General features: G+C 45.0%; 7 protein-coding genes and 4 long non-coding RNA genes across 35 annotated transcripts; 3 read left to right on the top strand and 8 right to left on the bottom strand.

Moving 5' to 3' along the window:
- Window positions 1-6235: 6235 nt before the first annotated feature.
- Window positions 6236-8591, bottom strand: LOC140254949 (uncharacterized). Its single transcript, XR_011904341.1, has 4 exons — window positions 8361-8591; window positions 7432-7552; window positions 6658-6757; window positions 6236-6332 (listed from the first exon to the last, which is right to left on the bottom strand). It is a non-coding gene; the product is annotated as an uncharacterized lncRNA (long non-coding RNA).
- Window positions 8592-13650: 5059 nt separating this feature from the next.
- On the top strand, window positions 13651-18263 carry RAB17 (RAB17, member RAS oncogene family). The gene is made up of 6 exons (XM_072342136.1): window positions 13651-13734; window positions 15875-16034; window positions 16744-16895; window positions 17118-17243; window positions 17446-17539; window positions 18151-18263. Exons 2-6 carry the CDS (start codon window positions 15878-15880, stop codon window positions 18261-18263), a joined length of 642 nt encoding a protein of 213 aa, XP_072198237.1. The 5' UTR covers window positions 13651-13734; window positions 15875-15877.
- A 977-nt stretch (window positions 18264-19240) lies between these two features.
- On the bottom strand, window positions 19241-20186 carry PRLH (prolactin releasing hormone). Of its 2 annotated transcripts, none has more exons than XM_072342137.1 (3): window positions 20059-20186; window positions 19597-19757; window positions 19241-19407 (listed from the first exon to the last, which is right to left on the bottom strand). In XM_072342137.1, exons 2-3 carry the CDS (start codon window positions 19706-19708, stop codon window positions 19241-19243), a joined length of 279 nt encoding a protein of 92 aa, XP_072198238.1. In that variant the 5' UTR covers window positions 19709-19757; window positions 20059-20186. The 2 variants fall into 2 exon arrangements, with proteins under 2 accessions (XP_072198238.1, XP_072198239.1); XM_072342138.1 differs by having other exon boundaries at window positions 19612-19757.
- A 551-nt stretch (window positions 20187-20737) lies between these two features.
- On the bottom strand, window positions 20738-39969 carry MLPH (melanophilin). 9 transcript variants are annotated; one of them, XM_072341416.1, is made up of 17 exons: window positions 39850-39969; window positions 35781-36002; window positions 35486-35622; window positions 34517-34555; window positions 33852-33946; window positions 33201-33329; window positions 32408-32603; window positions 31759-31925; window positions 28598-28681; window positions 27390-27581; window positions 25433-25615; window positions 24211-24366; window positions 24016-24108; window positions 23799-23861; window positions 23599-23656; window positions 22337-22434; window positions 20739-22180 (listed from the first exon to the last, which is right to left on the bottom strand). In XM_072341416.1, exons 1-17 carry the CDS (start codon window positions 39957-39959, stop codon window positions 22154-22156), a joined length of 2049 nt encoding a protein of 682 aa, XP_072197517.1. In that variant the 5' UTR covers window positions 39960-39969; the 3' UTR covers window positions 20739-22153. The 9 variants fall into 9 exon arrangements, with proteins under 9 accessions (XP_072197525.1, XP_072197517.1, XP_072197519.1 ...); XM_072341418.1 differs by having other exon boundaries at window positions 24232-24366; window positions 39850-39959; XM_072341417.1 differs by having other exon boundaries at window positions 28613-28681; window positions 39850-39959.
- A 12648-nt stretch (window positions 39970-52617) lies between these two features.
- Window positions 52618-105567, top strand: COL6A3 (collagen type VI alpha 3 chain). 13 transcript variants are annotated; one of them, XM_072341403.1, is made up of 46 exons: window positions 52618-52890; window positions 59001-59150; window positions 59624-60241; window positions 64193-64795; window positions 68928-69530; window positions 72005-72604; window positions 74225-74791; window positions 77880-78500; window positions 79546-80145; window positions 80677-81279; window positions 81687-82289; window positions 82445-82791; window positions 83277-83355; window positions 83673-83818; window positions 85012-85104; window positions 85519-85572; window positions 86512-86583; window positions 87410-87436; window positions 87549-87593; window positions 87695-87748; window positions 87884-87946; window positions 88678-88743; window positions 88879-88932; window positions 89378-89413; window positions 90129-90191; window positions 90412-90474; window positions 90635-90697; window positions 90918-90980; window positions 91106-91156; window positions 91418-91453; window positions 91559-91621; window positions 91755-91817; window positions 91958-91990; window positions 92094-92130; window positions 92242-92253; window positions 92416-92909; window positions 93543-93642; window positions 94133-94831; window positions 95353-95455; window positions 95553-95833; window positions 96884-97144; window positions 98909-98983; window positions 101109-101288; window positions 101404-101454; window positions 104474-104644; window positions 104800-105567. In XM_072341403.1, the coding sequence occupies exons 2-46, from the start codon at window positions 59063-59065 to the stop codon at window positions 104838-104840; spliced, it is 9645 nt and encodes a 3214-aa protein (XP_072197504.1). In that variant the 5' UTR covers window positions 52618-52890; window positions 59001-59062; the 3' UTR covers window positions 104841-105567. The 13 variants fall into 13 exon arrangements, with proteins under 13 accessions (XP_072197504.1, XP_072197503.1, XP_072197510.1 ...); XM_072341402.1 differs by having other exon boundaries at window positions 101401-101454; XM_072341409.1 differs by lacking the exon at window positions 59624-60241 and having other exon boundaries at window positions 101401-101454.
- Window positions 92918-99848, bottom strand: LOC140254650 (uncharacterized). Its single transcript, XR_011904282.1, has 4 exons — window positions 99540-99848; window positions 94475-94597; window positions 94098-94263; window positions 92918-93190 (listed from the first exon to the last, which is right to left on the bottom strand). It is a non-coding gene; the product is annotated as an uncharacterized lncRNA (long non-coding RNA).
- Window positions 104455-117809, bottom strand: LOC140254649 (uncharacterized). 2 transcript variants are annotated; one of them, XR_011904280.1, is made up of 7 exons: window positions 117586-117809; window positions 115516-115657; window positions 112870-113020; window positions 111005-111219; window positions 108569-108651; window positions 107549-107708; window positions 104455-104582 (listed from the first exon to the last, which is right to left on the bottom strand). It is a non-coding gene; the product is annotated as an uncharacterized lncRNA (long non-coding RNA). The 2 variants fall into 2 exon arrangements; XR_011904281.1 differs by lacking the exon at window positions 112870-113020.
- A 2115-nt stretch (window positions 117810-119924) lies between these two features.
- Window positions 119925-164325, bottom strand: LOC140254647 (uncharacterized). 2 transcript variants are annotated; one of them, XR_011904278.1, is made up of 9 exons: window positions 164237-164325; window positions 163652-163814; window positions 154348-154436; window positions 130683-130785; window positions 129186-129456; window positions 125902-125998; window positions 125524-125716; window positions 123332-123473; window positions 119925-120027 (listed from the first exon to the last, which is right to left on the bottom strand). It is a non-coding gene; the product is annotated as an uncharacterized lncRNA (long non-coding RNA). The 2 variants fall into 2 exon arrangements; XR_011904279.1 differs by lacking the exon at window positions 164237-164325 and adding an exon at window positions 164097-164223.
- A 17-nt stretch (window positions 164326-164342) lies between these two features.
- MOB4 (MOB family member 4, phocein) lies at window positions 164343-172566 on the top strand. The gene is made up of 8 exons (XM_072341427.1): window positions 164343-164491; window positions 166139-166201; window positions 166899-166999; window positions 167781-167823; window positions 168079-168165; window positions 169158-169237; window positions 169916-170027; window positions 170921-172566. The coding sequence occupies exons 1-8, from the start codon at window positions 164432-164434 to the stop codon at window positions 171050-171052; spliced, it is 678 nt and encodes a 225-aa protein (XP_072197528.1). The 5' UTR covers window positions 164343-164431; the 3' UTR covers window positions 171053-172566.
- Window positions 172567-174276: 1710 nt separating this feature from the next.
- RFTN2 (raftlin family member 2) lies at window positions 174277-198813 on the bottom strand. Its single transcript, XM_072341426.1, has 10 exons — window positions 198702-198813; window positions 198058-198204; window positions 194328-194511; window positions 192654-192765; window positions 190653-190965; window positions 188347-188547; window positions 185904-186025; window positions 184944-185047; window positions 179861-179939; window positions 174277-176854 (listed from the first exon to the last, which is right to left on the bottom strand). Exons 2-10 carry the CDS (start codon window positions 198194-198196, stop codon window positions 176594-176596), a joined length of 1515 nt encoding a protein of 504 aa, XP_072197527.1. The 5' UTR covers window positions 198197-198204; window positions 198702-198813; the 3' UTR covers window positions 174277-176593.
- Window positions 198814-206389: 7576 nt separating this feature from the next.
- On the bottom strand, window positions 206390-228208 carry BOLL (boule homolog, RNA binding protein). Of its 2 annotated transcripts, XM_072342150.1 has the most exons (11): window positions 228077-228208; window positions 227031-227171; window positions 224004-224095; window positions 222481-222535; window positions 219485-219560; window positions 216424-216551; window positions 215366-215437; window positions 214367-214414; window positions 213154-213282; window positions 212070-212168; window positions 206390-206413 (listed from the first exon to the last, which is right to left on the bottom strand). In XM_072342150.1, exons 1-11 carry the CDS (start codon window positions 228092-228094, stop codon window positions 206390-206392), a joined length of 882 nt encoding a protein of 293 aa, XP_072198251.1. In that variant the 5' UTR covers window positions 228095-228208. The 2 variants fall into 2 exon arrangements, with proteins under 2 accessions (XP_072198251.1, XP_072198252.1); XM_072342151.1 differs by lacking the exons at window positions 219485-219560; window positions 222481-222535; window positions 227031-227171; window positions 228077-228208 and having other exon boundaries at window positions 224004-224028.
- Between the last annotated feature and the right edge of the window lie 7053 nt (window positions 228209-235261).

Below are 235261 nucleotides of genomic sequence, written 5' to 3'. Positions count from 1 at the left end.
CCCCCGGAGGCAGCCGGCGGCCATCAGACCGCTCCTGGAATTCATTGCTGCCGGGAGTCCGAGCGGGACGCGTCGCTTCGTCCGGTCTTCACGCCGCTGGAGCCGAAAAGGGTGGAGAGCTGCTGCTTTTGGGGGGGTGCTTTTCAAACTGGGAGCTGGGCTTTTGTGTGACTTTCTTTGTCGTTTTGTTTCAGGCTGCGCCGAGATGTTTCCTTGTGAAGACCAGCGAGATCCGGTGCGGCGTTCAGGTTAAGTACGAGGCCAGGGAAGCGGCCGCCGGGCTCTCCCGGCGCCGCGTTCGAGGACCGGCACGGGGCTCCCGTCGGGTTCCCCCGGCTTCCCGGAGCCGGCGGCGGCTGCCGCTCGGTTCCCCGAGTCGTAGCGCAGTGTCGGCTAGCACGGTCTCGGGGTGCCGTCATCCTTTCCATGGCTTTTAAGCCAGGATTTGAGTTCCTCCCGATCTTTCCGGTAGGAGCGAGAAGGACGAGGCCGTATTTGCGTAGCCTCGGCGCCGCTGGGAATAAGAAGCGGCGCAAAGGGCTGCCGAAACGGGTTCTCTTCTTTTTCAGGCCGAGCGAAAGCCAACGGATCGTGGCTCGGGATTTACACGCCGCCGTTCACAGCGACGTGCGGTAAGTTTACAGCAGAATCGTAGGACAGGCCCCGAGGTCTCGTCGGGACGAGCAGGCAAGGGAAACGTTCCCGTTCAGCAACGGCAGCTCCCTCGAAAAGGGGGGGTACCGAAATATGTGAGTGTGAACCGCTTTCTTTTTCAGGGCGGCCGGAGGCATTGCCTTGCAGCGCTGAGGGGGCACGGGAGGTAACGAAAGAATCGACGGGAGCAATCATCCCGAGATTCGGGCTTCCCGCCCCGATCTCCTCGGACCGAGGTCCTCATGTTGTGGCTGGGTTAGTATAGCAGGTAAGTAACGTGTTGGGGGTAGACCGGCAGCGGTACGCTCCTTGTGGGGCCCTGTATAGCGGCCTTGTAGAAAAGATGATCCATCTAATCCTGCTACCATTTTATTTTAAGGTCTGAAGAACTGGCGCAGTCTGAAGGACTGACTTGTCCCTCTTAATACTCTTCAAGTGTGTCTTTACGGCACACAGGCTAGGAGGGGTTGCTCCCTCCCCACACAGCGTGTGCAGCGCTGTAAATAAAAATGTTGCTGCTTGACAATGACTGTGTGCTAATGGAGGTTTTTGTATTTATTTTTTCAGGTCAGCGGGAGTAAGAAGCAACGCAAAGAGCTGCTGAAACGCCTTTTGTCCTGTTGCAGGTTCCTCAAAGGCCGCCCCGGAGCCCGTCATTATGTGGAACCAGTGAGATGGCGGAGGCACTGAGCGTTTGAGAGGCACAAAGCAAGTTCTCTCTTCTTGGGGCTCACGTAGCTGTGCCGCTGAGCCGCCCGAGAAGGGCGTCCCGCTCTCTCCAGCGGTGGCAGAGAGCGGGATGGGATGGGTTTGTTTCCCTTGTTTTCCCCCTCCACACCCCTTTTTTCTTTTTGAATTTAAGGAGCGTGATCTTCAATCGTGGAGATGTGGCAGAACAGCTGCCGAGACCGGAGCGGTGTTGGGGTTTGAGGGTCAGCGTGTGGATGCCGGTGCCGAGAGACGTGAGGTAAGAGGCGCACTTTGATCCTTGAAGGTTGTCCGCTGCTCCCGGGCCGGAGTTTGGCCGGAGCGGCGAACAGACCCGATATTTGTCCTTGTGCTTTTCAGGCGTCGAGTAGCTCGGCTGGTGTGCTCGTGGAGGAACGGCAGGCTGCGGAGGAGAGGTGAGAGGTGCGTGTTAAGTGTTGGTGGTGTCTTTGTTGGGTACTGTTGATGTGGTTTCCTTTTTCTGTCTTAGCTTTTTTCTTTCTCTTTTGTCTGAACATTTTTCCGCTTTTACCTTTTTTCTCTCTTAGCTCTTTTCTCCTTTTTTCTCTTAGCTCTTTTCTCATATTTTTCCTCTTTTTTCTCTTAGCTTTTTTCTTGTCTTAGCCTTTTTCTTCTCTATTTTTCCTCTCTCTTCTTCTCTATTTTTCCTCTCTCTTCTTCTCTATTTTTCCTCTCTCTTCTTCTCTATTTTGCCTCTCTCTTCTTCTCTATTTTGCCTCTCTCTTCTTCTCTATTTTGCCTCTCTCTTCTTCTCTATTTTGCCTCTCTCTTCTTCTCTATTTTGCCTCTCTCTTCTTCTCTATTTTGCCTCTCTCTTCTTCTCTATTTTGCCTCTCTCTTCTTCTCTATTTTGCCTCTCTCTTCTTCTCTATTTTGCCTCTCTCTTCTTCTCTATTTTGCCTCTCTCTTCTTCTCTATTTTGCCTCTCTCTTCTTCTCTATTTTGCCTCTCTCTTCTTCTCTATTTTGCCTCTCTCTTCTTCTCTATTTTGCCTCTCTCTTCTTCTCTATTTTGCCTCTCTCTTCTTCTCTATTTTGCCTCTCTCTTCTTCTCTATTTTGCCTCTCTCTTCTTCTCTATTTTGCCTCTCTCTTCTTCTCTATTTTGCCTCTCTCTTCTTCTCTATTTTGCCTCTCTCTTCTTCTCTATTTTGCCTCTCTCTTCTTCTCTATTTTGCCTCTCTCTTCTTCTCTATTTTGCCTCTCTCTTCTTCTCTATTTTGCCTCTCTCTTCTTCTCTTAGCCTTTTTCTTCTCTATTTTGCCTCTCTCTTCTTCTCTTAGCCTTTTTCTTCTCTATTTTGCCTCTCTCTTCTTCTCTTAGCCTTTTTCTTCTCTATTTTGCCTCTCTCTTCTTCTCTTAGCCTTTTTCTTCTCTATTTTGCCTCTCTCTTCTTCTCTTAGCCTTTTTCTTCTCTATTTTGCCTCTCTCTTCTTCTCTTAGCCTTTTTCTTCTCTATTTTGCCTCTCTCTTCTTCTCTTAGCCTTTTTCTTCTCTATTTTGCCTCTCTCTTCTTCTCTTAGCCTTTTTCTTCTCTATTTTGCCTCTCTCTTCTTCTCTTAGCCTTTTTCTTCTCTATTTTGCCTCTCTCTTCTTCTCTTAGCCTTTTTCTTCTCTATTTTGCCTCTCTCTTCTTCTCTTAGCCTTTTTCTTCTCTATTTTGCCTCTCTCTTCTTCTCTTAGCCTTTTTCTTCTCTATTTTGCCTCTCTCTTCTTCTCTTAGCCTTTTTCTTCTCTATTTTGCCTCTCTCTTCTTCTCTTAGCCTTTTTCTTCTCTATTTTGCCTCTCTCTTCTTCTCTTAGCCTTTTTCTTCTCTATTTTGCCTCTCTCTTCTTCTCTTAGCCTTTTTCTTCTCTATTTTGCCTCTCTCTTCTTCTCTTAGCCTTTTTCTTGTCTTAGCTTTTTTCTCTTTCTATTTTGCCTCTCTCTTCTCCTCTTAGCCTTTTTCTTGTCTTAGCTTTTTTCTCTTTCTATTTTGCCTCTCTCTTCTCCTCTTAGCCTTTTTCTTGTCTTAGCTTTTTTCTCTTTCTATTTTTCCTCTCTCTTCTCCTCTTAGCCTTTTTCTTGTCTTAGCTTTTTTCTCTTTCTATTTTTCCTCTCTCTTCTCCTCTTAGCCTTTTTCTTGTCTTAGCTTTTTTCTCTTTCTATTTTTCCTCTTTCTTCTCTATTTTGCCTCTCTCTTCTTCTCTTAGCCTTTTTCTTGTCTTAGCTTTTTTCTCTTTCTATTTTTCCTCTTTCTTCTCTATTTTGCCTCTCTCTTCTTCTCTTAGCCTTTTTCTTGTCTTAGCTTTTTTCTCTTTCTATTTTTCCTCTTTCTTCTCTATTTTGCCTCTCTCTTCTTCTCTTAGCCTTTTTCTTGTCTTAGCTTTTTTCTCTTTCTATTTTTCCTCTTTCTTCTCTATTTTGCCTCTCTCTTCTTCTCTTAGCCTTTTTCTTGTCTTAGCTTTTTTCTCTTTCTATTTTTCCTCTTTCTTCTCTATTTTGCCTCTCTCTTCTTCTCTTAGCCTTTTTCTTGTCTTAGCTTTTTTCTCTTTCTATTTTTCCTCTTTCTTCTCTATTTTTCCTCTCTCTTCTTCTCTTAGCCTTTTTCTTGTCTTAGCTTTTTTCTCTTTCTATTTTTCCTCTTTCTTCTCTATTTTGCCTCTCTCTTCTTCTCTTAGCCTTTTTCTTGTCTTAGCTTTTTTCTCTTTCTATTTTTCCTCTTTCTTCTCTATTTTGCCTCTCTCTTCTTCTCTTAGCCTTTTTCTTGTCTTAGCTTTTTTCTCTTTCTATTTTTCCTCTTTCTTCTCTATTTTGCCTCTCTCTTCTTCTCTTAGCCTTTTTCTTGTCTTAGCTTTTTTCTCTTTCTATTTTTCCTCTTTCTTCTCTATTTTGCCTCTCTCTTCTTCTCTTAGCCTTTTTCTTGTCTTAGCTTTTTTCTCTTTCTATTTTTCCTCTTTCTTCTCTATTTGCTCTTAGCTTTTTTCTCTTTCTATTTTTTCTCTTTCTATTTTTCCTCTTTCTATTTTTCCTCTTTCTTCTCTATTTGCTCTTAGCTTTTTTCTCTTTCTATTTTTCCTCTTTCTATTTTTCCTCTTTCTTCTCTATTTGCTCTTAGCTTTTTTCTCTTTCTATTTTTCCTCTTTCTATTTTTCCTCTTTCTTCTCTATTTGCTCTTAGCTTTTTTCTCTTTCTATTTTTCCTCTTTCTATTTTTCCTCTTTCTTCTCTATTTGCTCTTAGCTTTTTTCTCTTTCTATTTTTCCTCTTTCTTCTTCTCTATTTGCTCTTAGCCTTTTTCTTGTCTTAGCTTTTTTCTCTTTCTATTTTTCCTCTTTCTTCTTCTCTATTTGCTCTTAGCCTTTTTCTTGTCTTAGCTTTTTTCTCTTTCTATTTTTCCTCTTTCTTCTTCTCTATTTGCTCTTAGCCTTTTTCTTGTCTTAGCTTTTTTCTCTTTCTATTTTTCCTCTTTCTTCTTCTCTATTTGCTCTTAGCCTTTTTCTTGTCTTAGCTTTTTTCTCTTTCTATTTTTCCTCTTTCTTCTCTATTTGCTCTTAGCCTTTTTCTTGTCTTAGCTTTTTTCTCTTTCTATTTTTCCTCTTTCTTCTTCTCTATTTGCTCTTAGCTTTTTTCTCTTTCTATTTTTCCTCTTTCTTCTTTATTTGCTCTTAGCCTTTTTCTTGTCTTAGCTTTTTTCTCTTTCTATTTTTCCTCTTTCTTCTTCTCTATTTTCTCTTAGCTTTTTTCTCTTTCTATTTTTCCTCTTTCTTCTTCTCTATTTTCTCTTAGCTTTTTTCTCTCTCTATTTTTCCTCTTTCTTCTTCTCTATTTTCTCTTAGCTTTTTTCTCTTTCTATTTTTCCTCTTTCTTCTTCTCTATTTTCTCTTAGCTTTTTTCTCTTTCTATTTTTCCTCTTTCTTCTTTATTTTCTCTTAGCCTTTTTCTTGTCTTAGCTTTTTTCTCTTTCTATTTTTCCTCTTTCTTCTTCTCTATTTGCTCTTAGCCTTTTTCTTGTCTTAGCTTTTTTCTCTTTCTATTTTTCCTCTTTCTTCTCTATTTGCTCTTAGCCTTTTTCTTGTCTTAGCTTTTTTCTCTTTCTATTTTTCCTCTTTCTTCTCTATTTTCTCTTAGCCTTTTTCTTGTCTTAGCTTTTTTCTCTTTCTATTTTTCCTCTATTTTCTCTTAGCCTTTTTCTTGTCTTAGCTTTTTTCTCTTTCTATTTTTCCTCTATTTTCTCTTAGCCTTTTTCTTGTCTTAGCTTTTTTCTCTTTCTATTTTTCCTCTATTTTCTCTTAGCCTTTTTCTTGTCTTAGCTTTTTTCTCTTTCTATTTTTCCTCTATTTTCTCTTAGCCTTTTTCTTGTCTTAGCTTTTTTCTCTTTCTATTTTTCCTCTTTCTTCTTTATTTGCTCTTAGCCTTTTTCTTGTCTTAGCTTTTTTCTCTTTCTATTTTTCCTCTTTCTTCTTCTCTATTTTCCTTCTGTTTTTTCTTAGCCTTTTTAGTGTGGAGTTTCTGATGTTTGGGGGAAAGGCTCAGCTCACACTTAGTGTGGGCTGGGCCTTTCCCCCTTGTATTGGTGCTAGACCCCGATTTTTGCACTATCTCTAAAGAGATAATAGAATTTTTTTGGGGGGGAGGCTGGCTGGGTGACAGCACCCCTGCCTCTCTGCCAGGGCCTGGGCAGCCCTGGCTGGGGGGGCCCCTCCTGGCCATTGGGGCCCCCCTGAGTGGGGGTATGGGGGGGCCCCTCCTTTTTATCGGGGCCCCCCTGAGTGGGGGTATGGGGGGAGCCCCTCCTGTTTATCGGGGCTCCCCTGAGTGGGGGTGTGGAGGGAAGAGTCCCCTGGTGAAGGGGTCTCTTCCCTTGAAGGGGTTTCTTTCCTAGGTCCTCGAGTGGCTCCTGTGTAGCGATGGCTGTTTGGTGCTGGCCTCTTTGGTCCTGAAGGTAGCAGACAGTGAGTCCTGTGTCCTGCTGAAGAAGAAAACAGTTAACTTCAAACCTCAGGTAAAACTTGTTCTGTGTAGTGACTTGTATACTTGTTCTGTGTAATATACTTCTGGAGAAAGACAAGTTACTGCTCTACTGACTTGTTTCTGCATCTCTTCTCAGGAGTGTTTAATCAGTCTAATGGGAAAAGAAGACATTGAAGTGCTTGCAAATGATCCTTCTGCAACGTGGGAAGTGAGTGACTATGTCTCCTTGAAGAAGAATCATTGGCTCCCGAAGGCTCTTTGGAAAGACTATGAAGTAGATACCTGCCTTTGGCTAACTTGAAACAATGTAAATCTGTACTTACCACTGTATGCTGCCTGTTTCTGTGCTCGGGCCTTGTTCTCTTGCTGCTGATGTCATTTATCTTGGTGTATGCAGAAATAAACTGTCTGTCATTGCATGCACTACAGAAGAAAAAGATGTAAATCAATAAAGAATATTTTACAACTTTAACAAAAGTACTTTGTGCTATGAGTTCAGCTTTGTAACAAATAAAGCTGGGGTTCTGCCTCTGTTACATGGTTGTGTCTGGTTTATTTTACTTCTATTGAAAGTCTCAACTTAATTAAAAGAAAATAAATCTATTAGCAGATCTAATTGTGCTGCCATAAAGGATGCAATAAATAATTAAAGCTATAATTTAACTTAATACAGTATGTTGTAATAGCTATATAATGACTGACTTAATATCTACATTAAATAAAACTATATTAATTAAAATAAACTCTTATGCTCTATATATACTTGAAACATTTAAAGTTTGATCTGTGAACAATTCAAGATAGGAAATGGAGTTTGAGTGAGCTGCAGCTCCTGATTTATTGCAATCACTAAACATACCAAATATACATTTTACTCCTGTGTAGTGATCACTTAGAAATAATAAAGAGAGCTGCCTTTGACAAGAAGCATCTGGACTCTGACTCCTGTCTGACTCCTGTCCTCTCATCATCTCATAAGTTCTAACATTCTTTGATATGGGGTTGAGTCACTGCTTAGCTGTTAGGTTTTCCCATTTTTCTAATAGCTACAATTAAAGAGGGATCTTATATTAAATGTGGTCTCCAGGTCACCTTACCTTCTTGAAGAGACAACACACGCTTGGAACTAAACTGCAAGTCAATACATCTCCCTTGGGTAATGCTGCTGTTCTCTCTCTTGGTGGGATGGATCTGAGAAGCGATAAACTTGCAGGAATCCTTAAAAAACAGAAGAAACAGCACTTATTGAATAAGGATCTAATCCACAGTTGAAATTAATGGATGCATCTCTAATAGAGGAATTAAATAAAATCTGCCTTAAATCAGTAATACATTCACAGCTATGAGTGCATTCATAGTGAGCAGAGTGAAGATTTTCTCTCAGCCTAAGTTGGATGTTTCTAACAGCTACAATCCAAGTCACTGATACTGTGAATATCCATAATGGCTGCACAAGAAACATAGAAGCAGCTATAAAGCCTAACGCTGCAAAACAAATTCCCTCTAATGCTTTGACATGTATTTCCTGGGCTCCTGTCTGCAGAACAGAGCTTCCAACACACAACAATGTAAGATCTTTCATTACAAATGCCAGTATAAACTCCCATCACCCTTACTTTAGCCAGAGGCCTGGCTGTATCAGTAAGTGCATTCCTCCATTAGTGAAGACAAGAAAGATTTTGCTTTCTATTTTAAACTTCTTATGACAGCTCAGAAACAAAAGCCCTGATCCAAACTTCACCTAAACTCGTCAGCAACAAACAGCGATCAACAGTGAGCAATATCAGCCATCTGACCTATGTCCTGTCATTGTTTATACACAGCACAAATCCCTTTCTACGCACACACATGGGAACAACAACCACAGTCGTCTCCTTTCTGCATCAACTCAGGTCAACAGGATTAAAAAATACATTCCTCCCCTCAAACCTACTCCGTGAATGTCAAACCAGGGAGATTTTTTCATTAGAAAAGAAATAAAACTACACAGCACAAGAACAACAGGAGATCTTATAAACTGACTTACCCACTCGAGCCTTTCTCAGCGATTCACAGGTTTGCAAGTAAGTCCTTGACAAAAAGCAGTGGTACAAGGAAAAAAAAAAGGAAAGAGCGAGGCTTCAGACCTCATCTTCATAACTGCACCCGGATCAGCACAATACGATGATGACGCAAAAACAAGAACGCTCACTTGTCTCTGAAAATCTAAGCTTGCAGAAAAACAACACTAAGGAGAGAACACCCAGAAGAGATCCTTCCTCTGCAACAGTCAGCCCGTAAATGAGGGTTAACAGGGAAGGGAGGAGAGGAGGAGCCTGGCTTCATTCCTTCCCTTCCCACAGCTGAACTGAATGCCTTCACAGAAAAAAAAAAAAAAAAAAAAAAAAAAAAAAAAAAAAAAAAAAAAAGGAAAAAAAAATAAAGAGAAAAAAATAGAAATAAATAAAAAAGAAAAAAAAAGAAAAAGAAATAAAGAGAAAAAATAGAAATAAATAAAAAAGAAAAAAAAAAGGAAAAAAAAAACCCACAATTTTGTGGCCCACTATTTCACAACACAGCATGTTCTGTACTCAAGAAACTCCTTTTTTAATTCATCACACCCAAGATTCACACCGTTATTCACACCCACCTGCACTAACAAACATTCCATACAAAATATCTGTGTGTATATATATGTATGTATTTCATATATTTTATATGTATGTAAGTATTAAATATATTATTTTAATAAATATATTATAGATAATGTATATAATATATAAAATTATATACAAAATTATATATATATTAATAAATATAGTTGTAAATAATACAATACATTTTACCTATATCTATCATATATATACACACATATATATATTACATACACATATTTTTTATCTCCTCACAAGCTGAATTATCACAGAGCATAACAGAAACTCCTTACAGATGCCCATCTGAGAGCACCAGAGTTCTCCAGCCCCCAGCAGCAGAAACCACGCTCAGAAAATAGGAAGGCAGGCGACAGGGCAGTGATCTGCCAGGGAACAAACGGGAGAGAAGGAGGAGAAAGTAAGGGCAGGGAAACAGGGATGCGTCCCCTGGGAACAATGCAGAGACGCTTTCCGGGCACGCAGAGACACAACAGCTGACACAGAGATCAACCTGAATTCACTAGATATAAAACACAACAAGGATCTCTCAAAAGACAAAGGCCGAGGAAGGCACGCTCCCTCTGATAAGGAACAAGGGAGAACGGGCAACAACAGAAAGGAAACACAGGGAAGGCTGAGGCGCTTGACACGTCTATTTGACACACACTTAGTCAGCCATCCGGCTTGCCTTATACCTTGCGTCCCTAAACTTCTGGGCGGGGGCCGTGGGAGCAAAATCCCTCCCGGGGCAGAGAGAAGAGCGAGTCTGAGACTGCCCGATGACACTGAACGCGCTCAGGTCCACGGGGCTCGATACCGCGCCACCCAGAGTAACAAAGAGACCGCCTGATGTGCGGCCACACTGCTCTGCACCACAATTGATATGTAAATTGTGGTTTGGGGGCAACTCTCTAGGGACTGGGAGAACACCGAGCACCCGTTTGTAAGGAGTCCCAGCAGGACTCCTGTGCCCGCACCCCTTAGTGCAGGACATAACGTGGACCTGCTAGAGTGGGACCAGAGGAAGGCCACAAAGATAAGGCAGGGGTGCAGCAGTGCTGCTCTCAAAAAGAGTGGAGGGAATTGGGTTTGTTTATCTGGGAGGTGAAAAGGCCTCACTGTGGGCTTTAGCACTTGAACAGAGGGTATAAACAGGAGGAAGACCAGCTTCCTGCATGGTGTGTGTAATACTATAACACAATTGAAAGTACAGCAACAAAGCTGGGTGGCAAAGTCCGACTAAAGCACACAGGGACAAGCCCAAACACCAGAGCTGCCACGCATGCATAAAGGCAGAAAGGTAAACAAAGCTGCTTACCCTCACAAAGACTCTGGAAGGCCAGGACTCACAGCAACATGCTCTCGCCTCCACTGCTAACCCTTAAATGAGGGCTGGGGAGGGATAGATCCCGGCTTCACTCCTCCCAGGCACTCAGCTACATTGCCTGCACCTGAGCTTCCCTGGCTTGGTCCTGCCTCCCCAACAGGTGCTCCATCACCTGTCCCAGCCCTGACTTTGCATTTCAGCTACAGCCGGATGGTGACAGGACACAAAGTGGAATACCTTTAAAATACAAGACGGAAGATTTAGGTTAGATATTAGCAGGCAGGATTTTTTTAATCAGCACAGGCACACAATGCCTGAAGAAATCATGATGGCCGCGTCTCTGGAAGCGTTTGAGACTGGGATGGATGGGGCTCAGGGCAGCCCAATCGAGTGGCTGGTTTTGGATCGGGTTTGCTTTGGATAAAAACTTTCACAGCTTTGGACAATTATTCGTTACTGTACAAGCAATGCATCTGTATGTCTGGCATTTTTCAAGTCCCCGGCAAAGCTCAGTGTTCAAGGTAGTCACTGATCACATCGCTGAATTCATACACAATTTATTAACCTTTTATAACATTCTAACACACAAGTAATAAAAGACAGACCACAAACACACCTTGAAGTACAACACAATCATTGGTACGACTATAGAAGTATTCAAACAAACAAACAAACATGCACAAAAATGCACAAAACAAAATTACAAAATAAATCACCTTCTCCATTGTCAAGTTAAGCCCAAATTAAGACAGATAACTGTTGTCAAGTTCAAACGGGTAACGCATGCCCACAGAACACCTGCCATTGCAAAGGGAGCCCATCAGAGTCTATATATGACATTTTGGGAGTTTACAACAGATCAGCAGTAGCTTCTGGCCACTGTGGGCTTTCAGTGCAGCCCAGAGCCGTCAAGTCAATAGTGGGACTTGAGTGTTGTCACTCGGGACAACAGCAGAATTCAGGTGCCATCAAACATGTACACCGTATGAAAGCACAAAAGCTGAGGCTAAGCAGTTAGCAACACCTAAACAACTAATAGTTCATAAGCCACATGAGCTCTTCCTGCTGTGTCACCGACTCTTAGGATGGAGGTGCGACCCCTGCAGTGGGCATCACACCAGTGAGCACGTGTGGACAAAGCGGAGCAGCCAAGGGGAGCGAGAGACAGAAAGTGCAGGTAAAAAGTAGCCCTCACTACGGGCAGGCAAGTTTCTAGTCTTGTTTCCAAACTTCTAGACAGTGCCCTTAGTACAGGATGCTGATGTTTTTTCAACTCTGCAGCTCGTCCTTAAAGATAGGGTGATTTGCATTGCTCATACCGGTGAGCAAATGTTTCCTTGCAGCAGTCAGAGTCAGGTGGAACCACTACACACCACTGAGAAGGAGCCCTCCAGACGCTCCCAAAGCACTCCAGACAGGTTAGTGCCCTTGCACCAACTTTTACTCACAGAAACAGGCAAAGAGAGGCAACCCGCAGCAGTCAGAGCCAGAAATAAAAGATTATTGGAATTATTCTTGCGTGTTGGCCCTAGGAGATTTACTTTGACCTGTGCCCTACTGAAATGTCACAATGTCCTCTAAGGGGAAAGGTTGAGAGCAGAGCAGTGCGGGAAGATCTGCGAGTGGCTCTGAGGAGTACAGGTCATACAGTGCTGGGCTGGAATATTTGATCCCTACCACTCCTGGGGCGTCATTATACCAGGCAAGCATCAAACTAAGGGCAATCCCTATTCTCAGGGAAACAATCAGTGCTCAGTCTTTGCCAGGGAAGCTTATGTTGGCTATGAGCGCAGTCGAGCAAGGTGCAACACACCAGGGAAGTTTTAAGTCAGCTATTAGCTTGGAGAAACTGGAGAAAAACGGATGGTCTGGGTGTAGTTCTGGCTGCCAGCCCCTCATCCATCAGCCCAGTCACCGTCACAGCCTGCTGTCTGCCGTCTGCCTGGTGCAGAATGAGACTTCAATGAAACCATGGATGAGTAATGCCCTCTAGTGGGTCTGGCTCACCGGGAGCTGTAGAAAGCCCCAGCTGGGATGTCCCACCCAAGCGACGCGTGCCTGGGCTGCCCGGGACCGTCTCCACCAGGCAATGCTTTGGGCAGGCATCGCGCTTAAGCCACTGCCTTTTATCAGATCTCTCAGCAAAAGTATCTGCCTCATCTCAGGCAGATCCTCAGATGGGGAATGTAACTCCACAAATCAGAATGATTATTGATGGAGTTCCACCAGGGCAGCAAGTGCCCTGAATATGTGGATAAAAGCCAGTTTTGCCAGAGCCATCAGGCTTGTGCTGGTGATGGGAAACATCTTGCAGCATTCTCAGCTAAAGGTAAAAATACCCTCTGCACCTCAGCCTTTCCCAAACACTTGAACACTTTAAATGCCTCTGCTGTGTCACTGTAACCATTCACCTAAAACCCTGGGAAAAGAAAAAGAGAGCAATACCATTAGAGGGCTGGTTTCCCACCTGCTGTCAGCAAGGGACTGGAATCCACTTCTGTGCTGAGAAAATCACACCAGCCTCAGATGATTTGAGATCTCCCAGGGTTGTCCCTGCTCCCTGACACCATCAGGAATAGACTTTGTTGCACTCCCAGAAAGCTGTAGGAGCTGCTGCCTGAAGGAAAGGCGTTAAATATCATGAGGCTAGTGCTAGAAACACAAAAGCTATCTTCATTTAGGTTGTTAATGATATGCATATGATCATATGCATAGGCATATGATATCTTTGTTGTTGCCCTAGACAGGCTATCCCAATGCACTAGCACATTGTGCTTCTTCCCCGTTAAGATGCGAGCATTTGAACAAGAGCTTCCTACAAAGCACCCAGCCCAGCCACCTGTGCAAACTAAAACTTAGTTCAATTAAAAGGCAGGAGAAGCCCTAGTGCTCAGGTTTTTTTTTGTTTTGTTTTGTTTTTTTCCTCTCATTCTGCCCCTTGCTGGCTTGTCTGCTGAAGCACCTTGTAGGAGAAGCAGGTGTGCTGCTTCCCACCAGCTCCACAAAAGCAGTTCACTCTGGCAGTCTCAAGTCCAAGTTATCAAAACCCACATCCTGGCACGAGACCAAAGGAAGCCTAACCCGCGTCAGCAGAAGCTGCTGCGCTACAACGCACTACTCCAGCCTGCCCTGTACCCAGCCCTCAATCTCTGGTGCTGGATGCCGTGGAATAGCAACAGAGCCAATGGGCAGTGCAGAGGGCAGGGTTTACTTCCCAGCCTCTCCCTACCAGCAAGAGGGTTTAAGGTTCATTGGTTTCTGCTCACCTCTCAACTTGGGCACCGCTCTCTGGGAGCTGCCGGCTCGCCTGCCTGAGTTTCACTTTTCTTTTCCTGCAGCAAGGAGGCAGCCAGGGAGGACAGACGAGGCCTTTCTCATCTGTTGAGGCTGTTCCCATCCTCTGTGACCTCTTCGTAGGAAGAGACCAAGGCTGCATACAGGTAACTCTTTCCCCTGCCTTGTACGGCTGCACCTGTCTCCTTCCAGTCACCTCTCCCCCCAGACCCGTGGGATTTGCCATCCCACCAGAAAGCAGCTCCTGATTATGGCCATAAAGGCATTCCACTTTCTGAATGTCCAGCCACAGTGGGGGTCTCTGCTTCCGGCTGGCTTATTTCTCTCCACCTGGGTGATAAACGATCTCAGCTCAGAGGAGTCTGCACTGAGAAATCAGCGCTATGTCACTCCTGTGGTGTTTACACACGGAAGTGTTTGTGCAGCTCAGCTTTTTGTGTCCCCTGGTAAACTTTGCTTAAGAGAACTTGTACGCCAAGTGACCGCCACTGAGCTGAATGTCAGCAGCAGGAAAGTGGGAAGGCAGTGTGCCAGCACCACCGGGGGCAAAAGGACCTCGTGTCCCAAACTTGCGGGTCTAGGCATTGCAGAATTACAGTACTTGGGTAGAACCATGCTCTGCATTCGCAGGATTGCTGGAGTTGGAAGGGACCTTTAAAGGCCATCCAGTTCAACTCCCCTGCAATGCACAGAGACAGCTACAGCACCATCAGGTGCTCAGAGCCCTGAGCTCAGCCTAACCTGTAACACTGGTGACCAGCTTTTTCCAAGGAGCTCCTACACCTCTGCAGAAGCTCAGCAAATGCCTTGCATGGTTTGGAGAGTCTCAGATATACATGGTGCTCCGCGAGGCCAGGGGTTGGACTCAGGGATTTTTCTGGAGCATTGAATCAGAATCTTGATTTATGATTCTACTTGTTTTGCTTCCTTGCCATTCTCCTCAGGTGAAAAGGGAGGTGCACCCACTGCACCCTCTCAACATGAAAAAGAAATTGTTTGGCAAAGCTTCCCATCCCTAAGAGCTGTTTTCTTGTAGGAGAAGTTTGAAAGAAAAAATTTCCTGCAATTGCAGTAATTGTTGAGAGAGCTTTATTCAAGCATCGGTACAATCTTCTGGGGTTAAATTGAGATAGCGCTTGGGGGAATTTGAAGAAGCAGCAACATGAAATAATGAGAAACAGAGTTCATAAGACAGATGAAATCCATGCAGCTTCTTGTGAAGACAGTGTGTGTTGATTATGGGAGCAAACAGGTGGGGAACAGAGAAAAATTAAAGGCCTGAAGCCTGCCAGATTACAGGGGAGAAACTGTGAAATGAAGGGGCAGGCAGCGTGCGGAAACAAGGGGCTTTTGTAAGAGGAGGGAGCCATGGGGGGCTGGGAGAAAGCGTGGGGTGTGAACCCTGTGCTCAGGGCTGCACTACGGGAGGGTTAGATTGGACATTGGGAAGAATCTCTTCACAGAGGGGGTGGTCAGAGATCAGAAAGGGCTCCCAGCCTGGAGTGTGGCACACCCCTGCAAGGTCTCCAGGGGTCAGGCTTGAGGCCACCACTGTTATTTCGGGCTCCTCTCTCAGCCCACATGATAGAGACACTCTGGGTGGTGCAATGGTCATGAGGCTTCTCCAGCTTTGGTGCCTCAAGTTGCTTAACTCTTGTTAGGGATGGTGTTTGTAATGCAGCCGGAGGCACACAGAGATCCTTGACTAGATCTCAGAAGGTATGAAATCTCTCCAGAGCAAGCCACTATTTCTGTTCATTCTCATAGCAACGCACCAGCTTGATGTGCTGCTGCCGCTAAGCCCAGCCAGCCCCGGCAGCTTGCACTCAGCCCCCGGGCAGCGTCCCTGGCAAGCTGGGAGTAACATCCCCTCCATCTCTGAACTCACATCCAGCCTGACTTAGGTTATCCCAATGTAACTTATAACCCAGTAAGTGCAGTGTGTAATATATCCCAAGAAGGGGTGCTCAAGAGCAAGGCGCTCTCTTACTTGATGTTTCTCTGTCATCAGCTCCCCCCACCGTGTCCTTATGGAACTTTTCTGCATCTCAAAGGAGATGCATGCAACCAAATCTCCTTGTCCACATGCAAGCATACCTCTCACGTCAGGCTTTTTCTTAAAGATCTTCACTCTCTGCTCATGACTAAGTGAAAATCCAAAGCAGTGGCAGATTTGACCACGTTTAATTCAGCCAAACATTCACCCCACCGCCATCAGTAGCGAGTTCGTACCGGTGGACCTGGGATCGCTGCTGACACATTCTGATGGAGCTGGTTTCCTTGCAGGACATGGCACAGACAGCAGTGCCAGGCAGCTCCCTGGGGGATAACCGTCCCACTTATGTCTACAAGATGGTCCTGCTGGGGAGCACGTCGGTGGGAAAGTCAAGCCTTGCCTACCGATACGTGAAAAATGACTTCAAGGAGTCGCTGCCTACTGTGGGATGTGAGTGAGCAACTTTGGTCCAATTCCTTCTGCCTCACGCTGTAAGCAGAGTCACATCCAAACCACAGAGGTTTGATTTTACCTCTGCTTGTTGCAGGCAGCTTAGCAGCAAAGTGAGGAAACCTGGGTTCCAAATCATACAGCCCCATCTGCCTTCTGCATGTTTGGTCCCTTACACCTGTTTGGACGCCTCAGAAGTGTCTCCTCAAGGTTCTCTGCCCAGGTGTGGGTCAGGAGCGTATTGCAGCAAACCTCTTCCCCACTGTCCTGCTCTGCCAAGCCATACTGAACAACCCTAGGCAGGGTATATATCAAAACTTGTACATGTCTCCCCAAAGATGCTAAAAGGAAGGGCTGCCGGCCCTGCTTGGTGACATGCTGTCCCTGCAAGTGTTGTCCATCACCGGTGCATAGCCATGCTGTGAAACTGTTCAGGTTCAAATAGCCCTATTAGTAAATGTTGCAATCTCCTGTCCTACTGTCAGTCACAGCAGCTGTGACAACAGTGACATTGCAAACAAATCAGACTCTACATTAGCACCATCTGAGCTGATTGGCTCAGAACACTTACTTGAAACCCATTCAGTTTTGTGCACCGTAACTCTAACCATAACTCATAACTATAACTCATAACCATAACATCACTACCCCTCAAAGCAGCTTTGAGCCCACAGCATCAGGCCAGAGCCTTCCACCACTTATCTTGCAGGCTCCTTCTTCACACAGATGATCCAGCTGGAGACAGCCACCGTCAAGCTGGAGATCTGGGACACAGCTGGCCAGGAGAAGTACCACAGTGTCTGCCACCTCTACTACCGCGGTGCCCACGCTGCACTCCTTGTTTACGACCTCACTAACAAGGTGAGACGGTGGATGCGGATCCTGTCCACATCCAAACACTGCTTTGTGGCAGTGGAGCTGATGGGACAGGCGTCCGGATGTGTCCCTGATAGAGTAGAAAGGATCACAAACCGTAAGCAGATAAATGTCCCACTGGGATGCATCGGCAGCTACAGAGCCCGGGGGGTTCCTACTACAGCTTCCCTGTACCTGCATCAAGGGTGGCTGTCCTTTTCTCCCCAGGAAACACTCAACAGAGCGAAGCAGTGGCTGACTGAACTGGAGAAGGAGTTCCTTCCTGATGAAATTGTCATTGCGTTGGTGGGCAACAAGACAGACCTGGCTGACGAACGGGAGGTCGCAGCAGAGGTGAGCGCACATCACGTCCCCACTGCAAGCACTGAGGCATATCCTAGCAGAGCCTTTGCTTCCCAAGTGGGGTCCTTCCTGCTCTGCCAGGCGGTCTCCCCGTCGCCGAGTGGCATGCAGGAGCCCTGCCTTGTTCTCACGGGTCCCCAGGGCCACGTTGTCCCTTGGCACAGGGTAAATAATAATGCTTCTCTCCTCCTAGGATGGGGAAGAGTTTGCAAGGAGCAGAAGCCTGCTCTTCATGGAGACCTCTGCAAAATCCAACCACCAAGTAAAAGAAATCTTTATGGCCGTAGGTAAGGTGTGGAGTGGCTCCGGGTGAAAACCAAAGAGGATAAACCATAGGTCCCGGCACCCCCAAACCTCCTGTGCATCACAGGGCACAGCAGAGCTGCTCTGTCCCCGGTCTGATGCCATGTCCTCACACCAGTGTGGCTGCTCTGCTCTACCTCTTTGCTATAAGAATATTTGGAAAAGGCAATGGGCTCTTCCTGCCTATACCTCCAGGCTACAGCTGCCTTCTCCCCAAATCCCAGCCAGTCAGCAAGGCCCGCTTTGCAGCTCGTGTCCCTCCTGCTAGGCTGGAGGTGGCAGTGGCTGTGGCGGCGCACCACCACGTGACACAGGACAAACAGTTCCGTGCCAAGATGCAGCATAAGAGGTGCAGAGATCAAAGCCACTATGTTTTTTCAGTTTGATATCCGATCTGGCCATATATACCCTACCTGACCTGTGTCCCCAGCACATCTGTCCTCCAAGCGACATCACCACGCTGGCTAGAAGTTGCTGGGTAGTACCTGGCACCAGTGGGGTGGGACGGAGCAAGCGGGTGAATCCTAACATGCATTGGCTGACCCCAGGCCCTGGCAAGAGAGGTGATGCCCCGTGACCTTGTGCTCCCCATCAGCCCAAGAGCTCCTGCAGCGTGAAGGTGAGAAGGCAGCCATCCCATCAGCGGGCAGCGGGCAGCGCTTGGACCTGCAGGCAAACAGGACAAGGAGGGGGTGCTGCCATGTCTGAGGAGCCACCTGCTCCCCACAGGATGTGAGACTGGACCTTGTGCTATTTGCATCACTGGTCAAGGGGTGACAACAGCCAATGTGTAGCAATGATTTCCTACCCATCTTCTGCAAGTGAACGCATGGCATGCAATGCGTGCAGACCCTCAGTAGGGTCCTATGACGGTGTTCTCCGAGCGATGAGCGGGGATGTCTCCTGCCAAGAAGCAACCCAGCTGGGGACCTCCCCCTGCCCCAGCCGTGCATCAGCTTTCCCCAGACTCGAGAGAGTTTGGCATGTGGAGCACATCCCAATGACTTCAATACTTGACTGCCAATAAAGAGCAGCTCGTCTCAGCCACATCCTTTATTCTGCCCTGTGTGTGCCCATATGCGGGAGGACTGGAGAGCGCGGCACTGTAGGGAGCTCTCCCCTCCTGCCACCGTACACCAGCGACCTCAGCACCGCCTCCCCCGCTTCCTCCTCCTGCCAAACCCCCTCTGTTAATTAAGCACTAATTTGTTAGCTAATTGCCGCTTATCCCCTCCCGCCCGGATTAACCCTTCCCTCCCTAGGCAGCCCTGATCCTTGCTTCCCACACTTAGCTTGCCTTTGGGAACCACGTCCATCCTTGCTCCAAACTGGGGAATGGGTAAAGCAGTGGAGGGGACACCTTGTGAGGGTGGGGTGGGCGGGGGGGGGGGGGGGAGGGCGGTTGTCATGAAGTGAGGGCTGATCTACGCTGTGAAAACAGCTCCGAGGCGAGGTGGGGGGTTTGGTGATCTCAAGGGTGCTGACACACTGTGGGGATCCCAAAGGATTGGCTTGTAGAAAGAGAGGAGAGGCTCCAGAGCTTAATTTTAGGCGATACCGACACCACCAGAGCTCACGCCCTGTCCCACCCCAAGCTCCCCATACACCGGGTTTTGGAGCAGAGAGTCAGGGCCAAGTAGGAGGAGAGAAAAAAGGACTATTTATTGGTGTCCCCCATCTTCAGCTCAAGCACTTAGCTGCTCCCGGGGGGGTTGGGTGCGTGGGGGAACGCAGGCAAGGTGCAGGGCAGCCCCCCTAGGTTGGGTACTTTCCCCCAGCGCTCGCCGTCGTCCGAATCGCCCCACGGGCCTGATGCCACGGCCGGTGTACCAGGAGGGGTCGATGTCTGGGTCTGCAAGGAGAACGGCAAGGAACAGTGAGGGCAGTGAGGAGCAGCACGTGGGGAAGAAAGAAAAGGACCCATGGGGCAGAGAGGAGTGCTCGGGGCTGCCTGCTGGGCTACTGCAAAGCAACGCTGCCCGAACCTACGGGCTGCACCGCGGGGCTGGGGTACCAGGGAGGGTCCTGGGGGTTCCCTTACTCCTGCTCTCCTTACTCCTGATATCCATGGAGCGCTCACGGAGGCGGCCGGCGGTGGGCAGGGCCATGCAGGTGAGCAGCAAGCACAGCAGGCAGGTGGCCCCCAGCTTCATCCCCGATGCTTTCCCCCTGCAGCGGCTCGGCAACGGCGACAGTTCCAACCTGCGGGCACACACCCAGGGCAGTCACGTTCTGAGGGGTGTCACGAAGCCGGTGGCTTCCCTTGGCGGGACCCTGACTGTGTTGTTAGCCAGGTGATGGAGAAAGCGCGTCCCTGCGCGTGGAAACACTACCGGGAAACGCCACCCCCATCCGGGTCCCGTCGCAGCATCCCCGGACCGGCGGCAGGCTCACCCCCAGGGAAGGACATGAAGTTTGCAGCAACCCCACCTGCAGCCGAAGCCCTCGGCTCGGGGAAGCCGTCGTGAGAGCCCACGCCGCGCTCCCTTCGCCCCTCGCTTACCTCGGTCCCGCAGTGCCCGGTGCCGTCCCGCGGAGCCCTGCGCGCTCGCCCTCTGCGCCCCGGGGTGCCGCTCGCCGCTTTTATGCCCGGTTCCTTGCTGATGTCAGAAACGAGCCCCGGCGGGGACAGAGCCGAGGCATCTCCCCTCCCCGCCGCTTCCCGCACTCGCTCTCGTCAAATCAGGAAAGGGATTTTCGTGACTCAGAGGGCCATAATTTTATCTCCAGTCGGCCGAGGCGCATCGCTCGGGAGCGTGCTGATCTCCGTCCTCGACGTGACGCGGTTCGGGACGAGGAGAAGCATTCCACCCGTACCGGTGGGGGTTGGGAAAGATTCGGTCCCTGCCCGGTCGAGCAGGAGTACGGCCACCATGTGGGGCTGCCTGGAAGCAACTCCAAGCATCCCCTGCTCCGTGGGGCTGGAGTAGCAGCTGGGTACCCCCGACCGTGCTCACCCCGGGCAGTGCTGCATTGCTTCTCGTGCTGTTAACCACTGAGGGGATTGGGGGGGTGCACCGCAGGGACAGCTGACCCCACATGGCCAAAGGGATGTCCTGTACGATGTGTGCAAGGGACTGTGTGAGGCCAGGGTTTAACGGCAGCACCTGGGCAAAGGGGAGGGCAGGGAGAAAAGTGATCCGTAGCTGCATCAGGCTCAAGGAAGACACTGTGAAATGATCTATGGGTTCTGAATCATTGTTGGCTTTATTGTATGATGTAGTGTACATTAATATAATCTCTACACAGGCGGGGCAGGAGACAAGCAAATATTAATGTGGATAACTACAACCTTAACAACACCTTATTGTATGCTGCTGTAACTCACAAGGAGGGTTTCAGAGGGGCAAGAGTCTGCCTGCCCACCTGAAAGGACTTGGCTTACTGATGGAACTGGGTACAGCGAGAGGTGTGCGGACTAAGAGTTGAACCGCGGCACCAGAGCAAACTCACAGCACTGACCTTAGCTCAGTGGGGCTCATCAACTGCAGATCAATGCAGGCACCTTCCATGTGTCTTCCAGGGAAGAGAGTGCACACGCATGTATGCCACCAATTGCTTGCTAGCTCAGGAGGGAGCAGTTGAACCACATTTAATGGATTTCTTTCCCCTTTTTCAACTTCAGGCCACAAGGATTTCATTTAAAACAAGGAAAACTGGTTTTGATCCATGGTGGGGGGTAGGTTTCCAGCCTCACACCACTGCTCTAGGTTGACTGCAGGACTAATGCCTAGATAGCGACTTCTCTGCTATGATCAAACCCAAAAATAAAGGTAAAATGCAGGGACTGGCAGATACTGAGCTGAAGTTATTAACAAAATCCCCCCTGCTCCTCCAGTTAGTGGAAGCAGAAGGTGGAGGAAAACAGCCAACCTGGGTGAGCGGGAGGGTGCTATCAGTGCTGCTGCCGCCGCCTGCTCAGAGCTTAGGGCTAGGGCAGCCCCTAGGGGACACGGACACACCTCAAGGGGACCTCTCTGCAGCCTGGGGACAGCTTGGTGCTGGATTCCTTCTGAACCCGCTGATGGAGCCTTGCAGGGAGAGAGGGCACCTTTGGTCAGCCTGACCCCAAGCCCTCTTCCCACTGGTCTGGCAAAAGCTGACACCTCTTCCTGCAAGCCTCACCTTGCTCACGTTCCCAGATGAGCCCAGCTGCTTCAGGGAAGAAGCCTCAGCATGTACTTAACTGGGTTTAGCGTGAAGAGCTCCTGGCCAAGAGCTCATTGCTCCCACGAGGGAAAGGAAGCAATACCCCGAGGATGAGGCAGGACAGCAGGACAAGTGCTGGGCTGCGCATCTGGCCTTGGGACACTGTGCTTTAACCACGAGGACCCTTTCTCGTGCATCACCACCACTGGTTCCCACTAAACTGAACAATGTCCCTACTGGAAGGGACAAGGAGAGCGGCATCCTGTTCAAACAGATGTGATCCTCCTGATTATGCAGCCATGTGTCTGCACTCCAGCACCTCGTTCCTCTCTGTCCCAGCTTCCAGGGGGTCGTGGCCATAGGAGAAGGAGGGGCAAGCACTGGGGGAAGGCTGTGTGCTGAGGTCCCGCGCTGTCGCTGAAATGCAGTGGGTGGTGGGTGCCCCCTCCTCAGGACAGGTGGGTCATCACCGGCTTCTGCAAGGCACGAGAGGCAAGGCATCAGCACTGCTGTCTCTTGCTCCACGTGCCACCCTGGGTGACATGGACGGCATGCTCCTTGTCCCTTCTGGGGCTCCGGGGGTTGGACGGGAGCACCAGAGGATGGGTACCACCGCCAGCCTGGCCACGTACCGCAAAGAGACGCTCCACTCTCCTGTTCTTCCCATTGGGGTTTCTCTGTGTCAGTGAGCCACGGTAAACAGAGTTGCGGTCAAAGGAATCATCGAAGCCTGTAATGGAATAAGAGGCATAAGCCGAGGCTGGGCAGTGCTCTGTGTTTGGGACTCCTTGAAAACAGCCCCCACAGCGCGTGTCATTCCTGAATTTTCCACCTTCCTGCTATCCCTTCACTTCCAACTCACAGGGCATACCCATCCCACATGCAAGTTCTCACCTCACAAAACTACAACGCTTGTCCCACTCAATCAACTCCCTTTCTCCTCCACCAACTTGGACTGCTTTGCAAAGTCATTTACTAGATAGGAGGGCAACCCAGGAATGGAGCTGTCTCATCCCATTCAGAGGGGATTAGGCTTGCCCAGTGACGTGTGGCCTGATGGAGCATCCACCTATCTTCTTTGCAGGACTGACGTGTCTTTGAAACTGCCTTTATCCACATGCCCTTTGCCATAGGAGAGTGGATGACTGAGGAGACCTTTCCGCCACCAGCCTCTGCCTGGGAAGCAGAACTTTTAATTGTCTTCTCACATGGGAAACGCTATTCGTTCTTTGCATTAAGTGATCGTTCCCCTCTATTCCTCCACTTGTCTTCTATTTGGTGTTATCTGGAAGGAGAACCATTCCTTCTGCCTGTAAGAGTATTAGGCAAGATAACGGAAATAGAAAAGTCATTTTCCTAATGGCATTTGCTGATATCTGTCAGGATGAATCTTTTCCTGCAATTGCCCTCTGCCACGTGAGATGCTGGGCTGAATTTCAGGTCACGGCCTATTTTCAAACAATTCCAAGCTGCCATTTTCCATGGCTTGGCTCCTGACTTCCCAGTAGGACCAGTGGCAGAGGTAGGCAGATAGCGGGGCAAAGGATATGCTCCCCAGGGCAAGCAAGTGAAAAGAAATGGCTAAAGGAAGAAGCGATGGGCTTAGGTGGGGTGCTGAGAGCTAGTTTTGAAGGCAGAGCCACTAAGGTCATAGAAGCCCACGATACAGAGCAATGGCCCTTGGGGCAGGCAGTCGTCTACCACCGAGACCTGTATAGGAGCCACCTCGTCCTATCCCCCCAGCACTGTCCCTGATCCCCCACTACAGATGAGGCTTCCTCTGTGGCTCTGCTGGCAGGACACAAGCACAGGGAACAAAAAGGGAGAAAATAGGGAGTGCTCACAAGCACCTCATGAGCCAAGGTCTTCCCACAGACAGAGCCATGGCTCTTACCAGTGATTTCAAAGGGACCGTTGAACCTCCTCCTGAGGACCTGTGGCCCAGACATTGCCTGCAAGAGAGGGAAAGCAGTGAATGAGTGGGAAGACACAGGTACCTCCAAAGGATGCACTGCTGCCCTTGCTAAGCATTCAAACCGGTGTCCTGGAACGTGGAACTAAGGCTTATCAAACACATGTTTAACACGTACCCACCTTAACATCATCTGAAGACTCCCCCGGGCTGCTGGTGGCATTGGGGGAGCAGAGGTGGAAAGCCTGCAGGCAGAAAAGAGGCACAGGTCTCTGACCTTGCTGCACCCCAAAGCAGCCTCCCACGTCATCTTCAGCGAGGCTCAGAGGCAGCCAGGAAGGAGCTGGGAGCAGCCAGGCAGCCCTTGCTGTGCTCACAGCCCCCATCCTCCCCGCTCACCTGCCCATTTGATTTCTTCCTCGTCTTTTCCACCGGCTTCACCGTCAGCCCCGCAGCGGACAGAGCTGCGATCCGAGATTCAATATCTGATATCTTTAGAGGGAGGGAAACAGAAAAGGCAGGCAGTGAGTGAGGGACTCCCAGCCAGCTGTGTTCACTAGGCTGGAGGTAAAGCAGCTCCTGGTCAGCCCTTACCTCGCTCTCTGCCTGCTGTACCTGTGCAGCCGCCAAGGCCACCTTGTCCTCCAGCTCCGACAGCTCTGAGTCGGTCCTGCCGCAGTGCTGAGCCCCCTCCTCGAGCTCCGTCAAGGTTGTCTCCAGCTGGTAGGCCTTCCCAGCAGCCAGGTAGACCTGCAATAAAAGGAGAAGGAAAAAATAAAAAAGATCACACCATAAAGCTTTCTATTTGCTCCTCTCCTGCCGCTCTTCTACGACTGCCTTCCTGCCCTGCGGCCTTGGCAGCGCTGCTAAGTTCTGGCAGGGCTCTTCATCTCCGTGTGTCCCATTGGCAGCAAGTTAGGGAGGAGACGTGATACTCAAGTGCTGTTACTGCCCCTTGGCTATTACATGGCTGCAAGTCCAAGCAAAGCAATTTAGTAGAAGTTGATTTGTCTATACAATAACGTCAGAAGGCCACAGTTTTGCTGGACGATCCCAAAATCTCAGTACTGCTAATGCACGGCCAGCTCCTCCAGCCCTATCTGCTGGCATGCTGAGCACCCACATCCCATGCCCTACGGGTTCCCGCTGACCCCAGAGAAAGCCCTCAGGCAGCATATCCATAACCAAGCACTGTCATTCAGTCTCTGAGTCACAAAGGCACTGTTTGCTGCTGGGCCATTGAGCATCATTAAGCATCCTCAAGGCAGGTGGCATTCCTTGGAGTGCAAGCAGTGGGACCTGACTCACCGGGGACCCGAGGGAACAGTGGGATGAACACACAGTTCCCATGACCACGAGCAAGAGAAACAGGAAGCCCAACGTTGCTCTTGCGCCAGTCAGACCCCAAAGGAAGGAGCACGGCTCACTTGGACAGCAGGAGGGGCTCAGCATCATGGGATGGGACAATGGGGATGTCAGATGGCTATCGGAGCACAGGTGTGATGCCCATGCTCAGATCTCCAGCTACTCAGCTAGGAGGACCTCTGTGTCTATGTACTACAAATAACCTACTGTTTGAGGCATATAAGAAAGCCAGAGCGTGTGAACCCTCAGTTAGCCCTTTTGAGGCAAACAGAAACCTTTCCTTCCCCTAAACTCTACCATGAGCTTCACAACCCACACCTCCGTAGCATTCGTATCCATATATGCCTGCGGTGCCCATCCTTTGACCTCCAGCACACCCACTAACGTGCAGCTTAGGGGGGGGTCCACCCCCGATTCCCTCCCTGCTCGCAGAGACTCTGGGGAACCTTACATTTTCCTCAAGCTCACGGTACGCTTCAGCCGCCTCTTTCCCATCCTCCATGCTGAGACGCAAGGCACAGCCACCACTGCCCCAGCTCTGTTCTTGCAGTGACTCAGAGACCGCTTTCTCCGTAGCATTTATGGCTCTCAGTGCTTTGGCCGTGATCTCACTCAAAGCCTGAGCTGAGGACCTCTGTGAATGCCCAGTCAAAGTAAAGGAAGGGGCAAAGGGAAAAAAAATAAAAGGATTTAATTATTTTAATGTGTGCTTCTAGCGTACAACTCAGTGCAAGTAGGCATGGAGGGTCATCAGGCCTAGGGAGCCAGCGGAAGATGGAGAACAGAAAAGGGAAGGGCTTAAGGGCTCTCCAGTGGGGCTGAAAAAGTGGCTGCCCAAGGAGTGGTGGGGTCACCATCGCTGGGGGGCATTCCAGAACCACGGACACGTGGCACTGAGGGACGTGGTCAGCGGGTATGGTGGGGCGGGCTGGGGTTGGTGATCTCAGAGATCTTTTCCAACCTGAATACTGGATGATTCTCTTACCCTTCCTCCTGCCAGACAGGCCAGTTGTGGCGCCGCACTGGAAAAGTGTGTAAGACGTGTAGCATTGCCCTGCTGCCAGAGCCTGGGGCTGATATCCTTCCCCTCCCACCTCAAGGAGCACAAACAGCTGTGATGCCTCTAAGTGCTGCCCGCGTTAGCCTTTTTGCTAGGTAAGTCATAAAGCACTCGTAAAAATAGACCCAAGAAACTCATCATCCCTCTCTCAGCTGATAATTCCCTAGAAACCAAGGAGATTGGGGTGATATGTGCACTGGAGACAAAGACAAACAGTTTTGTTTACCACTGCACGTATTTCCAGGCAAGCCACTCTGCAAAGAGCCAGCTAACTCGGCCCAGCTGACACTCTTATCACTTTATGGTGCCCTCATGGTACAGCAGAGTTTCATGTCTCACACCACAAACGTTGCTTTTATCTGAGCGCTCCCTCATTATAAGCCTTTTTTCCTGACTGGAAGGGACTTGCATAGAAACCGACTGATGATTATGTGAATTCCAGACCCAGGTCTGGATTTGGTCATGGAAATGATGCTGGATTTCATTAGGCTTTGTGCTCCCCACTTCTGGATGTGCTCTGAACTTAGTTCTGATAACTGCAGATCACTTATGTCACCATGTCACTGGGTTTTCTCATGAGACGCCCTCAGAAATCTCTCAAACAAACCACAAGGCAGGCTGCTGTAAAAATAGGCGCTGACACAGCCTTTAACCCAAACTCCTCCACCTGCACGTCACTGCAGTCATCTCTCACTCAGTATTACGGTATTTGTTGCCTTTGCAACAGTGTCATTGCAGTGAGTGTCACCGCAATGCAGAAGGCTGGACGTCTCTCTGCTTGGGAGCTGAGATGTGTAATCCCCGTGTCATCTGTATGACCTTGACCTCTCCGTTTCATGCTTATGGCCCTACTGGGGAACATGTGGGGAAAAGTGGGACTGCTGGCAGGCCTGGAAGACACATTTCAAGACGCAGCAGGTGGCTGCCGATGCCAAATCGTCACTGAGCTCTTCTAGCCCCAACACGACCCTCTTCTCCGTAGCATCCCTGTAATGGAATCCAGACCCTGAGAAAAATGTGTAATAGCCTTCTGCATGAACGTGGATGTTGTGTCCCTTCCCATGATGGGCAGTGGTCTTACAGCCCACTAAGAGAATTTACTTTCAACTCTTGAATCAGACTAGGAGAGCCTACAAGTCTTCCTAAGGTGAAAGGTCTAGCTAGACCTAATACTCTAGGACTTCCCTGCCCCAAGAGCTGGACCTGATCTGTGCGGGTCATCCTTTCCATCTTAGAACTCTCTATGATACAGGCAGCTGATCCAGACAAGCCACATCCCTGGAGACATCAAGCTGATGTATGGTAGAACAAGAGACACAGTCACGGTGTAAGTGAGCGCACAGATTACCTTTCGAGCTTCACTGGCTACGTCGTCACTGGAGGAGCTCATCTCTGGTCTCTTCACTGCTTTCCTTTCTTCACGTTCCTCTTCTTCAGAAGAGACTTCTCCATCGCTGATGTTGCTGGTGACCTCCTCCAGCTTCCTCTTCAACTCTTCCTCCTCAGCATCGGGATCAAGCTGGGACTCCGTGGCCGGAGACTGAAACAACAGCAGAAGGGAATTGGTCACATACAGTTCATTTGGTTTTTCCCATGGAAAGTGGGAGTGTTCCCCTTAAAAATAAAATAGAATAAAAATCACATGAAGGAATAGGGACCAAAACCCACCACGTTTTCATTTGTAGCTGGTGGCTTTGAGGGCACAAATCCCCAGCATCCAAAGGCAGCACACCGGGCCGCAAGGAGAACCCCCATTCCCTCAGGTCACCCGGCTGTGCTGAATCAGAGCCTGTCAGTACTCTGATTTGCGATGAGAAAGCAGTCAGATTTTCCGACAGGAACACCAAACAGCTGTCCCCATTACGACTTTTGGGAAGAATCAGACATTACGTTGTTCCTCCCCTGTGCCTGAGGGACTGCTCTGTAATTATTACTATCCATCCTACTGAGCCATTAGCAGCCAGAGCACCTCACTGCAATGGGTTCACATGAAGGAAAAGTACATAGTCTAAAATCAGAAACCCAAAATCAATGTTAAGCGACCTATGTATTCACAGATACTGCATCCTCACCCAACTTTAACTTAATTTAGCCGTTTCCTTCCAAGATTGATGGCATAGCAAGACAAGAGCAGCCCAGAAGAGATGCAGAGGTCCCTCTTGACTCAGAGCTCTCATTTAAAATAACCAAATCACTTCTCTATACATACTGATTGATTCTCCTATGAGCAGTTAATAGAGAATCAAACTGAAACACGTTTTTCCTTGTGCAGAAGAAGCCTGGCATTAGCATGCGCAGGGATCCAGATGTCCTAGGTTAAGCTTGCCTCCATTTCTCTCCTACTATGAAATGTTTTTGCTACCTGAATCAAGAGGAGTTAAGCCCTTTGGGAAGCTGGACCAAGCTTATTTTTTCCTGCAGTCCCACTCTGGGACAGCCCCTCCTCATCATGCTGCTTTTGGGGTGACCCAGAGCAGCGACTTCTCCCTGAAACCCCTCCGCCACTGAGGGGAAGGGGCCAGTGAACCCCCCCCTCTCTCTCTGTTGCCCTGTTACCTCAGCAGAGCGCACCAGGATTTTTTCCTCCAAGCGGTTCAGCACACGTTCAATCACTGACATGCGTTTGTTGAGCTCATGAATCTAGAGGAAAGGAGAGAGAAAAGAACAGAGAACAGACCAGCCACCATTGACAGGACAGTGGGAAAAGAGCCCGGGGGGAAAGCAACTAGCAGCAGTAAAAAAAAGAATCATAGAAACATTAAAGTTGGACAAGACCTCTAAGATTATCTAGCCCAACGGTTGACCCATCCCCACCATTCTCACTAATCATCATGTCTCTCAGTGCTACAGACCAAGACACCAAAACACCATGTTGTGTTGGACATCACAGAGTGAAGGACTGATACCATGTGCACCCCGAAGTGCTTCACAAGGTGCAGAACCTCCCCTCTAAACCATAATGCTCAAAGTGACGCCGCATCCATGGAGCACTGCAAATCCCTCCAGAGCGTCGGGAGCTGGTGACCACCCAGCCCTACCACCAGCCCCAGAGCATCCATTGGTGTCCAGAGGCACAAGATTATAATGCAGACATTTGTCTTGCCCCAAATTCATCTAAGCAGCACTTTTCACTTCCTACCACAGTCTTTTTCAGCCGGCTCATAAGTTTACCCCGTGATCCCCTGCTGAATACATCACTGGGAAAAAGAGGAAGAAGGGAGGAGTTTCCCCATGAAGAACTGTGAATCGGAACACGAATCTGAACGTTTTTCCCAACACACTTTGAAGTTTTCTCTCTTCTCCGTGCTTTGATCTGTCAGGATTCTCAGCCCTTTTTTCCTCCTCCCTCTACCAGCTGAAAAGAAAGGAGGAATAAAGACCAAACTCCGAACATCACGGAGAAAAGGGCTTTCTATGCTCAAGAGCCACGACACACTTTTTGTTGTGGTTAAATGACTGAAAGCATAAAGGGAACCTCTTCATTTTTCCTTCTCCTTTCAGAAACAAATATTTTCTTTCTTTCAGCACCAGGCTTTTCTCCTTTGATCCAAACAAATAAAACACAAATGATGTAAAATATCGCCTGTTCCATACAGATAAAACGCTGCCTGCTGCATCACTCCTGCTCCGCGTGGCTGCCTCCCACTCAAAGGGGAAGAGCAGCAAATGCAGTAAATACATGGAGCAACAAAGAGACGCGAGGGCTCCACTTTGTTTTTGTAACATTTCCACCCTCTCACCGCGTTTTTGTGCTGGCTGGTGTTTCATTAATTAGATCCTCACAACAGCTTGCATCTGCTTAAGCAAAGATGGATGTAACAACCTGGCACTCGGGAAGAGCAGAGCGTCGCAATTACTGCCCCGAATTGAATGAGCCTTTAAGCAGCATTAAACCCACAGGCAGGAAGCAATCCACGCCAGCTCTAAGTGGTTTCTCAGTACCGTTGGGCCTGACTCTTGCAGAACTCTGGTGACAATGAGAAGCCCGTGAGGGACCATAAAGTTCAGGAGAGGGGATGGACGTGAGCTCAGCACCTGGTGCCGTCTGCGCTTCCCGTAAGCAGCGGCTCAGAGAGGTCAGAGCACAATGCAGAGATGGCTGTTGGCAGGTTACAGGGACAGGAAGAGCTGGTTTTCATTCTCCTTCCCAAGAAAGGATGGTTTTAGTGCCCAGTTAGTCCCGCGCAAAGCGAGGTGCACCCCATTAGGGTGTGTCCCATTAGGGGCTGGCCCACCTACGCTGCTCTCTGAACAACAAAGGCTGGTGAACGCATCTCTGCTTAAACGCTTTAGATGAACCAACATCAGCTTAATTCTTAAACGTGCTTTAAGAGCTGCTCTGGTTTTCCCTCCTCTTTGGGCTCCTGTAGGCCTGTCCCGAGGTAGCGGTGGCAGCCATAAGCGTGTTGCTGTGGGGTTAAATGGGCCAGCACAGAGTCCTGTTTCCCTCCTGCTGGGCAAGGGGCAGGCTCTGCTAGCTGTTGCTAGCTGTAAACCCATCAGCCATATAAAGGGCAGGAAGGATGAACAACTACTTAAGCTAATGAACGATGCTGGCATACAAACAAATGGGGTTGAGATGCCTTGTAACCATTAGAGTGATGAGGTGCCACCGAAGCCTCGGTGGCGTTGTGACAGAGCAAAACACCCAAGCACACTGCTCCTACACACCAGGGCCGGGAGAGATGAAGGAAGTCATCTGAAGCATTGGTGGGAATTTGGCCCCATTTCCCCACTGCAAAGTGCTGAGCACGTATCATGCCTAACGTACCGTGGGCTCATTAAGAACACCCAGGCTGAGCTTTTTTCATTTGCAGTGGGCTGGAAAAATGAAGCACATCCACCGATTTGAACATATGCTGAGAGAAATAAAGGCCAAAGGAAAGATGCCCCCACGGAGGCGCACAGAGCGGGATGCTCAGCAGCATCCTAGATGTGCACAGTGGAACCAGCACACTTCTCCCCTTGGATATCTGTGTGGTCAGACACCAATTTGCTGCTGAAGAGGGTCGGGAGGCTTAACTGTTCACATCCTTCCTCAAAGGTGATGTCAGGAACTGCAGGTCCTCACTTTACAATTAAAACAAGCGCACAGCCTTCCTGACACCCTTCTTTAGACTGTTCCCCTATTATCACTTGGGAGAAATGTGTGACAGGTCAGCCTGACCCTGTCCTACCAGGGCCGGAACGCTCCACGCTGCCAAAGAATAGGATCTCGAGCCTGATTAAATATTCCCCTCCAAGCCTTGATCATAAAGCCCATTCACTTGATGAATGAGGACACGTAAAACTATAGGTAGCACGTAGATAAACGGGGGCAGGTTGGAAATTAACAGCACTGAAGGCAGGCTTGTTACTGCAACATCGGGTACAGTTTCTCCCAGCCAAGACCATAGAAATAGGACTGATGTGAGGAATACTGTGTAATACTAATGGGACTGACGTGCAGAATCAGACTCTATAACCAGGATTAGGTCCTAATTCTTACTTTCAGGACACAGAAAAGCCTGATCTCCTCACCATGAAGAGGGGGATGAGCAGAAAACTCACCTTCCCGTGTCCCAACCTGACTTCCCATATCATGGCCACCTTCGCATAGCCCGAGGGCTGAGTATGGCCTGGTCATTCATCCACCTGGTGCCAAACAACCACCGTGTGGCAAGCAGATGTGACAGACCCTAGGCCACCCCACGAGCCTCAGTGGCACTGTTAGGTACCTGACTTCCTGAGCTGTGGCTGATGTTCTCCTGGGAGGAGGCCCTGCTCCGCCGTTTCATGTGGTGAGGCAAGCAAGCAGTGAGCTTTGGGGCTCCCTTCACATCCTCATCGGAGGTGTCCGTGTCCGCAGAGTAGGGGGACCGGGGCTGCTCCATCCATGGGCTGCCTTTGGAGAGAGAAGACTTCAGTGTCGGCACCCAAGAGATTAACAGCCCTCGGCACAAAGCTCTGGATGTCAGTCCCATCCCTCAGACAAGCAAATAAGCGGGTCAATTTACTCCTTCATTCCCGCAGAGCACTTGCAGGGGTTCAGCCTGCTGCTCCATCCACCTAACCAGGGTCCTGCTGAGCTACAGGCAGGCACAAGGAACATTCCCTTCACCCCCTCAGAGCCCATGCAGCTGGGAACCTCACCACAACCTGCTCTTGTCTCTTCAGTCATACTGCAGCCCAGGTTTGGGCACTGCTCCGCGTTCAGTTTGGGTGCTGGGAGCAGTTTATCCACACGGCACGTAAGTTATAAAAACAGGGAGAACATCTTTCCAAGGTGCAACGAGTGCTGGAGTAACTTCCTAAGTGCAATGAGTGCTCTTGGGTAGCTCTTACAGACACTTTTTCCTAGCGGGATGCTGGAGCCCAGACACCTACCAGGCTTTGAACTTCTGTCCAGGCTCCGTCTGCGTGCATTGAGCGTGAGCCGAACCTCTGTGCTGAAGTGCTGCTCCGGAGGGCTGAGGTGCTGCTCCTGCTCCCTCAAGATGTGGAACACAGCTGCCAGGTCAGCTTCTTCCAGCCTGGGCTCTCGGGGGGCATCCTCAGATGGGCCAGAGAAATCTGGGAAGGACTGAGACAGGGGCTGATGCTGGGATTGCTCTCCCCACCTCCCCAAGCAGCTTCGTCCTCCAATAGCTGCACACATTGACCCTTTATAGCACCGGTTTCAAGCAACCTGGCTGAAAGGCTTTTTAATCTTAAGGCTGAGCAATATTTCAGATGACTGCCAGGGGGCACTGTTAGCCTCTATGAGAGCTAGGCACGGCCCCATCTGCCAGGCTGACAGTTTTGGGCCCCAAGATCTGGCCCTGCATGAGGCAAAACAGCCCCAAATTGGACAGGATGGTGACAGAGAAAGCTGCTTTCAACATTCTTTAAGTGCTGAATGTTCTGCTCCCAAACACTGACTGGAAGCTAGGGTGTCCCACAGCCCTGGGACAGCACAAGAAATAGCCAGCAAAGGGAGGAGCCCAAAGCTGGAGGGAGAGGTGCAGGGAGTCCTCACTGCAGTCAGCTCTCCTGTTTCTGACTCGGGCAATGGGCTTGAAATGGAAGAAGAAATAGCAGGGCTCTGCACAGAGATCGGCACCACTGCTTCCCAAAGCCACCGTGCAACCCTACAGCCAGCGCAGCAGGAGGAGAACAGAGAGAAAGGCAAGCCCAGTACCTGGAAAGCATCAGGGCTGATGGCCACTGGAGAGAGCTGGGCAGACTGGCGGCGAGACTGGGCAGAGTACTCCGAGTCCAGCTCAAAATCAAAGGGGTGCACGGACAGCAGGCGCTTTGTCTTGTGAATCTTGGCATGGAAAGGGTGAGAAGGGAAAATTCAGCTAACTTCAATGGCAAGCAGAAGGGGCCCTCATCATCTAGTTTGCACAAATCTGTCTGTGGGAAGCTTCCAGTATGGGAAGCTCCCACTTGTTCTGGAGAACACTGGGCTCTCAGGAGAATCGTGCTTGCAGGGAGCCAGCTACGTAGGGCTGCACAGGACTTAAAGACCTCATTTCTATGGTCTCTGCATCAGGACTGCAGCCACAAGCAGACAGCAAGATGCTCTGCTGGTTTATAAAGGTACTGAAGGTAAGATGAGCAGCTGAACCCCTCAGAAAGAGGCTCAGGAGCTGCTCTTGGGGTCTGAAGCAGCTCCGTACCTCTGATTCCGGGAACAAACCTCCCCAGATACAGGGAAGGCCATGAGCTGGTCTGGGAGAGGGGCTAACATCAGGAAGCAGAGCAGAGAGCAGAACCCAGACACCGCCACCCAAGGCAGGCTACACCTCACCCAGGAGAGATGAGTGGCTGCAGGGGAAGTCCTTACTCTGCTGTAGCACTCTGCTTCAGCTCCACGGAGCACTTCATCTTCATCATCACTGTCATCCCCAGTGCCACCATTGACAGGGAACTGGCATTCACCTGGAGGAAACAAGGGCACGGTAGGCATGAGCAGCTCCTGTACTGACCCTGGGGCAGGCAACCCCCCATCCTGGTGTCAGTGCACATCAGCAAGTCTGATTTGGAAACAACTCCTTCAATTCTTGACATGCTGCACTGTAGTGCCTATGTGGCACAAATAAAAGGAAGGGAAAGAAAAGGAACAAAAAATCCTCATGAAAGAGCAAAATGTTCAGTGGCAAAAGGTTGACCAAACCCTTCCTGAAAGAAGAACACAGCCTAAATCCACAAATCAAGTGCATTTGTTATGAACACAGCCAGCTTCAAGCACATGACATGGATGCACTGAGATCATGATGAGTACTCGCAAGCCACGAGTCTGGCAGCCAACAAAAAGCCCTGTTGTTTCAGAGTCTGCCCTCAGAAGCCTCAGGGGTGCTGCAGGGCAGGGGATGAGCAGCGAGGCTCCTGGTCCCAGCCACACCGAGCAGCCCTGGGGTACCCACAACCAGAGGGGGCAAAAAGCAAAACAGCAGCAGTCTCCATCTGACTACAAAACACACATACACTACAGTACTCTTTTTGACTTACTGTTGATGTCTGGCAGGCTGTAAACTCTGTCATGAAGACCTGAACAAGAGGGGAAAAAAAAGGGGGGGGGAAGGAAGATAAATGAATGTTTTCTTTACATAGCTTGCACAGAACAAGCCTCAGAGCAACACTTAACCACAGTTCTCAGTCTCCAGCTATCACAAGGCACAACCATCAAAGGCTCTTTGGAGAGAACAAAGCGCATGCTTGGAGACAGAGCTTGACTTGGAAGATCAGCTTGGATATTAGGCACAATACCTTCTCATAAAGACCAGTGCTGCAGTGGCACAGCTGCCCAGGGACTGGTGGGGTCACCATCCCTGGGGGTGTTCCTTAAGTGTGGCACTGAGGGATCTGAGCATGGTGGGGTGGGTTGGACATGGGGATCTTAAGTCTTTCCCAACCAGAATGATTCTGTGATTCTCTTATCCTTTTTAAATAGAAAGAAATCTCAGAAACACATGCATCATGCCGGTGCCAAGAAAGCACACCAGCTGTACAGGTGGCAATCACAGCTGGGTACACAAACCACAGCCATGCACGGGAAGAGCCAAGGTGCCGGGACAGGCTTTGTGCCTGGCAGTCAGTGCCACCTGCTGACAGCGGCTGCTGCATGCACAGTACCCAGGTTCAAACTTCAGACCCTAAAATCCCGAGGGCTTGGCATGGCTGTGGCAGGTTCTGTGCCTGCTGGCTGTACGTGCCAGACAGAGACGTGACAGCAGGGAGCTGAAGCTGCTCCATCTACCACGCAGCAAGCCTGCAGGCAGCCAGCACACAGCCAGTTGTTAAGCAAACTCCTCGGCAAGCTACATAAGCCAAGGTGATAAAGTTAACCCCAGCTGAAGATGAAGCTTGGAGATCCCACCCTGCTGCTTCATGGGTATCAGTGCTACGCTCCCTGGCTGGCAGCCCTTTGAGTTCCTGCCTAGCTTGCAGGACAGCAGAAACCCCAGTGCTTGTCCTCACCTAGAAGAGCTGAATTCCCCTTCTGCCCTGGCTGCAGCCTGCCGTAGAGGGACTGCAGCACCTTGGCGCTTCCAAACCTCTTGAAGCGGGACCGCACGTGCTCGTAGTACCACTCGAGGGAACCGATCTTCACCACCCTGCCCCAGAAGGGAAGCGCACAGAGGTGAGACAGCGTCACCAAAGTTGACCCTCACCCCGCTCCCACCCCACTGAGCAAAAGGGTCATCCTTAGGGGTATGAGGAGCAAGTAGAGGTCAGATGTAAAGGAGACCAGCACAAAGCACGGTGCCCATACCTGGAGAGGCGGCAGGGGTCACAGACCCAGCCCTGCTCCCTCTTGTTGTAGCGGCTGCAGCTCTTGCAGGTGTAGAAGCGGCAATCCAGGCACTGCCGCTTGCTGTTCAGCAGGAACTTGAAGGGCTGCAGGCAGTGCACGCAGTGCGTTTCGTTCAGGTGGGACTGGTGGGTCAGGAACTCTCTCTTGCTGCTTTCCTGGTCTATCTTGCACTTCAGGTCCCTGCACACGCATCCCAAAAACGGAGAGGTGTGCATTAGGTGGTGAAACAGCAACCAACAGCAGCTCCCTTCTGCTCCCAGCCCCAGACACCTGCATCAACCCCAAGGAAATCAGTGCTACCACTCTGATTCTCGCATCACTCTATCCATGAGCAGATTTCTCCCCCCACTGTTATGTTTTCATCCTGGATGCCTTTCCCCAGCATGCAGTATCATTTCGGTGAGCTCTGCAGCCTCTCACATGGCAAACTCAGTAACACTCGATCAGCCCAGGGAATGATTTTCCACGGAGCACCTCGAGGCCCATAGCTGGTGGAAACAGCTGCAGGGCAAATCTAATTAATAACCTATCACGGGATAAAACTGCACCAAGCTGAGCAAGGCAGTGGGCTCCACATTCAGAGCAGGTCCCCGTGCATCAGAATCTGCCACTGCTACATTTCAGATCACATTTGGCTGTGCTGAAAATCAGTCCTTTTTGCTGCATGGGGCATCTCTTTGCCACCAAACCCCCTGCAATAGGTCAAATGCATTTCAACCCAAACCTTTAGGGCTGGAGGCTTTGCCCAAAGGCTTTCTGTTTATTCTCTGTGCTAGCCCAGGTATGTTTGCCTTCTGGGCTATGGTTGAGAGACGGTGTTTGACTTGCAAGAGGCCCTAGCAGGCTTGTTTTCCATCTGGGCAGGGTGAGGAAGCTGCGTTTTGAAGAAATTGATCAGGACCAGAAGACTCGAGCAAGCAAGAGGCTTTGCACTGCATCTGGTCACCTACACCACTGCAAAGCTCTGGAGCTTCCCGATGGAGCAGCTTGCACTCACTATGGAACACAACATGTTAAAATAAGCAGTAAGCTTACATATAGCTACATAAAACATAAAACCCCCCCAGCTGCAGGCTGTGGCAGCCTTACAAACCACCTTCTAAGCACACAGGCCAACGAAGCAGGTACTGAACAAGCCCAAACCACTGCCCTGATCTTAACTCCAGTGGCACAGCAGGACTCAGTTCAGAAGAGCAAAGAGCAAACAAAGAAGAAAGCTTCCCAGGGACACTGCTTGCCTTTGAACTTGTGGCACGCTGCGTTCATCCATGGCTTCACCAAAAGGGCTCCAGGTCTGGGTGCCGATCCCAAGCTGTGGGCTGCACCCAGAGCTCCTTTGCCGCCCTGCGCCCAGGTTACTTCCAGCAGGATCCGATCTTTCTCTGGACTGCCTTTTCCTGTTCTCAGAGGCAGTCAGCCCCCTTCACCTCCCATCCCTCACCCGTGAGAGCTGCTAAAGGAAGGACAAGCCTCAGTCCAACCGGTTTAAAACCTGCATGCCTCCGTCTGTCCGTCCTGACATCCCATCCTTGCACTGCTCTGCAAAAAGTGAACCAGCAGCAGGGATGCAGGGAGATGCCAGCTGCTCTGTCCCAAAAGGAGGGGGTTCTGGCAGCAAGCTTTAAGCAAGGAGGCTTTGCGATGCCCCGCATAGGCTGCCCCTGAATTCCTCAGGCGCATAGCTGTGTGGTTTCTGGGCAGCAGAAACCTTTGTCAGTGCTGAGTGAAAAGCTTCTGACAAAAACACAGAAAGGAGGCTGAAAGGGAAGAAAAAGACCGAGTGGGGGAACACTCCTTCAAGGCTTGCACGTTGAGACAGGCCCAGGGAACCCAGGGGGGATGGCCAGAGCAAAGGGAGCAGAGTCAATGGGATTCTTTCATCATGTCCCAGCTTGTCACACACACAAACTGATCACAGATCCTCTTGTCCAGCATCAAAGCTTGCCCAACGCCCAGGATGGTCTGGTATGGCCTGGCTCTATAGGGATATCTGCTATACCATAAATCTATACCAGCTTTAGCTTGGTGGAGACGGAGAGGTGGGCTGGTGAGCCCATGCGTGCACCTCTGACTGGGTGACACGCTTGTACTGAAAGACATAGCTGCTCACGGTGCCCGTGCTGCACGAGAGGACAAAGCACACTCACCTGTTTTCATAGCATGAATTTCAATCACATTTATCGCTTCCTGCTTGCACAAACCAGACAAACAGGACTTGCTATCCTGCCAGCAACAAAATGGGTTCCTCTCACTTGAGCTGACTTTGGACCCGACCTTCCTGTTGCCTTCAGCTTTTGTTTGCAGGACCAGCCCCTGTTCTGAAAAGCCATGTGCGGCACCAGCACATTTCTTCGTGCTCAGAGCTCATCAAATATCTGCCTGCCCCGTAAGCCTCAGCAGTGCCAGGCCCCACAGGTCCTGCGTGGGGCAGGAAGCAGCTAATGGAGCAGAACAGGACATTTAAAGGTTGCAGCATTCCAGAAGCACCTCTGAGCTCTGCAACGCTTGTCCAGATGGAAAGCTAAATATAAAAGCTACGACTGCTGGGACATGGGCATCGCAGCACTTTGCATCTCAGGTGGGAAGCCACAGGATAGCCCAGCTTTTCCCCTTATTCTTTCATTAACCTTTTTTTCCTTTACCCTACCTGAGTTCAGTGCTTATCTCTGCCTCGATCCCAACCCCAGTACTTTTCTCTCTGGAGGCTCAAGGGCTCAGCTGCAGCTACGGCTGGCCCACAACCAGACAACACTCCCCGTGGGATCCACACGCAGGGCACCCAATTAAGCCAGTCTGGCGCCAGGTCAAGTCAGTGAGGAATTCACATCGCCCACTGCTTTGCTGAAGGGCACAGCAATGTATGTCCCCCACCTCCCTCCTCCAGGCAAAGCACGGCTCTGTCATACAGGAGACACTTGCCCTTTCCAGTAATCACAGGTTTTGCAGCACCCTTGTCTGATCTGCCTCCTGCTTTTCAGCTACCAGCTACAGAATGGCAATGATAGGGAATTCTCTCTGCCTCCCACACACAGTAATCAGATATGTAATCAGCAGGCTCCCAACTTTCCAGCCGAGAGCTTGTGGTGAATGGCACACCCCATCTGCCCTGCTCAGCATCCTCAGCGCAGGTAGTGAATAGGATCACTCAGCCCAGCACATCCACACATGCAGGAATTGAGACTGGGCAGGGGCTCTTGTTCAGCGTTAATTGCTGCAAAGGTGCCTGGCCAGACCAACAGGGAGTTCTCAGAAGCACGAGGAAGCCCACTGCAGGCAGAGGAACCTGTTTTCCCAACAGCTGTCGTTGTATCACTAAGCACATCACACAAGTGAACCAGAGTGTCTCGCATGCCATGAAAAGGGAACTTTACAAACCTACTTGCTTCCCTTGACACTGAAAACAATGTTATTTCCTTGCACACACTTGGGGAAAACCTGCATTAAATCTTTGCTTGGGCTGCAACAGTGCTGCAAACTCCTTTGCTTTACAGTGCATGCATCGATTTGCAGTTCAGAGATTTTCTATCTTATCCCAATCTGTGGCTCCCTGAAGTTACCCCAGAATGGCACAGACTGCCATGGAGGGTATTTCAGCCCCCTGACAACTGCTGCACTCCTCTCAGTTATTTTCCAATGGCCATTCCAGGGTATGTAGGCTCCCAGGTCCCACTACACTGCAGGGGTTGGAGCTAGATGACTTTTAAGATGCCTTCCAACATAAGCCATCCTATGATTCTATTCTATGAAGTGTATGAGAGCTCCAAAACAACACAGTGCCAGAAGATCCCATTTAACCACATGGCTAAGGACTCCTTGGGAAATGGATCCCACCAGCCAGTGGGATGCACTGAGCAGGGCCAGATAGGCTGCCCTGTCAACTGCCCTGGTTACACTGACACAGCTGATAACATCACCTGTCAATCACTACATTCAGTTTACAGCCCTCTCTTCCATGCCCACTGCTTTACCCATACCCTACAGAAGAGGAAGGAGCGTGTAGGTCCCACTGGCAGACACAGGTACTCACTCCAGCCGTTCCTCCTCTTTCTTCCGCAGGTTGAAGTCACGCCGAACCACCTCCCAGACATGCTTGGCCTCCTCATCGGTCAGCTTGGAGAGATCCAGCTTCCTCCCCATCTTGCATGTCAAGCCTAAGTGACAACCAGAGGCATTCCTATGGCCGGCCCCGTTACCCGACACACTGCTGGGCCCCACCTCCGTGTCCGCCCCAAATAATGGGGCCGCGGGCAGGCTGGCTCTGCCAGCCCCACACCTCATCCGCCCAGCTGGGTTAGAGGAAGCATTGACTCACTGCCAAACCACTCGTGTTGTGCAGGGAGCATAGATCCAACCGGTCTTAAAGCACCTCCCCAGGAAAGGCAAGCGTGCAGGCAGGGCATAAGCAAGGACCAAACATCCCACCACCAAACCTACTCTGTGCCCCACCTCACCTTGTTAAACCAGCAGCTTTAAAAAGGGAAATGGGAGCAGCTGGATGCGCAAGCCATGCTGTCTGCCCTCCCAGCAATGTGGAGAATATGAGCTACACCAGGAGCAAATAGCTTAATTAGCAGACAGCGCTCCCCTCATTTACAGTTATCAGAAGATGGTTTGACAGGATTAAAACAAGAATAATAATTTTGAAAAGGCCAAACAAATGCTAAGCGTCTCATGTACCTGGAGGAACATATTTAAATTGCAGTAATCCAAACAGCAGAGCTGGTCTTGTTGATGTATTTGCTGTTTGCTCTCACAGTAAAACACTCCCTGTGCCTCTCAGTAGGAATTCCTGTATTACATATACGAAAGCAAGGAGAGAATGAAAAAGAGAACAAAAAGGAGCCCTTTCCTTATCTTCATCAGAGAAGGAGAAAAACATTCTGCCCTAATAAGGCTGAGTGCAGTGGAAGCAGCCAGCCCTGGAGGGCTTTGGCCACTCGGCCGCCGTGTTCTGCCCGCGTGGTGCAGGGAATTATTTCCCCCCACTAACTCACTTGAAACAAGATTAGGCTAAAACCTACGGACGGAGCCAGAAAGGGATTTTTCAATCCAAACTTGAATGGATTTTGTACAGAAAAAAGTGATAATTACGGACGCTGGGTATCAGGAATGCGTGATCTCTGGATGCCATACATTGATTTCCATCCCCCCTTCCAGCAGAGATGCTGTCCTGGAGAAAGCAATTAGTTTTTTGGCAGGGGTGAGATGTGAGCTGAACGGTCCTTATGTAAGTGTGTCTGCAAGCCTGTGCGCCCCAGTGCACCCAAACAGCACATCGGGCTGATAGATCCCAATTAACATCATAACGAGACCCTGTCCGAAGACCTGCCAACTCAATTACCAGGTCCCAAGCGCTTAGGATCGGAGTGGTGTGGGAGGCTTCCTGAATGCAGGCCCATAGGTGGCCATAAATTCCTAGTGTTACATCTGTTAGGGAACTGCATTCCTTATGGGAAGCTCTCCCCCAGCTCAATGATATGGCTATCCGAGTAACTTGGGTATGGTCCAAATTGGGGCTTGGTTGGTCATTTGTGGCCTTGACACGTAAGGAAAAAAGCAGTATTTCGCTGACAGCTTCTTTAAGAGAAATGTGCCCTAGTGGAAGCAGGGCAGCCCTGAGCATGTGCTGCTCTGCAGTCATCCCCGAATCATGAGACCCCTCGGCTCTGTGGTTGCCTTCTCATCAGCCTTAGGCACTTTTATAAAGGCCCATTCTGACCCGCTCCTATCACGCTGGTACAGAACAAGAAGGGCAGGGAAGGGTTGCTCAGTGCCCCTGCTATTTCTGTACAAGGCCCATAGGGGTTTGATATGGGCTTTGTCTATTAATATCACTGTGAAATTCTGTTATTGCATGACCGTATCTCATTTGGAGGCTACCAGAACCACCCCGGCAGCCTCCCCTAAAGAAAATGGCCATTTGATGGTAATTATCTTGGCAAATGATGTTCTGACATGGGTTGCAATTAAATAAACGCAGTCACGTGATTAGAAAAGAATGTTTGTAGTGTCATTGTTGAGGTGGAAGCTGAATTTCATATAGGAGCCTTTTTGCTGCTCAGGTAAACACAGCAGATTCCAAATTCCTACAAATCCCTACAGATTCCACCACCTTTTTTCCCCATAACTAATGCCTTAATAAGAAGGGAATCCCATCCCCTCATCTAACAAAAATCTAGCTGGGATTGCTCCCATCACAAACTGATATTTTAACAGGAACAGCCCTCAAGTTGTGGATTTCCTCTCTTGGTCGAGGTGAATTTGGACCTATGGGAACATCTCATTTCAGCTGATAAAAATGTAATTCAAACTACTTTACCAAGGTAAACAGTAGCTGAACAAACACGAGTTAATTGCTTCCAGCTCAACAAGGTCATGTCAGACACAGGTGTTACAATCTAGGCAGCAACACGATATGTTCGTGGCTAAGGGATTGCTTCGGGCTGATCAGAGTGCAGTAAGCAGGCACAGGTCCCACCCAGCCTGGGAAATGAGGTCTGAAAAACACTTTTGGGGTCAGAGCCTGGAGCTGGGTGAAGTTCATCGCTCATTTTAGCATTAGCTGGGGAGTCACGCCAACAACCAATGGATCAACATACCTTGTAAGTGAAATGCCCGTAGATTTACCCCCGGACGGTGGTGACGCACTGGAACAGGTTGCCCAGGGAAGCTGTGGATGTCCCATCCCTGGAGGCATTCAAGACCAGGCTGGATGTGGCTCTGGGCAGCCTGGTCTGCTGGTTGGTGACCCTGCACATAGCAGGGGGTTGAAACTAGATGATCATTGTGGCCCTTTTCAACCCAGGCCGTTCTGTGATGCTATGGTTGGGCCAACAGTACTTCAAAGGGTCACAAAATATAAGGTGGGGGAGGCTCTCAGTGACTACGGTGCTGATCCCACATTTGATAGTGTTTCGACAAGGGGACCAGACCAAGCAGAGGACGGACAGGTTTGTACCTCTTCCCCCTGAGGACCATCCTAACCCATGTTGGAGCGTTGGGCTCTCATCCTTGAGCTCAAATGCTCTTGATTTCAAGCAATACCCCAGAATAGCCTGATGACTGCAGAGGTGGAAGTCTTCACAAACAGCTCAGATTTGGCATAAGGTCGTGATAACCTTGTCTTGAGGCAGAGGATGGACTGTCTGTACCATTCCTCATTTCATTTCAGCGGACTATTCTCTTGTAGCTTGCAGTACACCCTAGGGCTCTTCACACCATTTTGACAATGAGGAAGTGCATGCTTTGCTGCGGTCATCAAAATGAAATAGTCCCAGACGATGCATGAGAGGGATATTCTGGCAGTATCAATGTATTTCCTTTCTTTTACTATTTATATCACAACCAGGACTGCAGCCTTACAGCAGGGACACTGTTTGACACTGTATGGATAGGAGGATTTGCCAGTGGAAGCAGCTGGGCCATGAGCACCTACACAGATGCGAAGAAGGTTTCACTAATCAGGTAAGGACACCCAACTGGATGTTCTTGTTCAGATGATTACCAAGGCCAAAAATGAACTGCGTTCCGGCACGCAAACGCAGTTCTAGAAAGCTAATTGCCTGAGAGATGCAGGAGTCTGTGCATGTCTAGAGTGCTTGCTTTGGGCTGTCTGAGGGCACAGGCTGCCACTGCTGAACCCACTTCTGCTTTGCTGGAGTCTCAAGGGGTCTCTTTGCCATGCTAAAAGCAAAGCTGATACCACTAAAAAGAAGCAGTCCCCAAGCATCCATCCTTCATCACTCCAGTCTTCTGGGATAACCCTGCACAGCGTGGAATCAGCACGTAGGATGGCTGACCCTGGGAAGGACATCCTCTCAGAAACCACCCTGCTGTTTATTCTGCAAGCTGGTATAATCACAAGGAATGCATATTGCTAACTGAAGGAGTGATTGAATTCAAAAGCAAAGCAGAACACCACCAAACAAACAACTTATTCCAACTCTGCCAGGAGGGAGATGAGTTTTTTCAGTCATTAAGCAGGAAACGAGCCTGTTTGGCTCCCAGAGCCAGTACTGTGACTTAGCAATGTTTTACATGGTCATGGCTGGGCCAAGGACACTTACCCAGGTTTGGGTTTTCTATATAGAGGACAAGTCTGTAGGAGCCTGCATGCAAAGACGAATAATCTCAGGGCCACGGTTCAGGCATCCGTGCACTTGGAGGGCTGTCAGGGACCTATAGGGGAAAACAAGACCTTGTTGTTCCAGAGGGATGATTTGCACCCCGCCCCAGGTTACTCACGAGGAAGTAGGGGTGTAGCAGCAAGATAAAGCTCTGTGTGCAGCTGTTCAGTTAGATCCTGGTCCTGCTGGCGACGGTGATGAATGTGGTGTTGACTTAAAAGTAAACCACACACAGGCAGTGAAATCTCTAGCAAGGCAAGGCCAGACCTTGTTGGTGCATCGATGTGATGTTCCATGCTGGGACAACCTGCCTCTTTTCTAAGTCTTCCAAGATGATTCTCTTTCTTAATCCTCTCCAACAGGGAATTTCCAAGGTCAGAACTTCCAATAGTTTATTTCCCAAAGGAAGATTTGATTACAAAGGGCTTTGTTTTCTTCCTTCTAGGCTCCAGTATCTTCATGGAGTGCTCTCTGCCGGTGGAGGCACTAGGGCCAGCCCAGCAGCTCCGTGCTGTTGGCAAGCACCTTGGCACACCTCTGCCACCCGCATCAGCTGCAGGTGTGTGCCCACACCGTGGGATGCTTTCAGACAATTGCTCTATTTGTTTTATCTAGATGTTGAAAGAAATAATTGTGTTTCTTTTTCTTTTCTGCTGCTACCCTCCAGTACACTGTGTGAGAATCCTGTGTGAGACTGCACTTTGGCATTCCCAGACCTGACCAGGTGCTCACAGATTTACCCGCCTTTAATCCAGGTGAGAGCATGAAGCAGGACAGCATGTTTTTGGCTGGCTGAACACAATTGAGGCAGACATATGATGGGGTAAGTGCTGGAAAATGAGGATGCAGAACCCAGGAGGTAGACAATCAGATAGCGAGCAATTAGCTGGGCAGTGCTTTTGGCTTCTCCCAAGCATCCATCTCCATCCCTATCACGACAGAACTGCTCGGCAGCACTTGAGCTGAATGGCTTGGGTGCAGGCCATGGGATTTGTTTCCGCCATCCTTGAGCTGCAGCCTTTTTTCAGCCCACTGTCCTGCTCCAGGCTGTATTTTGAAGCTGCTGGGACCGGTGGTGTCCCCAGGCCCTCACGAAGCTCTCCCAGTTGTTCCTCATCCTTGTTTGAGACACGCTCTGCATTTTCTAGCCAGAAGGTGTCTAGCATTGACTCCCAGCCCTTGGGTTGCTGCTGTCCCTGTCAGACCCTGGAGGCAGAGAAAGAGATGGGATGGAGCTGTGAACCACTCCCAGCAAGGTCACATAAGGAGAGCCCCGCTGGCCATGCGGAGGGCTGCCGGTCGATCCGCTCTCTAATGAGTTTCCATTTGTCTGTTTCTGGGCAGTGCCAGTATTTCTGTCCTCTTCCCAGTATGCTGGAACGAGGTGGCCTTCAGCCAGGGCACAGAGCGAGGTGCCCTAAGCAGAGGGGAGGCAGAGCTGTTTTGCAGGGCTCCTCAGATTGATTGAGAAAGGAAAACTTTTAGCCCGCCCCAGCCTGAAAGCACATTTCATTTGAAAGAAAAACAACCTCTCGCAGAGGCTCCCCTTGGGACGTAACAGCCAGAGAGATGCTCCCTGCTCATCTAATAAGTAGCTAATGAGTAGGTTTGAGCAAGGATCTGGCTCCAATGGATCTCAGCGCTGTTCTTGCCTGTCTGCCTCTCTGGGCTGCAGAGCCAGCGTCAGGTCTTATCCTTTTCCTGTTGCCTGATGGCTAGTGGGCCCACTTGCATTGCTGCGGGATTCTGCTTTTGGTTGAAAGGGTGCTCAGCACAGCATTTCACACCAACAGAGTGCTTAGAATGATAAAACTATAGAACATCCCAAGTTAGAAGGGACCAACAAGCGTCACCCAGTCCAACCCCCTGGCCCCACGCAGCACCACCCAAACCTAACCCCTATAGCTGAGAGTGGTGTCTCAGTGCTCCCTTAGCTCCAGCATCGGGGCTGTGCCCACTGCCCTGAGAGCTGCAGGCTGCCATGAGGACTCCCTTCAGCCCTGTCTTTGGAAGGCTGCATCACAAAAACTACACCGATAATCTGGTTGGGTTACTGGAGACGAAGTGATAGTCACCTGCCCACCACCAACCTCCTCACACACCAGGCCAGCCCCAGGAATAAAGAACATCACCTGCTTCTCTTTTCCTTCAGCTGTCAAGGCGAGCTGAAGGGGATCACAGAGGCCACAGAGGTGCCCGAGTGTGTGAAGTTGAACGACACGCACATCAGAGCTTGCAGTGATAAAGAGAAACTTTCAGCCCATTCCAGCCTGAAAGCACAGACCACTTAAAAGAAAAGCCAACTCTCACATGCTTGTAGCAGCAGTTCCTTCCCTTGCTGGTGTTTCTGACAATGGAACCCAGCATCAGGAGAGCTCCCAAGACACCCCTGGGAAAGGGGAAACATCCCCGTAGGGGTGGGTGCAGCAGCCAAAATACTGCGAGCTCCCTGTCCTCACTAGTCTTGCAAACACCCAGCTGCAAAAGGTGCTGCCCCTCCCCTTGCTCGGTGCTTCCCTTCCTGGCCAAAAGATTGCTGGAGCCAAGGGATAACCTCGGGGATGCTCCGGTTTCCTTGCGCCACCTTGTGGAGTCAGGCAAAAACTACAGGCTGTAAACCTGGGAGGAGAGCACAGGATTGAAAAGCCTCTCTCAAAAGTACACCACCTCCGAGTTCTTCAGGGATGATGGGGCTGGGGGAGCCCCGTGGGGATGCTTTGGGATGCCAGGATGATCTCATCCAGCTGGCCAAAGTCTCTACACATCCTATGGCTGCTGGCTGGTTGCACTGCACAGGTTGTCCAACAACAACTGCTGTGCACATGGCTGAGAAAACCACATCGGGGCTGAGCACACAGAGAGCTGGACCTCGGCACGGGGACAAAGCGGAGGGATTTTTCCCTTAGCTGGAGGCACTGCATATTTCTCTCTCACAAACAAGTTTTTCACAGCTCCCTTGCCAGGTACTGCCGACAGAGAGGTGCCCTCCCCGCCCTCCCAAGCGCTTAAACCATGGAAAAGAAACAAACACCAACTCTAAGAGTTTGGTGCTTTTATTTTTTGCCTTTGGAAAAGTCTCCTGACCCCCAGGGAGTGCTTACAAGTTCCTTTTCTCCTCCCTTCTCTTTGCGGAGAAGGAAAATCCCAACTGCTGTCCCATGACTGCAGTGAAGTCTGGCCAAGCTTGGATTCTTAGAGGAAAGAAAAATCTCCTCTTTCCCTTTGGTATCCCTCATCCTAGTTGAATACAGGCCAAGCTGGCATTTCTGTGGAGTGTTTCGGGTCACATAATGTAAAAATCTCTCCCGCTGTTAGCAACCTAAGAAAATTTGGCCCACTTTGCAGCATCCTCCTGTAAATAACATCTCCCCAGATTCCTATCACAGCATTATTCAGGTTGGACCCTGCAGAGTGTCAAGTCCGACCATCACCTACCGCCACCAAGTCCCGTGGGCTGCCAGTCTGTGGTGTGGCAGCACGGGAGAAGGCCTGCAAGCCACACACATCAGAAGCAAGCCTTAGGGGAACTGCACATAGCAAATTAATTACACTGAATATACAACCAATGCCTAATGAAGGAGGTCTGCTGGCATACCTCCCCACCAGGTACGTGGTAACGAAGTCACATCCCTCTCACTATTAGCCCCTTCCCAAGGCAATGAGGCATCAGCTTGCTGCCCCCAGCTGTAAATCTTGGAGAGGTATCATTTCACATGCGGTGTGTTTTCATTTAGCCTGCGAGCGTCTAGTTTTACCCCAGGATATGCAGAGCGGTCAGTGGGGAAGCTCAGTGGCCAGATGTTTTCTGCAGAGGCTCCTCAGTTGCACAGCTAGAGGACATTAGTGGCAGCCTGCTCGGGGCTATAGATCAAGTGAGAAATTAGTGAGAACATGCTGCTGTCAGCAGGAACCACGGACGTGCTGTACTCTGAACATCGCCGCACGTCCCGGCTGCAGCAAAGCTTCCCTGCTGCAGAGCTGAAGACGAGGTCAAGTTAATGAGATGGTGCTTCAGATCCACAAAACCCTTTGGGATCAGCTCCACAGCACTGAGATCAGCATCCCCATCCTTTCTCATCCTCATCGCTGCTTCCCCTTTTCCAGAAGAACGGTAAATGTGATGGACCAAGCTGCCAGTGACAGAGGACAGCAATGTTCAGCAACACGGGATTGCTCCAGAGGGTGGGGGGAAACAGAATGATGCAGGTTAGCTGTGATTGGAAGGAGGATACAAATGAAAGCTCCCTTCAAAGCAGGGCTGAGCAGTCAGAGCTGTCGATGTTTGTAAGTGATGTGTGTTGGCCTCTTGGCACCCATCTCCTCTCTTTGGGGTGAAGGTGGTGATGGCACAACGTGTCTACTGGGAGCAACACATCATGAGCATCATCTTCCACGGACTCATTCTCTCCACAGGCCTCCTCCCTGGATGTGGCAAACAGGGAACACATTGTCCACACAGGATGAGGACGGGATGCCTAGCCAAGATGTTCTGGTTCCTCACGGTACCAGGCTCTGCTGGTACTCCCCCATTTGACCCTTATGGGTCCCATAAAAATCATCCCCGTTCCGGTTTGCTTGTAGCCTACAGGTGGCTGTCTCACTGCTGGGTGTTTTTAGGGACAAAGCGGGCCGTTGTTCTGCTTTGGGCAGGCCATGCAATTTTTGTGTGTCGGGCTGCAGAATGGATGAATGAAACATTTGATGGATGATGCGTTAGTCAGGCTGGCAGGGCTGCTGGCTCTACGTTTTATAGGGAGAGCTGAAGGTTTTTTTCCACTCGCTTCTGCCATCAGCGGTTGGAGAAGGTGGTAAACAGCAACAGTAACCACGCAAAGCTGTCCCCACCTCTTCCTGCCTGGGGACGGGAACATCTTTCACATCCAGGGCCAGGGACAACTGGAAGCAGTATGGGCCGATTCCACTTTCTGGTTTGCACTTGGTACCCCAGCGGCACTAATGAACTGAAACCTCAGTAAAGGAAGGCTATCTGGATGAAGGATGGATGCTGCATTGCTGATGTCGCTCTCCTGCGGGCAGATGCATCGCTCTGGGCATTGCAAAGACCAGACAGCAAGTTGTCCATGCAGCAAAAGATCTTCTGGGCAAAAAAATAAAATGGCTTTTTCACATCCTAAGGAGCTTCAGCCATTTGCAGGGGAAAATCCAGCATCTCCCACACCACGGCTCACCATCTCAACCCAAAAGCCACGAGTACCACGGTGATAGCACAGTCTCAGACATGCACCTTGAACACAAGCAGTTCCATATGCTTGGTGAAAATCACTTAAAAGCCCCCAAGGGATAAATACACATCCCAGCCACACACATGGCATTTCCTGTTTCTTTGTGTGCATTCTTTAAAATGCTGATTTTCCAAACAAAACAGTCACAGCGTAGAGATGCTGTTTATGTCAGCTCCTCCTAAGTTTATAAGTGAGAGAGCACACAGCACAGTCTGCAACTGATACATGTCCTAAAGCAGAGGGCTTTAATAAGAACATACCCCATGGAGACCAGCGCATGTGGTACATCTATACCTGACTTCACATCTTCACTGCTCTCCCTCGTAGCATTTCTTGTAATAGGCACCACCTGGAAGCATCATGTTTGGAAGCAAACAGGAGCAACTCATTGCAACATTTTGCTTTGGCCCAAGCACATCGCGCATCCATTTCCAGACACCTCTTATTCTGAGAAGGAGCTCAACAAGCTTCTTTCCTAGAAGCTGAGCATCGTGGCTCACATTACAGCTTAGTGACCGACAAGCTGTGCATTGTGTTAGAGGGAAAGCATCCTCAGTATTTACATAGTTGAGAGTAGTTTGTTCCTTGTCACTGGAAAGCTCTTGTAGCAGGATGTGTCTTTTTGCAGGCTGCAGCTTAGGCAGGCGCCAAGTTTCTTCACTTGAGTTATTATCTCCCCTGCAGTCCATGCAAGCGTGGATTCAGAGAATGTACATCCATATGTGTAGCCCATAGGCTTCTTTTTATGACTTCTGCTGGGTTTATCCCATCACTGTGATTTTTAAGCAGCATTAGCATCAGGCAAAAAACACTGCAACAAAACAGTCACGCTTTTATGGGATTCCTAAGTTGTTCTTCCCTCCAGGAGGATTTTCCTTCTGGTTGCATAGGAGAGAAACAGCTCCCTGGGATGGAAATTCTGCAGTGGTGTTTCCCTCTCTGTGTGCTCCAGAGATGCTCCTGCTCCCTTTTTCCTCCAGCTGCTTCAAAGCCAATGGTGCCATCAGATGTGGTACAAATGCCTCAGGAGGCATTTGCACAGAGGCAGACTGCAATCCTGCCCCACTTTTAGCAGAGCAGCCCTCAGCTCTTTGAATGCAGAAAACATGGCTCGAGGGGCACGGCTTGACCCCATACACCCAACCACATCACAGACGGCTGGAGTGATGGTGGAAGAAGAACGGAGTGACCTTTGGATTTGGTGGAGCCCATTAATTTTACCATCGTCATAGAATAGCTTCAGTTGGATGGGAGCTTAAAGACCATCCATTTCCAACTCCCCAGCATGGGCTGCCTGCCCCCCTCCAGATCACACTGTCCAGGATGCCATCCAGCCTGGCCTTGAGCACCTCCAGGGATGAGACAAACTTCTCATGGCCATCTCATGCATGGTATGCAGCAGCCCCATCTTCTGGGAGCAGGCTTTATCTGAGGGCTCAAAGGTGGCTGTGGCCTGGTAGGTGCCCAAATAGTCCCTGGAGGAGAAGCCAGCAGATGGTGCTCAAGGATGGAGCCACAGTGGGATGCTGCATCAGAAGTGGAACAACTTCAGGATTGCCCCAGTCTTTGCACACTGTGATATTCAATGCAATGCCCAAAGCTTGCTATGGACAATAGGTCTAGAAATCTGCTGAGCTCCAGCAGGTTGTAGTTCACTAGTCCAAAATAGGGAATAGCGAGTTGCATTTGTATCTCATAGCCCAGATTTGTGGGTTTTTTTTGCTAAGCAGAGGCATGGCTCCTGCTCTCCCCACACATTCACAACAATCAGTGCACATAAAGCAGCCGCTTAGGTGGGATGGAAACAACCACCGTATGCAGGTGGATTACACCAAGGAAACCCACAGTGCGTTTCTCAGATTGCATGTAGAAGTGGCTCAGCTGAATCCCATAGGCATCCAGAAAAGTACAGCAGAGTGTTGCCTCTCTGTTGAGATTTTGAATGGCCTCGATCTGAGACCCTCATTGCAGGGAGGACACCTGGAAGGTCCCCTTTGCATTAGGGTGAGGGAGCAGCACGCAAGGCCTTTTCTATTGCGGGTGGAAAGAGAATTCCTGAAAACCCTCTCCTTGACTCATCGCACTCAGCATGTCCAGTTATTAATACTCCAGGGAGGAAATCCTGCTAAACTTAGTCACTGCCCTCCCTTGCTGTCTCTAGAAATTGCTGCCATGGTGCGATCCAATGACCAGAGAGAGCTGTTAGGTGGCTGGGGACAGAACAAAGCCTTCCCCTCTGGGTGTTCCCCTATATTTATTTCTCCTTGGGATGCTGCAGTGATCTCCTTTGGGACCACAGAGCGAAGGAGCCCAAGTTCTCCGTTTGCTCATGCAGGGGAAAACTGAGGCTTTCCCGACTGAAAGTAGGGCAAACTGCTGTGGGGTTGATTGAAAAGCACAATGATGGACAGAAATAAAACCAGTTGTGCCTGTACTGCACTGGTTTACACTGGTGGCAGCCAACTGGACCTGCTGGGTCATGCTCAGAGCAAGACTGTGTGGTGCTGGGTCCCTTTGCAGAGCCAGCTTTCTCTCCACACCACCAGCAGAACGAGCTACTGCAGTGGTTCAAGACCTCAGCATTTCCCCAAAGCATTCCAGCTATTTTATTTTAATGGGGCTGATCTTTCAAATAGCAGAAAATCTAGAGCAAACATCATAAATCCCAATTTGAAACAACGGAAGAGAGACTGACCGTTTGATTCCCAGGGCATGATTGCAACTCCAGCCTCATGCAGACCAAAGCAAGGGCAAGAAATAAGAATTACTGCTTCTATACCACAAGCTCTTGCAAAAACAACCTGAACCAGAATGAAATGTTTAATTTCAGCGTACAGAGGGCTAAAAACAAATCCCAAACCCAGTTAGTGCTGCCTAGTGAAAGGTTAACTGTAGGTATTGATGGCACAGAGGTGAAAAACAAATCACGGACTGCTCACTCATCTGACTAGCGTAACACCTTCATAAAGTATTCTCTGGGCTACATGTATTAGAAAACAGCCTAAGGGGCAAATGCTGATTTCCCGAGGGGCACAGGGAGTGGGGAACGTAACCCTTACTTCTCCTGCTGCATCTGATGGGGAAACTGCATGAAAAGGCGCTTTCAGGTCGTGCTCGTTGTGGATGGGAGGGCTCAGCCGGGCTCTCCGGCATCCCAAAAGTGCTTCGAGGGAGTCCTGCGTAACTTGGTACGGCCCTTGGCGCTCCCTGGCTGCCGCCAGCAACCAAGCCTAGCCCTTCTCAACTAAAAGGCGTGCAATTAAAATAATTCACCATCCCGTTTTTCGCCTTTATAGATAATAAGGAAATAGCGTTCTGGGAAGGGGAAACAGCGCGGGGAGGCGTCCCAGGGGAGCTCTGGTTGGGGCGGGGAGGGGGGGGCGAGGGGGTGGGAGGAAGGGAGGGAGAGAGGGAGGACGGCGTGCGATGAGCAGCTCTGACCTCAGCCCCTCCGCCGCCGCCAGAGCACAGCATCTGGATCCCATTTGCAGCGGCCGGCCCCCGGCGGTACCGCGCCAGCCGCCTTCCCCGGCCCCGCTCAGAGCCGCGGCGGCCGCCTGCCGGGGAACCAGCGCACCCCGAGCGGCCCTCCGAGGAAGGGAAGCGGGGACGGTGCGCGGAACCGGAGCGGCCACGGAAAGGTGCTTCGGAAGGGGACAACCCCGGGATAAGCGATATATTTTGGGGGTTCACTCTGGGGTAAGTGCCGCTGTGCGTGCGGGAGCTTGTAGCTTGCGGCAGCCACGAAGAGTGGCTGCTGCTTTTTTTATTTTTGTTTACGGGGGAAACGGTCCAAAGCGTTTTAGGCAAAACTCAGAGCAGGAGAGGCAAAAGTCTTGGAGGAAAGCTGTGTTTTCGCTTTCGTTCTGCAGGGAGAAACAGTTCTGCAACAGGCTTGTAAAGCATGGCACCCCAGGAAGCTCCGTGCAGAGCAGGAGCACTGCAGGTGCACGGGGATGCTCTGCGGAACGCAGAATTGAATTAAACTCACTTAAAACCAACGGGGTTTCTCTACGGGTGTTTGCCTGCTATGCTTTGACACCGCTGCTGCAGCACTTTGGTGGGGTGGAAACACAAAAGAGCTCAGGAGGGGGTGTCCATGGAGTAGGAGCCCCAGAAAGGATATTTAGGGGTGTGCTGCTGGGGAGCTAGCTCTTGGGATGTGGTCTGTGGAGCTGAGCACAGCAAGGTGGGTGCGTGCATGAGACCCAGTAAGGGCTCCAGGAGGGACAGTGGCAACCTAAGAGGGGTTCTCTGTGCACATTCCCTGGTGTAATCCCCATCTTGGGGTTCTTTAAGGCAGCCCTCGTGTCTCCTGCCCTAGGGCAAGAGGGATGCCTAACAAAGACTTGCCCACTCTGTGTGGGTCTCGCTGCTGGGCTCGTCCCCTGCAATGGGCCCATCATCTCACAGAGATTGGCTAATATCAGCTTTTCTCTCTAAAGGAATGGCTCTTCAGCCCAGCACAGAGCCAACCCCACTTTCCTTCCATAGTCCCCTCACTCTCAGCTTGCTGGGATATTTCAGGCAGCAATGCTCTCACCAAAGGGAGGCAGTGACTAATGGAGGAGACATCCCACCACCCTCTCTCCTCTGCAGAGCCCTCCCTTCCCAACCCCAGCCTGGCTGTAGCCAAACTGGTTTCCTGACCAGGCACAGAGGCCAAAAGGGGCTGGAGTGGAGGTGGCCAAAGCCACTTTCCTTCCAGCAGGCGCAAAGGGGAAACTCTCAGCTCATTCCTGGTGATGATTCATAGGGGCTCCCAGGGGAGAGATGTTGCATTTTTCCAACTTCTGGCTTTACCCCATTACCAACTAATTAAAAAGAAAAATTATACATCAGTATGGATGGTCAGATAATTGCTGTGCTCAAGTAGTTCTGCCGCTGGTGAAACAACCAAACAGTCCGGGAGCTTTGTGGAGTCCAAAGCATCCCCACGGCACAGGGATAGAGCAGGACACATCCCTAGCACCGTCCCTCGACTCACCAGTGTGAAGTTTAGGAACCAGGCTGTCTAATCCCTCTTGGATACAGATTTGATCAGATTTACCCTCTTTGCAGAGAGGTTCACTAATTTCGGGGGGCAGGTGCTTTCTCTGCAACAGGAGCAGCAAGCCCCATGTGATTCAATTCATTCATTCATTCTGTACCTCTCCACCTTCCTGCAAACCCTCTGTGAGTTTCGAAACACTCTATTTTCCATTCAAAGCATTATCTCCCCTCGCTTTCAGGGAGAGCTCAACCAATCCCCACTGCAATCAGGGGAGAAACGCTGTTTCTCTCCTAACTTCTGAGACGTGCCTGTTCGGGAACATCCTATTCCTTGCATCATTGCAAGCTCTGGCCAACCTCAGATTATCCCCTCGTCGCTTTCGTGCTTGACATGCAATGGGGACGATCCTGCTCTATGCAGGGCCAGGCTTTGGCTGGCATTGCATGAATCGTGGCCAGCCTGCTGCCCACGTGCCCATCACTTTTTCCACCTTTTTTAAGTGCTCTGTGTTCCACATTAAGGGGATGATTTGTCTGAGCAGAGAGGCTTACGTTACCCTATATAAAGAGTCATTGATCTTTGAGGGAGTAACCTCTCTTTTTTTTTTTTTTTTTTTCCAGCAAATACTCCCTTTCCTCTTATTAACAGCCCTATTTTAGTCTCAGCCTTTAGGTAGGGGAAAACAAGCAGATTTTAAGCCAATTGCATGGTTATAAGAACAGAAATGAATATGCGATTCATCTGAGATGCTGGTATGCTGGGTGTGATATGAAAGCAACGCAGCCCCGGAGCTCTGCTAAATGCTAAACAAGCTTGCCAAAGCAGGAGGATTTTCCATGCTTTTGGGCTTGGTTATTTGCAATGCTCAGGTCTACGTTGGTGGGAAGCAATGTTTTCAGAAGCAGCCCTCGCTTTTCCAGTGCCATCAATGCCAAGTGGCTGCAGCATTAAGGGAAACCCTCCAAAAGAAGTGACCCACCCCACACACACAAAGTGGGGATTTAGGGCCCCACAATTGCTTTTATTCAAGGAATTTTTGGGGAAGAGCCTTAGGGCTGGACAGGAAAACGGGACCACGTGTAACTTGGTCTGGGACAGCATCCCAAAGGCTGGCCAGCACCCATCTGCATCTACACGTGACACACATTGCATTCCTATATGCACCAAAGCCATCGACACTTCCCCTCCCCTTGAAAGCCAGCCAGCCCAGCTGAGAGGCATATGTAATGAATCAAAGCGATATGTAAAAGCTAGAGTAATTCTTTCCTGCCTTTTATGTTTTGCTTTTTAAAGCCTGCTCATTTGCTTTGCTCAAATTTGCTTCTTTGGATTTTAATTATGCTCTGGTGAGAGAAGCGCACACAAACGGATGATCTGTAGGAAGTTGGAAGCGCCCACACAAATACAGAATGCTGTGAGATGATCAACTCATTGCATGCTTGTCTGTGCATAGAGCAGAAAATAGCTGCTGGGGAAAATATTTAAGGAAATCATTGCGTTAGTGGCAGAAATGGTTGCCTTTTGAAAGCATTATTGGTAACAGATGCATATCTTCTGATGCAATGGAGGAGATGCTGTTGCAACCAGAGGTCACCACACACTGCATCAGCTTGAGACAGACAAAAAAATTGCAGATTATTGAATACCACGCCAGTCCAATTGATCACATAGCAATTACTAACAGATAGGGTCTCCAGGGTTCCCTAGCAGCTCAGAAAGCTCTTTGCTCTCACAGAAGCACTCCAGCTTCACAGAATCACAGAATGACCCGGGTTGGAAGAAACTCAAGGATCATGAAGCTCCAACCCCCCTGCCTAGCAGGGCCAGCAAACTTCCACATTTACTAGATCAGGTTGCCCAGGGCCCCATTCAACCTGGCCTTGAACGCCTCCAGGGACAGTGCATCCACAGCTTCCCTGGCCAGCCTGTTCCAGGACCTCACCACTCTCCTGGAAAAGAATATTCAACCTAAATCTTCCCTCTTTCAACTTCAACCATTTCCCTTTGTCCTACTATTATCGGCCCTTTCAAAGAGTTCACTCCCCTCAGCTTCAGGCTTTTCAGCCTTTCTTCCAGGCTTATAGAGGTTATATCAAAAGCTCTACTGGAGATTCCACACCCAAGACTGTGAGAAACTTTCCATTGAGAAATTCAGTGATAAATTCAGTGTGGAAATAACCTACTCAGACAGTAAGCCACAAGAAAGTATTTGCAAAATGGACACACAACAGCAACCACAAATTAAGATGAATTGCTTTAAATTCACATTCTCTGCTTTTGTCCTCCACCTCCTGCAAGCTGAATCCAGCTTCTGTGGCCAGCAGGAGCTGTAGGAAGAGCAGAAAAAGGTAGAAAAATGGAGCCAAGTAGGTTATACCTAGCACCTTGCCCAAACAAACCAAACAGCCCAACCCAAACAACAAAAATCAACACATCCATTTCTTCTACCAAGCAAGAGACTTACCGTTTGCTCTATCAGATGAAGCCCGAGCAGTGCCTTTGCTTCTTCTCTGTAGCCACCCAGCACCTTGCCTTACTTTGTGGTTAGGGATAAACAGGAAACTCGTTAGGGAACACTTGTGCTTAAAGGCTCCTCTTCTCCCTGAGTGGTCAGTCAGTCTCTAGCACACACCAGTTTGCAAACACTTCTCTGCCTCTCTCCTTTTAGCTAACAGCTGTGTTAACCAACAGGGCTCTCTGCTTACATGTAATCAAAATTACAGTGATCACAGAGAGAGCTGGAAATAGATCTGGGACCCTCTAAGAATTAAAGCAGAACAGAAGGCAATTAAAAGAACAGCCAACATGTTACCGCTTGAAAATACATCCTAATTCTAAGCTGGATGGATCAAATCAAAGAAATCTGAGACTGTGCTCACCAGCTCACACTGTGCTGTGTGTTCACCAGCACAGTGAATTGGACAGGGTTATCTCACAGTGTCCTATGGGTGCTATACAGCTTTCCCATCGCTGAGAGCAAAGGAATGAGGTGTGAATGAGGGGGAGTGTCCAGTAGAGCAGGTTTTCTGTCACTGGAGGCACTGGGATGTTTGGCTTGGGCTCCAGTAGCTGGGGAGATGGATGGTGGCCAGATAACAAGGCAGTTTTTTAGACTATAAATGATAGAGATACCCCAGCTGCAGCTGTTGCCTCTATTAATTGAAGAGTTGCCAATAACAGGGAAGTCTCGTCCTGTCTTAAGTAATCCTGCACGCTAGCTGCTGGCTCTGGGTGCCTATTAAACAGCTCTCCACCTGGTGTTATTACTGTAATATACAGCAATAGGAGAAGAGTCAGAGCCTGACTTGTACTATAAGGGCTCTTGGTTGTGCTCCTGGCTGTGCCACATATGCCATTTATGCGTCTTGCAAGACTTTGCTGATAGGGCAGGGTGTTTAACCCCCCGAAACTCTCCAGGTTGCTTAGACTGATGGAGCTGGCAGCAATGGCTGTGGGAAAATTGATCTTCTTCCTTCTCAGCGATGACCCGGTTAACAGCTCAGTGTATTTGAATCACTTTTGGCTCATTTGATTAATTGAGCTCCTCTGGGGGGATGAGAAGTATTATATCACCGTGCTCCCTTCTGGGAGGATATTTTCATAGTGAAACAAGCGTTTCTTCACATCCAAGCCTACAGAGCTGGTTTCTGCTCTGTAGGCCTGGATGTGTGGATGAAATAATAAATTGGCCATCTGTATAACAACGGATACACAGCTCTCCTGAAGGAGGCATTGTTTCAGAAGGTTTGCCAGGTGGATCAAAGATAAGAATCGTCCATAAATTATATTTTGGCTCCGGCACATAAAATATTACTATTGGTACCTTTCCAAAATGTGGTCAGCCAGCACAGGCTATTCCACCACCGGGGCTGTGAGCTTGAGGGAGTCCAAGGCCTTTTTGCTGTATAGCCAGAACATGTGGCTTGCTTGGGCCTGGGATAATTAAGTTTCCATTTGTAGCTTTGGAAGAGCTGAAAAGGTGAACTGAGGCAAAGAGGGGCGTTCAGGAGGATCTGCCTTCTACAAGAATTCAAAGAAGGAGCAGCAACAGCAGGAACGTGTGCTTTGCCCAGATGTTTTGACTAGTGCCCTGTGGGCAAGGAAACGATGGCCAGATATTTTGGTTGCTGAATGATCAGAGAAGAAATTGAGGCTGAATATTTGCCAATATACTCAGAATTGCCTGGGCAGTATAGGCAAGAAGAAAGCCATCTATGCAGCCATCTATGCCCCACAGTGATGACCGGGCATCAGTGGTGGCAATGACTGTTCTTCTACAGAAAAAAGAACCTGACCAGCATTAAAATCATTTTTACCTACCAAAACATCACCAAAGCATCATAAAACCACACAGTTTGACTTTTCTATCCCATCTCATCTGTTTAAGACCAGGTACATTTGTGGAATCATGGAATATCCAAAGTTGGAAGGGATCCATAAGGATTATCAAATCCAACTCCTGGCTCCGTATAGGACCACCTAAAAATTAGACTGTTTGACTGATCACAGTCACCCAGAGGGTTGTGACGCACTGGAACAGGTCACCCAGGGAGACTGTGGGTGACCCATCTCTGGAGGTATTCAAGGCCAGGCTGCATGTGGCTCTGGGCAGCCTGGTCTGCTGGTTGGTGGCCCCGCACACAGCAGGAGGGTTGAAACGAGATGGTCACCGTGGTCCTTTTCAACCCATGCCATTCTATGATTTTATGAACGTTGACATCTTCCTGCAGGAGGTGGGATGGCTACAAGTACACATTAACAATTAGGTATTTAATAACGACCAGGCTACTAACCCCATTCTCTCTCTCTCCCTTAGGTCTCACATCAGGTACTTTGAAACACGGAGAATAAAAAGGAAAACTGAAACAAAAGAACAAAATGAGGAAGCCCCGGCATTTGCCCCTTGTGGCAATACTTGGCCTCCTGCTCTCAGGCTTTTGCTCAGTTGGTGCCCAGCAGCAAGCAGGTAAGACGAGATCCATTACTGACCACAGTCCTCCACGAGCACGCTGCTCGCTCGCACCGAGATGTTCGCACTGTTTGGTTTTTAATGTGCATGTCAATGGTACATTGTGGTTTCTCCTGCTCCTCCACTCCTGTTGGGCTGACCTCAGAGCCTGGACCTTCCCCAGCATGTCGCTAGCCTGCAGGCCAGCTCCAGGATGCTCTGCGTGGCTGGGGTGCGGGATGTGGGGTTTTGCCCCAGCGTGGCCCCAAGTGGGTTTCCTCCAGGGCAGGGCTGTTCTGGCCTCCTTGCATGTGTATGAGCGTGGGAAGCGGAGGGGAGATGCGAGAGGAGCACTGCCACCGACCCGTAGGGAGCAGCTGGGTTTTTAGGAGGTGCCAGCACCCTTTGGAGTGGAGCTCGTGGCACTGGGTTGAGGAGGAATGCTTGCGCTGACTGCTAGAAAATCCTAAACTCCATCTGTTTTTTTAAAGCTGTCAGAAACGTTGCCGTGGCTGATATAATATTTCTAGTGGATTCCTCTTGGAGCATTGGGAAGGAGCACTTCCAACTCGTTCGAGAGTTTCTGTATGATGTTGTAAAGGCTTTAGATGTGGGAGGAAATGATTTCCGTTTTGCACTGGTCCAGTTCAGCGGAAACCCACACACAGAGTTCCAGTTAAATACGTACCCCTCTAACCAAGATGTGCTCTCCCATATCGCGAATATGCCTTACGTGGGGGGAGGCAGCAAGACTGGAAAAGGATTAGAGTACCTAATCGAGAACCATCTCACTAAAGCTGCTGGAAGCAGAGCGAGTGAAGGCGTCCCCCAGGTTATTATAGTGTTAACGGATGGACAATCCCAGGATGATGTGGCTCTGCCATCATCTGTCCTTAAATCGGCCCATGTAAACATGATTGCGGTCGGCGTGCAGGACGCGGTGGAAGGGGAGTTAAAGGAAATAGCGAGCCAACCCTTCGATACCCACCTTTTCAACCTAGAGAATTTTACTGCTCTCCATGGCATAGTTGGAGACTTAGTGGCAAATGTCCGTACCTCCATGACTCCAGAAAAGGCTGGGGCCAAAGGACTGGTTAAAGACATCACAGGTAATGGCCGACTGCTGCGCTCTGTCCTGGCCATGCTGGTGGCTTCTGTCAGCATGGCGACCGCTGGTGCTGCACTGTGTGAAGCCTCTGTGAGGGCGGACTGAGATGGATGGTCAGAGGTTTAAAAACAAAGGTTTGAAGCGTATGGCCCTGCGCTTGTACCTCCCGGGTATGCCACAGTTTGCAAACAGAGCTGAAATTCCCACTGCAGGAGGCAGTGCGGGAGCCCTGGCATGGGCAGTGGTCCCTTGGAGACATTCTTCTGCACTCACGGCACAGAAATGCAAGCTTAGGGCTTCTGCAGAGCTCTTAAATCGCCTCATCCCTTACACTCCCCAGGTAGGGAAATAGGAGAGAAACACATCAGCTCTGATGGTTTTGAACCAAAGCCCTCTGTGGTCTGCACAGGTCCCTGCAGGCTGCAAGGACGTGGGATGGGATGTCTCCTTGCAGCTGGCGGGGCAGTGGAAAATGAGGTCTGTGCAGGGGATCCCAGGGACACGGTGGGATGCAGGCATCACAACTGAGATGCCACCATAGCTTGGAGCAGCGCAGAGTTGACATGACAGGGGTTTGGTCCCCCTCCCCAAGACCTCATGGCCCCTTTAGGTTTGGAGGATGTGGCTTCCACACAGCCTTGTGAATACAGTGGGGCCTTGAGAGACTGTATTCCCACGGACAGTGTGGGGTGACTCTAGAAAGCCCCATTATTTTTCCTGTTTCAGCTGAAGACAGCAAAAGCAATGCTTGCTGAGAGTAGTTTGGGTGAGAGCTCCATCTCAGCCAGTGAGCCAGACCTCACTTCTCCTCTGCTTGGAGAAAATGTGTGGTCTCACAGTCCCTTTTTGCTATGCCACTCGGTTGCCTTCTATCCAAGCTGGTGATTCTCACCTGCCGGGGCACCAAACCCTCCTTTAAGATCTCTGCATTCTGCTCTGGCTTCAGGGAATCTGCATTGACCGCAAACTGGGGGCCGAATTTGCCTGGAAAAGATAAGAGAGCCTTCCTCTGTCCCTCCTCGTGTTTATGAAAAGGCAGCGTGCAAAGGGCCTTCTGAGCAGCTTTGTTGTGTTTCAAAACAGAAGTCCAAGAGATCAAACCTTTCTTTTTATTCCTGAGACTCCATCTGAAGGTCAATAGCTTGTGGGGTGATGTAAGGCAATGGCAGTGTGATGAAGGTGTAACAGTAATCCTCTGTGTTGTCTTGTCTGATTAACCCTCACGCCACCCCACTGGGTGCTCTCCATCACTGCATGACACCGAGCGACACCAAAAGGCTGTGTTCACACGTGTTGTTGTTTTTTTTTTGTGTGTAAAGTGCTTGACAGGGCAAATATCCAGGTCACGTGAAAGCCACAGGGAAGGAAAGGAGCTCCCCCAGAAAGAAGATGTAACGTTTGCCATTTCTAAGGAAAACATGCTGATACATGTGTTAAATGAATGCCATATAGGATGTGCTGACAGCGCTGCAGAGGCTGTTTAGCATCATCACTGTGAAGGACCACAGTGCTTCCCTGCTGAAACCAATAGGGGAATTAGGCCATGGCTGCTGGCTGTCGTCCTCTGGGACATGCCAGCAGGTGACTCCACAGATGTCCCGATTCTCAGATGCTTCTTTAAAAGCTATCAAGGCAAATTCCCACTTTGTGTACATTGGGAAGCGTTTCCAAGTTCGTTTCTGCTGAGAGATAATCTTTGTAAGCCTTCCCATCCCCTCCTATGTCACAAAATCTAAACTAATCTTACTCTTGCAGTTTTGTCCCAGCACACTCTGCACGAGCTATCTGTGGAGTATCATTAAATATGTAAAAAGATGTTACATCGCATGAAAGTATGTGGTGTGCAAAGCATGGTGCAATTAATAGTTTGCCTAAGAGCTGAGGATGTCCTTCTTTCAGCTGCTAACTCCATGTAGCATTGATATGTGTAGAAATGCCATGGATGTTACCCTAGAAATGCACTTGAACGTGAAGAAATAACGTGAAAGAAAACCAACCAGCCTCACAGTATTTCCAATATAGAGCACCAGAGCTGTTGGTTTGTGGCAGCCCCCAGAGCTGACTGGCGTAAGTATGGAAGTCAGCCTTGAGTTTGCCCTGGTGTATTCGTTAAAACTGAGCTGTCTGTCTCATCTGATCCTTCTTGCTTAGTTGTGTAACAAGCATGCATTCATGTGTCCTCCGGCACAGTCTTGATCCATAAATGTTCACTGAAGTACAAGAGTTTTTACGGTGATGACAAATTATCCAACGCACCTGTTTCATAAAAACTGTTTCCTCTTTTGTGGGAGCAGCCCGTGATGATGTGATGATGCCCACCGATGTCTGAAATGCCATTCCTCAGGGTATCTGAAACAGCGCTGTGTACTTGGAGATTTATCTTTGTGTTATGAGAGTGGAGCGTGAGCATCCTAACCACAAATGGCACAACAAAGCCAACCCTAAGCACTCTCACAGCACTTGACTCAGCTTTGGAAAAGAATTCCAGAGCACTTTGCAATTCTGAACTGTGTTGGCGTTCTCCAAGCTGGTGTTGGCCACTGAGTTGGCCTAGGGACATGGTGACTCCTTGGAGAGCCTTTCCCTTTGCATTGTGGTGCATGAGAACATTTACTAGAGAAGCAGCTACACAGTTGCCAAAAAATAATGGATGATGCTCATTGCAATGGCTGCAGGTTTATTCCTGGCTCTGCTAAACTGTGGGCCAGTTTTGCTACCAGGTTAACCTTCAGCTTTCAAAAACTGAGAGCCAGATTCCCAAACATGGCTTGTCAGTCGTTTGCAAATGATCTGAGGTTTGATTTGTTGACGAGATTGGAGAATGGTAGCATGGAACCACTTGAGCACGCTCTGGGGTCTTCTTCCCCTGCCTATCGAATGCATACAGCTCTTGGTAATGTGGATGGTAAAGTCACTTGAGCAAAAGAAGGAAGAGCAGACACCAGGCCATTTTGGGTCTGCTTCGGTAAGTCTCACATTAAAAATGCCTCCCCCTCAACAACCATGCTAATGCCATATAAAAGTGTTCTTTTGGTGTGTGTATATTCTCAGCAGATACTTGTGATCATCTGGGTGCAGTCATAACGAATAGAGTTGGATAATTGTGTCATGACTGATTTCATCACCGTTTTAACCTGATTCTGCATTCCTTGATTGAATATGAAGTGTCCATATGAAAAAAACAAACAAACACAGATCAGATCTATCTATCGATAATCAATGCGTCTGTGCAAAGCGATTAACGCAAGACAGCATTTGTGTGGCATGGGTGGATGGGTCATACTGATGGACAAATACCACTGTGCATATGCTGGACAGCTGGCAAAAGAATTGCAGGGCAAGAACAGCAGCCAAAACCTTTCCAGTTGTTTCTTACAGTTGCATTTCAAGTAACATTTACACGTGCTGAGAGAAGCCAGTATGTTCAGCCACTGTTTTTAAGAAGCAAAAGAGCAGAATTGCAAAAGAGAGGCTGAAACTTTCCATGTAACGTAAATAATGGCTTTTTTCTTAATAAAAGAAGACGACTATAGCAAGGAAAAGCCTTGTTCACCAGTATCTTCAGTGTGAATTTCCACCCAAACCCACTGTTTATTTTGACTCTGTCAGCTCAAATATTGTGACAGGGCAGGGTACAGATGGAGTGGATCCAGATTTTCAACTGCAGTGTTTTGCTGTGTTTTTTCCTCACGCGTCAGAATCGCAGATGCCCACAGGACAGCAGCCTCGAGCTCAGGTTGTGCCCAACCCTGGAGCAGACGCTGGGGCTGGAACTCGTATTCAATCAGAATGCAGAACTAAGAGGCAAACGTCACCTCCTCATTGAACACGTGTTTTGTTTTCTCATTGTCTTGTTTCTTACTGGTTTTCCACGAAACATGTCAGAACACTGTACGACTGCATGTAATCACTCATTTTAATGCTTTCACCTTTTGCATTTCTTTTTTTCAAGCTCAAGAGTCTGCTGACCTTATTTTCCTTATTGACGGATCAAACAACATCGGAAGTGTCAATTTTCAAGCCATACGCGATTTCCTTGTAAATTTGATTGAAAGCCTCAGAGTTGGAGCTCAGCAGATACACATTGGGGTGGTGCAGTATAGTGATCAACCCAGAACTGAGTTCGCTTTGAACAGCTACACCACAAAAGCGGATGTTCTGGATGCCGTGAAGGCACTCAGTTTCCGCGGTGGCAAGGAAGCTAACATTGGTGCAGCACTGGAGTATGTGGTGGAGAACCTCTTCACCCAGGCAGGAGGCAGCAGGATAGAGGAAGCGGTGCCTCAGATCTTAGTGCTGATAAGTGGTGGAGAGTCTAGCGATGATATCCGAGAGGGCTTGTTAGCGGTGAAGCAAGCTAGTATATTTTCATTTAGCATTGGGGTCCTGAATGCTGACAGTGCAGAGCTGCAGCAGATTGCTACTGATGGAAGCTTCGCATTTACTGCCCTGGATATCCGTAACCTTGCTGCTCTTCGAGAATTATTACTGCCCAACATTGTTGGAGTGGCCCAAAGACTCATTTTGTTAGAGGCCCCAACCATTGTGACTGAAGGTATGTATGCCTTTCTGGACTGTTGCAATTTGATGACTTTTGCACGCTTTAAAAACCATTTTTTACTTTTTAGTTTTTGCAATGCATCTCTCTGATCTGATTTTGGAGAAAATGTGCAGCCGATGTGCAGAAGCTTGTTTGCTCAGTGGGTTGTCTATAACAGGCATAGCATGGGGTTTTAAAGAACACTGTGTAAAAAGGCCCATATAATCCTTACTGTAATTTCTAAGGGTATAAAAAAGGCTCATATAATCTCTATTATGGTATCTCTGCACTCCTGGAAGTAAATACTGCAGCGTATTTTGTGTCAGTAGAAAGTGGCATCAGAAGGATGGGGAAGCTGATAGGGATGTAAGATGGATCCCTGTCTGTTTCCAGCAGTTGAATCACCTACTTCATTGAAACTATGCACCAGCCTTGAGAGAAGGGTGAAAATGCTCTCTAAAGCCTCTATAGAGGATTTTGTGTCATTGGACTTAAAAGAAAAACAACCTTCAGTTCTTCTGAAGTGAAATCCCTACTTTGTCTATCATATATTTCCCCTTCAGTCTCTAATCTGAGTTTGCAGCATTCCACCAGGTCATGGAAGAACAAAAAGTCTACATTTCACTGAGGTCACTATGTTACTCTAAGTCTTTACAGCCATTATTTCTGATCTAGCGTGATCTTGGGGGCAGTAGAATAACAGTAGAATAACAAATATCTGGGATTTGCATTGGATTTATGAAGCACATATGTGATTTATGTTTCCTGCCCTGTGATTTTACAACTCAGTTAAATGTAGTGGTAGTGAGCCTTATGAAAGACCCAACGCATTACATTTCAGAGACCCCTGGGAAAGGCCAGGCTAGAGTTCCTGTACATAATCACCAGAATGCTTAATGCAAACAACACTTCTGGGATTTGTGTTCCAGTCTGGTGTTCTGTACGTAACGTTCAACCAATGATAGATGTTAACTTATAAAGCTGCATCCCAGATACCTTCTCTAATCCATGTCTAAACATGTTTGCTATCTCATGGCTCAAACCAAAGGAAGGAATTCACCTAAAAGATCATTTTTATGACCTTGCCTCTATTATTTCTAGAAGGAACAAAGATAACCTGTCCATGTGGCATTCCACAAGCATCATATTTACCTAAATAAGCTAAAATGTACAATTCAAGCTAAAATGCATGTGCCATCACCCAAGTATGTCAATGGAAATCCTCTTTTCTGCCCCACTTATCTTAACTCTGTTCAAATCCCAGCGACTGGGTTGGTTGCTGGGACAGGAATCTTTCGTTCAAAAATGTTTCCAAAGCTTTGAGCTTTTGAAATGTCTTGCCAGGCAGGGGGGTTGGAACTTCATGAGGTCCCTCGAGGTCCCTTCCAACCTGGGTCATTCTGTGATCCATTCTGTGAAATAAAAGCTTTCCATTTGGTAATTGGAGAATACTCAGATTAATAATGTAGACATGTCTGATTTCTTCTGCACTTAGAGTATGTACACTTGCAAAGCTAGTTTGTTTGTAGAAGGTACTGCAACAGCCAGTGCAATCACATATATATAGGTGGATCAGCTAAATAGAAAAGGTGGTGTTCTCCAAGTAACTTTGGGGAATTTCCTTTCCCTTGCATCCATTTGGATGGAGCTGCTCAGTTCACACTGATGCCTTGAATGTCTGCAATGTAAAGCAGTGGTTTGGGACACTCGCTGCATCTGGAATAGGATACCAAGCCAAATGGAGATGCCAAGCATTCCTGTCAAATACACAAATCATCTTGCTTCACTTTAGCTCTGGGGCTGCACAATAGTCCTCTGGGAATGAAGGAGTCTTCCAAAGTACCTTTCTGCCTCTCTCCACTCTCTCTTAGCTACAGCAGAAGATAAGGCGTTTCACCAAAGATAGCAGAGATGGCACTTAGAAGGGATCTCTGCAGGATCAGGTTTGATGTTGACATCTTCAGATGTTCCCATAGGGCTGCAATAATCTTGAAAACCCAAGAAAGTGCTTTGGTCCCAACCCATTTGAAATTCCTGTGTCTTGCCATTGGTTTCACTGGGTGCTACATAAGAACCCATGAGAGGTGTACAGCTTTCCATACATATTTCTGCTTTGTTTCTATTGGAATTAACGCCACAGGTTCTTTCTTCCTGCTGGTTTTGGGGTCAGTTCTTGCATTCCTCTTCTTTAAGGAAACGTATTGCAGGATCTGAGAGAACAGAGAAGATTTAATAGAGGAGGGAGCTGTTCCTTTGTGGTGTCTTTTTTCTTTGCAAAGCCCCTTTGATGTTTTCCACAAACTTCTATATAAGGTCAAAAGTTCCCAGGGTCTCCATTTTTGGGTATCTGCTGCTGAAAAGCTAAGAAAGCACTATATTCATCTTTTCTGGATGACACAAAACAGGGATTTCAGGCTCTGTCCTCTGCTTGGAAAGTTTCCTGTATTCAGCCCTCTTCTCCTTGGAGTAATTGATGAGGAAAAAAACCTGTCTAGAGGGATAAATACTGGATGCATCCTGGCTCTGGGAAGGGGAATGCTCAAACAAATCCTTGTTCCTGTGTGAGTAGCTCTGTTTGGACAGCCTGGGTGGTCAACACACTGCTAGTCCATGGCACTGGCAGTTCAAGTCAGGTTGTAGCTTGGGGTGGGAGCTCTCATTCACTTCACGCAGAGTTTCATCACTTTTTTTTTTTAATCCAAAACCACCACAGCGCACTATTCTATGCTTCAAATTTCGATGGTCAGTCCTTCTTCAAACAATTTCCATCTGGTCTCTGAGCGTGAGGGGCATTTGCAAGGCTCATGCTTGCCAACAGAGGCAGGTCCCACAGGATAGCCACATTGCAGAAGTTGTCTCCAGCTGTAAATCACTCCTTGGGGTAGCCCAGGCCTACAGTGCTTGTCCATCATCAGAAACCTGACGGAGACCATTCTCCCCAGGCAAAAAATGGCCTTTGTGAGCACTGCTTTCTGCAGCCAGCTGGTGTCTGGCCAAGGAGGATTGCAGCCAATGCTTTGTTCTTTGTTCATATCCAAAGTAAATAGCCTCCATGCAGAGGAGTCCTGATGGGATGAAGGATTGCCCTTTTCCATCTGGGCACAGCATACTGTTTGCTACCACTTACCCCGAGCAGTGCGAGGTCCTAATGGCTGGGTCTCAGCTTCCCTGGGGCTGATCCTGGCAGATGATGATGGATAAAAGTGGGTTGTTTGAAAGATGGTGTTGTCTGCCGTCATGATACCACATAATGCTTTTGTCATAATGAGTTTGGGTCTTCTTAAAATTGATTGCCGCATCATATACATTTGATGTATTAAATATGATGGTGTTTTGGTTCCAATGCTGCGCAACAAGTTGTTTTGTTTTTTTTTTTTTTACCCTAACTATCTTCCTTCAAACTAAGCCAGAGAACTGAAAAGCTAAACGTGCCCTTTCTTCACCCTGTGCCATCATCAGTAATACAGTTTCAGAGATTACAACCTAGGATACCTATTTTGCTAAACACATAGCAAACAGAATAGAATTCAGCTCTTCCATGACTGGACTGGCTGTGCCAAGAAAAAAAAACATAGCTTGTTTTTGCTAGGTAAGGAATAAGATGTAGGACGCGAAGACCCAAAGTCCAGGTACGTTGAATAAGCAAAGATTATTCTTTACTTGTGTCATTGCTCTTGTGAACCTAGTCCTTTTGAGACCAAACCACTCTCAGGTTTTATTCAGATAACTCCACTGCAGACTGAGGAGCATCACCAGATTACTTTGTCTCACATTCCAGGAAACTGCCAAGCTTTCTCCTGAATTTTCGCACTTCTTTCCTGTTTTGGCTTGTGTCAGCATTTTAGTATTTTTATAAACAGTTTAAGTCTTGCAACTCTTCAGTGTTTTTGAAATGGGAAACACTTCAGCAGATTTCTGGCTAGCCCCCTGCTAGACAGTAGCCCCCTGAGTAATAATTCTGCTGGTTATTTTTTTTTTGTTTGTTTTGTTTTTGTTTTTAAATTAAGGCCCTTAAAAACAAGTAACAGCCCCACAAACAAATAACAAGTCCTAAATCTCACTGGACTGTTGACATAGGATTTATGCAGAGGGTGTAGTGGAAGACTTCGCTGACATTATATTCATGTGTGTGTATCATTACTTGCAGTTATTGAAGTGAACAAGAAGGATATAGTCTTCCTGATAGATGGCTCAACAGCTCTGGGGACTGGCCCCTTTAACTCAATTCGTGATTTCGTTGCCAAAATCGTCCAAAGGCTGGAGGTTGGACCCGACCTGATCCAAGTCGCGGTGGCTCAGTATGCAGACACTGTGAGGCCAGAGTTTTACTTTAACACCCATCAGAACAGGAAGGATGTGATGGCTAACGTGAAGAAAATGAAGCTCATGGGTGGTACGGCCCTCAACACTGGCTCGGCACTGGACTTTGTGAGGAACAACTTCTTCACCAGTGCTGCCGGGTGTAGGATGGAGGAAGGGGTGCTCCCTATGCTGGTACTCATCACTGGTGGTAAGTCCATGGATGCCGTTGAGCAAGCTGCAGCAGAGATGAAAAGGAATCGAATCGTGATCCTTGCCGTTGGGTCAAGGAATGCTGACATAGCAGAACTCCAAGAAATTGCTCACGAGAGAGATTTCGTGTTCAGCCCAAATGATTTCCGCCTTCAGTTCATGCAAGCCATTCTTCCTGAGGTGCTGTCACCCATCAGGACGCTCTCTGGAGGAATGATTATCCATGAAACACCATCAGGTAATTAATCATCTTGTTCTAATTAAAGAGATATTATTTATAAGTTCATCAGCTTGTATTTTGTTACATGCAGAGATAACACAAAAAAGCATGAAGAGCATTTCAGCATAGCTAAATGCTGTCTCTTTGATTTGCAGAATGTGCATGACCAGACAGATAAATGTGGTAGCATGCTTGTTGTTATAACTTTGCCATTCCTTCCTGGGAGCTTTGTCCCAGTCCATGTTAGATACCAGCCTTCAAAGCTTGAATACAAAATAATAACATTACTAGTGAGGTACTCAGATCATACACTGGAGGTTTTTCCTTTCTCTTAGGGTATGTGTAACCAATGGACAGGACACACTTGGAATATCATCATCTCTTCCCTAGCTTGAAAATCTTCCATAGTGGATATAGGGTCAAGAGAGCTTAATTTTTTTCTGTTAGTGTAAATAAAACAAGAATATTTGCTCATGGAAACGTTCAGAGAAAGCCAGTCTGACACTGTTGGCCAGAAATAGCTGCTTCAATAATATATTTATAGTTTTCTTACCAACATTTATTCAGCCCATGCCTTAAGAGGCACACAAGACTGTTGCAGTGTTGACTTTAGTTTAATCTGTTCAGAAGGTGATCCAAAGCCCTGTGAAACCAAGGTATTCCTTTTACTTGGTATTTCCATGCACATCAGTAGACTTTTGGAAGAAATCCAGAAGGTAGTGTCACGTCTTCTGAGGCAGTTTCCTGGTATTTCAGCTTTTTAATCTGTATAGAGATTTTATACCAGATTTCTCAGGGTTTGTCCCCAGTAGAGATGCTTGAGGTTGAATTCTTGTTGTGCTAGGTCACATTTGAACCTTGCAGTTCTGTCCCATGCCATATGCACATCAGTAAAACAAGACTCTGTCCGGCTTCCATTAAGGCCAATAGTGAGATTCCTGTTGGCTTGAGTGGGTGTTGAACCATCCATGCTGTTGCTTTTTAAATAATTTAAAATTATAAACCACTGATTTTTTTTTTTTTTTTTTTTAAAGAATCCTTTAAAAAAAATTTAGGTCTATGACTGATCTATATGAAGAGTAGACATTGTAAAATCAGTTAGCTGATACTTGTCCTTAATTAAGATGAATATCACGGAACTCATCCTTTAATAAGCTTTTGTTTCAGAATGTGTTTCCTGCTAATACAGTTTTGCATGGCTGTGTACCAAACCTGACATTTTTGTTTTTCCAACGCAAGTTAAAAATGTTCCTACACCTCCTTGTTCTTTACAATTTATTCATGCAGCTTTTGTTTTCTTTTCTACTCCTTTTATTGTTCTGAACTCACACCTACACACATTCACAGTAAGCAAATAAACATCTCCCACTCTGTAAACAGACTATCGTTAATAACGTAACTGAATTTGACATTGGGCAGTCTGTTAGATTTCAGCTAGAGTACCTAAAGGTATACTCTCACCCTGGGCCTTGAATGGAACTGTGCTGGAAAGAAAAGCCTATCATCTCCCATCTGGGTATTATGTATTAAGAGCAAAAAGCACACAGGGAGAACCTGCAGCATCTTAGGGGTGACACAGCAGATCTGTGACTCTGGGCTCAATCACAGGCAGACAACTTGGAGTCAACTTTATCTTACAGAAGGAGCTGAGAATCGACCAGTTAAAGCCCAGAGAGACTTTTGCCCATTTTACTGCTTGCTACGTGCAAGTCCGTAACCGCAGAGATATAAAATGCAATTTTCAGCATTGAATGCAGACATTGGAAAGCATGCGTCTTGGCCATTCATTACCACCTCATGCAAACTAAGTTCTAAAGCCAATAGTAAAAGCTATTTTTAATACCCACTCAAAATAACAACCAAATTAGTTACTTGGCAGAATAGTTTTCCCATGCTCTGCATGACAGTCCGGCGCAGTGTGAGGGTAATGTGGCCAGAGCAGACACTGCAGGGCATGGTATGGTTCTCCGCATCCCTATAGTATGGGGATTGCTCAGCAAAGGTGGTAGAGCAGAGCTGGGTGTCAGCAAATGCTTTACGTGCCAGGAAATGGCAACATTCCCTAAAGTGGTAAGCCCTGAGAAAATCCATACTGACTTCCAGATAAGCAAAGTCTGTGAGTATAATTCAGTGTTGCTCCATCAAGTCAAGAGAGCTACCTTTTGCCAGCTAAAGTATGGCCCAAAACATGCAGCTCTGGCATCAGCAGCTGTTGAAATAATGTGCCTTAACAGAGACTGAGCCCTACTGACAAAACTGATGCTTAAAGGCTTTTTGATACAAGCCAGAAATCTCCTTTGCCAAATTCAGTTGATGTCCAAAGCCCTTGTTATTTGTCTTCTGATCACACTCTCTCTTCTCTTTCTCTCCCCCATGTCCCCCTCCCTCCTAACAAGGTTCACATGTGTGTACAGCACATGCTGTATGCACACATGAAAATATCCATTTTGTTTTCCATGATGTCTCATGTAATTTTCTGTGCTCTACCGCAGTTCAAGTAACCAAAAGGGATATCATCTTTCTTTTGGATGGATCACTCAACGTCGGAAATGCCAACTTCCCCTTTGTGCGGGACTTTGTTGTGACTTTAGTTAACTACCTTGATGTCGGAACCGACAAAACCCGAGTTGGCTTAGTGCAATTTAGCGACACTCCTAAAACGGAGTTCTCCCTATACTCGTACCAAACCAAATCAGACATAATTCAACGTTTGGGGCAGCTGAGGCCCAAGGGTGGGTCAGTGCTGAACACTGGCTCTGCACTGAACTTTGTGCTTTCGAATCACTTCACTGAAGCTGGTGGGAGCAGAATAAATGAACAAGTGCCGCAGGTCCTAGTCCTGGTGACAGCAGGGAGGTCTGCTGATCCCTTCCTGCAAGTTTCCAATGACTTAGCTCGGGCCGGAGTGCTGACTTTTGCTGTTGGAGTTAGGAATGCGGATAAGGCAGAGCTTGAACAGATTGCATTTAATCCAAGAATGGTATATTTTATGGATGATTTCAGTGATCTGACAGCATTACCTCAGGAGTTAAATAAGCCTATAACAACATATGTTAGTGGAGGTGTGGAGGAGGTTCCACTCGCCCCAACAGGTAACATCTACCTTCCTTCATCTTGACTGCATTAAATTAATCTTGTTTGTCTTGACTGTTTGTTCCCAATGTATGCCTTCATACTTGCCCAAGGCCCTCAGTCATCAATGCATTTAGGACTGTGCCTAACCTTAAGTATTTGTTTTGACACAGTCAGCTCTTCATTTTGTTGAAGTTGCACTTTAAAGACAGCACTGTTTGAAGGAGGTAAGGACTGAAGGGTGAGCAAAGCAAGTCTGTGCCCACTAGTAACTGTTCCACATGCTCCCTTTTCACTTCCAAATAACATCCCAGACTGCAAGTTCACTGCTTGTACTAGCTTAGGCAATGGGAGCTTGTAATTTGGCCACAGGGATTGTTATTTGAAAATAGGTGTAGCACCAGTGAGCATGCAGGAGAAAAGGTCTATCCACGTCCACATAGATGAATCGTTCCCTACAACCACTCTGTAGAAGTAATATAATCAGACTTTCACAGAGACTAAATGTATCTTCAGATATTCAAAGTTAGGATCTAACATTAAACTTAACCTTTTGTAAACAAATGTTTGTTCAGTAATCCCTTCACTATGGTGTAACTCTAAAGCATGATGGAAATCAGCAATGACAGCAGGGTAACAGAGTCTCAGGCTGCAGCAAGCGATGATAAGCTCAAGTGCAATAACCGTAGATACAAAAACAAAGGAAGAAAGCTGCTTACCTTCAGAAGATCTCAGGCAGGCAGGGATCTCCAATGATAAGCCCTCTCTTCCACTGCCAACCTTTAAATGAGGTCTGGGAAGAGGTGGATCCCGGCTCCATCTGTTCCAATCACTCAGGTACACTGCATTCAGCTGAGCTCCCCTGGGTTAGCCTTGCCTTCCACCAGGCACTCAGTCACTGCTTCAGGCCATGACTTAGCATTTCCTCTGCACTATAGTTAAATGCATACAAAGACACAAAAATATTCAGAATTGTTTAGGCTGGAAAGGAGGCCATTAAGATTAACACAATAGATGTTAAGATGCACAAGTATGAGGTGCTTGGTTTTGCCTTGGATGCTTGACGAAACCGAAAGGGCCACTGATAATGGGTAACAGAAATTTCCCCCTCCCAAAGTCATAACTCACCTCAGGATAAGAATGCCTTGCAGTACAATTGAGAGGAGTACTCTAAGAGAACACTGAAAATATGCTATGTCTGTGTGTATAAACTAATGTCTGTTCATCACCTACTGAGCCTTTAAATACAAAAAAAACCCTTCCACTTCTGTTGTACTTCATGCCTCTGTTGTCAGCAAGTTGCTAAGAACAGATGTCACTATAGATGTCTGAAATGGCCGACTTATGAAATGACTGACATGATATGATGAAAGCGTATGATATGCGATATGATACGAGATCATGGTGCCTGAATTTACTGAGTCTTAAGAGAGATGTCCTTGCTTTCCTTTCCTTATCAGATAAACACATCAAAGGTACTGTTTAATCCTGTAGTCTCTGAATATCTTGGTAAATGAGAATCACTTGTTTTGCATATTGAAATCCGTCTGATTTAGAGAGAAGTTTCTAGGATGAAATTTAAGAAGAAACATGCCTTCATATCTTTTCTTTCCCTCTTTTCATTTGTGAATTTATTCTAGAAAGCAAGAAAGACATTTTATTCCTGATTGATGGTTCAGCCAACCTCTTGGGTAGCTTTCCTGCTGTCCGGGACTTTATACACAAAGTCATTTCTGACCTGAACGTGGGTCCCGACGCCACGCGAGTAGCTGTGGCTCAGTTCAGTGACAACATCCAAACTGAATTTGACTTTGCTGAACTCCCGTCAAAGCAAGACATGCTTCTGAAAGTGAAAAGGATGAGGTTAAAAACTGGGAAGCAACTGAATATCGGAGTCGCGCTTGATGAAGCCATGAGGAGACTGTTTGTGAAGGAAGCTGGAAGCAGGATTGAAGAAGGCATTCCACAGATCTTGGTCCTCCTCGCTGCTGGGAGATCAACCGATGAGGTGGAGCAACCATCGAGAGCTCTGAAGGAAGCTGGAGTTGTGACCTTTGCTATCAAAGCCAAAACTGCTGATTTATCAGAGCTGGAAAGCATAGCTTATGCCCCACAGTTCATTCTGAATGTCGAATCCCTTCCTCGGATTTCAGAGCTCCAGGCAAACATAGTAAACCTACTGAAAACTATCCCGCTTCAGCCAACAGGTACAAGGCCCCATGGTTTCTGTGGTCTCCAAGGGGCTGAGAGTTACAGTTCACTTGCCCCTTCTCTTCAGTTACTGGGGCAACTGGGCCTCGTGATGTTTAAAATGATTAGGTAGAAACTGCTGTTGCACTTGGATTTTCCTCTGGTCAGACTCTGATCTAGATAACACTAAGGTCCAAACTGAATGTTAAAGATGAGCGATTCCATCAAAGGAAAAATATTTTTGTTCAGCTGCAAGGGCTGCAGTAGATGCTGTTACTGGTGCGTAAATCATGGCACAAGCATGAAGTAACAGATCTGTTGCCCTAATTAAATTGACATACAGTGCTGGGCAAGGACTTGGAGGAGCAAATTAAGGCTTGTCTCGATTCCTTTTTCTATTCACCACTTCCTGGAGGAGTGGTAGAGTGTAAGAAGCACTGTAGAGTCAGTGTGATCCCACAAAACAAACCCCCCTTATTCACTCTTTCTCTATTACTTAAGGGGTGTAATAGCAGTCTTTGCATTTTGTACCTAAGCACCAATAAATCAGACGCTCTTCACACAGTTACTGTTAAAAAAAAGCTCACCTGCTGAAAATGGATAAATTAAAGAAAATAACATACCATTAAAAAAATAATAATCATGCGGCCTCAATCTGAAATCGAAACTGCAGTACTGGAAATTATGCAACGGTATGATTTCCCAAAGGCAGCCCTAATTTGAGAGTTGACCTGCCTTCCAACCGCAGGTGGAGACAAGGAAAGCTGTAATGACTTCCACATCATCTCTTCATGAAACTTCGGGGCAGATGGACTTAGAATCATAGAAACATACAACAGAAATAGGGCTGGAAGAGATCTCAGGGTGCCATCTGCTACGCATCCATTTCCCCAAAAGGATCTGCTTGTCCAGATTTGGCTGACACTTTTCTAACCTGTTCTGAAAATCTTCTAGCAGAGAAAATGCCCCTGCCCTCTCTAATCAATCGATGCAATTGATCGAATATTCTTGTTGGTAGATATGTGACATAAATGTCAGTCCTCTGCTTTTCTAGTCATGGCTCAATCCACGTACATCTCTTTCAACTCAGAAGGAATACAGGTGTCAGCACTTTCTTGTGTTTTGTTTGATCACCTTTCGTTCACTTCAAGCTTGCCATGTATGTAAGGGTGGTGAGGCAGTGGCACAGATTGCCCAGAGAGGTGGTGGGTGCCCCATCCATGGATACACCCAAGGTCAGGCTGGATGGGGCTCTGAGCACCTGATGGAGCTGTGGGTGTCCCTGTTCACTGCAGTGGAGTAGGACCATATGGCCTTTAAAGGTCCCTTCCAACTCAAATAATTCCATGTCTTTTCTCAGTCCTTATGTCTCTGGCTGTGTAACCTTCTCAGTCTTCTAGGACTAGTTCATCAGGCTCAATTTGTTTGAAAACTAGGGTATAAGTAAGGACATTCTGAAATTGATCTTCTCTTACATGAGACAGAAACCACATCCCGTTGTTGCTGGAAGTATCTCTACTCTTAGCGGGAGGTGGAAGTTAAAAGGCATTAAATATTTTACCCATGTAGCACTGTTTGCCTAGAGCCTTCACTTCGTGGATGACCAGCAGTATGTTTGGTCTTCCTTTTATTGCAAATTACTTACAGATCAGATCTTTGCAAATACAAGTGCTTCTTGGAAGGTCTCAGTTCATGCCTCTGGCCATTCTCATTTTCTCTGTGAAGGTTTGGAATACTACTCCTAAAAGTAATCTGATCCCATCTGCACTTTTACACGAATCCTTTCATGCTTCATGAAGAGCTCTTGATTTACAACGTTTTTCAGGGGGGTAGCTAGATGTCTTCAGTGCTGTTAAGAAGCTTGCATTCTGCAGTCTAATCCCAGCAGGCTGAGGGTTTAAAATTCCTTTGACAACGAGGTACTGTAACCAGTTCCACTAGCTGCTCACCAAAAGCTGCACCCACCTCCTTTTCCTAGTACTCTTGACCAACCTCATCAAAGTATGCATCATTTTTCTTCTACCTAGAGACTTTTGTTAGAACTCTTTTCCTCTGTTCCTGAGCTTCAGAGGAGCTGTATGAAAGTAGTATATGCCAGGCAGCATCTGCTCTCCCCCTTCCTATTTGCCTTGCTCAACAAGCTGTTTTAATATTCCAGCTCTATGTATTAGTATACCAAATTTCTGTCATTCCTCCTACTTAATAAACCTTTCCTGGAGTCTATATTAAGATTTCAATTACCCTTGATAACTTTGAGCATTCATAAACCCGCATTTAATATTTCCTCCAGGGGAATAGTTCATGCTCCTGTTGTCCCATTGGCCATTGCTATAAACAAGCAATGGGGATGCCATTCTTCTGCTCAGTGTTTGAGATGCAGTGATGTTTTCTGTTTGGCTGAGCCAAAGTTTTGCAATTCCGTTAGCCAACAGCAGAACGCAACAACAGCTTTCCTGATCTCTGAGTTAGATAAATAATTACTGAGTGCTAGCTCATGATTATTATTCTTTGCCCTCAAAGTAAGTTCAAACTTAAAAGAAACAAACAACAACAACAAAAAACAACATAAAACCAAACAAACACAGTGACTTGTATTTCAGAAAAGCATCACAGCATTTTCAGTTGGATGTGCTTTTCAGCAAGTACTTATTTTGTCTGGGCATGTGCAGGATCATCTGTCTCTGAGGCCAGTGATGCCTGAGAAAAGCTTTTGTCTCCCTCTCTGCTGGCTTCCTGCAAGCACCCTCTCTGCAGTAATCATAGAAAGATATTTCCTTCTGAAAACCAGACTGATCTGTCAGCCAAAATCCCTCAGGTAGAGGATGACACCCAGAGGCCCTTGGCACCCTATTTTCTATGGGTCTATGATTCTATGACTTGGTGGATAAGGCACTGCAGATGTTGCACTGTGGTTTCCACCAACTTCCACCCATCTGCCTCCTCACCAGGGATTGCATCTGATTGCAAAGTAACCAAAAAACCCATTCTGACACCTCGCTGTCCCCTCCTTACACTTCTGTACTCCTTTGGTTCAGTGTATTCGGGGAATAATCACTTCAAAAGAGAATCTCACTTATTCTCCCTTACCTTACTTGTCTCAAACAGTAGTTGAGAGAGGTGAGAAGAAGGATGTGGTGTTTCTAATTGATGGCTCGGATGGTGTCAGAAGAGGCTTCCCTCACCTGAAGACCTTCGTGGAAAGAGTTGTCGAAAGCCTTGATATTGGCCGTGACAAGGTCCGTGTTGCCATTGTGCAGTACAGCAACGTCATACAACCTGAGTTCCTGCTGGATGCCTATGAAGACAAAGCCGATTTAGTCAGTGCCATCCAGGCACTGACAATTATGGGAGGATCTCCTCTGAACACCGGGGCAGCCCTCGACTATCTCATCAAGAATGTGTTCACCGTGTCAAGTGGCAGCAGGATAGCCGAGGGCGTCCCGCAGTTCCTGATCCTGCTCACTGCCGACCGATCCCAGGATGATGTGAGGAGGCCCTCGGTGGTCCTCAAGACGAGTGGCACAGTGCCCTTTGGCATTGGGATTGGAAATGCCGACCTCACAGAACTTCAGACGATCTCCTTCCTCCCAGATTTTGCTATCTCTGTACCCGACTTCAGCCAGCTGGATTCAGTGCAACAGGCCATCTCCAACAGAGTCATCCGACTGACCAAGAAAGAAATAGAGTCACTTGCCCCTGATCTGGTTTTCACATCACCCAGCCCAGGTGAGAAGAAGTTTGTGTCTGCACCAAGAGCCAGCGGCAAAATATGATGTTTAGTAACATCATGGTTGCAACACAAACAGAAAAGCAAAGACAGTCACGGCTCTACATCCACCTTGGTGTTATCACTGTTGGTGTATTTTCTGATGTGCTTAGGGTTAGCAGGAGCTGTGATGTTAAGCTGACCCACCCTTAATAGCAGTCCTACAAAGTGGTCCATGTTACATCAACATGGAAGACACACAAAGCGGATGCCAGGACTTTAATCTTATTTAAATTCAATGAACTGTTATTTCAGCCCGTACTATTCCTCTGAAAAAGGAAATGGCATTGTTTAGATGTTACAGGGATTCCTTCACACAGCTACATACCAACATCACCTTTCTGCTAAATGTAAGACCTTCTTCTGATGTGTCTAACATTTGCTACGCTCATTCACAGGGGGAAAGGAAAATGGAAAAGAATCAGAACTTCCATTTCTGGTCTCACTTTGAATGAAATCCAGCCAGCATTCACCCATCCTGAGGGGATGAAGGGTACACCAACCCAAATCAATCCCTTTGAAGTCCACCATTCTACTTTATCTATTCCTTCCCTTCAGAGTCAGACTGCTTTCCCCCAGCCCCACTTGTCAATGCAATATTAAGTGATAATTCAGGCTCTGACCTGAATTACTGAGAGAATCATGGGGTAAAATCTATTCTAGAGGAGAAAGACAAGGAAAGAGAAATGGCTTGTGTGGCAGCCTGCCTTGAGTAAGAAGCATCACCATGCTACATTTCCTTGTGTCTAGATCCCATGAGGAATTAATGTTCTGAGATTCCCTTGATCTCTCTTGCTTTCTTTTCTGCGGAAACTGCTGTTCTTGCACTGCCTTGGGATGTGTCTAGCAGACTGGGCCAGTCTCTGGGGCTCTCAGGAGAAATCACAAGGAAAGAAACAATGAGCATCTTCCCAAAGCATGGGCCAGTGATGTAGATGATGACATTAGCTGCTCTCCATAGGCAATGCTTGATACATCCTCTGACTCCTTCCTTCTTTTCCACAGTGGGTGTGAAGAGGGATGTTGTGTTCCTGGTCGATGGCTCCCGCTACGCCGCGCAGGAGTTTTACCTCATCCGTGATCTCATTGAGAGGATAGTGAACAGCCTGGATGTGGGCTTTGACACCACCCGGATTTCGGTGGTCCAGTTCAGCGAGCATCCCCATGTAGAGTTCCTACTCAATGCACACTCCACCAAGGATGAGGTGCAAGGTGCAGTGAGGCGGCTGCGGCCACGGGGTGGCCAGCAGGTGAACGTGGGGGAAGCCCTTGAATTTGTGGCAAAAACCATCTTCACCCGTCCCTCTGGGAGCCGCATAGAAGAGGGTGTCCCTCAGTTTTTGGTTATCCTCTCCTCCCGCAAGTCTGACGATGACTTAGAATTCCCATCGGTACAAGTCAAACAAGTAGGAGTGGCACCTCTGGTCGTAGCAAAGAACATGGATCCTGAGGAGATGGTGCAGATTTCCCTTAGCCCCGACTATGTGTTCCAAGTCTCCAGCTTCCAGGAACTGCCCAGCCTTGAACAGAAGCTGCTGGCTCCTATTGAAACTCTGAGTGCAGAACAAATCAGACAACTTTTGGGAGACGTGACAACAATTCCAGGTAAGACCCTGCCATTACCAGCTGCCTCTGTTGCTATTCAAGTAAATACTACACAAATTATTTTCAGTCCCTTCTTTTCTTAGTTGTAAGTGGGGGCAGAACACATGCTGCTTTTGGAGACCACTTCTAAATGTGCACAAATTCTTCCTTAGTGCCTAAATATATATCACTTATTTTCATTTTCAAGTCAAAGACTGCAAGGTGCTTGATTGCATGTTCCCATCTAGTGGCTCTCTAAGAGAAAGGCATAAATCTGTGGCAAAACAAAGCTAGAAATACTGCCAAATCCAGACAAGAGTGTTGGAGAATGAAACAGATAAGGGTCTGAGTAATACATGCTTAGAATATTAGGCAGGTCACTAATGCACTTGCAGACAAGGATGAGCTCCACAAAGCACCATGCCTAAATTTGGGTAAAATATACCATGCAGTTTTACATTGCCTGAGAAGAGCCAGCACAGGAATCCTACAGAAAAGACTAAGCAAAGACTTAGTTCACAAATAATTTCCCCTCTTTTTGCTTCCCGGCAGATGTTTCTGGTGAGGAAAAGGATATAGTCTTCCTTATTGATAGCTCCGACAGCGTTAGGTCTGATGGGCTTGCTCACATTCGGGATTTCATCAGCAGAATCGTTCAGCAGCTTGATGTTGGGCCAAACAAAGTGCGGATTGGAGTGGTGCAATTCAGCAATAACGTCTTCCCTGAGTTCTACTTGAAAACCCACAGATCCAAAAATGCCGTACTGCAAGCCATCCGCCGCTTACGGCTTAGAGGAGGGTACCCCGTGAACGCTGGCAAAGCCCTGGACTACGTGGTGAAGAACTACTTCATCAAGTCTGCAGGGAGCAGGATAGAAGATGGAGTGCCCCAGCATCTAGTTGTCATCCTTGGAGATCAGTCCCAGGATGATGTCAACAGGCCTGCTACCGTGATCTCTTCAACGAGCATTCAACCTTTGGGTGTAGGAGCCAGGAATGTAGACAGGAATCAGCTGCAGGTCATCACCAATGATCCTGGACGTGTGCTTGTAGTACAGGACTTCACAGGACTGCCCACGTTAGAAAGAAAGGTGCAGAACATTCTTGAAGAGCTTCCAGTACCTACAACAGACAGCCCTGTATATCCAGGACCTGGTAAGATTGCTACATATCCTGCAGGCTTTTCTGAATATAACACAGACAGAGTTTGTACAATGCATAGATGGCTCCATAACTCTTTTTGATCCCCAACAGTTTAGTTGCGTTGCTTTAAAGAACGCTTAGAAGAAGATTTTCTTTAGCACAGGAAAGCATAGAATTAAATTTGAAGAGATGAGGCTATCATAAAAACAAGTAATTTTGCATGAGGTGTAATAAATACGTCATGTAAAAGGTTTCTTCTTGCATGCTTGTAAAATCATGCTGAAGACCAACAGAACAAAGAAGTTTGAAAGGAGAGAGAAATGCAACGCTATTTGACATAGCAATAAGCACCATAAATATTATAAATGTCACAAGCAGTGATGAACCATTGTGATTTCTTTGTAATTTCTTTTCTTCAGGAGGCAAAAAGCAGGCTGACATTGTGTTTTTGCTGGATGGCTCCATCAACCTGGGAAGAGATAACTTCCAGGAAGTTCTGCAGTTCGTGTATTCTATAGTGGATGCCATCTATGAGGATGGTGACTCCATCCAGGTAGGACTGGCACAGTACAACTCCGATGTCACTGATGAGTTTTTCCTCAAGGATTACTCGAGCAAACCTCAGATTTTAGATGCCATCAACAAAGTGATCTACAAAGGTGGCCGAGTGGCAAACACTGGTGCAGCCATCAAGCACCTTCAGGCAAAACACTTTGTAAAGGAGGCCGGCAGCCGAATTGACCAGAGGGTGCCTCAGATCGCCTTCATCATCACAGGGGGGAAATCCTCAGATGATGGGCAGGGTGCCTCCATGGAAGTCGCACAGAAAGGCGTCAAGGTGTTTGCAGTTGGTGTAAGGAACATCGACTTGGAGGAGGTCAGCAAGTTGGCCAGCGAGAGCGCCACGAGCTTCAGAGTGTCGACAGCTCAGGAGTTGTCTGAACTGAATGAGCAGGTCTTGGTTACATTGGCAGCTGCTATGGAGGAGAAACTGTGCCCAGGAACAACAGATGTGATGAGAGGTAAGCACCATCCTTCCATAATGTGCTCAGGTTATTCCCAGTTGGAGTCCATTTTGGTGGGCTCCTCCATCCTGCCCGTAGCTGAGTCCAAGCATGAGCTTCAACCTCATTGCTCAACAGTGACGCTCTCCTCTCTTTCCATGTTTCCCTTTCAGACTGTGACTTAGACGTGATCCTTGGCTTCGATGTGTCAGATGTCGGAGCCGGCCAAAACATTTTCAATTCCCAGAGAGGGCTGGAGTCCAGGGTCGAGGCTGTGCTGAACAGAATAACACAGATGCAAAAGATCAGCTGTACTGGAAGCCGGGCGCCCAACGTCAGGGTTGCCATCATGGCCCAGTCCCGAGGGGGAACCGTGGAGGGATTCGACTTTTCTGAGTACCAGCCTGAGCTCTTCGAGAGGTTCCAAGGCATGCGCACCCGTGGGCCCTATTTCCTCACAGCTGAGACACTGAAATCCTACCAGAACAAGTTCAGATCAGCACCCTCTGGCAGCACCAAGGTGAGTCAAAACCGAGGCTGATGGTGTTGGACAGGAAAGCTGCCCTCAGATATATTTTGGTTGAGAAGGAAGGCTGCTCTTTGATTTTGGCCAACAAAGTGACTGTGTATTCATAAGAAAAAACTCTGACTTTCAGTCACCTACTTGTTCCCTGTGGCCACCCAGCACTGTCACTGCCCTGCCCGGGTCATTGCTGGGCAGCCAGGGCCCAGGGGCATTGCTCGGCCACACGCTTTTCACACCTGTCTGATATGGTGCACATAAATCTAATACAGAAATGCATGGATTCACGTCCAGCAAAGCTGGGAAGGGAGGAGCAATTTCCCCATCTCACCTTGGACAAAACATCCTTTGGACGAAGACCCTCCAGGTTGCTCATGATTGCATTCCAACTCTGAGGATTCTATGATTCCATAATTCAGCGATTCTGAGATTTCACACCAGAAAAATCGCTAAGTCCTAATATCAATTTGTTTCTCGTCCAGGTGGTAATCCATTTTACAGACGGTACAGATGACTACTTGGATCAGATGAAGACTGCCTCGGCTGATTTGCGTAGACAAGGTAATTTTTACTTATTGAGAAGGTGACTTTGGAGCCCGCGTTAAGACATCACGTGTTATAACACTGTTTTTCATGGATCAGCCACATTTTGATAGCACTGAATAAGGATTTCAGTACATCTGAGATTTGTACACACATTGCTGTTTTTTCATCACCTTCCTGTGATATTTAGATACCAGCTAGCACCTAAACACGGAGGGAACTTGCACTGAATATATTTGTTCTTGGTCAAACAATTTCCATTTGCAACGAGAGAGGCTGAGAGCAACCCAGCTTTGCAGAGCACCGTGTCCCATCACAGCTCCTTCTGCTTCCAGGTGTCCATGCTCTCCTCTTCGTTGGCTTGGATCGAGTGAAAAACTTTGAGGAAGTGATGCAGCTGGAGTTCGGGCGGGGTTTCACCTACAACAGGCCGCTGAGAGTTAATCTCCTGGACTTGGATTTCGAGTTGGCAGAGCAGCTCGTAAGTCACTTGGCACAGACAGTGCTGCCTCGTAGTGCTGCTGGGGAAAAGCCAAAGGCTGGACGTGCTGCAGGTCTGGAGTGCTGCTGAATCACACCCTCTTGGCTTCCCTAGCTCACGTCTGCTTTTTATACAGATGCCATAGCAAATTAATGAAAAGCAGATCCTGGTGCTGCCCTGTCCCGTACCATTCCTGGAGTAGGACTTCTCCAGTTCAGGCCGCAAAGCACAAAGCCCAGCGAGACTTGGTCAAATGGAATAGGTTAACAATCCACATACCACACTAAAGGCTTGAGGGTGATGCACTGTCATGCATTGTCAGTGCTAAATCTCCTACACAAACATAGCTTTCTAGGCTTCTTCCTGGAGCTGATACAGTGCCTATGTGTTAGATGTGTTTCTTACAAATGGTAGTTCTTTTTCTTCCAGACAGAAGCTCATAGATTTACCTCCACTCCATGTATATATCCTCTCTCGAGCCTGTTGGGAACTAATTAGCCATCATCCCTTACACGTGCAGGTCCTCCTAACTTCACATCTGCTCTAGATTTGTTAACCTCCTTTTCCAGCAGCTTTAATAAAATTAGACTTAATGCGCTGTTACAACCTTGATGGGCCCTTCTCTGCGGAGCCAAGTGCAGACACTTGGAAGTGAACTGTGGCTTCTGGGGTAAGAGCTACTCTTCAGCCCATTCCCGAGTAGTTCCCTTCACTAGGAAAATCCTTTCAAAATGTAAATGTGCAAAGCTGGCAGGAGGCATCTGCAGCCAGCAATGTCCTTGGCAAAAGAAAAGGATTTTTTTCTTTCTAGTGGATGATGCAAAACCAAGCTGTGATTTCTCTGAATTCATATCTTCTTATTTTTTCCTCTTGCTGCGTGCTTGCAAATTGTTCTCAGCCCGTGCGATGCTGTTGAGCTGCTCACTGCAACAGTTTTCTCCTGCCCTATTCCACAGCCTGGATTTGTTTCTTCGCAGATGAGATTCCTCTCTTCAGTGACAGGCACCATTTTGGGGACTGGTCTCCTACTAAATGTCCTCTGTGACTTCTGCCCAAGCAGAACGTTGATTTGATATCCCCTAAACAAGCCATCTAATCTTTCTGCCATTACACACCTCTTTCTCATGCTGCTGTGGCTGCTTCCCGGCGGAGGGAACCCAACGTTCAGTTGTGCCATCTGTGTTTCTTCGCAGGATAACATTGCAGAAAGGACATGCTGTGGGGTCCATTGCAAGTGCTCAGGGCAGAGAGGGGACAGAGGTCTTCCTGGCCCCATAGGACCAAAGGTAGGTTGCTTCATTTGAAGAGGACAGCATCCACCATGGAAGTGATGGGTGGGTGGGCACACAGGTTGTGCACATTGCACTGGATGGTGCTCACGGTGAGGTTGTGTTCCTCTCAACCCCCCCGTTGTAAAATTGCCTCTGGGCCATACACAGCAGTTGAAAACTGCTCTTCTTCCTTTTCCTTAAAGCCTGTGTGATTGTAAACCAACTGAGAGGGAAGGGAGGGCAGGAGGGAAGGAGAGAGCAAAGCGTCCCGTGATACAACCTGGGGACATCAAAGCGAGATGGTTGCCTTCCTTGCCATGTTTATGTAGGCAATCCAGCAGGTGCTGTGTGCAGAAATACTAGATGTCAATTTAGAGGTAGCTCGCAGCACTAGGAAGAAAATAAAAAGTGCTTTGTGTTTTCTTCTAGGGTGCTACAGGTGAGATTGGCTACGGAGGATATCCTGGTGATGAAGGAGGACCGGTGAGTGACTGCCCCACTCTGCTCCGAGTGCTCAGTACTGCTTAAATCAGAGACCTCACCACAGCAAAGCATTCAGAGCCCTTTTCCTAAATACTTTCTGCAGGGGATGTGGGGGTGGAATGACAAGAGAGCGGGCAGGACTTTGTGTCCTCCACAGGTCCTGGCTGCTCCTTGAGAGCTGTGGGGAATAGCTCCCATGCTGCAGGCTGACCCGGCTCTATGCTGTTCCTGTGAGGCAGCTGGGGAGGTTTGCAGCTGGTCCCGGCTACCTCCTGGCAGAGCAGGGTGTTGTGGTCACAGCAAGCACCAACACAGTAAAATCTTCAGCTGCATTAAAGCCACAGCCTGCTCCAAAGTACCCATATTGAATGCAGCTGGAAGAGCCGAGCTAGTCCAAGTGTCAGACCACGAAGGGGTGTTTCAATCCATCATGGTGACAGGCAGTGTGAGTCCCATGATTTCTTCTTAGCACGGCTTCTTCCAAACTCTTACTTCACGAATCCCATGTCAGCGCTGGAACAAACAGCTCCCCACGCATCACGCCCAGGGGGTGAAGCTGAGGCCAAGGGGCTGATGGTGCGCTCCTTTTCCAGTATCACAAGCAGGGGCCAAACGCTATGGTCAGATATAAGGTCAGGATTGGGTTAGTCATCTCTGTTGAGCTCTGAGGGGTTCTTGTCATTTTTTGGAAGGAGGAAGATCTCTCAAATCTGAGAGCTTGGCAAGGATGAGTCTCTCTCAGCAGCGAAGATGACCACTACACGATGAATGTTGAGGACAAGACATAGCCTTAGTGCATTGGCTGGGCTCTGACCTTCAAAACTTGATGCTCTGTGGTTTAGGACAAAGTACCTCCCACACTTGCCAATAAGTGCTGTTAGATAAAGATATGCATGCAGAAGCAAACCTTGACCATTGTGTTTTCTCCTCTCTGCACAGGGTGAACGTGGACCTCCAGGAGCGAACGGGACACAGGGTTTCCAGGGATGCCCTGGGCACAGAGGAACCAAGGTATGTCTGGAAGGAGCCTGCGTGGTACAGATACTGCATCCAGCTGGGGGAAGTCCACTGCTACTTTAGGTTGTCACGCAGCAGACACAAAGTCCACACCAGCATCCACCTGGCTGAGCACCAAAGCTCCCAGCGTGTATTGCGCGGCTCTGAGGAGCAAAAGGGAGACTGTGGATTCAGGCTCAACCCACAGGCAGGATTTGCTGTTGAAGAGGAGGGAGAAAAGTGAGCCACCACCACTGCTTTGGAAGGGATCCTTAAGCTAAGGGTCAGGACAGCAGCCATGCCACAAGCTAGAAAAGGTGGTGAAAGATTCAATATCTATGGGTAATTTCCAGTGATATGAAAGTGCTGTTTCCTACCATTGGCTCTGACAGCAGGATCCTCTGGCAGGGAGTGCAGGAATGCCTGAACCAAGCCCATTAGTTGCAGCTGAGCTACTGGGACTCCTTAACAAGCTGCCCAGCCTTGGACAAAACTGATGCTCTGTGTGGCCCCTGAGGTCTGGATCCATTTAAGAAGGGGTGTGGGGAGAAAGCAAAGTCAGTGGCAATCCAACTCATTATCTATGGAGAAAGAGCTAAGGCATAAACTATTTTATTGGGTCAGCTGGCTAAAACCCACCACGCACATATTTTATCTCAGTGTGAGTAGCCAGGAGACAGCTGAAGGTTTGCACAGGAGAAGTGAGGGATGGTTAGCCCCCTTGCAGCACACCTTGTCCATCCCAGCCCATCCTGGCTCTGGGTCCACCCCTCTTCCCCACTACAACCCACAGAGGTGGCCCAGAGAGCAGCACACTCACTCCTTTTTCTGATCCCTTTAGGGTTCTCGGGGATTCCCAGGAGAGAAGGTATGGAACTATTTCCTCCTCACACAGCGATGAGCATGAGGATGCACCAGCATCCACCTCCCTGGTTCTCTTTATCCTTGGTGAGCATTTGCCTCCCACATCTCTCCTGCAGGGCGAACTGGGAGAAATGGGCCTGGATGGCATTGATGGAGAAGAGGTCAGTCATTCCCAGCACACTTCTCTTTATAATGTGATGTTCAGGTGAAAAAGACATGGAAATAGCAAACACTCTCCTAAAATACTCCTGTTCTTTTGTAGGGAGACAAAGGCTTACCTGGTTCCTCTGGAGAGAAGGGGTTCTCTGGCAGGAGGGTAGGTGTTCATCACACACTGTTACAAAGGGTGGAAGGGAGCCTGGAGAGGGTGGAAGGTCCTCTTCTCCCTTTGGGTCCAGGGAGCTGGTGGAGGCAAGCGCTGCTCCTGCTAACTCTCCCTTCTTTCTCCCAGGGTAATAAAGGAGCCAAAGGTGAACGAGGAGAGCGAGGTGACCGTGGGCTCCGTGGAGACCCTGTAAGTGTTGCTGAGGCAGCTTCTTGACCTCCCCCTCCAAGCCCTGGTCGGAGGGTGGGGTGTCTTCTGCAAGCAGTGTATATTCACGGTTATTGAATGCTTCTGGACCAGAAGCAACAGCTCTCAGCCTTGTAGCCTGAAGCGCAGATGCTGTTGGCAGTGGGTTATAATGCATGAGCTTGTTCAGCCTACACACCCTGCCCACCTATGCAAGCTGTGCCACAAGAAGCCTCTTTGCCCTACAGCCCATAGTACCAGGACAGTTCTTACAGTGAGTGTTGAAAGGCAAACTTTCAGGCCAGGATGCCTGTGTGTAACAGCTTATCCTGGCTGGGGAGGAGAGCTGTGTGAAATGACAGATCTGAGAGCCCAAAGCCTTCCGATGGTACAATGGTTTTAGGGCAAGTCACCGCCAAAGGATATTTGCTATCATATGGGCAAGGGGTAGGTCCGGTAACAAAGGACCCAAAGATGGGGGACACAGGCCTCGGGGTACCAGGCTGTCACTCATTGCTTCAGTCTCTTAGAAATCCCATTCCTCCTGTCAATGTTATTATTTCTCAGCTGAAAAGCTGTGGTTGCCTTGAACCACCAGAATTGTGCGCATAATTCAGTAAAAAAGAGGGGGAAAAAAAGGAATTGTTAGTTCTGAGCTGCAACAGAGCAATTCGTGATGTCTAAGTTTCTTGTCTCGCTCACACAGCTGTTTCTCATTGCTCCATTGCTTTCAGGGAGATTCGGGAGCAGATAATACTCAGCGGGGAACCAGAGGCCAAAAGGGTGAAATCGGACAAATGGTAAAGCTTCCTTGTTGCCTTTTGTTGTTTTTGGTTATGCAATGAGATGGGACAGAGAAAGTAAGAGGAAAAAAAGATGCTGCCAAAAAGGTGCAAGCTCCTTGAATTCAACTCACCCTTGTGTGTTTCCCTCAGGGAGATCCTGGACCTGCGGGGCAGAGAGGCCCTGATGGAGGAGTCGGGAGGCAGGTAAGATGTTGAATCTGCAGGGCTGCTGTTGTTTCAAAGACCATCTCCATCCCCTCCTGTCTTCCCACACATTTAGTTCCATGAGCGTCAGTGGAATCACTGTTGTGGGGAGAAAAGAACCACACTCAAAAAGAAAACACATAGCTGGGATGTCTTTGTGGCTGCCCGCCCCTCAGCAGAGGGGAAACACACTGCTACGCATGAGACTGAGCAACTCACCTATGTATGGTGACAAGAGGCTGCATCGAAGGAGAAAACATGTCAAAGCTTGGTTTGCAATCGCTGGCACGAGGTGGAGCATGGATTCCTCTCTACCTCTGTCCCCAGTAAACTATTTGAAGTCAATTTTGCAATAAGAAGTGAAGACATGCCATCCTAAATGCAATAGAGAAGCGTGCATGCTTACATCCTTGCCTAACATGTCCCATTATTTGTGTACTCACAGGGCATGGCAGGACGCAGGGGGCCAATAGGAGTCAAGGTAAGAATCTGTATAGTAATGCAACAGAAAACACAACAGTGATAGCAGGGTATCAAAGTCCTAGGCTACAGCAAGTGAGGATAAGCTCAAATGCAACAGCCATGGACATAGAAACAAAGGAAGAAGTCTACTTACCCTAGGAAGGCCTCAGGTAGGCAGGAACCTCCAATGAGGTACCCTTACCTCTATTGCCAACCCTTAAATGATGTCTGGAAATGAGTGGATCCTGGCTCTGTCTGTTCTGGTCACTCAGGTACATGCATGCACCTGAGCTCCCCTGGGCTGGCTCTGCCTTCCCATCAGGTGCTCAATCACTGCTTCAGTCATGACTTAGCATTTCTGCTGCAGGTCTGGCACTGGTGCCTCCTGCTGCAGGATTTGCTTCCTCTTCCCTGCTTCATCTCACCTGCAAATCCCCCTACAACTCTACAGGCTCCCTCTTGCTGCTGTGAAATCAGGCTGGTGGCAGCTTCCCATGCCAGACCAGGCAGCATAGTTGGGTCAAAGCACAAATGATGTTAATGTATAGATTGACACCCACTGATTGTGAGAGGCAAACTGCCTCATTATTTCCATGCTCATTCTTATTCTACAAAATAAATAAAATCTGTTCTTCCCTGCCCTTCACATAGCCAAAAAGCAGCTTCCCATGCCCTGACACCCCCTGTCCCTTGCCACATGCCCCTTGCTAACCTGTGCTGTTCTGCACCTCCAGGGCACCAAGGGCGCACTCGGCCAGCCAGGGCCAGCTGGAGAACAAGGCATGAGAGGACCACAGGTCAGTGAGAGAAGGCTCCTGTGGCAGCACACTGTTGCATTACCCCTTCCCAGGGCCTGGATAGCAAGGACTGGTGGGACTGATGTGCAGTTCCCAAGGCGTGATGTATTCAGAAGCCGTCTGTTGGGCGCTGAAGAGTTTACTTTCCCACCCAATCTACGGTTCTGCTGGTGTGTCTCTCCCCATGTGTACTGATGTATCTCTCCTTTCTTCTGCACAGGGCCCACCCGGCCAGACTGGCACTCCAGGTATCAGGGGAGAGCAAGGCATCCCTGGGCCCAGGGTGAGTCCTTCTGCCCATTCCCAACAGGGCTCAGCCTGGAAACCTCACTGACTTACCTACAGTACGGTTGATCCGTGATTCCTGTGGCCATGCAGATCCCTCATTTAAGGTACTCAGTTGTATTGACAAGCTGCCAACATGCCTCTCCTTTCTGTTCCAGGCTGGTGCTGGGCAACCAGGAGCACCAGGAGAAAGGGGCAGGATCGGCCCACTGGGACGAAAGGTACGTCTTCATGAGCTCTGGGAATCAGAACCAAAACAGCAACCAGAAGCATAGGAAAGGGCTTTAAATAATACTGGAGGTGAACCTCTTAGAACAAAATTAACTCATCTTCATCGGTTTGTGCAGTCAAGACATGATTTTCTGCTGCAAAAATGACTGGCTTGTGAAAAGAAACCAGTGACAGGGGGGTGTATGATTAAACAGATGCTCCTGTTTTCAGGGCGAGCCTGGAAATCCTGGACCCAGGGGACCGAACGGACAGCAAGGCCCACGAGGAGAGATGGTAAGTGTGGTCATGGACCAGGGCCTGTGGCATTGGTGTTTTTCTCTGTCGATGCCACAGGCTCAGCAAACTTTAAGATATTCAAGTATGACTGAATATTAATGCCATTTCTTTTCCAACTTTAGGGTGATGATGGACGAGATGGAATTGGGGGCCCAGGTCCTAAAGGCAGAAAGGTATGTGCGTGCTCAACACGGCCACCTACCAGCGTGAGTTAAAAAGGACAAGGAGGAACAGTCAGACCTCAAAAAGAATGTCTCTTCTCTTTTTGTTAACTATACAAGGAGCAAAATTGTAAGCCAAATTTGCAGTCTCTCCCACTTTTTCCTCCATCATTTTAATCTGTTGCTACATATCCATCTACAGAAACAGGATCATTTTCTAAAACCCAATTTTCAAGTAGAACTTGATGTTTTTGTGTTTGTTTTTTTTTCCAGGGAGAACGTGGCTTCATTGGCTACCCAGGCCCCAAGGTACAATGCAGCCCATGAACTATGGGCTCATTTTCCAAATAATGTAGCCACAACCTGAAGACCCGTGCAGATTGAGAGCTATCATTTCTGTTTGTCCCCATCCAGGGCGAACCTGGTGACCGTGGTGGTGCTGGAGGCCCCGGACCTAAAGGAAACAGAGGCCGCAGAGTGAGTGTTACTCTGATGCAGTCTTTCCCCTATGCAAGTGCATCCTAGAAGACGTGCATGTCTCTTCTAAGGGTTAACTCATGCTCCTGGGAGTCCTCCAGCAGACATTCACAGAGAGGATTTCTCTTTGTAGGGAAACGCTGGAAATCCCGGCACACCTGGTCAGAAAGGAGAGATTGGATACCCTGGACCATCTGTAAGTGTTCATTGCACTCAGAGAGTTTCCTCATTGCCTGTCTGACAAACGTGACAGCCCCTATTTGTGCCAGGGGTTGAAAAACATGCCTACTGAAGTTACACATTGCATTCAATTACTTTTATTATTTTTATTAACAGGGACTTAAAGGTGATAAAGGACTATCCATCAGTGTAAGTGTGGCATCATTTCAGCCTTAGTTTGAGATATTCTTTTGTTGGCTCTGTCCCATGTTTATTTGCCCTTTCTAACTCTCTTTCCTTCTGTTTCCTAAAGCAATGTGCTCTTGTGCAGAACATCAAAGATAAATGCCGTGAGTACCTCAGTGCTTTGCTAATTCCCCTTTGCTACCCTTTAATGCCAATCACATCACATGAATAGCACTGACTGAACTGCTTTTTTCCCCCCTTTATCTTTTCCACAGCTTGCTGCTATGGTAAGTTACCTTCAGTCCTTCACGTCCTGATGTTGTCGTGTGCAGGAACTGTTATTTCCCCCACATACGTGGTACAAATGATTGGCTTTCACTGAGCATGTAGTCCTTGCACCCTGACAACCGTCTGGGGCACACTTTGTTCCCAATATGTGTTTTTTGCAGGTCCCAAGGAGTGCCCTGTCTTCCCAACCGAGCTGGCCTTTGCTATTGACACCTCCTCAGGTGTCGGGAGGGATGTCTTCAACAGAATGAAACAAACCGTGCTCAGAGTGGTCAGCAACTTAACCATTGCTGAAAGCAACTGCCCTCGTGGTGCCCGTGTGGCCCTGGTCACCTACAACAATGAGGTCACCACTGAGATCCGCTTTGCTGATGCCAGGAAGAAATCGAGCCTACTCCAGCAGATCCAAAACTTCCAGGCAACCCTGACCACAAAGCCACGCAGCCTGGAGACTGCCATGTCCTTTGTGGCCAGGAACACCTTCAAACGTGCCCGAAGTGGGTTCCTCATGAGGAAGGTGGCTGTCTTTTTCAGCAATGGGGAGACGAGAGCCTCCCCGCAGCTCAACGATGCCGTGCTGAAGCTCTATGACGCTGGGGTCACTCCTGTGTTCCTCACCAGCAGGCAGGATGCAGTTCTCGAAAGAGCACTGGAGGTTGGGGCTGTTCACCCTTTCTTTCCTTTCCTGCTCCTGAACTCAGTTCAGTTCATTGGGAGATTGATGGCATGTTTCTCTTGGCTCTTCCAACTGCTGGTTGGCTTCCGTAGGCTTTTCAAGTGCTTAGCACTGAGAAGCATTATTATGCAAACTCATCTAGCATGTCTGTTAGAGAAATCTGAGATGCATGCTGCTAAACTCTAGCGATGTTATGATGAGTCAGTTGTTTCCCAGACCATGGCTCCCATGTGCTCGACGTGGTATGAAAAAGATTGCTTCTGTAGTGAGAAGGAAAGGCAAAGTTAGTGGGGGGGGGAAAGGTGGAATTGTGGTAGCATCCTTACTAGAGGGAGAACTGAGGTATATACACATAAAGCAGAAAAAAGAGCCCTAGCCGAGCATACTAAACGCTGGTTCAAGTGCTTGACCCCTTTCATGTCTAAACTAGTCCCACTAACCAACATCAGGTGTTCTAGGTTCCTCCAGATAGGAGGCACCAAAACCAGCATGCTGCATAGGGAATCCCTTAGAGCTGGCCACGAGGTTGCCCTCCCCTACTTCCTGTTGAAAACAACAGAAGGCAGCAATGCTAACATCATGGCTTTTTTTTGTTTGTTTGCATCTAACCAGATCAACAACACAGCAGTTGGACACGCAATTGTTCTCCCAGCCAGCGCCAGCCAGCTGAACGACACCATCCGCAGGCTCTTGACTTGTCATGTTTGTCTGGGTAAAGCATCCAAATTCCCTCCTAGACTGTGCCAGATCCTTCTGGTTGCACAGCAGTTGGTTGTCAGTGGTACAGAAGGGAAGCCCAGACAGGAGTCAGCTTGTTTGCTGCTGAAAACAAGGGATCCTTGTGTAGGCTGAGCACACTTGCATTGTGACTAAGGCCCACTGTTTGTTCGGTGTGTTCTCCAGGTTGTAAATAGAAGCTCTGTTTTTCAGCCTTGACATCCCCAGTACCAGTATCTCAGTGCTCTAAAATATGGCCCTCTGTCATTTATGACTCAGAGCTTCAGGAGACTCTTTGGACAGAGGATTGAAGTAAAAACACTAAATGTATGGTTAAATGTGTTTTGGGATTAAATTTCTTTGTTAGCAAGTAATGGACAAGTGAATGTCCGTATCTAAGTAGCATCTCATTTAATAAAGAGACTGTCAACAGTGACAAGGGATGGTTACCTTCAGGTGGTTAGTCCGCTGTATTTCTGCCCTAGATGTGTGTGAACCTGATCCCATCTGCGGTTACGGCAGTCAAAGACCTGTATTCCGAGACAGAAGGGCAGCCCCGACAGATGTAGATACCGACATAGCCTTCATCATGGATAGCTCGGCCTCCACCACACCTCTGCAGTTCAGCGAGATGAAGAAGTACATTTCCCACCTCATAAGCAACATGGAAATCAGCTCTGAGCCAAGAATATCTCAGCACCATGCGAGAGTGGCAGTTCTCCAGCAAGCTCCTTACGAACATGAAACCAACTCAAGCTTCCCACCAGTGAAAACAGAGTTCTCATTAACTGATTATGGATCCAAAGAGAAGATCATTCATTACTTACAGAACCAGATGACACAGCTCTATGGCACAATGGCAATGGGAAGCGCCGTTGAACACACGGTGGCTCATGTTTTTGAAAGTGCACCAAACCCTCGGGATCTCAAAGTCATAGTTCTCATGATGACTGGAAAAATGGAAAAACAAGAACTTGAGTACCTGCGGGAGGCTGTAATTGATGCAAAATGCAAAGGATACTTGTTTGTTATCTTGGGCATTGGCAAGAACGTGGATGTCAAGAACGTCTATAGCCTAGCTAGCGAGCCAAACGATGTGTTCTTCAAGCTGGTCTCTAAACCCGGGGAGCTTCATGAAGAACCCTTGCTACGCTTTGGGAGACTGTTGCCATCTTTTATTAGAAGTAAGTATACCTCGGGGATCTAACCTAGTCGTGCCTGGCATTCTAGCTGGTCAGCAGTTTGTCCTATTGGGTCTGGTTGTGCTGAGGCTCTGAATTGGAGCTTGTCTTGCAGTAAAATAATAAGCCAACATGCACACATCTTCCCCAACAAATAAATGTTTAGTTTTTCTCCTTTTGATTTTTTCCAGCCACTGCTTACAGGGATCTTGGTAACTTCTAAGTAAAATACTAGAAGTGTGGTTGGAAGTGCTTTGCTATGAGAACGCTGTTTACATGTGACTAAAACACACAGCCATCTAGTATCTCGCAGTTACTGCTCTTTGTATGTCAGAATAACAAGTCTCTCTGCCCAGGATGCTGCACTGACCACAGTAAACATCAAGAAATAGTCCATAGCTTTTAACAACAGCAAGCAAAGAGAACTGTTTCCTTAATCAAGAAGAAATACACGTAATGCAGTGTTGGTAGGTAACAACCACCTTCAGCAACAGTGTTTAACACCCATCTTCCTCCATCTCTAGGTGACTTTGCTTTCTACCTATCTCCAGAAATAAGGAAACAGTGCAAGTGGCTTCAGGGTGATCAAACACCCAAGAGCCCAGAGCATACTGGACAAAAAGCAGTGTAAGTAGACCTCCAAAACTCTGTTTCTCAAGTATTTGGAGAAATAATGAATATGAAAAAAAAAAATGGACATATGAACTGCTTTTTGCTTTGATAGACACATGGCCCCCAATGCAACCGTAACCCAAACCATAAGCACCACCACCACGCTAAGCACCACCATCAAGCCTGCTGCAAGCACCAGTGCTCATGCCAGGACCACCACTGCCAGCACCACTGCCCAGACCAGAGCCACGGGGAAGCCCACAGAGAGCACTACTGTCCAGGTGAATGCTACTGTACAGAGCCAAGGAAGCACTGCTGCCAACACCAAAGCCACCAGCCACACTACAACGAGCACCACGGCTGCAGCAGCAAGCGGCAGGAGAAGACAAGGTGGTATGTAGAAGGCTGCCTCCATGCCTCACATCACTTTCTTGTCTGGGTTTCTCTATGCTGTAGCAAGTTAGGGCTTTTCTTCCTTCCCAAGAGAGTCATCCTAATGAGAAATGCCACCAGGAAACCAAGTTTCATTCTTGCAAAAAGACATTTTTAAGTGCAAAGCTGTACTGGTTTCTTCTCAGTAAGAGAAGTGAGGCACTGGCATGGGCTGCCCTGGGGGATCGTGGAGTCACCATCCCTGGAGGTGTTACAGAACCATGGAGATGTGGCACTGAAGTACATGGGCAGTGGGCATATGTTCACAGTTAGATTCGGGAATCTTAGAGGTCTTTTCCAACCTGAATGGCTCTAGGATCTAAGAATGGGACAATCCATTGCCTGCTGCCCAGCCCAGTAACATGGTGACAGAACACTTTCTAGCATGGCCCCTTTGCTTTCAGTGTTTTTCTCCCCCTAGCTATGTTTTGCTATTTATGGTGATTCATACAGAGAGGTTGTTTGAGTTCTCTGTCAGCTAATATAAATAGTCGAAGTTCATCCATCACTGAATCAGTGTGGAGGCCTCGTTGGGAGTGATAAAGCTCTTCCATATGAGTACAGTTCACGTAAAGAAGCTTTCCCATGTGCTCCTGCAGGGGGGTGCAGGCAGCTCTCTGCAAGTAACAAAGAACATCTGTCAAAAGCAAAGCCAGTTGATGAATACATCACTATGTAAAAACAGCTTTTGCAAGGTCAATGCTTTCATCTGCTTTCAGAGAACAAGCTTTTCTGGGTATTTCTTGTTCCACTGTTGCTTCCAAGCAGTGTTAAGGCTTCATCCAATGTTCCCCCGTAGCAGGAAAAACCTTTCTCTAACAGCTTCTGTGACTTGTCTGAGGTTACAATAGGCCTGAAGCTTTGCTTTAAGGTCCTCACCCAGGCTGTGAAAAAGAAAGCCTCCCTGAAGCACGCTGGGGATCAACGTGCCACAAGTAGACTCTCACCTTTCTTTCAGACCTTCCCTCTCCAGACCTTCACACAGCTTCTCTCCCTGTTCCCAAATTGCAGCAAAGATGAATGACATCCAGATCACAGATGTCACTGAGAACAGCGCCAGACTGCGCTGGGCCAGCCCTGAGCCACACAACGCCTACGTATTCGATCTCGCCATCACCTTAGCACACGACCACTCTCTTGTGCTGAAGCAAAATGTAACTGGCACCGAACGAGTCATTGGGGGCCTCAGAAGTGGACAGAAATACCTCGTCTTCATTACTGGCTACCTGAAATCCCAGCCCAAAGTGACCTACACAGGGACATTCAGCACAAGTGAGTTCCTCTTAATGAAATCCCAACATTAATTACTATTTCCCCCCCCCCCCCCTCCGTCCTCCCCCCCATCCTTCCAGTTTAAAACAACAGACACAAAATAAGTAAATAAACATGTAAGGAAGGGGGAAAAAAATAATGACCAGTCAGTATGAATGTTCCCAACCCTGGCAACACTCAGCTGTGTCACTGCTTTCCAGGTATCCTCTTCTGTCCCCATTTATGAAACACTGGAATTCTTGGGCAAATGCAAAATGACACTTCAGGGCCATTAAACTGAACCAGACTGTGGGAGAATTAAAGTCAGTCCTGGAGGGGTGTTGGTCTCATTGTGCGTGCAGAAGGCTTTGCACAATGGGTCCTCCTAGCATCCAGACTGTAATTAGTAATTAGAGCCAAACAGGATTAATAGTCAATTCAGATCAGCTTAATTGCAAAAAAAGCAAGAAAAGCTGTTTTCTCTGATAATAATCTTCACAGTCACTCAATACACTGCAATATCCAAATAAAGCTTATAGGAAGGATAAAATGGTGAATTTGGTCTTTTGAGGATCAAGCTCCACATGCAAAGATTACAAGTAAAACTCACCAAACTCTTTGTCGTTGCCAGAAGTTGCTTTGTAAGAGAAGGCCAACTTTTCCCTTTAGCAGTTTGGCATAGAGGCCCCTTGGCTGGATGATGTAGCAAAGCTTGTGTTGGTGCCACCAGCGCCACCCCTGGCTGTTCTGGCTCTTCAGAGCCTCCTCCACTGCCCGCAAGGAGCCTTTCTTTTGGCTTCAGTGGGTTTGGATCACATCTGAAGTCTCTTACCTTCACCAACAATAAATATGCCCACAAAAATGATGAGAAAACAAATCAGTTTGTGGAAGTAACATTTGTATGTGTTGACTCAGAGCCTCAGTGCCCGGGGAGGCTTCATTTCCTATAGAAATCATGAATGGGAACAAATTGGGCAGGCAGCAGCAGTACCACCTGTGTGGCCTTAACACCAGGTAGCACTGTCTCCCTCACTCAAATCCATTCAAGACATTCCTCTCCATCCATCAGTTCTTGTGGCTGCAGCCCTCCAGCCCCGTGGAAGGAGTGTGATGCAACATTAAGCATGATCTCCTTTCCAAGGCAAGGGATATTTTTCTCCCCTCAATGCCAGTCCTCAACGACTGAGTCCCCAGAGGGCTACGAGGCTGTGATGTGGGGAATGTGGGCAGAGCATCACTGAAGCCCTTTGTGCAGTGCACAGACAGTCCTTGAAGACTGCAGGGGAGCAAGAGAAGACCCATCACGGCCTCTTTGTTCTCTTGGTTGTTGTCTTAGTCCACCCTCTCTAAGCCTAGAGGAGCAAAGTTAAACCAAGAGACAACAACTGCTCCTCTAGAGCCCCTGCCCCATCTCATGCTGTGATGAGAGCAGTGGCTACTCAGAGCTGGATCTCCATAGCCACCAGCACAGAAAAGCCCAATTGTGCAGCACTGCTGCTAACTGAGGAGAGCAATGTGAAGCATCCTGGCGCAGCCAGATGGTTGTGGATGGATTACTCATATGTGTCAGCTGCATCCAATAAACATTTCTGAAACATACATGCTAGGATAAACAGATCCAGGCCTGATTCCTACAACCTGTGTGTCCCCTGATCCCTCTGCTGGAACTGCAGCCAGTATGCTGGAATGGCTCATCAGTACGGCTGGGGGTGGTGGGGATCCCCCCAAGGGTGTTGCTGCAGAATGTGGTTGCCCTTGGCTGACCTCACTTTCTATCTTCCCCAGAGACCCCAGCACAGCCCAAAGTGACCCTGGCCAACATGATGCTGAACACTGAGCCACTGGAAGGGCCTGAAAATGGTGAGTGTTGGTGCCAATGAGAGAGATAGGCTGGGAGCTCTGAGAAGAACCTTCACAAAAAAGAAAGCTGCAGAGCTGTTGGAGTAGGTCCAAAGGAGGACCATAAAAATGATCAGGCCAGGTTAAATGGGACCTGAGCAGCCTGACACACCAGCGGCAACCCTGTCTATAACATGGAGGTAGAACTGGGTGATCTTTAAGGTTCCTTCCAACCTGAGCCATTCTGTGATGATCCTGACCATTGGCACTAGTCTTTCCCTTGCCCACTGCCAAACACAGACTTCCTCAGAACAAACATAGCCCTACTAGGGCCAAAGGATCTTCAAGTCCCTAACTTTGCAGAGCCAATAAAACATGGGCTAGATGAAAGCACTGAGCTTGAAGGCCTATACTCTGCGTGATGCCTCAGACCCATACCACATCCAAAGCCCACTAAAACTACTGTGATCTTTGCAGGAGCCTCCGACCAGGCCTAATTTCCATAATAGAATTGGAAGATGAGTTAGAGCCCAACTGCTGGCCACCCCCCAGGGTCACACTGCAACCCATAGCCTACCTCATGCGTGTAGACATTGCTGTAGGCATCAAACTGTTTGCTCCCCATCTCCTGGTCTGCCACGAAGAACAGGTCTTGGCTCCTTGGTTTAGCACAGCTCCCAGCAAGGACTTGACCCATAGCCAGGGACTGCAGGAAACCTAGTGGCAAACACTTGCTTAAATTTAGCTGACTGACAGCTTCCCAGCTGCCCTCTCCATTTTTCTACCATCAGTGGCTTATCACAGTAAACCACTAACGAGCACCCACTCTGCTGATAATCACATTAACATACCTTAGTTACCCCGTTAAATCACTGCAGCTGATCAAATGTTGCCTCATTGCTTCTGTTGACATCAAGCTCGCTGTATCAGCCCTACAATTCAATCACATTGTAAGTGCTGGGCTGTAATAATTCTGTATAGAATGGGAAGGGTCTGTGGCCTTCATAAAGCTGCCACAGGTAGAGACTGTGGATCATCTGACATCTAAAAGCCATCTCCATACAAGCACTCTTTTTATTTTAATAAGCCTCTGGCTCACACTGTGACTCATTACCTTTATCAGAATCTTGAGGAGGAGGGGGAGAAGGGCACTAGGCTCAGTGAGCAACAGGTGGAGATCTAGGGTGAAGGTCTCAAGGAACATCTTACCTGGGTCTTGATGCATGTCCCATCACTGCTGCAATGCTCTGAATGGCTTCTCCTGCTGCATCTGATAAGTGCCTCCCATGCATTCCCACTGGCCAATCCAGGTGACATAGAACCCATGCCCTGGCTTTGCTTAACCCCTCGTGTGCCAGCCCTTTGGAGACAAGGTGTAGTGCTGAGTAGGAATGTCTGGGTGCGTTGTATGCTGTGCACATCAATGCATGTCTGAGTCCTAGCTCTTTTCAAAACCCATTTGCAGCAAGTCCCCCTGCCCTAGGATTTATAGCATCTGGATGTCAGGGGAGAGCCTTTTCTGAAGGTCTTCAAAGATACTGTTGCTAATCTGAAGCTTTTCAGCAGGCTGAGAATATTATAAACAAAGCAGGGCAGCACAGACGGGTTGTTTAGCTGAGTCTTTCGTGGTTCTCTGCAGAAGAGGAGAGACCTGCACATAAATCTTACCGCAAACCTTGGAAGAAGCCCCAAATTGTGCTGTCCTTATATAGGCAATGCAGCTGCTAGCAATTATGGCCCTTGCTAATAAAAACTCTGGGGTGTGGGCCTAAATGATCATTTCTGGGCAGGAAAAATATCTCTATTTATGCCCTGAAGACTACCAGGTTTGGCTTGCCTTTAAAGGTAAGATAAACACACTTAAGAACAGAAGTTACTGCTAAGGTAAAGACCTTTGGAAATGGACATGGGAGAACTGTGTGAAGGGAGGGGGAGAGAAGGGGGAACAGAAATGGAGTGATGAGGAAACAACCCCAGCAGAAGTATGACCCACCTGCATGGTCTGATCCAACTCTCTTGGCTTTGGATGAGTTTAAATGCTTTGGGTTTGTTTTATTTTACTTTTTCCTTTTCCTGAATCTCTTTCCTTTTTTTCAGCTTTTAACCCTTCTAGAATCATTTAACCTTTGCACCTTTTGATATGCAGATTTGGCAGACCCTTGCTTGCTGGACTTTGACATGGGCATGCAGTGCAAGGACTATCAGGTTGTGTGGTTCTTTGACTACAAACACAAGATCTGCAGCCAGGGTTGGTATGGTGGCTGCGGTGGTAATGCCAATAGATTTGAGACCGAAGCTGAGTGCAATAGCAAATGCTTGAAACCATGTAAGTACCACCCGGGGCTTAATCCTTTCACTTTTTATTGGTGTTTCAAATAACTTTTGGATCAGAGAGAAAACATCCTTTAAACACCAAACCAACACACTTTTTCCTCCAGCAGCAGCTGAGAAAGCCATGCAGCAGCCACCCCTTGAGAAAAGATTATCACCAGGTAACACACTGAAAAATTAACCATAAAATAAAGCACATCCATCATTCACATTCACCATTTCATGGCATGCATCCATGTTTGCCCATTGTGAGATCACCAGCAGAAGCACCTTGGTTTGCATTTGCTCCCTGACATGGCCATGCCCTACCATCTGCTTTGCATGAGCAAGTCACCTGCATGCCTTGTCTCACCCCAGCAGGAGCTGTGGTTGCACGACCCAAGTGCAAGCCATAGCTCACACAAAAACGGGCTAGATATTGTAAGAAGTGTGCAGCAGCGTAATCCTAAAGCATCTTTTGTTATCACTGCATGTCTAAGCAATGCCATCGTTCATCAGTGTGCCTTTGTTGGGGTGCAGAAATACTTTGCAAGGAAAATTGTGGCACAGGTCTGAAAGCTGATGAAGAGGCCTGCAGGAAAGTGGTAACGAGCTCCTTCACTCAGGGTACTTCTCAGCCCCTTGCTTTCAAGGATCTGGGAAGAAAGCAGGGACTTGCAGTCACCTGTGCTGGCAAAGCAGTGGGGTGGGATGGGAACCTGAGCCCCAAAAGCCTTTCCATCATGGCAGCCTCCCCTTCTCACAATCTTTTGGGGAAGAAAGGGGAGAAAGCTAGAAGCAAAGTAGAGCTCCGAGACTGAGTTTGGGGGCTTGTGAAGAAACTAATGGCTTGAGTTGGGAGCAGGATTTCAGCCTCATGGAGCGGGGAAGCCTTGCTGGTGGGTAGTTCTCTAGAGCAACATGTGTTCCTGCTAACCCCATCCTAAAGCCCCTCCCCTTCCTATCATCATCACATGCCTTGATGATGTTTCCAGCAACTGTTGTTCAGCTTAAATTGATATTTCATGAACTTGGCACCGTTCTGCCCTGGGCAGATAGTCAAGAAAAGCAATGAAGGGGCCCTGGAGGGACACTCATGTATCTGCCCACCCCGTGAGGGTCCTCTGCTCTATTCATCGCTTTCTTTCCCTTTTTGTTTTCTGCAACACAGTATGCTGTGAAAAAGAAACCGAGCTTTTAAGATACTGGGCATTGGGTCAGGCTCTTGGTCCAGCTCATAGCAAAGACCAGAGCCAGGTGCAACACTGAGAAAAAGCCTCAGTTTCCCAAATCCTAGGGCTCTTTGGGTGTGTTCCGCACCCACCCCTCCTTGGAATCAGTGCTTGGCTACCCTTTCATTATTGCAATTTATAGGTATATATATATATATATGCACATATATATACATATATAAATATATATATAAATAAAATGTGAACCTAAGGCTTAGATGCATTTTCTCTATGGGATGAATTAAATACCCTGCTGATGGTGGCAACCCCCATCATTTGAACATGATGGAACCAGATGGCACTTAAAGCGCATTTGAGCTCCTTAGCTCTTCAAAAGATGTGGATAAGGCTGGGTGGTTTTTTTTTGGCAGGGGGAGGTCTCAGACCAAATGCCATCCTGTCTTTCGGATGGAACAATTGAAAGATGGGGTATGATGGCATCCCATAGTGCTCTGAGCCTGGAGGGCAGCACCAGCCCACACAGTATGAATACCAGAGCTGGTGAATGGAAGGTTGGAAGGTCACTCTTGAAGGGAATCTTCATCTAACGCAGCACAGCAGCCTTCCTGAAGCCAGCAATGAAATCAGATCTGCCTCCAACACTGCCGTTGAATTTCCCCATCCATTAGTTGATCCTGAAAGCTCCTGCTGCCATCAAAGAGTATGATGGGGTGAAGAAGCAGTGATGCTTTGTCCATGTGCTGAAGGAGAAAATACAGAATCCCTCCTACGGGCTGAGTGATGGCTGGCTGGATTCATGAAAGGGTGCACAGGGTTTGGAGCAGAGTCATTCCGGTGTTTGCAGTTTGGAAGGCAGGCCGGAAGGGAGAAGGGCTTTTAGCAGAATAAATAGAAAAAGAAAAAACCTTGCCAAAGGGATGGGGAAGCTTTTGGCTGGAAGAGCCTGATAACAAAGCTGAATTGGAAGTTCAAATATTGATTTCAAATTCCTAGGAAAAGCAGAGATTTAGAAAGAAATCTTACTTCAACAAGCTGCTTTTAGATCACAGCAAAGCAAACTGTGAAGGAGAGAGTCCCTTCCAACGCTTCTCTCTCAGAAGGATGCATTCCCAGCTCACACTTCAAACCAGCCAGCAAACCTCTGCTTGGTTTGACCCATGCAAGGTCAGGCAGTGACCTGCTCAGCTCCATGCCTGCAGCACACAAAGAGAAAAGGCAATTAGAAGGAGAGGACAGGGAAAGTTTAGGCAGGGTCCTGCCCATCCCTGGGGTCTGATGGGCATGGGGTCCCCGACACTGATTTCTCCCTTTCCCTGTCCCGCTGGCTGCAGCATTCCTGTGCTCTGTGCAGCTGCCAGCACCAGCCGCAATTTCCTTTCAAGCAAACCTGCCACCAGCACTTTCTTATTTTCTAGGATTTGCTGCCAGACCTACTTTCTAGTCAGGATTTCAGGGATAATACTCTGCATCCTTCTTCCCATGAACATTTTGAAAGGATTTAGCACGCATTTTCTACCATCAAACTCCCCCCAAAAACTTGCTTGCAAGTATACCCTTCCATTAATTCACCCTTTATTTCTATATTCTTCTCTATCCTCCTTGTGGATATCTGGGAACTCTTTCTGGTAGGACATTGCAGCTCAGTTTCTAGCACCCCATCTATAGTGTATCTTACAAGGTACGAGATTATCACAAGACAACTTCAGGAGGTAGATTTCCTGGCCACTCATGGCTGGTATACTCTGTTTATGTTTTTGGGAAAATGATGGCAAAAATGGTTCTTCCCTTAAGACCCAGATCTGACACCCACCAACTTACTTCCAAGAAATCGAAGGGATCTGCAGACGATTGTTGCCACGTGGCACACGTCCTTCTCTCTGCCTTTACTCCAGCATCGCACCATGGATGCACACAGCAACACAGCTGATGGCTTGAAGAACAGGGCTGGCATCTTCTCAGGCACCCCAAACCTGTAGCTGACGCTTCCTCTTCCTGCTTTTCTTTGCAGTCATGGACATCTGCCTGCTGCAGAAGGAGGAGGGGACCTGCAGGAACTTTGTGCTCAAATGGCATTATGACCTGAAGACCAAGAGCTGTGCCAGGTTCTGGTACGGCGGCTGTGGAGGCAACGAGAACAGATTCAACACACAGAAAGAATGTGAGAAAGCCTGCAGCCCTGGTAAGCACCCAGATATGGGCAAAAAAGTGCTGGGTCCGCAAGTGGACTGAGGGTGGTATGGGCTTTGTAGCAAGGTCACCAGCAGCACCTGCCCTCCCTCAGCATCCTGCTCAGTAACCTCATGTATCTTCCCCTTCTCCATCAAACTTCTTCAGGTAACATCAGCCCTGGCGTGGTGACGACGATAGGAACATAGAGCCAACAACCTGCCAACACATACCTCTGAGACAGCCAGGAGCATCCACCGTTGCCACCTTACCCCAATAGAAGCTAAGGGTATAGACGACCTTGCACTGTACTATTTCATGCTTTTAACTTCCGAAGCAAACCTTAAAGAAAAGGTTTTGCTGCATGACCTATCAATATGGTGCTAAACTGTTTGTGGACTGAGTGCTACGTGTGTCCGGGATATATTGTATAGCTTCAACATTACAAAATATTTACCTGATTGCAGATTGTTATTGTGTCTGAACACGTCTCTAAATTACCCTCTCTTTCCGATTCCATCAGCCTGCCTATCTAAGGCAGCAGAAAAATTAGCAATAAAAATAAATAAAAATCATCATAATAATTTCACTGCAACTGTTACATGCTTGCTTTTATCATTTTCATATCTGAGCATAACTGCACGTGGAAGGCCTTTGTGTAAGGGAGTAGCTAATGCTGATAAATAAGCCATTCCATGTTCCGTTCTTCCTTTTTGTTTTTCTCCTTTTGCTGGATCAGATTTTCAAACTACATCTCTCATATGCATTTGTAACATATGTGGCCAACCAAACGAGCAAGGAAAAGGAAGCAAGGTTTCCAAATGCAAATGCACTGCTGGGACCAAGGCCTCAGTTAATGAATTGTTAAATTGTGGTGTAGAATGTCTCCGGCATTCTTCTCATCTTGTATGTTTTATAAAACACAAAGCAAAGCAATTTGGGGTGAGGTGGGCTGGTGGGTGAGGGGGGGGGGGGGATTTTATTTTTCTTGTGGATTCTGTGTCAGGAAGTCTATACAAAGAACTTTTAAATAAAGTCTAATGGAGGTTTTGAGAAACTCATGTTTTTGTCCCTCTGTTTGTAAACGTCGTGATGGGCATCGGTTGAGTGATCTGGGTTTGCTGATCCCAATTGCTTTAAGAGGGAGGGAGGTTGTAGTATAGACATACAAGGGGACATCACTGAGAGCCCCATCAAAAGCATGAAGTAGGTGAATACCCAGAAATACCAGTCAGGCAAAACAACCACCAACGTGGTGGGAAGGTGGATCCTCCAAAGCCAGCTTGGTCATTTGAAGCTAATCCAGAAAATGTTCTGCAAAACCTGGCAAAAGCAGCACAAATCAGATGAGAGGTTCCTGGAGAGATAGACAAGGAGGAGCCCTCCTCTTATAACCATATGGAACTGGGACAAGACAGCTGACTGCCTTGGCTTCAGCTCCTGGTGACTCAGAGTGCCATGTACATCTGTCTGTACTCTCTGGTCAGCTTTGGCCCCATTCTCCTGCCCTTTCCCTGCTTGCTCCCTGCAGCTTGCATTGCACTTGCTGCTTCATGCCCTATGCTTTCACTTAACATTACTGAGGCTGCAATGAGCGTGACACACCCTGTATGGATAATGAAGAAAAAAGGGCATCGTGATGCAATTACCAGCTCAGGATTTGCTCTTTCCACTGCCAGGTTGCCCTTTGCTACCACAGCCCAGTGGAGCAATCAGTGCTATGAGGTTCTCATTAAATGAGATGCTTCACAAGTTGGAAGGGATCCATAAGGATCACTGAGCCCAACTCCTGCCTCCACACAGCACCTCTTAGGGCCAGGATGGGGTCCCACATCTCAGTGAGCCTCAGCTCAAAGGGAACTTGGCAATGCTTCCCACAGCCAAGCAGAGGAGCTAAGGCACTTACAAGGCTAAATAGAGCTGGAAGGACACCTCCAGTTCCCTGTTCAATGCTGCCCCTAAGTCCAGGAGGCTCACCTTGATGTTTTTAGGAGTGCAGACTTTGTGGCAAAGAAAACACATAGGACTGAGATCTGCCCCAGTCTTTTTCCCCAAAAGGATTCACATCTGTAGGTGCTCCTATGCTGTTCTCAGCTCACAGAGCAGCCCAGCTCATGACATTTCCCATCAGTACCCAGCTATTGCTGGGGATGCTGCTTCAGCTGGGCATGAGCTGAGCCCTCACAGTCACGCTTGGGAACCATCCATGAGCCCATCGTTCTCCATTAGAGAACGAGGGAACAGGGAATTGACTTTTTATTGCACTTATTAATATAGTTGTTTCTCATAACGTCTGCACTCAGCTGGAGCTGCCTGGAGGGCAGAGCAGTCTGCCCTGCATTCATTCCAGCGTGCACAGGGGCATGCAGAAAGCACCCTTTTTCAGGGGTCATAAGCCTTGCAAACTGGACCCATCCCATGCTCCTACAAGTTGCCTCCTCCACAGCCTCTCCTTTCAGGTGGGAGCACAGAGGGTTAGGTGGGTTACAACGACCCGTGAATCATCCTTCCCACCCCTCTTTCCCCATCACAGTGACCCTATGTCATGCAGCCTGGGCTTTCCCAAGTGCAGTGGGCGGCCTGGGGCCCCCATGGCCACTCGCCCCTGGGACTGGGAATCGCTTTGCTCTCCTGGGCCTTTTAAGGAAGCACGCTACGCCCTGGGCCCTTGGCCAGTGCGGGGTTACACATGGAAGTCATCTGCAGCTGGGAGCACATCTGCCAGCGTGGCTGCAGGACTGGAGCAGAAGTAAAAATAGCTTGGCACAGATCCGTGTCCCGCCTTGATCAGCGCAGGCGTGCTGCTAGATGCTGCCCTGCAGGAACGTTGCTGGCCTTCCCTACCTCTGCCCTTGTGCTTCCAGGAGGAAACAAAACACTCCTCTAAACTCTGCATTTGCTATTTTATTTTACTTACAAACTCAATTCTAATATAGCTGTTCTTGCACGAGCTGCCCGTGTTTGTCCTGTCTTCCATCCTCTTCCTGCGCTGGCTTCTGGAGTAGCCGTTGGGTAGGTGTCTGTCCATCCTTCTCCTTTTGTCCCTCTGTCGCAGGGAGGTGGTGGAGTCATCAAGCCTGGAGGCAGGCAAGAAACATTTAGGTATTATAAAAAGGGACACGGCTTAGTAGGGAAATAATGGTGGTATGTGAATGGTTGGACTGGATGCTCTTAGAGGTCTTTTCCAACCTCGGTGATTCCATGATTCTATGATCACCCCTCACTTGTGTAGGCGACAGCCAGCTGCAGAGCAGGTGGGGAGTGCTCACAAAATGGCAGGAGTCAGCAGGCAGGAGGCTCAGCCCTCCGAGCAGCAGTGCCCAGGGCTGAGCTGTATGTCATGGGGTAAATGGCAATTAGTTGGGACCATGCTCCAGCAGCAGGGTGATTTATGAGACGGCGGGAGCAGGTCTTTCCTTCACTTAAGCAGAGCAGATCTGAAACAGATGTCTAACCTTTATCTCAATCGTTGCAGAGACAGAGAAGCAGACAGGGGAGAGAGAAAGACATTTGAGTTTCCATTGGCTGCTGCTTCGCTGTCTTCCAAAGTCAGCTCATAAAGAAAAATGAACACCATCAGCCAGGAAACTTTGCTTTGGTGAACTATATGTTTTGTTTTGACATTGGCTGCTATAGCGACCACGCTGAAATAAAAGTGCAGCCGGCTGTGATGACCTCATTCTGTTACTCCATTAAAATCCTGTATCACAAAGATGAAACCCTGGAAGATTAGAGTCTGAAGATTTGCACATAGGCATATCTATCACTCTAGTGTCCTGGGGAGCAGGGCTGAGGAAGGGTGAGTGGAAGGAGAAGCAGGTTCTGGAGGCAGCCCTGTACTGCTGGTGGATATAGAATCATAGAATTGAATGAATTGGAAGGGACCCTTTCAAAGGCCATCTAGTTCACCTCCCAAGCAGTGAACAGGGACACTTACAGCTAGGTCAGCTTGTTCAGGGCACAGTCCAAGACATGAAGATCTCCATTGCAGGAAAGTACAGGCCAAATACATTATCGCTCCTGAAATAAGATATGAATAGCTTCAGCATGTAAGTAAGCAATATAAATCATACCGTCTATGCATGGTATCTTCCAGTTTGAGCACGGCCAGTGAACTGGAGTGGACATACAAATCTGAAAGGCCACAAAGAAGTTGCTAGGGAGGAAGGCAGCAGTTTGTTATTTCTGAAATATTAGTCTAGTTTTCCAGTGGTGATTAATTCTGCAGATGGGGAGGTTGCATTGGAGGTTAATGAAAAAAACAATTAGCACTGCATTCAATTGACTGCAACTTCGCAGAGGGCACGGAACAGCCTGATTTTCAAATAAGTAGACTGCTGCCACTCTCCAGCATCCCATTGCAGCCCCGCAAGCTTGCTGCTTCTCCCAGCCCTTGGAGCATGCCCATACTTACTGAGAGTTCAATTGCAGTATGTGCAAATCTGGGATGAAAGCGTTATTGCTTACAGTGGAGCAAGCAAAAGTTAAAACAAGGGCCATTTGGAAAGGCACGTTAAATACGCTTGCTCATTACTTGCACATTTTTCCTTGGAAACCTGGCAGGTTTCATAGCAGGGGCAATTTCTAAGTAAATGATGATCAGTGTTCTAAGAGAGGTATTTTTGCAGCAATTCTTACTCGTTATTTGTCTCTCAGAGTGAAACTGGCAAACAAGACATGGGGGAAAGGCAGAGGAACAGCTTCAAAGGTGCTCCCTTAGGAGCACCCTTTCTTTGCACTTAAGCCTGACTTCAGATGCTTAAAAGCAGCAAATAGCACAAAGGTTTTACCAAGAAGAACCCCTCACCATGTCTCTGAGGCATTTCAGTTTCCTCCACAGTGGTATAACATAAATGAGCAAGGATGCCAGGCATGGTACTGGCTACAGCTTGGGGAAGGGCACTGAGGTTACCCCAGGATGAAGAGCCTGACGTGGGGCTACTTCCCACTCTCAGTACACTGCTTCCAACCTGCCCAACACTGTCTCTACTAATCACTTTCCTATCACTTGAGATATTCAGAGCCTTCTCATTTCCAGAGCACCCCTGGCCCATTTGGCTCCTCAACCATCGCTCCCAGTTTAAGACCTGCCTCGCTCATTTTGGCACCACCAGGAAGCAGCATATTGAAAACGGCACCTGGTTTCCACCTGCCTCCCTTCTGCAAAAAGCTCCTTTCCTTCTTTTTTTGGGGGAAAAAGAAATTAGAAAAAAATAAAATAAAATAAATTAAGGACATTTTTCACGTAGCCCAGAGCCAAGCTCATTGCGAAAGAGCGCGCCGTGTTCTGGTCAGCCCCATCCATTGTCCTACAGCTGTGTTCCACTGCAGAACTGCTGCTAGTGGTCACGTAAAAACAGGGCTGAGAACATCCCCTCTTGCAAATCCTTTTGACAGCCAGCCCCTGGCAGTGGCACTCACTACCACGAGTGGGGCTGTTGTTGGCAATCTCTGCTCCCTGTCCCATCGCCAGACTTGGCAAATAAGGTTGTGGTGCTAACACTGCAGGATGCGAGGAGTTTTAAGCCACTCTGATCCCTGTGCAAAGCCCAAACCACAAGGAGAGGTTCAGGGCAATGTGGAACCCAAGGAACACACTACATTCAGAGAGAGGTGTAGGTGGGAAGAGCGTTGCTCCCATAGATGTAGACCGGAAAAGATGAGCAGAAAGGATTTGCTTCCGCAGAAAACCCATCTCCTGAGCTGCTCCCTCTCAGACTCAGCTAACTACGTGTCCGTCTGCACCAGCAATCCCAGGAATTTCCACTGCACCCTGCTCAGGAAATCTCTGCATTTTTTAAAAGACGTGCCTATGGAGGGACACCAATTGCTCTGTGAGTGTGTGAGCGCTGGGGAAGGGAGAGCCCAGGAAAAAAAAAAAAGAAATATCCCAAGCAACAAGGCTGGTTGGAAAAAGCAGTCAGGAGTTTGAAGCACATCCAGACCACTGCTCTGGAAATCAGGCCGAAAAATCTTGTGACATCAGGCTCTCTGCGGAGATGGCTGCTATTTCCCAGCTGGAAAGCCCTGGGAATGTCACTAGCAGCCCACGGAACTGGGAAAATGAGGGCACGCCACCAAACAGCATTGTGCAGTGAGCTGCTATTGAGCACTAAGGTAAGCTGCAGCAGTGCAGTCTGTAGTGCATGAAATGCAAACAGCACTCCATCAATCATTTGCACTAAGACTTCCAAGCGCTCCCAGCACTTTGAGACAGCACAGGAGGTTGCTTTTTTGGAGGCATCATAGAATCATTCAGATTAGAAAAGTCCTCTCAGATCACCCAGACCAAATCCAGCCCACCCCACCGTGCCTACTGCCCACACCCCCATGGTTATGGAACACCTCCAGAGACAGTGAACCCAACACCTACCTGGGCAGCTGTGCCACTGCAGCATCCCTCTTTCTGAGATAAATGGTTCCTATCTGTGTGAGAGATCTGGAGTTTGGCATTTCCTGCAAGATGAAATGGTTGCAGCAAGCGGGAAATTGTCTGTCGCTGGGATGTTATAGGACGGCGGGATGAAAATCAAAGCCCCACTGATACTTTCAAGTGCTGGAAAGCCACTCGTAAATGCCTTCAGATACCTGTGCCAAGAGAGACAGCAATCCAAGGCTTGTCACTGGTCACATTCCCCAGGAACAATAACAAATCTGGGGAGCTATCAACAGGGACAAGAAAAACTTAGGATTTAAATATAAAAGAGAGGTTGTCAAGCCTGTTGAGCAGCTGACTTCACAGGACGATGGATACAGGCATGGATGTGAGTGATGGCAGCCAAGAGAGCAGTAAGCCCGGATCCCAGAGGTTGTTCAACTGTTGTCTATGTCGAATCATAGAACTGAGTTGGAACAGACGTTATCCAGTCCAACTCTCCTGCAATGAACAGGGACACCTACAGCTCCATCAGGTGCTCAGAGCCCCATCCAGCCTGACCTTGAATGTCTCCAGGAATGGGACATCCACCACCTCTCTGGACAACCTGTGCCAGTGCTTCACTACTCTTACAGTTAAAGAAAACACCTTCCTTATATCCAACACAAATCTCTCCTCTTTCAGTTTGAAAGTATTTCCCCTTCTCCTGTCACCAGAAACCCTGCTGAAGTGTCTGTCCCCTTCTTTCTTATAGCCCCCCTTAACATACTGGAAGGACACTATCAGGTCTCCCTGAAGCCTTCTTTTCTCCAATCTGAACAACCACAGCCCTCTCAGTATCCTGTCCCCTGCAAACACTTCATTCTTGCCAGTCCTTTTGCTCCTGTAAGATGCTCTGCACTTCTACAGACTGTTGGACTCCCATCCTCTGCTGCCATCCCTTTGGGTCCACGCCAGACCTTGGTACCCAGGAGCTCAGAGCAGCGCTGGCTATTTTGGTTAACTGACAAAAACCAAAAGCTGTGTAGTTCCTCATTATTATTATTATTTGCTTGCTTGCTGACCTGAGCTTAATTTTATATATATACATATATATATACATTTAATCTATTTTTGTTGAAGAGAAGGTACTTGCTAAGGGACATCTGTTTGCAAAGGGACATTTGCTCACAAAGCCAAAAGACAGCCAACAAAGGAGTGTGTCTGCAAAGCAGGCTCTGCAAACTGGAGCTGTTTTGAGCCCCCAGGCTCCCCCCAGCACTATCCCACCCCACCCCATCCACCCAGTGGCTCCAGCCCCACGCGGCTGCCCCACAGCCCCAGCACCCCCAGGCTGAGCCCCAGCCGGCGTCGTGCTGCCTCCCCCGCAGATCCGGGACCCGGCAGCGAGCAGCCTTAGCTCATCGCTGGGGCACAGCCAGCCTGGAGTGGGAGGGAAGAGAAGGGGAAGGCAGCACGGGGGATAGGAGGGCTGGAAAGGGAGGAAAGAAGGAAAGAAGCCTGAGAACAACTCTAGATGAGGCTACAGTGACTAAGAAAGAGGACAAAATGGGGATTGGGGGAAAGACCACTGAGGTAGGTTAGCAAAACAGCCTGCCAGAAAACTTCCCCAGGAACTGAGGGAAAATCACTGTTGCTTCAGTTCAGACAAGCTCTGCTGAATCATATGATGTGCTTCGAACCCTGTGTGTGTTTGATGTTTGTAGGTGTAGGTACAGAGCCAAGGGTCACCCTTTGGGATTTCAAGCATGCCTTTGCTAATCATGAGGTTTGCAGGGGAATACAACTGCAGCACACGCTCATAGAGCAAGGGATGAAAACCAATACCATACTACTTGTAGGAGAAATTGGAGGTAACTTACACACAGCAGATATGGCAAACTGTGCATCAGGTAAGAACATTTCTAGCTCTGGGAAAGGTGCTTTTGTCACAAAGCTCTTGGCTTAAGATACATTACGTAGATCCTACTGATTCCTTCACTGCTATTTTTCTTGCTCCGAGGTCCAGGCATACTGGAAATAAAGGAGAACATGGTTAACAGATTTAACATAACTGTGATCTACGCTGGGCTCACACAGAATGCGGGACACTACATGGAGACATTTGCCATGTGGACAGCACTAGAGACATTCAAGGCCAAGCTAGACAGGGCTCTGAGCACCTGATGGAGCTGTGGGTGTCCCTTTTCATTGCAGGGGAGTTGGACCAGATGGCCTTTAAAGATCCATTCCAACTCACGTGATTCTACGGAACCCCGCAGAGGGTCCAGTATTCCTCATCTGGATGTGGCACAGGTCACTGGCAAGGTCTCTTAACCTGTCTCTTAACCTCTGAGAATAGCCAAGACATCTATGGCACAGAACCGTATTTGTCCTTGTGGAAGACAGCTCATGTGATAGAGCTGGGGTGCATGGCCAGAAGCAGTAAACCACTCAGGTGGTATCAGTGATGCCAACATGGGATGACCAAGAAAATCAAACCCTTATGTGGCAATGGCCAGCCCGCCTGCACTGCAGTTTCTGGAAGTGATTTTATTAATGAGGCAGCATGGGTAACGGGCTCTCCCTCCTGATGGCTTGCTGGGAGGTTCTGAGATGAACCAAGCCCTGCTAATCTTTTGTAAATGTGAGAAAAGCAAGCAAGGCTTAGGCACACTTCAAGCTGTTTCTCATTAGCGTGGGAACTGGAGGCGTGCTGCAGAGATGCTCCTCAAAATGGGGCACCCAGCCCCTTTGGTACGGGAATGCAGAGCTAGCTCTCTGTCTTTCTGCAGCAGATACCCTTTCTACTCCTCAGCACAGCCAAGGGGTCCAGCAGGGAAACCCAAACATTGCAGCTCATCACCCACACTGAAGGTAAAACTCTGCTTCCCAGGCACCTCATCACCAGCACTGCTGCATCCGTGCTGGTGCCAGGAGCAGCCAAACCCTGAAAGGTCAGGGCAGGACATCCACAAGAAGGGCTGGGAGCGTGGAAACACGGGGCAGGGAGTGGAGCCGATGCACTTTGGAAGAGCTGAGGAATGAGAAGCATGATGTATGAGCAGAGCCAGCGAGTGGGGAAGGAGACGGGCGCCCAAGCTATCGGCCTGTTTGCAATCAGTGCAGGGATGGTAGCAGCCCAGCCGCCAGAGACACGTAAAACAATTTGAAAAGCTGCTGGAAATGGGCTGCAGGCAGAAGCTTGCTCTGACTCAGGTTTACTACTCCAGCACATATTTCCTATTAAAAACACAAACCTAATCCTTGTAACAAGGAGCACCAGGTAGTGTGGCCCAGGGAAGCATCACCTTTGTGCTCTCATATGAATTTAAGAATAGTTTATCCCTCCTCAATATCAAGGGCAAACTAGAAAAAAGAGTGAGAAAACTCTCTGGTTTGCTTTCATTCTGGAAGGGAGGAGAAACTCCTGTGCCTGTGTTGGTGTGGCGTTTCAGGAGGAGGGTCCCAGGCTGAGTGGAAAATAGCAGCAAGGCTCATTCAGTTGCAGTGGGGGAGCTTTGCGTTATGGTGTGGTCTTTACCTTAGGAAAGCCAAGAAGAATGCTTGGGAGGAAAGAGAGGCTGAGCACCTCTTAAACCTCCTGCAGCCCAACAAGAAGAATTGCAACAGCTGGAAAATCCCTCCAGCTCCAACCACAGCCAATGCTCTGTGAGTCAGATTCAATCTGAGTTTTGGGGTCCAGAAGGACAAAGGCCAGACCTGGATGCATCCAAGGCCAGACTGGATGTGGCTCTGGGCAACCCGGTCTGGTAGTTGGCAACCCTACACATAGCATGGGGAATGAAACTGGATGATTTTTGTGGTCCTTTTCAACCCAGGCCATTCTATGATTCATCTGGTGATAGCCACCAGTGGTCCTTATCTCCCTGTCCAGAGAGGACCTGGCTGTTGGCAAGGAGTAGAAGAGATGTAAAATGTTTTTTTAAATGGGAACCAGCATGCCACAAGCAGCTTTCACCAATACAATTGATTGGTGCAACGCTGGGAGCTTTGTATTCTGTTTTGCTTCTGTCCCTACAGAAGTGTTTTGGCAATGGTTGAACAGGGTTGACTTACTCACAGAGACCCTGGAGGCTAACAAGGCAGCATTTAAACCCCACCAAGGTCAACCAAAATGGATTTCAGCTACAGAGGGATGGTTTTGAGCACAGGCCAGCAAGGATCTGCTGAATCAGAGTGGGATGGGTGGGGAGGGAAGAGGAGGAACAACTCTGTTTTCAAATGGAAAATATTTTAAGACCCCTTCTGAAGCCAACTGCACAAAGTCTCACTGCATCCTTCCAGAGCTACCAGCTGCCAGGGCAGTTTCAGGTGTGCAAACAATGAGAAACCTCCTCTATGGGACTCCAATGGAACCCCAGAGGGATTCAGCTCCACCATAAATCACTAGGGGTGAGACCCTCCCTGCCTGCACCCCACTGACATTCAAGGGATGCACCTTTTCCAGGGCAGCCTCCAGCTCACATGGTCTATTCTTTGGAAAGACACAAAATAAACCACGTTACCCTGGACTTTCTCCTCCTCCGAAGGACTTCATCCAGCGGTTTTCCTGGCCGCAAGCTGCTCTCAGGAAGCTGTTTGTAACAGTGGCATGGGGTCATTCTTCTTTCTGCTTTTCCTCGTTGTGAGCTTGCTGCATCCCAGCTGCTGGGTATATAATATATATATATTAAACTCTCTACATAGTAAACAAAATATCCATTCCTGTATGTATATATATATGTATATATATACACATATATATATATAATAAACCCCCTCAGCCCGTGGATGTTATTTTCCAGAAACTCAAGGATAGCGACCAACCGATCTCAGGCAGAACTTCTAGTAATTTCCTCCAGTTATCAGCTTTTTCCCTTACTTCATGTACACCAGACTCTGCAGGAAGCTTTGCCATGCCATGAGGTTGTTCATGTTTCACAGAAGCGCCAAACACCTTCTTGCAACAGAGACCGCCTGCCTGTGCTTACAGAAAGCCAGCACTGTCAAGTCAGACTTTAGTCATTGCTGGAGACATGTGGGGTGACATATAATGTTAATTAAGGGAAATCTAAGTCATACAATGGCTGTTTATGTACCTACTCAGCACAGCACACTTCAGGCCTCCTGGGGTCCTGCTTTCCTCGGTAGACAGGGAAACACGTAGCTAGACATGAGCACAGACTGGGTTTCATTGCTGCATTAATGAACTGTCACTGCCACCAAACCTTTGGTCACACATTAACAAAGCACAGCCCTGGTCATGCATCCCATGCTCCCTGAGCTGCACATGTGGATGCTTCATGTTGCCCACGTGGAGCACAGAAAAGAGAGGCCCCAGGCTTTGCTTTGGCTTTGTCCCCTCTGATTCCCTGGGGATCCCCCCTGGGGACTTAGCAATGGGGAGAGCCACAGTGAAACGTTTTGCTTTCCTCCCAGCAGCACAAGGTTGAGCACCGGGCTGAAAATGTGTCCTCAAAAGCTTGGTCATTTGGCTGTTTTCCCTCTCATTTTTCAGCAGAAAGGCTCGGGCGATATTTCACAGCAAATAAAATCCAGGCATGAGAGCCTGACTTTCCTGGCGGCCAATGGGGTGCAGAACTGGCTGGTAGCCCCATGCTGCTGGGATGCACTGGAAAAATCTTCCCCGCATGAAGGGAACCAGTTCAGAGCTGGAAACCAGGATTCTGTTATAAACAGCCCCTACACCTCAGGACAGGAGAAAAAAGATTTTCTATGATACAGCTTAAATAAGGAAAAAAAAAGAAAACAACCAGTGAAAGCCTACATATACCACACAACTTGGTGGCTGTGATTTTGCTAAAGAGCCTTTTTGCAGAGGCACATGGTGATATGTGATCCTTCCTAAGCAAAAACCTGCCCTCAGGCTGAACCTGCTGTCTCCCAGGGAGGAAGAAAAGCTCTCTGAGTGATGAGCTGGCAGGTGGACAGGAGGCAACAACATGGATGTGGTTGGGAAGCGGAGAGACCTGTGCCTGTGGGAGCAGCTGTGTTTCCTACAGGTCCTACAGTGTGTAAGTTTGGACAGGAACATGGGGTGCTGGGGGCATGAGGGGATGCAAAAGGGTAAACCACACCCTACATTAATTGTTCGTTATAGAATCATAGTACTATGGAATGGTTTAGGGCAGAAGGGATTCCAAAGCTCACCAATCCCAACCGTGGCCATGGGCAGGGACATCTCCTACAGAGCAGGCTGCCCAGCCTATAGGGGTGCTCTGGGAGGACCCCCAGCCTCGGGGAGGTCAGGGGACATGTGATCAGCCCAGTCAGCTAACTGCATACTGAGTATATCTGCTGCTTCAAGCAGTGGCTGCTCCCTCTCCCAGTACGAGCCTGGCAGCAGACCAGGGAACAACATTAGTGAAGTAAAAGATTCAATTATTTAATTCAGTTCCTTAACGCTCTGAAAATGAGCACAGTTTGCCAAATCAAACACTGGCACAAGTGGGAGGGAAAAAGTTAGGTGCGCTTTTGATTTACTTGCTGGCTGCAAGCCTCCCTCTGGAGATGCCTTTCTTTTACAGCTGTTATCAGTTCATCTCATCAAGTGAAGATGATAACAAGGTACTCACATGCTTTTTGGATGTGCTTCCCAGTTTGTGCCGGATGGGTGACAGAGGCTTGGTCCTCTTCTGCTCAGGGGTACAAAAGGAGAAGGCAAAGAGAAAAAAGTAAGGTGTCCAAGTCTACGCTGACCTAAGCACACAGCTGGCCAAGTCACCACCCGTGATGCTCTGTGTCCAAAACTCAAATTATCCACTCTCCACGTAGCTCTGCACCTCCGCTTGGACCCACATGGTCTAAGAAGAGAAAAAAAGTACAAAAAGAAACCTGTTTCTTTACTTACATTCTTACATTTTTACAAGAAACTTTCAGTCTTACAAGCTGATTCCTGCTGTTATGCGCTCATGGGTATGAGCATCCAGTACACAGCAGTGTAAGGGGAACAAGGCAAGCCCTCTTCTATCCACGTAGTACAGAGTAAGTCATCCAGCAAGGCAGGGCTTGTGGGGTGACATGGGTTTTCTATATCCCCATTTGGGACATGCTTGAATTAAGACTCAATAAAGTCACGTGTGATCCCTCACCAGCCCAATTCTTTTAGCAAAGCTAGGAGCATTCCACAGCATTCGCTATGGCCTGAGCCGAGCCCTGCTGGAGCCAAGCCTCTGAAGAAGCAGAGGTGTGAACTGGTAGAATGTGGAAGCAATTTCACAAACCTTTCATTTGTTTGTAGGAAAATCCAAAGAAAAGGCAGAGAGCACAGACAACAGGTGGCAGAACACAGCCCAGTGCTGCTAGCATGCACAACACATTCCTCTGGACACCTCCAAAGCAATTTGGAAGAGCTCAGTCCTAGAAAGGCTACCAGCGTGTTACTTACCTGCAAGCATGGGCATGCAGTGCTTATTATGTAGCCTTGCAGCTGGACTACGTCCATCACAGAGGTGCAAGCACTGACGCTTAGTGATGGACTGGGAGCAAAGTGATCTCTTTGCTCCACCAGCGTCTAGCATGTAGGTTTCCCTATCAGCTCTGGGTACACCAGTACTGCCCCACAAATTCTGACTCCACCTTCCCAGTGCAGGAAGGAAAAGAAAATCACATAACAAGAATAAAGTGGTGCCCAAGGCTTCAATGGGGGAAGCACAATCAGGAAATGAGCTTCACCAGCAGCTCTGGAGCATGCCCTTGTTAACTACTACAAAGGAAGACAACCACTGCCAGTGCTTCTAGTGAGTAACATCCATTCTGAAAAATGCACGTAACTGCTGTACTTTTAAAACATATATGTGTACGATGGTATCTACAGATTGAATCTTCAGCCCAAATTTTGAAGCCATCACAGTGTAAGCCATCTAATTCTCCATTCTGAAAGCCACACTACTGCTACTTTTGTCCAGTAAGAGAAAGCGCTGGGTGGGTGTTTTTTCTGCCTGCCGAGGAGGAATGGCATTTGCCTGAATTTTGCTTTAGGTCACTCCTCGTCATCTACAGCTTGATGTGTAAGAAGCTGTAAATCTCTCTTTTCAGATGTAACTCTCCAGCATTTTCTTCGGCCTCCGAACTTCTCACATGATTGTGCTGGCGCTAACACCAGAAAAGTTTAGTCATGGTTTACATCCCTCCTGTTCCAAGGAAGACAGAAATGAAAACAACCAAATCCAAAGCTAGTTGATGGGCTAAAACCCAGCTCAGAGCAAACGAGCTAGAGAGGCACAGAAAAAGGAGGAATTTGCCCCAGGCAAGATATCTACCAAGTGGGACTTTCTCCATAAATCAAAGGAACATCCAGCTCTACAAAACTTAAGATTCGAGCACATAGTAGAAACCCACAAGGTGATCCCAAGGATCACTGAGGCAGATTCCAGACCTGCGTCCTTTCGTAAAGCAGGGCAGCTTCATTATCATAGTGACCACAATGCTTTTCATTCTTAACTTTCCTATTCTTGAAAGAAAAGAAGGAGAAAGCAAAGTAAAAGAAAATCCCATCAAATGCCTCTCTTGTTTTTAAAGCAGAAATTCTGTTTTGGCAGCTGACACCACTAGAACCAGTTTCTGCTGCAGTGCTGGAATGAAGTCTGCCATGGAGCATGGGCAGATGAAATTTGGGCTTCCCAGCAATTGAACTTCATTCCTCTGCCAGCCAACTCCATGCCCAGCTTGGCTGGGGCACTGTGCTGGAAGACACATCTGCAAACGCTCATGAATACAGCATGAATCAGTGCAAGACTTCATCCATTTTTACTGCAGAAGAACCACCCTGGCTTTAAGCAACATGTGTGTATGCATCTGCACCTACAGACATAACCATGTATTAATCCATAGACTAACCTCGGTTAACCATGGTGAGATGTGAATGATGATTCCGTTGATTTTTCTTCTGGAGCAAATTTCCATTTATGATCCTTGAACTTAAAATAAGTGGAAGAATAATGTCAAAGCAGCCACGTGTTTCCTGTTTATTCCTGCCATCCCTTCCTCTGCTCTGCTAACAGCAGCCTGACCTGGAACTGAGCACAGGAAAACATGCAAAAGTAATTGGGCCATGAGAAATAGCTCGTCCTCATTCATTCTCCAGTTGATCTTCATGCATACCTCTTTCATGGCAACCAAGTAAGTCTTTCCAAATGCGCTTTCCAAGGCTTTCTCAAAACAGGCACAGCAGAAGACAAGGACGCTAGGGCTCTTTAGAGCCAGAGCTTGAAAAAAGCATTTTCCATGTCCACAAAGTAAGGCTGAAGCAGCATCTAAGAAACCATCCAGTTTTCTTCACGTTATGGCGACCAAGGCTACTCTGCATGATCACTCAGATGAGCAAATCTGGATTAGATCTGTACGTGCTCAGATTTCCTTGTATACTACTTTCATTTTCAGGGCAGGAATAAATAAGGGCTGTGCACCATGCAAAGGATGGAGCTCACCAACTGGCTAACCTTGCTCTGGTTCGGTTGCACAGCTCTGCCTGACAACCCAGAGGGTCTCAATAATGCCAAGACAACAGGTGGACAGAGTCAGACACCATCAAGGAGCTTTTGGAAAGAAAATGTGTGGGACAGAGAAACTTCCAAAGAAATGAAGGGCTGGGAAAAGAATAAATGGCAGAATGAATGTGGAAAAAAAGTAAAGCATAAAACATAAGCTTGGTCGAGAACTAAGCTATAGGAGACTATGAGGAACATCACAGTTCTTGTCCTTACGTAGATAACAATGCTCAGATACAGCGGAAGAAACATCTGGGCAAGATCTTGCAGAGACTGGAAGATTGACAGCTTCTTCAAAAGAAAGGCATACTACTTAGGCTGGAGGCTATTAGTTGCCAGTTCAAGCTAAACCAATGGTATTCTTTAAACTGCAAAGTTATGTGCTACTTGTCAGGAGATCTATGGCAAATACTGCTTTCTTGCTTCCCTTGCACCACACAGGCCAGTAGTGGCAAGGGACGTGCTGCCGTCACTGCCGTCTGCTTGCTGATCTTGCCCCCGAGAGCAGCCCTTTGCCAGAAAAAATACAGGGATATTTCCATTTTAGGAAGTGAGCTGTTATTTCAACTTGTTTTTTTGGCCAACATCGATTTACGCAACTTGATACTGGTAAGGGACGGAACCCTTTCACTACACTTTCTACTGTTCACAGTGCTTTTAATTATCAGCAGATCTCCTGATCTCCTTTGCACTCAGTGATTTCTGCTAAGAGGCCAGCTTCTCAAAATAGCTGAAATGCTAGTGGATGTGTGGATCTGAACAGAATACATTGAGGCATGACTCCAGGACCTCCCCCTCTAACTATGTAGTGACATCCTGTAGGCTTCTAATCAATGGTAGAAGTGAAGCTAAGACGTTTAAAGTTTTACTTCTCTCATTGACTTCCATTATATTGCTACTTGCTAGGTACCTGAAAGCTCTGAGACAGCCTTCGTCCTTTCCCTGGGCCTGATTAGAGAAAAGACATGGCAAGGTATGTTTCTTGCTATCTGGAATAAGTAAATCAGGCATGGGAAGGAGAAAGAAGAAAAGCGAGGCCACACAGATCCTTCACATTTGCCTCATAATCACACATACGAGCATCTACACTGTAGTAACCATCCAATTCACGCCTAAATAAAACTCTTAAGCTATCAGTTTACATATTGATAGGCAGATAGCCATAATGAGCTCCAGAAAGCTTGTGTTCAGCCTCGGTCCCGTAAGGAGGAAGATCAAAGGGAGCACAACCTCAGGGATCAGGGCTGTCCTGAGGTAGGACATACACACTTGGCCCAAAGCACACTCAAGACAACTGCTTTGATTTCTCCTTGAATGCATTAATGTGCAGAGAGGAAATATCTGGAGTTCAGCTGGGACAACATACAGCACAGCTGGGGACCCCAGAGAAATCTGAGGCTTTATGAACTCCTTCAAACATTTCCTTATTTTCTGTCCCCCAGTTCTCTCTCTCTTTTTTTTTTTTCCTAAGAAGTGCATCTTTTCCCAGTGAGAGATACTAAGTTCTTGATTTAATAACTGTGGTGAGGGCTATACTTTACATGTAAATAGAGAGATGTGTGGTCACAGAAATAGGAAAAACTATGGGAAAAAATCCTCTGTTAAAATTAGCCTCCTCTCACTCTGTACGGGAGAGAATTGATCTTTAAAACCAAACTCTGCCTTCAAATACAACATTCCCCCAAATCTGCAAGCACCTTGGCATGCAGCACTCTGTAGCCATCAGAGAGAGAAGCACTTCATGGGGAGAGTCAGTTTGTCTGGAGGTGGGTAGGAGGGATATGCATTTGAACCAGCCTCTTTCCCCAGGGAGGCAAACCCCACTTTGTACTTCTTTTATATTTTATCCCAATCTACAGTAATTTCCAAGTGACTTTTGCCTCTTTTTTTGCAACATGCCCAGAGCCTTCTGGAAGAAAGGGCCTCAATCAGCACAGACCATGAGTCACTTGGAGGGAAAGGAGGCTCCATTGGAGCTGGGGATGCAGCTGGTTTGCAGTTCCATTCCTGAGTCTCAAGGAGCCATGGGCACAGAAATCTGTGCAGGAGCTGGAAATGGTGACCAGTTAGGTCCCCAGCCAAACCAGGGTAAGATTTTTGCTCCGTGAGTCTGATGACCACATCCAATAGCCAAGGGAGAAATGAAACAGGAATATCACCATGATGATAGCCACGGAAACTGCTAACAGAAGGCACGGAGCCAAAGAAAGGAGAGAGTTCCCACAGAGCATACACCATGTGCTATCTTCCTGTCAGCAACTGTTTACTGGATATTCAACAGGCTGTGGCCAGGTTTTCCAACACACTCCTTTTCATCCCAAAAGACTACTACAAGCTTCTCTTAATTTGGCCTCCCTAGGCTGCAAGGAAATAGTGGGCTTGAGGTTTTAGGGCACTCAAAATACATCTTACAAGGCTGATTGCCAACATGGTCAAGACAGTGTCCATGTCAAGGCATTTCAATAACATCTAGCTTTTTCAAACAAAACCAAGTAACCCACCTTTTACTTAGGCATGCTTTTTTTCCTGCTGAAGCTCTCCCATTTTGTTTACTTTGATAGAGATCTGATAAAACAGAGAAGTGTCTTCTGCAAGGTCAATTCCAGACATTGGCAATGGGCAGGAGCAGCAGGGAGCATTACAGCTGTGCTCTGGGCTTATGGCTACATGAAAGCACCTTTGCCAAGAGGTGAGCACATCTCTCCATCGCTGCTGGTGATCCTCTCACTGATGAGAAGCTCAGGCTTATTGAGCAACAAGAGATGGAGAAACAAACCACAAGGCTGGATGTGCCATCAGAAATTAAATTTGTAGCTGCAATCAGATTCCTTACCTCTGGTTTTCTGCTCTGTCAGAGCAGCAGCAGTAAACACTTCCCACAACGTGGTGCATTAAGGGGAAGTGCGGTCTTTGCTGTTGGGTAGCAATCCTCATCAGCCAAGGCAGACAGGCATCTTGGTGGGGCCGACCTGAAACTAGGATAGAAATACAGCTGGTGTAAACCTGGCAGAAGCAGGGAGCCCAGCCCAGTGGGTCATGTCCTGCCTGCTACCACATTAATACACAGGGCAGACTTCCCGAAGGCAGGCAACAGCTCCTCTAGGTAGGAACCTCACATGTGGGACTCCCGTATCAGATATCTAGGGCACAAGTATTCTGTCAGACACAGAATGTTTTGCATGCTGGAGTTAACCCAGTTAAGTGAAAGGGAGGGTGGAAAGTCAGCTAAAAGCACAGGGCCATGTGCAGATGAAAGTGATATCACTGACCTCTCTCTGGGAAAGAGGACAACAACAAAAACCCAGCAGATAATAAAACCAGAGGTTCCTTAGCTAAAGATAGCCTTGGTCTGCTGCTATCCAGGGCAAGCCTCTACAAATCACCAACAGCTCCTCCACAGCCAGGCACATGCAAGCCTACAGCATCAATCTACACTCTGGGTGACTTCTCTCAGCTTGTTTCAGCTCAGAGGGGACATCTCCTAGAAGTGCCATCTCCCCCTCTGGCTGGAGCAGCATATACAAGCTTAGGCAATGCAACAGATTTCTAAGGAGCCCATGGGTACTTGAGACAAATTGCACCCTGACTACAGGGAGATGTGAAAATAAACGCACATTATGCTAGGAAGACCTCCACAGGGAGACCCAAGTGGCTTCATCTTCCTGAGAAAAGCTCAGACTTCAAAGCCTGGAGAACACTCACAGAAAGTTTTCTATGCCATTTAACATGCAGGGAGTAGGGAAATGCTTCCCCTAAGAAACATCCATCTGGGTTTTAATTTCTTTCCATGGAATGGCTCCTGCCCCCTGCACCGATCTCAGTGCCAGCAGTGATTAGTGCTGTCCTATCCTCTGTATTTCAGTGTAAGTTATGGCTCTCCTGAGATACAGTAAGGGTGTATTAAAGACGTGGAATCTAAAATTCAGAAGTTCAGAAACAAAAAGACTTTGGGGACCAAACTGAAACACCAAAAATAGAAGTTCCATGAGCCAACACAAACTCAATTTCTTGTTCCATTCCCCTCCCATGCTTCTCTGCAACACTGGACGTGGGGGGCGAACAAAGTCATTCATAGATTTGTGCAAGACTAAGCAAATTTGTTTTGTTTGGGAAAACACGAGAGCATTATCAAGAAAGTCAAAACACTACTTCTGAACAATTGTTTTGAACAATTAAGTGCCAAGTACCAGCCAATACTTTGATCTTCCCCTTGTGCATCTGCATTACCCTAAAATCAGCTGATACTCACAGAAATCCTCATCCACCCAACCCTTTCCCCAGGCTATGTGCCCACTGGTTGGCCCTCACCCCTGAAACCAGAGCTGTCCTTATGCAAGAGCAGCTTGGAGATTTCCAACTGGCTGAGCAAATCACATCTTCCCAACCCCTGACCAAGGATGCAGCACCTGAGAGATGACAGAGAGCTACACAAAGAAGGAAGTTTGCTGCTTACTTTGTCTCATGGGAAAAGCATGGGTGGGAGCACCACATTCTGACTTCTTGCTACCAGCAACCTGATCCTGGCCATTCTGCCCAGCTCCACAGCCTGATGCACCAGGCTGTGGCTTGCTTGATCACTAGCCATGGCATTATGCATCATTCGTGGGAGGTTTTGCCCTCAAAAATCAAATCAATGTTAATCTTCCTAACATATAAACTGAACGCTATTCTTTTTCCTTTCCAGAGTGGGAGGAAAAGAAGCCATCTGAGCAATTAGCAATGCACTCTGGCTGAATTCAAGCCCGAAGCATAATACATATTGAACATCATTACTAATTGTTCAGACAGTTTGGTTATAATAGAATAGTCTTAAGGACAGCAAATAGCATTTTTCTAATATAGCAAAAAATGCCTGACAAAAGCTTGATGTAGTTACATTATTGACATGACTGCAGAAATGATCATAGTGGTGGGAGAATCATTAAATTGAGCTTGCATAAATCAATAGCAAAATGTGGCCTTGGGGATAAGTTGCCTCTCTATGCTGAGACAGCAGAAGATGGGAAAAGAAAGAAGGTCACTTACTGCAGGTCAGAGGGGTGTGGAAGCCAGCCGTAGGTGTTTTAAAGCCCCATCCTCTTTTCCACTGGAGATGTTACCTCCTTGGTAGGTACTGTTCAATCCTTCAGCTGTCTCTCCAAAGTTTTCCTGCTGATAGAGAAGGTGAAGCTCCCACCAACTGCTTCCAGACCATCGAACATCTCACTTCACCGTGAGCCTACAGAAAGAATTAAGTAAGTTATGCAAGAACTTTCACAAACATTAAAAAAAGAAGTCTAGGCCTTACATATAGACCAACAAATTCCCCTCTGCTATGAATCCACAGGTGCCAAACAACACACCTGCATGCTCTCTCAAAAGATATCAGGTAAAAACAGACAGACTTGAGAAAGAACCTCTCACCAGCTTGAGTTCTTTTCCATATGTTGAGTTTTTCTGCTGCTCAAACAAGGGAGTTTGTGTCACTGCTGCCTTCTCCAACACGGTACAATTCAAATTCCTATTAGGTGAAAAGAATAAACTATGATAACTCATTTCACATCATAAATGGTTCTGTTACTGAAATGCTAACATCACAGAATCATTCAGATTGGAAAAGACCTCTAAGACCCCCAAGTCCAACCCCGGCTCACCTCCACCATGCCCACTGACCACATCCCCTCAGTGTTACAACCCCATGGTCCTTGAACACAAATCTCAAGGCCACCAGGAGGTTAAGAATGCTGGTTTGGGGTTTACTTCTTTTGACAGAAAATAAAGAAATGCCAGTTGACCCTGGATAGATTTGGGAGCAGCAGAAAGATGTGGATAAATGCCTTCATGTAATCCACTAGTATGAAGCAGTTGTTTCTGGTTCAAAGTGCATCCTCCAAAGTGAAAACCAGGCTTTTCATCAGGATAAATTCCTCTTGGCTCTGAATAGGAGCTCCAGAGAGACTGAAACCTCTATTTACTCCTGTCACTTGACCTCTTGTTTCTCCTGAGTTTCATTAACAGTATCCTGCTTGGATGAGTTTGCTTTGAACAGCACATCAAAAATATTCATAGTGTAGGAGTTAGAACTACATTTAGTTACAGGAACTTGTAACAAGAAACCTTTTTTTTTTTTTAATTTCCCTAGAAAGCTCAAAGAATGCTGAAAACTACACAATCAATGGAACCAGACGAACTCTAACAGATGGTAGGTGAGACCTGAATGAAGCAGACCCATGGCAAGATGTGCGCCGTCCTGCTGTCCTAACAGGCTGTTTTCAGCCTGAGTAGCTGCAACGTGATTAAGGGCTGCGGGCTGAACCATGTTTCTCAGCCTGTAAACAAACTTAAAGGTGAATCCTAAGATCTCTTACTGTAACATTTTCTGTAGCACACGATTTGCATCTAAAACATCTATAAAAAGCCAAGACATCACGGAGCATAAACCTCAGCCTGAAATGTCCCCTGACTCCTGGATTTCCGTGGGAATCTGGAATTGAAACTGGGAAAGCCTAAGGCAGATTTCCTGGAATAAAGGAGTAGCTATTTAAAAGGCAATTAGAAGACTTTGAAAACTGTAAACCCAAACAAATCATGCTGCAGGACAGTCTGTCTCCAATCACCATACATATAAACCTGTCCTGAAGCATTAGCAGTGCTGTGCATCTACTGAATAACACACTCGCATTGCTTAAGTGGGACCAAGGTATGCACCAGGGTGGGCTGAAGTTGCAGTCTCAGCTTCAAGCCAGACTCCAGTGCAGCAGATCTCTGCTCTGGCACACCATGAGTATCCAAGCATTGCAATCTGGCTGCTCTGTCCTCCCTGCTTCACCCAATTTCGCCCAGATGGACTAACGAAGTTTGCTGGCAGGGAAGTCTTGCAGTCCTTTGGATAAGCTGCAGTGGTGGTCATACGCGTGGTGCAAAGATGCACTCTTCTACCTCAGTAGGACCATCCAACCACAACAATCTCTTCAAGCATTTTATTTCTCCCAGGTTTGATTTTAAGCCTAGAATAGTTCTGGCACGCTGCTGCCCCTGAGCAAAACTGAAGTGGTGCATGTATTCATCACCTCTTGGGATAGCCTTCTGAAAATACAAATTCTGGATGGCACGAAGCAGTTGATACAATCTTATGCAGGATCATATTGATTGACCTCCCGTGATGCTACAGCTGAAGACACCACAAGTTTCAAAAGGGAGGACAACTTTTGTTTCCTCGAGGCCACAGCCAATCTTTATATATCAGGACAGAGGAGTTGCTTCTAAAAGAGCTTTCCAGGACCTCTCATGATAAAAGGCTGGAATATATGGAATCCTGCAGCAAGATGCAATGTGAAACTCAACTGCGGGCACTGGTGCTCTGATGTGGGAATGCTGAGACAGTATTTACAGCTTTGTCTCTCTATAACTTTCGGAAAACAGTTCTCATCTCCTTTCCCAAATCCCCCAGATATAAGACAGTAGGATTAACAGAATCTCACTTGGTTATTTTATATAATTATGTTAGCAAGGTGTTCAGCCTCAAGGTGTGTTAAAGCTCCTTAGTGCCACAATAATTCAGGTGCATCTAATAACTGGCAAATGGCTGCTAATTTTAAATTACTGCAGGCTCTTGAGTAGTGGACTATGCAGATCTTGAGACAGGCACTGATGCATAGGAACAGGTTGCCTAAGGAGGCTGTGGATGCCTCATCCCTGGAGATGGAGACATTCAAGGCCAGGCTGAATGTGGCTCTGGGAAGCCTGGTCTGGAGGTTGGCAACCCTGCACGTGGCAGGGGGGTTGAAACCAGATGTTCATTGTGGTCCTTTTCAACCCAGGACATTCTGTGATTCCATGACAGGCCAGGAGAGACAGGGATGACGTCCTCCATGGAGTAAAAGGGTCATACTTCCAGTCTGGAGGCGAACTCTTGCTAATCTCTGAAACACTTCTCAAATGGACAGTGTGCACATCACAAAACAAGTCACTCTGCTGGCCTTGAGCCAGGTTTGCAGAGCACGGATTAAATCCAAGGCAAACCCCCGAGCACATTATGGAAAGGTTCCCATTGGTTCCATCAAGCTTTCATTGGAGTTTTTGAGCTGCAGCCAAAAGCATTACTTTCTCCAGATCAGAGATGGGTTTGAGCAACAAGGTAACGCTTCTGTGACCCCTGTCTGCAGGCAGAGGAAGTCCTAACCTTATCAGAGAGCAGGGCTGGAAGATACCCCAGCATGGCAAGCAAGAAAGCAGTCATGCAGATGGTATGCTGTTTTTGCCTTTGTCGTGCAAACACAGAGCATCTCCCCAAGTGCTTGACAGCTGGAAACAGCTGCACAGCTTCCTAAGGCAAAAGTGCTGGGAGCCACTTCACTGTAATACTTCATAAAACACTACACCCTGGTCTGCTTTTTTGCACATGTATATAGATTTGTTTGCTCTACGCGTTCTACAGTGCAGAAATATTTTCTATTTCCTGGCAGTCCTGGAAAACATTAAATGACCTCAGAGCACGACAGACCAGATGCTTTTGCCCTGCTTGAGGGAAAAAAAAAAAAGAAAGAAAAAGCACCAAAATTCGTAACACCTGTTGCAAGTCTTATGTCCAGCTCTGCTAGTGAGAGCCCAGCGGTCCAGAGGGACCCAGCTGCTCAGTGTGCACACAGGCCGGCTTCAGGGACCTCCCTCTCCAAGCAGAGACTGCCCTGTGTTTTTTGCATATATACCTGGCTCATCTGTGCTGTGCAGCAATGCTGGTCCAACGTACATCGAAGGAGCTCCCTCCAAGCTCAAGCAATGGCTTTGCGTGAAGTCCTATTCCATTTAACTGCTGGAGAATTGAGTTTAAAAGAGTCACGTGGAAAAATCTCTGGCGGAGTGATGATTTGGATTCACTGCCCAGACTTTTGTGCTATCTCTCTGCCTGACCCCCGCACAACTCCTGCACTGGAGATGTCCTGCGAAGGGTGCCAATAACACTGGGAAAACATTTTCCTCCTGGAGAAGGAAAAAAAATAAAGGGTGGGGTGAGATGAGACTGACTACAAGGGATTTGGGGATTATTATTATTATTATTATAATCACTGTGGAGTTTCAGACTTTTTTTTGGTCTCTCTCCATTTTGAGCTTTGCAGATAGAACTACAGCTATCACCTCTGAAAGTTTTCCCTGGCACTTTGGTTGCTGCTCTGACCCTGAACCCTCTTGGAAAGAGAGCTGGGAAGAGAGAAGCCTGCTGCTGCAAGCAGCCTCAGCCTGGCCAGGCATCTCCCCTTGCTGCTAATAGCACCCACCTGAAAACAAGAGCTTTCACAACAGCCAGAAGCCTTTCAGACCAACAGATCTCTGGGCCTGTACCCTCAGATCTGTAATTCTGGAGCTCAAAAGGTGATCAAAGAAAAGTAGTTTAAGGGACCCTGCGTTTTCTTAGTAACTTTCTCCTGAAGGAGATTTGAGGTCTCAGCTTTCCCAAGGTCTTCAGGACAGGTCTCGGGAAGTTAAGTGCCTCTCTGTACAAAAGATAAGGGACCTGACCACAGAGGATGGAGAGACCTCTAGAATAGACAGCTGGACTAGTTTCCTTTGTAAACAGTAAGCTTTCTAGGGGCAATGACCATCTCTTTGCCTTGTTCACTGGGAGGGTGGGTGCTATCTCTGTATAAAGAGCCCAAGGAATTTCACAGCAGAGCCAGGGCAGACTCCTTCCAGATAGTAATGCCTGTCAGTTACTGGTTGTTAGGAATAACGTTAAGGCCTCGCTGCAGAACTCTTTCACCTCAGGGATGTCACATACGTTCAATCATCTCCCAGGAGCCACCCCCAGTTCTCCCAACAGCTGCACAGACAATAAAATAGCCATAGCCATGAGTCAAACAGCAATAACAGTTCAAAGTTGGATTTCTGATGTCATCTGGGGCTTTTTCTCAAGCCTGCTGACTGCCTGGGACTCTTCCCACTGACCTAAAAGGTCAGGGATTGGGCAAACACAACTTGTCAGGGACCGCGTCCCCACTAGCTGCTGATAGCCAGCTACTATGACTGGAGTTGGTGCAGCAGCACTGCTCAGATGGCTTTGCTGAGTCCCAGCCCTCTGTGAAACAGGCTGCCTTTAGGGGAAGAGGTCTCCACTCGTTCAAGTTGTTCCATAACGTGCTTCCTGGAACAAGGTACATGTAAGACCTCACCCCCAAATACAACGGCATTGGCCCAACCTGTTTGCTCACCTTGTCTTTGCAGGGCAGCCTCTGCTTGCTTCCAGTAGCCCTTCAAGCTCCTGCGGGGATCTGCCTCAATAAAACCATCTCCTTTCTCTGAGACAAGGACTTCCTAAAAGGTGGAGCAAAGAGGTGATGTTTTATCATCAGTTAACATATCCCTCCTGCCTGCTGTTAGAGCCAATGTTTCATACATTTCTCCCAGCCTTTCCAGAGCTATCACTTGAGGATGCCCTGCTTGCTGCCTGCCCCAGAGTTAATGCCTGCTTCTTCCAGACCAGACTGCACAACCTCGTTCTCCACCACAGCATTAAGCTTTGGCAAGAGTATAGGTTAAAAAGAATCTCACAGAAGGTCATTTTGGTGTTGTTTTTCTTTTCAAATCCCAGTAGGAAAAGCCTTCTCATGCTAACCCATCCCCAGACCTTTACCCACCCAGAAAGCAGACCAAAGGCAGATAAGCTGAAATGACAACATTAAGAAGCAGGATTCAAATGGCAGGGCTCAATGAGCTGGGGGATCTTGCATGGTAGGAGCCACAGGGAGGCCAGCTCTTGGTCAGAGAAGAGCCTTCTTTTGGCAGTAACATTAAAGATGGTTCTCAGGAGGGGTGATTTCAGCTCCTGGCGCTGACATGGGCCTCCTGCCTGACTTGGCCAACTCAGTCTTTCCCCCTTTCTCCAATGGCAGAGATATTCCTTCTGCTCCATTTTGTCTATATATAAAGTTTTTTGGAGGAAGGGTAGCATTAAGCACGTGCTTTCTGGGCTTTGCTGGATCATGGCTGCGATTTCCCAGATCTGTTGGGTATAGTCCCAGCGTCTGCCTTACTGGCAAACTGCAAGTGCCCCTTCAGCCCAAATAGGATCCTGGCTCTGCTGAGGTATTTTAAAGCCAATCAGTTATTACAGCCACGTCTCTGCTATTAGCACATCATTAGTCAACATATCACAAATAGCTAAACAAATAAAAAGCTGCTTTATTCCAGGCCCTTCTCCAAGAGGCTGCACTAACTGTTGACTACTCTGTATTCTTGTGATGTGCTTGCTTGTGTTTTTCTGGATTCAGTTTTCACCTCATGGAAAAACCTTGTTGTGTTAGAAAAATAACATGCATTTTTACTAAACAAATTTATCAGGGAAGGTTTTTTTTGTTTTTCAGAGCCAGGATAAATTTTCTAGTTACAACAGGCTGAGCTCAGCTCAGCACATGCAGCGCTAACCTGGAGAGCAAACTGAGCTTGCAATATCCATCTAATGATACAGAGCAGTATTTTAAAGGCTTTCCAGACCTCATGAAGGTTTGGGATCAGCTAGGAATCAAGGTTTGGGATCGTTCTTTCTGCCCCCATCCTCACCTGGGATAAAAACAAGACCCTTACAGGAATATTTCTGAGATGATTATTATGAGCTGTATCTCATTTTCTCATTTGTGCTACCCTGGTTTGGTTTCACAGACCCAAGCCACCGCAGAGCAGAGTGGAAGCAGTATAAGGTTTGGATGGGAGACCTTTTTCACTGCCAGCTTTCCCCACCTGCTTGTGGCATCTCCTCTTTATGTCACATCGCATCAGGATGCCAGAAGCTTTGGCTTCTTGTTTCTTCATCCCAGCTGGGGGTCTTGCTGAGGAGCAACCTTACACCAAATAAGCCCTGCATATTTCTCTTTGGGAAGAGGCATTTGGTGCAGTTTTCAAGCAGTTGCTCTTTCAGTTTTCCATCTCTCTCTTCCACTTCAATGTTAAATACCCCATAGCTAATTTCAGCTCAGATTGACAAAGGAAAACAAACTACATTCATTCTTTTTATATTCCTTTCCTTGCTCTGAGCAAGAAACCAAAGCTTTAGGTTGATATCTCTTCCTCCCACCTCTCTCATGCCCCAACGTTTGCAGTAAGCATTTGCCTCAGGATTTGATGCACTCAGCCCACAAGAAGTGCTTGGTCTCTTACACTACGTGCATGATGCTGTCCAGGTCTGCACACTGTGATTCCCAAGAAGAGCAAAGCCAAGTATTGCATCTCAGCTGCTGATATGCAATCAGTTCCCACCAGCTTTCCAGCACACATCCCCAAAGAGTGATTCAGAGTTTGACAGTTAATGCCAAAAGCAAATGGCTCAATACAGACAGGAAACATAATGGAAGTTCTTTTTAGCAAAGAAAATTTTCCTGAGACTGGCTGAGATGAGGAGGAAAGAAGGTCCCTTCCAAGGTTCTACTGTGGCAAAGGAGAAACCCTTGGTGTTAACAGCAGTGCACCCTGTCTCCTTGCCCCCGATTTCTGCAGGTCCATTGAGCAGACTCAGAGTAAGCAACAGAAGTGAAGACTCTGCAGGTTTTTCTATCCTCATATTTCTTTTCATCACCATAATCCTAAGATTAGCGCCTTCCCAGCATTTAAAGCCATGACCCTTGAGAGCCAGCATATCCTGTGCTGCAAAACCAAACATCAGCTAAAGAGTAGCTAATTCCCCTGACCAGAAAGGACGCTAATAGCATTTATTTTCATTTACTGGCAATATCCAACCCCTTAAGTAATATCAGATGGGCCAGCAACCTGGCCTTGAATAACATGCCGCTCAGACTGCCTATAAATTTTTACCTTCCCTCTTTAACATGACAGCCTCACATCATCAAGGGATTTGCCAGGGAAAGACAGACACATGTGTGGGTACTGAAGCAGCTGCACTCCCACTAATCTCATATTGTCAGAAGGGCCACGAAAAATGCAGTAGCCACTGAGTTTCATTAGCCATGATCGGTGGCTGGGTGGTGCAGGAGCAGAGGACAGCAGCCAAATTGTTCATATCTCCTTACTCTTGGCTGAAAGGAACTCCAAAGAGATTACATCCTTAATGCTTCCCATAGATGTAAAATATGGCTATTTTTACCACACAGAGATGCAGAGCCAGGAGACAGACGGAGCTGTAGCTCTATTCTGCCTGCTCCAGCAGCTGCAGTCTTTGCAGTCATACATTCAGGAGATGGAGAACTTAAAGATGGCTTCAATGGAGTTCCCAATAAAGCTTCAGTACCTTGCCAAGCCAGGCAATATGGAGGACACAGAACCATTTTAATTGACTGTACCTCTTTTTGAGGGGGTCAGACTCCCACGTAATTGATTGACAAGACAAGAGCTGGCAGCCTCAGGTTGCGCCAGGGGAGAGGTTCAGGCTGGATATTAGGAAGCATTTCTTCTCCCGAAGAGTAGTGAGGTGTTGGAACAAGCTGCCTAGGAAGGTGGTAGGGTCACCGTTCCTTGAGATGATCCAGAACCATGGAAAGGCACTGAGGAATGCAGTCAGTGGGCATGGTGGGGGTGGGCTGGGGTGCAACAGGGGGTGACCTGTTGAATGGGACCTAAATGTTTTCCCACTTGATTTGACAGAAGTGGATATAAATATAACAGACCTTTGATAGCAAAGCAAATTTCCTTCCACTGCATCTCAGGCAAGGCCGCAATAGAAATCTACATCACAGAATATAAATCAGTTGCATCCTATGGTTTGTGGGATTTAAAGGTATATAGTCATCATTATTTGGATTTATGCTTCTTTCCTGTCCCAAAGCAGAGTTCAAAATGCATTAGAGGTTTTCTCTGTTAGTCAAAGATTTCAGGAAGCATCAAACAGACCCGTGCTGGCTACTGGCAACTCAGTGAAATCCAGCTCTCCTGGGGGGCTGCCTGTGTGCCATTCAAACACTTTGTATGCTCAGAATAGATTTGAGCTTTCCAGGCAAGCAGCAAACTCGTTGCTGCCTGAATACACTGAAAAATCCTAGAGCAAACAGCAGCTGCCCTAGGAAGGGGAAACCCCATGTTGCTGGAGATCAGCTGGTCCAGCAAGGAAGGGATTACATAAACAGTCAAGAAATCCCCAGGAGACATGTGGCCAGCATAGAATTTGTCACCATTATCAGCCCTTAGAACAGAGCAGAAATGAGCACAGTCCAGCTCACACAATCATTTCACTGAACATCAGTTGTGTAATGATGGTGCTCTGAGGCACGGCAGATAGCACATGTGGTTCTACCTGGAAAGATTACCTCAACCCTGTGGCGGGGGGTTGGAGCTTCATGATCCTTGAGTTCCCTTACAACCGAGTAATTCTATGAACCCTGCTGTAGGACAGCCTCTCTCACTATTTGGTGCCATGTTCCTCTTGTCTTCCACACTTAGCTACTTGCCTCCACAGCCTTAGCACTAGGCACTGCCTGTCCTCCAGCTATAAACTTAGAAACTAAGGCTAGCAGGAACCACGCTATCCTACCAAAAGCTATTTTTAATCCAATTATCCTTCATTACGACTATCCTTTAATGTTGATCCAAAAATCAACAAAGGGTGAAGAATCTACCATCTAGTGAAAAGTGCAGTACACAGACTGAAGAGTCAAAAAGAAAAGACAGTAGGAATGTTTTATTTCAGTTCTAAAACCCTGACATCTCCTGATATAACCACAGTTCCTCTAGAAGATGGTAATAACCAATTGTGAGATCCACCGATAACTGCAGACCTAGCTAAAGGCAAGGCAACTTGTCTTTTGAGTACCTAAGGGAAGAAGTGGGAGGCAAGTCTGTATAAGGAGAAAGACAGACAGAGCCTTAGGGGCACAGCTTGCTGAAGAGATGGAGATTTCTGACCAAGGAAACTGTTTGTTTCTCTTGAGATCATAGCAACAGGACATTGTGTGCATGTTTTGTAAGTAAATCACAATATTTTTTTCCAAGGGATACCTCTCTCCAAATAATATAATCAATTTCTCCTCTTAATGGAAAAAAAAGAACCAATTCCTTCACCCGGGCCTGGGGGACAGCACTATCCTCATCCAGCATATCTCCTATTTTTCCAAAAGCACTTTCCAGCTCTAATTCCAAGTCAGTTAGTCCCCTCATGCAAACAGATGAGCAGACTATTCAAGAGATACATAAATCAACAGATAAGGTGACCTAGCCAATCCTTGGAAACAGTACAAAACCAAGGTTTGCTTTCCTCCAGGCCATCCATAGGGCTGCTGCTGGGCCCTGCTCTGCCAGTTTCTGACCTGTTTTCAGCTGAGATACAAGCCATTCTCCCACAGCAACTTCACAGGTACTGGTTACCAGAGACTCAGGTCCTCATCGCTTGTAACAGTCCAGCAATTCCCCCTCAAGCCAAGGTTAACGAGGGGAATCTGGGGATATTGGGAACTCTCCTCCAGTCACCAGCTGGCTTCAGTTTCAGGCACTGATCCTTGGAAGACATACCAGGTTGCTTCCCATCTTGTAAGGAACGTATTTCTTCTGTTTGAAGATCTCTTCTCCCCACAGAGCACAACTGAAGACAGACACCGTTGTTTATCTGATTTGCATGAACCTGAAACACTCCAAAACTGGGAGCTACTTGGATAATGCAGAAAACACAACCTTCTCCAATGCTAGCAGCAAAGTGGGAAAATAACTGCTCCAAGCAACTGTTTCATTCTGCTAATTGGCTCCTATGCTGACTAGCAATTCCAGCCTTGATTCAGAGAAGAAACAGAAGCAGAGACTAACTGCAGATGCAAAGATGAGCTGGTGTAAATGGACACCATCTCATTGCTGTCTGTCCCTACTGATTACTGAGGAGCTCATTCACCAGGCCGAATGCAGTAAATGGCTTACATATGCAGGGAACACAAGATATTGCTGGCAATCCTGAAGCACGCAGATAGCAGAAAGCTTCCCAACATAAAGAACAAAGTTACCATCCAGCTAGGGTTACACTCCAATATATTTGCTTGCATTCTCTTTTTCTTTTCCAGTTTCTTTTGGCATTTCAAGCAGGAAGGAATACATGTTGTAGCTATCACATTCCTTTTTCATTGCATCATTTCAAGTAATTCACTTCAAGGGCTTCCTTGGAAATACCCACAGGGGAGGACTGAGCAGCTGTGACCCTTCTGTCTGGGAAAATAGAACTAAATCAGAAACCTAAATCAACTACTTCTTTCCTATTTAGCCCAGAAATACACACAGTCTGTACCTGGAGATAAATGGCCAACAGTGCTGCTGCTTCATGGGATGGTTTCTCCCAGTAGAGTGCTTTCCTACCCAAGCAATAAAGAAAGCACAATTATCACTGATAAAAATCATACTGATTATCGCCTCAAGCAATACAATGATCAAGCTGTAGTTGTCAATACAGCTATTTAACACTTTGTGATATATAGATATCACATCTAATCCAAATGGCTCCTGAACTGAAAATAAGGGTTATCAAGAAATAAAGGGAAAGTATCAAATATACCAATCCTGAGCTGTGGCTCGTGGCATCCACTCATAGTTGCTGCTGAAGACATCACGCTGGGCAAGATTATAACACAGCAGGTATAAACAGATCCAGATACCAGACATTACAAACAGTGCTTAAAAAGAATAATAAAATGTTAAAAAAGACTATTTTTATAGAAGAGAAAGACCGGGGAATGGTGAATGACAAGGGCAATTCGTTAATACACCACATGTTGCATTATTCCATAAACTGGAGGTTTAGCAGCAATAGAGATAAGCAGCAGCAGAGCCAGGGTAAAGCTCTTCATCCATGGGGACATCCACTGGGACAACACACAACAGGTGCCATCTCAGATATTATTACTATCATTTGATTTTTGCCTTTTACTATTTAGAAGCAACTTAAAACAACTAAGAGTCAGTGGCAAATGAGTCATTTGGGACTGCACAGATGTGCTGTTCAGCGTCTGCCCAACCATTCTGATGTCTGTGAAAGGAGAAGGGAAGTTTTCTTCAAATTCTCTATGGACTGTAATTCTTCCGAAGTTGAAGACTACAACGAGATAAAGAAGAGAGAGGGTTCTTGGGAATGCACATTGAACATACAGACCTATTCTCATTGCACAGAGATTACTCCCTAGTTTATTTGTATGATATCCACAATGGCTGCTACTCAGTTGTTAGAGAACCAACAAGGTACTGAATACTTCACCATTAGCATTCACAACTGCCAACCCATGAAGTGATATAGTCTTGACACTTAAATTAAGCCAGGATGTAGCACTAGAAAAAGAGTCTTTGGTTAAGGTTTTCACACTGTATCCAGATGCTTTCTGTAACTTCATAAGCATAGCATGAAATTACACAACCAGATTCCGCTCTGAATGCCGTGGCCTTAAATTAAAGGCTTTCAAGACAGCATCTACTTAAAGAAAATCCTGAAATATAAAACAAAGGTTTATTATTAATATTATTTTCTATTCTGAAACTTTGAGTACTGAAAAGCCAGAAGACATTTCTCAGAAGAAAGTGTTTTCTAGCTGAAGATACTGAAGACAAAAACTATCTCTGGGTAGGAAAGAGCATAATCAGGAATTCGCCCTTAACTCCCATCCAAAGCACCGCTCCAGGTGGATGTTCCAACTAACCTTAAACAAACAGCATCACCCTGGCCTCACCTCTGCCAGGAGCTATGTGCTTGAGTGGCTGGTTCAACTCAAGGACCTTCTCATAGTGGAAACTTCTGCTGCCACTCTGCCAACCAGCTGTCTGCCCATGGAAAAGCTGGTCTGCCCCAGGCCTTTATTGCATCCACACTCAGCACACTCACTGTGCTTCATCTGGGACCATCTGAAAGCTCAGCGTTAGCAATGGACAACATCTAGAGACTGTGGGTACCTTCCACTTTTTTTCTTTTTGGCTGAAGGACCATAAATGCTATTTGGTCCGCTCTTATTCAGCATTCCCACTGCCTGTGAAAGACTAGGAAAGAAGCGTGTTGGCCCTTCCTGCAGCATTACTCACAGAGGCTCCTTGGTATCTGAGTCACAGCTGGTTTGGGACTAAGGCCTGTGTGCGATTAGTCACTGGAATTTGGTGGGAGGCTATATTTAATAACACCCCTAGCTCTAGAGAAACAGGAAGCCAGGCAATCTTTAAGGACCACAGATGCATTATAAACTCTTTCCAGAACCACCAGAAATGTAGCCAGCAAGAAAACAGTCAAATTAGCAAAAAAGCATGTATGTAGGCGGGCAGGCCATACTTTTGTACCCCTGTTCCATACTGAGAGCAGAGCTTTTGCCAAGCATCACATCTCTGGGCCAGGATGTACAGAAGCAATGCTGCTATGTCAGTGAGGAGCATCTGCATGAGACCCTACAAGCACAGGCATCCTCAATACCTTTGGTCTAGACATACCATTAAGAGAAACAATGAGCAAGGTCCCACGTAGAGTATGTGCTGTTCATACACACTTCAGCACTTGCTGCTCCATCTCCAAAACTGTAATTGTAGACACTCCCAAGTTGGCAATTTGGAGAAGCAAATAGAAAAGGCACAGAAATCAAGAAGTGAGGAGTGCATTGTCAGAATAAAATGACTTCCTCCTTGACCATTAATCACCAAATGGCTTTGCTAAAGAATCAAGGATCTTGTAGCGAACTCAACTATTGCCAAATCCCTGCTTTGCTCTGCTTCCATCACCAGCTTCTCCCAAGTCATTCCAAGTCAAACAGACCAGGATTATTGTCTACTCATAATCCAGCTTACCCATGTGAAAGAGAACGATAAAGAATACAACCTTTTGCTCCAGAGGCCACTGCAAAGACAGAACTATTAATGCTTGTAGATGCTCAGAGTATGACAGAATGCCCTCAGCCAACAGTTACCACGCTCAAAGGAATACTTCAGTACAGCTCAGGGGATTTGGAACTTTTAGACCTGAACAGACATCAGCATTGGCAGTGACACATCACAGCACCTTAACAGAACAGAAGAGACATCTCCCAGTCATTAACCTCACTCAATGCCTTAAACAAATTCGAAATCTGTTTAGTCTGGGAACGATTATTCTGCTTATTCAGATGCATTTGATGTTTGGCCACACACAGCAAATACGGCGCAGTTCCAACTACGGAAAAGAGATTACCGTGGCATCACCAAATTGCATTACATAGGACTGAATAATATATCCACACCATAATTAAAATCCCACAGTTTAAGCTGAGCCCATGTTCTATGGCGGCTCCATTTCCAAACGCTGCAGTGTTTCATGATACAGAGGAAAGCAGATGTTTCTAATAGTCTGAACTCTTAAAGAAGATTACTTTTACAATCTACTACATACAATTGAGAGTGGGACAGAGCTGCTAGGATGGGTCAAAATGTTCTATTTGTCCTTATTCCAGTGGGAAATGCTTATTCTAACCAAACCAGATATAGACTTACTTTTACCAAAGCAGTCAGATAATCAGATGCAAATAAAAAGATATCAATTTGGGTTTGTTTTCTGTTTTTACTTGTTGACTCTAGAGGTTTTCAAATAATACTTCTTAAAGAACCACGTCTGGGGGAAAAAAAACTGACCAAATCATACGTTCTCCATTGCTGTTTTTCTCTTTTTACACAGGACTGCAATATAAAACTGTGAATCCCTGCTGATCTATTTATCTTTGTCCTTAACGGCTCAGTTACTTCCTTCTACACCAGTCTTCTGCCATTCTTATACAGAGCAATTCCATCCAAGCTGCTTCACTCGTTATAGTGTTACCCAAGGTGGCACAGTTTTATAAGCAGACCGCAAGCATTCAACATAAGAAAGTTTTCAAAGTAAGTGTAGGACGGGTTGAGATAGGAAACTAAAGCACAGCTGCCCTGCTCACCTTACACAATTAAGAATGGGTGAAGGCCATTTGCTGAAGCATTGCCCCATCTCATCACTCAGAGGACACAGGCTGCACTCTCATCTCTCCTGCTCTGTTCAGAAAACAGCAACACCTCCAGTTAAGTTAACTCAAGAATAAGCAAGCAGGAAGTCATTTGCAAACCATGATCTGTCTGCCTCCATCCTCCACTATGTCAGACAGATATTCCCTGTTTCCTGCACCGGTCAAAAGCCCCAGCATGCATCTTAAACATGCATATACTGGAAGTGCAAGGTTGAGTTCTCCCAGTCAATTGGGCACAGAGAATATCAGCCTGAAGGAAGTACATCTACTGTGCAAAAGTCCTGCCTCCATCTTTGCAGGGAAGATGCTGCCTTCTCCAGCAGGGCCTCTGGTGGAGACCATTGGCAATAAAGGTAAATCCTGTGCTCTGAGGTTGCCTTATTGGGTCCAGACTATTGGGGTTTGGAGCCTCTTCTGCTGCAGCTGCATCCAGATGCTTAAACAGACTCCTTTCCTAAGCAGCCACGTGACACCAGATGCAAGAACTCTAAGGGTACAGTATGAGAAGCATCGCAGTCTGCTCACATTTCTGAAGGGAGGCAGCTCCCAAGCAGAAGGACTTGAGGATCTCAGTTTTGTGTTCGGCTTGTAGCCTAGGCATTGCAAGCTACTTGCTGGTGAACACAGTATTCTACGGTTGCCAGCTTGACAACACGTAGGAGGAAGTTTTGCAGGTATTTGTAGAAGATGAACAGCTCTGGTGACATGGCACATACATGCTGGCTGAGAAGTGCTGGAAGTACTTGGCAGCAGGGGCACTAACAGCAAATCTTATGTATTCCCATGTTTCCCCACATTTGGGGTGAATTTCTCATTGCTCCCATGCAGGTCCTTATCTAATCTGTCCTGTGCCACAACAGACTGGTGCCCCATTCATTAGAGCAGCTGCTCAGGTCCTTAGTTTCCCTGGACCAAAGGTGTTCATTTAGAGAAAACTGCATCTGGATTGCACAGAGAGCAATCAGAATGCCGCCCTGAGGGGCAATCTGCATAGGATGCAAGACATCATGCAAGACATCTGCTTTACCAAAGATGTAATTGCATTGTGTGAAAATCCCATTAAATGCATTCCCTTGCTTTCCTCTGCAGTGAGAGTTAAGAGGGAAGAACTGGCATGGTCTCTGCTCCCAGCTGCACTCAAACTCCAGCTGAGTTTTTTTCCACAGCAATTCCCGGAAACATTTGCTCTGGAAGCAGCCAAGCCTTTTACTTCTTCCAACCCCAATTATGCTGTTTCTGCATCATCCATTTTCTACCAGCTGTCTGAGCTCATGGTCAGCATCAGACCATAAACTGTACTGGGAGCTGCAGGGCCTGATGCTGAAAAAGTGAGCTAGATCTTAATGGAGAACGCCGTGCTTCCTCCACCCCAGGTACTTTGGCCTTGCCTTTTCTCTTCTCCACGCTGATCCCTCTATGCCTTTCTTCTTTGAGTACCTCTTGCAGGCCACAGGCAGCTGCCAAACAACTCCAACCTTCCTGCAATCCACCAGCTTGGAAGAGAGCATCACCTCACTCTTGCACAGTCAGCACTGCACAGCAAGACCTGCCCTTTCCCACAGCAACAGCAAGCAAAGAGGATTTGACCTTGGTCCTGCTGTTTCAAAATAGATAATAAACACCACAGGCAAGGGGTTCTAGGGTGACCTTGTAACTCATACTGAGCTAGCAAGGATACAGGTGGACCCTTGTGAGATGTGGGCTCTTTTTCACGTTGCAACTTCCTTGATGGAAGGGGCTTAGGGAAAAAGCAGCTCCTCTCTCAGAACTTCTCTATCCTTCTGCCTTCTACTGACACTTCTTACCTTTACATTTCGCTTGCTCTTTGATGTAGAACCTGATGCTCACAGGAGCAAAATCTTCAGTGAGTTAAGAAAGCACTGTGCTCCCAGCTCCTTCTATGGCAAACATGACATGAAACAGAATGCCTGCTCTTCAGGAACTGCCATATTCAGCCCAAGGTACAAAGAGTTCTCTAGAACACACACACCAGGCTTCACCAACTTGCTGATTCTCCAGGAAATAACACCAATTGCTTTAGAATAAAGAGCTGAAGCTGCTGGGGAAGGATAGACAGCAGTGATGCTCTACAGAAAGCTGGGACTTCCCAGCAGCAAAACACAGTAAAGCCGCGAGGGTCACTGCTCTCACATTGTCAGCTCAGTGCTCAGCACACCAAAGCCTTAATATCCAGCAAGGCAGACAAAGACAACAGAAAAGGCAAACTGCTGGTTACGTGGCCCAAAAGCCAGCAAGGCAGACTAGTTCCTATCTCCCCGCTATTCACCTCCATTTGTTGAATGAAACCCTTAAGTGCCAAGTCATATTTTCCAGCTCTGTGAAATTTTTTTCTTAGCTAGCCAAAACCAAATAACAGCATGAATTATCTGTCTCTGTCCCTGTACTCCTGAATTCCTTCACCACAGCTTCTCACCAGGCCTGGTGCTAATTAGGAGCAGGCTGAAATTCACCACATCTGTGCAAAATGGCAGGGGTGGACAGACACATGACAGGAGCTATTGCAAAACCTACAGGTCTGAAAGAACTGACCCATCTGATGCTGACTGATTTTTCAGGCACTTCCTTTGGAGGAACGCTATGGTATTTATCTTCATGTGAAGTCTAAGAAGAAAAAAAAAAAAAAGAGGAGCTTCTAAAAAAATAACCTCAACCACAGGGAAGGAAGGGGGTACAACTGTATTTTGTTTGCAAGCCTTTCGTTAATAACCCCCTAATAACAGGCTTTACTGGTTGGTAAATCTCCCTTTTCAATCATTTGATGGCATCTTTGGCAGTCCAAGATTCCTTATGGCATGTGTGTACATCTGCTGTTTGGAGTAGACCTAATTAAAACAAGGCTTGCGGTTAAGGCTCTAGCATTTAGACCAATGCACAAAAAGGGAAGCAGTACATCCATTTTTAAAGCAACAGTGAGCATGGCAGTTCAACAAGACACTTGAAAAAAACCAAACACAAAAGATGAATTCAGTCATACTGTAAAAAACCTCCCTTGATCTTCTTAGAACAACCCTACATGTCACCTTTTAGGAGTAGATTCAAACACTGACCCTAAGACCTTTCCATTTGTTTAGACCTGCATCTTTATCCCCTCTCCCATCCAAGGATATCAAGCAGTAAAACTATAAATGCATACCTGGAGGTAACCGTTTCAGTATTTTAGAGGTAGATAAATGGAATATTTAATAGAATTGATTTCCCACTGAAGAAACATTACTCAGTTCTCCTGGGATTCATACCTTGTATCTTATCACACTTGGGAGACAGTTTGCTCTTGAAGTACCTTCAGCTCTCTTGGCTTGGACACCTAGGAGAGCTCTGAGGAATAACGTCAGGACCCTCAATTCCCTAACCTAGCAGTCAGTGGAAACATTTGAGTAGGAGGCCTGGCAAATAAGTTTCCACTCTGATTTTAAGGAAGACAGAAAAGGAACGTCTCCATAAGCCAAACCAGAGAGGTTTAGAGGCATTCTTTAGTTATTATTGTTTTAATCCACTGTCGGTCCAGAACCCTGCCCAGTTCAGAACCCCCAAGTTGGAAGGGACCCATAGGGATCACAGTCCAGCTCCTGGCTTCACACAGCACCGCCCTAAAAGCAGACTGAATGCCTGAGAGCATTGTCCAGACGCTTCTTGAATTCCAGAGCCATGGCCACTGCCCTGGGAAGGCTGTCACAGTGCCCAGCCACCCTCAGGTGAAGGACCTTCCTTCAATGGGATCAATTCATCAGGCATCTTTAGTCATCTCAACCATGTGACCACAGAGGTCTCATAGCATGAGAAGCTCCACACTGGATTCTGTGTCTACTTCTTGTGCAATGGTGATCTGATGGAAAGTTACAGATGATGGCAGCCTGGTTTAGCCTCACAGCCATAAGCCCAGCATCCCCAGCACCACCTCACAGACTTGCTCTCTGCCTTCAACTAATGTGCAAAAATAACATCCCAGCAGGCTTCAGGGAAAATATTCTCTACAAAACAGCACGTTGAAGATGACAAAGTGAAATATTAGAAGAAAAAAGAAATGAACTGGTTAATGTAGCTCCTATTTGATGTTACCTTTGTACAACCATGATGTCAGCTGAGCACTGCTGGCATGCAAACCAAGAGGGATGCATCTCAGCTGAATAACGTATTCACTGGGAAGCAGAGCATGTAAGTTAACCATAACAGTATGCAGCCGTCTTGTTTGTACAATATCAAATTCTTTCCTGTGCATGGAGCAGCTTTCAAGAATCACAGTCCATGCTGTTACCTAGGAGGCATAGTGCCAAATGCCTGCCTTGTGGCTTTGCTTTCAACAAACAAACAGAGGCTGGTACAGAAATGTCATGCTCAGTCAGCGGGGGGCTGCAGGTGAAACACTGGATGTCAACAGGGTTGTTTTTACCACTTCAGCAAGCTAGGATTTCACAGAGTGAACATCACATCATGCTGCTCTAGGGATCAAGGGCAAGCAGCCAGAATTTCTCCTCAATTAATTAACAGAAAAAGACTGCTCCCCGAGGGCAAGACACAGCAGAAACTTGCATTGGATGCTCTGCCTTGCTCCAGCCAGCAACATTTCCACACAATGGTCCTAAATAACTCCAGTACCTGAAGGCCAGGGATAGTAAAGCTTGATCAAGCTATGACCCAAGAGCATTCAAAGCATGGTTAAAATGTCATGCCTATAGCCAGAAATTAGGCAAGGGAATTAAAACAAAGCACTCCGTCTTCAGCATGCTGGTCTCTTCAGTCTCACGTATAGTAACACCCAGCTGACTCCAGCTTCAGGTGCTCCCTAAGAGAAACAACACATCACTGAAGATATTGCTCAAATAACATTTGCTTTGAAGGCAGGAGACCTTCTTTGAAGGCTTAAAAGTTATTTAGGAGCACTTTAGCAAAAGAGGGGAGTGGAGATCTCATGAAAGTATTCATAGGAAAGGGTTATTCCAGATGAGCTTTAAGTTCCCAATTTCTTCATTTTTCAAGGGAAAAGTTCCAAGCTGAGAGCCTGCTGTGGCTTTATGTAAAACAATGTTTCTTTCTTCTACAGATTTTTTTCCAAGTTCAGCTGTTGAAACTAAACTGAAAACAAAAAAATAGCCATGTCCTCAACAGATCCAACAACATACTCTTCCTTTTTTTTTCATTCGAGGTGTGATTTGTAACCCCTCAGTTTCCACACGGATTAAGAATTACAGCTCATCTTTGCTCATTCCCACTTAAAAAAGAACCTCTTCCCCACCCAGACGCTGCAAAGGAAAAAAACAGTTTGCACCTCTGTTTCCCAGATAAATAACAGCATGTCTCCTGCTTTCCAATCCAAGTACCTACACTGTATGACTTTGCCTGGGAGTAGTGGGGCACATCAGGCCATGGAGCAGAGCAGGCATAGGGATCTAGGACAGTGGCTGTTGATTTGGTATGGGAAACCCCACAGCACATCACCCCCCCCCCATGGCTTTCCTGAGCTTCCCTGCTCCCAGGAAGCCTCCAGCAATCACCACTGGACAGACTCAAAGCTTTTACTGCAATGGAAGTAGCAGCATTACATCCCACACCCAACATAAGTACTTGCTGTATGTTCCAGGCCATTGCCAAGGCTGTGACTCAGTCCTTCCTGAGTCTTTAATTCTTGAGCAAAGTTACATTTCTGATCTGTACATACTGTTCAGCTTCGTCTCTTTGCAATTTATGGACTTTAGAACAGAAGCAGTTCTCCTTCCTATTGGAAGGAGTCAACCTCCCCTCAATTCTTTCAGAAGGGAAAACTCTCTCCAAGCTCCCGTCTGGTCTTTTCATTCAAGAAGAGGTTGCAAAACACCTCAACAACCGTCTCACAAGTACAAAGCCTGTGTCTCATGAGACACTGGGTTTATTTCAACCTCTGTGACAGATACTGTGTGAACTTGTGCAAGTTCTTGGGATCCGATTCCGGCTGATAATGAATAAAGCTGTGAATGAAATGAAGTTACTCTGCAGCTGAGAAAAACAACATTCTAGAGCTCCCTGCATCTCAGTCCCAAAGAAATAAGTGTCTTGAGATTTTGTTTTCTAATCCCAAATGCTAAAAGAAACGCTCCTAGTGCTTAGCACCAAACTTGATGACTCAATGACTAAGCAAGAAGAAGATGCCTCTGACCACGGCCAAGATTCAGCTCGGCTAACCACACACATTGAGCTCCATTCTTAGTATGCTCAAGCTCTACACATGGCTAGTGAAGAGACAGACAACTTCATAAAGCAGTTCAGGTGTTGATATAGCTGAGTCACTCCTCTTCTGTAAGATGAACACCTTTGGAGAATACTAGGCATGCTCATTAAGAAAACAACCACAATCTGGAGGGCCAAGGCCAACGTTTTACCCATCAGTTGCTGGAAGACCATGTTAACCAGACTAAGTTGACAGGATTTGGCTCACTGCTGTGCTTTATTAAAGACCTGAAAGTGAACAGAAATACAAGAACGTTGCTAAGTTTCCCATAAATAACCTGAAGCCTGAGCCAGAGCCAACACAGCTAATTTCCATGGAAAGCTTTAGCTTGAGGGAGGGGAGCAGGGTGGAGGCAGTAGTATCAGTCACTTGGTGACAAACTCCTGCCTGGCATTACCCCCTGCAAAAGCATGAGCCATCTCCAGCCTCTCCTACCTTCAGCGTCATCAGCTGCACTAAAAAGCCACAATTCATATTTGAACAGCACTAATTTTAGCAAGCAAATTCAGCCTTGGGAACCCATTTGAGGACAAGACACACCTAATGGGATTTGGTCAGTTAACACTCATATGTTTAACTGGGTATCCAAATATCAACCCCAAGCATGGGGAAAAAAGCCTCCCATCACATCTAGGAAGACTAACAAGCAAGCAGATCACCCCAATTTAATGGATATGAGAAAAAAAGAGGACTGTGGCAAGAACACCACTCATCTCTATGGTTGAAGAAGTGAAAGAGACACAGCTTCGGGACTGATATCACAATAGCTTTTCTTCCTCACCACTTCACATCAGCAAGAAAGCATTTCCTTCCTTCCCAAGCTCCACTAACATAAGGTCCCAAAATCTTCCATGCTCATCATAGTCATTGAAACAGCGTGCTGAGACAGACATCATTACCTGTCTTTTTTTCTTACACACAGAGCTCAAATAATCCCTGTTTCCTGAGGATAAGCTTCCATCCCATGCAAGACCAGGGTTCAGACTGGTGCCACATTCTGATACAGAACCCGCTCCATGTCTGATCCAGCAGAAGAGTTCAGATCCATTTTTGTAGCTTCAGGCTTGGCGTTTCCAGACTGTGCTCGTCCACACGTGCTGACTTCCACCCTGGATTTTATATGCTATCTTATATCTCAGTGGTAAAAACAGCAACCGCTTCATTCCCCTCAATCTCCAAAGAGACACAGAAGAAGCCTGCTTGCTTTACTGCACACTATACAGCCTTGCTTCTGGTGGTCAGCTTTATCCAGAGCCAGGAAGCACCGCACGCCATCAGCAAAAAAATGTAGATTTTAATCACTTAGAGCAGTAGCACAAACCACACAACCTGATTCAGTGAATATGATTTTTATAGTCCCTAAGTGTATAGATGACCAATTAGATGGGTCCTGTTTTGGCATCAATATACACGAATATGAAAATCAAGCTACTTCAGAGTTTTAGCGCATATTTTAAAGCACTTAAAATAGGCCATACATATGTCTGCCAATCCACAGATAAAGACCCAAAGGAAATATTTCTGGCCTAGTACTAAATATATACCTGATGAAAGATTAGCACAGTCCCACTGAAAGCCAGCAGAGCTGAGAATGCTTCTCAGATCGCCTGCTTTAATTGAAGTTGCTTCTTGTTAAGCTGTAAGATGTTCGTCGAGCCTAATCACAGGGTAACTCATCCGTTATCCCTTCTGTATTGGTGATAGCAACTGGCAGCAGTAATACAAGAGAACAGAAGTTAAAGTAAACTGAGTGTCTGATACAGGCAGATGTTTTTCTTGCTTCGGGTCAATCATCTGCCTTTCCAGAGAAGCCCCAGAACCTGATCACCTTTACACAATACAGCCTGCAAGACAGATTGAAAAAGACCCTGTGAGTAAGGGTTGTATCTGGTGTTGAGTGAAGGTGAAAGCATTTTTTGCTGGAAAATAGTGGGATGCAAGAGCATGGGAGTTATGATTCACCAAAATGCTTCCCTTCCCCAGCAGTTCCACACCTCGAGAAGAACAAACAGTTGGAGCCCAGGAGCAGTAACTCAGCGGCGAAGTATTTGGCAGAAGTGTTTCTGGAGCAATTGCCAAGGCTGAGCTGAGTGCCAGTTAGAGAGCCTTCTCAAAGCAACCCTGATGGAGCATCACCAGGAACAAAACAACATTTCCTGAAACTACTGTGAGAGAAGACAAAGAATTCACTCAGTCACTGATCCAAAAAGGCAAAATCCAAAAGAATCAGGCTTTCTCTTACTCCAAGTAAAATACCCAATACAGATCTTCTCAACAGGCCTGAGGAATAAATTCAGCATTAGCTGTATCTGAGACCTCAGCTATGAAAAAGCTAGAGTGCAAACTGGGTTATAGCAGTAAAGGACTTGTCTCTGTAATACATCATGGGCAACCATAACAGTGCACGCCATCAGCATGAAACTTGTAATGGTCTTTCCCAAGCACAGTGGTTTACGTTATGTGTTTTGAGCTCACTTCCACTGCTACAGGATGCAGTAAGGACTCCACGTGTATTCTAGATACAACCTCAATTTTAAGCACAAGGAAGCCCTGAGCAGGGCTGTCCAATCAGCCTGAACTTCAACCTGGCTACATTGATTTGTGTACACAACTTGAGGATGATATCTATATTTTCCATCAGCTCCTAAGAAACATCCACTATCGTCAAATATTGGAACTGGTACAGAAAATAAATAACACCCCCACACACCATCAACACCAACTTTTGCAGTACCTAAGATTTTTATTCAAAATCCTGCAGTCATCTTGTGAGAAAAATCAGCTTCAGGAAGGCCTTGGTAACATGAATGAACATGTATGATTTAGAAACACGAGATGTAGAAAGAAATTGTTTTCATTTCATTCTTCAAAACTCTGACTTGGGGTTTCTAAAGCACTAGAGACTAACAGTGCTTAAGGCTTTGGCTACAGAAGTATCAAAGCTAATGTCAAAGTTGAAAGATCAGAAGCCAACTTTAACTGCTCTTAAAGGGAAACTTCAGGAATACTAGGAAGAAAATAAGTTCCTTATTAACTGAAGATATTATCCCATCAGTAGCCAGGTAGGGCAGATCAGAGCAGTGAAACCAAGCAGCCGGAACTGGAAATGTGCTACGCACTAAATGCAGTTTGAAATGTCTGTGTATGTCTTTGAGGACTGACTACAAGTCATAAAGTGCAATCTTCTTTTACCTGCCTTTGGAAGGAAATACGTATTTTTCCCTAAAAAGCAGCAAGATTTTTGCAAAAATAAGAGATTGCATCGATGCACAAATACGAAGTTCCATTCTACCATGCCACTGACAAAAGGATTGAGCTTCTATGCCCAAATCAACATTTCCCCTACCACATTCTCTTATGGTCCAGCACACAGAAGATGTCACACTCACATTCAAAACTAGAACTCATGGATCAATCTGTGGACATCACAGCTTGTGACTCCGTGATGTTATCTGGGAACCAGTTAATCCTCACTATCCCTTACCCCTGCAAGGCTCTCTTGTACGGAGTGGAGAACTGTGGCTGAACAGCTTTTGCAACGTAAGAGATCAAACAAGCACCAGAGTCCTGAGCCATCTACTGAGAGCCATTTACTGAGAGTAAAGTGCTTGAATAATTATAAAGTGTGGAGTATTTATGTACAAAACAGTCAAAATGCTATTGTGACTAGAAAAGATCATTCAGATCCGTCTGCTGTAAGTGTTCTAGGGAATTCTAGTCTGGCTGAAACCAAAGAGGGATGGAGGTGGAGCCCCTCCTTCTCCTCCTCTTGTGATTAGGAAGTCCATGACAGGGCAAACCCCTCCTTCTCAGTCTTCTTGTGCACCTCAGAAGGGCTACTCGCACAGCTGATATTCTGGCCTCTATCTTTCTGTAGGAAACTATCTTTCTTCCTGGTCCTATTCATATTAAAAACACACAAAAAGCTGTCAAAGATCTGAAAGCTACCATATTCCAGTATCATCTCAACAGTTCAAAAAGAGCATCTCTTCAGTATGGAGTTTTGTTTTTAGCTGAAATTACTTCTGGATTTGCTAAGTTACACTTAAAAAAGTTAGCTCACTCACCATGCAAAACCTACCCATCATTTACCTAGTCTGCTACTCAGAACAGCTTTACTCACAACTACAAGCTGGCTGACAGTTTATCTGGTCCCAACACGTACACAAGTAGCACCACTACAATAAAATCCTTAGCCCTGCCCTATTCCTAGCCCTCAGAAAGGTCTACAAGAAAGCAAACTTGTCAGTAAACTCATCATAGTATCAGTTACATAGTCAGGAAACCGGCCCAAGACTGCCACATCGTAATTGGCAAACAGGTTCAGGAGCAGGTTTCATCTCTTCAGGAGGCACTGGGTTCACACCTCACAGTACAGGTGTTGCAAGGTTACCAATTTCTCTTCAAGCCAAGGGTTAAGTTTCTCCTTACCTCCTCACCACACCAGAAGCAAGGCAGATGGTGCATGCAGAGCCAAACAACACACACTAATGGATTTTTCCTACACGCTGAAGCCCATCATCTGGAAGAAGCTGCTAGGGCTTGAAGCCAGTAGAAAAGCTTTGCTACCTGCCTTGGAAAGTCTGCACTGTGCTCTAGTCTTGCCCATGCTTGTGAGTACACTTGAGGTCACGAACGAAAAACATCAGTACAGGTTTCTGTTCAGCTCTGAGGAGGAAAACAGCAATGTTTGAAGCAGACCTGCTTCAAAGACAAATATCAAGAGATACATCAAATATCAAGAGATCCCCATGACAGAGGTACCAGGGCAGAGTATTACCTACAGGGTGAGGTTAGAGAATCTGCCCAGCATACACACAGTCTGACTGAGGGACTGCTGCAACTCAGCAATCTGGAACAACTCCTTTGTGTGTCTCCAAGCTAGAGTGGCTCACGCTGTAAGCAGGCTGAAGTTCTAAGTGGTAGCAGATGTTGGCAGTAGGCTCTAGACCTTTGCTACATGAATTCCCAGATAAACTGCTTTTGTGCTAGCCCTTCTGTAGTAATAACAATAATTAAGTATCATTTATATAAGGCCTCTCATCCAACAGTCCCAACGTGCTCAATAAATTTAACAAACCCATAATATTCAACAGATGGATTCCTTTACATTTTGCAAGAAGCCGCATAGATCTCAAAGCAATCCTCCATGTTCTGGCAAATAGTAGGCACCAGAATTACCTCCAGTTCCCAGAGAGGAACAGAATTAGGGAACAGCACTGCTATGCTAAAGGCTGCAGCACACTCTAGTAATAACAAAAAGACCAACTCAGAATTCCTGGCTCTTAGCTCTGTTCCCATTGCGGCCAGGAATCCACCCTGCCTCCAGAAATTCACATGCACTGATAACTTCAGCATATTATTCAGAACATGGAACTGAAAAGCAAGGATGCACTCCTAGAGCCCACAAAAAACACCAGTTAAAATAAATCGAGTCCAATCAAAACAATTTGTTTTTTTGTTTTCCTACCAACAACTTAAGCTGGCTAGAATCAATTTAGTGGATCAGGCAGGATCCTGAAGAGAAGTCCATTTGTCAGCAAATCCCTGTTATGTTGCTCATACATCCCACTGAAGGATAAAACTCCCCAAAAGCGCACATAACAGGAGTTGTGTGGAAGAATCAGCCTTCCCAAAACAGCAGTGCTGTTCTCACATTACCTAGATCTCATTCCATTAGCTCACAGATTGCACACAGGTAGACAGAGGTGACATGAAACAGCAGCATGGAAAGAAGTGAGTCACTGATCCTTTGGATTCGGTCAGACAAGAAGCACCTTTGGCTAGTGTCCACATTGCATGTCTAATAAAAGCAGGGTGCATGTGCACCAAGGTAATATCTACCTATGAGTCAGTGACCAGAGCACAGCACCACCACCCATGCTCCCCAGGTTATCTTCAGTTACACTGCCTGCTTCCTAACAAAAAGCTTTCTGACAGCAGCTGGACTTCAAGCTTTCCAGCTAATTGGCTACTGTTTTAGTAGGTCATGCTTCCACCTCATCAAAATGGCATCACACAGGATATTCTACAACTCAGTATCCCAACACTCAAGTTACCCTGCCTCTACAACTTACCTCCCAGCTAGCAAAACCACAATAACTGAGCAACTCTGCCCAGCAGACTGGACAAAACAGGTTCCAGTTAAGATAAAGGAGAACAACTCAATTAACAATTGTTATGGTGCATGAGAGTAGTAGCAGTTTCTTAGCTGCGCCTGAGCCCTAACAAAGCAAAACTTTCCTCACTTGTTCCTACTAGATCCTCCTTTCACATTTTCAGTACTGCTTCTACCAAAAGCAGAGCGCTCAGACTAAGTTTCACTGTATTTGTTCGCATTTGAGATAACGTAAGGAAGCAGTTGCTGAAATCTCAGTTACTATAGCTGTATGTAGACCTGTACTGTATCTCAGTTTGTAATCACAGTAATTAGATGATTTTTTTTTGGCCTAAACTTTGCCTACACGTGAAGAAAACTGCAGCAGAGCACAATCACTTTGTAACTGATAAGGCAATATAATAAGGCAATAAAATCTGGTACTTATCTCTTGCCATTTATGCTGGACATAGAGAGTGAGAACACTCAAATCTTCTCCTAAGGCTCCTTGCCTTTAAGTATTTGATACTAATTTAGTTGGTATCTTACTTGGTCTGAAATCAGAATTAGGAATCATGGCAATCAGAAGTGCTTCCTTCTCTAGTTGTTAGAAATATACCTTAAAAAACTGGCCAGCAACACAAACAACTGACAACAGCCAAAGACACAGCCAAGCTCTTCTCAACTAAACTAAACTACAGAACATGAATTCTACTTAGAAAGTCACAAGTCTAGCATTTGGACTTGACGGGGGAAGGGGAGGGGAGGGGATGACTGAGAAAGGAGAAGGCCCATCCAAGGTGACACCCAATTCCTTCCAGCTGAAATAGACTGAATTTCTACCAAGGAAAGCCAGGTTTCACAACCTGCAGTAGGGAAAGCATTCACTGAACAGAGATTGTATGAATTCACACAAGAGGCTAGACTAGAGCACATTTTTTCAGAACGCAGAAATATAACAGCTTTTATTTCCTTTTATGACTCAGTGTTCCCAATGGAAAGAGCACACGCATCATGGGTTTGGCACTTCACACCATTCTATTTCCTACCAGCTCTATTCTGCAATGAAGCCAATACAGCCATTTGCTTAACCTCTTCAAGGAGAAGGGGTTTGTCAGTGGTCTTCTGCAAGAAGGATGCAGAGAGATGTTAAACAGCTCTTGGAGTCCATACAGCACAGCTCACCGCTATACAAAAAACCAAGAGTCCAGTAGGAAATAAAGAGAAACTAGAGAAGGAGCTCTTTTCCTGGTATGAGTCAGGATAGCTCCAAAAAAAAGGAGCTATTATGTTTTGAACTAGGAAAAGTTGTGCACCGTAACTAGTTACAGCCTTTCTCCCTACTGATTCATTCCCCAGCATGCTACTGAGCTACAAGACACAAGGATGCCACAGGTAATCAAACAGGCTCAGCACACAGCTTGCAACCAACCATAACTCTCTATCTGAATACAATCTCGAATTTAAAACATGAGGTTGCCTTTCATGTTCCTTTGCATATTGCAAGCAAAGTAACTCTGAGCTGCTGAACTACAAGGGTTTTCATTCGATGTACAAACAGCACGCTGGAGTGGTTAAAAAACTGGAATACTGATGAAAATATGCTCTAATACGGATCTCAAATGCAACATAAGCCTCTATTGAGTTAATAGCCTTACCAAGAGATTTCAGGGTGCATGCTGTCTCTTCTGTTCTGAGCTCCCATCCCAGGATTCTTTGGCTATATCCAGCTCATGGAAGGGTAGACCTGAAATAGATAAAGGTCCAGAGTAACCAGTTAGAAAATTGTGCCAAATGACATTTAAAGAGTGTAGAGAGAGAAGTGCTACAAAAAAAAGCACAACATTTTAACATGCCTTTCTACCTCTTCTCTCTGCCAATCACAGGCTTCAGGTGGGAATATTAAGTACCACATTTAATACTCAGCTTCTCTCTGCCTCTGTCTGCAACTAATGTGTTTAAATTTTTAGTTATCTGGGTCTACCTAAATAAACAATTCACCAAGAATGACCGTATTGCAGTTATAGGAGTTGAAATGTCATGAGTTGAATTTCCTCACATATTTCTCCCACTGACTGATTTTACTAGAGTAGGCCGCTCCACCACATGCAAAGGCTGCAACAGAGAATGCTGAGGTCACCTCTGCCAAATGTAGCAATAATACAGAATGCAGCTAAAATACACTGGCAGTCAAAGACACATGCTGAAGAACCTCTGAACAGCACATCAAGTTCTGCTACAAATATCCCATGGAAAAGAAGCTAATAAGAGTCATTTAGGGCCTGCCTGCTGAGTGTGACATGCAAGGAGAGTCCTCTGATAACACTGAGAGGGAAGATTTTCTTTGGAGTTGGGAGTTTTTTCTTTTAATTCACTCCTTCAACTGCATGACCGCTGCCCTTACTGGAAAAAAACCCAATTTGCCACTGCCTTGGATATGATGCAACAGGGAAGAAAGTTGTCCTGTGGCATGCCATTAAATTGATCTGATGCTGGATATGCCAATGTTTCTGAAGTTCTATTCCACGTTAAGAGCATTTTTGGTTCCATATCTGGGAATTTCACACGTGTAGCAGGATTTAAGTTTAGAGACAAAAAGGAAGAAGAACAGCAACACCTTCTCTAACAAAACTGAGAAACAATACAAATCAAAGATTATGTATGTCCCTTCCCCTTTTACTCTGCCTGAAGCATATGAAACAGCAGTCACTTAGCATCTTCCAAACAGAGCCTTCACAGTTCCTTAACTCAGCTCTCTTGCCACAGCCAGATGTGCTGCCTAGAACGCCACAACAGACCTTCCAAGCAGAAATTATAATATCGTCCCATTTTGTGATTGACTTATTTTGCTTCAAATTACTGTTAAGAAAAAGCTATTTTTTTTTTGGACAAAGTTTACAGATATATTCACCCTGCTAAGATTCACTGTGCCTGCTCCCTAAAGAATAGGGAAATAATCTGGGGAATAATGAACCTTGACATCCTTGACTAAGCAAAGGAAGATTGTGGAGGGTGCTAGGGAGTGAACATCTGGCTCCACACTGAGCCTAGGAAAAACAGTATTCAGTTTGTGCTACACCAGGGCACAAAAAAAGCACACCTATATCAGATATCGTAGCATAAGCAAACATTTGTTTTATATCCATGCATGAATCAGGACGCTGCCCCTGACATCTACCTTGGCTGTGTCAGTGCTACATTTATACGTGTATTTCGTAAAAAGGTTTCTTGACTTTTGTTTATAATAGCATAGATCACTGTAACAGAAGCTGGAGAAGATCCATGCTTCTAATGGGACACATCTTACAAAAGTCTGGGAACTCTTAACCACAGGAAAAATGACAAGGCTTTAGAATGACTCACAGTCAGTATTTGCAAAGATGCTGGAAGGAGCCGGGTAACAAGACTAATCACTTTAACGTACTTTCCCCAGCTTTCATGGATTCCCATATGCTCTGCCTCACTTCCTAAAGATCTCACTATACATACAATCATGTTTTTCTTTTACACAGGCTGGGACTGGTGCTATTGTCACTTTTTTCCCAAGAAGAGCTTGAGGTCACTTGGGGATGAGGGAAAACCCACCCCTTCTGTACAAGCATTGCTTCCCAGGACATGCACTGGGACACCACAGGAGCCACAGCTTAAAAGCACCCCTTCCTTATTGGGCTTGTCTTTTTTAAAAGGTCCCCTTGCTGAACGCAATGCTCTCCCACCATGACTGTGCTTAGGGTTAGGCTTTGCTGAAGGGTGAAAACATTTTGTCAGATGAAAAGACTCCCATATCCTTCCTAGCTTGTCAGCTGTGGAGCAACAACTCAAGTGGGATCATCCAACCCATCCTGAAATGGGCCATTCCTATAGAGAAGTTGCTAAAACAAAGCAGTTAAGCTGCTTTAAAAGAAAAGCATTGCAGTAAAGATTTAAACACTTCTGTGAAAAAAAACCACAAAACAGGGCTTTTCCTACTTTTCCAGTAGGCCACAACAAGCATCAACATTGATTATCTATTACTTCTAATGAAAAAGAAAGTGGCATTTACAGCTTCTAAGTCAATATTAGGACTCACGCTCACAGCAGCTGGAAGAAAAAATTCATTTTACATGCCACATCAGAGCACACGTGGCTCATTTTGAAGCAGAAATTAGTCCATTCTATTAAACTCCTCCACATTGTTAAAATTACAATTCTTGATCCAAGACAACTTGGACTAAGTCAGCAGAAAAACCTGTAATTGACTACAGTGAGAACTGGATGAAACTCCTAGGAGATAAACTGAAGAGGAAATGATTTTTAAAGAGAAACCTCTTGCCCCCGAGGCTAGACAGTCCTAGGAAACTACAGAAACACACTGTTCTTTTTTAACCTTTGGCTGGGACCAAAAGATTTAAAACAAACATGTATCTAAGACAGCAAAAGAAGATACTTCCCTTCTTCCCTCAGACATTAGCTCAGTTGAAATATCCTACCGGCCTCTTGCTGTCACTGCAGAAAGTTTCCAGCATCTGCTAGCAGAGAAGAAACGAAAACTTGCATTTCATAGCATGTCTGGAAATGAAATCCCTAATTTGCCCCCCCCTTTTAGATACGGACAGGCCACTATCAGGTCCCACCAGAACTTTCTCTTCTCTATGCTGAACAGACACAGCTCTCTCAGCCTGTCCTTGTAGGAAAGGTGTTCCATCTCACAAAACATTTTTGTGGCCCTTTGTTGTGTGGCTGTTTGCCCCAACGCACTGACCTTTTGCCCTCACGTTCATCAGCATCCCTTCTCTGGACACATCCCAGTTGGTCCACATCTCTCCTGTACTAAGGACTCTCTATCTGGACGCAGTGCTCCAGGTGAGGTCTCGCAGCAGCACAGAAGGGCAGAGCCACTCCCTTGCCCTACTGGCCACACTGCTTTGGATACGATATCTTTGGATAAGATCTCTTGTGCTGCAGAACGAGCAAGGATTAAGAGATCTGGCTGCCCATAAAATCTCTCACAAGAAAAAGAGCAAGTCAGTAAATACTGCACCATCCAACTGGTGTAGAACTGATTTCTTGCCTGGACAGAATAACATCTGAGTGTCTGTTCTTCCATCAGGTTGAAGGAGCAGGAAGAACTCTGAACTATAGGTTCACTCCTTCCCTACCCATTAGCACAGTGAAGAATGTTTTTCTTTCAGGTACCACGACTTTCTCCTTTAGCAGCATCCAAATGGGATAAAAAAATGAACACTCCATGAAATTCCTTCTGATTCTCATCTTGCCAATCTTGCCTCTTTCACATTTGAAGCTACTCCAGAAAAAATCTTGCCTGCTTACAACTCCCACCTGCATCTTTTTTGCATATCCTCAATATCCATGTCTACACATTCAAGAACAAACAAGATTAGAAAAGGGTCTCCTGTGGTACTAATACTTGGCTCAAGCTGTTAAGGACTCCAAAGATTATCCAGTTCCAGCCTCCCGCAATGAGCAGGGTTGCCAACCACTAAATCAGGTACTAGATCAGGCTAGCAGCCCAGCACCTCACCCAGCCTGGCTGCAAATGACTTCAGGGATGGGGCACCCACAATTTTTCTAGGCAGCTTGTGCAATAGCCTCACCATGCTCTCAGTAAGAAGTTTCCCTCTAGCATCAACTTAATTTCTCCCTCTCTTAGTTTAAAGCCGTTCCACCTTGTCCTATCATTACCAGGCTGTGTAAAAAGTTGTTACCCCTCCTGCCTGTAAGCTTCTTTTAAGTACTGGAAGGCCACAATGAGGTCTCCCTGGAGCTTTCTCTTCCCAAAGCTGAGCAAGCCCAGCTCTCTCAGATTGTATTTGTAGGAGAAGTGCTCCAGCCCTCTGATCCTCCTTGTGGCCATCCTCTGGATTACAGTAATATACCATGATCTGTCAGACAAGCTGTCCAGAAAGGGGAAAAAATAACACCTTCTCTTTCCAGGAATGCCAGCTGCTGATAACACCACCAGTCCACACACACAAATCACTGCTTGTGTGACAGAAAGAACAACTATGATGATCTGCTTTAACATCAAGGAGGAATAAGCTCTGGATGTAACTGAACTTACACAGTCAAGACCCTGCTTCTGGCACAGACCATTTTCCACACTAAGTCCAGCTATGCTGTTATGCCACAGCACATCAACTGCACAACATGCTCCAGCAGGTCTACCACCACAAAAGTCCTCATTCACTGCCTAAAGGAAAAAACTCATCACATGTGATCTCTATAGACCACTTCCAACTATTAGACCTGGTTGTTCCCCTGGCTACTAAACTAAGCAAATCAAACATTCACTGATCTCATCCCTCAGCAAATACTCAAAATCCACAGTTTGGTTTTTGGATTGTTTTAGAAACCAATTTACTCATGAATCAACTAACTGGAGTAAACGTAGTGAAGCTGCACATCTCATACCTTCAAGTTACCAGATGACCTCTAACAAAAATAATGCTGTTGCCCTAATTGTTCTTCCTTCACTGCCACCTTCCAGCGAGAACATACAATAGCATCTTTGTAATGCTTAAGGCAGGACCTTCTGTCCCATACTGGGCATCAAGAGCAGACCAAAATCTCTCTGTTTTCCCCATGCTTCAGCTCTCATTTCTTACAAAAGAAGCTGATGGTAACAAATAAGCTCCACAAGCCCTGGTTTGCTTTACTATGCCATACCATCATCATCAGAATTGGAAATAATCCATCCTTACCCAGATTTCTACATAAGTACCCTGCAATTTCAAGGAAATGTTGTTTACAGATGACATTAATCCATAACGTCAATCCATACTGCACCAGGCCACGGGGGGATGGAGGCAGGCAGGGACAGAGCAGGTGATCCCTTTGTCAGTGTCCTGCCTTATTGCCAAGTGGGTGCTCAGTTAGCCCGGCTTGGAACTGGCTTGAAACTTGGGGCGGCCCGGTGAGCTGCAAGGTCACTGAGTCCTTGGGGGGGCTGCATTGGGTTCTGCAGCTTTGGCCCCATCCTGTGCCCTGCCCACAGTGTCCCACAGCAGTCAGTTCAAGCAGGGACTTTGTTGTGTCTGCAGAGCATGGGAGGGAAAACGGAGCTCCTCGTGTTGTGCTTGGCTCTGTAAGCTGCTTCCATCCAGGCCTTCTCTGCAGGAGCGCTGTGTAAGGGCAGAGCTGTCCTTGTACCTGCACCAATATTTCATTGTTCTGATCCTTATAAAATTAGGAATTGTAAAATGGCCAGGGTTGAAAAGGACCGTGATGATCATCTAGTTTCAACCCCCTGCTGTGTGCAGTGCTGCCAACCACCGAGCAGGCAGAAGGAGACAGTGTTCCCAGGAGCTTAGGCACAAAGTGCCTGCATTCTGAAGTTTGCTTAACTGATTGCAGTTAAACAGAACTTTCCATTTCAAGGAATGAAAAGAGAAAGAGATCAGCACTGGTATCTTCTTAGAATGAACATCATCACGATTCACAGTCGTTTCCATGTCTTTTTAATCATTCTTGTAATAACAGTTCTCCTGGGGGATGCATCTTTCACACGCTCATTTTGTGCTCACACGTTGCCTACCACTTTGTTTCCCCCTAGTTTTAAAGCATGCGTGTTGATCAGTGTCAGTGGAGGGTGCACAGATGCCAAGCTGCTTCTAGCTGTTGCAGTGAGCCCAGGGTACCTGCCTTGCATGACACTGTCTCCATGTGACTTGGCAAGGCTCCTTATCTTTCCTCCTAAACCGGAGCAAATTCCTTTTCCTGCCCCTGCTTGGTGAAGTTCTGTGCTTGCCTTCGTCTCCCGTGTGGGAGCTGGAGTGCTGCTTCCATTCCAATTAACAGCAGTCTTCATTTGGACTTCAGACTTGAGAACCTCCGTTACATCATGTGAGATGCCATGTCTTGAAATTGCCTGAAAAAGACATGAGCTACAGGCCTAGACTGACAGTTTGTTACTATAAAGTACTCTGCTACGGTGAATGAAAACGCAGCTGTCCTCAATCTTGATTAAGTTCTGTCTGTGAATGTAAAAGTACAATTCTTTATGATCAACAAGCTGTTCTCAGTGAGCAGTACTAAGTAACCGTTTAGGATTAAATGCCTGCAGAACTTGCAGCCTCGTGGGGCTCCTGCTCCATCTGCTGGTGGCTTGTTCTCAGCTGGAGCGAGGAGCTTTGCCTCAAGGGCACAGAGAGCCCAGCGTGAGCCCACGAAGGCCACTTGGGAGCGAGCTGCTTCTGAGGAGCTTGAAGCAGTTGTAGCACAGCTTTGCTTTTGTCTCCATCGATTTGTGATGGAATCAAAGGTGGCTTATTTTGCTTCGATGGATAAGAAGTGCCCGACTTTTTTCTTAAACTCTTGTTCTCTCGCACCCACTTAGTTGTGGGTTGTCTTTTTTTTTAGATGCACTTTTGTTCATCTATTTTTCCTTCAACATTTGTGCCCCTTCACAGGCAGGAACAGCATTTAGGAAATTTCTTCCCCTGTTTGATCATGTTCTGGTTGAACGATGTGCAGCAGAGACTGTAACCAAAGGACGCATCGTGATTCCAGAAAGAGCTCAAGGGAAAGTGCTGCAAGCAACAGTGGGAGCCAGAGGGAAGGTAAGCATCTGAACCATCAGCTTTGGCAGCTGGAAAATGGTAGTAGGAAAAGGATGGCTGCCAGTTTAATAATACATCACAAAAACCGAGAGGGGGCGATTGAAGGTGAAAGTGCAGATTCAAAGAAGACGTAGAAGTCTTCAGTTCCCCTGCCTGGCTCTGGCCTTGAATTCCAGTCTTCCTTTGAACATTTGCAAAATGGAAAATATTTGCTTTTTGAAACCTGCTGTTTAAGCATCCTTAAACAAGCAAGCAGTAGAGGGAAGCCTAAGGGGCTTCGAAATTATCAGGACATCCTTACTTTTGATGGGGAAAGCTTACAGAATTGTCCTCTTACAGTACCTGCACTTCTGCTACTAAAATGAATACCTGTGTAGCATTCCCAAGCTGTGTTTTCTGGAAAACAAAAACGTTCACAAGAAGTCCAATAGGTAGAAGGAGCTGCAGTTAGCTCACTCCTCATTTGGTACTTCACGATGTGTGGCAGCCTTCAGAACCAGGGCTGATGCAAATCTTAATGCAGTAATGAATAAATAAATTTGCTTTATCTTGCCAGCTCTCTTCCTCTCCGACAACTTAGTAGAGACCTGACACTGTTTCACAAATTATACTTCACTTATCTTTAATGTAGCATTCTTAAACAGTAAGATATGTACTCAACTCATGCTGAAGCAATCACATTGGCATCTTTCTAACTGCCCTCTTTCGCCTTGAGAATGGATTCAAGGTTATTTGCACTTGACTGCACAGGTCAGCACTTTATACTGTTCCTAGGTATGCCTTCACAGTTGGTATGTGTTGACCTAGTAATGCAGCCTGAGAGTATAGGCTGTCTTAAAAGGCTTTGATACAGGCTTGCGTGAAATAAATCCATGCAGCAATCAGTGCTACCAAAATCAATAGCAATGAAATAGTAGTTCTTATTGCATTAAAGCCGTTATAAAAGCAACATGGCTAGATAAACTGTAAGCCTGCAGATAACCACAACAGACCGTAATAAAAAATATTTATCAGCTTCAGTAGCTACAGTGAGGAACTTCAGCTCCCACATACTCTAAACTACGTATTTTCTGCTGGGGGTGACCTGTTGCCACTTCTCCAACAATGTTAAATATCACCCTACAGTTTCATTAGAAGTTGGCTGTAGTGTCTTCCATTTCCCATAGCTGGTGACTACCTACTTTGGAGCTGTAGGGAAACTATGCAAGAGCTGCTCTGTTGAGGTGGTGGTAATGAATTCCCAATAAACACGAGTGGGCACTAACAGGATAATAGAGAAATCCTTTGGCACAACAAGCTGACCTGAAATCTGCCCTGTGGCAGTGGTACTGCAGTAGTTACAGCAGCACACATTAGGGCAGAAACGAGGTTATCGTACTGTGGTTATCGTAAAGGACAATTTTGTTGCACAACGAAACACAAGCTCAGTGAGAAGCATTATCTTCCCCTGCAGCGAGCATGCTTTTATCTTGTGTGATAAAGCAGGTATTCTGGTGTAATCACATACCGAGAGGGGGAAGATATTTAATGTATCCACATCTTAATTAACTTAGGAAACTGGATGACATCTTGAGGAGAAAAAAAAAGGTGCAGTAGGAAAAAATACCTAACAGGTAATTGTTTAAGCCTAGCATTTCAGCATTTAAATACTGTCTTTTAGAGATCATTATAGGAGCTACACTCATGAGGTTCTCACTTTTGTTCTTGAAAAGCTGCTCTAATCCACTGTGGTGTAACCTGAGACCAGGCAACCCTGAGGAACAGAGGGAACACATACACCTTTACTGCCTGTACCATTCTGCTTAGCCCTTGGCCAAGGCTGCCTGCCAGCCTAGCCTTCACCCAGCAGGACTGCACTGAACCTGCACTGCCATGTTGCCAAGTGCACAACATAGATCTTCTCTGCTCCAGGCCCAAACTGCAAATCGTGCTTCCAACCCCAGGAGATTTTCAGCACCTTGCTGTCATGCTAGTGAAATAAAACATTTCTCAGCCCTATCCAGTCTTTATACGAAACAAATGCCACATTTACTTCAGAAGTTTCATGGGGGTAAGAAAAAAAACCAAGCAAACAGACAAAGCATCCCTTAGCCTAATGAAATGGAGGACGTGCTTGTGCGTTGGATGGTCAATAGACTGAACGTTTTCCTGCACCAGTAAGCTGTCCTTGTCAGCAAGGACAGTGTAACCTACTACACTGCCAAGGTGATCCATTTGTCCTCACTGTTTCTTAAGACCATGGCTACATACCAAATTTTATATCCCCTGGGTTATGAGTGGAGGTCAGTATCAGAGTCAAATGCTCATTCTTGCACTGTCAGAATGTAGACCTGTTTGTTCCACTGACTTCTAGAACATCAAAGCCCTAATGCGTGCAAAAAAAAGAAGTCACGCACAGCCCTACCTGTCCTTTGGGGAGGATCCAGTTCTTTCCAGCTATCTGAAGCACAAAGAATGAAGGCAGACTCCATCTATGTTGATTACTTCCTTTTCTTCCCATTCTAGAAGGAGTTCCGATGGCAGCAGCAGTCCTGCTTTCAGAAGGCTTTTCTCATCATGCCTGTTACCTGCCACAGTAAGAACAGCGTCAAGCTTTTGCACCCCACTAAGCAGAAGGCCTAGAGAGGCACGTCCAGGCCCTAACAGAGCAGGGGTAGGATGATCTTGGCTCAGTATTCCCCTTTTTTGCTCATGAAGCAACGTGGACCAGGTAAAAACCCGGCTGTGGAATTACTGTGGATCAGATTGAAAGAACCCTTTAAACTTTATTTGTTCCCCACCAAACGGAGCCAGTTTCCATCGGGAGGGGTGCACGTGTTTCTCAGAGAACTGCCTGCTCTCAGCCAGACCTGTCTGCGTTTCAGAAGCAACGTGTCCATGGATCAGAAGTCAGGGACAGCTGCAACCATCACACCTGCCCCGGTTCTGTGCTTTAGATTCCCACCGCAGCCCCCCCGCTGCGCTCACAACACCTCGGCCTTCAGCGCACCTCGTGCGTGCAGGCCATGGAACAGCCGCTTCCACCACACGCGGCCTACATGCGGCCAGGCCCGCACCCACACTAGGCCGCTTCCTCGGCGCCTCTCGCGAGACTTTTCGCCCCGCCCAACGCCCGCTCGCTCCGGCCCCTCGCCCTCCGCCCCGCCCGGCGTCGCCACATCCGGGTCCTGCTGCCGCTGTCACTATGGTCATGGCGGAGGGGACGGCAGTGCTGAGGCGGAACAGGCCTGGCACCAAGGCCCAGGTGAGGCGCCGTAGCCGCGCGGCCGGAACCGGGGAGCGCGTGGTGCCGCCGCAGAGGCACGGGGCCGGGCCGTCCTTTCGGGCGCCGTTACCGGCCCGGCCGCGCTCCACGGGACCGCTTTGTTCCGGGGCCCGTCCTGCCGGGAGCTGAGGCGGCCGCGGGGAGCGGCGGGGCCGGGGATAGTCCGTGCGGCTGCCGGCTATAGGCCGCGGTCCGCTGAGCTCCGTCGCCGAGTAACCCGCCGGCACCGGGGCTTCTGCCGCCTTGCGCCTCCCCCGCGCGGGGGCCGCTTCGCCGTGCGCACCGGGCACACCGTACTGCGGCAACGGCACCGCCAGGCCGCAACCGCGGCCCGATGAAGGCCCGGCCCGGCCCGGGCAGCCCTTACGTAACACGGCTGTCAGCCGCTTCCTGCTCACTTACCGCGCCGCGCCGCCGTCTCCAAGGCCGCCTCGAAGGGTCGCATCCTGCCTGGGCGTCCGCGGTCCTCATTACTCCCGAGGCGAGCCCTCCATGAGGCCTTTGGGGGGGGCGCCTTCATTTTGCCGTTGCCGGGAGAGGCCAGCAGCAGAGCAGTGAACGGCACAGTGCTGTGCGAGGACGCATCGCTTTCCCTCGTTAGCCTTCGGCAGGACATCCAGAGGTGCATCGCTAGGCAGTGCTGTGCAGTGCTGCCTTCTATGTATGCTTAACACGTAGAAGACGTGGAGCATCTGCCTTCTGCTACTTGTTTTCTGGGTGTCCTGGAAAATACAGAACTGCATTTAGTGAAATCATTCAGCATACAGTAAAACTCACATGGGCTGAAGAATTTGGGAGGTACATCTTTAGTTTGTGACTGTATTTAATTACAGATGATGCTGTGGTATAACTCTACATTGTGCAAATACAACAACCCAACATCCAAGCACTGGCTGCTCCCTCTTTTCACTCCAGCTGTTGCAGAGCAGCTTGCTGAGCATCACAGGGAGGATGCCTTCCCTGAATCACTGCGGCATGAGGTCAGCAGCAGGAGGCCAACATGTGATGCTTCCAGCTCTCAGGAGATGTTGCACTGAGTGTGAGATTCAGAAAATGCAGTTAGAAATCCTATATCTCTGGGGTTACTGCATTCGCTGCAGGACAGTGATGTGCAGCTGGGTCTGCTGTGAGACTTCAGGCGGTTGTTGCTGTGTGCAGCAGCACACAGACTGAGCCAGAGGAACACAGCACGGTGTTGTGTCCATGGCACGGTGTCAGCCTGCACAAGGTGCTTTCTGTGGTGTATAACAGAACACAGATTTTTAGCTTAGTGCCAATTTGATAACTCTACAGACCTCTTGTTTTCCCATTCTTACAAGTCAGCTTGTGACATGGATGCTGCATGTGACTGATTTAAAAATCTAAAGCTGCAACAAGATGTGTGGAAGAAGCGATATTTAGCACACATCAAGTCAAAGACAGATGTTTTAATGCTGGCACATTAGGAGCCCAAGCACTGCATCACCCTGTTCACACCAAGTTTGCACGCTGCTTCTATTAAGATGCAGTTTCCCGACATTCTATGTACTAAGCCTGCACCTTTGTTCCTTCACATTTAAATGTACTGTGCCTTTCTTCCTGTCCCCTTCTTTTCATTAAATTGGTTCAATTTCTTTTTTTAAACAGGATTTCTACAATTGGCCTGATGAGTCCTTTGAGGAGATGGATAGTACATTAGCTGTTCAGCAGGTACTCATCTGAAACGTTGTTTGTAAACTCAGTTTCTCAACTTCCCTATTTTTTTTGCTTAAAAACAAGCAAACTAAAGCAAAGCACAGGCATCATGACACGTAAAGGCATCATGGCATGTTATTTACCTGCTTACGGTGTGTCTGCAAAAGAGGGAATTTCATAATTTCATTTTTAAAAGAACAAGTAACTACCAATTGGACGTGGAGAAATGGCTGGAATTCTCAAGTGTGGTTTAAACAAATCAGATACAGGAAAATGGTGGGGTTATGTAATGCTGAAATGTGATGGAAAGTACAGCAGTAACAGCAGGGTGGCACAACCCTAGACTGCAGCAAATGAGAACAAGCACCAAATATAGCAGCCGTAGACTTAGAAACAAGCAAAGAAAATCTGTTTACCTCTGTAAGGCCTCAGGTGTGCAGGGATACCCTCACTTCCACTGCCAGCCCTTAAATGAGGTCTGGGAAGGGGTGCATCCTGGCTCCAACTCCTTCCAGTCGCACAGGTGCATTTCACTACAGGCTGTAAAAAAAGAGAAATCCACTTTTTAGCCTGTCCATCACTTCCTAAATAACTGGAAAATGACTTTATCTCTGGGACAGTAAATCTCTTGAAGGCATAATAATGTCCTAAATATCTTGTTTTACTGTAATTGCAACAAGATCTAGTTTTTGTGTCTCCCCCTCCACCTTAGTACATCCAACAAAACATAAGGGCGGACTGTTCCAACATCGATAAGATCCTTGAGCCTCCCGAAGGCCAGGACGAAGGTGTATGGAAGTATGAACATCTAAGGTAAGAATTCATCAACGTGTTGTCCCAAGTCTGAGCTTTGTTATTGATAGCGGTAGTGGGTTTTATTACTTTTAACTTGTCATATTCAACTTAATTGAAATTTGCTATTTCTACTGTTAAGTATCATAATCATTTTGTATTATGCAATTGTCTGAATTTCTTAGTCTTTAAAATGGTCTCTGAATTGTTCTTCACTTCGAAAGTTTTTCTGACGTACTTTTCCTACAAAAATAGTCTTGAATTTCCATAGGAGTTTCTTATAGTGTCATTAGTGCTTAATCTTTGCTTATTGGGAATACAGCTTCCATTCTTCCACATACATCCAGTGTTTTTTTCTTCTGGAACTTGCAGGAAGATATGTTTTAAAAGAGAGAAAGGAAGAGTAGCTGTGTCTTGCAGTTCTTATAGTATTACAGTTATAGAGTAAGGACATTCAAAACATATTGCCATTCTGTGTTGAACTGAGAAGATGATGTTCGATGTACCTGCCCCCTTAACCTCTTGGCTCTTGTTTTCTTTGTCCTTTTGAGAATCACCCGAGATTCTTGGAAGTTGCACATAGGATTTTTTCAAGCATCACGTTGGCTGACATTATGTGATGGTATTCTTCAAGTCTGATGGGTTTTGTTCTTTTTTTTCCACTTTACAACAGACATTTCAAAGAAAAACCATTAATATCTGTTAAGAAGATCAAAATGTATCGTTTTGTTTCTATTTAGTATATTCAGTATGAAAACAAATGGCTTGATTTTGATGCTGCTGTGTTCAAATTCCTTTGTAGACAATTCTGCCTTGAGCTCAATGGACTCGCTGTCAAGCTTCAGGTAAATCTTAATAATTTTTATATTGTGTTGGGGAAGAGACTCGATGCAGTCTGTAGAGCTTGCTGCTGAATTTATACGTGTGTGTTTAAGCAGTGGCTTCAGGTAGGAGATATTTTGGGGTTTTAAAGACTTTGAGCAAATAACTCTCTCTGGTGGTGGGCAGGACAAGGCAGTGATTTGAAAAGACCATCTGATTTTTTTTTGCTGTTGGGTAAGTGAAACTGTTTTTTTGTAACTGAGCAATTGCTTTAACAGAGTGAATGTCACCCAGACACGTGCACTCAGATGACAGCAACCGAACAATGGATTTTTCTTTGTGCGGCTCACAAAACACCCAAAGAGGTATGGATGAGTTGTGTAAAACTGACCCTACTGATGTCAGGTTTTCTTCTACACCTCACAGCTCTCATGAAGACTCTTGCAGTTGGCCTTTTAGTCAAGCTGAGAGCTTTTGTGGGTTAAGAACAATCACTTGAGGTTTCCTTCTTTCCTGTTGAGTAGTGGGTTTAGAGAAGGTAGGATAAGGTAGGAGGGCGCTGCTCCCTACAGCAGTATCAGAGACAGATTGACTGCATTCTATCTAGGTGTTGTTTGCAGTCAGAGAGAAGAGGAGGTAATGCTGGTTATCTCTGAACATCATTCACCTGCTGTTTTCCACATTGATAGCTATATCCCTCATGGGCAGGGAGCGAGCGAGACAACCCTGAGAGACTGCTGACCAACAGTTACAGCTGAGAAGTCATTCCTCTGCAAGCAGGGGATGACAAAACAGACAGACATTGCTCACCTCTTTCCGCCTGTCCCAGTTCACGTTGGCTTTTGTCCTTTTCTTCTCCACGTGCTTGATTGCAGAGACGGGTCTTGGCTTGCTATATATTTATCTAGATTTACGCTTTTGTTTTTCTTTGATGAGGTTAAAAACTGCTATTTTGCTCAGGTGCAGTTCCGTAGTTTTGTTTTTGATATATAACTCTTCTTGGATAAGATGTAAAAGCAGCAGTCTGGAAGACAACGTGAGAAACAAGTCAGCTGTGACATGAGGAATGTTTTTCCTCTTAGCGTATTTCCAGTACTTGTTTGCATTATAAGGTGTTACTTAGGGAGATGCATAAAATTCACTGCTCACGCACATGACCATATTTCCATAGTAACTTTTCTCTTGAAATAATAGACATGGGTTGTGAAACAAAGAAAAGCTTGAGAAGGAAATGTAGCCAGACCTTGAGAGAGGCTGTAAGAAACTTCTGGGAATAAAAATGGCTGATTATATTAAAAGCATCAGAAAACATAATTGTTTTTCATTAAATAAGTTATGTCCTCGCTGTATTTTGTAGTGTCCTGCTATAGACTACACCAGACACACACTTGATGGAGCTGCGTGTCTTCTGAATAGCAACAAGTATTTCCCCAGCAGGTAAAAATGTTTTCTTTTGGGAGCAGAGAGGTGGTGGGGCTGTAGATGGCACTTAAAGACCACATAGAAACGTGTAACACCATTTTTGTGGAATGCTACTGAGAGCATCAGAAGTCCTACTGAATGGGCCAGTGTTGTTGGTGCATTAACTGTCACTTTCAAGCCAAGAAAGAATTCCTGCCTATTGAAAGAGTCTGCCTTTAGCTGGGACTGACAAGGGTGCTCTTTAAGTGGAAATTGTTTGTTTTCTTAATATTTGCTGATATTGCTATGAGGCTTCCACTGGAATGCCAGTCTAAGTAACAGGACTTAGAGGAGTTATACAGTACTCCACAAAAACCTCCAGAAATGAGCAGCAATTCAGTTTGACACAGCAGAAGCCAGACTGAGTGCACTAAGTGCACTGCCATGCTGGATCATGGAAACCTAACCGGAGAAGTCAAGACAGTGCCTCTCTGGGAATCCTCTATTGGTAAGGAGGTACAGCTGGAAGTCTTCTTCTATTGCTAGAAACCAGAAATCCAGCCCCTACCAGATATTTCTATACTACAGGCAAATAGAACAGTTTTTAAATGTGCAGGGTGCATCAACATGCAGACAGAATTAACATTGACTTGTTTGTTTTTCCCTAATCATGACAGTAGATTTGTTTTGTAACCTTTCTCCTGGTGCTTGCAGGGTTAGCATAAAGGAGTCCTCTGTAGCCAAATTAGGATCTGTGTGCCGAAGGATCTACAGAATATTTTCACATGCTTATTTCCACCACCGGCAGATATTTGATGAATATGAAGTAAGTAATTTAACAGTTCAGTTTCTTGCTAAAGCGAACAGCTGCAATAGTTGCATTGCCTTCTTTTAACACTAACAGAAGACCTGCACCAATGCAAAGTATTCATTACAGCAGATAATACTTCTGTAAGAACTGAAATTCCATGCTGTGATGTCTCAGGACTAAATTACACACAGGAAGGTGTGTGTGCTTTTTATAGAGTTACAAAAGAAAAGTTCTTTGTTTAGTTCATATATCCATTTGGTTATGCTTTCATTTGCTTGGTTTTATTCAAGCAACAGAAATTCATCGTCTTACCTTAAAGATTCCCAAATGTCTTCAAAACACTTGTAGTCAATACTGCTTATTTAGGTATGTTTCCTGATGGTATGTGTTATGCAGCCAGTTAAAGGATTGTAATTATTAAACTGCGTCAGAGCAGATAAACAAGTGGCACTTTCAAGGCTTTGGGGGTTTTTAACCATTAAGTAGAAATTAATAGATTAGGAGACAGTTGCATGTCGGAGGCATGGAACAGCTGTGGAACAGTTGTGTTCCATTTTGGTGGGGACAGCATATGTAGATGGAGTTTAATACCTTAAAATCCTTTTCTGGAGAGTAGAGCGGGACTATGGTGATATTTTAATAAGTTCTTACTTAAGTACTGTTAAATTGAGCTGTGACTTAAGCCATGAACCAAAACCCCAACTGAAGAACGTGCTTATAATCGAGTAGTAAAGGGGACGTGTTAACAGAAGTAATATAGATTTATCACGTATCCATCGCTACTTGTTTCTAGGACTCCTAAATCCATTACATGATTCCATAAAAGCAGTTCAATTACATCTTCCTTAATTGTTTAAAATATTCCTTCTCTATCTACATATACATTTTTTGCCTCTTTTCATCTCCAGAATGAAACTTTCTTGTGTCACCGGTTCACTAAGTTTGTGATGAAGTATAATCTGATGTCCAAGGATAACCTGATTGTACCCATTTTGGAAGAAGAAGTGCAAAATTCAGTGTCAGGGGAGAGCGAGGCATGATGGGGATGACAGTATTGAAGCCTATACTGAATACAAACAAATTAATGATGTACTGTATATATCATTTTAGACACTTCAATCACGTATCCTCATAGCTTTGTTTAGTATACTTTTTGTATGCTGTGTGCGTTGCCTTTTAATATGGGAACTACTTTTAAGTTATTCACGGGCTGTATATTCATCGACGTGGCACTCATGGTTTTTAAATAAAAGTAGCGGTATCTGTTTATAATGCCTGGTAATAAAAAGAATTTACAGTTCTCTAAAATTGCTGCTAAACAATCATTGAATCAACAATCCCGAAGATGACAGATTGGGTGGGGAATAAAGCAAGATTAAGGTTACCCAGCAAGCCGTTCTGTAATACGGCGGCTAGGTTCGAGGAAAGATTTCCTCCTTCAATACAGAATTGTGCAGGAAGCTCTTGGCAGCGTAGCTTATTCCTAATTCAGCTTTTATTTTTTTAAGATGGCTTAGAAGATTTACTTCTGGTTGTGCATATTCCTGTATGCGTCTATCCAAACACTAATAGCATCTATAGTATTAGTGATACCAAGAGGCTAATTTGACTATGCTATTTAACAGATGTGTTATTGATATAGATATCTAACTTACTTTTTCAGCCTGTTCTTTTCCTTTAGTCAGCGGCAGAGGCTTGTGTGCAGCAGGGGCTGCTTTCTGTCCTGCTACAGCACGCTTCTCCACTCCGCAGTTTCTTTCAGAGTAACTGTGGCAAAAAACACCACCAACTCCATGGCTTACAGCTGTTTGTATTTATGGCGGTGGCTTACAGAGTATACCTCACACAGATATCCTCACTACGCTACGTAACCCACTAGCATAGCCTTCACTTGGATTTTCAGAAAGACAGCACCTACGTACTTGAAAAACGGAGCCTGACTCTGTAAGAGTTGAGCATATTCTCAGTCTCTGTTCATTTTTCCTTGTTCACCTGGATTATACTGAGAGGAAGATTTGGACTGACGCCTCTGTTCCCGTTTAGCTGTTTGTTCCTGTTTGCCTTTGCAGATTTGCAATAACTGACAATTTCCATGAGTGCTGCTTAATTGTGTTTTGTCTAGAATGGTAGAATTAAATGTGTTAGAGATGAATATAGCAGACAGCTGTACTGCTGCGTGGAGACGAATGCAGGGTATAAAAGCACTAGCGGTGTTCTTACGTTCAATGAAGTTTGCTTATTAGTTCAAAGAGGTAGCCAGTCATTTCTCTTGGAAGTTGCTGGGGGGAGGCTCTGTTATTTCTTTATGCAGGTCACAATGGGCTAACTAAGCTAGATTCTGTAAACTGTACTTGGTTTTCTATGTTACACTTACCCGGAAAGAAGAGGGTTCACCTGTTTAATATATTCTTTTCCCCCCATAATACACTAAACATGCCTTAAATTCTCTTTTTCTTTACACAAATCAAGCACACCTCAAGCATCTGTACCACCTGGATGTAAAGGGAATTTTACCTGTGAGATAATAAAGAGACTAAGCTTATAAAGCACTTCAGCAACTGTTTTCTTCAGCAGCTGTTTTGTCTCGCATTTTCAATTGTACTTAACTGTCAGCAGGGTTATTGCATGAGATGTTGTATGAGCAAACGTGGCTTCCGTTACTGTCTACTCAGTTAATTCCAACTTGCCTTGTATAGACCAAACAGGTATCTTAAGTTTGTATTACAGGCAGGAAGACAACTGTCATTTTGGAGATGGTGAAACGTTTTTAGTTCTGGTACAGCTTGCTGTAGGACCATTCACAGCATGGTTCTTTTGTACAGTCACTCCGCATGCTTATATGGGTCACGGTGACTGACAGGCAACAACATGCAACTTGTGTTACTGATTATTACCTTTCCTTTACACCACCGAAGAAAATGTGGTGCTCAGGACTGCATTCAAGTTTTAAAGCTCTTTTCATCCTCTCACGCTTCAAGAGTTTTACTTCAGAACAACACTCTGCAAGTTTTTAGCCTGTTGATTCTCACTCAGATTTGCACTGTAAATTGACTTGCTCGCTTTAGCTGATTTTATATATAAGGCTTAAGTGAAACACTGCTTGTATTTTCCCTTGCTGTTGCTTACACGAGTACTGTGTACACACATGTGCCTGAATGGTACCATAAAACTGCACTTTGCCTAACAGAATTGTTGGTTTGCCTAGTTAAATACATTAACAGATTGAATTTACACTCTACATAACAGGGAAATGGATGGCTGCCTTTGAAATACGCTGTAAACAAAGCAATGGTTAAAATTCAGCTGTTACTTTACCCATTCCGCTACATTTCAGTAAGCGATCCTCATCCTTCATGTTGTCTGAGAATGCAGGAAACCGAGCGCTTCGCTTCCAAGGCAAAGTTTGGTGCTTTCCCATCTCTGCTAGGAGGTGTGCTGGAGTTGGATTTCTTCTTCCAGAAGTAGATAAATGCAATACTCGGAACCATCACATACTCAGAAGCAGGACTTCAAACGTATTCATCTCTCAATTCAGAAAACACCGGTTTTACAGTTAAAAAGACACTGAGATCCAGAAAGGACCTTTTCCAATACCCCATATAAGCAGAACGTGACACACAGCACATCACTGATGTGGCCTACTGTGAGCACATACTAACTCACAAGGGCCTTTCTCTTTGTCTCAGGTTTTCCCCAGTACTTGCCTTAGTGGGTGTTGCATCAGGTCAGCCACAGTGACTGCGCTGCTCAGGTTTTAGATGTTGTCCAAGCTTCTGCTTCAACAGATAAGAACACGGCAGCAGACCCGCTTCTCTGGAGTGATGCTTTCCTGAAGAACTGACATCATCCATTCCTTTCATCTCAGTTCTCACACAGAAAACGAGCCTTGAAAAATCTGAATCTCAGAACTAACACTTCTCACACGTGATTTAACCCATGGGGAGCCGTCATAACAGCAACCTGACCTTGTCTTTTTTTAAGCTTCCAGATTAATATCCTAAGTAGAAAGAAAGCTAATTAGCTTCCAATAGACGATTAAAATTCTAGCAAGCTTTGCTTTACACGTACAAATAAGAACCAGCAACAATAACTGAAGGAAGGTATACACTGATCTAATGGATTTAATGCCCGGGTGAGACAAATATAATTAAGACATTGATAGCTGATTCAGTAAGTGCTTTTAATGGTGAGAGGCTTCCCCTCAGAGATATAAAAAGGATTTTAACATTACACAAAACCCACTCTATTTTATAGACCAGAAACAGAAAGTTAAGCAACAGTTTATTGCAGGTGATGAGGTATGTAAAAAACGTTGTGACAGTTATGAGCAGGGCACAGCATTTTTGTTTCTAACAGACTCTTTGTCCTGGTTTGCAAACACTTCTAAAGTATTTCCTGGCCAAACAAGACTCGAGCTATAACCAGCCTTTTGCAGAGGTCTAAGAACAGCATTAATGGCTTTCCATCTCTGTACCTGTAAGAGACTCTACTAAGCAACACAGCTGAAGCCACGCTGGAGCATAAATTGGTTGTTTTTTTTTGGTTGGAGGATGCATTCATGCTTTAAGATTCACAATTCACTCAATAAAAAGGCATAAGATAATGAAATACATAGAACATGTTCTTGTAAAATGAAGACTGAGCAGCGTGCAGGTGTGTAGGCAAAGGATTTTTACAACGGGAGCATTTAAAGCAAACTTACCAGCTGTCTCACTCTCCCTCACAGCCCTTCTGCTTTACCAACATGGAATTAAATAAAAAGGTGCCAGTAATTGGCAACGTTAGTAATGGCACAGCTCAGTGCTCTTATTTGTGTAAGAGCGTAACAACACACGCAGCCTCAATTCAAATCCCCTCTGCAGAAAACACACCCTTTTCACTTCTTCAAATGAGATGGAAAATCTCTTTTGTCATTAAGAGCTTGGTTTGTTTTAGAAGCATTTGCAGATATTTCAGCATCCATCCCCTAGGAAGGCAGGTGGGTTATTCTGTGTTCTTCAGCTGCTGCACGACGTCGGATCATTCACACGCACTCTTCATGTGGACAGAGCAAACCCTTTCCTCTGCTTCTGAACGAAGGTCCTGCGGCAGGAAACCACTCTCTGCTGCCCTCCTACAATGGTCCTGTTCAGCCCTCAAAACTCGCTGAGACTCAGCAGTGAGGACTGAAGTACATTCACAGCTCTAAAATACAGCCACGTTCCTTTTTAGTAGCCTACAGCTTCAGAAAAGCTTCTCTTGCTCAAAGTGGGAGTAACCTAGAATAGCCCAGTGCACATTCAGGCTGCTCTCATCGCATAAATGGAATCTCCTGTGTTCATATTACATCAGTCTTAGGGGAAAATCTTACAGACGGTAGGGGCAGGAGCTGAGCTACGGTATATTATGTAAAAAAGCCAATGCTGATCTGAGGAAAGAAAATGAATTAGAATTGCTTGTCTCGTGGCTTTTGACTTATTCCCAGCTGTAGTGGCAGACCTGCTTGGAAGGAAGCTGAACTGCCAGATGCAAGTTCAAGACAGCGGCATCAAAACAATTCCTGCATGTGCGTCTCCCTACAAGGGCCTGTCTGAGTTCAGCCCTACAGTAAGGATAGAACCCCAGGGCCTTCTGTCTTTCCCCTGAACAGCACTTGGGGTATTTGATGCAGTTGGATGTAGTTTATCCACTGTGATATACAGTTAGCAAGGAACTTTAAAACCTATATAGTCAGCGTTTTTGTATCAAGTCTCATCTCATTTCTGCTTCTTCCCCAATGTACATCATAAGCATCAGTGTGCACCTGGCTGTCAGTGTTTCATGTACAGCCCTTCAAACTACTTCATAGAATGCAAGTTACCCGACTGAAGTGGCAAGGGTCTGCATTTCCACTCATACTAAGTTAAGAATATATTGTGCCACTCTTATATACAAAACTACATATTGAGACAGCTTGGAACATGGAGCCCTGGCAAATCCTGCAGAGGTGAGAATGTATTACAACCAATTTCTGCCTACGGCCTTCAGAAATCTTCTGTACATACCAGGCTGAACGCAGCTTAAATTAACCCTCTAGCACATGACTTACATTTCTCCAGGCTTTTGTGTTCAGGCAGAGCAAGTAAAAATTAGTGAAAAAGTCAAGTGAAACCATAACAATAAGCTTTTATGCATAATAAAAACTATGCATTTTTCTTTCTTCCCCCCCAATCAATATTTACAACAGTCTTTAAAAAACAGTAACTAAAAAAGGCAATAACCAGCCCTCCAGCTTGTGGAAGGTGCTCAACATCCACATCCCTTTCTCTCTTACAGAACACAAACTTGTTTCTGCAGCTTTTGCTTCCCTGCTTATCAAAAATACTAAGCAAGCAGCAGAGCACCCGGTCAGGTAGTTGTTCTACCGAAGACAGACAGGAAGCCGAATTATTTTGCAGTAGTATTATTACTACAGTAGGAACAGCATAACAAAGAAACAGGCAATAGTACAATAAAAGTCTGGGAAAAGTCATAAGCTTACACAGCAATGCATTTAAAGTAGTACATCGTTTTACATTTGTGTGAGTTATGTACATGTCCATCTGATGCAGTTACTTACTTCATCACATACACGTGACCTGAGTGACTCCATCTTCCTGCTCAAATTGTCCATCATCCATTAATACTCCATCGCTGCTACCAAACCTGGAGAAACCCCCATACTGGGAGGAGGCCTCTTTGATACAACACTGTTTAGAAGGAGACAGATGGAGCTCATCGGGTGGTTGTCCAGTTTCTACAGGGTGAGAAGTAGCGGTGTCTAATCCAACACTTCTAGCAGCTTTGCCTTTTTCCTCCCCAGTAACTTGCCTCAAGGATTTCTTCTGAAATACAGGAGAATGTTTAAACGTTAGCTTATGTAGAAAAAAGCCAAACACTTGTATTGAGTCACTTATCTGTCTGGAATTAACGCTAACTGCGTTTTAAGTAAAGCAGCTTAAATCATGAACTCTGGAGAAAAATCACAACAGATACTTTTCTTTCCAACATAAATCGATTTCAAGAGCTATGCGAGAGATAAAGCACAATCAAGATTCAAGGAAGCATAAAGCAAATGCTAGGAAGAAAAATAAACCCAGTTATTTCAGTAATACTCAATTCCTATGCCAAACTTTGGTAGATCCAGGACGATTTACAAGTCTTAACCCATGATAAAACCAGCTGTTTGCAGAAAGCTTCACATACATGCCTGACTCTGACCAAAGCCAAACAAAAGCAGTACAGCTGTTTGTGCCACGCTCAGGCAAGTTCTTTGTTCCTCCTATACATCTATAATGTTTTTCCCAAACCCTTTTGCAGCAGTAAAAACAATGGCCCTTGCAGCTAAAGGAAGCGTATTTAAGGGAAGCTGTTACAAGGAGACATCAAGAAATGAGACCAACGGGAAATACCGTTGCCCCAGGAGAAACAGAAGGAAATAAACTTAGCCTGGATGCCACAGTGAGAGGATGGAAAGTCTGCCTGAAGGAAAGAGAGAAAACCTCAAACATGAGTGTGGTTTAACATCAGGTCTCCTATTCTAAGCTAGTTCCTTAGAAAAGCAAATGGCATGTGATGAGGAACCCATCAGGACAATGCGGCCCTTCTAAAGCTAAGAGGCATTTGAACCACAACATAAATCATAAGCCAGAGCATAATACCCCGACCCAGGAATATACAAGAAGGCAGAGATATGAAGCATAAGGACATAAGAGACAGACTTATACAGAAGAGAACCCAGTGGGAACAAAAGACCAGATAACAGAGGATTTCCCTCAGTTCTTATTGAAACAAAGTTCTTTAGCCTCAATCCAGTGATTACAAAAGCAGAAACAAAGCCAACCCTGGCAGCACAAAGCCACCCACAGCATGTACATCCAGTCACCAGAAGGTGACTCACAGTGGTCCAAGAGCTGGTACTGCCTGTGGGACAAAGCCCTGCCACGGCCCCAGCCCACCGCACTACTCTGCTAAGCATTTCAGCTCCAGCCTCAACTACCTCTTTATCCCACGCTAAAATGACCTCACCAGACTGAGATTTCCTGGCAGGGAAGTAAAACATTCACTGATACTTAAGAGGCACATTTAGATCTTATGTCTCCTCAGATTTTAAACACAATAATGCCTGTGTAAATGGCTACAAAATCGCCTATTTCATATTTCCCTAATTCTCATGCTTACATCAAACGTTTTCCAATACAGCTAAGACAGCGATCAAAACCATGCTTACCATTATATCTGTATAAATAAAGAACATGAAGGTCCAACGACTTCTGAACACCTCACACTCAGGCAACGGCATTTACCCAGCAAGCACAATGCTTCCTCTATTTTTAATGTCAAACACGTCTCAAGGACTCACCAGTTCCTCAAACTGAATGTTTTTACAGAACTGGTTTGTATTACAGCATCTCCTGGCACAATCCAGTCTTAACCCTTCTAACCTGAGTCGTGTCGCTTACGCTGCCTTTTACGAGTTGCTTGCAGTTAGAAATAGCAGGTCTTACAGCTACCAAGGAAAGAGTATTCGTACCACGAGACCACGCGGTTAGTAAGAAAAAGCTGGGAAATATCAGGAAATATGCTTTCTTTGATCATAAACCAACATGGTTTTATGCATTTACAATACTGGCAGCAACAAAATCATGTTCCAGAAGAAGCAGACTACAAAAGCAAGAGTCATAAAGCTGTGACCATGTGTGGCACACGGGGAGACACTGAAGGAAAATGACAAGAGGAACTGGCAGAATTTAGAAGAGGGCATTTGCAAGGGAGAAAGCACAGAACACAGAGGTGAAAAAAACTCCCTTAAGTTTTGTAGATCAGGAAAACACATTACAGACAGCACACAAGAATCAGCTAGGAATTATGGTGGTGATGGAGATGAAAATTAAAGCTGGGTTTTAATTGTGCAAGCTGAAAGCCATTCTTCCAGGTCTGGAAGAATAAACTGCCATGGGACACAGGGGAAAGGAAGTTAGGCTGGAGATAAGCAGACATCTGGACGAGAACAAAAAAGGAAGAATGTATTTTAGAAACGCTAATCAGAGGACAACACAGATGAGGGTAACAGTCTGAATAGGTGAAAAGATCAAATAAGAATTCCAGATATTCAGAAACTTGCGGAACTATTTACACAGATGGGGAAAGAAGAAGGTAGGTATCACTCCTTCATATAAGTCTACAATCTTGAAAGACAAAACTTGCAGTTTCTATTCCAGTGATGGTGTAGCTGGAACACACAAAGCTTTCATAGCTTCTTAAAAGACTGTTACAAAAGGAAAAGACGCCGTGGGATGCATAAAGATTTGGCAAAGAAGAACCCACCAGTTTATCCTTTTCTTGTCCTTCCTACAGCACAGCACAGGTGCCACAGCTATTGTGATCGCGGCTCTGAGTGGGATGTGATGTTCATCAGTTGTTGAATCCACAAAATGCAGCCACTATTACAGAAGCCTCATTCAAAAGGGACAAGGGGCTGCAGTGATACAGCCACATGCATTTGAAGTCCTGTATTTCTGCCACACGTTCTCATGCAGCGATGGCTAACACCCCTTCACTCTGCAAACCTCCAGAAAGCAGAAATCCCTGCACAGTTTGGAACTCGTATTCTTCTGCTGGTTTGAAAGCAGACGCTTTGGAGGTCAAATCCAAGCGTCACCTTTTTCACAGGCAACAGAGGCAGGATTTGCAGCAGCTCACTTAGGAATTCCCTACGGCTTCTACAGAAATGCCTGCAGCACAGCCAGCCTCATCCCTCCAGAAGCAGCCATTTCTTACTGTATATCACCACTGTATCGATTACTCATCTCTTATTATTTTAATACTGATGCCATCAACACATTACTCACCTCTGGTGTCAGGACAGCAGAATTCCATACAACAGGTCTCTGAAGAAAAACAACTTGCTTTGTGGCCAGATTTCCTTCACTAGAACATAAAGAAAATTGTTTGAACATTAAAGACAATAATATTCACTGTAATACAGTCACACTTTTCAGAGTCAACTGCAAATTGCTGTATGAGTCAGAAAAGCACAGACTGCCAAGCATTCACCAGTGTATTAATTCTTCAATAGGTCTGTAATTGTACTGAAAAAAACCAGAAGCACACAGCTGTGTTCACATAGTGCACATGAAAACAAAGTATAGAGTAAGGGGTAATTTGTGCTGGAGTAACAGAACTGCTCTTGAAAGCTCAAGTCCACATATTTACAGCATCTGAAATCAAACCTCAAAGTCTTTCCTGGCAGATACACAACACACAACTACCTATCAGCACAAGTACCCTCAATCTTGATAGATCCACAGCTCCAAATATCTCAAGACCTTTGTGATATGAAATCTGTGAGTAAGACTCTGTACTGCTAACTCAGAGGTGCTTTCTGGCTCTAAGGTGACATCTAACTAGGACAGTGAGATAAGCTTGCCATTTCGTCACCTACCATTAAAAGGTCTCAGCTCAGTTTAACTTCTCAGTTGTATTTCCGAGCAGCAATGAACTCTTAATGCACATAAAGGAAATGACTACAGGTATACAACTAAGGTAAAGAAACGCAGCAGAATTGAACTACAAAATGTTAACTACTTAAAACAGACTGGCAGTGATTGCTATGTATGGAGGCCATTGCAGGAAGCTGCGATTCTGCCCACCCTCCTCTCAATAATATAACTGTATTATTATGCTGAGCACTCTGGAAAGAGTTAACTAAATTAATACTCATAGTAAGTTCAATCATTTAAGTCACAATCTTAACCACGTACAGAAGGCTGAAGTAACTGATTTGTGTTTTATGCCAGGGCTGGAACGAGAGCATGAGTTTGCTAAGGACCTGCTCCAAGAACAATCAGGGATTAAAACGGTTGCAATGAGATCAGGAAGAATTTATTAAGAGCCGACCCTAGCAGAGGTCCTCAAAGCAAGCTCTGAGGAAATACACAAAACAGCAGTATTCCCAGCTGTGCTCAGCTGATCAATAGTGAATTATGATGACTTTGCAACTGCGTTTGACCCCTCACGATCTTCTCAGTGCAGCTGAGCTCAGGCCATAGGAGATCTTTGCATATCTTCTTGGATGAAAAAAAGAGAACTACCATAAACTACAGGCTATGATGCACACAGGAAAATGGGGCAATGAATTCATTTGTTTCTTCGGCTTAACACGTTTTCTCTTCTGAGAATCCCTACTTGGCTATTTCCATTCATTGAAAGAAAATCCACGTGTTACAGTTTCACACTGTAACTAGAAAATCAGTAATCCTGCAAACTTGCTCCACTTCACCAGCTGCCTTCCCTTGCCCAGTTTGGGAAATCTCTCCCTCCAGAGAAGGCTGTGCAGACTCCCTCCTATGATGATCTGCCTATACCTTACTGTGCAACTGTGTCTGCATTCCTTTAGAGAAAACAAAAAGAAACAAACATGAGTTTCAGCTTGTACAAGTTTTGCTAGAACAGAGAAAGGACACGATGGCGAGTAGACAATGAGGAAATTAACAAATTTCTAAGTCTGACCTGATTAAAATGCTGCACACGACGTAGTAGCTATGAGCTTAATTCACAAAGAACTTGATGACTGTGGGGTTTCCACAGAATTTAAATGAGGAAAAAATGCTCAGAGCAAGCTACTCCTCCGCTTCCCTTGTGCTCCTTCCCACTTTGCCTCCTAAATTAGGGCATGTTGAGAACTTAGATCAAGTTGTTTGCGATGACAAATTAATAACCACAAAGTCAGGGTCTCTGCAGTGTATTTGTTCACTTGCTTTTCTTTGCTAGCGGACAGTTTGTGTTCTGTTTTCAGGGACTACAGTAATCAGTGAGGGGAAATAAAGGTCACGGCAAAGTTAGACTGCTGAAGCCTTTTTCCTGTCCCTTCTTTTATGAGGGATGAAGAGCAACAGGGACTCTTTTGTTAGAACATCACCGTTTTGCTTGTCTGCTTATGCTGTTTGGGCAGCAACTCTGTCCTCTTCCTCTACTTATATCTCAAATAATCCCTAAGAACAATCATCCTACTTGAATCTAGACAGGACCACAAACAGCCACATGTTTACATCTGCTTTTACTTTTATGCAGAAACCTTTCACATTAAGATCAATTAAGGTCATACAGCACACCTTGCAAAATGAAGAAAAAGGGCAAGGTAAATTCTTTTTAACTAACATAGCAACAAACATCTTTTTTCTCCCCAATCACTAGACTTAACTTCTAAAGGACAATTCATTTTAGTCATGCCATGCAGCCTCTGAATTTGGAATGATTATTGTTGAACTCCTGCCTTGAAAACATTCAATTACAAGTAACAGCTGTATATAAATGCAGGAGTCTCCCTAAGTCTCTTCTATTTTTTCTTGGTCTGCTTTGTTGGCATCAAAGATATCGATAGATCCAAACACTGCATCATTTTCACCCGTTTTGTGCTCTATGTTCTTATACACCTGGAAAAACAAAACCCCTGACAAAAGGCAAGCAACTTCTATGGGTTTTACAGCCTGCTAACTGGAAGAAATAACCCCACACTCCAGAACTATCCTTATTTTTTGGTGTGACACAAAAGACAACTCTGCATGCTATCTACTACTGCTCTGTTTGCAACAACAAAGATCACGCTTCTTAAGGAAATATTTCCTGTATCCAGCATGATTCAGCCCGAGGTGGGAACTGAAGGACAAAAAAGGCCTACAGGCTGCTGCCCATGCCTGAAACAGGACTGTGATCCATGACATTCAGCTAGCATGTGGCATGGCACCCCACACAACAGCACATTGTTCTATGGAGAGGTACATCTTTCAAGATGACAGACAACAGAACCACACAGGAAGAGGCTTCATAGCCTGGCAGTTTTCAACTCTTTCCTAACCTTAAAAAAAACACACACAACAAAAAACCCAAACAAGAGAAACAACCTGCCACAATAAACACACAGCCCTGTGGTCACACCTTCTGTCTACAGACACAGGCAGGTTTAATGGCAAAGAGCAGGTTTTGCAATACTTCATGGGTAGAGTAGACAGAACACATGTAGATAAACACAAATGGGGAGTAAGCTGCTCTGCTTACCTACGTATTTCATTCTTAAATAGAATTTCTACTATATGCATTGCACAATTTCTAGTTTTTAAATCAATGTGAGAACATTAATTTGCCAAATCGTCTCAACATGTTATTCATTCTGTTTGTTCAGTGTCTCTGGACCCTGTTCATATTTAGCCCGGGATGTGAGGTCAGAGTTCTCGGTCTGGGAAAAGAACAGCTGTTTGGCAGCACTAAGTACGCTTCTTTATTCAGCATTTAACTGACATTCCTAGATAATCCACCAATGCAGTAATGGCATCTTTCATATCAGACACACAGCAATCATCTAGGAATTTCCTCCTCTTCTTCACATTCCAACATCAAGGCCTAAAAATAACTTTTCCTAATTAATACTCAGACTGTCAGGCCAACAAACACTTTTTAGGAGTCTTTTAGTAATTCTTCATTCCCAATTAGGAATTCTTTTTCATGAACTTAGGTGGGCTTTTGTTTTGTTTTAAGAAACTGGCATAGTTGTGTATTGGATACACTACATGCATTGGATATACAGGTTGTGTATTGGATATACATAGTTGTGTATTGGATATACTACAGGCATTGGATATACAGATTGTGTATTGGATATCCATAGTTGTGTATTGGATATACTACAGGCATGCTCCAGATGTGATTCACTGTACTTCTAAAGGTATCTAAAAGGCCACCATTAAGACAACACATATTAGACAGTTCATGTACATACACACACAAGCATTTAGGCCAGATTGCTCTGCAATCTACCAAAACAGCATCATTCTGCTCTAAAACGTGGCTGCTGCAAACAGACTCCCCCCTGCCCTCTGAGCCCTTAAGCAGCCCTTAAAAGCAAAATGCACCAGATGTATTACCTCAATTTCTTCTGTCTTTGCTTGTATCTAGTTGGTTAAAACTATTAAAAAACATCCAACAAAACAAATACACAAAACAGAACAAAAAAACATACAGAAACACGAGTTGCCTTCTGATCAGAAAAACCTCCTTTTCACATGGGTGAGTTGATTTAATTACGTCAAATCACTTCAGCAAAACCCCAAGTTCTTGGAGCAGCTCACTTTGAATCTCCCATTCACATCCTTTTCATGCTGTCTTGATTTAATACAGTGAGGTCTGGCTCCAAAGATTACTAAAGTTACTCAGTCCTTCTATTGTTTTTAATGAGTCCCAAGCTGTCTCAGTACATTTATTCTTTTCCCCCAAAACTTTGGCGATTTTAATCTCTAAACAACCCCAAACAACCAGGTAAGTTTAGCTCAGTGATGCACTTGCCATTTTTTAGCTTGGTATTATGAATAAAAGAGCAGTACATTTTCCTTTAAAAAGAAAAAAAAGTCCAGAACAATATGGATGACTTACATCTGCTATTTAGCTCTTCCTACACATATAAATGTTTGTTTCCCAAAGAAATCTGAAGTAACATTATAGCAACAGTATAAGAGAATTGAAATTCAGTACTTTGGTACTCTATGTAAGCTCTGAAACAATGTCTGTGTTCAAGATGAGAAACAGTTCAATAACTTGCTGGACTAGCACATTCTCCTCCCTAGTTTGCAATATATCGCATGACTGTCTTGTGACAAAATCTTTTCTTACACGGTCTAAAATAGCCACTGACCAAGGCCCTGAGTTAGTGAGATGTTTGAGCGATTGTGGATTCTTGGTCTAAGTCTGAAACTTACTTAAATTGACAGTCGTAAAACAAGGTGGTTAAAAGAAAATCCACCATCATGCTAAAACAGTGATCAAGTTTTACATGTGGTTAACGTTGCTAGCATATTTCTTGCTTTTATATTTCAGTACGCAAAGTAGCTGCTTGATAATTCTCTAGGCTGCGTAACTTGGAACATACACCAAGATGCTGCATACCTGTCATGTCGTACAATAGGTGTAGGCAGGACACAGGTCAGGAGCCACCCAAACTCAGCCAACGTGTTCAGCAAAGGTCCATAATCTGTTTTCACTTCACAACCCTACATTGACAATTAAAAAAGCAGGAAAGACACACTGTGAAGTTTTGTTCCCGTTTCTATACATAACACATCACAGACTCATATTTCTTAGTTCTAACATCATAATTTGTTGGGTTTGGTACGTAAAGATTTTCCACACTTCAAACAAAGCAATTTGAGAAGTTTAATACAACAGAAGATAAGGAAAACAGAGAGGAGAATATGAACTGTAGATATGATAGTCCTGATTCGTTGTTACATTTGTCATGTTGCTGAATTAACCCCTAAAGCAAAACTTCTTAAATACCAGAAAACTTGTGCCAAGTGATACATTCTGCTTTTTATTTCAGATCTGAGGAACAAGCATCCCCCTAGCAATAAATCTACTTGTGTTTTTGTAGGTGTTGCTCTTGTACCATCTCTTTTCAGATAAGAAAATGCACTTATTGCTTATCTCAAAAGCAAGCCCTTAGCATCCTCCAATCATTACTTTAAATGCTACTAATTCATACCAACCATCTCACTTTAACATTTTAATACTCGTTTTATTGCTTTGCCACTCTACAGCAGCATGTGCAACTTTAAAAGGAAAAAATTAAGTCTTTCCGTATTTCATACCAAAATAAATACAAAATAATTAGATTTGATTTAGTTGTTGTATTTATTGATCTTTTATGAGTATCAAACCAGAACACCTTCACACTGACCAATGATGGGTACAAGTCTGAGTTCTTTTTTTACGACTCAAAGCTAGTTTTAACTTACCCAGGTGGCTTAAAGAAAGCAATATGAAATATTTAAACACTGGTACAGCAATCCTAATGAGATGAGGAAAATGTAAGCAGGAAATTGTACTGCCAAATAATCACCTATTTACCTCAATGACTGTCCATTGCTCAACAACAATTGCATCATTTCCTTTCCTGTTCGAACCTGGAACCCCAGAACCTTCTTCTTCATAGATAAATAATCCTTCTAAAGATCTGGGCGAATGGTCACCTGTGAACATGAAGACAAAGTTATGCTGAAATACAGATTTTTAGATCAGAATCTCCCTGTGATGCACACACAGGCTTATGCTTTTTCACTGAACAATCCTTTAAATTCAAGCGAACAAGGGACTCAAACATATATAAAATAACATTTCTGTCTGCACCTAATTACAGTTTCATGAAGCACGTCAGCTCACTAATTATTCAGAACTCCTTTTCCTATACAAATTGAGCTATGAACTGTTTCATTTTCTGAAAAGCAAGCCTAAATTCAAGTTTCCCCTATTCAACATATCCCCTGCAGCAGACAGGCACAAAACCTCTTTATTCGACTTCAATACTGTACGTCTGACAATAAATGTCCCTTTTGGTGTGGTGAGAGAGGCTGTAAAGATAAATGAAGCATGAAGTGTTTTTAAGCCTAGCTTCAGTGACTTTAATATGTGAATGGGCGCAGGAAAAGCCTGAAACAGAAGTGATTGTAGGAGATTCCTGATGGGAAGGAAGTTTGCGAGCCCACCTCCTTGACCTACTTGTGAGAGTCTAACAGTACAATCACCCCCAACTAAAGCTGCGCATCAAATATTAGTTCACATTCTGGTTCTTCCCCCAACCATGATGTATGGTTGTGGGTGCAATCATATTAACACCTGCACAGCTCCTGGTAATAAGTACTCTGTCTCTTTAGTTCAGGAACTTCAGTATTCAGGCAGAAACTTAAAGTGGTCAACCAGTAGCATGTCACAGTTTTACTTCTGTCATTGTTCAAACATAACTCTAAATTATACACGAGGTACCACCACTCAGTGGCTAATTCAAACCGCTAATTCCAAGCGTACTGTGTCCTAATAACCTTTAGGTTATACCTAATGACATCATTAACAAAATAAAAACGTGATGCATGCCTTACATACTTCTATGGTTAAGAGAATCTGCAAGGAAGAATGGAAGTAGCAAACCAAATGGCTGGTAAAAGAGAATGTACTCGGATTACTTTTGTGACTGGGTTCTCTTTTGACAACAGAAGACAGTTAAGGATTATCAGTGATTTCATTCTTTCAAACATCCACCTGTCTTAAATTAGGGATTGAGTTTTGAGAGGAGAGCCTCTGTGGCAGCTCTGCCTTCATCTATTGCCTTCATTTTTATTAAAACAATAGCTAAAATCTTGCTCAATTCACTAAAGCGACATGGAAGGAAAACTGCTGCTTTAGGCACCTCGCAATCTAAAAGCAAACTAAAAAAATGGAGGTGAAGACAACTAGATGTACGTGCAAACTCATCAGTTTTACTGCGGTCCCAAATACTTGATGAGAATGTGATCCACATGGTGGGCTGCGCCTTCTAATACATTTAGTTTAATTCAGTAGCGTCACACCCATGTGTCCAACTGAAATCTATACCAGTCCAGCAAGCCTGGAGCAGGAGCACCAACTGTTGCAAGAGCCAGCACGAATCCCTAAGCAAGTCATAACCTGGGTATTTAAGTTGGGAGAGTTACTCGCATATAAAAGAGCAGACAGCAAGAGGGGAATGGGAAGATTGCAAAAACTCTTTTTGGAGAACAGCTGCAAAGATTAATTTCAACAGCTGCTGAAAATATCCTACGGTGAATTGTAATTGTCTCCAGAGATTCATTTTCCAGCTCTAAAAAAACCTGTATTGAAAACTACTAGTATGATTTCCCACCTCTCCACCCTTAATGGAACCTTGTCTTTTCTACTGACTTCAATGGATGGGGATTATTATGTAAGAGATGGCCAATAGAAAGTGTGCCTTCAAGCTCTTTATGTGCACAAAATATCTGAAACTTGAGGATAAACAGTCAAATTAACACAGTTCAGGGTTTTGTTAAGAACTTTAAGCCTTGCAGAACACTGAAGAAAGGAGAGAGTATGGGAAGCCTTACTTTGACTTAAGGCTTAATGGTACAATAAGCACAACGAGAAATGAAGTTCTCATGTATCTCATTAGAAATATTTCAAGTGAGCAGAAGGAGAACATGAACAGGAGTGTAACATAGCTTATGATTTTTTCCCCATTATCTTTGCCTTTAAAAAAAGAGAAAAAAGAAAACTAGCGCAAAAGGTTTATTTCATTATTACGCTTTGAAAACAGTTAATTTCCACTGCAGTTATTCAGAGCTATAACTTCACGAAACCATTTCCTTTCCTTTTCAGGCACCAGATTCTACCAGCTTACTGTGACTATCTGAACATGTTTATGCATTGCCTTTCACCAACACGCAACACAAGATCTATGTTTTGCACAGTAATTAGATCCACAGGAATAAGTAAAAGCTTTAAGGTACTCTGGGATAGTACTCACCTTTAGAAATTTCCCAGTGTACAAAAGAATCAATTAAAGATAATCCTTGTTTGTAATAAAATGTAGTTAGCTCTAGCCAGTCTGCTTCCAGTGTACTGATAACGGGTCCCTTTCTCGTTACTTTCATGGACAAGTTGCCTTCATGATAGGTCCAGCAGGCAGAGTCGTCATCAAAAACATTGAAGACTGTATACAGCTTGTCTGAGAACAAGAAAAATGAACCTTTATAAGACAGAGCTTCCAAATAAAGACATTTTCTTATTCCAACCTGCTTCTCTAGTTCTAAGTAACAGTTTTACAAATTGTTTCCTGATGTGGCTGTACTCACCTACAGCCCTAAACACCAGGAAAAAAGAAGAGGAGGCATAAGGAGGGTAAGTTGTGGGGTACCCTGCAAAATGGAACATGCTGCAGTTGGGTTGTCACTGGACCTTTTATGTAGGCACATCTTGCAAAAAGGAAAACACAGCAGACTCAAGTGAAAACCCACTGGAAACACACTTCTCTTTTGCCAGCTGTGGAATTTAAAGCTCTACATATTTGAAATGACTGTAAAGAAAGATTAAAAAACACGTCCTAGGTCTTTAACTATTACCTTATACCTTATATTCATTACCTTAAACCTCATATTCATATACCTTATATTACCTTATACCTTATATTCATTTTTACCACGCTATTCTGAAGATGACTTAAATACCACTATAACCTGCTGTCTGCTGGGGTTTTCTGCACTGAAACTGATTAGAGCTTGAGTGTATGCAAAACAAACATAACGCGCATATTCTCAAATGTGCTGAATACCTGTACATTAAGGTAGTGCTGTTACAGAAAGGTCAAATATTCATCCAAAATTAATATTCAAAAATAGTATTTAAGTAATCACTGGTGATGAGTTACAAAACCTTCGTTAAATAAATGTATGCTAGAAGGTAAGAACAAGATAGACTCACATCACTGTCATGGGGAAATATAACAGTTGCTAATAAAATGCTCCAAACCCCAGATGTTATGTCTGCTACTGCAACTTCTGAGCGGCCTAAATCAACACAACCCTCTAGAAAGCAGAGGCGTTCACAACATCAAAACAGAGGAACTCAGACAACCCCAGTTGAGATGCCAGTCTCTCTAAGCTCAAGAAACAGAGGCAGAATCTATCCTGTTACAGACACCAAACTCACTATCTCAAGCTGCAAGGAAAGAGTTAAGCCTTAATGGATCATTCTATAAAGGCTCAGCATGTTGTACAAGAACTGCTTTAATTGCTGTGTTAAAAATAAGAATGACACTGATTATCTCAGTGCTTAGTCATTATCCTCACAGTCCACCAGCTAGAGAATGCTTAACTATTTTGCAGGAAAGTGAAAAAGATTGCTCTTGAGAGCAATTAAAACATCTGGCACATCACAGGTGACCCTATTATATATCAAAATGTAGTCTAATGTGCAAGTTTCATGCCTTCAATACAGTACTGTAATACATTAGTTCTTTTGAGTTAGATTCCTTCTTCCTTTTCGCATTTCCTCCTAGCAAATGAGAAGGGCTTAGTGATTCAGCATCAGAAGTCATGGTTTTGGGCAGCATCTTCTATGCTACATATCTTATAGATTCTTGTACAGCTAAATCTTCTACCACAGCAACAACATTTTTCAATGATACTTTTCCTAAGCAACTTTTCAGTGCTTCTTTTTCTCTAGTGTAAATTCATTTTGTAACAATTATCCTCTTTGATTTCACGGTCGCTGCATTAATTCAAGTAATCTCTTTCAGGATACTTCTTGAAGGCGTGTTAACCAGAAAGAATCCATTATGAATGGATTTGCTCTCTGTACTCTACGCAAGCTGGCTAGAAGCACGTAAAATCACAGCTCTGAATGGACAGGTCCACTTATTGACATTTTAAAACAGACAGGAGGACTGGGACCATTACAGCTTATTTTTAGATGCTCACTACAAGTTCAGGGTCAATATTAAGACAAGGTAAAAGCCAATATGTTTGGAAAGGGCTTTAAAAACATCTGCATCGTGTTTTTCCTTCCACGTGTTTTCTACACGTATATCAAGCAAAAAAAATTACCTGTTTGCACCACACTTAGAATAAGGGCCTTTTTTTTCCCCCCTATACAGCTAAAGATTATCATAGTTCAGATAAATAAAGCAGGAAGTACTTTCTAAAAATGTATGGATGCATTTAAGAAAGATGTATCTTCCAAAAACAGCACCTGAAGACAGAATATACTGTTTTATTCTACTCCTTCTTAAAACAGCCTATTCTATTTCTGCCACAACAAAACAGCACTCATTACCATTTCCTTTTCGTGGTTTAACAGGGCTCACTTCTTTTCCAAACTGGAAATCTGCATCCTGTAACAGTCCACTATCTGCTTGCATTTCCTCTTCATTCCCGCTCTCAGATAGGTTATCACACAGTGACCTTTCATTCCAGTTTTTATAGTCATCGTCAGAACTTTTTCTTCTGTGTTCCCTATTTCTTCCGCCCAGTGCCGATTCCAGCTCTGCACTCCCATCTGTGCTTGCTCCATTACAGGCTTTAATTTGAGGAAAATGCTGCGTTATAAATCCCACAAACTTCCTTCCTCTTTTAGCTGCTTCATTAACCTGCATTTGAAACAGAAATTTATCTGTGAAGCTGTTTTAAGACACTGCATCACACATTAAAAAAAGAACAAACCAAAAACCATCTATAATGCACATTTTACTTAGTAAATGGCTGGTTTTCAAGGAGACATGGGGACACAATATTGCATTACGGAAGGGTAGCTTGTCTATGCATGTTGTCAGTGTTTTTAAAGTAAATAGAAGGCCTCCAGCATGTCTTTGGGCTCAGGCCAAGAAGGATGGCTGACACTGCTACTGACTTCTGTGTACACAAAATCCTTCAATAAGAGCAATCCCAGCGACAGACAGCATGCTGGTGCAATAAACAGTATGGTTCTTCTGAACTCGTGTGAAGCCAGTTGCTCTAAGATTACTAAGTCTTCACCTTGCTTTTAGCTTGCGGTGTTTTTCCCTCTCCTGTGGGTACCAAAAGACAGCTGCACAATATGTGCAATCAGTGGGATGTACCGGTTCTTGGAAGCAGGGTTTTCTTTTACTGGGATTAAGAGCATTTCCTCTTACAACTGCAATAAAGACTTGGCAAAAACACAGGGAAACCCCAGCCCCATAAGAAGGAATCATTTGTGAAGCACCCAGTGAGGGCAGAGAGGGAAAAATCTCTACCTAGGTAAACTATGGAAACTGTTTTATTCAGAGTCATTACACAAGATCATTTTGGTATCACGACAGTCTGAAGTACTACAGTTTGTCACCATTCTGTATGCACAGCAATGAACTTGACACGTACCTGCAATCACTATGAAAAAAACCTTACTTTTTCTTATTTTTGGAGATCCTGAAAAAAGTGTATGCAAGTTCACAATGGATTCCTCCCTCAATCTTTTAAAAACACCAGGAACATCTAAAGAACATTTTAATGTAGCTTTTCTGTTCTACATGTCCTTGCAAGACCAAATCACGACTTATCGTTAAGTATTTTTTCCCACTACTAAGGTGGCAATCTGCATACTGTGTAAATGCATAATAAAAAAAGCCATTTAGAAACTTTAAAGAGCTCTGCTAATTTCAATGATCATTCAAGTATTTCCAATACGCTTTTTCCTCTGCTTCCTTCTTTGACAGCCGACGAAAAGCTAACTCTTACAATAACAATAACTTCCTGTTTAATCATGTCTTCAGTTTTACAGAGGAAGTGAAACAAAAGCAAGTGGAACGAGAGCTTCATTTCAGTGGAAGCTGATTTTCTGTAATCTACAATAATTTCTGAATCTAAGATACTCCTAATGAACTTTACACAGACTATGATCAAACTTCAGATTAAAATAAACACTAACTCTAGGAAAAACTACCAAGCAAGCAATTTACCACAACTGACTGAAAGTTTGGGCCTGATTGTGCAGTTCTGCTTCCAGCGCTTTCAGCTGCTATTCCCCCAAAGCTTTCCAGGTCTAAGTCATTAATTCTAAGTTGGAAAATTAGTGAAGAAAACCATCTCGTTGCATAAAGAAAACACTTGGTAGCTCCTACAAAGTAAAACCAAAAGCAAGACCTCCAAGCTAAAATAAACCCCAACAAGAGTGTCATTCGCTGATCCTCAACTACATACGTGCACCATACAGGGAAAAAAAATCCAAAGAGACATTTGGAAAAAAAACATAACAAGCCACCAGAAAGCACAACTCAGCACCACAAAATACAACAAATGAGAACCCACAAAATTCCATTACCTTTTCTAACAGTTCTTTCACTACCTCGTTTGTCAGTGTTTCATATGTTACAGGACATTCCTCAATCAATAGCCTGGGGTTCCTTTGTCCTCTGGGTGCTGCATGCTTCTGGCTACAACACAGGAAGAAAGCAGGCTTTGTCAGTAGTTTGCTGCTAACTTGGGCAAATACAGAATTCTTTTCTTCTGGTATAAAAGTTCTAATCCTGGGAATGCTTTTTCATTCTTAAAACTCAATATTTTTTTGGTCTTTTGCTCTACTTCTTACACACAGTAAGTTGCTGTTCTGTACTACAACATCAAGACAAAAATATTTTATAGAGACTTCATTTGAAGATTGTTTATAGGCATCTTCTGAAACTCAGCTTCGAAATGGTACTTATGCACTGTTAACACGCTGTTGCTTAATTTTAGCAATTAAAGCAGAGTTGCAGCCACAGTATGAAATAACAGCCCAGGTACGTGCTAGAAATACACCGTAGTCACAATTATTTTGGGTTACACAATGTTAATTCCACTCCTAGGATTCAGAACCCTAAAAGCCTTCATTACAGAGTATTATTAGTCATTTTTTTAATCTTAAGTCAGTTATGTTGCTAATCATACAACATTTGATGTATATCATCTATTTAACAAGATTATCTTTGCTGATAATTCTGTTACATAAGCCCCTGCCTTACAACGAAGCATCAGTGAGACTTTTCAAGTATCAAAGATTTCCTTCCAGTCAGTGGCTGGACAAAATGCATCTGCCTTCAAGAAATCCAACTGAGGTACATATAAGGCATCAGCATAGGAAGTTGGGAACTTACACCACACTGTTTCAGAGACTGCAGGTTCTTGTCCCTCACCTGTTCTAAGGGCCTACTAGTTCTAATGACAGCTTCATAAGGATCCCACCATCAACAGGGCTAAGATGGGCTGAGGGAGCTGAGCACAGGCAGCATCAGCTCTTGGAAACCTCAGCTCCACAGAGCAAACTTTTTTCTTCAATTTATCCACACGGATAACGTGCACCTGGTTTGCAGGTGAATTTATGAAGTTGTATGAGCTATGGGTGACTCCTGCTTAAACAAAGCATTTGACTGAGGGTCCTTCAAATGAGCCACGTTTTATAATAACTCCAAGAGTCATATTTCTGCAGACTTCCTGAAGGAGCTGGAAGAACCTTTGTGCATCCTACTACAAAAGAAAGGGAAGCATGACACCTCTTAACGCAAAAACAAATCAACCCTTCTAGCTATTTTACCTACAAACAAGTAGAGGCTCTACAACCAAGTAAAAAGACAAACTTAGAAAAGATGGAACTGAAGCAGGTTATTAGCCTCCTGGCATTCTGTCTAATCTTGGACTTGCTGCAGACTCTACAACATGGTTCTTTATTATAAGAATGTGCTAAAAATAAAAGGGGTAAATTTCTACAATCTCTTTCAACAAATTCATTTTACAATTCTACTATAATTCTGGTAAGCATATTTGGATTTGTTTCAAAGTTTACCGAAGAAAACAGTTGCCTATTATACACTGAGGGTTAATTAAAGAAACATCATTAACTCGGTTACCTTTCCAGATAGGAAACAGTTCCTTGGTTCTTTGAGGTACTTTAAAGCCTGTGTGTGTTGAGCAACCCTCTTACAAGCATCGGGGCAAAAGAATGCAATTATTTCATTGTTACCTTAATTTTAATCGTGACAGTACCACCCGATACATGTGACTTGCAGGGAAATTTCTTCTATGTCCAATTGGCAGCAAAATAGGATGAACAGCTCCTACAACGTATCCTTTACTGTAATATTCTTCCACCTTAGACGCTATATCCAACACAGAACTGATCTTGATAACTTCTGGATTAGAGGAAGCTAAAATCATTGAAAGGATAGAAAAGAAGCACATTATACTATGGACATGTATACTCCTAAGCGAGTTCTTATTACTTAAAACACAAAACCTATTGTACAAGAAAAAGCAGATTCACAGCTGATTACTAAGTACACAAGTAGGTGAAATACACGTATTTACAAATTAATACGATCTATTTTAGCAATACTTAACTGGATTTAGCTTTGTCAAGCTAACTTAAAAGCTGCATCAACATCAAAATATGCAATAGGTCTCAATACAAAAGCAACTATTTTGCCTAGCCAAAGCCTTAAGCATACTGCAGCAGAACCCTCTGAATCCTTGTTGAGAGATACATTTCCACAGAATTAAGTTAAGCCCAGAACCATTGCTTTCTCCTCTTCAAACACATTATTACTTTTTTGATCCCTTAGAAGTGATTTGTGAATTGCAGGCTGACATTTTAACACAGTCCCAATTACAGTTTTCAAGTAGACTTATACCTATGTCACAACAAGCTAAGTGCTGTCACTAATTTCCAAGCAGGATCTCCCTGAGGGTATGCGAGCACTTCTGATTAGTAGGTTAACAGCAGACAGGAATTGGAAAATACTTTTGAACATTCTGGTTCACAGCTTTTGTATAGAGAATAGAAACATTATGCATTGTCAGTAGTTGATGTATTTTGCCACAGTACTGAAGTACTGAAGAACTAACTACCCTACAGCAAACACACACACACACACACACACACACACAAAGCAGGTATAAGTGCAACATTATCACCATTTCAGAGACTTTTCAATTCCTTTAACCACTAAAGAACATTTACTTCCCAATATGTAACCAAAATACAACGAATAACAGAACTACAGCTAACTTGCCAATTGCATAATAAGCTGTAGATGCACTGCATTGAAGATGATGACAGAAGGACTACTCCATACATATTCATACCGTTGTTCAGAGTGACAACAACTTCACAGCATGTCATTGTCATGGACCGACATGAAATACCCTTGTATCAGTGTTCCTACTTCTCCCTAGTAGGAGGGTTCTGGAAAAGCCATAAGCATTATGCTTGAATAGGAATATTTAGCTCAGCCCTACATTATGCATAAACTGACCTCCAGCTGTTTTTGTATCTGAGATATGCCTCATGATTGAAACTGTGGAATTTGCAGTCCTTGACAGGCATTTTGAATTACACTTTGGAGTTCACTATTCCCCAGCAAAATGAAAGACTGGATGTAATGTATCTTGCTGGGGATTCCCCTGGTGCAGGAGTACCTCCACGGAACTCAGAGCTGATCCATGCAGTAGGGATATTAGAATATTGGAGGGAAAAAGAAGAGACAAGAGTCAAGGTAAAATACACTGCTCGTAACAAATTAAGATGCTCAGGAATGCCACCCAGAATATTTAGACCTAATCTACATTACAGCCTGCAAGAAGATCAGGGACTCCTACCAGCCTGTCAAGCAGGCTTACTCCAACTTCATATATCTCAAATCAGATGAAGCAGAGAATAAGGAATATCAAGATGAAGTACAATGAATTTATGCTTGGAGTACTTTCATATTAATGCAGGCTATTGCTAACTCTAGATCTTAAAAAGGACATTCAGTTAAGGTTTTTTTGTTTGTTTGTTTTTTTCCTTGATTCCAGATCCAATGGTAACATGTCCCATAAGGTGAAGACCTCACACTGGAAATCACCAGAGCATCACGAAGATAAAACACACAACTTGACAGCATAATGAAAACTAAGTTTGGTCTGCAGTGATAAAAAGCTCACTCTTTTAAGTCACATTTTGCCCAAGGATACTGGAATAGCAACAAGCATTCAAATGAGCTGAATGGATTAAAAGAAAAGAGTGGTTCAGCATTTTCTACACTGCTTCAACCAATCCTTATGTTTTATAAGCAAACAACATTCAGAAATACCTCCAAGAAAGGTACTGTACATCACTTTTGCTGGTTTGCATGATTTTAGCTGTTGAGAGACCTCAAACAAAGCCCCTCAGTGTTACATATGTGCACACAGCTAAAACCACTCCACCACAACAGTATGTGTGTTCACAAATCTAACTGCTTGCAGGTAGCACCTATGACCAGGCAACCACCTAATCTTAATACCACAGTGACTTACTGAAGCTACGCACTTACGAATATCAGACTAAGAAGGGGAAAGTGAATCTTTGCTACTGTAAAGGTTACTAAAGTACTTGGAAGAGAAACTTTTATTCACACTTCTCAATGCAATTCCTCCTTAAAACCACGATCTTCTTTAAAACAGATCCTTTACCCCATACTTCCATAAGTCTTAATTTAGAACACAGCTAAGTTAACCAGGACAATTTATGTATACATTCAAGTTCATCTTCATTTCCACTAAGTTACCAACTACTACCTATCTACCCAAAGCTTTGTTTATCGCCAAAGAATAAACCAATGAGAACCTCATCTATCTATGAGTAAATAAACAGAGCGATAAATACAGTCAAGTACTGTAGCTCAGTGGAACACTGCTTCAGTTAGTTCTTGTAGTTCTTCAGTAAACAGATCAATTTTAATAAAAATATTACTACAATCCTTTAACTTGGGAAGAAAACTAAGCAGAAATAAAGTTCTGTTTGTGAATAAGTTCCTCAACACGTAGCAGGACATGTGCTTACACTTCCTTTATCTAATCCCTCTATCTAGAACATTTACTTCAACTACTTATTATTAAGAATTTCCAGTAGATCGGGCGAAAACTGATCTGCCTGCAAAACTGAACTGCCTGCTCTGAGAGGGCAGCCATCTGGGCTTGTTTATGTTTTCAACTTTCTGGAAACAGGGAGTTGCTCTGTTAGAGACAGGACACCCTCGGGAAGGAAGTATCCCACAGAGCACTGTCTGCCTCCAGCTATGCATACAAATTTTGTTTCATTTTGGTCACAATTTCAAAAGCCTATTCAGCAAATAGAAATGAAGCATTTGCAGAAAAAAAAAAAAAAGCCCAAGTAAAACTACAGTACTCTTAGTGAAAGATCTACCAAAAGCCTGGGACCTACCTCAGTGGAAACTATTCCCTGTTAACAACTAAAGAACACACTCACTCCTGCACAAAGTAACAAGGACAAGGACAGCCTGTTTTCCAAATCGGAATGCATTTTTGGACAATGTTTCCTCAGTTAAAGCATCCTGCTCCCCTTGCTGAGGCACGGTGCATTTTCTGAACAGTCGTGCTGAATTCAGACGACCATTAGTCAAAGTGAGTAAGGATGGCAGCATCTGACTCACAGGAAACTAGGAAAATCTTTAGCAGTTTTTAGCCAGCTTCCCAACAAGGACAGTTGTGTAACTCCGACCATTTGGGTGTTAAAAATACTTTGGTAGTTTCCACTGTAATTTTATCTAAGTGAAGACCTTCGTCATGATTTGTGTTTCAAAATAAAAGTCTTACATTTTGGCTGGCTTTGATTAAAAGAACAGATTTAACTATGACCCAGACACAACAGAACAAAGTTAAATTCCATTTCCAACTTTCTCAGAATAAAAAAGTTGTAACGTAAAATTTACCTTCTAAAGTGAAATCCAGCAATACATATTCATAAGCAGAATCGGCCTTTGTTTCAACTTGTGGTCTCTTCAATGTAGAAAAAATTTTTCCAGGGCTGCTATCATCTGGGTCTTCCAGCTTTCTGAGTCCGCACCCCATGGTAAGATCTGCAAGTGATTAAATCTCAGGGGAAGGAAGGGGGAGCAACAAGATCTGCTGCTCTCACTTTATAAAAAAACAAAGACAACACCAAAAACCAGTAACCAAGTGATTCCCTTTGATTTTGTTTGCTATTAGCCGTAAATCCAAACGCAGAAAAAGTCTGTGTCCCAGAACAAAAAGTGAAGGCACTTCCCATTCATTTTTTATATATAAACAGCAAATCCGTAATGATTTCAAGCCATAGACTTGGTTCGAGTAGGCTTGATTTTGCAGCAATGTTAGAGCTGCTACAAGCTAGCAGAGATTTTCCATGCCACGTCAATTTACAGCCAGCCCCCTATCAGTGCTCTCTCGCAGAGGACACCAATAGTGCTTTGTTTGTCCTTCTAGACCGACTGAGTAAGAAGGAGGGGCGGCGGGTGGATGGGGGGGGGGGCTGGGGGTGGGAAGTGAAGAACTGAAAAAGAAAGTTAGAGAAACTTGTATGCATGTAATTACTTACCCTCCAGAAGTAGTGCCCAAAATGCAGTAGCAAGTCAGAGGCAAAAAAGCAAGTTAGTCAGAACGAAAGAATGAGAAAAGAGTCTCAACATGGTCGGAGACGAAAATCATTTCCAGAAAGGAAGTCAGCTTCAAGAGGAAATTGCTTCTGGCATCTCAAAGGGCAGAAAAGTAAATGAAAAGCAGTTTAGTCTTCATTTTAGATTTCCAAGTTTGGTTCCTATTTCCTTTTCACAGAAACTTTCTTCCAGAGGGAGAAAAAAATGAACATAATGTAATAAAAGGTAATAATGTAAAAACGTTGTAAAGAAGCCTCACGTCAAGAAAATAAGGAAAATATGATCATGATAAAGCATATACATTACTAAGACCAACTTATATAACTGGTTTTGAGAAACACTGGAAAGTAAAACTGACATCCACTTCAGGTCAGAAAGACCTTTTCAAGCTAATATGAACATAATTACAAGACCGCCTGCCTCATTTTTCATGGGTATTGAACAACTGAAGTCCTCTTCTCCTCTGTCAGGCTGACCTCAGCTGTACAACTGTGTGCATTCAGCACTGCTCCCTAACCATCTTTTTTCTTCCAAGTCCTGAAAATTCAGTAGAATTTCAAAGGCTCAGAATAAGTTTAATTAAAAATTAAACAAAATAAGAAAAAAAAAAAAAAAGAGGAAAAAAATAGCAACCGTCACCTAATATAAGTTCAAATAACTTATTAGTTATTTGGAATACTTATTAGAATAAGTTATGGAATAACTTATTAGTCACTGAGTGCGGAATCTATGCAGTATCACCAGTTCAGTCTTACAGCCTTTAAAGCCAATCTCCAAGTGCTGAAGCCAAGAAGAGCTCCCTGCCTTATCTTCTGATTATAACCTAGAAAAACATACCAACTAAGCAAAGGAGTTCTTCAGCTTCTTGCATGTCTGTTTACAAAAGAATTGCTTCCAAACAGCTTTTCCTTTTCCACCCAGCAAAGGTAATCCATGACCCGCTGCTATCCCAAACAGACACGTAATGGTCCATTCAACCTGGAGAATCCTGCTGTCTGATGCCACATGGATCTTTGTAACCTCTTGCACAAAGACATGGCAACAACTAAAACAGCAACAACTGAAAAGCCTTCTGCAGCAAGAGTCCAGTAGACACCTGGTTTTCATTTTAACTACAGCTATCTTTGCATTTAATGAGGCCAGTGCTCAGCCATTTGAGCTCTTTGCAGCAAGATTCAAACTATATCCCAACACCCTCTCCAAGACAGGTTCTTGTATAATGTATAACATTATACATTTGTATAGTCTATAACATTACAGTTATAATTGCCCATGTCTGCAACTTACAATGGTGAACTACACGTATATAATGGCAACACTAAGACACAAGCATTATCTGCTACACAGGAGCCATCACTGACACAGCTCTTAACAGACGACAGAAACATCATCGAGATTCAGGAGGATGAACTGCAAACTAGAACTAAATCATTCAAATCTTTCCAACACCTGAGGTTAACACTTACAGCAATGCCATAAACAATACACTTCACAGTTCCTCTGTGTATTTCTCTTCAGGTTTACTTCCCTTGCCTTATGACTCCAGAAAAAAAGTAAAGGTTTTGCTTGAGAAAGGGCAGAAGAAAAAAAAAAAAGAAATAAAGTTTAAAATCACATTCCCAACATCAAGAACTGTACCTAAAACAGAGCACTGACATTTAGCAGTCCTTTTTCTGTCCAATGATTTCAAGTACTTTGTCTATAATTCATATAGAAATCTTACAAGGTAATCATTCTGAAGTCTCCTTGGCCACCCTCCTCCCCCCTTTTAATGCAATTCCTTTCTTCTTCATCGGCAGGAATAATCCTGAAAATAAAACAAGAACAAAAGCCTCTGTCACACGTCGGAACAGAACAGCCAACTCTTCTGGATTGATATTTACCTTCAATACTCAGATAGATAGATAGATTAATAGATAGATAATCAGATAGATGACAACAACGGTTTATTTTAATGACTGCAGAAGCACAGTTTAATGACAACAGCTCATCACTTCCATTCTTAACATTTCTCTCAACTGTTTAAATCACTCATCTGTGCTACTATCAACAAAATTTACAATTAAAACAGTACATACGGAGCAACATATATGCATTAAACTCCCAGTTACCAAACCAGAACTTGGTGAAAAGTTAAAAACCACTATCTATTGTATTTTTAACTGCTATATCACACACAGAAAGAGCTTTGGATCTGTAAAGCCGCAAACAATTCTCAGAGACCTACACATGTATTACACGTTTTTATCTACGCACATCTCACTGAACAGGGCTGCATTAAATAGATCTTCCGTACCTGCAATATGGTATCGAATGTAACAACTGTGATTATATAAAACCACACATTTTAGAATGTGCTTTTAATTATCTGATTAAAAAACAATTAAATATATATATTTTAATATACACACTTTGTAGACTACAGCTCCATTGGTGAACAGAGACATAAAATGACCATGTGAGGCCAACCAAATTAGTTTCAGTATTTTCTAATTATTTGAGGCTCAAGAAGTCTAAGGTGGCCTGGTAAGACATGCACTTTCCCATTACATCTCAGCAGCAGTATTAAACATTGCTCAAATAAGAGCATCTTCTTTCTGTATTTCCATTTTGATTTTCCACACTAAAACTCAGTATAAGATTGTACAAGTGTATCAAGACACTGGCATTAGATTTGTGATCTTTAATATAGCGATGCGCAATGTGCATCTTTTAAAAAGGAAACAGAAGTGAAGGAAACCATCTACCACATGTATTTAAACTACTGTAGCTGTTCTACGCTGCAAAGCCACAAACCTATTTAACTGTAATTTTTTTACACTCAACTTCCAACTATTTCACAACCATACAACTCCTTACACTTAATAAATGCTAAAAACAGGAAAACACTTTTAGAAAGCCATGTGTTCTGTCAGGTTTTGTTCAGTTACTACTGGAATGCGGTTTCTCATTAACTATTTGGAGAAATGAATATAAGAACAGAAATAATCAAACATAACAATGAAAGAAGCTAAATAGCTTACAGGGATGATGAACAGACTTCCAGCACAAAGGACCAGCAACAGCAGGAACCCAAAACATTAATGAACTAGAAAATTCTACTTAATGCATAAGGAGAATCCCTGATTAAACACATAACAATACAGGAGAGTGATAACTTCTGTAGCTCTTCTGTACATCTAGGGGTTGTAAGACAGTGTCACTTAGCACAGTGTCAGAACGAGCATCTTGCCATGGATGCGTAACATTAAACAAACAACAATCACTAGAAATACTGTGAAAGAGAACAGTAGAAAACAATCCTAGCAGGGTCACTAAACTAAAGGGAGTAAGAATCGGGGAGTTAATTCTGTCTGCTAAGATGTGACAAGTAGTGCACAAAGACTTGCAATTAGCTAAGGAGCATTCAGAGAACACAGTCCTAATCTGCTCCAATCCCTCTTAACATCTGTAAGGCCTTACAGCTACTGACAGGAAACTGAAGAAGCCTTTAGGAAGCGTTGCTGTTCTCCAAAGCCAAATCAGGGCCCTAGCATCTGCACTTAACTGGATGACTTCAGTAAGGAATCTCCATGCTACTGTAACTATAAATGGTAGGAAAGTAACAGTGTAAAATTGGAGATTTTAAAAACAAGCTGAAAGCTGTGATGTTAAAATAATGCAATTTTAGGCACTTGTGAGAAAAAATCAGGCAGTCCGTTTTTAGTGCATCTCACCAATGTATTCCCTGCACAAACTACAGAAGCTGGTTACTGTGCTTCCATTGTGTCTAAGGAAGGATTCCACTACAGGAAGCTTAGAAGTTCACTTCCTACTAATTGGTATTACGAGGTGATTGTTGACAGACATTTCAAAGACAGATAAGTTACAGTATCTCTGGAAAGCCCTCAAGATTTCAACAGTCACCAGCAGGTCCTGGAGGAAGGCCAAAAATTAGTCATTCCTCCTTCCCCCACCTCTGGAGGTCTCAGATCAAATCTAAACATTGTTAAGAAATGGTGATACATAACCCTAACAAATAACACCTCCAGACTGAAGTTAGAGAGCCTGTAAAAGAACACCTGGGAATACTTTTGTATCCAATGCCAAATGCGCTTCCAAATGATCAAGTTCAGGTGTAAATTAAAATGAAGTGCTCTTTGAAACAAAAGCCAGGAGATTAGCCCATTTATCATTAATCCATCATCTGCCCCAATACATGGAAATAAATGATATTTTGTGAATATTTGCAGTAGATGCCACTTCATCTGACAGATGGACAAATGACTGCACTACAGTCATCCATTTTCAAGCAATTAGTTCAGACAACTTCCCCAACACAGTACTTGCTGTGAACTTGACATCTCCCATCTCTAAGCCATTTTAGAAACAGACAAGTCCAATTTGAAACTGCAAACAACAAAAGTAAGGATTTAGGACTGAGCCTAGTGTCAAATGTTTTCTCGTTTCATGACAGAACAAATAAGGCTCTACCTGAATACAGAACCTTCCGTTGACACCTTCAGAGGCACACCAGCATTTAAAACAGCTATATAAGAATTCTTCCACAGAAATGAAGGGTTAGGATGCACCAACATTTCCATAGTTCTTATACTGGTGAATTCTGAAATCTAACGCTAAAATCTGTATCAAATCGAAGTCAGCTGGATAGACATATCCGGTGGCACAGATTGGCTCAGAGACACAACAAGCTAAAGCAACTGCTTTCGCCCTCAAAAACATGCAAAAAAGGATCTGATACCTGGTGTGCACAACCAGCTCCCAATTTCTACAGTAAAGCGCTCCTTTAAAAGCAAAGGAACAACAAGCTGAAATCATACTGCATGGATTTCTACCCACCTAGCAAAACACAGAGAACACCTTAAGCAAACATGCAACCAAGACAATAAATAAAATGACAATACGTAGCATCTCCTTTCATATAATTCCAAGACAGTGTAAGAACAGCACCTGACTTCATCTTGTTTCCTGCACAACCCGACGAGATGCTACTGACTGGCAGAATCACCCTTAGGGTATTCATATATAACACAGAGTTTAGCAGCTGACAATAATGCCCGCTGTGCAGGATCCCTGAGTGCTTAAGAAACAAAAGAAACAAACAAAAAAGCACCACAACAATAAAAAAGCGAACTTCTACAGAGAAGACAAACCGAAAGCTCCAGGATATCATACATACGTTCAGTGAAGTCATTCTTTTTCCTATTAAGAACAGCAAGGCTTCAAACACAGCAGAAAGCCAAATATATTCCTTTCTGTATAGAAGAGAAATGCCACCCACCTATGAAAATAAGCAATTATTAAACTTGTGGTCCAAATTTTCAAAGTTATTATCCTCCAGCACTGAAATGATGCATAAGTAAAGGTATCTTAAGAAAGCAGAGTATTCTGATTGAAAACAAAATCAGAAATCAAACTATTGCAATACAGATTTAAATAACCAGATTGTAATCCATAGCAGGTAAAAGCTGTTAGTAAGTAGGGAAGATGGCCTTTCCACCTTTACTAACAGATTTTTTAAATCCCTATCCTCCAGAAATGAAAAGGAACTTTTTCCCTTGCAAAATGGCATATCTTATTAAATCTAAGAAATCCATATCTAAGTAGTAGGCTGTACACTACAACTTACAATTTTGTCCAGTGAAAGTGTTTTTATTAAGAAAGGCTGTCCAGGATAAAAACACAGTTTTGGGTGTTTCCCTGTCCAAACTGCAGAACCAAACCTTCTTCCTTTACAAAAGCCAATGGCATTTTCATTTAGGCACATCCAGGCAAACGTTACAAGTCAGGAACGACACTTTCTCCACGTGATAGGAACACTAGCAAATGGGATGGCTAAAAATCTATTTTACAGAATCTGTAGGTGAAGGTGGCGTAAGAATTTTATCTTCCAGTCTGTAATCTTTTCTAGGATGGAAACGGGGACTTCATGTACACCAAGGTTTCAGAGTCACAGAGATGATGGATGTGAAAAATTTCTTCTCACAGAACGCAACCTTGATTCCTGAAGAGAGAGGAAAAATGCTGCGTTGTTTCCTCTGGTTTGAGCTGTGTCTGAATTACTACATTAATAACACTCCAACAAAAAAATAACTGCGCACTTTGATGCTGCATGAGCAAGACAGCTGTGGTTCAAAAAGGAAAGACTTCTATTAAGTACGCAGGTGAATCCGACAGTGGCAAAAAGAACCTTCACTTGTTTATTAGAACAATAACTTGAAATGAGTTCAGATTTTGTTTACTTGACAAAAAGTTTTGTTCACTGACCATTTAGCCTTACTGAAGTTTTTTTTTTTAAATGTTATCATGCAAAACTGTTCAACAGATTCTATATACGTATTCTCTATAAAAGCTCAAAACTCAGCATTAGGTATTCCTAAGAACTGTTCTGGTTTATTTTAGATGGTTTTTAAACATATAATCCGATTCCTGAGCACTTCAACTTAGCTCTCTCCTGCCTATCTTTTCTTCTTTGTTTTGTTCTTGAAGTATTCACATTTCCCTCTCCTTTCCAGCTCTGCCAGTTTCCTAACACTATCAGCTAATACTGTAGTTCTTATATTCCTATTAGGATATTCAATCCACCTTAACCTCAAGATTTCAGTTTATTACCATCTACTCAATCCAAACCATCTTGTAGATTTCCTTCCCACATTTCTAGGCTCTCAGGCTGTCTAGTACCAGCCTTCATCTAGAACCCACTTCAATCTTCCCCACATCAGCAGAACTTCAATTCCAAAAATATTCTCCCTACTTTCTCCTTAGTCTTGACTCCCATAAAGATAAGGATGGCACGAAGTATTTTCTCCTCTCTACTGCCTAGTCCCAGTGTGATGGTGAAGAATTAATTCCACGCTGATGGGACTTTTCAAAAGCCGTATCTGAGGACAAGCTTTACAAACACAGAAGCAGATAAAAAGCCACATCCTATCCACAAACCAAGCCTCTTCCAGGGACTGTGGGGCTGCTAAAAGGCTGTCATTTAACAAATTGAAAGAAATTACTTTAACATGTATAACAATGTATGTTTTACCCTAACTTCCTCTTACTAAAATACTCTATTTTTGAAGAGAAGTAAACGACTCAATGTAGCACCTTTTTGGTAATAAGAAATGTGGTTGAACACTTGTCACAGAGCACAACTCAATAGATACAAACCACCGTACATCACTAAATAAAAAGAGGGAGGGAAGAAATTACGCTGCTAATAATGGAGACTTAAACAGTTTCATGAACAAAAATCATACACTGAAGAGCTAAGAACTGCCCTTGTTGAAGAAAAGGAATCCACATATGCACTGAACTTGGAAAGCTGAACAAAAAGAAAATAACTACGGAATGAACACACACAGATCTATCCCAGTAATTAATTACATTATATCTGTTTTACATAAATATCAAAAAATTTACAAATATGCCAAAAGCAGTTAAATAGTGTCACAGATTATGTTAAATTCTCCCTTAGCATGTTTTATTGTTTAGCAATTTGTAAATATCAAGTATTACAATGAAACAACTGACCCTAAGCTTCACAACAGGCAGCTGCTAGCTGGTATGTTGATGATCTCAGCCACATGGGAAGGACTGGACAAGAAAATCAGAACAGGTACAGTAAAGCTGCCCGAAGTGCTTAATAGTGAATGCTCCACACTGTCTGTAAAGAAAGACAGAGAGAGAGAACATACAGATCAGGAAAAGCAATATAAGCAGCTAGACTAGAATAAGAACAACCCAGTAGAAAAACACAAGCGCTTTAAAAGAACACAGCAGGAAATAATTCGAGACCAAGCATGCCATCTGCAACTTGCTGTGTTAATATAAACTTAATGAATATGGTTTTGGTTGAGTTCAACCTATCCCTGTAAAGAGCAATAGATCGTGTTACAATTGGTGACAAACCCTTCGTTAACTGTGGACAACTTCTGTATTATTCATGCTTCTGAGACTTACATAACTTAAAACTAAAGCTTTACCTTAATTACACTACGTGTACTAATTAAAAGAAACTTACTGGACTGAAAATATGCTTTAAGGTTAATTTTTGCTGTTGTTCCTGCTGGAATGCTCTAAGTCTATGTAATATAAAATTAGTATATTTTTCCTAAAATGATGACACTAAGACACCCGCATTAAAAGGAATACAGGTATAAACATGCATATGTATACACATCTATATGCTTATATAAACATACAGATATTAATGTGCATTATATCACACTTAAAACACATCCTAGCTTATTACTGCAGGGAAAAATGAAGTGTTCTAAGTTCAATTAAATTTATATGACAGTCAGTATCAAAAGGCTGAGGTGTGAAATGGCATCCCGCACCAAGATAACCAGACGGTGTGTGTACACAAATACAAGTTCCTACTTTTGTACCCTTCTATGAATTTCTACAAGATTTTCTGAAGGGTAAGCTGAAAATTAATTAACACCAAAGCTCTGTGCTCCATTCCAGTGCCCAGCACTTTCAGTTTCCATCAACAGGATTTGGGAAGACCAGTTGGATGTCAGCTAAAACTGTGAAGATGGGCACAGAGGTGACATAGGTCAATTAACGTTCCCTAACATTTCCAAGTTCAATAAAAGAGGAAGCCTACTTAGGCCCTAAAACGTCTCCCATAGGAAGACACTATATCATTACATACTTTCAACGTTGGCCAAAATATTCCACTGGATTAAGACCATAGGGACAGCAAACACACATTCCCTACAAAGTTCACAACAGTTGAGAAGAAATAAACAAAAACATGTAATAAATTAACAAAACTTATTCATCCATCCACCTCCGCACAGGACAACTTTTTCACATCTTCACTAGGCTTCTGTAGACCTTAACAAACAACCCCCTGTGCCTCCTGAGTTTCCCTTCATGTAATTTTCCCTGGTCTGGAACCAGACAGCACAAATTTCAGTCCTCCCTTCCTGGTGCTGCTGTTACCACAGACTACACAGATCTCACTCCCAAAGCCAATTCCATATCAGCCCTCTAGATGCAATCAAGCACTGATCCCTTTACTACAAGAAATGACACAAGATCCAGAGGAGAAAGATGATCAAGGGGGGAAACTACTAATATACTATATTCAAACTGAATATTGGTATCACATACCACATTTAGATCCTACTACCACGTACTTTCAGAAATAGGGCAAAGTTTTCTTCTAGTTTTAAGAGCATTAAAAATTTGGTACCAAAGAAGTGACATGGGGAAAATACTATATAAATATTATTTGCCACAATAGAGAAAACGAAGAACAAAGTGGAGCACTGCCAGAGCTGAAGCTTTGTTAACTGTTAAATAAATGCTTTACAAGATGAACAAACAGAGTTCTTAAACATTCACAACAGCAGTGGAAACACTGGCTCAAAGTGCATGATTTTCTTCCTTGGTTTTCATATGTTTTGGTTGTTCACCTTTGTGACTTTATTAAAATATGACTGCAGTGCATGCTCTCTCTCAAGCTACATTTGAAAGTACCAAGTTTACAAGTGGCAAAAGTATCCAGCTAGCAGCTGTTAGTCACTCTCATGACCTAAAGCTCCCAGCCAGAATAATATTAAAGCATATGTTTAATCCTAACAGAATTCCTAATGCATTGAAGACAAGTTCCAATACAATGTCCTTGAGAATGGGCTACCTCTTACAAGGCTGCTACTTGTTATTTTTAAGCAGCAAAGATCCATTTGTTGGCATATTTTAGCAAGAATGCAGTCAGCAGGCAGTATTTTTCGGCAGCTGTGAAGCAGGTGGTAATGATACAATCACTTGTTTAATGCACACCAGTCTGCCCTCAACATTTGCTATTTCCAACCTCTGCTGGGGTCCTGCCATAGAGATAGACAGCACCAGCTGATACATGCACAGAACATGCTCAAAACTATGTGAAGTGTTAAGGTGAATGGAGATTTGTGTTCCAGAACTATTAGCTACTAAATGGAGCTAAAAACCAAACAAAAAAGTAAAAACTGCCAGCAATGATTTGACATTATCCTGTAATAAGTGAAATCATCAGAATTCTGCCAGTTGTTATAAGGTTCTGAATGTATTTGTGAAGCTGTTTGAAACCTGAATAGAACTTAGTTTCAGTGATAGTCCCTAATGAAAATATTCCGAGAAAACAGATAAGAATGAGCAACCCATACAATGGAGGAATGGACAGGATTAGGTAGCTCCAAGCTTAATCAAGCTTCAGTCTACACTGCTGACACAAGTCCTGCTTGCTCCACCCTACCCCAAACTTCCAGAAGTACAAGAGCTTGTGTAATTGCTTGACAAACTGGTGTGAGGAATTAGCAGAGGTTCAAGCTAATGCATTCTGTGTAGTGGGAATGAAGAATCATCTTTAATAACACCAGTTCCCCGTCCTGTTTTAACACACTGCCACACAAAAACTTGTAACAGCACAGGAAATGGATGATACAGAAAAAAGACTGAGTTCCTGGGTTATACCAGCTTTAGCTGTGTGTGAAATTACTGCTAAAGCTGCGAAAAAAGACATATAAAACACTGCTCATTTCCTATGCCACAGCAAATGTTCAAACATGACTTTATTAAGCACAGACATACCCTATGGTCAATTAACATGCTATCACTTATTGCTAAGTAAACTACTTGGGCTCTAAGGAAAAGCCCTGGTACTGTGCTAGTTACCGTACAAGAGACAGAGCTATCTCTTGTCTTAGATGCACCATGCAGTTTACTTCACGCTACCTTGGTTCCTTAGTGCTAGGAGAAACAATAAGTCAAGTTGCACAGAAAATGCTACCTTTCGTGTTTGATACAGTAAGCATGCATTTGCTTTTTATTCTGAGTGTTGATACCATTTTTTTTCCTTTGTTTTAGCATCTTAGTATGCTGAGAAAATGGAATAAAACTCAGGATTACTGTTCCTGAGTTCACATTCAGCTTGTATTTTCTTTTTTCAGTTGGAGTAATTGCAATTTATTTCCAGACAACGCTTAAAGTTACAGCCCCCTCTACTGGTTATTTTAGTAGATACTGTTACACAAGAGGCTGGAAATACTGTCAAGAAAAATCTATGACAATATAGGTCGGAGCTTTGGAGTAGCCCCTATTCATTGTTATTTGTATCTGAGCAAGTCTATTTACTGAAGAAATGCTGTCATACCAAGTAAACCTGCTAAGACATTTAATCTTTTCTTATGATGAGAGATTTATGCCAGATTCAATTTTACAACTTCTGTTAACATCCTTAGTACAAGGACTGTTCCAAAAGCAGCACCTCCTATTTTATTATGCTGGCCCACAACATCAAAGGTAGACGCTGGTCTGGCAGTAGGGGCTGGACCTTCCCACCAATAACTCAGTTACATTTTGTTGCTGTGTGACAGAAGATAGCAAAGGGACAGTCTGACAAAATGGCACCTGACAAAGAAGAGTATATGAAGTAGAGGTGCATAAGTGAATTCCTCCACTTGGAAAAAAAATGGCACCAACATTCATCAATGCTTGCTGAACATTTAAAGAGACCAAACAGTGGATGTGAGCACAGTGAGGGGTAAGTAGTGCATTTCAGCAGTGGCAACAACTGAACCCTGTGGGACACCACTCAACACTGGCCTCCACTTGGATATAAAGCCATTGAACACCACAGCAACCTTGCTGTGGCCTTCCAATCATTTCTTATCCACCAAATAGTCCACTCTAACACATCTCTCTTCCATTTAGAGATCAAGATGTTGCGTGGGACCATATCAAAGGTCATGCAGAAATCCAGGTAGACAATATCAGTTGCTATTTCTTTGTCCACCAGTACTGTCACTCCATCATAGAAAGCTTTGGTAAGCAAGTATCTGCCGCTGGTCAAATTGCACTGGCTGCCTCAGATCACGGAGGTGTCTTAACGTGCCTTCCAGAAGGATCCGTTCCATGATCTTTTCAGGCACAAAGCTGAGGCTCACCTCTGGAACTCCCCATCTTCCTGTCTCCCTTTCTTAAAAATGGAAGTAGTGTTTCCCTTTATGCAGTCACCCTTTATCTGACAGTCATGATTTTTCAAAAATGACAGAGAACAGCTTGGCAATCACACCAGCCAGTTCCTTTAGGACTCAGGAATGCATGTCATTTGGCCCCATAGACTAGTACACATTCAGTCTCATGAAGCGGTCTCAGACTTGCTTTTCTCTAGGCAGTGAGAGGGATTTTGCTACCCCAGCCTCTACTTACAGTTACAAGGATGCAAGGTTCGGGAATGTGAGACAAATGAGAAGTGTGGCTGACAGTTAAGATTGAGACAAACAACTCAGTGAGCACCTCAGCTTTTTCTATGTGTGTTGGAGCAAAATGGTGACTAAGAAAAACAGTGCTTAGTAGCTAAAAATTTGCTCTACTGAATAGTAACACTGTGTTCCTTGTGACTGCTGCAGTTTCCATGGAACTACGTAGGAGGTATTATTTTCAGAGCAACCTAAGAAATTTGGGCAAAAGGTTCTCAAACATACACTCAAGCAAAACCCTGCATCAGGTGATATAGAAAAATCACACTTTTTAGAATGCCTGTTCAGCACCAGAACTGCACAGGGAAGACATCTACAGGTGATCAACCCAAACAGCTCTTCATCCCAGTCTAGAACTCTACCTTGCCACAAGAGGTGCTTGCCTAATGCTGTAAGCAACAACTTGAGTTTCTTAAGACAATGAGACAAAGACAAGAATTTGTAGCCATCATTTTCTTACAAAACATACCTTCCTTCGCAGTTCTCTAATTCAAGTATCACATTAATTAGTCTTTTTTTTTTTTTTTAATTTCCACAAGCAGTTTAAAAAAAAAAAAAAAAGAGTAATCTCTACGCCCTCTCTGTAAGAAAGCCTCATGTGAAAAAGAACATCAATTTCATTTTCATTGCACTTTACAACTTCCTGAAGGGAGGTTGTGATGAGGAGGGGCTTGTCTCTTCTGCCAGGCAACAAACAGGACCCGAGGAAATGGCCACAAATTGTATCAGATGAGGTTTAGACTGGACATAAGAAGCAATTTCTTTTCCCAGAGAGTGGTCAGGCATTGGAATATCCTGCCCAGGGAGGTGGTGGAGTCGCCATCCCTGGCAGTGTTCAAGAAGCATCTGGTCAGGGAGCTAGGAAATATGGGTTAGGGGTTTTTCTGTAGGTATGGGAAAGGGAGGATGGTTGGACTAGATGATCTTACAGGTCCTTTCCAACCTTGTGATTCCATGTGATGTGATTCTCTGAAGCATTACCATTTTCCTTAATCATTAACCCATTAATAAAAGACTTTCATCCTTTCCCCACTTTCTGATCCCCTTTGGTAAGACTACCATGCTTACTTTAACTTGCTTAGTTTGACTCACAGGTGCAGGCATGGCTATAGCATTCTGGGCAAAAGGCTGGTGAGGGGGTGCTTGAACTCCATGATCAGAAAATGGCTGGTATAAAGAAGGGAAAAAAAAAACAAAAACAGAAGTGAGCAGAAAAGTGTATTATTTTTCATTTTTATTCTTGCAAAACTTGCACACTAATTTAGACTCCTTAAGACTTCAAACTGTAGTCTAGCATAAACATACAAACCATGAACAACTGTCTAGAAACTGAAAACTCAATATTTAAACTTAAGTTCTCCTCACTATGTCAAAGTTAGGTAAATATAATTTATTTGGATCATTGTCATGTTTTCATCTCTAAGCCGTATTATTTAGATAAGTGCCAGAAAGCACTTCTGCAGTACAAATCCATTTCACTCAGTTCTAACTGGTACTGAGTTTAAGCATGTAGATTAGCAAATTGCAAGTGTAATAATGTTGGGAATGATGTTTCAGACTATTTACGTTTATATAACACAAAGGCCTTTCTTAGAATTTTACACTGCCTTCTGCATTTCCACATAGTGCTTCTTTAAAACCTAGAAATGATACATCTGTGAAGAGCACAATACATCCAAATATTCCTTAACTCATTTCATGTTTTTCTGCTTACTGTTCAGACACTCCAAATTTCTCTCTATACAAATTAATAACTGATTTATGAACTCCAAGAGGTAAAACAACGATAGCAGGGCCCACAATTATACACTTAACACTGACATTTATGCATGCTATAAAGGGAGAAAAACCCCACCAACCAAAGCCTTGTTTTATTCACAAAGAATTTTGAAGGGAAATCATGTGCATCAGGATTACACACCAAAGATGCATGAAGTATCAGTTTTGGGACTTTTCTCTTATAGCAATAAGTTCTACTCTAATTTACCATTTATTCTGATGTCTCTTAAGGAGAACTGAATTAACAAAGCAAAAGAACAACTATTATCTGTAACACGTTTTCAACAAGACTCTCTGTTGCCAAACACTGTCAGTGTGTTTTTCTACTGCAGATAAATGCTACAACTGAGAATAAAACTGTTCATAAGAATACCTCAGGAACCGCAGCTTCCACTAGAAGGAAAGGAGAAGGTACGCAACCACCTTCCTGGGCAATCCCTACTGGTTGATAAATAACTTCAGATGGGTGCAGGTAAAACAACGAAGGTGAAGAGGTTGGAGACTGAAATAAAACACATTATTTCCATAAATCATTTATTTCTTGCTCTGTATCAAGCAAATCTTGTTTCACTGTCATTTTTGCTACATGAAAACAAAGTTAAAGCTTTTAATGAAAGAGTCAAATTTAGCTTTGCTAATCTAAGGAAACTAGCTGGTGGGGAGTACTTAGCGAAGTTGAATAGCAGGAAAAAAGAAAGATGCCCTTTAATCTCTTTAAAAGAGGTTTTTCATATTTCATATACATTTTAAAGAACGTTGTTTAGGATTTTCCTAACTTTATAGAACAGACACTGTTAAAATCAAAATCACTACCCTACCCTTTGTTGGCAGCAGGTGCTACCAAAAAAGGTATCCAAAATTTAGAACAATACTACTCATAATTGATGTACATCAAACCTAACAATTTGGCACTTCAATTTCCAAGCAGCCAACTGATAGTTAAAGTGGAAGTGACCACAATAAGAACATAACTGGCCACTACTGAAGTTATGAAGACTTGTTCAAATAGTTCAACAGTCCTGGTCAGCCTTTCAGCTTTAAATTTTGAATTACCTCAGTGACAGGTTTCCATATTAAGAGCTTCTGCTATATAGATCAGAAAATTGTGAAATCTTTCCCCCACAAAATATCATGTTCTTCCTCCTGTTTCAAGGATCTGCATCTAATTTTGCCATACTTGCACACCTACCAGCTTCTACTACTACTAAACTAGTAAAATGTCAGTTATTATCAGGAAATTAGGTAGTTGAATATTCATTTCTGCTATCAGACATAATGTAGTAGTTTATACACACTTCCAAATATCTCTTTGATAATAAAAACACCTTACACCATAGGAAGAAAGGAAGATGCGTTCCTTAAAAGAAGTTTACACTTTCTATCTCCATAAATGCTATTTTGTGCCTTGTATTCTACCAGTGCTGCAGATACACTGATAAAATATAGCTATATATTTCAACAGTGCTGCCATTACTAATTTTTGCTTTTGATTTGCAGACAAACTCAAAAGCATTTGATAAGCACACCCTACCTTTAAACTAGCTGGAAAGTAAGCTTATGATGCTAGAACTATGAACAGTGTTTACCTGGGAAACAGACCACTGCCACTGACCTGGAAGACATTGCGTTGGTGCCTAAATTCAAGGAGACAAAAAAGATATTGTTACATAATTATAAACATATGCATAGACATGTACCTTCCTCACATATTATAGCCAAACACACCCCAAATCTGCATTTAAATCTTATTAAAGGAACATACATGATTTTCATAAGCCCTTAATTGAAGAAGAATTTTGTCTACTGCCACTCAGCTGGGCATTTCATAATAATGAATAACGAAGCATCTAAGTACTACTTAAAAGACATCCAATACACTTAACATGACAAATCACCTAAGCTCAGCAATGGGCTGTCATGATGGTTAAAGGACTGGAGAATTGACATCTCACAATACCAACTGTAATGGCTTCACTAAGCCTTACAAAGGGTAAGGACGCCAGGATGTAATTATTACTGGCTACTACTACATGCTGGGAGGGTATAAACATGAGAAAGTCTGACTCAAAGGTGTTCAGAACATAAGAGTTGACAAACATGTATAAGAACTTGGAAAATTCTCAAGAGGCGCAAGGAAAAGAATAAAAACAATACAAAACAAAAGCTCCCAAGACTTTCACCAGGAGAAAGATCATCTACTGGAAGAGGCTCTCCAGACAGGATGTGGAATCTCCCTTGTTCAAACTTGTAAAACTGAACTGGACAAATGTTGGAGATTCTCTGCCAAACCAGTACCGCTCTGAGTGGAAATTTGGCTTAGAAAAATTAAACAAATCCTTAAGAATGGCACTAAACCAGTTTTCTAGCAACCAAGAAAACACCAATTTACTTCATTTCCACACAATTAAATTGGAAGGTAGAAACTGTATTCTACTGGGGGGGAAAAAAAAGCCTTCAATGAAATTGAAATCGGTTTTACAGAATTTTTTCTTATTTGCAAAGAATAAACAGAACTGAGATCACGCTGCAAATAAAACTGCACAGCTGACTGGAAAGAATACTGCTGCTCTGGAACTCATAGATACCTGATAATGGTAAGTAGGAGGCTGATAAACTGGTTGTGTTACCATCATAGGTGAACTGGAAACGGAGCGTGACTTAAAAAGACAAAGAAGTTACAAGTCAATGCAGAAATTTCATAATTTGTCACTCCTGTTAATACCCAATATTAAGTACTCTATGCTCAATTATGTCCCCCACCCTTTTAAAAATGGACTGACCATATTATAACTTTCATTTAAATTTTTCAATATCGCTACTTGCGAGGGGCCTGCATTACAGATGAAGGAAAAGCACGTCTTACTATCGTAGTAAAAAGTGTCTTCTGAAATTGGATAATCTCACCCACTACCATCCTGACTACATGTACATTCCTGTAGCAGTTTTAGTCGATATAAATTATCGATGAGGTATTCCTACCCCCTCATAGCCCCACTCCTATCTTCCATTTTTCAAGTCTTTCCTTACACCAGCCACAGCATTCATCTGACTGGGCAGTGATCCAGGGACTAAACTAGCTGAAAACTTATTTTTCTTTTTTGTAGGGTCAGAAAAACATCAATGAATGGAAGGGGTCAATTTCTCCATACCCATTAAAGCCAAGTATTTCATCTACTGCATTCTTCCTCCTAAAATAAGCAGCACTCCCGGATAGACAGAAATAATAATAATAGAAAAAGGAGTACGGATGGGACTTAAGTGTATAAACTCAAGTTTTGGCATTAACTCCTTTTATATTCAACGTAGTGGCCACAGCAGCCAGGAATGCCTCACCCACGGAGTAATGATAACTGAAGCCAGCCAAGGATTATAAGCACCAACAAATCCTCAGTAACAAAACTTCTGGGGCAATGAGCACACTGATTCTGAATGAATTCTGTCCCATTCAGTCACACCAAAGCAAATCCCCCACAGAAAAACAATAAACTTAAGTAATGTGTTTTAAATCTGAATACAAGAAAGAAACCCCTTAAATATCAAAGATAAAGTGTAGCTAGAGAAACTGGAAGTAAAATGGACTTGGAAACGCTGCATTGATCTTGGACTTCAGAAAAACGTACACACAGAAAAATCAATTACTTACTGGCCATGGCTGCTGAACAGAAGCAACTTCAGGAGTATGAAAATAAGCCACTCCATTATGGTAAATATAAGGATATCCACTTGAAGTTGTTAAGTACATTGTACCACCTTCTTGTATTACATTAGAACCTGAAATCATTTTTGAAGATGAGTTACTTAAAAGTATTTATTAACCAATGCAAAAGTCATAAAGAGGAAGGAAAGATCATTTCTGATCTTCAGAAACGCAAAACATTCAAAGGAAAGAACATGGGAAAGAGCGTGCCTTGTGCCACCTCAGCTCCATCTCAAACAAAGAATCACAGGCTGATGCTGGGGTAGACGGGAAGGGGTACAGAAGATAACATGCATATTGATTACTAAACACAGACAACTCCAATTACCAGCAAATAATTTTTTTTTTAATCTTCAAATGTCCAAAGGTAACTTCACATTGTGGGAGATTTTCATTGGTAACCTCCACATACTCATATTTAGCTGAAACAGGATCCAAGCACTAAAAACAACAGAAGGATTTCATTATAAAATGCAACCTGATTTCTCAAAGCACAAAAACTGTGTGATGGCACATTTCCTGACATGAGTAAGAACAGATATCCAGATGTCAGCAATGGGAACACTACTGCACAGGCTATGATGCTCTAACCCCAAAGCACAGTTCCAACTGCACAGCTACCAGGTATTCACAGTAAGCTTTGTTCAAATAAGGAGGCTTCCATTCCTATGCAGAGGTTGCTTTCCTCAATCACTGCTTTTGGAATCATCTGGAGTCTGTTCCTGTCTGCATTTTGTGGGTAGGTAGAAAGAACATAATGTTAAAGAAAAGTTTCAGTTCCAAACATACATGATGAAAAAAAAAAAAAAAAAAAGGAAAGGAAAAATGATTCTGTAATCAAAATGGAAATTCTGAAATCACATTTAGCATGCAAAATGAATAAATGAAGAAAAACAGAAGATGGAGAGCATCAGCCCTTTGCAACTTCCTTGCAAAGGTAACTGCATCAGGAAATGCCATTTTATGGACAGGTACATGCCAAGTGGATTGCCACAAAGATAAGTGGAGATCAAAAAGGACCTCACTATGATTCAAACTGCCTTCATGGATGCTAGGAGTTTGACTGACTCCTTGAAAAACTTGAGGATGCTTGTCTACATCAAAACTGAAATATTATCTATTGAAAGGTTATATGCTAAGTTGACTCTTAGGAGAGTTAAACAGATGTGAGAAAAATTAGAGACTACCTGAATTCCAGTAAGCAATCTAGAAAAGCATTCTTACTATCTCAAATGAAGAAACCAAGCGAATTCTCTGCAACTGTCCTATCCACTTTGCCAAATACAGAGCAGTTAGTAAATATATATACATATATATAAATAAAAACCATACAAACTGGAAGAAAAGGTTCTTTATGAAACCCAAACTCACTGCAATGGAAAAATGGAAGAACTTGGATGAGACAGAGCTGAAGCTTAGGAAATCCAATCACAACTGTACTGCTAGTACATAAGCATTTTCGTTTATAATCTGTGGCTTCACAGGCCTCCAAATGATCAAATTAACTTCATGACTAAGGTTAGTGGGTTGAGCATGACAGCAGACAAACCGAAATTAGATCCCAGGATGTGTATCTGGATGCCAACTGGATCTTCTAACACTGTCTGATTATAGGCACATCAGGCACAAGCAACAGGAGAATGAAGCAGTGCAAGTCCAGCAATGCACTTGAGAACATTCAAGTCAAAGACAAAAAGGAAAACAAAGCACTGCAAACTAACAGACAAAGCAACAAGAAACAAACACCAGAAACAAACAAAACCCACAATCAAACACATAACACCTGACCATGGCTGAGCGAAGATAGCCCAATTATTTCCTAAGCAAAGCAACAATATAGCAGGAACAAAGAATTTCCACTCTCCTGGGCAAATCCTACTCCACATACTTAGAATTATAGAATCATAGAATCACAAGGTAGGAAAGGACCTATAAGATCATCTAAGATCCTTAAGAGGGAGAAGGGCATACCTAAGCATACAGAGGTACAAATCTCCTTTCGAATGAAGGTATGTCCACAGCAGCAGTAAGTAGTGTACATATGAACTACCTCTTAATAAAGTGACAGCAAAAACTAAGAATATAGAGTTAAAACTAAAATTTCACAGAACAGAGAAGGTTCAAAAGTGCGTGTTCTGCCATGCCCCTCCAAAAGGTACCGTAAGACAAACACTGAAGTACAAAGATATGACTTAAGAAGTGCAGAAGCAAATGAAGCATATATTTTACTTCTGATTTTTATAGACATTACTGAGGAATAACAAAATAGCTTGTCTGGCTACATAAAAAAGCCGGCAGTTCTCATCTTGAAAGTTAGAGGTTTACACAGTTTGCAATACATTATGGAAACAAAACAGTGCCTAGCAGAAGGTGATGGTACAAACTCTAGGAGGAAGCCTTCAAAATGGAAAGATCACCCCCACAGAACTTCTTAACAGCATACTTGCCCAAAGTAACAAACCAATAGTTTGACCAAGAGTTCACTCATGTATGTTTTCAGCTTGAACAGTTCTTTGCCAGAAAAGGAACCCTTAGCAACCCTGCCTTTATTTTAAAGCACAGAAATGTAAGAAGTCAGTGGAGACAACAAACACCCACTTGTTACAGTTTCTACTGAACAAAGCAAGATGCCATGGTTCTGATGGGTTTTGCTACTAACTAGTAATAACACACAGAACCAGGAAAGTCTGCTGAACAATTTGTCTAGACAGTGTTCAGATCTGAGGTTCTGCCATGTAACTAAGATAAGACTCCAGTACCCCTGCTTCTGAAGAAATCATCATCCCAGGAGAGCATATATACACTATATATACATATATACACTAAGGGGGAGAAAAAGGCTCTGAAGATCAATCCTGGATGTGCCAAATCTGTACTTTTCCACTGGTACACGTTTACTCTGTGTTCTCTTTATAGCATTAATACAGCGCATGATCAGGCACATCTAGGTTAAAAATGAGATGGGCAATGACATATATAACAGACAAGTGCGAGTGAATATACATACGGGGAATCCGTGTTTGCTGTTTTCTTATTGCTGGACCAATATTCAACTTCTTATCCTTGTAATTAAGTTTTTTAGCCTACAATAAAAAAAGTATTCAGTATTTGTATTTTTTTTACATAAATCAAGGCATTTAAAACAAAGAACAACAAAAAACAGAGCCACTGCTTCTTATTTAGAACGCATCTTGACAAAACAAGAACCACATCAGCTCCTTCTATAACCTGATCTTAGAATACACATACATAAAAGCCATTATTACTTATCTCAAGTATTCCTTACTCATCACAGAGTCTCTTGACTAACAGCTACCTTTAATTCTCAGATTTTCGTTTGTATGTCTCTACTACTAGAATAAAAAGTAAACGTATTGAGAAATGGACAATTTCGAGTATAAACCTTCTTCATAATTACAGCATCATTTTAATAAAGATGACAACAGCAAGCCTACAAAAAGGACCAGAGTATAAAGACTGAACGTAATAAAAAGCTTAAATTTTATGTGAGACCTTGGGACTGCCTTAAACCCTACCTTCCTTACATCCAGGCTAACAAAATAGAAAATAAATAAAAAAGCTAAAATAAATATAGCTATAAATAATATAATGCTGTAAATAATACAATAATAATTATAATTATTATAATATAATAATAATACAATAAAATAATAATAATATAATAATATAATAAAATAATAATAATAATATAATAAAATAAAATAATATAATAAAATAATAATAATTATATGTATATATATAATACTATAAATAATAGCAGAATAGCTAAAAAAAAGAGTACAAAGTACCAACAAGTATATAAGTCTTCTGATTCCCACTTAGCTCTAAACACTACCCTACTATGCCACAAAGTTTTCAGTGTCAGGTGTAATTTCTCTACTGCAAATACAGCAACTAAACCTATTGAAAACTGAGCAACTCCCCCCCCAAAAAAAAGAACTACTGTCAGTTTCAGTCTGAATACATTCCTCCACAGACAACAGAGGATGACTCTTCCCAAAATACTTTATTCCTGTGATCCATCAGAATTCAGGCTGCCTTTTTAAATATAACTTATGCAGTTAAATATATATCTAATCAGAGCACATTTCTTCAAAGCATTCAATATGGCACTGCATGAAAAACTACATGTGATGCTACAAAAAAAAAAGATTAATAGGAGAAGCTGTGACTATAAAATAAGAAAAATGGGAAGAGGTATCATTAGATGTCCTAGTACGTGACTGGAAAGAGGCCCCTAGAGAAATCCCACACCGTCTGTTCTTGAGATGCAATTTAACACTTTTGAGGAATGAAAAACACTATGAAAAGAATTCAGAAGATATTATTGATGACCAAGAAGTAGGACATTAATAAACAAGAAGAAATTCAATAGCATAAAATAAATAATTTATGCTATAATAAACTATTAAAACTCGGAAACTATCCACTGAAACAGCCCAAATAAGGCTTAGATCATAACTGACCTAAAGATAAATGAGGCTGTACAATGCAGAAGAAAAATACAACATAATAGCAGGATGTTTGAAATAAAACATGTCCTGCAAAAAAAAAGGTGTCGGTCTCATTCAGTGGGATACTACTAAGACTCAACATGGAACAGCCTTTCAGTTACAATGCAGGCAAACATTCTGGACCACATTCACAATGGTACCATGAGGAAAAGGAGAAAAAAAACACAAAGAATCAGCGTTCCTGTCTGTATATTCCTCAAGCTCCACATATTTGTTTTGAAAATATCTAAGATATCTTTTTAAATGAATTTTAACCTGTAAATGTTCAAAGACTCGGTATTTCAATATTTTATTTTGTCTTATATTTGGCAGAAGACATTTTGCAAGCCTTGGATACTGTTTCCTGTTCTCCCCCCACCCCGTGTTTGTTAATATCTCTGTACATATGAATTGATCCCCACCAATCAATTTATCCAATATATGCCAACCAGATTATGGAGCACCTGTTTTAAAGTAGGAGCTGAAAAAATAATAACCACCTAACAGTTAATCCTGTCTCAAGGGAGGCTCTAGAGGGAACATCAAGATGGTTACTTAGGTAAGTGGAAAAGTAACTGTTATGTAACATTAAATGAACTTAACTGTTTAAGACTTCTAATAAATTTATTCCTCGGAAGAGTTACAACAGCTCCAATGATCAAATATGTCAGAATAAAATAAAGCAGTTAACTTTTCCAACTTATCTTAACAATGCATTTTCTAGTAAAGCAAACGAAAGCAAATGTGAAGGATAAGGAGTAATCAGCATGAATCAGAACAACAGACTGTATGGAGCACACGTAGAGTAAGAAAGTAAATACTACATGCCAAAGTAAAACATTCTAATATCAGATGACAGCTCACTTCCCCAGCTTCCCCAGATTCTGAACATTTCCTGCCTTAATAGAATGGCGTAGGCTGGAGAGGACCTTAAAGATCATATAGTTCCAATCCCCTGCTATGGGCAGGGCTGCCAACCACAAGATCAGGCTGCCCAGGGCCCCATCCAACCTGGCTTTGAAAGTCTCTGGAGATGGGGCATCCACAGCTCCTCTGGGCAGCCTGTTCCAGCACCTCACCACCCTCTTAGTAAAAAGCTTCTTCCTAATATCTAACCTAAGTTTATCCTCTTACAGTTTAAAGCCACTCCCCCTTGTCCTATCACTTTCAGATCATGTATAAAGACAGTCCACCTCCCGCTTAAGCCTCCTTAAAGTTCTGGAAGGCCACACTGAGGCCTCCCCAAAGCCATCTCTTCCCCAGCCCACGTAGGCCCATCTCCCTCAGCTTTTCCTCATAAGGAGCTATCATAGATCTCTAGCTCTCTAATTATTTTCTCAACTATACTGTAGGAAGACAGAATGACCAACCTTAACATACCTACCAATCCATGTAGGCCAACAGAAGATGGTTGGAAAGCCAGAGATGCTTTATGTCCCCCGTCAAATATATTATTTATAAGGGAATCATAACAGGGAATATTACTCACCTCTTGTAGTATCTTCTGTGCATCTTCTTGAGTTTCAAAAGTAATGAAACCATACCTAAACAAAAAGAGAGCTAAGTCTCTGAAGATCGTAATTTCATACACTGCACATTAATACTTTCCATATAGTAATGGTATTAGAAGGGAAAGGGAATAGGAAAAAATCAGTTGTAGAAATAGAGACTGTAGTAATAACTGTAACTTTGCTTTGTTAATAATCCTTGTTGTAGCCTACTTTTTAGCATGTTTAGATACATGGTCATATATTATTGTTTCCATGCAGTGAATGAGTAGCTCACCTAAATAGCTAAGCAAAACTTGCTGGGCTACTGGTGTTACATGGTGAATGTATGTAGATACTTCTTATCGATAAGACAAAGACATTTTGATCTGGATCCCTCAATTGTTAGGAACGCCCACAATGAGATGCACTCCTAACAACTTTTAAATTATTATGATGCAGCCTTCTCAGCACAGCTCCTGTTATGCCAGTGGGAACTCTGTACACTCTGCATCTCCCTAAGCACTACCCAGGATGTGAAACTGAGTTCTCAGACAAAGCAGCAATACACAGATATGGTTTACCTGGGAATTATTCTTGTCACTCTTGACGTGATTAACTATAAACAACAGTTTTGCAGCAGGCTCAAGGATAAAGTACTCTCACATTTCATGACATAATGCATCTCTCACTGCATCTCTTTCAACTGTTGCAACAAATCAAACAGGCTTTCTATGAAGAACTCCTACACTACAACACATCAATATTTCCCACAGAAACACTGCTCAACAAAGCACTGTCTGTGTGAACTAAGTGCCTGATCACACAATTAAAGTACGTTACACAATATGCACATATACAACAATCATTGTGTCTTATTTTACAAAAAGAACTGCACCTGTCTGAGTTGCAGGAGGGTTTTATTTATTTCTTTTAAATCTTTTAATAGTTTTGGGTGCATAACTTCATACGTTCACAGCTCATTCTCAAGGCCACACTTCAGAAAAATACTACAGAAGCCCGAAAGCTTCCATCATTCCAGACAGCCTATCAGAATTTGCAGTACAAAATATGTTCTGTGAGCATCTCTCCGTTCACATGAGAACAGAGATTCTGCTGAATCTATGGGCTCTTGCTGGATTACTTTCTCTAATCAAATTTGGAAACGCTACCAATAGCACAGGTGCAAGAACAAAACGGTAGTTCCTTCATTTGGGATCTTACCTAAACACAAACTTTCCATTAAGAAAATGTGTATTTTTAATATATGAATTAAATATCCTCTTTAGGATTAAGTTTTAATTCACATGACAACAGAGTTCAACAGTTAAGCAAATTGCAAAGACATTTATGTAGGTGAATGTTAGAGAATACAAGGAGATTTTTGCATATGTGAAATATCTCAGACCAATAACACAATCCTAATAATGTTCTGAGCAAAAGAACAATTAATAAAATCCACTGCAGTCAGGCAATTTTCTGGTACATTTTCAACTTCCACAACATGCTTATCTACTATACCAACCCCTTTGATATTCCAGCTCTGTCATTTACTATCTTCACCTCTCTCACACAGCCATACTGAGCAAAAAACTTCCTCAGGTCATTTTCATTAGTCTAGTAAATTAAATCAAAGAGGAGGGGAAAAAAGAAAAGAAAAACTGATTTGTATACTTATTATCAGTGAGTACATACCATAAGACTTATCATGCATAAAGCTTGGATAGAGTTTACCACAAACAAACTATAACCCCAGATTGAAAAATACATGAATGAGCACGGACATGTGACTCAAGGCAAGAGAACAGTATTACTGTTTAATTGCTGCCTTCCCATATTCAGTGGTAACACTGGAAAGCCAGTAAAACATTAAAACGCTTCCACATAATAACAGTCCCCTTACAGGTATATTCCCTGAAGCCAAATAATGATCTGATATTTTTTTTGAAGCACAGCTGACAAATCACTGTAATCTTCTCAGACTTCAGAGCAGAAGAATACACAGGCCTTCAACATGTACATGTCTGCATGTGTGTACATATATACGTATGTAACATACTTAAATATACAAACACAAAGGCATGTGTATCATACACACATAGGCACATCGTGGGAAAACCCTGCCGTAAATTAAATAAGGTGCTTTTAATGGAGAACACTCTAAATTCACATGGAGAAAACTTTATTTCTAACCAGAGTGCACACATAGGAAGACAAGTTCCTAACAAATGCACATTTAAGCAATATGAGTACTTGTCTTCCTTCTATGAATTAGCTTTGCTTAACAGTGTAAACATAAATAAAACACACTGTATTTCAGAATTTCTTATCCTACCTTGATCTCTACATCCAGGCTACTTCCGTACTTGCCCACATTTTTCATTATATTAGGTACACAGGAAGTACTGTTTCATCTTGAAGTGAAAAGCTGCTGCTGCTTTTGAAAGTATATAGAATTGAGCAAAAAATCCCTTTTGCACATTAAGAGCTTACCCGAGTTTGAGAAGCAGGAAGATTTTGAAAGAAAAACTAAAACTCAAGTAACTTTCCTAAATGGAAAGAATATGAAGCTAACACTTTATGAATAACACTGTCCTCAATACATATTATAGTAAAAGAACACAATGTACTTGTTGCAGTCTTCAAGTCCAGGGAGCATTCATGGTACAAGACTTGACTCCTCACTGCTCTAAGCATTCTAGTATTAGAACACTATAAAATACAGCCACGCTGTAGAAGAGCAGGGAGCAACGAGAGACAGGAGTGCTCTGAACAGGCAGGAAATAGACTTAACTAAGTGTAGCAACTGGACAGATCTACATGATGGGAACAGCATTACAACAAATATGTGATGACAGAAGGACCAACAAGACAGAAAAGTGCCATGAAGGAAAAAGATTGCTCACCCACATGAGAAGATTCCAAGTTCTCGGGTGAAAGCTTCAAAGAAAACAGATCTCCAGAAAGAGATCCCTCCCCATTTCCAGTCATTCCTTAAATGGGGTCTAGCAGAGGTGCAGCCTGGCTCCATCCCCTTTGCCTTCACCTATGCTCCCAGGGCTGATTGGGTCCTTTCCCCAGGTGCTCAGTTATTGATTCAGGCCTTGACTTGACAGTTTCCACACAACTGGGTAATCAGGTCTTCCTCTTGGAAATCACCTGCACCAGATCCCGAGCAACTACACACCACTGAAAGGTTCAAGTATTACTAAATGTCACCCTAGATCTTGAACAGATCACCACGCTTTACAAGTGAAGAGAAATGTGAAGTTCCGTTTATGTAGGAAAACAAATCCTGCCAAACAAAGAAAGCATATGCTCAGGGAACTGTTTTATATAAGCTGAAGCATTCCTACATAACAAACAGCAAATAAAGGGTAAAAAAAGATTGATGGTAAGATTTGTCTTTTCTTTAAAACTTCGAATTCCCAGGAGAGTGTTCCCTTTCTGGGAGAACGTTTCTTGCAAGCTCTGTGTGTTAAGAACTGCTATGTCGCTTCACAAGACTGAGAAAAAGAATATGATAAATGATACAATAGCTGAAGGCAAAAATACATTAAGCAACACTTGAAGAGTTCTTAAGACCTCAACAGATGGCAGAAAGTTATACTGAACACCTAGCAGATAGTAAGAACGTATACACAGAGACCAGCAGGCTTCAAAAGCCAAAGATTCATCAATGAAACAGAGCATTAAAAGATGGTAAGATAAAAAGCCAAAGAATCACAGAGCAGTTTGCAAATAACTGGACAAACATGGTATCTGTAATTTCAGCAGAAACAGCCTTAAGACTTACATTTTCCTGCTGCTGGCAGGACAAGGCACTTGTGAGACTCTCAAGAAAGCCGAATGTTAAGCCTACACAACGTCAAAGAGGCATGGCATCCACCATTAATGAAAGACCTCTTCAGACTGAATTAAAAAGGTACCCAACTATAACTTCTCTTATTGAATTCCTACTCTAAATTTAGGAGATATTCCCTCTTACAAATAAGAATCACTACTATGGTGATAGACCAAATGGAAGTGCAAAAGTTAAGAGCTAAACTCAGTACTGCAAATTGCCCTGAAAAGCTTTCATATTCCTTTTTGCTTTTAGGAAAATCACTGCAATAGGTGAAGAATACATGTACTGTAGATCCATCTTTGTGGGAATGGAAAGAAAAGCACTGAAGAAGCTGAAGCTACCGATGGCTGCGGTGTTTGCGACATATATCACTGAGCTCACAATCAGTTACACCACATGCTGCATTTAATTAAGAATCCACACATTCTGACTAAGTAATCTGCTTATTACAAAAGCCACCTCCTTTGAAAAACATAAAAAGCAAAAAAGCAAGTCAAAAGTCCCTGGCTTCTATCTAGGTGAAGAACTTCATGCAACTTTGTAGCACAGTGATGTAAATCAAGGCTTAAACTTTATTTTCTGCAGTTGGTTTGAAGACTTCAGTGAAAGGCACCACCTGAGCAAACACATCATTAGTCTCACACTTCTACTGAGTTTTATAGGCTATAAAACACCAGCTAGTAGTAAAATGAGGAAAGAAAATACCTTAAAATCAATCCCTCCTACAAAGATGCGATTTGGAGTAACTGTTCCAAACCTTGGTGCACCCGTTGGGTTATTTAATGGCACTGGCGACACGGCGTTGGGAGATGAAGGTAAAGATTCTGTTTGTGCCTCATTTGCAGCCTGTTGATTAGAAAAACCAAAACAAAACCAAAAACGAAATTTTTCACAGACCTTCTATATCTCACACAGAAAATACATAGAGGATTTTTGGTGGGTAAATGCTGAACATTAAGCACATCTATTTTTATTAGAAACATGCTTAATTTTAAGCAATTCTGTAATACCTTGAACAAGCTACAGCCTGACGTTTTACATTCCAATGTGCTTTGAATTACGCATTCTAGGCCTAGTTTCCAAATGTTTTTTCCTCTTTTGGTTTGCACAGCACTCCCTGTATGAACGTCTGTGGTGTGTGACTATGGCTTTTTTAGCAAAACAAGCAAGTTTTCATGCATATGTTGAATAAAACTCAAGTCACATCAGGCCAGTGATGAACCCCACCTTCCAACAGACACCTCCTCTTTTTAACACCTCTATCCTACAACATCAAGAAGCAGTCACTCATCCTTCCCGGATGTTTTAAGCTGTACACGCCTCCCAAACACAGTCGTACTCAGCTGGGTTTGAAGACCCACAGGGACTGTGTTCTAGTGCAACACTCGGCACCGTACAACACGGGAAGCGGGCAGGGTGTGGTACAGAACCTCAACCCTTCCACTAAGGAGCAGAGCCGAAGGGCTGAACCCGCTGGAAGCGGCCGGGCCATGCGGCGTAACGGAGCCACAGGCAGGCCAGGTTTTGCAGCACCACCAGCCTCGGCTCCCTGCGGCTGCGCCGCACACAAAATGGCGGCACGCCATAACCGCCAGCGGGGGCCGCTACACGGGCAGACGCCGCTCAGCTCAGGGCTGCCACGTCCCGCGGCCGAGGGAAGAGGCTCTCGGCTCCCGGCCCCGCCGCTCGCCCTCTCCCCGGAGCGGCTGCCCCGGCCCGGCTGCCCTCGGAGCTCTCGGGCCTCGTCTCACCGCGCCGTCGGGCTCCATCGGTCCCTCGCCGCTCAGCCCGGCACGTTCCCGGCACGTGTCGCGTCTTCGGCTCCGCCTCGGCCCGGCAGGCGACCTCCAGGGGGAGAGGAGAGAGAGAGAGAAGCCTCGGCACGGTGCTGGGAGAAGCGCGCGTCACGGAACCTTCGGAGCGGAGAAACTCAGGCGAGACCGCGAGGCACGAGGGTCGAACCGCTGCGGCCCCGCCCCGGCACCCGGCCCGGCCCCGCCCACCGGTCGAGGAGGCGCTCCCGGCCGCCGCCGTGCCCCTCCGCCCTCCTTTCCGCACGGAAAGTGCCCCCTCGTAACGCCCGTCCCTCCGAGGCCTTCTCTCCCGCGGCGATCCCCGCAGCTCCTCCCGGCCCCGCCGCGGCCCGCACCTGTGCCTGTCACTCAGCGCCTCTCCTCGGGCTGCGGCCTCCCCCCGCGGGTCGGGTTTCAGGGCACACGCACACCTGGCTCCGAGGGCCGGCCTTCCCCCGCTGCTCTCCTTGCCTCGGTGGTGGGCGCCTCTCACCTGTTTGCTGGCCCAACGGAAGGAAGGAAGCAAGTTCCGCAAAACCAACAGCCCAAACAGTGTAACTCCGCGCCGGTCACTCACTCGGCCTTACGTGATGGCGGCAGAACAGATCAGCCTTTCTCACTGTTGGTGTGGAGAAGCACAAGTCCTGAGCACGACTCGGACACCTGAAGTTCTGAACGGGACTCAGGCAGGCACGCTGCCCTGAGTGCCGACAAGCAGCACCAGTCCAGACGGCCTGGCAAATACAATGCTACTTCGGCCCTTGGAGGAGCAGGAGACACATCAGTAGCGATATTTCTGTCAGGTGTAGCCCCTGGTCCTCCAACGAGCAGCACCCGGACCTGTGTGCACTTACATCTTCTCATGTTGTTTGCAAATACAGACTGCCGTCTGTCTGTCTGAAATCCGTGAAATCCAATGAAATCTGCTAAACAGGTCTGGGAATAAAGTGATTCAGGTGGCTGGTTTATAACCCTGACCCTCTCCCCCCGCTTGATCTGCTTTATGCTACATAAACCCAACCCCAAACGAGCAGCACTTCCCATCAAAACTACATCTTTAAACGCCCACTGAGCAGCAGCCCATAGCTGGACCCTGCGTTGGTGCAGGGCGCACCCTTGTGGTGCTTCTGCAGCATTACTGTTACCACAGGAAATTAACAATACAAAAGACTTAACCACTAATTGTGTTTACTGCGTGACAGTATAACGCTGAGCTGTTAGCAGCCAGGTTTCCTTCATTCTCTGAGAAAACTATAAAAGACAAGAGCTGATGTTTTTTTTAAAAAAAGCCAACACAACAATTGATATTTCGTGGCAAAACTGCTGAATTGCATTCATTCCTGTTCTTGAATATTTACCCCACAGAGCAACAAAGCTTACCCTAGCAACAGCCGTGCTATGTATGCTGAATACCATTAAACCAATAGCAAAATGATTTCAAGTTCATTCTTCCCGCAGGACAGACAACCAAGTAGTACAAGCTGAGTCACAGTTGTTCCCCAAACTCTCTTGCATAACCCCACATTTTCTTTTTTCCTCCTACAAGAAGATTTGCTGACCCAAAAGAAGGATTACTAACTAAAAGACTTTAGATCCAGGCTACCAGGCAGATATTCTAACTAATCTTGGCTAATCTTACGCCTGCTTAAACTCTGTTTTCAAAAACTTCTGCTCAATCGGTTACGAAACAGCCTACACTCAAAAGAAGGGCTGACATCATTAACAACCTCTAACCTTCATCATTCCTCTCTCATCTGCCCTGAAGAAAAGCTTAATCCTCAGACTTTGTGGTTCACAGAGGACAGGGGATTCTGGCCTGCACACCATCACTCCTGCTGCCCTGCATCCTTGCAGCCCACCTATGCCTACAGGCTGTCCCATAGTACCAAGCAGACACATGTCCCACTCTGTCCCTACTTGAGAGCTGACCCTGCCACACTGGGATGCAGAGGCACTTCCCAGCAAAACAGTGTGGGCAGTGGCACCGAATCCCTGTCCAATGCCTCAGCCATTCTGCATGCTGCTGGAGGCAATTTTCTGTCCAACCACCAGTGTAATGGGATGTGTTAGACAGATTCATCCGTTCAGCTCCACTCTCCAACCACTGCTGCTCCCATCCCAGGGAATTACAGTCACCCTCTGCATCTCTCTTGCAGACAGGCATGTCCAGCAGAGAAATAGCTCCTGCCAAAAAAAAGAAGTGTACAATCTAGAAAGCCACCTACTCAGCTTTCATTCTTTGAACTCCATACAGTCGATTTGACTTCCCCTGGAGAAGTTGCAATTGTTTGCAATGAAGGAGGAAACAGAGGATTCATCACGTGGTTAAAAAGCACTGCCAGACCCAAGAAAAAGGTTAATCAGCCACAGATGAGGGGCTGAAACCTGCTGTGCAGGACCAGCAGAGACTCCCCAGGACCCACACAATAGAGGGGTGATATACTGCCATTCTTCCTCTTCTGGGACCACCTCTGGGTCTTTCCCCACACGAGGAACATAGTCTTTCTTGGACTTTCTTGGTCAAAAGATTACCAAAGAATATATCATTAATTGGCTTTGTACAGGATAAGCTGTCACAGCTAGCTACCTTTTGGCTTGGTTTCTCTTTATGGATTTCTACTACAGATACTTCTTGTAAATGGTAGAAAACAAGCACTGTTAGGTTAAAATGAATCCTCCCCCACAGTCTGCAGCTAAAGCAGGCGGGATGAATTGCTGCCTATAGAGTCTCAGCACTGTCTGTAGCAATGGCTGCACAGCGAAACCTGTATTGCTGTCAGCCCCATGAGCAGAGGAACTGCTCAGGCAGTGACCAGCGCTGATGCTTGCAGGAACCCAAAGCGCTGAGCTGTTGTGACCTGTGTTGCTGCTCCAAGCAGGAGCAGCTGCACACCCTTGCAGGGAGTTCCAGTCAGATCATCCCATCCACACCTTGAGCTCTGGGCAGCACTGATCCTCTGCAAGCTCAGGCACAGAGTACCATCTCCAACCCCTCGCCATCTAGGAGAAGGCAGGCCTTACAGTTACCTGCAGCTCGGGTACGAGGGACAAAGTGCTGGGTTTTTGCTGGACAGCAGAATCCAGAGACCTCAGCTTGTAAAGCTACTCCATAAAAATCCCTCACACCAGGCCTAAGGCTCTCTCCCATGCGCATCATTATTAAACACTATTTAGATAATTTTCACATCTAATTGATCTAAGTAATGGGAAGAATCAAAACTGGTGCCATTCTGTCTTCAATTAATGCTGCTGTCTGGCTCCATGTCAGAGACTTTCATGTGCCCTTGATTTGCTTCCTGGTAGAAACATTTCTCCTGTGGACATTTGCGTTCATTCAATGTTAATTATGACCTTTAAGCATTACAATAAATCCCCTGGTAACAGCATCCATACACAAAAAAGACATGACAGACCCTGGTGTCAGTTTTCAAATAACACTTCCCCTCAAGACCCAGCAGAGACAATTCCAAATGAACTATGGCTGTGAGTTTACTGCAGTCAGACCCTAAACTCTGCAGCAGAGTTTCCAGGATCACAGGATCAATTTGCCCTTGCCATAAGGAGTATGTGCCAAACCTGAACCAAACAACACTGACCCACACTAGAGAAAAAATGCTGCACGTCCCAAGGTTGTTTCCTGCCTCTTTGTTGTGCCAGCAGTGCAGGGGCCCCTCTCACCTCTATCCAGCTTTTCTGCTGCAGCTCGTTGCCTCTTGGTCTCTGTGGAACAAGGTGAGGTTATTTGTAAAGGATCATGCTCCTTTGCAGGAGTGTAGCTGTTCTGCACTGGCTTTGAAAGTACAGCAACACCAGAAAGAAATGGATTTGCCAGTACCAATACATCCTTCATACTTTGCTCCTGCATCACCAGCACTCTCCAACTTGTTTTTCACTCGAGCAGAGCCCAGCTACACAATGCAGTAATGACTAATGCTTTGGCCCACTTGCTTTGCGTGGCTGGGGGTACCATCACATCCTCTCCCTTGTGCGTGGCACACTAATGCTAACACTGCAAGGCCACAAAACTCCTGCTGCTCTCTGCTGCCAGCATCCTTCTCCATCCATCAGCATCATAAATAATCGCAGCAGCTCCTGCTGTCTGAATCATTATTTGCATCTCTTTTCTAATTGTATTACGCATAGCTGGCCCACCAGACCCTATCAGAGGAAACATACAAATAATTCATCTATATTCCTCACTCTCCTTTTATGTTCTTCCTGACAAGTCACATTGATACTGGTCCTTGTCTACTTCTAATCTCATCCCATCTTGTACATCTAGTATCTTATTTCAGCTGCCATCTGCAATTAATGCTTCATATGGCATATTCAGTCTCTTCCCATATTCTAAATTACATTCAATTCAGAGACCAAGGATGAACTATAGACATTCAGTCAGGTTGACTTTGAGGTCTGATACTTTTGGGTCAAAAATTATCATAGTTTTCTTTCCCTTACAAAGAAGTAACACCTCATACATTGCTGCAAGCAAAAATATCTAAGATGCTCTTAATGGCCTATTATATAATTGAAGCACAGCAATTTTGTGAGTCAAATGAGGTGATTTAATGAGGTGTCACTTGACAATGATTGACACCTGCAGCCAAGAACTGCACTGAGCAGCATGCCTGCCTGGCAGGCTGGAGCAACAAACCGCTCCCATCCAGTGGCAGCAGTGCTACTGCCACAGCCACCAGGAGCCTTCCCAGCCTCAGGGGGCTTCTACTGCTGGAGGCCTCAGTCCTGTCCCGACTTAGCCCCACACATTCCCATTGGTTTGAGACACAGACCTCTGCAACCTTCTGCTGGCAGAAGGCATTCCCACTAGCTGCCTCTTGCTCACTGCCCAAACAACTCTGCCATGCTGCAGTGATGGATGGCTCCCCCCTCCTGAGGCTTCAGCCAGCACCCCCCACATGTGACACACGCCAGCTTACCTCCTCCTCTTCCTGCTTGCATACTTGTGGCCTCAAGTATGATATTTGCTTCCCAAGCCCAATGTATTCATGTCTTAATAAATTAGTGGGTTCCCACTGCACAATTTAACAGAGAAAACACTTCTAACGTTACTGATAATTCATACTTGCCTTTGCAATTGCTCGTTTTTCTTTCAGTTTCCTGTGGATGGCAGTGTGCACTGGGGTACAGCAAACAACTGTCAAATATAGCACTACTTTGTGCTCATGCGCCGTCTGCTGAGATTCCAATTCCTGCACATTCTCTTGAAATTGCTCCACGAGGATTAGATGCAAAAACAATTTATTTTTCATCAACTACTTCAATCAATCTAAGAGAGCAGAAAAAATGCATTCAAAGCATGACCCGTTTGGTCAGGGCATGTTCACACAGTGTTTTCTATTGCACAGCAACAGCTGGTGGGATAGCTCTTGCATCACTTCTCTGGCCCAGCTGCTCACATATCGGTTACTGAACTCCCGTACTCCTCAACAGTAATTTAAAAAGGAAACTTCTTTTTTTTCCCTAGAGATCTGTGTTATGGAAAGCAAACAGAAGGCTACTCAGCCTTAACCTGTGAATGGGAACCCAAAGGATAGTGCTAGGCTATTCTGATACATTGGGATACCCTGGGATTTTCATACCTGCTCTGGGAGGTGGAGTGGGAACATCTCAGTGCCTGCAGTTTTTTCTACCCAGAGAGCTCCTCCCAGTTCCATCTACCACCTTTGTCTTCTTCCATGAGATGGCTGCAACACAGCCAAGCACTACAGGCGCAGCCACATGCAGGATTTTCTCCTGCATTTGGAAAGTGGAGAACAATTTTATCAGTAACCCCCAAAACAACAATAACGTAGCCCACCCCTCTCTAAGCCATATTTCATCCCCCCATTTCTGCAACACTGGGTAACACACCCAGCACATAGATATACCAGCCCCAGCTGAGCCGCAGCCAGCTGCAGATAAACGTGAGGCAAAATCATCTTTCAGATAACTGTTCCTACTGGTCCTACCCATCACATCCACTTCTCATGTATCCCAGGAGATTCAAAGTATTTCTGGAGTGAATCCTGTGGCCTGAAACCATTAAATCACCCTCCATTCCAAAGCGCCCATTCACTGCACCCAGATGTTTTCATAACTTACAGTCAACTTGCCCCTGTTACGCTCTGTACTTCACAAGAGGTAAGTCTCAGGTTTACTGAATGCGTGCATCACATGCTGCTGCAGCAGCATGAGCTGGGACCACTACTCCCAGTCCTGCAGCAAGCTGGGGAGGCAGGAAGAGATTGCTCCTACAACCCCATCAGTTTCATGGAGTTCCTTGAATTAGTCCCCTGTGTGTAAGACTGTTGTCTGCCACTGTTGGACTGGGATGAAGGCCAAGGAGGCTATGACCTAATGTTTTAGTCTGAACCAACAGGCAGAAGAGATAGATTGTTATAAAGGAAAGCTCTCTCCATGCATGCAATTACCTGGTAACAATCTATTTTGGGAGGTTAATCTCAAGAGGAGGAACGCGCAAAGCTCTCACCTTGTTCACGCTGGGAAACTGTATTATCCCTTAAAAAACAGAGAATAAAATCCATGGAAATGATACAGAAAGAAGGAAAGCAGCATGGTGCTTTAACTCATGCTGAGCTCAAGAGAGGGAGGGGAAAGGGTCAGTCCTGCTTTTCAAGCGACCAAGTGAACTTCAGTGAAGAATTACCCCTGATGATATCCAGGTTCACCAACAGCGGGACTCATTCAGCCTCCTCTTCGGTGTCTCATGGCTGGACTCTTTCACATATACAAAAAGCAAAATGCAAGTGAAACGCTCTGCATCTACTCTTTTCCTCATGGGCCAAACATAGGCAGAGGTCACACTGCAGCCTTGTTGCAGGAAAGGGGATGTCAGGGCCTCTCTGAACCACAGAGATTACTTACACAGAAGTTATTGCTATGATAATACCTGTCCATTGAAGAAATCAGGGAAATCATACTGACATGGAGCAAGGGGGAGGTTGTACCACTCCAGTAAGCCAGGGATGTCACAAAACACCTCCAGATGGGCCAGACAGTCCTTCACATGTTGTCACACCAATGCTGGATACAATCTTTCTACATGTTCTCCTTCAAGGCTGAATTTTTATTATGCCGGCTTCCCTTCTGCATCCTCTCCCAGGACTCTGAAAGGTGTGCAGA

Source organism: Excalfactoria chinensis, chromosome 7 (genome assembly GCF_039878825.1).
Source record: "Excalfactoria chinensis isolate bCotChi1 chromosome 7, bCotChi1.hap2, whole genome shotgun sequence".
Taxonomy (NCBI): domain Eukaryota; kingdom Metazoa; phylum Chordata; class Aves; order Galliformes; family Phasianidae; genus Excalfactoria; species Excalfactoria chinensis.
Note: the sequence above shows the minus strand (reverse complement) of the source record. Positions and strands in the feature narration are given on the sequence as shown.

Bases quoted from the DNA above. Each gene is read 5' to 3' on its own strand.
- RFTN2 (XM_072341426.1), bottom strand. From the start codon at position 198,196: ATGGGGTGCGGACTCAGAAAGCTGGAAGACCCAGATGATAGCAGCCCT. The intron at 185,048-185,903 runs GTAAATAGGTGA...TTGTCAATGTAG, and splicing joins AGCAATGGACAGTCATTGAG to GGTTGTGAAGTGAAAACAGA. The intron at 179,940-184,943 runs GTATGCAGCATC...TTTATGTTCTAG, and splicing joins CCTATTGTACGACATGACAG to TGAAGGAAATCTGGCCACAA.
- BOLL (XM_072342150.1), bottom strand. The intron at 214,415-215,365 runs GTATCTATGAGT...CCTTGAATTTAG, and splicing joins CTCCTACTTACCATTATCAG to GCACCAACGCAATGTCTTCC. The intron at 213,283-214,366 runs GTAAACACTGTT...GTTTTATTTCAG, and splicing joins GGCAGTGGTCTGTTTCCCAG to TCTCCAACCTCTTCACCTTC.
- PRLH (XM_072342137.1), bottom strand. From the start codon at position 19,708: ATGAAGCTGGGGGCCACCTGCCTGCTGTGCTTGCTGCTCACCTGCATG. The intron at 19,408-19,596 runs GTAAGGGAACCC...TTCTCCTTGCAG, and splicing joins CAGGAGTAAGGAGAGCAGGA to ACCCAGACATCGACCCCTCC.
- RAB17 (XM_072342136.1), top strand. From the start codon at position 15,878: ATGGCACAGACAGCAGTGCCAGGCAGCTCCCTGGGGGATAACCGTCCC. The intron at 16,035-16,743 runs GTGAGTGAGCAA...CTTATCTTGCAG, and splicing joins GTCGCTGCCTACTGTGGGAT to GCTCCTTCTTCACACAGATG. The intron at 17,540-18,150 runs GTAAGGTGTGGA...GCTCCCCATCAG, and splicing joins AGAAATCTTTATGGCCGTAG to CCCAAGAGCTCCTGCAGCGT.
- MOB4 (XM_072341427.1), top strand. From the start codon at position 164,432: ATGGTCATGGCGGAGGGGACGGCAGTGCTGAGGCGGAACAGGCCTGGC. The intron at 164,492-166,138 runs GTGAGGCGCCGT...TTTTTTAAACAG, and splicing joins GGCCTGGCACCAAGGCCCAG to GATTTCTACAATTGGCCTGA. The intron at 169,238-169,915 runs GTAAAAATGTTT...TGGTGCTTGCAG, and splicing joins AACAAGTATTTCCCCAGCAG to GGTTAGCATAAAGGAGTCCT.
- COL6A3 (XM_072341402.1), top strand. From the start codon at position 59,063: ATGAGGAAGCCCCGGCATTTGCCCCTTGTGGCAATACTTGGCCTCCTG. The intron at 83,819-85,011 runs GTAAGTCACTTG...GTTTCTTCGCAG, and splicing joins TCGAGTTGGCAGAGCAGCTC to GATAACATTGCAGAAAGGAC. The intron at 90,192-90,411 runs GTCAGTGAGAGA...TCTTCTGCACAG, and splicing joins AAGGCATGAGAGGACCACAG to GGCCCACCCGGCCAGACTGG.
- MLPH (XM_072341416.1), bottom strand. From the start codon at position 39,959: ATGGGGAGGAAGCTGGATCTCTCCAAGCTGACCGATGAGGAGGCCAAG. The intron at 31,926-32,407 runs GTAGGTGTCTGG...CTCTCTCCAAAG, and splicing joins GGACAGAAGTTCAAAGCCTG to GCAGCCCATGGATGGAGCAG. The intron at 23,862-24,015 runs GTGAGCGGGGAG...TTCTGCCTGCAG, and splicing joins GGAAGAAATCAAATGGGCAG to GCTTTCCACCTCTGCTCCCC.